The 241,050-nt window shown below is 43.4% G+C and overlaps 1 protein-coding gene across 2 annotated transcripts; it reads left to right on the plus strand.

The window, feature by feature from the left end:
- Positions 1 to 36,688: 36,688 nt before the first annotated feature.
- On the plus strand, positions 36,689 to 222,958 carry LOC126210629 (uncharacterized). Of its 2 annotated transcripts, XM_049939931.1 has the most exons (8): positions 36,689 to 36,863; positions 50,856 to 51,093; positions 68,746 to 68,918; positions 76,945 to 77,072; positions 79,810 to 79,985; positions 87,704 to 87,954; positions 100,800 to 101,346; positions 221,869 to 222,945. In XM_049939931.1, exons 1-8 carry the CDS (start codon positions 36,713 to 36,715, stop codon positions 222,806 to 222,808), a joined length of 2,604 nt encoding a protein of 867 aa, XP_049795888.1. In that variant the 5' UTR covers positions 36,689 to 36,712; the 3' UTR covers positions 222,809 to 222,945. The 2 variants fall into 2 exon arrangements, with proteins under 2 accessions (XP_049795888.1, XP_049795889.1); XM_049939932.1 differs by lacking the exons at positions 36,689 to 36,863; positions 50,856 to 51,093; positions 68,746 to 68,918; ... (2 more) ...; positions 87,704 to 87,954; positions 100,800 to 101,346 and adding exons at positions 124,213 to 124,386; positions 138,931 to 139,168; positions 158,114 to 158,286; ... (1 more) ...; positions 188,051 to 188,226; positions 196,034 to 196,284 and having other exon boundaries at positions 221,322 to 222,958.
- The last annotated feature ends 18,092 nt before the right edge of the window (positions 222,959 to 241,050 follow it).

Below are 241,050 nucleotides of genomic sequence, written 5' to 3' on the forward strand. Positions count from 1 at the left end.
CGGCCTCCCGCATGCCCACTATACGCCCTCGCTCAAAGTCCGTCAACTGCACATACGGTTCACGTCCACGCTGTCGCGGCATGCTACCAGTGTTAAAGACTGCGATGGAGCTCCGTATGCCACGGCAAACTGGCTGACACTGACGGCGGCGGTGCACAAATGCTGCGCAGCTAGCGCCATTCGACGGCCAACACCGCGGTTCCTGGTGTGTCCGCTGTGCCGTGCGTGTGATCATTGCTTGTACAGCCCTCTCGCAGTGTCCGGAGCAAGTATGGTGGGTCTGACACACCGGTGTCAATGTGTTCTTTTTTCCATTTCCAGGAGTGCATGTTTATTTAATTTGTTTATGTATATAATAATGTGTGTTAGAGCATGTTTATGGTCCAGCTGTAGGAATATTTATTTAATTTACAGTTATTTAAATGTAACTTCAGTATTTCGAATATGTTTCCTTATGTTTGTGAGTGTACGTCGGCTTGCTGACGTGGAGGGAGCGCTCGTTACTAAGAGAGACGTATGTGGGCTGGGGAGGAGCATCGTTTCCGGAGAGGACACGGGGGAGTTCGGAACAGTACGGCAGAGGACACGAAAAGTGCTGGACGCGACGGCGCGGCGGACGCACGGTCGCGAGAGAGACTTGGAGAGAGTCGAGCGGTTGGCGCGTGGTCGCGGCGCATAGAAATAATTTAGAGTGCCGACTTGTGCACTTGCGAGATTTACGTGGCTTCTACAGTGAAGAAGTAGTGTGCGTTTAGAAGTGAATATCTCGCGAGCTGTGTTGTTGTTCATAACTAACTACGTGCTTTAGGAATCTATTGTTTCCCTGTTCATCATCATCAGTTATCTGCTATACTAGCAGCTCCTTTGCCTCTCCGTTTCCTGCGATCCATTGCTTCCTTCTTAAGGCTGCTGTATGTTGTACCGTCCATCATGTCATCCAGTATCTGGAATCTCTTCCTTCATCGCTTCCTTTTCCCTTCTACATAACCTTCTAAAACTGTTTTTATCAGTCCGTCATTCTTTCTTAATATATGCCCAATCAAATTTCTTTTTCTTCTCTTTATTACATCTAGTAACTGTCTTTTCTCTCCCACTCTTCTCAGTACCTCTTCATTTTTTACTTTGTCCGTCCAACTTATTCTTTCCATCCTCCGCCATGTCCAGATCTCAAAAGCCCCCAGCCTTTCTCTGTCTTTTTCCCTCATAGTCCATGTTTCAGTGCCATATACAAGAACACTCCATACAAGACATTTTATGAGTCTCTTTAGAGTTCTCTGTCTAGACCGCTGCAGAAAATTCTCCTATTCTTATAAAACGCCTCTTTTGCAATTGCTATCCTTGTTTTAATTTCTGTGGTGCACTTCCAGTCGGTGTCTATCCTGCTTCCAAGATACTTAAAATTTTGCACCTGTTCTAGTATTTCTCCATTCAGCATAATTTTTATTTCCTTATTTCCTCCTAGTGCCAATACTTTTGTTTTCTTTACGTTAATTTTCATTCCATATTTTTTCCGTTAGTTGCAATGGTGTCCACCACATCCTGTAATTCTTTTTCCCCTGTGGCTAGAAGGACCATGACATCAGCAAACCTCAAACACCCCACTCTTCTTCCACCAATTTCTACTCCTTTGTCATCTAATGAGCATTGGTCAATCATATTTTCCAAGTAGAGGTTGAAAAGAGTATGTGATAGACAGCATGCTTGTCTTACTCCTTTTCCTAGTCTGATCCAGTTTGTACTTTCTTCTCTCACTTTAACTGTAACTTTTTGATTAAGATATAATGAGTTTATAAGTCTTCTGGTTTTCCAGTCCACTCTCTTTTCCCTCAGTATAGTCGCCAGCTTATCCCAAACCACATTGTCAAATGCCTTTTCTAGATCTATGAAGCACATACATAGGTCTCTTCCTGTTTCAATACACCTTTCTCCCAAGATTAGTAGGAGCCCTATTGCATCTCTGGTGCCCGTATTCCGTCTAAAGCCAAACTGCTCCTCGCCAAGATTCTCCTCCATTACTAAGTCTTTTATTAATTATTCTTAACATCACTTTGGCTGCATGTGAAATGAGGCTGATTGTTCTGTGCTCGCTGCATTTCTTGGTTCCTTGTTTTTTTCGGTAATGGAATCATTACTGTTGTCAGAAAGTCCTCAGGCCATTCACAACTGTCATATATTTTATTACATAACCTCAACATTTCTCCCGGTATTGTATCTGTACCTACCGCTTTGCCATTTTTCATTGCAGCTATGGCAGACTTTACTTCTTGCATTACGATGGTTGGTCCTTTCCCTGTTATTCAACTTATATTTTATGTAAGTGTTTTTCAGAAATATGCCACATTCTCAAAAGTACTTCTACTATCGTACTCATCATTTACAGTCGTTAAGATAGTACCTGCAGATTTTATATAACTGCAATCTTTCATTTGTAAATTTATATGTTACATTCATAATTCGCAACTGCCGAGTGATAGAAACCTTCGACCATTCGATTCATGTGTGTGTTCTTATCGTATACTGTCGACTCAGCAGTATTTGGCCTGTGATGCGGCAGCTAGGTATCGCAGCCCCTGGACAACGAAACCAGCCAAAACTTTTAGTATTTCAACATTGAGTTGGAGGGTACGTAGTTAGGGGCCACACCATCATTCATTTTCTTATTGTTTGAAAGCACGCAAACAGCACCAAAGATTGCTAAAAATCCTTACTCTGGTATAGTTGAGATTATTTAATGTGCATTTACCTTCTTTGCTGGTCCTGTAAGATCACTGTTGTGCGTGAAGTTAGTGCCATTTACACTGCTTGACTGACAACATTCCTACACGATCCCAGGTCGAGATTTCTTTAACAAAATAAAGATTATTAGCCGGGAGGAGCAGATATTACAGAGAACCTCATGTTACGCTAATGATAAGTAACTGGTTTTTTTTGTAGTCTTGCCCAGAATTGTACAATACCAATCTACCACGACACACCACAAGTCCTTACATCCATCAGAGTGGAAATGTTCGGTTTTGCAAGTCACGGACATATAAATTCCACTCCCGTGGTGCACTATACTACCGAAAGATAACGTTCGGCTGAAGGGGAAGAAACTGAGGAACAGCAAATTGCTCGAGCTTGTCCAGATAAACGATTACTGTTCCTGTGTGCTCGATGAACAAAATGGTCCAACACTGCTGTCTTTCATCAGCACACACCACACACTCATCTCTTCACTGTCTCTGACATGTGCCCGAAAACAGCCGGGGTTTTACGAGCCTGAGATGCGAATGATGTGCCGGTTAACTTTCCCACTTCGCCAGAGAGGACGACGTTTCCTGGATAGCTACGGTTTTGGCCGACCCATTCCAACAAAGTTCGTGGCGAAGCTGCAATTCGTTCCTCTTCAATGTTTGTACAATGTGAACCTTGTAAGCTTGCATACGAAATGCCAGACAAGTGTTAGTAGAAGTCACGCTTTGAGGGTTCCACATAAGCTTAATTATGTATTTAGATAATAAAACATACTAAAGTTTGTAACCCTGTGTAGACATACATTTATAGGCACCGGTGACTATATCTTTGGCGCACTGTAGCGTCGTTGGATGACTTTCAGGATATGCTTTACTACGAAAAACTTCGTTTACCAAGTCCCCTCTACAACATCTACATGTGTGTAACATAAAACTTCGAGGGTATCTATTGATCACCAGTGAAAGTTTGTGTAAAACTTAAGTAATCTGCTTTTGAGATTAATACGCCCTTAAAATTTTGGTTTGAGGTACCTTATCTGAGCAATGGCAGAGTCGCGGTCCCTATATGCAAACCATGATCAGCGGAATGCAGAGCTTCATCATTAGTCAGTGAATAAAACTGACGTTACAGACAGAAGGAATATTCGATAACGATTTTAAAAATGCTGTTGAACACAACTACAGTTTTAGGGCCACCTTATGACATACTGATTGATGCTCTACATAGTGTAATAAACACGTTTCATTACTGCTTAAAGTAATTACTATGTGCCAGTGTAAAGTAGTTTTTTCCAGTATTTGCCAGGAAGTAGGTTAACTTATAACTGTCTGCTTGCTAGTGCATGTTACTGCGTTCGTATCCAATTACAAACGTTTTTCATGTTGAAGCAAAGCTTAATGCAGTACTACCTTACGTACGCTCGAATGAGCGAACCTCCATAATTACGAAAAGGTAAAAACAACAGAGATATAAAATGTAATAGAAGTGCTACGTCACATACAGCAGTTCGTACGATATCTAATCTGCTAATTGAAACATCGACGGCGTACGTTATTTGTGACTTTCTTTACAAGAACCACATTTTACGCAACATGTAAAGTATTAGACAAGATTTACGTTGTGATTGCGGGAAGGTAATCGGTCATATGAATTATAAACTGCAGTCTCATTTAGTAGAAGTGGCTTAGTGGCCCCCATATCATGAAATCCATCCACTTCCAAATTACTTTCATTACCCTCACAATTATGTTTGCCGCACCGATCCGTTCCCTGTTCATTCGTTTGCTTCCTTGTATATCCCAATAATAACTGACATGCATCTCTCAATTTCTGGCTGCACAAACCTTAGCTTTTTTACGATCTTATAATTAATTGTCCAAAGTGAAGACTGGTGACATGCACTGATCGTAAACTTTCCTTATTTTACTGCTAATGTAATTGATTATTTGACTTCTTTCGTCCGAAGTCTAATCCTAATAATTCTAAAGTTTTCAGCGAGTCAAACTCTATCTACAACTTGTCCAGAAACAAAACTGCAGGTATAAAGAGTTGGAAGACGTGAAAAGGCGGCTCTGGTCGAGAATGGAGTGAGACAGGGGTGTAGCCTCTCCCCGATGTCATTCAATGTGAACGTTGGGCAAGCAGTCAATGAAAGCAAAAACATATTTAGAAAGGAATTAAAATTCACGGGGCAGAAATAAAATCTTCGAGATTTACCGATGATGCTGTGATTCTTTACTTTTTATCACAAAACGATATTATGTAACAAAATTTTCTTTTTTTCTGAAAACACGATGTTTAAAGTCAAAAAATAAAAGTACCGTAGTCCAACGTTTACAAAGCAGGAATGTATATTATTAATAAGTCTAACTTGAGAAGTTTCCCATCTTCCACGTTGTCTTGTTTTTTGAAGTTAATGTTTTACCTTCAATTATTTTCTCGCCACTCACTTTTTTTTGTCGGACCGTTGCAGAGGAAATATGTAAGTTACGAAATAGGGAGTGAAGAATTAATTACTTAATTGTGTTTCACTTATTATAATCAGATGACATATCCTGTACCTTTTATGAAGTAATATTTCCTGCAGAAAATTAATTATTTACCTTTACAGAGGCCCTTTTCAAAAGGTTGGATAGGAACTGTTCATTGACCAAACAATTTCGTTAATTATACTCTGGACTTCTGGCTACGTTAATTCATGCACTGTTTCGGTGTAGGAAGTTTGTTAAACTTTCATGGTCGACTGTCGCTAAACAATGACGGCAGACAACCAAAAGATGTGAGCGTGAAACTTAATCATATCTGTCTTTCAGCGATGGGCACTATTAACGATACATTTTATTATTTTCAGATTACGACGAGATGCTTGCAGGCGGTGTTGATGCCGATTATTGGACACAAAAGAAAATCCCATCGCCATTGGTATGTGCATTCTTGACGCGACTTTGAATCATTCGCATTTCGTAATGTAATTTCGCTAGGTATTGTTCCATTGCAGAATTTTCTCTACCGAAAGTGCACCTTCCAATTCTCAGAGATGTCAAAGGATTTGAAATATAAATTAAACGAAATGGATAGCGTATTGCATAGACGTTATAAATATCACCAAAGTAAGACAAAGGAAATGAAGCACGGTTGGATTAAATGAAGTGATGCTGAAAGAATTAGAAACTAGATTATGGAATGAGACTCTAAAAATAGGAGATGGGTTTTGCTCTTCTGACAGAAAAATAACTAATGATGGCTGAAGTAGTGAGGATACAAACTGCATACTGCCAATATCAATAAAATCCTTTCTTAAAATTGGAAATACGTTAACATGTAAGGCAAATTTCAATGTTAGGGACTATTTTCTGAAAGTATTTTCCTTGAGTGTAAGCCTGTAGGGAATTGAAACATGAATGATAAATAGGTCTTCAGACAAGAAGAGAATAGAAGCTTCTGAGATGTGGTGCTTCAGTAGAATGCAATTCAGTGAGAAGAAGCTATTTTATGTTTCCTTCAGTCGAGTACGATAATGAAAAGATACTTATCCATCCAGAGAGCTGCAGATTAATCGGCTGCTTTTGCACTTCTTTCCCCATTCATAATTTCTGTTTTCACCATTCGTTACTCATAGAGTATTCGCCTTGACAAAGATGGCGTTCAGAATTTCACAATGAAAGGTGTAGTGACGTTGGTCATACGCTATGGATCATTGTGTATCTCTTAGTTTCGTGACGTTTCTACGTCTTTTAACCCTGCAGACCTTGGCTGAAAGTTATTTTATGTTTTGTTTTCTAGTTCAAAAAGACAGACGCGTCTGATGATACGCTCACAAATCTAAGTCGGTCATATAGTAAAGCAAAAAATTTGCTTTAAAAGACTGTTTTGAATTTTAAAAATTTTAAACCTTAGGTCACTGTGTACTCAATGTGTTTTTTTCTTCATGTTACGTAATTTGCCTTTAAAATGTTTGGTTATTAACATAAAAAAGAATAATCAACAGAAAAGAAAAATTAGGAATTTAGTTTACTACAATACGGTTTTGGAAAAGTCTATAAATATTTTCTTTAAATTTTATTACTGAAATTACGTACTGAAACGTAGGTTACTGCTCAAGCTGTGGCCGATTAGCGAGCATAAATGCTAATTTATCATCTAGATGTTTAGATTTTTATTAAAAAATAAGGGATAAGCTTCGCTGCAATAGTATGACCGCTCCGGTAACCACACTGCATGATTTACATCACTATGAAAGCCGATGGCAGCAAATTGTGTTGTTAAACGTAGTCCAGCTTCCTAGAATTGCATTTATTGTTTTGCTTGTTTGTAAGGAACCTGATACATGCGACGCTGAAACGCTAATATCAACCTACCATACATCTCACATCAATTATTTATTTTCTGTAGCTCGTAATCTACATTGCACCACAAAAAAAGCGTCGCACTCAAAACTTTCTGCTGCGACGATATCAGCGGCATTATGACCTGCAATTTCAGTGGGAATCGGGAAACTCACGGACGCTGACATAAAACTTTGTCAAACATCATCACATATGTAATTGGAATACTGACATTTTTCTGGTGTTGGAATTACTCATGTCGGAACGTTATGATACGCCGAAGTGATGTCATCTGATAATACTCTCTAAACACAAGAATTTGACATTTTCCTGTAATATTTCATGGCTTCCAGAGCGAGAAATGGTTATCGAGCTTCATATCTACTGTTAAAAAATCTTCCCCAGTTACGTAATACAATACAGGATTAATACATTATCTGCAGGAGATTTTGTTTTCATCAAGCAGTTACGTTTATTTATTCATTTTCTAACTACTTCATTCTTTCGAATTTTATCTTATGTTACCACAATGTGGACACATGTGTGATTAAGGGAGAAGAGAGTACATGAGGAAGAAGGCATAAAAATGAAAGCAACAGAAAGTCAAATTAAACTGCTTTTACGGTACAGATATTACAGGAGCATGCTAACTGATAACTGGATGAATGAAGAATAAACAATTTCAAGGTTTAGTCAGTTACATCTTCCATACATCATTTGAACGAATCTCTTATCGAAACGATGTAGAACGAGTCCCTTTAAGGGCTATATATACATGAGTAGTGTTACCATTAATGAACACATTATTTTTTTCAGTACTACCCATTCAACTACACATACAACGCGTTTTATTTTATTTATTTTTTAACTGCCTACCAGTTTTTAAATATAAATTCGGCAGTTGAATAGAAGGGGTTGAGCAACAGGAATGGTTTTAAGTTATATTTAAAACCTGCTTTGTTTTCAGAAAGATATTTTATGATACTGGGCTAGTGATAAAAAAATTTTATTGCTGCATCTTGAATTCCGTTCTGAGCCACTGACGGCGTTAAAAATGTATAATAAAAGTAGTTTTGCCCTATAGTGCTGTAGGTATTGACACCACTCTTCTTCTCAAATTGTGATGGATTATGTATGAAGAATTGCGTTAGCGAATATATGTACTGTGATTGCGCAGTTAAAATGCCTTGCTTCTTGAAGAGGTACCTAAACGATGTACGTGGAATAACACCGCATAATATTCTTACTGTTTGCTGTTGTAAAATCAATACTTTATCTATAAGTGATGGGATAGTGCAGAAAATTGTTCCGTAAGGCATCAATGAGTGGGAAAATACACAATATGTGAGGAGCTTAATTCATTTGTTTCCAAGATTAACAATCACACGAAGAGCAAAGGAACTGAACTTAATTATTTGAGAAGCTCACTAATACGCTTCTTCCAGTTCAAGTTTTCAACAATATGCACACCAAGAAACTTGGAGCATTCTACGCTATTTACTGACTCCTGTGCATGTTCTACAATTTTTGATATAATGTTATTCGCTGTGCAGAACTTAATGCAGTGTGTGTCCTTTTTTTTCAATATTTATGGGGAGTCCATTTTCTGAGTTACACTTGATAATTCCTTGTAAAATATCATTTACACCACTTTCGTTGCTTTCTCTCCAATGACACTTGTTATAACACTAGTATCGTTTGCAAATAGTATCAATTCTGTTTGTTGAATGTTAAGTGGTAGGTCATTCACATGTATAAGAAATAGGAGTGTATGCGAAATTGAACCCTGTGGGATTCCCTTTTTGCTGGCTCCTCAATCACTAAAATTTTCTATCCTTTCAACATTGTTGGTATTATTGTGCACAACATTTCGCATTCTGTTTGTTAAGTACGATTCAAACCAGCTGAGTATAAAAGCATCAGTTCCATTGTAGTGACAAGGCAAGGTTTGAAGCGAAACTGATGTTTATTATGCATCAAACTGGGTTTAGGGGTAAAGAAAAGTCTACAAAGAGTACCTGTTGTGTTTGTTGAAAGTTAAGTGGAAGGTCATTCACATATATAAGAAGTAGGACTGTACCCAAAATTGAGCCCTGTGGGATTCCCTTTGTGCTGTCCCCCAGTCACAAAATTTTTCTATCCTTCCAACACTATTTGAATTATTCTGCACAACATTTTGCATTCTATTTCTTAAGTATGAATCACACCAGCCGTGTAGTGGAAAGCAAGGTTTGAAGCAAAAGTAATGCTTGTTATGCAGCAAACTGAAATTAGTGATATAGAAACTGGATGATTAAATGCTTCACATGGAGTGCTTTTCTGCAGGGCTGTTAAAGCTGGGCATTGAAAATGATAAGAAAAGGAGAAAACTGAAGCATTCAAGACGTAATTTTGGAGTAGAATAGAGAAAATAAAATGTGTGGATAAATTGCAGAACACTGAAGTACTGGGAATGATAAAGGAGTCAACTCTGTTAAATATAGTTAAGAAAAGGAAAGCTGAATGGGTAGGTCATACTGTGAGGAAACAGCCTGTTAAACGTACAGTGGCAGGAGAGAAGAAAATATGAAGAAGGTTGGAGAAGGATGGAGGATGAAGAAGGATGATGTGAAAAGAGGAAGATACCATCATACAAAGCAGTTGACCTGGAATGGGCCATATGTGGACAGCAACAGTGTTATCTGTATAACAGGAAACAAACGAAATACCTGTGCAGTAAGCATTCAGTCTTCATCTGACTGGGAATGAATTACATGTGGTGTTCCTCAAGGTTCCATTTTGGGTCCATTGCTTTTTCTTGTGTATATTAATGACCTCTCATCTGTGACATTGCCAGATGCTAAGTTTGTTTTGTTTGCAGACGATACAAACATTGCAATAAGTAGTAAATCAAGTACAGATTTAGAAGTAACTGCTAATCAAATTTTCACTGACATAAAAAAGTGGTTTAGAGCTAATTCTTTGTCATTAAAATTTGAGAAGACCCACTATATGCAGTTCAGAACCTGTAAGATATTTCCGTCCAGCATGAGTATAACATATGAAGACATGCACATCGAAGAGGTTGACAGTATTAAATTTCTGGGATTTCAACTTGATAATAAATTCAGTTGGGAAGAGCATACCACAGAATCGCTTAAGCCCCGAAACAAGTCTGTATTTGCCATGAGAATGACGTCAGACGTAGGAGATATAAATATAAAAGAACGTTGCATACTTTTCTTACTTTCATTCTATTATGTTGTATGGGATCATATTCTTGGGCAACTCATCAAACTAAGCAAAAGGTTTTAGGGTGCAAAAGTGTGTGATAAGACTCATTTGTGATTTGAATCCAAGAACATCTTGCAGAAACCTGTTCAAGGAACTTTGTATTCTAACCACTGCTTCTCGGTATATTTATTCCTTAGTGAAATTTTTTGCGAGTAATACATCTCTATTTCCAACTAATAGCTCAGTACACAGTATAAATACTAGGAATAAGAAGAATCTACACAAAGGCCTAAAATAACTTACCTTGGTCCAAAAAGGGGTCCAACATTCAGGAACAAACGTTTTTAACAAATTGCCAGCAGCCATTAAAAACTTGGTTTCAGATAAAGCACGGTTTAAACCGAGGCTGAAAGATTTTTTGATAGGCAACTCTCTCTACTCCATAGATGAATTTCTTAACAGAGACTGTTGAGTCAGCTTAAGTAAAAATATCTACTCGATTTCAGTTTTGACAACACATCGTCATAACAGTCAAGATTAGGTATTTTGTGTGTGATAAATTTATTAATAGGGGATAACAGTGTTTCATTCTGAGAGTGTGTTAATTCTGTAAATATTAGCTGTCCCAGTTTACTGCATTGTATTGGCTTATTTTCGACTATCTCCTGACAAATGATCAGGGTAGTAAGTATTATATTCAAATGTTTTATGTCATACTTTCTGACATGTTCCACACCCACGAGAATCATCTCATGTTTTGGGTCTATGGAACGAAAACTGAATCTAATCTAATCTAATCTAGGAACTTTCCAAGAACATCTTACGATGACGATGAGCTTTAGATAGGTCATCTTAGATTCAAACATCTGTGATGTAATCTCCAGAAAAATCTAATTAACTAAAGTGCAGTCATAGTCGTTTCAAATGAAGTATGCACTGAGGATATTTCAGGAGGTAGGGCGCAGCACGTTATTGGGGCGCAGCACGTTTATTCGGACGCAGAGTCATCGGCAGAAGCAGAAGTAAGTGCAGGCGTGTTCCAGGGGAGTGTGTTGCTACCCTTTCTGTTAATGCATATGACATATGGAAGCTGTGTCTGGCCCAGAGTAGAGCGCAGGTAGCCTAATGGTAAGGCGAATGCTCGCAATAAGCGGAAAATCCAAGTTTGCGTCTCCGGTCCGGCACAAATTTTTACTGTCGTCATTCCATTATAGAGATGGGAATACGTTTCATGTACTCCTGTTAATATTGCTGGGCGAAAAAGCGTGAGAAGCTTTTGAGAAACAAAAGAGGAGACAGCGAAGAGGAAATAAATCGCTTCGAAGAAGCAACCCCATCTGCAAAGCTTATCATTTACTGGGTAATGTCAGGGTCGTGCTTAGTGTGTCAGAGGAAAATGTTCCGAGTGTATCAGCTGCGTTAAGCTGTCAGTATCTGGAGCGGTGCTTCCCCACAAGGACAATATCAAACACTGGTGACCTCTGCCAAGGACAGAGAGGGCCTTTTCTTTGTATTTGTCCAAGAGAAATGGAAAGGATCAGTGACGACCAACACCAACGCCTACAGATCGAACAGTACTTGACACACAGTCAACATGGGTGCAGAAAACATCGTTCCTGTGAAACGCAACTAGCTCTTTATTCACATGACGTGCTGAGTGCTATTGACAAGGGATTTCAGATCGATTCCGTGTTTCTGGATTTCCGGATGGCTTTTGACACTGTACCACACAAGCGGCTCGTAGTGAAATTGAGTATTTATGGAATATCGTCTCAGTTATGTGACTGGATTTGTGGTTTCCTGTCAGAGAGGTCACAGTTTGTAGTAATTGACGGAAAGTTATCGAGTAAAACAGAAGTGACTTCTGGCGTTCATCAAGGTAGTGTTATAGGCCCTTTGCTGTTCCTTATCTATATACATGATTTGGGAAACAATCTGAGCAGCCGTCTTCGGTTGTTTGTAGATGACTCTGTCGTTTATCGACTAATAAAATCATCAAAAGATCAAAACAAACTGCGGAACGAAATGGTGCGAAAAGTAGCAGTTGACCTTAAATAACGAAAAGTGTGAGCTCATCCACATGAGTGCTCAAAAGGAACTCGTTAAATTTCGGTTATACGATAAATCAGTCTAATCTAAAAGCCGTAATTTCAACTAAGTACCTAGGTATTACAATTACGAACAGCTTAAATTGGAAGGATTGGATTAGGGAAGGACGGGGAAGGAAGTCGGAAGTGCCATTTCAAAGGAACCATCCCGGCATTTGCCTGGAGCGATTTAGGGAAATGACGGAAAACCTAAATCAGGATGGCTGGACGCGGGATTGAACCGTAAATTGCAACGAACACATAGAAAATGTTGTGGGGGAAGGCTAACCAAATACTGCACTTTATTGGCAGGACACTTATAAAATATAACAGACCTACTAAGGAGACTGCCTACACTACGCTTGTCCGTCCTCTTTTAGAATACTGCTGCGCGGTGTGTGATCCTTACCAGATAGGACTGACGGAGTTCAAAGAAAGGCAGCACGTTTTGTATTATGCCGAAATATGGGAGAGAGTGTCACAGAAATGATACCGGATTTGGGATGGACATCAATAAAAGAAAGGTGTTTATTGTTGCAACGGAATCTTCTCACGAAATTCCAGTCACCAACTTTCTCCTCCGAATGCGAAAATATTTTGTTGATACCGACCTACTAGGGAGGAACGATCACCACCATAAAATAAGGGAAATCAGAGCTCGTACGGAAAGATATAGGTGTTCATTCTTTCCGCGCACTATACGAGATTGGAATAATAGAGAATTGTGAAGGTGGTTCGATGAACCCTCTGCCAGGCACTTAAATGTGATTTGCAGAGTATTCATGTAGCTGTAGATGTAGACTCGCAAGTATGAGCAAAAAGTTTTCTTTAGCACTAAAAATCGTGAGATTGTGCGATGCATGTGCCCAAAAATTGGTTCTAAACGTTCTTTTTAGTCATATCAGCCCGTGGTAAAAGTTGATATTGGTGCATTACGTGAACCGTTTCCTGCATACTAGAAAATGTGGCAAGCTTAGTAGAATTACAGCTGAGCAATAAAGCTAAATAATTTGTGGCATTCATGTCGCGAGGTTTTGACGTCATTAGAGTCGTCGAAGTACCACATATTTGTATATTTCTTTGATTGTAGATGTTAAAGTAAATAATCCACAAATTGAATCAAGAGCAACTGTGAAGATAAGTATCGCAATTTAAATGGTGATCCCTTTCGATTATTTTATACAGGCCTGTCTTCTGATCTAGACTGTATAACAATTCGATTGCTTTCCGAAATAGTATGACGAGATGTCTTCGATTTCAGCAGTCATATAAAAACTTCCTCTCAACGAAAGATACACATTTTAAGATCGGAAAGTTACGTAGCCCACTTTAACAAACAAACAATCCGCAAAATTATAAACTTATCTCAGTAAAATCTATTTGTTGTAGGACTTTGGAACTATGGTCTTCGATACCTTGAAGAAAAGTCTGTTGACACACATCTGACAAGAATTAAGAAAGAGCGTTCTTGTGAAACGCAACTGTCTGTTCACCACAACTAGTGAATGTTTTTTGACATAGTGCACCGGAATAATTCCTTCAGTAACTCACAGAATTAAGGAACATTTTTATGAAGATATGGCAGTTCCCAAAGAGCGACAGTGTTAATATCCCGTGAAACTGTTGCCACCACTTGTTTGTCGAAAACTTAGTATTCAAGGACATTTCGTGATGATTTTAGTGACTTGCAGGAATGATGGAGAAGAGCACATGTTTCAGTTTCTGGGGTAACAAACCCTGGTCCCAAAGCGATTAGGTCAACAGTTATATGTGAAAATCGTTCTGGTACCTCTGACAGTGGAATACGCATACCTTTACTATTGTAACTAAGCTTTTAAGGTAAATATCTTCTTAAGGTACAGCTCGTAAATACTTTATAAAATTCATGAAACACCAATTCTAGTTTTATTTATATTTTATTCTGAGAGGTTTCTGACATAAACTGTGTTCACAGCACTGTACTAAACGCAAAAGAAAAATCGTGTCAATTATATGAACGAAATGGCCTAAGAGGTCACAAGATTATTTCGACTGTAACAGTATTTTAGTTGATGATGTGTCACGAAGTATATCACTGCTAATATGCTTATGATGCTGGTTCTCACTCGGTTAACAACTCAAATGGTCGTACCTTGCTATTGATCCTCATACATTTAATGAATGTAATATTCTCTGATTGCCTTAGATGTAGGTATGTTAACTTTTTGTTTAAGTGAGAAATACGGTGATTGAAAATACTTAAATTTTATTGCTCTATGTGTATGTGTTGGTTCCCCCCCCCCCCCCCCCCCCATGAACCATGGACCTTGCCGTTGGTGGGGAGGCTTGCGTGCCTCAGCGATACAGATGGCCGTACCGTAGGTGCAACCACAATGGAGGGGTATCTGTTGAGAGGCCAGACAAACATGTGGTTCCTGAAGAGGGGCAGCGGCCTTTTCAGTAGTTGCAGGGGCAACAGTCTGGATGATTGACTGATCTGGCCTTGTAAAATTAACCAAAACGGCCTTGCTGTGCTGGTACTGCGAACGGCTGAAAGCAAGGGGAAACTACAGCCGTGATTTTTCCCGAGGACATGCAGCTTTACTGTATGATTAAATGATGATGGCATCCTCTTGGGTAAAATATTCCGGAGGTAAAATAGTCCCCCATTCGGATCTCCGGGCGGGGACTACTAAAGGGGACGTCGTTATCAGGAGAAAGAAAACTGACATTCTACGGATCGGAGCGTGGAATGTCAGATCCCTTAATCGGGCAGGTAGGTTAGAAAATTTAAAAAGGGAAATGGATAGCTTAAAGTTAGATATAGTGGGAATTAGTGAAGTTCGGTGGCAGGAGGAACAAGACTTTTGGTCAGCTGATTACAGGGTTATAAATACAAAATCAAATAGGGGTAATGCAGGAGTAGGTTTAATAATGAATAAAAAATAGGAGTGCGAATTAGCTACTACAAACAGCATAGTGAACGCATTATTGTGGCCAAGATAGACACAAAGCCCACGCCTACTACAGCAGTACAAGTTTATATGCCAACTAGCTCTGCAAATGATGAAGAAATAGATGAAATGTATGACGAGATAAAAGAAATTATTCAGGTAGTGAAGGGAGACGAAAATTTAATAGTCATGGGTGACTGGAATTCGTCAGTAGGAAAAGGGAGAGAAGGAAACATAGTAGGTGAATATGGATTGGGGAGAAGAAATGAAAGAGGAAGCCGCCTGGTAGAATTTTGCAGAGAGCATAACTTAATCATAGCTAACACTTGGTTCAAGAATCATAAAAGAAGGTTGTATACCTGGAAGAATCCTGGAGATACTAAAAGGTATCAGATAGATTATATAATGGTAAGACAGAGATTTAGGAACCAGGTTTTAAATTGTAAGACATTTCCAGGGGCAGATGTGGATTCTGGCCACAATCTATTGCTTATGAACTGCAGATTGAAACTGAAGAAACTGCAAAAAGGTGGGAATTTAAGGAGATGGGACCTGGATAAACTGAAAGAACCAGAGGTTGTAGAGAGTTTCAGGGAGAGCATAAGGGAACAATTGACAGGAATGGGGGAAAGAAATACAGTAGAAGAAGAATGGGTAGCTCTGAGGGATGAAGTAGTAAAGGCAGCAGACGATCAAGTAGGTAAAAAGACGAGGGCTAATAGAAATCCTTGGGTAACAGAAGAAATATTGAATTTAATTGATGAAAGGAGAAAATATAAAAATGCAGTAAATGAAGCAGGCAAAAAGGAATACAAACGTCTCAAAAATAAGATCGACAGGAAGTGCAAAATGGCTAAGCAGGGATGGCTAGAGGACAAATGTAAGGATGTAGAGGCTTGTCTCACTAGGGGTAAGATAGATACTGCCTACAGAAAAATTAAAGAGACCTTTGGAGAGAAGAGAACCACTTGTATGAATATCAAGAGCTCAGATGGCAACCCAGTTCTAAGCAAAGAAGGGAAGGCAGAAAGGTGGAAGGAGTATATAGAGGGTTTATACAAGGGCGATGTACTTGAGGACAATATTATGGAAATGGAAGAGGATGTAGATGAAGATGGAATGGGAGATAAGATACTGCGTGAAGAGTTTGACAGAGCACTGACAGACCTGAGTCGAAACAAGGCCCTGGGAGTAGACAACGTTCCATTAGAACTACTGATGGCCTTGGGAGAGCCAGTCATGACAAAACTCTACCATCTGGGGAGCAAGATGCATGAGACAGGAGAAATACCCACAGACTTCAAGAAGAATATTGCGGTGTCACAGCCAGACACCACACGTCCTAGGTGGTAGCTTAAATCGGCCGCGGTCCTGTAGTACATGTCGGACCCGCGTGTCGCTACTGTGTGATCGCTAACCTAGCGCCACCACAAGGCAGGTCTCGAGAGACTGACTTGAACTCAGCCCAGTTGTACGGACGACAGAGCTAGCGACTAGACGTACGAAGCCTTTCTCTCTCATTAGCCGAGAGACAGAATAGCCTTCAGCTAAGTTAATGGCTACGAACTAGCAAGGCGCCATTAGCCTTACAGTGATTGTAATTAAAGTCTCCTTTGTGCGATGTACCACAATGAATTATTAAAGATAAGTATTGTACCAGCTACGTACTTTTCTTCATAGCATTAATTACGTATCCTGTTCCAGTACTTCACGCCCGTCTGCGTTAGTCTAGCGTGCATTAAGCCACCTCTATCTACAAGGTGTTGGCCCAGCTGCCGACACATCAAATATAATAATTCCAATCCCAAAGAAAGCAGGTGTTGACAGATGTGAAAATTACCGAACTATCAGTTTAATAAGTCACAGCTGCAAAATACTAACGCGAATTCTTTACAGACGAATGGAAAAACTGGTAGAAGCGGACCTCGGGGAAGATCAGTTTGGATTCCGTAGAAATTTTGGAACACGTGAGGCAATACTAACCTTACGACTTACCTTAGAAGAAAGATTAAGAAAAGGCAAACCTACGTTTCTAGCATTTGTAGATTTAGAGAAAGCTTTTGACAACGTTAACTGGAATACTCTCTTTCAAATTCTGAAGGTGGCAGGGGTGAAATACAGGGAGCGAAAGGCTATTTACAATTTGTACAGAAACTAGATGGCAGTTATAAGAGTCGAGGGGCATGAAAGGGAAGCAGTGGTTGGGAAAGGAGTGAGACAGGGTTGTAGCCTCTCCCCGATGTTATTCAATCTGTATATTGAGCAAGCAGTAAAGGAAACAAAAGGAAAATTCGGAGTAGGTATTAAAATTCATGGAGAAGAAGTAAAAACTTTGAGGTTCGCCGATGACATTTTAATTCTGTCAGAGACAGCAAAGGACTTGGAAGAGCAGTTGAACGGAATGGACAGTGTCTTGAAAGGAGGATATAAGATGAACATCAACAAAAGCAAAACGAGGATAATGGAATGTAGTCAAATTAAATCGGGTGATGCTGAGGGGATTAGATTAGGAAATGAGACTCTTAAAGTAGTAAAGGAGTTTTGCTATTTAGGGAGCAAAATAACTGATGATGGTCGAAGTAGAGAGGATATAAAATGTAGACTGACAATGGCAAGGAAATCGTTTCTGAAGAAGAGAAATTTGTTAACATCGAGTATAGATTTAAGTGTCAGGAAGTCGTTTCTGAAAGTATTTGTATGGAGTGTAGCCATGTATGGAAGTGAAACATGGACGATAACCAGTTTGGACAAGAAGAGAATAGAAGCTTTCGAAATGTGGTGCTACAGAAGAATGCTGAAGATAAGGTAGGTAGATCACCTAACTAATGAGAAGGTATTGAATAGAACTGGGGAGAAGAGAAGTTTGTGGCACAACTTGACTAGAAGAAGGGATCGGTTGGTAGGACATGTTTTGAGTCATCAAGGGATCACAAATTTAGCATTGGAGGGCAGCGTGGAGGGTAAAAATCGTAGAGGGAGACCAAGAGATCAATACACTAAGCAGATTCAGAAGGATGTAGGTTGCAGTAGGTACTGGGAGATGAAGAAGATTGCACAGGATAGAGTAGCATGGAGAGCTGCATCAAACCAGTCTCAGGACTGAAGACCACAACAACAACAACATGTGTAGGTCTGCTAATTTCTTGCTTTGCATGTCAGTATGAAATAATTAATTACACTCTGTGTTATCCTAAGCTAGTATTTTTATATTTTACACTTAGAAAATTGTATTTGTGCTTCATTATCGTACATTTTTTTTGTCAAAAAAGACTTGTTAGTAAGGCCCTCTTGACAGAAACATTATGACAATTCTTTGTATTCTTGAAAGGTCTCACTTATGATTTTGTGAACGTATACTCTCTGTTGATTTGGTATGCTATTAGTATATCACTTCTGAAGGATTTGATCCTAAATATGCCATGGGGTAGCCCACTAACGGTCCTATATGTTCTCATCGTTTTTCATGATTTTGACTGTGCCAATTTATGATTACCTTTGCTTTAGATGTATCAGATATTGGGTTTAATAATTACTGTGTTGCTGGATGGTACTTTTTTTATAAAAGGTGTGTAAACTGAAGTAATACCTTTTAGATATACATGTCAGCACGAATTGGATATTTGCAGTATGTTATTTACCCAATTCCGATAAGTTTATATTATATTGTAAAGATATGACCCTTTAGTCTTTACGATAAAGAATGTTGTTATCGTGTGTAAAAAAAAAACACTTATGTAATATAATTTAAATTTTTATTACTTTGTTATGTTGAAAATGTTTGTCTGGATACAGTTTTGTTGTGAGATGTATGATTAGTATTATCTTCATCCTGGCTACAAATGTATTATCTTTGTAGTCCTTAATCTCTGTGTTGTTTACTATAAGTTTTGGCCCTGTACTGTCTCGTTTTGGTTCTCTTCAGTTTGTTGCTCTTCACACTATACTTGTAATGTTGGAAATGAACGATACTTTTAGTATTTACATGTAATGTTAGCTGCAGATTAATTTTTCGACGTAAGCAATTTTTCTGTTGTTTTATTCGAAATAATCTCGTGATCTTGTAGGTCATTTCCTTCCTGCAATTGACACGATTTTTGTTTCGTATTTCATAGAGGACCATGAACACGGTTTATGGCCGAAACTGGTCTTAATAAAATATAAATAAAGTGTATCATGACTTTTTTGGGGGGAATTGTAGAGTAGACAGTTTTCAGTGGTGGTAATATGGACCATAATATGAAAATAAGTTTGTTAAACATGGGCACTGAAATATATACCTGAGGAGCTATATCGTTCATCTTCTACTGAACAAGTGTTCATAGCTCTTAGGGTATGTATTTTAGAATCCTTGTTTCCTCGCACTTTTGGATATGCTGTCAATATTTTGCAGTTCGTTTTGATCGTGTGTAGACTTAAACTCCTTCTTTCAAAATTTGTTTTATTCTACACACGATCAAAACGAACTGCAAAATATTGACAGCATATCCAAAGGTGTGAAAAAACAAGGATTCTAAAATACATACCCCAAGAGCTATGAACACTTGTTCAGTAGAAGATGAACGATATAGCTCTACAGGTATATATTTCAGAGCCCATGTTTAACAATCTTATTTTCATGTTTTGGTCCATACTACCACCACTGAAAACTGTCTACCCTACAATTCCCCATAAAAAGTCATGATACACAAATGTGGAATTTATTTATATTTTATTAAGACCGGTTTCGGCCATAAACCGTGTTCATGGTCCTCTATGAAATACGAAACAAAAATCGTTTCAATTGCAGGAAGGAAATGACCTACAAGGTCACGAGATTATTTCGAGTGTAACAACAGAAAAATTACTTACGTCGAAAAATTAATCTGCCGCTAACATTACACGTAAAAACTAAAAGTATCGTTCACTTCCAACATTACAAGTATGATATCAGTGTGAAGAGCAACAAACTGAAGAGAACCAAAACGAGACAGTACAGGGCCAAAACTTATAGTAAACAACACGAAGATTAAGGACTACAAAGATAATACATTTGTAGCCAGGATGAAGATAACACTAATCATACATCTCGCAACAAAACTGTATTCCAGGCAAAAATCTTCAAGAAAACAAAGTAATAAAAATTGAAATTATATTACGTAAGGGTTTTTTACGCACGATATCAACATTCTTTATCGTTAAGACTAAAGGGCCACATCTTTACAATAAAATATAAACTTCTCAGAATTAGGTAGCCGGTCGGTGTGGCTGAGCGGTTCTAGGCGCTTCAGTCTGGAACCGCGCGATCGCTACGGTCGCAGGTTCGAATCCTGCCTCGGGTATGGATGTGTGTGATGTCCTTAGTTAGGTTTAAGTAGTTCTAAGTTTTAGGGGACTGATGACCTCAGAAGTTAAGTCCCACAGTGCTCAGAGCCATTTGAACGATTTGAACCAATTGATGAACGCTTTTTCGTAATTCTTGTCAGATGTGAGTCAACAGACTTTTCTTCAAGGTATCTATGACCATACGTTCCAAAATCCTACAACAAATAGATTTTAATGAGATAGGTTTATAATTTTGCGGATTGCTTGTTTGTTAACGTGTTCTACGTAACTTTCCGATCTTAACATATGTGTCTTTCGTTGAGAGGAAGTTTTTATACGACTGCTAAAAATGGAGACATTTCGTCATATTATTTCGGAAAGCAACCTAATTGTTGTACAGTCTAGAGTAAAAGACAGTCCTGTATAAAATAATCGAAGGGGATCTGCTTTTAAATTACTAGTATTCATCCTCGCAGTTGCTCTTGATTCAATTTGTGGATTATTTACTTTAACGTCTTTGATCGAATATATAAATATGCGATACCTAGACGACACTAACGGAGTCAAAACCTTGCGACGTGAATGCCACAAATTGTTTAGCTTTATTGCTCAGCTGTAATTCTACCACGCTTGCCACATTTTCTAGCATGCGAGGAATGGTTCACGTAATGCACCAATACCAACTTTTACCACGGGCTGATATGACTGAAAAGAACGTTTAGAACCAATTACTGGACACATGAATCTCACAATTTTTAGTGCTTAAGAAAACTTTTTGCTCGTACTTGTGAGTCTACATCTACATCGACACGGATACTCTGCTAATCACATTTAAGTGCCTGGCAGAGGGTTCATCAACCACCTTCACAATTCTCTATTATTCCAATCTCGTATAGTGCGCGGAAAGAATGACCACCTGTATCTTTCCGTACGAGCTCTGATTTCCCTTATTTTATGTTGGTTGGTGAGAAGATTCCGTCGCAACGATAAACGCCTTTCTTTTAATGATGTCCAGCCCAAATCCTGTATCATTTATGTGGCAGTCTCTCCCATATTTCGCGATAATACAAAACGTGCTGCCTTTCTTTGAACTTTTTCGGTGTACTCCGTCAGTCCTATCTGGTAAGGATCCCACACTGCGCAGCAGTATTCTAAAAGAGGACGGACAAGCGTAGTGTAGGCAGTATCCTTAGTAGGTCTGTTACATTTTCTAAGTGTCCTGCCAATAAAACGCATCCTTTGGTTAGCCTTCCCCACAACATTTTCTATGTGTTCCTTCCAATTTAAGTTGTTCGTAATTGTAATACCTAGGTATTTAGTTGAATTTACGGCTTTTAGATTAGACTGATTCATCGTGTAGCCGAAGTTAACGAGTTCGTTTTAGCACTCATGTGGATGACCTCACACTTCGTTATTTCAGGTCAACTGCCACTTTTCACACCATTTAGATATTTCTTCTAAATCGTTTTGCAGTTCGTTTTGATCGTCTGATGACTTTATTAGTGGATAAACGACAGCGTCATCTGCAAACAAGCGAAGACGGCTGCTCAGATTGTGTCCCAAATCGTTTAGTATAGATAAGGAAGAGGAAAGAGCTTATAACACTACCTTGGGGAACGCCAGAAATCACTTCTGTTTCACTCGATGACTTTCCGTCAATTACTACAAACTGTGACCTCTCTGACAGGAAACCATAAATCCAGTCACATAACTGAGACGATATTCCATAAGCACGCAATTTCACTAAGATACCATGATACTGTCCTAGTGGGGAAGCACCGTTCCAGATCCTGACATCGTAACGCAGCTGATACACGCGGAACATTTTCCTCTGACACACTAAGCACGACCCTGACATTACTCAGTAAGTGATAAGCTTTGAAGGTTTGCAGATCGGATTGCTTCTTCGAAGCGACTCTGCCTCCTAGTGGTTGTGCGATTTATTTCCTCTTCGCTGTCTCCTCTTTTGTTTCTCGAAAGGTTCGACAGTCTCAAACACGCTTACGCTTTTTCGCCCAACCACATTAACAGGAGGACATGAAACGTATTCCCACCTGTATAATGGAATGACGACTGTAAAAATTTGTGTCGGCCCGGCACTCGAACCTGGATTTTCCGCTTATCGCGAGTGGTCGCCTTACCATTAGGCTACCCGCGCACTGCTCAGTGCCAGACGCCAAACTTCCATATGTCATATGCACTAACAGAAAGGGTGGAAGACGCCTGCAGTTACTTCTGCCGAGATAACGTGCTGCGCCCTACCTACCGAAATACCCTTAGTGCAAACTTAATTTGAAAGAACTATGATTACACTCTAGTTAATTAGCTTTTTCTGGAGATTACATCTCAAATGTTTGAAGAGAAGATGACCTGTCTAAAGCTCATCGTCATCATAAGATCTTCTGCCCATTGGAAGGTTCCTAACACCGCTGCTGCCCGTTCCAAGCCAACTGCTTCGTTTCATGGTATCTTCCTCTTTTCGCTTCATCCTTCCTCATCCTTCGTCCTTCTTCAACCTTCTTCCTATTTTCTCCTGTCCTGCCACTGTACGTTTGACAGGCTGTTTCCTCACAGTATGTCCTACCCGTTCAGCTTTCCTTTTCTTAACTGTATTTAAGAGAGTTCTTGACTCCTTTGCCATTTCCAGTACTTTAGTGTTCTACAATTTATCCACACATTTTATTTTCTCTCTTCTACTCCAAAATCGCGTCTCGAATGCTTCAGTTTTCTACTTTATTTATCGTTTTCGATGTCCAGCTTCAACAGCTGTACACAAAAGCAGTGTGCTAGGCTAAGCCTTACTTGTGTGCGTGTTTGCGCGGATGATTTACAGGCAGTGGAACGCGCTGGTGGTAACTCATGCCTCGCTGCCCAAACACGGGGAGTCGTTACTCGGAAGTGTTGGCTCGCGTTTGTTTATGTTGTGTTGCCAAAGGAAGCGAGCCGCACCGCCGATGAACATTGAGTAGGTCAGTCTCAAGGGCAATGTACTACTCCCCACGCGCAGCCGTTCGCAATGAGAACAGAGGAAACACTGCACGTATGGAAGAAAACGCAAAATCTAGAGAGCCATGGAAGGTACAAGTCGTTTCTTGCAAGGATGAAAACAACAACCATCCACTGTTAATAACGCGGTTTATTTACAAAAATATGAGCGTTACCGGTTTTGAACAGACAGGTTCACCTTCAGGCAACTGCTCACGTTTAAATTATATTTGTTGTTGTTTACGTTAGGTATCGGTTGTTTTTTCTCCTTGGGGCGAAAGTTCCTTAGGGTAACAAAAAAAAAAAAAAAGCCCAGATGCGAATAGGACTCGTTCAATGAGGGCTCTGTACAAATTACGTATATAGGCAATTAATCCATTCCAGGAATCGAAACTATCGGCAATTTCTGCCTGTTATAGAACCTGTTATTGGCTATATATCAGTCTCACGGATTCCAAGATTATCGAGAATTTTTTTATTTCAATAATATAAATGTGACACTAAGTCATGCAGGCAGCAAACTGGCTACCATTATGATAGGAATCAGTAGTTTTTCGATGAGGCTGACGGAGCCGCTACGGCAAAAGTCAAACAAGGAAAGGAATGGCTTTATCGCTCATATGACGCTTTTCGAAATTTATCCATCATCAGATATCCATTGGCGATTACTGCACGTACGTATAGAGTTTCAAGCTGGATGTGAAACAGTCGTATTCACGTTAGAGGGACCTATAACACACGAAATAAACAGGATGACAGTTATTGAACTACACTGCTGGCCATTAAAATTGCTACACCGCGAAGATGACGTGCTACAGGCGCGAAATTTAACCGACAGGAAGACGATGCTGTGATATGCAAATGTTTAGCTTTTCAGAGCATTCACACAAGGTTGGCGCCAGTGGCGACACCTACAACAGTGCTGAGATGAGGAAAGTTTCCAACCGATTTCTCATACACAAGCAGGAGATAACCGGCATTGCCTGGTGAAACGTTGTTGTGATGCCTCGTATAAGGAGGAGAAACGCGTACCATCACGTTTCCGACTTTGATAAAGGTCGGATTGTAGCCTATCGCGATTGCGGTTTATCGTATCGCAACATTGCTGCTCGCGTTGGTCGAGATCCAATGACGTTTGCAAGACATTTGCACGGCCACCATTGACCAGACGTTTTCAATTGGTGTGAGATCTGGAGAATGTGATGGCCAGCGCAGCAGTCGAACATTTTCTATATCCAGAAAGGCCCGTACAGGACCGGCAACATGCAGTAGTGCATTATCCTGCTGAAATGTAGGGTTTCGCAGGGATCGAATGAAGGGTAGAGCCACGGGTCGCAACACATCTGAAATGTAACGTCCACTGTTCAAAGTGCCGTCAATGGGAACAAGAGGTGACCGAGACGTGTAACCATTGGCACCCCATACCATCACACCGGGTGATATGCCAGTATGGCGATGACGAATACACGCTTCCAATGTGGGTTCACCGCGATGTCGCCAAACACGGATGCGACCATCATGATGCTGTAAACAGAACCTGCATTCATCCGAAAAAATGACATTTTGCCATTCGTGCACCCAGGTTCGTCGTTGAGTACACCATCGCAGGCGCTCCTGTCTGTGATGCAGCGTCAGGGGTAACCGAAGCTGAGCTGATAGTCCATCCTGCTGCAGACGTCGTCGAACTGTTCATGCAGATGGTTTTCTTCTTGCAAACGTCCCCATCTGTTGACTCAGGGATCGATATATGGGTGCACGATCCGTTACAGCCATGCGGATAAGATGCCTGTTATCTCGACTGCTAGTGAACTGAGGCCGTTGGGATCCAGCACGGCGTTGCGTATTACCCTCCTGAACCCACCGATTCCATATTCTGCTAACAGCCATTGGATCTCGACCAACGCGATCAGCAATGTCGCGATATGATAAACCGCAATGGCGATAGGCTACAATCCGACCTTTATCAAGTCGGAAACGTGATGGTACGCTTTTGTCCTCTTTACACGAGGCATCACAACAACGTTTCACCAGGCACCGCCCGTCAACTGCTGTTTGTGTATGAGAAATCTGTTGGAAACGTTCCTCATGTCAGCACGTTGTAGGTGTCGCCACCGGCGCCAACCTTGTGTGAATGCTCTGAGAAGCTAAGCTTTTGCATATAACAGCATCTTCTTTCTGTCGGTTAAATTTTGCCTCTGTAGCACGTCATCGTCGTGGTGTAGCATTTTTTTGCATCTGCTACAGTTGAGAACTGCAACTTATGATGCAGTTATTGAATTTAATGATGGGAACGTCGGGAGGATTAAAGTATTAGAAAGAATGCGCTTCAACATAGGAAATTTTACTCAAGACATCCCGAGGAAAATAGGTTTACAGCGCGTCTCTGCAGCATAAAAGTCAGTTGAAGACCTGGTAAAGGAAAGAAGACAGACAACAAGAAACCAGAAGAGAAGACTTGAAGGGAAAGACGACCCAGAGTGCAAATGTGGTGCCTTCTGAAGAAGTGACATAAGGAAAAAGGTTAGGTTGAACTTTAAATTGCGTTTCCTGAAAAGTTTGTTGTTTGAAGTTTATATACCTTTTCCTCGGATTTTGTGAATGCTAGAATTATGAAATTTTGTACACATGTTTCTGTCAACCCAGTAAACACTGTCTCAAGAGAAAATTTTGAAGTTCTGATTGCAAGCTGAGATATGGGGTGAAGTGCTTGGAATTTTGCATGAATTTAAAATTGTACTTGTGAAATAAATTAAAAAATTGTGAAAATTCTAATATTTGACCTATTTCAGAAATTTCACGAGAGAAGCTTACAACATATAAAGAGATGAAATGGAAAAAGTTTTGTAGAAGTCTCTTGAATACTTTCTGAGAAAAAGGAACATACATTATTTTTTGAAAATGAAAAGTCAAATTTCCTTCCAAAAAAAGTTGAATACATATAATCAAAGGATTTTGTATTTAAATGTGTTACTTTTATCTAAAGCATGGTACAAAATCTCATTGCCATATCTCCAAAACTGTGGATTTGGTGCATTTTTGAAATAGTGTGTATTTTTCATCAACGTCCCCCCTTGAACCTAACTAACTTAGAAGAACATCACACACATCCATGGCCGAGGCAAGATTCGAACCTCCGACCGCAGCAGCAGTGCGGTTCCGGACTGAAGAGCCTAGAACCTCTCGGCCACAACGGCCGGCCATGCTGCATCCTGCGACCACATACACACTACTGAACACCGAAGCACATCACGCCGGTGGCAAGCGCGCGTTGACCACGGCAGATGGCGTTAGGTCAGTAAGTTATGAAGCGTTATTTTTGAACAAAGGTAAAATAAAAACAAACTTACTGTATTGAAGCTTTAACAAATTTTTATAAAGAAAACTCTTACTGTGAATAACGTGCGACTTCCGGACTCATTGTTTCAACATTGCGAGGTTAGTTTCTAAATAATGTTCTTAAAAATACCAATTCATGACTCACAGTGAACTAACACCACGTGCTGCGGTCAACACACACTCACCACAGACCTCATATAGCTCCCGATCAGTAGTGTGTATATGGTAGCAGGATGTAGAACGAATGTTCCGGCACTTTTACTAATCGACTGTTTGTACAGGACTGATCCCGCGTTGTATTCACTGACCACATTAGCCAGTTGCAGTTTTTTCCTTCCTTTAATTAATTCCGTTTATTTCAAGGCTATCCTTTTAATACATGCCGTTAAGATCTACTTTCCTCGACTGTTTTTCTAGCGCATGACGAGGGAAATTTGTTTTTGCGGATGTTTCATAATTCATGTCCCTAACTAACACTACTAGCCATTAAAATTGCTACGCCAAGAAATGCAGACGATAAACGGGTATTCATTGGACAAATATATTATACTAGAACTGATATGTGATTACATTTTCAGGCAATTTGGGTGCATCGATCCTGAGAAATCAGTACCCAGAACAACCACCTCTGGCCGTAATAACGGCCTTGATACGCCTGGTCATTGAGTCAAACAGAGCTTGGATGGCGTGTACAGGTACAGCTGCCCATGCAGCTTCAACACGATACCACAGTTCATCAAAAGTAGTGACTGGCGTATTGTGACGAGCCAGTTGCTCGGCCACCATTGACCAGACGTTTTGAATTGGTGAGAGATCTGGAGAATATGCTGGCCAGAGCAGCAATCGAATATTTTCTGTATCCATAAAGGCCCGTACAGGACCTGCAACATGCGGTCGTCCATTATCCTCCTGAAATGTAGGGTTTCGCAGGGATCGAATGAAGGGTAGAGCCACGGGTCGTAACACATCTGAAATGTAACGTCCACTGTTCAAAGTGCCATCAATGCGAACAAGAGGTAACCGAGACGTGTAACCTATGTAATGAAAAATCAAGACACTTTCATAGGATTTGTCGACCTGGAAAAAGCGTTCGACAATATAAAATGGTGCAAGCTGTTCGAGATTCTGAAAAAAGTGGGGGTAAGCTATAGGGAGAGACGGGTCATATACAATATGTACAACAACCAAGAGGGAATAATAAGAGTGGACGATCAAGAACGAAGTGCTCGTATTAAGAAGGGTGTAGGACAAGGCTGTAGCCTTTCGCCCCTACTCTTCAATCTGTACATCAAGGAAGCAATGATGGAAATAAAAGAAAGGTTCAGGAGTGGAATTAAAATACAAGGTGAAAGGATATCAATGATACGATTCGCTGATGACATTGCTATCCTCAGTGAAAGTGAAGAAGAATTAAATGATTTGCTGAACGGAATAAACAGCCGAATGAGTACACAGTATGGTTTGAGAGTAAATCGGAGAAAGACGAAGGTAATGAGAAGTAGTAGAAATGAGAACAGCGAGTAACTTAACATCAGGATTGATGGTCACGAAGTCAATGAAGTTAAGGAAATCTGCTACCTAGGCAGTAAAATAACCAATGACGGACGGAGCAAGGAGGACATCAAAAGCAGACTCGCTATGGCGAAAAAGACATTTCTGGCCAAGAGAAGTCTACTAATATCAAATACCGGCCTTAATTTGAGGAAGAAATTTCTGAGGATGTACGTCTAGAGTACAGCATTGTATGGTAGTGAAACATGGACTGTGGGAAAATCGGAACAGAAGAGAATCGAAGCATTTGAGATGTGGTGCTATAGACGAATGTTGAAAATTAGGTGGACTGATAAGGTAAGGAATGAGGAGGTTCTACGCAGAATCGGAGAGGAAAGGAATATGTGGAAAACACTGATAAGGAGAAGGGACAGGATGATAGGACATCTGCTAAGACATGAGGGAATGACTTCCATGGTACTCGAGGGAGATGTAGAGGGCAAAAACTGTAGAGGAAGACAGAGATTGGAATACGTCAAGCAAATAATTGAGGACGTAGGTTGCAAGTGCTACTCTGAGATGAAGAGTTTAGCACAGGAAAGGAATTCGTTGCGGGCCGCATCAAACCAAGACTGATGACCAAAAAAAAAAGTGGACGGAGGAGATGACGTTACGCGTCTCAGCAGTCGCGCTCGATGCCCTTCAGAAGAGCAATATCGAGCACGTCCGGTTGTCCCCGTGCAGGGAGAATTTTATTTTACTTTTTTTTCTGCATCTTTCATTCCAGTCCCTTATGGGGAGAGGCGGGCCTAATGCCATTTTGACGCCTTAGCTTATCTTATTTGATTCTGTTTGGACTCTCTTTATTTCCAACATTAGGTAGATTTCTTATATACTATTCTTACATGCTATTCCTATTTCCTATTTGTATTCTATTGATTTCTATTTCTTTACTGTTGTATTCTACTGTCTGGTAGCCTAATGTTTTCTTTTTTTTATTTTGGGCTGTCTGCTCATTGTCAATGTTATTTATGTCCGTCAGTAAATCCCGTGGAGTGTCCTCTGCGGCCGTCGTAGAAGGGTCTTGTGTCCGCTTGTGGTGCGACTCCTTCATAGAGTTAAGTAATGGTTGCCCTGCCTCACTCAGTTGAAAACCTGTGTCTCGGTTTATGAGATTGTCCGTTACGCGAATTACAATGGCCTCCTTGAAGATGCTATCGCAGTAGAAACTGGTAGCGACAAGAATCTTGTTCTCTTCGTATTTCGCTTTGTGTCCAGTTTCCGAGCAGTGTTCTGCCAGTGCCGATTTGGTGGGCTGGCCTAGGCGCGAGTGGCGTTGGTGTTCTTTGCAGCGGTCTTCGACTGTTCGGATTGTTTGACCGATGTAGGATTCGCCGCAACCACATGGTATATTGTATACGCCCGCTTTCTTGAGGCCATATCCGTCTTTCACTGTCCCCAGTAGGGCCCGTATCTCAGATGGTGGTCGGAAGACCGTGTCAGTTTTGTGTTGTTTTAGCAGTCTCCCAATTTTTGATGTCGCATTGCCTGCATACGGTAGAAAGGCAACGCTTGTTTCCTCATCTTTAGACTTTTCTTCATCTGGGGTTTCTGCAGTGTTTCCGTAGAGGGTAGGAGGAGTCGGGGCAGACCGAGGAGAAGGTACCTGGATTCGGTTAAGAATGATTTTGAAGTAATAGGTTTAACATCAGAAGAGGCACCAATGTTAGCACTGAATAGGGGATCATGGAGGAACTGTATAAGGGGGGCTATGCTCCAGACTGAACGCTGAAAGGCATAATCAGTCTTAAATGATGATGATGATGATGATGATAAAAACGTCAGTAGATGATCAGGTCCGTGGGGCCAGATGACAAACGTGTCGTCTACGTATCGGTAAAAACACGCGGGTTCCCGTTCGTCCGCTTGAGGTGTCTCCTGTCTGAATCTGTCGTTTGCTGTATCCGTGCTTGTGAAACTCATTTTCTAGGTGTTTGAGTTCTTTGTGCAGACTTTGTTCGTCCGATATCGAGTATGCCCTATGAACCAGTTTGTTGAGCATCCCGTTGAGTTGTGCAGGATGGTGGCAACTCGAGGCGTGTAGGTATAGGTCCGTATGTGTAGGCTTGCGGTACACGCTATGACCCAGTGTGTCATTTGATCTCCGATCTACAAGTACATCAAGAAAGGGCGATTTCCCTTTCTTCTCGATCTCCATGGTGAACCGTATGTTGTCGTGGACGGAATTTAGATGCCCTAAAAACGTCAGTGGTGTGGGTTCCTGCAGTCATGTCCTAGTTCATGAACCACGGGCAACGTATGAGTGGCCAAGTAAGTGGTCCCGACAGTCGGGATACCAGTTACTTTGGAATAAGGCTGGGCATCTCGGACATATTCTGAGTCGTCGTCACATTTGTGCTCATACGGCAAAGACTACAAAATACACCGGTTAGTCCCTCAGCCGTTAGGGGTAAAACCCAATGGGACTCGGGGCAAGTAAGGCTAGCAACCTGCTTCCCTGGTACTTTAAATATGATGCTGGCAACAATCAGAGCAAAATGCCTCGGACCTTTGGAGGTGACGGAGTCCCACCTCTAACTGACAAACCAGGGACTCCTAAGATACGACTTGGCAAACAAATGGTAATGAGATGGGGAGCTATTAATATCAATGGGGACTACTCTGGGAAGAAGGTAGAGCTGGCAGAGGCTGCAAGTAAGATGGGGCTGGACGTTTTAGCTGTTAGTGACATTCGGGTAAGGGGTGAGAAAGAAGAGGAAGTGGGTGAATACAAGGTCTACCTGTCAGGAGTCAAAGCAGGAATAGCACAATGGGGTGTAGGTAGGTCTTTACATCAGGAAAGAAATGGAACCCAGCGTAGTTGCAATAAGGTATGTAAACGAACGACTGATGTGGATAGATTTGACAGTGTCTAGCAAGAAAATTAGTATTGTGTCAGTATATTCGCATTGTGAAGGGACAGATCAAGATAAGATGGATAGTTTTTATGAGGCACTCAGGGATGTAGTTGTTAGAGTAAAGGACAAGGACAGTCTTCTGCTCATGGGTGATTTTAATGCCAGGATTGGAAATCGAACAGAAGGGTATGAAAAGGTTATGGGTAAATTTGGAGAGGATATGGAGGCCAACAGGAACGGGAAACAACTCTTGGATTTCTGTGCCAGTATGGGCTTAGTAATCACAAACTCCTTTTTTAAACATAAGAACATTCACCGGTATACTTGGGAAGGCAGGGGAACCAGATCTGTCATTGACTATATAATAACAGATCAGGAATTCAGGAAGGCTGTGAGGGACACACGTGTATTCAGGGGAATCTTTGATGACACTGATCATTATTTAATCTGCAGTGAAATTGGGATTGTGAGGCCGAAAGTGCAGGAGGTCAGGGCCATATGTAGGAGGATAAGAGTGGAGAAACTTCAGGATAAGGAAATCAGGCACAAGTACATAACAGCGATCTCAGAAAGGTACCAGTTAGTTGAATGTAGTCAACTACAGTCATTGGAAAAGGAATGGACAAGGTACAGGGACACAGTACTAGAAGTGTCTAAAGAATGTCTTGGAACAGTAGTGTGTAAAAGTAGGATGAAGCAAACAGCTTGGTGGAATGATACAGTCAAGGCAGCCTGTAAAAGGAAAAAGAAGGTGTATCAAAAATGGCTACATACTAGAACTCAGGTAGACAGAGAAAGTTATGTTGAAGAAAGAAACAAAGCCAAACAGATAATTGCAGCATCCAAGAAGAAATCGTGGGAAGACTTTGGAAACAGGTTGGAGACTATGGGTCAAGCTGCTGGAAAACCATTCTGGAGTGTAATTAGCAGTCTTCGAAAGGGAGGTAAGAAGGAAATGACAAGTATTTTGGACAGGTCAGGAAAACTGCTGGTGAATCCTGTGGATGCCTTGGGCAGATGGAGGGAATATTTTGAAGAGTTGCTCAATGTAGGTGAAAATGCGATCAGTAACGTTTCAGATTTCGAGGTAGAATGGGATAGGAATGATAATGGAAATAGGATCGCATTTGAGGAAGTGGAAAAAATGGTCAATAGATTGCAGTGCAATAAAGCGGCTGGGGTGGATGAAATTAAGTCGGAACTCATCAAATACAGTGGAAAGTCAGGTCTTAAATGGCTACACAGGATAATTGAAATTGCCTGGGAGTCGGGACAGGTTCCATCAGACTGGACAAAAGCAGTAATCACACCAATCTTTAAACATGGAAACAGAAAAGATTGTAACAACTACAGAGGTATCTCTTTAATCAGCGTTGTGGGTAAAATCTTCTCAGGTATTGTTGAAAGGAAAGTGCGAATATTAGTTGAGGACCAATTGGATGAAAATCAGTGTGGGTTTAGGCCTCTTAGAGGTTGTCAGGACCAGATCTTTAGCTTACGGCAAATAATGGAGAAGTGTTATGAGTGGAACAGGGAATTGTATCTATGCTTTATAGATCTAGAAAAGGCATATGACCGGGTTCCTAGGAGGAAGTTATTGTCGGTTCTACAAGATTATGGAATAGGAGACAAACTTTTGCAAGCAATTAAAGGTCTTTACATGGATAGTCAGGCAGCAGTTAGAGTTGACGGTAAATTGAGTTCATGGTTCAGAGTAGTTTCAGGGGTAAGACAAGGCTGCAACCTGTCTCCACTGTTGTTCATATTATTTATGGATCATATGTTGAAAACAATAGACTGGCTGGGTGAGATAAAGATATGTGAACACAAAATAAGCAGTCTCGCACAGGTGGATGTCTTACTTGAAAGTTTTTGCAAAGTAATATTTCAGAGCTAGATCAGAAATGTAAGGACTATGGTATGAAGATTAGCATCTCCAAAACGAAAGTAATGTCAGTGGGAAAGAAATATAAACGGATTGAGTGCCAAATAGGAGGAACAAAGTTAGAACAGGTGGACGGTTTCAAGTACTTAGGATGCATATTCTCACAGGATGGCAACATAGTGAAAGAACTGGAAGCGAGGTGTAGCAAAGCTAATGCAGTGAGCGCTCAGCTACGATCTACTCTCTTCTGCAAGAAGGCAGTCAGTACCAAGACTAAGTTATCTGTGCACCGTTCAATCTTTCGACCAACTTTGCTGTACGGGAGCGAAAGCTGGGTGGATTCAGGTTACCTTATCAACAAGGTTGAGGTTACGGATATGAAAGTAGCTAGGATGATTGCAGGTACTAGTACATGGGAACAATGGCAGGAGGGTGTCCACAATGAGGAAATCAAAGAAAAGCTGGGAATGTACTCTATAGATGTAGCAGTCAGGGCGAACAGGCTTAGATGGTGGGGTCATGTTACACGCATGGGAGAAGCAAGGTTACCCAAGAGACTCATGGATTCAGCAGCAGAGGGTAGGAGGAGTCGGGGCAGACCAAGGAGAAGGTACCTGGATTCGGTTAAGAATGATTTTGGAGTAATAGGTTTAACATCAGAAGAGGCACCAATGTTAGCACTGAATAGGGGATCATGGAGGAACTGTATAAGGGGGGCTATGCTCCAGACTGAACGCTGAAAGGCATAATCAGTCTTAAATGATGATGATGATGATGATGATGATGATGATAAAATCGTCAGTAGATGATCAGGTCCGTGGGGCCAGATGACAAACGTGTCGTCTACGTATCGGTAAAAACACACGGGTTCCCGTTCGTCCGCTTGAGGTGTCTCCTCTTAGAAACTCTCCATAAATAAGTTCGCTACCACTGGTGAGAGACACACCGTCGGTTTGCTCAAAGCATTGGCCGTTGAAGACGAAGTAGGTGGATGTAAGTACGTGCCTGAACAGTTGTGTGCAAAGAAGGGTAGCTCGTTTCGTGTTATCGAGCAATACGGGTGAGAGTGTCACTGATATGATACGGGAGCTGGGGTAGTAGTCACTGAAACAAAGGAGGTCTCCTTTGCAGTGTGATCTATTTACGAAATTTCAATCACCAAATTTCTCTTCTGAATACAAAAAATATTTTGTTGACACCCTTCTACGTAGGGAGAAATGATCATCATAATAAAATAAGAGAAATCAGAGCTCGAATGGAAAGATTTAGGTCTTCCTTTTTCCCATGCGCCATTCGAGAGTGGAATGATAGAGTAGTAGTATGAAAATGGTTCGATGAACCCTCTGACAGGCACTTAAGTGTGAATTGCAGAGTAACCATGTAGATGTAGAAAAAGTCTCTAACTGATGAAGCTTGAACGTGGCAGGGAAGACAGAAAATCTGAAAAGGGAAACACAAAGTTTCAGTCTAGATATAGCAGGGATCAGTAAAGTGAACGCTACCCACTCGCCTGCCACCGCTTCATGGTAAAAATGGCCACGCACAGGTATATACATGACGACCGAAATTAGCTTGCGATTTTCTCAGTAACGCTTGAGAAGTACGCGCTACCGCTTACACATTTTGTTGTCCTAATGGAGTACTACGAGTGTGAGAAGTTTGAAGTAAATCCGCGTTCCAAACGTCGTGGCCTCCCCTTGTGAGATGAAGAGGTTAGCACGGGAGAGGAGTTCCTGTTGGGTCGCATCAAATCAGTGAGAAGACTGATGAAAAAAAAAAAATCTGTGATATATGTGAATATTGCATTCAAAATGTGCCGCGAACACAGATAGTAGTGAAGAAGTAATAAAATAAAGTGTTATGGTTTAGGCGGCAGTTTTACTGAATGAACAACGAAAATTAAGTAAGTGACGAACATCTTTCATCTTTTTGTGGGGGATGTCAGCGAGGAAAAGTTTCGTAATGGTCTGAAATCACGTGTAAAGTCTGCAAAAAGTCACTAGTGCTCTCATTCACAGATGCTGGATGAATGAAGTATGGCTACTTCCGCGTCATTAGGTACACTTCTTTTCTCCCGCACCCGAAACCCTTTGGTTTTTAGAAATATCTAAGATAGCCTGTTTTAATTCAAGGTACAAGCAACCCTCATTGCAAATTTTATCTATACACTTGCAGCCGTTTCAGCGTGAAGGGGTAACAGACATACTACAACGCACAAAAACTTTCATTTTTATAATATATGTAAGATATAGAGTGACAATTATTGAACTATGTGAAAAAAGAACCTAAATTAGTAACTAACTACGGCGTGCATACACTTTATTCAACATGTAAACGTCACTACCCCTTTTCGGATGTAGGCTGTGACATGTTCGATATGCGTGCCATCATTGGCGATTATGTGACGCAGACGAACAGCGAAATTCTACACTAGCCGGTGAAGTGTCGGAACATCGACGCTGTCGATGACCTCCTTAATGCCTGTTTTCAGCTCAGCACTGGTTTTGGGGTTATTGCTGTACACACTGTCTTTAATATTGCCTCACAAAGATTAGTCGCATGTCTTCAGATCCAGATATGGCGGCCAATCGAGACCCATGCCAGTGGCCTCTGGGTGCCCCAGAACACGAATGCGGTCCTCAGAGTGCTCCTCCAGGGCATCAAACACTCTCCTGCTTCTATGGCGATCGTTTCCGCCTTTCATAAAGCACATATTGTCAAAATCAGGATGACTTTGGAAAATGGGGATGAAACCATTTTCCACAACCTTCGTGTACCGTTCGGTAGTTACCGTGCCATCAAGGTAAATATCGCACCGATTATTCCGTGATTGGATATTGCACACCAGACAGTCACCCGTTGAGGGTGAAGAGACTTCTCGGTCGCGAAATGCGGATTCTCAGTCCCCCAAATGCGCCAATTTTGCTTGTTGACGAAACCTCAAAAATGAAGGTGGGCTTCGTCGCTAAACCAAACTATGCCAGCGCATACTATTTCCCAGAGTGCCGCGTGGCCAGCAGTTTGAACATCCTAACACAAACCGTAATGACGATTTTACTGCACGTATTCTAATAATATTGTCTCCCTGTATAAGATAACAGGCATAGCGTCAATCACAGGGATGAACAAATTTATTGTTACAATGAGCGGAGTTACCTACAACCTCTCTCAGTTAAAGAAGGTCAAGCCTCGCAATTCTTACGTCGGAAACTAAACCTTCACTTCTGGGTATCACCCGTCTATCCCTTAGTGGCTTTCTCTGTCGTCCTAAAAACGTGTGGCAGATGTACGCGTAAAACGAAGGAATATCTTTCTGAAACGACTGTGTGCTTGCAGGTTGGTGCTGTGACAGGAAAAAAGAATAAGCACGGAAGTCGTCGTTCTTCCTGTGGTTTTCCCATCCTGCGGAAAGACTTCCGCTACGAGAATCCTTATAGTGGGCCCGCGGTGCCTGCGATAATCACTGCGTGTGATTCCCTCTCGGTCTCAACAACGACTGACAATGCATCCAGTGGGGGTAGCTGCTCCGTTGCTGGTTTTGCTGGCGGCGAACGGCACTACGGTGCTCGACTGTGTCTGCAATGAGATCTACACCTCCAACTTCGAGGGCTACGGTGCAGACTGGGTATATAGCGCCTACTGTAGAGAATTCAGTGAGTACTTTTTCGTATAGCACTGATTCACACTACTTTAATCACCGTCCAGTTTTGAAGTACTCAGACTAGGCTTTGCTTGCATATATCGTTATAAAACAGGATAAAACATTCACAGTCTGACAGCAAATGACTGTGACACTCACTACACATCAATCGACTTTGTCCAGCCTTTCGCGTGTGACCATATGGTACGAAGTGTGGTTTGGAAGGCTGAAAATAATCAGTCTACATCTCTTCATTGAGCCCAAGACGTTTTCGAAATGTGTGAGAGTGCGTGTTAGACAGAGGTTGTGGAATGTGATGGGTAGGATGCATAAGACTTTTTCGATGGTTTCCACCATTGTTTCGTCCAACGTAATTCACTTTATGGTAACATCGACCACCTTACTCTCTTTTGGTCACCGCGTACTTACATCCTAAGAATGCACTCTTATTTTCCCAGTATGTATAAGCTATTACTTTGATTTTGCTAAAGACCCTTTGGTACCATAACTTAGACCTCATAGTCCTATACATAATATACTAGCTTGAGATGCTACACTACTGGACATTAAAATTGCTACACCACGAAGATGACGTGTTACAGACGCGAAATTTAACCGACAGGAAGAAGATGCTGTGATATGCAAATGATAAGCTTTACAGAGCATTCACACAAGATTGGCGCCGGTGGCGACACCTACAACGTGCTGACATCAGGTGTTTTTTCTCACGGAGTTTGCCATGTTGTTCTGCAGCGAAGAAATCTCGGACAACGCCGAAATCCCAACGGCACTACGTAGAAAGACGACACGAACGAAGACCAAATCCTCAATTGATAACGCTTAATTCACGTGCAAAACGTCAATAAACGATCACGAAACACGAAAACACTGAACAATCACTGAGCAAACTTGAGGAGCGTGCGACCGCTGCGACAGCTAAAGCCAGACTGCTGAGCCACCGAGGACTCAGAGTATAGCGCGACTGCAGGGCTTTATCTCTGGCACGCCTGCCGCGGAACCCACATTCTCAACGTATTCTCCCGCACTACAGTCGTAGTTGCCGCATTACAAGCCAAATAATGCTGAATCTACAGTATACAATATCAATATACACACGAATCGAATGGTCGAAGGTTCCTATCACTCGGCAATTGTGAATTTTGAATGTAACATAGAAATTTATAAATGAAAGCTTGCAGTTAAATAAAATCTGCAGATACTATTTTTAACGACTTTAAATGATGAGTACGAAAGCAGAAGTACCTTTAAGAATGCCGCTTATTACTGCAAAACACTTATTGGTTATCGATGGTTCAGGAACCAAATAAAATATAAGTTGAATAACAAGGAGACAATAGATTCCTACTTCACGTAATTACACTCCTGGAAATTGAAATAAGAACATCGTGAATTCATTGTCCCAGGAAGGGGAAACTTTATTGACACATTCCTGGGGTCAGATACATCACATGATCACACTGACAGAACCACAGGCACATAGACACAGGCAACAGAGCATGCACAATGTCGGCACTGGTACAGTGTATATCCACCTTTCGCAGCAATGCAGGCTGCTATTCTCCCATGGAGACGATCGTAGAGATGCTGGATGTAGTCCTGTGGAACGGCTTGCCATGCCATTTCCACCTGGCGCCTCAGTTGGACCAGCGTTCGTGCTGAACGTGCAGACCGCGTGAGACGACGCTTCATCCAGTCCCAAACATGCTCAATGGGGGACAGATCCGGAGATCTTGCTGGCCAGGGTAGTTGACTTACACCTTCTAGAGCACGTTGGGTGGCACGGGATACATGCGGACGTGCATTGTCCTGTTGGAACAGCAAGTTCCCTTGCCGGTCTAGGAATGGTAGAACGATGGGTTCGATGACGGTTTGGATGTACCGTGCACTATTCAGTGTCCCCTCGACGATCACCAGTGGTGTACGGCCAGTGTAGGAGATCGCTCCCCACACCATGATGCCGGGTGTTGGCCCTGTGTGCCTCGGTCGTATGCAGTCCTGATTGTGGCGCTCACCTGCACGGCGCCAAACACGCATACGACCATCATTGGCACCAAGGCAGAAGCGACTCTCATCGCTGAAGACGACACGTCTCCATTCGTCCCTCCATTCACGCCTGTCGCGACACCTCTGGAGGCGGGCTGCACGATGTTGGGGCGTGAGCGGAAGACGGTCTAACGGTGTGCGGGGCCGTAGCCCAGCTTCATGGAGACGGTTGCGAATGGTCCTCGCCGATACCCCAGGAGCAACAGTGTCCCTAATTTGCTGGGAAGTGGCGGTGCGGTCCCCTACGGCACTGCGTAGGATCCTACGGTCTTGGCGTGCATCCGTGCGTCGCTGCGGTCCGGTCTCAGGTCGACGGGCACGTGCACCTTCCGCCGACCACTGGCGACAACATCGATGTACTGTCGAGACCTCACGCCCCACGTGTTGAGCAATTCGGCGGTACGTCCACCCGGCCTCCCGCATGCCCACTATCCGTCAACTGCACATACGGTTCACGTCCACGCTGTCGCGGCATGCTACCAGTGTTAAAGACTGCGATGGAGCTCCGTATGCCACGGCAAACTGGCTGACACTGACGGCGGCGGTGCACAAATGCTGCGCAGCTAGCGCCATTCGACGGCCAACACCGCGGTTCCTGGTGTGTCCGCTGTGCCGTGCGTGTGATCATTGCTTGTACAGCCCTCTCGCAGTGTCCGGAGCAAGTATGGTGGGCCTGACACACCGGTGTCAATGTGTTCTTTTTTCCATTTCCAGGAGTGTAGTTGTGAACAACAGCATAACCTCGTGAGATGGTTCAAATGGCTCTGAGCACTATGCGACTTAACTTCTGAGGTCATCAGTCGCCTAGAACTTAGAACTAATTAAACCTAACTAACCTAAGGACATCACACACATCCATGCCCGAGGCAGGATTCGAACCTGCGACCGTAGCGGTCGCTAGGTGCCAGACTGTAGCGCCTAGAACCGCACGGCCATTCCGGCCGGCACCTCGTGAGATATTCACTTCTAAATGCATACTACGTCTTCACTGCAGAAGCCATGGAAGTCGCACAATTGCGCAAGTCGCGACCACGCACAAACTGCTCAACACTCTCCAAGCATTTCCTGCGACTGCCCGTCGCGCCTTCCCGTCCAGCACTCCCCTGTGTCCTGTGCCACCTGATGCTCCTCCCCCACTTCCATCCAGTCTCTCCATTGGCTTCGGTAGTCGCCTACTGTAGTAACGAGCGCTGTGATTGGCTAGAGCGCTCCCGCCATGTCTCCAAGTCAACGCACACTCACAGACATATTGAAACACATACGAAATACTGGATTTACATTTAAATGACTTGAAATTAAATAAATATTCCTACGGCTGGACCATAAACACACTTTAACACACATATTTAATACGTAAACAAATTAAATAAACATATATCGAAGGAATAGAAACAAAAGTAGGCCAGTAGCCTAATGACTCAGAGCTTCCTAAAACACAGTAAATATTTGACCAATTTCTTCATGTGTAGCACATAACGGATGTAGACCAAGATGTAGACGAATAACTACATTTATAAACATGGTGCTACCGCTTTTTTCGTGTAGCTGTGGAGTACTTATAGCCTGATACCATCAATAATGACCTCCAATAACTGATCTACTATTAAAGATACATGCCTGTAATTCATACCAATTTAGGTTTACACTAATAGCTTTCTAAAGACACGTCGATCGTCAAAATCGGATGACCCGTTTAGGTTTTGGAAATTCGCTGCTGGGTGTTACTTATATAATTAACAATGAGATACTAAACTTTAACCTAATAAAGATATTGAAAATCTAATTAAACCACCAGAATCGTCGTGCAAATAATGGTAATGTATATGTATCTTTTTAAGGTATCATGATTCCTCCAGCTATTATTCATTTCTACATGAACTGTGAAATGTCTGCCATTATGGTTTCACGAAGCCCGCCATCTTTGGCATTCCCGGCCTACAAATCTCCTTCATCGACGCAGCGTCAACACGGAATTCCCAGCCACACGGTTGGCCTGGATCTCGCACTGGGGCTGCCCCTCTTGCTCCGGCTGACGTCCGGCACCACGCAGTTGCTGAGGAGCTCCGGCTTGCCGACCGGCCCCTGTGGCCACGCCAACTCGGAACTTTGAATATTTTCATGGCGCCACGTCTTGCCCGTTACTTCATATAGTGTAACGATCAACTCTGAAGTGTGATGCGCTACCCTCAGTAAATTGAAATGCAAACGAACTTCTCTATCTCCACAACAGTGCAAGGTCTCACACAAGGCTGCACACCCGAGAGGAGCTTATAAAAACTCACTGGACTCTTTTCCCTTATCCACCCCACAGGCCGGATCTCGCTACTACCGACTTCCATCTGTCTGGCCCAATGAAGGATGCAGTGAGCAGGAAGGAGTACACGGATGATGGGGGGGGGGGGGGGGGGATACTGATACGACAAGACGTTGGCTCCAACGTCCACCAGTAGATTGGTACCACATGGACTTAGGGGCCCACCCAGTAAGGTGGTATCGTGCCACAGCTGAACTCGATGTCTCTCTGGTAGTGCTGGCCAGTTGCGTTTCTCAAAAGGTGTGCACTCGCTGGGTTCCTCGGCGCGTCTGCACATTCCAAGTTCCATCTGTTTGGTTGAATGAAGGACGCACTTCGCGGCATACAGTACGTTTATAATTGGGAGGTTACTGATGCAGCGAGACTTTGGTTACGACCATTAGAGTGGTACCAAGCGATCATACAGGCCTTCCCACTACAGTGGTATGTGGTCGTCGCATTGAACTGAGATTACGTTGAAAAATAGTGGAGAATGATATAGTGTATTGGAATCCTGAATAGATTCGACCTACTTTTAACCCTTTCGGGACGTGACAGTCGCTATGGGACGCGAGGCCCGCATACGTGGACCGATTGTCACGTCACACACCCAGTGCTGTATCTAGGGACTGACTTTGAGTATCGACACGGGACGGGGCGCATCCCGACAAAAGGGTAATCGTTATGGCTAATGACAGTTGGCGATCGTCAGCGCTCACTTACTGCATGTCATCGTAGCAAAGAAAAGAAGAGAGACACCAAAGAGTCATTTGCAGTTTCGGAAGAGTCTCGTCAAGGAGCTTGTGGGCGAGGTCAGGGCTCGAGGAAGAGGCCACGCTCTGAGCACGGTGACCCACACAGGATAGACGGCCTGTACCGAGCTATCGCAAGAATAGACACCGGAAAACTGTGTGACTGTGTCGTTTGCAGTGATCGCTCCAAGCCAGGAGGGCGAAAACGGTTCCCTTTTTTTTTCTGCGAAACTTGTCCGTCCAAGCCTTCTCTTCATCTGCCAGAGTGCTTCAACAGGCATCACAAAGTAGCAAAGTACCGAGAGGACTTGTAAAATATGGTTGCCTATCGAAAACTCGATATGCAAATGTTGTAAAGTTAGTTTTAAGCAAATTTTATGAAATTTTGTTGTTTATTGACGTAAATTAAATTTTTCTTCGCTCAAAATGGACTTTTTATTTTTCTTCCCACGGACGTATGTCGTTTCAAAGCTAAAACTTTAAAGACTAAGATACAACTAATTTCAATAGGTATAATTTAATGCTTCACCTCGCATCTAAAAAAAAGTAACAAAAAATCAAAATTTTCATTTTTTCTGTTTTAACACCACCGCCAAGCCAAAAATTGCGTTATATGGAATAATGAAAATAGTATGCCGGAAGACAGCGTGTTTTAAGCTTCATTTACAAAAAAAAAGAGAAAAAAATTACACCCGTAAGTCAAACATATGCGATGAAAGAAACCAAGGGGTATGGAACCCGTACAGCGCCGCCGAATTGCTCCGCTTTGAGGAAACGCGCTCCGTCCCGAAAGGGTTAAAAGAAAAAAAATGTGTCGCATTATTTATTGAACGCCCCTCGTAGCAGTTCCGATTATGTGTTGTGTACCAACTGACACAACGCAGTCAGTAACCCCAGGTTGTGGGCATGTACGAGGAGAGCGACGAATGTAAGCTAGTCACGTCAATACTCTTCGGAGTCTCCACACATGAGCATCACGATGCTCCTATCAGAACAGGGACTCGTCTGAAAAATCGATCTGCTGAAACTCCTGTGTAGTGTTGTCGTCATGCACGACCACTGTCGGTGCATCTCTCTCTGCTTCCGGACCAATGGAAGCCGCCACTAAGGTTCTCGTACTGACCGTCAACTGATACGCTAATTACTACTGTGGCGAAGGACGTAGGACACCTCAAGCCATGTTGACGTACACTAACTGCCGTCTCAGTGACTACTGCTGACGTAGACACACTGAGGTGATAAAAGCCATATTATACCACCTAGTATGGTGTCGGAATTATTGAACCATGGTGCTTCCATAGCCGTCCACAATTGCGAAGGTGTTGCCGGTGCAAGGATTTTGTGCACGAGCTGACCTCTGGCGTCTGTCTGATAAATGTTCAGTGGGATCCATGTCGGACGATCTGGCTGGCCAAATCATTCTGTTGATCTGTCCGGGATATTCTACAAACCAGTCGCAATCAGCTGTGGCCCCCTGACATGACTCCGTTGTTTCTAAACATGGAGTTCATGAATGGCTGGCAGTGGTCTCCAAATACACTAACGTAACCATTTCCAATCAATGACAGGTTCAGTTGGCTCAAAGGAGCCAATCACTCCATACAAACACAGCTCACACCATTATGGAGCGACCCACTAGCTTGCACAGTACCTTGTTGACAACTGCAGTGCTTGAATAATATTGATAACAAAACTGGGGGCTGTATTTAGATCCAAAAGTCATCTTCAGGCCCCAAACGTAAACTGCCATGCACAACCGTTTTCATGAACAATGAACAAAAATGGTTCAAATGGCTTTAAGCACTATGGGACTTAACATTTGAGGTCATCAGGTCCCCTACTACTTAGAACTACACCACTGGACAATAAAATTTCAACACCAAGAAGAAATGCAGATGATAACCGTGTATTCATTGGACAAATGTATTATACTAGAACTGATATGTGCTTACATTTGCACGCCGTTTGGGTGCATAGGTCCTGAGATATCAGTACCCAGAAGAACCACATCTGGCCGTAATAACGGCCTTGGTACGCCTGGGCATTGAGCCAAACAGAGCTTGGATGGCGTGTACAGGTACAGCTGCCCATCCAGCTTCAACGCGATACCACAGTTCATCAAGAGTAGTGACTGGCGTATTGTGACGAGCCAGTTGCTCGGTCACCATTGACCAGACGTTTTCAATTGGTGAGAGATCTGGAGAATGTGCTGCCCAGGGCAGCAGTCGAACATTTTCTGTATCCAGAAAGGCCCGTACAGGACCTGCAACATGCGGTGGTGCATTATCTAACTGAAATGTAGGGTTTCGCAGGGATTGAATGTAGGGTAGAGCCACGGGACGTAACACATCTGAAATGTAACGTCCACAGTTCAAAGTGCCGTCAGTGCGAACAAGAGGTGACCGAGATGTGTAACCATTGGCACCCCATACCCTCACGCCGGATGATACGCCAGTATGGCGATGACGAATACACGCTTCCAATGTGCGTTCACCGCGATGTCACCAAACACGGATGCGACCATCATGATGCTGTAAACAGAACCTGGATTCATCCGAAAAAATGACGTTTTGCTATTCGTGCACCCAGGTTTGTCGTCGAGTACACCATCGCAGGCGCTCCTGTCTGTGATGCAGCGTCAAGGGTAACTGCAGCCATGGTCTCCGAGCTGATAGTCCATGCTTCTGCAAACGTCGTCGAACTGTTCGTGCAGATGGTTGTTTCCTTGCGAACGGCCCCGTCTGTTGACTCAGGGATGTGGCTGCACCATCCGTTACAGCCATGCGGATAAGATGCCCGTTGGGATCCAGCACGGCGTTCCGTATTACCCTCCTGAGCCCACCGATTCCATATTCTGCTAACAGTCATTGGATCTCGACGAACGCGAGCAGCAATGTCGCGATACGATAAACCGCAATCGCGATAGGCTGCAATCCGATCTTTATCAAAGTGATGGTACGCATTTCTCCTCATTACAAGAGGCATCACTACAACGTTTCACCAGGCAACGCCGGTCAACTGGTGTTTTTGTATGAGAAATCGGTTGGAAACTTTCGTCATGTCAGCACATTGTATGTGTCGCCACCGGCGCCAACCTTGTGTGAATGCTCTGAAAAGCTGATCATTTGCATATCACAGCATCTTCTTCGTGTCAGTTAAATTTCGCGTCTGTAGCACGTCATCTTCGTGGTGTAGCAATTTTAATGGCCAGTAGTGTACTTAAACCTAACTAAGCTAAGGACGTCACACACATCCATGCCTGAGGCAGGATTCGAACCTGCGACCGTAGTAGCCACGCGGTTCCAGCCTGAAGCTCCAAGAACCGCTAGGCCACAGCGGCCGGCGCTCCAACGAACAGAATCTTATCAGCGGGCCAGAATTAACTGATCTCCATAGGTTGCAAATACCGCTTCAGTTGTAAATTTCTTTTATTATGACTGCCGGTTTCGGGCTCTCATAATCCCATCCTCAGGTATCGTAACTGGCTGTGAGCGCCGCGGTGGACGATGTGTACTAGGCGCGGGGTGCTATCTATGAGCGCAACTGAAGCCGTATTTTCAACCTCTGGTATAATGCTCAGTTGCGGATGTTCTTCCTATAGGACTGTAACTGTTCCGTACCTACCGTGGCAATAAGTCCAGCCTGGACAGACGATATTATTGCCATGGAAGGTACGGAATTCTGTTAATTTTGGCCCGCTACATACGATTCTGTTCAGTGCTTATGGAAGCGGTTGTGGATGGCTGGTTACGTTTGGGCCCTGAAGATGACACCATTTGGTGTCGAAACTGGTGGCATTTGTTAAAAAATAATAAATGACGGTGGATTTAAATACAGCCGCTGGTTTTGTTATCATTATTCAAGTACTTTGTTCTGCCTGCAGTCCCACTTTCCTTCATGGATTACCAGAGACTTCTGTGTATGGCCGCGTTACACTCGAAGCGTGCCATCAGGTCTTACCAACTGAAATCGGGACTCATTTGAGGAGGCCACGGTTTTCCAATCGCTTAGGGTCCAACCGATGTAGTCACGAGGCCAGGACAGGGGTTGCAGGCGATGTTGTGGTGTCAGCAAAGACACTCGCGTCGGCGGTTTGCTGCCACAGCCCATTAACGCCAGATTTCGCCACATGGTCCTAACGGATACGTTCGTCGTATGTCCCACATTGATTTCTGCGGTTATTTGACATAGTGATGCTTGAAAAACTGCCTATTGGCTTCTGTCTCGGGTTCTTCGGCCGACGTTTACTGACGTTTCAAAAATGGTTCAAATCCCTCTGAGCACTATGGGACTCAACATCTTAGGTCATAAGTCCCCTAGAACTTAGAACTACTTAAACCTAACTAACCTAAGGACATCACACACACCCATGCCCGAGGTAGGATTCGAACCTGCGACCGTAGCAGTCCCGCGGTTTCGGACTGCAGCGCCAGAACCGCACGGCCACCGCGGCCGGCTACTGATGTTTCGCCAGCACGAGTGGCTGGCATTGTCAGATCTTCACCCTCCATTGCCGTTGGTGAAATGGAGCTCCAGTTCACCACCAGCATTGGAGGGTGAAGCTTTGACAATGACAGCCACTCGTGATGACAATACGTCAGTATAATCATCAGATGAACGTCGGCCGAAGAACCCGAGACAGAAGCCAATAGGCAGTTCGTCAACAAGTGGCCACGAAAGCCTTAAACAATAGCGTTGCTTGTCTGTTAGCCTTGACGACTGTACGCAAAGGGCACTGCTCTCGGTCGTTAGGTGAAGACATTGGGCCACTACGTTCTCTGTGGTGAAAGGTAGTGGTTGATATCTGGTATTCTCAGCACACGGTCACTGTTGATCTCTAAATACTGAATTCCCCAGCGATATCCGAAACGGGATGTCCCACACTTGGAGCCCAAACTAACATTCTACGTTCAAAGTCTGTTAATCCCCGTCATGAGCGCATAATCACGTCGGAAAGCTTCTCACGTGGGTACAAATGACAGCTCCACCAACACATTTGCCTTTTATAGCTTGTGCAAGGGGATACTGATTAAATCTGTAGACGGGGTGGTCCATTGGTAGTGACCGGGCCAAATATCTCACGAAGTAAGCATCAAACGAAAAAGCTACAAAGAACGAAACTCGTCTAGCTTGAAGGGAAAAACCAGATGGCGCTATGGTTGGCCCGCGCTGCCATAGGTCAAAAGGATACCAACTGCGTTTTTTTTTAATAGTAACCACTATTTTTTATTACATATGAATTTATTACATATTAATTTTTATTACATATGAATGTTTTAGTTGGAGCACTTCTTCGTTTTGTGATTGATGGCACTGTAATAGTCACAAACCCATAAGTATGTGGTATCACGTAACATTCCGCCAGTGCGGACGGTATTTGCTTCGTGATACATTACCCGTGTTAAAATGGACCGTTTACCAATTGCGGAAAAGGTCGATATCGTGTTGATGTATGGCTACTGTGATCAAAATGCCCGACGGGCGTGTGCTATGTATGCTGCTCGGTATCCTGGACGACATCATCCAAGTGTCCCGACCGTTCGCCGGATAGTTACGTTATTTAAGGAAACAGGAAGTGTTCAGCAACATGTGAAACGTCAGCCACGACCTGCTACAAATGATGCCCAAGCAGGTGTTTTAGCTGCTGTCGCGGCCAATCCACACATCAGTAGAAGAGAAATTGCGCGAAAATCGGGAATCTCAAAAACGTCGGTGTTGAGAATGCTACATCAACATCGATTGCACCCGTACCATATTTCTATGCACCAAGAATTGCATGGCGACGACATTTAACATCTTGTACAGTTCTGGCACTGGGCACAAGAAAAATTACAGGACGATGCCAGATTTTTTGCACGTGTTCTATTTAGCGACGAAGCGTCATTCAGCAACAGCGGTAACGTAAACCGGCATAATTTGCACTATTGGGCAACCGGAAAATTCACTATGGCTGCGATAAGTGGAACATCAGCGACCTTGGCGGGTTAATGTATGGTGCGGCATTATGGGAGGAAGGATAATTGGCCTCCATTTTATCGATGGCAAACTAAATGGTGCAATGTATGCTGATTTCCTACGTACTGTTCTACCGACGTTACTACAAGATGTTTCACTGCATGACAGAATGGCGATGTACTTCCAACATGATGGATGTCCGGCGTATAGGTCGCGTGCAGTTGAAGCGGTATTGAATACAAAATTTCGTGACAGGTGGATTGGTCGTCAAAGCACCATACCATGGCCCGCACGTTCACCGGATCTGACGTCCCCGGATTTCTTTCTGTGGGGAAAGTTGAAGGATATTTGCTATCGTGATCCACCGACAACGCTTGACAACATGCGTCAGCGCATTGTCAATGCATGTGCGAACATTACGGAAGGCGAACTACTCGCTGTTGAGAGGAATATCGTTACACGTATTGCCAAATGCATTGAGGTTGACGGACATCATTTTGAGCATTTATTGCATTAACGTGGTATTTACAAGAAATCACGCTGTAATAGCTTGCGTTCTCAGAAATGATAAGTTCAAAAAGGTACATGTTTCACATTGGAGCAAGTGAAATAAAATGTTCAAACGTACCTACGTTCTGTATTGTAATTTAAAGAACCTACCTGTTACCAACTGTTCGTCTAAAATTGTGAGCCACGTGTTCCTGAGTATTACAGCGCCATCTATCACAAAGCGAAAAAAGTGGTCCAACTAAAACATTCATATTTCTTTACATACTACACGAATATGTAATAAAAATGGGGGTTCCTAATTTTAAAAAACGCAGTTAATATCCGTTTGAGCTATGGCAGCGCCATCTAGCGGGCCAAACATAGCGCCGTCTGGTTTCCCCCTTCAAGCTAGAGAAGTTTCGTTCTTCGTAGTTTTTTCGTTTGACGCTTATTTCGTGAGATATTTGGCCCTGTCACTGTTAATGGACCACCCTGTATATGCATATCGCCTTCTCTGTAAAGTACTAGCTAATAAAATCCTGCCTGAATTGTGTACATGCATGAAGATGAGTGAAAACATTGAAACATCTCTGTGAAGTCGTTTCATAAGACGCTTGTCGAATTCTGTGTATCCTATTCATTTTACTACCTGATTTTAGCTCAATTCATGAACTCTTCCAGAAAGACTGAGCACTCAGATAAGGCCTATTGATTATTATATGTGTATTTTAATGTGGGTTTCGGTTTTGTTTTGTGGGAATCGCTGAGTTGGTCATCGTCTGCTGGGAGCAGACGATGTTGTTTCTCGTTCAAAGTAGAGCACAGGATGACCGACTTAGGTCTCCAATTCCTGAACAGAGAGGTTTCCCCTTCTTAGTCGACGGCTGTGTCGAAAGCTGTATTTGTGTGTGAGGTTGGAGGGCTACCCCTCTGCTAGCTTCCGCTGCACGAGGAGCTAGGTAAGAGAAAGGGGCACTCTACGGTGAACGCTTGGTGAGCACGGATCGTAGCTGTTTAAGGGGGGTTTCAAGTGATAGGAATCAGGTTGAGTTAGGACTTCATTATGTTTAACTGATGAAATACTTAAGAACTTTAGCTAAACTGAGGCGTGTGAAGTGAGTTATTTTTTAAAATGATTTTTAGTCTTATATATATAGTGGAAATTGATTTTGTCTGTGTGTGCCGATTTTGTGCCACGTGTTTGGCAATCAATGACCCTTCTGGTTCACCACGACACCACAATAGGCTTTGTTTTAACAGTTTGCTTGTTTAATGAGCTACAATTTCTGCTTGAATATCTCTTCGTTCGTGCGCCTTCTACAAAGCAGCACAACAATTTGAGTCAGAATGCACCACGTGCTCTAGTTCGGCCGTTTGCAAGCAGCAGACCCCGTTAGTATGTTAAATAATGATCGCACAGCCTTATGTATTGGTTAAACCTCTGTCCAGAATAGAGCATGCGTATAATCGTAATGCAAATTTCACTTAGATATTTTTATGGTATTAATGCAGAGGAGATGATAGTATAATTGTCTCCCACACCCGTCTGCTGTGTTTCTTCTTGCTGTAGTTAAATTATGCTCTGTTTCATTCTCACGTAATTCTTACTTAAATATTTCGAGTCAGGCACCAGTTATGTGTAGTTAGGATGTGCAACCAAATATTTAGATACAATAAATAATCTACGTTAAAGATAAATTCTTTGGCGTCGATCTTACCCCCTTACTCTTATTTCCAATCCTGTATTAATGAAGTTGCTTCATGAAAATTCCTGGCAGATTAAAACTGTGTGCCCGACCGAGACTCGAACTCCGGACCTTTGCCTTTCGCGGGCAAGTGCTCTACCATCTGAGCTACCGAAGCACGACTCACGCGCGATCCTCACAGCTTTACGTCTGGCAGTACCTCGTCTCCTACCTTCCAAACTTTACAGAAGCTCTCCTGCCAATCTTGCAGAACCAGCACTCCTGAAAGAAAGGATACTGCGGAGACATGGCTTAGCCACAGCCTGGGGGATATTTCCAGAATGAGATTTTCACTCTGCAGCGGAGTGTGCGCCGATATAAAATTTCCTGGCAGGTTAAAACTGTGAGTTCGAGTCTCGGTCGGGCACACAGTTTTAAGCTGCCAGGAAGTTTCGTATCAGCGCACACTCCGCTGCAGAGTGAAAATCTCATTCTGGAAGTTGCTTCATGCACGACACGGAGTGCTATTTATGTGGCTGCTTGAAAAAATTTGCGTACTTGTAATTAAATTATTAAAGTAATTAAACTAATATTTTCCAGATCCGTTTTATTTTGTAAATGGTTAGGAAGGGCTTGGGCTGGTGGCGACCCTGAATTTCTGATTTTTAATCATTATTTGTGTGAGAAAAGCAGCTAGAAATGCAAGTAACGCATATGGCTCGACGAGAAACGTCCTAAAGATAGTAATATGTTACAACGTTTTACAGGACGCACTGACGTGTTGATAGCCTGCAAGACCCTCGAGTATCGGTCCATCGCGGAGCGTGCCATGCTTCGCCTTATAACAAGCTGGACGCTGCCACCCTGGAGAGTCGGGTACGAGGGTTGCGACGACGGCCTGGCTGCTCTCGCCGGCGTCACTGACGCCACGGCCAGCTACCAGCTCGCTATGGACCTCGCGTGCTTCGTCGCTGCCGACTGCATCGACTCCTGCTCTGCGTCGGGGTACGTACGCCACTGAGAGCCCCAACCACCAATCTTACATCTACAACTCTTGTACTCTTCTTTCATTTGTTCTTACACTGCCATTCACTTTTCCTGTACCTCGAGACAACATTCCATTAGAACTACTGACGACCTTGGGAGAGCCAGTCATGACAAAACTCTACCATCTGGTGAGCAAGATGTATGAGACAGGCGAAGTACCCTCAGACATCCAGAAGAATATAATAATATCAATCCCAAAGAAATCAGGTGTTGACAGATGTGAAAATTACCGAACTATCAGTTTAATAAGTCACAACTGCAAAATGCTAACGCGAATTCTTTATAGACGAATGGAAAAACTGGTAGAAGTCGACCTCGGGGAAGATCAGTTTGGATTCCGGAGAAATGTTGGAACACGTGAGGCAATACTGACCTCACGACTTATCTTAGAAGAAAGATTAAGGAAAGGCAAACCTACGTTTCTAGCATTTGTACACTTAGAGAAAGCTTTTGACAATGTTGACTGGAATACTCTCATTCAAATTCTAAAGGTGGCAGGGGTAAAATACAGGGCGCGAAAGGCTATTTACAATTTGTACAGAAACCAGATGGCAATTATAAGAGTCGAGGAACACGAAAGGGAGTGAGACAGGGTTTTAGCCTCTTCCCGATGTTATTCAATCTGTATATTGAGCAAGCAGTAAAGGAAACAAAACAAAAGTTCGGAGTAGGCATTAAAATCCACGGAGAAGAAATAAAAACTTTGAGGTTCGCCGATGACATTGTAATTCTATCAGAGACAGCAAAGGACTTGGAAGAGCAGTTGAACGGAATGGACAGTGTCTTGAAAGGAGGATATAAGATGAATATCAACAAAAGCAAAACGAGGATAATGGAATGTAGTCGAATTAAGTCGGGTGATGCTGAGGGAATTAGATTAGGAAATGAGACACTTAAAGTAGTAAAGGAGTTTTGCTATTTGGGGAGCAAAATAACTGACACTGGTCGAAGTAGAGAGGATATAAAACGTAGACTGGCAATGGCAAGGAAAGCGTTTCTGAAGAAGAGAAATTTGTTAACATCGAGTATAGATTTAAGTGCCAGGAAGTGAAACATGGACGATAAATAGTTTGGACAGGAAGAGAATAGAAGCTTTCGAAATGTGGTGCTACAGAAGAATGCTGAAGATTAAATGTGTAGATCACGTTACTAATGAGGAGGTATTGAATATAATAGTGGAGAAGAGGAGTTTGTGGCACAACTTGACAAGAAGAAGGGACCGGTTGTTAGGGCATCTTCTGAGGAATCAAGAGATCACAAATTTAACATTGGAGGGCAGTGTGGAGGGTAAAAATCGTATAGGGAGACCAAGAGATGAATACATTAAGCAGATTCAGAAGGATGTAGGTTGCAGTAGGTACTGGGAGATGAAGAAGCTTGTACAGAATAGAGTAGAATGGAGAGCTGCATCAAACCAGTCTCAGGACTGAAGACCACAACAACAACAACAACATACCTCGAGACTAACATCTGACATCAAACAGACACCCTAGGCGAGAGCATGCCAAAATCTTGTAGAACTGTTTCTAGAAAGTCTCTTCGTGTTTGCTGCCGGATCCCAAAATCAACTTGACTTGATATTTCGGCGGTTCAACTGGTCGCCATCTTCAGGAGAATGCTGCTTCTGCTGATGAGTCCCGCTAAGAACTGACGCCAGGCTGCAAATCGACGTCCTACATAGGGCACCGTTCAGTAGACGGCGCATGCGCCGCCCATCACGGTTGTTACCCTCCAATACAGGGAGGCGGCGCCTCCCTTAGTGGAACACTGCTGGCAGCGATATATCGCACTCAGGGCTGCACCGAAGAAGGTTCAATTTCGATGCGAGACTATACAGGATTCCACGTCTTGCTAAGAGGGAACCCATTGTCTCTTTTGATTAAGGGGGGAGGACGTCAAACGGACCGTCTTCGAGAAGGAGAGGCAACACAGGACATTTTAATTTGCACTGTCTATACTTTTACAAATAAAGTCATAAAACTATGTCAGAATGACCAGGAAGGATTCAGAATTCACACTCATAGCAGTGAAAGTTCAAAAACACGAAAAAATAATGTTTTTTAAATGTGAAATTTCATACTTTTTTTCACTTACTGTTGGCTGCATTTGTTGCTATAAGTACACTTTTCTTCATAAGTAAGGGAGAGTCTTCGATGAATTTAGCACAGCTTGCAAACCGTACTGACAGGTGTATGAAACTCTTGAATTTATGGAAAAATGAATGGGCTGTTACATTTTAAACTTTGTGTTTAGAGAAAACTTGAATTTTATACTTGATTATCTCAATTTTTACCACAGTTTTTAACAGATTTGGGAAATTCTAGAGTTTCATACACCTGTAAGTATGGTTTGTATTATGTACAAAATTCATCGAAGAATCTCTCTTCCTTACGAAGGGACGTGTGCCTACAGCAACAAATGCAGCCAATACCAAGTGAAAAAAATGATGAAATTTCACATGTAAAAAAAAATTTGTTTTGTTATGTTTTGGAACTTCCTCTGCTGTGAGTGTGAAACCTGAATCCTTCCTGGTCATGCTAACGAAGTTTTATGAATTTATTTGTAAAAGTATAGACAGTGTATATTAAAATGTCCTGTGGTGCCTCTCCTGCTCCAAGCCGGCCCGTTTCACGTCGTACTCCCCTCAAATTATCCGCCAACCTAATTTCAATCGCCTCTTTATAGACACTGTTCCAAAAACCGGAAATGTTGGCAACTACGACAGTTTCATCAGATTTCATACTGTGTCCTTCATTTAGGTAGTGTTCTGCTACTGCCGATTTTTCCGGCTGTTGTAGCCTCGTATGACGGCGATGTTCCACACACCTGTCATGCACTGTGTGAGTCGAACGGCCAATGTAAGCCTTCCCACATTGACACGGAATTTTGTACACACCAGGTTTCCTAAGCCCCAAATCATCTTTCACATGAAACCTCCCCTTATAAAAATTTATGAATGATTGTGCTGATAAACCACTTACGTTATTTGATTTTCAAACAGCTGAGCAGAAGTAAACGTACTCAGACATTTCACTCTTTACTTATTCTGATCAACACTAAAATGACACACAATATTTTTAGCGCAACGCAATCTGACTTTCAATAATCCCTACAAAAGAATTGTCCTGACTAACAATAACCTATACCTCTCATGAATCACTTACCTCACAAAAGCTCCGGTGCAGGACCTGCAACAGTCGGTCGTGCATTATCCTGCTGAAATGTAGAGTTTCGCAGGGATCGAATGAAGGGTAGAGCCACGGGTCGTAACACATCTGAAATCTAACGTCTACTGTTCAAAGTTCCGTCAATTCCAACAAGAGGTGAGCGAGACGTGTAACCAATGCACCCCATACCATCACGCCGGGTGATACGCCAGTATGGCGATGACGAATACACGCTTCTAATGTTCGTTCACCGCGATGTCACCAAACACGGATGCGACCATCACGATGCTGTAAACAGAACCTGGATTCATTCGAAAAAATCACGTTTTGACATTCGTGCACCCAGGTTCGTTGTCGAGTACATCGCAGGGGCTCCTGTCTGTGATGCAGCGTCAAGGGTAACCGCAGCCACGGTCTCCGAGCTGATAGTCAATGCTGCTGCAAACGTCGTCGAACTGTTCGTGCAGATGGTTGTTGTCTTGCAAACGTCCCCATCTGTTGACTCAGGGATCGAGACGTGGCTGCACGATCCGTTACAGCCATGCCGATAAGATGCGTGTCATCTCGACTGCTAGTGATGCGAGGCCGTTGGGATCCAGCACTTCGTTCCGTATTACCCTCCTGAACCCACCGATTCTATATTCCGCTAAGAGTCATTGGATATCGACCAGCGCGAGCAGCAAAGTCGCGATACGATAAACCGCAATCGCGATAGGCTACAATCCGACCTTTATCAAAGTCGGAAACGTGATGGTACGCATTTCTCCTCCTTACACGAGGCATCACAACAACGTTTCACCAGGCAACGCCGGTCGACTGCTGTTTGTGTATGAGAAATCGGTTGTAAACTATCCTCATGTCAGCACGATGTAGGTGTCGCCACCGGCGCCAACTTTGTGTGAATGCTTTGAACAGATAGTCATTTGCATAGCACAGCATCTTCATCCTGTTGGCTAAATTTCGCGTCTGTAGCACGTCATCTTCGTGGTGTAGCAATTTTTAATGGCCAGTAGTGTACAAGGGTTACCATTCTGTACGACTACCTTTGATTCTCTGCAGCAGACTAAATTACCGATAGCAAAATGAAACACACCCATTCACTCGCGCGTATGCCAGAGAGTTCTGTATCACTGGAAAGAAAATAAAATGATAATGAAATGGGACCACAGGACGCTTTCACATCCATTGCTCCTCAATCCGAATTCACGAATCGTTTGATGTGGAGGTGCTATTCTAATAGAGTTCGAGAGCCTCTGCAATGCTGTTTGAGTTTAGAGTGAATACCAAGTGGGCTGAGGCGTGAATGGGAATTAGGGCTGAGGAGGGAGGTGCACTAAGGTAGTCTGAGCAGTCTTCCAAAGTCTTTATGCCAGGGTGGCGTAGTGGCCAGCGCATCTGCCTAGTCAGCAGGAGACCCCGGTTTGAATCCCTGACTTAGTACAAGTTTCCATTGGTCGCTTCAGACTGCATCAGTATACAGGGTGGTCCATTGATCATGTCGGCGCCAAGTATCTCACGAAATAAGCGACAACCGAAAAAGCTACAAGAACGAAACTCGTCTAGCTGGAAGGAGGAAACCAGATGGCGTTATGGTTGGCCCGCTAGATGGCGCTGCCATAGGTCAAACGGAATCCCTATTTTTTATTATATATTTGTGTACTACGTAAAGAAATATGAATGTTTTAGTTGGACCACTTTTCTCGCATTGTGATAGATGGCGTTGTAATGGACACAAATATATCGCTCACAATTTTAGAAGAACAGTTGCTAACAGGCAGGTTTTTAAAGTAAAATACAGAACGTAGGCACGTTTGAACATTTTATTTCGGTTATTCCCATGTGATACATGTGCCTTTGTGAACTTATCATTTCTGAGAACGCATGTTGTTACAGCGTGATTACCTGTAAATACCACATTAATGCAATAAATGCTCAAAATGATGTCCGTCAACCTCCATGCATTTGGCAATACGTGTAACGACATGCATTGACAATGCGCTGACGCATGTTGTCAGGCGTTGTCGGTGGATCACGATAGCAAATATCCTTCAACTTTTCCCACGGACAGAAATCCGGGTACGTCAGATCCGTTGAACGTCCAATCCACCTGTCATGAAATATGCTATTCAATACCGCTTCAACCGCACGCGAACTATGTTCCGGACATCCATCATGTTGGAAGTACATCGCCATTCTGTCATGCGGTGAAACATCTTGTAGTAACATCGCTAGAACATTACGTAGAAATAAGCATACATTGCACCATTTAGGCTGCCATCGATAAAATGGGGTTAATTATCCTTCCTCCCATAATGTCGCACCATACATTAACCCGCCAAGGTCGGTGATATTCCACTTATCGCAGCCATAGTGAATTTTCCGGTTGCCCAATAGTGCAAATTATGCCGGTTTACGTTACCGCTGTTGCTGAATGACGCTTCGTCGCTAAATAGAACACGTGCAAAAAATCTGGCATCGTCCTGTAATTTTTCTTGTGCCCAGTGGCAGAACTGTACACGATGTTAAAAGTCGTCGCCATGCAATTCTTGGTGCATAGAAATATGGTATGGGTGCAATCGATGTTGATGTAGCATTCTCAACACCGACGTTTTTGAGATTCCCGATTTTCGCGCAATTTCTCTTCTACTGATGTGTGGATTGGCCGCGACAGCAGCTAAAACACCTGCTTGGGCATCATTTGTAGCAGGTCGTGGCTGACGTTTCACATGTTGCTGAACACTTCCTGTTTCCTTAAATAACGTAACTATCCGGCGAACGGTCCGGACACTTGGATGATGTCGCCCAGGATACCGAGCAGCATACATAGCACACGCCCGTTGGGCATTTGATCACAATAGCCATACATCAACACGATATCGATCTTTTCCGCAATTGGTAAACGGTCGATTTTAACACGGGTAATGTATCACGAAGCAAATACCGTCCGCTCTGTTGGAATGTTACGTGATACCACATACTTATGGGTTTGTGACTATTACAGCGCCATCTATCACAAAGCGAAAAAAGTGCTCCAACTAAAACACTCATATTTCTTTACGTACTACAAAAATATGTAATTAAAACTGGGGGTCCTATTTTTTTAAAAAAAACACACTTGATATCCGTTTGACCTATGGCAGCGCCATCTATCGGGCCAGCCATAGCGCCATCCAGTATCCCCCTTCAAGCTAGACGAGTTTCGTTCTTTGTAGTTTTTTCGTTTGACGCTTACTTCGTGAGATATTTGGCCCGGTCACTATCAACGGACCACTCTATATAAGCATCAAGAACAAAAATGTTTCAGTGTACGTACATTTGTTATACCTTAACAGAGTCTGTTTCGACCACACCACATTCAACAGTCGAGTGGTAGGGAGTGACGAAGAGAGAATATCGCTGATTGTTGTGATGGCGTGGGTGGTGTGTTGGTTTTTGTGGGTAAAAAAACAAATAAAACAGTTCGGTCACTATGTTCTTCGTATCGTGTGAACCGCAGAAAGGCTGTGATTAATACTGAATAAACTACGAACTGCTCGGTTCTATTTTACGCGTGACAGAACTAAGATAGATTCTCGTGTGTACAATGGACGACAATCGGTGCGTCACTGGTGAAAGAATGCTTGTGCGCTATATGAGGTTCGAACATTTTGAGGACTATGCTTAGCTGGGAATAACTACTGAAAAGTATCGTATCACTCATTGAACTTAAACTATTGCCGATAAAGGTGCTAGAAGTATAATAGGACCCCTAGATAAGGCTCTCGTAACAATAGCAGAGGCAAGGTTAGACTAGTGACAGCTCGCATAGACGAGAATGAAACATGAGAACAGCCCAGTACGTGGTAGTGGAACAAGTACCCTCTGCCATTTACTTAGAAGTGGTTTGCAGAGTATGGACGAACAAGTAGATTTATATGTCATTAAAAGTTTGATAAGTGGCCTCAAAGATATGCACCGTTATTCTCGCGCAACGAAATTATTACTTCAGTTTCTCTAGTATTTGCACCCATCATCTTTATGTTCTGTTACTCCCTTCGAGTAATAGTACAAGATGCGTCTGGAAAGGTCGGTGCATGGTCTCCGAAAATTAAGGAAACGTTAGTTACGAACAGAATAGCTTCAGAGTAGTCATCATTAGGTGCAACACACCTCTGACATCGTTTGTGAAGCTGTTGAAAATTGTCAGTAAACGCTTCTTATGGAATCTCCCGAAGTAGCGTGGTCACGCCTTGTTGTATACCCGAAATGCCTGTGAAGCGTAAGCCATTCAGCATTAAGTTACAGCGAGGAAACAAAAAGAAGTTATATGTAAGTCAGCAGGCTTAATGTAAGTCTGCAGGCTTTCGTGGACGTTGTCACTGAAGTTAAAATGTTCTGGGTTATTAGGCCGCGTCATACTTCTTCTAAAAGGATCAATGTTTCGACCCTTCTGCTGGGATCTTTCTCAGGATCTTCCGGTGTCCAGTACTGCTAGGAAGAAGTCAAATGGCGCCAAATCTGGAGAATAAGTAGGTATTGAAGAACGGTCACGTTGCGTTGAGCGAGAAAGTTGAGCCTGCGGATATCCAACAAGACGTGACCACGGTGCTTCGATCGAGTCCACAAGAACTGTTTGCTGACAGTTTTCAACAGCTCTACAGGCGTTGTCGGGAGTGTGATGTAACCAGTGCTGCTTACTATGAAGACTGTAAACATATTTTATTTGAAACTCTTGTTTCGTTTGTCTTTTGAGACCCCTCACCGAACTTTTCAGACGCACCTGGTATTATGAGAAATCTGAATAGTTGACGTTGTGCAAGAGATTAAATTTATCTACCACGTACAGTAGTTTATTATTTAAGCTTTTACATATTAACAACGTCTTCATCGTACCACATCAGTGAACTACTAGCTTCCCAGAGCCTGTCATCATTATATCCCAACGTGCTTTGATCTTGCTCTAAGATTTATATGTCCTACTCCCATAGTTGATAGTATAAATTTCTCTAATAATATTTCGTATGGTATTAAATTAAATTCTATTATAGCCTATTACTAATGTCTCTTAATCGTACTGTAATATTTGATAATATTTCTTCTCTTACTGCATGTTATTCTGATGCGTTGTGTCGTACACCCTGCCTGTTTGTCGCTAGTTTTTGTTAATGTTGCTTCTTATATGAATCTGTAGTGTGCATTTTACATGTTTACCTTTTCTGAATGAACTGTAAGACATTTTATAATCTTACATTCATCTGTTAATTTACATTTTATTTTATTGGCGTTTTTATGTAATCTCAATCAAGTTTTATTATCCTATTGTCACATAATTATTTAATGGCAACTTGTTAGGTTTCATCAAGACTGTCATCTTTGACCTAGAATTTCTTTGATTTGTATTGCTGTATTTGTGTCAATGTGCCATCATATTTTTATCTTGTTACAATTTTTGATTTTATATTATCTTGGCAATTATGGTTTCTGTGGTAACTTCTGTTAAACCATGTATGACATCTGATACATTTCTGACAATTTTCGTGGGTATTTTGATCGATTTTAGGTTTTTTTCTTTTTTTCGTCTTCCGTTTGGCATTCTCACATTGTCCACTTTTGTATGCTGTCCAGCTGCCTTGCCTTTGATGATGGCTCAAAACCGAAACCGGTAGAAAAATAAAACATTATTACAGACAGCAGGGCGTTATGCATTTTTCAATATTAGTTTTTGTACCTTAGTGGACATTAGTTTCTTTGAAAATACAAAAGATTATTATTTATTCAGGGGTTTGTTACCGTTGCGTGCTATTTCTTGGTAGTGACTAATTTCGAACTTTAACGTTGATTCTCAAACAACTGCCGGCATTTAAGGTGTTCTTTACAGCATAATTCCACTAATATACTTACTTGACATCAACGCAATACGGATGCATATAAAAAAGGCGTAGAATCATAATACAGAACTTGTACATTCAGCAGAGTGTTCAAATGTATGTGAATTCCGAAGGGACCAAACTGCCGAGGTCGTCGGTCACTAGACTTACACACTACTTAAACTAACTTACGCTAAGAACAACACACACATCCGTGCCCGAGCGAGGACTCGGAACTCCGGCGGGAGCGGTCGCGCAGTCCGTGACATGGCGCCTCAAACCACGCGGGTACTCCGCGTGTCAGGATAGTGTAATCTAGCCTGCTGAATGTACTTTCGTGCTATGGTCATACCACATTTTTATATGCATCTGTATTATGTAGATGTCATGCAAGTACAGTGACAGAAAAAACGCAAAAGCCAGAAGAGCGGTGCGTTGTACACGAAAGATGGTAGACGTGTTTGTACACCTGAAAGACCACGTCTATCCAAATTCCGCGCCAGTCGCATAAGAGTGGTCCCACTAGCGCCCTTTTGAGGATGCACATCAGTTTACTTTAGATACTCACTGTCGTCAGCGAGTAATATTATTGGGATTTCCGTCGTATGAAAGCTGTGAGTACCCTTGGAAAGGCATTCACCTATATGTATATTAAATGATCAACTTATGAGACGATACCTATTCTTTGAAAGACGTTTTATATGATTTACGTAACTGTAAAGATGCGCATCTAGCGCAGACGCTAATAAATCGTTTGTGCAGTCAAATAAACATTGTAACAGAAGCTGAACTGAACGTTCCGCGTTGATCTAGATAAAAGATGACAGTAAAAACCTTTGTAGAGCTTCCGATTTTATCGTACTTCTGCTTGTAATGTGAAAGCGTAAAGAAGGTCGTCTTTAAGCCATAAAAGTGAGCGGTCTTGCCAGCGTGCAGACAACATTATTAATTAATAAAATTCACGTAATTTATGTTCGGTACTGTAAACCGGCAAGTTGTTGTTATGAAGGTGTTGATTGGTCCAGGAATTGTCTCGAAGGAAGGAGAAAAGTAATGACTGTAATTTGTGGCAAAAAACGTGAACCAAGAAGCTAACGCAGGACAGGCTGAAATCTGATCGCACCATACAGTTAGAAAATTACTTATGTAAGTTATACTATTTATAAATAAGCCCTAATTGCGTGTGAGGATTATTTGAATATATTTAGTGTTTACCAGATTTCTTATTCTATTCTTTTCCTTTATTTTTTTTCTACCTCCACGTCATGTTATTTTTATAAATGTCAGACAGCCTTTACTACAGCAGAGAATACTGCTGCGTCCTGGTCGTAGAACGCCGCTCCTTGTCTCCTATACAACTCATAGCTGCCCGATTTATTAATGATTTCATTTGCAAATGCAAATTTTTGTATTGTTCATTGTTAAAGGTCCCTTAGTAATTATAAAATTCATACTGATTACGTAAAGAAATCCGGGTTGTTCTTTTCCGAATAATAGAAGTCTTTGCGTCATCAAAAACTAGCCTCCTTCTGACGAAGATCAGGAGCCGACCGGCCGGCCGGAGTGGCCGAGCGGTTCTAGGCGTTACAGTCCGGAGTCGCGCGACCGCTACGGTCGAAGGTTCCAATCCTGCCTCGGGCATGGATGTTTGTCATGTCCTTAGATTACTTAGGTTTAAGTAGTTCTAGGGGACTGATGACCTCAGAAGTTAAGTCCCATAGTGCTCAGAGCCATCTGAACCATTTGAACCAGGAGCCGACCAGATGACGGACGTCTTCGACAGCTTTCGTGTTTCCTGTGGCAAAGCTGTGCCAAACTAGGAACACGACATTCTAGTATGAAACATAATATATACTTAATTATCAGACTAAAATTGAAAAAAATTGAAATATATTTAACTTATTTTTTTTCTTTTATGATGCTAGAAGTGTTAGTTACATCTGAGACACGTCATGGTGACTTGACGTTAGTGAAGCCTGCCTTTAGGGTGACTAAGGCCTGTTATCAACACGTCACTGAGTTTGAACGAGGTATATATATATATATATATATATATATATATATATATAAACCTATTTTACTGCCTGCCCCATTGAGCTAATCCCGATGGGCATGCCCCTGACACTGGGCAGGCCAAGATGTTATTCGCTGCAGGTTCCTAATACTAATTTCCTAATCTAATTCCTACTAACTAGTTCTAACCGAAGTCAATTCCAGTGCTTCGTCTAGTCCGTCATATTATTCCCCATTTCCCTAGTCCCGCACGTGGCGGATTCCAGACTACTAACGTCGGCCTATCCACGCGCAGGCGGTATAGGAGTAGGGCGCGTGTTTGGTGTTAATATCTCCAGTTTTACTTTAATTTATGTTAATTTATTTCTCTCAGGTATTCCTTTAACACTTTTCGTGATACCTCGTTTGACAAACAAGAGTTTGAAAAGTGTCTTGTTGTCTTATTAGGTGGTATGCATCATGGTCAGGTTGTTGGTCACGTAGTGTGGAAGCAAAAGAGGGCACTCGTAAATCCCATGATCGGGAGTGCCCTCCGGTTCACCATATTCACACGCGGGTGTGGCCCTTTTCCCGAACCGACGTAAGTATGTCGGGTAAGGCCCACGTCCAGTGAGAAAATAAATTAGTCTTTTGGTGGGTTCAAAGTAATTCATTTTTAATTGTTCCCTAATGTTCGAAATAAGTTCATATGTCCTACGTCCTGTTTCGTCCGTCTCCCATAGTTCTTGCCACAGTTGTTCACCCCTCTGCCGAATCTCACCCTTGTCCCTTGCCCCAGTGCCTAAAATTTCCTCTATCTTCGTAACATTTCCTTTCTTAACCCAGAACCACGCAGCCTGCTCTCTAATTTTGATGTCCAAGGGGCAGAGCCCCATTCTGACGAATAAAGCTCCCCCTGGTGATGACCTGTAAGCCCCCACAGACTGTTACACCTCAACAGCCATGCATCTCACCAGCATGCAGCACACCTCGAGATATAGGCTTTTTTATGGAGGCTTGTACCATCCTCGCGATACGGGGAAATTAAACCAAGATCCCCATTCCCTGTGACGCACAACGTTCAACCACTCCACTGCCGTGGTGGTCGCTGAAGCATTCCCCGGAGCCTACGGTGACAGGGGACTGCCGGCGCTTACCAGTCCCCAGCTCAGAAAACCCGGGATCGCCAACCCACATCCAGCAAACGAATGTGGAGCCCCTGAATCACGGCTGCCAACAAGCAAATTACTGAGAAGACACAATCTCATAATAAGTCATTTCTAAACAGCGCTTTCCAAAATCCACAATATGGCGATAATGATCCTCATGTACTAGGGCATGTTCTTGTCCTTTCTTTGGAGTACAGGCATTGTCGTACAGGGTGTCCGAAAAGTCTGTCCCTGATTACATAAATTGATAACTCAGGCTAGAAGTAAGATACAAATACGAAACTGGTGTCTAATTGTTAATAAACTATCAAAGTTTTTTTTCACACATCAGTAAACTTCCACATGAGCACCCTTGGTAGCACGTAGCACATCTAGGCGATATTCAATTTCCGTCCACACATTAGCCAACATCACTGGAGGGATCGATTCAAAGACTGTAGTTATGCATTGCCGCAGGGTTTCAAGATCTGGTACACGTGTTTGATGGACCTCGTCCTTGACATAACCCTATAAAATGAAGTCTAATGGGGTTATGTTAGGAGAGCGTGGAGGCCAAACCGTTGGCCCATCACCACCAATCCATCGCCCAGGAAAGGTCATATCGAGATAGGCACGGAAGTCCAAACCCCAGTGAGGCAGTACACCGTCTTGCTGAAACAAGACATCGGGGTGATACTGAAGCAGCTGAGGAACAGCATACAGTTGCAACAAGTCCAGATACACTGCAGATGTGATGGTAGTCACAGCGAAGAAGAATGGCCCGATAATTCGATCGTGCAATAGCGCGCACCAAACATTCACCTTTGGACTGCCTCTGGTGCACTCCATGACCTCGCCAGGGGGTTGTGAACCCCAAATGCGCACATTATGGCGATTCACTACTCCACTGACAAAAAAGGTCGCTTCGTCGGAAAAGGCAATTCGTATGAGATAACCATCATCGTCCTCAATACGTGATAGCATTTCGACCGCAAAGTCATATCGACGTGTACTGTCATTGGGCAACAAGGCCTGAACGATTTGCACTTTGTATGCACGAAACTATAAACGTTTGTGTAAAATGTCACGGAGAGAGCTTTTTGGCATCTGTAATTCACGTGAGGCCCTGCGCATCGATTTCTTCGGACTTGGCAGAAAAGACTGCCTTACAGCTTCCACCCTGTCTGCTGAGGTTCTTGGTTGACCAGATCTCGGAAGGTCAGCAAACGATCCTGTGTTCTTGAACTTCTCATACCAGGCTTTAATGCTCTTGACATCTGGTGGATTCCTTCCACAAGTTTTCTGGAAGTGTCTCTGCACTGTGGTTGGTGATCGTGTCTCATGATACGACAGGACACACTGTGCCTTCTCCTGATTGGTTAACATGGCTTCTTGGGCACACTCCCTCATCCACTACCTACATGCTGCGATCCTAAAACAGAAAAAAAACCTTTGATAGCTGTAAACAATTCGACACAAGTTTCATATTTCTATCATACTTCTAGCCTATCAAATTATGTAATCAGGGAAAGACTTTTCTGACACCCTGTATTTCAACAGAGACCAGTCAGTTTTCGAAAATGTGTCAGCAGACGCGCATACCACCCGTAATTTACGCTGGAGGATGATGCTTCAGATGGCTCTGAGCACTATGCGACTTAACTACTCTGGTCATCAGTCGCCTAGAACTTAGGACTACTTAAACCTAACTAACCTAAGGACATCACACACATCCATGCCCGAGGCAGGATTCGAACCTGTGCGGACGCGTGGTTCCAGACTGTAGCGCCTAGAACCGCTCGGCCACTGCGGCCTGTTACGCTGTAGGAGCTCACTCTAAGTCATCTCTTATGACCTGGGCACCTGTACCAAAGGAAAACATTAATACTGGTGAAAGGGCAAGTTGGGTTTAGCTTTCACAATTCTGTTCCACAAAATACTGGGATGTGCTGAAAAATACTGTCTCCGAATTTATGTGAAAATTCTTATAGATTTTTAAATAAAACAAATGTTAGTAACACTCTACATCTTTATTCTTCATGTCTGCATACATCTTTCTCTACGTACTCGCCTTGGGAACGACCACATTTCTCCTCAAGAGAGACCAGTTTGGTGTTACCGTCGCGCCTTAATCACCATGAAAGTGAAGTCCGCGAAAGTGTCCTTCAACTTCTTGAAACAGATGAATATACGAGGCGTGTTTTTTAAGTAAGTACCGTTTTGAAATTTTAAAAAAAGACGTGCTAAGATATTTCAATAATTTTATTTTTACATGAAAGCCTGTACCTTAATCTACGCACTGACGCCATTACAGTCTGATTCTTCCTTGTTTACGTTGTGTACTGAATGTTTAAGATGCCTCCGATAATCGTGAGTCCCGCCGACTGTGAAGTACGGGCTGTTATAAGATTTCTTAGTGCTAAAGGCCTAAAAGCGATCGATATTCATCGTGAGATCTGTGCAGTTTACGGAGAAAACTTTATGAGTGATGGAATGGTAAGACATTGGGTGAGAGCATTTAAAGATGGCCGCACAGCTGTGCATGATGAACAACGGAGTGGGTGTCCTTCGGTCGTTAATGAAAGTTTGGTGCAGGAAGTGGACAATAAGGTGAGAGAAAACAGACGCTTTACGATTTCCTCCTTGCGGGATGACTTTCCTAGCGTTTCTCGTAGTGTTACGTATGGCATTGTGACCGAGCACTCGAATTACCGAGTCCGCAGCTCGTGGTCGTGCGGTAGCGTTCTCGCTTCCCACGCGCGGGTTCCTGGGTTCGATTCCCGGCGGGGTCAGGGATTTTCTCTGCCTCATGATGACTGGCTGTTGTGTGGTGTCCTTAGGTTAGTTAGGTTTAAGTAGTTCTAAATTCTAGGGGACTGATGACCATAGATGGAGCCTCGAATTACCGAAAATGTTGACGGATGTCGACGAAACCAAAAGTTTTCCTTGAGCGGTACCACAACGACGGTGATGATTTCTTGAGCCAAATTGTTACGGGCGATGAAACATGGGTGGCCTACATCACACCAGAGAGAAAGAAACAGTCCATGGAAGTTGAGCAAGGGCATCGTTTTGCTGCAAGACAATGCCCGTCTGCATGTGGCGAATCAGACCAAAAATCTCATCACATCTTTTCGATGGGAAACTCTAGATCATCCTCCGTACAGCCCCGATCTTGCGCCCAGTGACTACCATCTGTTCCTGCACTTGAAGAAACACCTGGGCGGTCAGCGTCTTCAAGACGATGACGAAGTCCAAACAGTGGTGATGCAGTTGTTAACAAGTCAAGCGGCAGACTTCTATGAGGAGGGTATTCAAAAACTGGTACAACGTTATGAAAAGTGCCTCGATATTGACGGAAATTATGTAGAAAAGTAGATTAAGGTACAGGCTTTCATGTAGAAATAAAATTATTGAGATATCTTAGCACGTCTTTTTTAAATTTCAAAACGGTACTTACTTAAAAAACACGCCTTGTAGAATGGCGCAAAGTCCGGACTGTTTGGAGGATGAACGACGAGAGCGAACTCGAGGCGCTGGATCGATTCAGCGTTCATGTGTGGTCTGTTAGGAGAGGGTGCCCTGTGTCTGGACGATCTCTTAAAATTCGAAACACGATTACAGCACTCTGTTTCTCACGCACTGATAAAGTTACGTCACACACCACCATCTTACACCCTACAGTTTTGAGCCCTCTAGCGTCAGAGGGCTGCAAATATCCGGACGAGAAGCGAAAAGATGAAGAACGTTTTATTTTCAAAGCGTTGAGAGTTTCACACTAACAATCCGGAGGCATCACTTTTAAGCATGCTGCAACGTCGTGTTTACGTGCAAACCGGTGACAAGTGAAATAATAAGTACACAGGGTTTGCAAGATACAACTAATTTGTTACTGATCAACAGTTTAACCTAAAGGGTACAGTATTTACACAAAAATTTTGTACAAGTGTCTCTTATTCACAAGTCAGAAAATATATTACAGAATACCTCTCTAATTGAATTAGCTGCAAACAAGAACTTCTTATAACTTCTCTACTAACTGTAAGCGCTTCAATAATAAAAGGTAAATCAGTTTCATTTAACGAGGACACTTGAAAAATAAAGGTGAAATAAGTTTCTTTTGAACAGGATACACAAGTCAAAAAAATACATTACACAAAACCTTTCTGATTGAATTACTTGCAAAGAAGAACTTCTTATAACTTCTATACTAACTGTAACAACTTCAAAAATAAAAGGCGAAATCAATTTCATTTGACAGAGGGCACTTTAATAATAAAGGTCAAATAAGTTTCTTTTAAATAGGTCACCTGGGCAATCGCAATAGGACGATTCACGTAATTTGCAATTTCCGCTTCCCATCAAGTATTTCTCTTTAGCATGTACATAAGTTCAACTCCCGCTGCACATAAGGTATAATTCAGAACAGTAGTCTCCATCCTTTATGGTTTTGAAGGTAAATATATAAGGAGTATAGCAAACGGAACAAACGCCTTGGCGTCCCAATGCAGAGGAAACTTAACTGAATGCAAGATCCCCACTCACTGCCACCCGAAGAACTCAGTGGCCGCCGTATCGGTTGCCATTTTCCCCGCGGCCAAAAGAACCTTCGTTCCCTTCTGGTATTGGTCGGCCAAGGCGTCGTACTCCGGACATCGATCTAGACATGGAGTAGGTGCCCGCTGCAGTGCTGCAACAGAAAAGCACAAACACACAGCCACAGCCAAAAGAAACAATGTTAACAGCCCCAGAATATAGTGAGATAAAATTCTGTAAAGATAGATCACATCTAGACAAAGGCAAATTAAAAATGGTTGAAAGCATTAACTGTAGACTTCAAATTTTAAAAATATGTAAAACTGCCCCAGCACAAACAGACTAGTTTTAAAAGGGCAACGATAAGACAAAGCATAATATTATTACACCAGTACGTCGCAGTTCCAATACAATATTGACACTCATAAGAAATAAGCTAGTGAAAACAGGGGTAGGCCTGATTGCAAAACTAGAAAGCTTGAATGTCTACTTCTTCAATAGACAGCTGCGTGGTACTCAACTCCAATAGCCAAAATGAATAACACATTGCTCAGCGTCCTGTGTAGAAGACCATGACCCAGTCACGCCTCAAGAACTTGCAATAACAGGTGCACTTCCGCACTCCGAGCCACATACACCGATCGAATCCAGCTAACTCCACGCAAACACAAGTTTCACTCTCTGAGCAGCGACACGTACCGGCTGTACCGAAGGCAAAACCCAGTCTGCCCGCCACCTCACCAGCACCACCACCGGCCAACGAGGCAAAGATAAGAAACGTTAGGGGGAAACGATCGATCCGGGTGAATCGAACGGAGAAAGCAACTGGCACCGGCGCCTCCCCACGTATCACATCCCCTCTTACAATCAAATTTCAGCATTTCATTTGTTACACCAGCTGATTGCGTTTTGTTTTTAAAGGTCTAACATCACGGAGTGGAACGTGGAAACGCTGACCTCGGACGATCAGAGGGGTCCTGTCCTCTCCGAATTACTGCGCACCCTTCGGCACATCACAAAAGCCATAAGCCTGGGCAAAAAATGTGCCGGGCGCCATAAATGGAATTTCCTCGAGCGGCACTTGAACAAAACAGGTGAGATACATGTGATTGCAGTCTTTCTCGGCGTATTCCACTGATGAATTATTCTCGGGTTATCAGCCGAGTGGTGGCGTCGTCTTGTCGCAATGTTTCAATGAGTTTCGTACCCATCATCTTCTGGCGAAGGTTGGAGGGAGTTGACACACTTCGCCAGAAGATGAATGGTACGAAACTCATTGAAACGTTGCAACAAGACGACGCCACCACTCGGTTGATAACCCGAGAAGAATTCATCAGCAAAACAGGTGAGTCCTTATTTGTAAGTATGTTCTTTGGGAATGCAGGTTTTCTCGGTGAATTTCAGTGGCCAAAATTTTCGAGGTATCAGCCGAGTCGCGGCGCCTTCGCTCGACGAGCTAGAAATTCGCAATGTGCGAGAACTTCATCTAGTATGGTATCCATGGCCCGCCCGCTTGGCCGTGCGGTCTAACGCATGGCTTTCCGGGCGGGAAGGAGCGCCTAATCCCGGCACGAATCCGCCCGGCCAGTCTGTGGATGGTTTTTAGGCGGTTTTCCATCTGCCTCGATGAATGCGGGCTTCTTCCCCTTATTCCGCCTCAGTTACACTATGTCGGCGATTGCTGCGCAAACAAGTTCTCCACGTACGCGTACACCACCAGTACTCTACCACGGAAACATAGGGGTTACACTCGTCTGGTGTGAGACGTTCCCTGGGGGGTCCACCGGGGACCGAACCGCACAATAACCCTGGGTTCGGTGTGGGTCGGCGGAGGGGTGGACTGTGGTAGTCGTCGTGGGGCTGCGGACCACTGCGGCTGCGGCGGGGACGGAGCTAATCCTTCGTTTCTAGGTCTCCGGTTAACATACAATACATACAATGGAATCCATACATATTATAAAAAACTTCTATGTGCAACTGTACGCATGTACACTGATGAGGCAGAACATTATGACCATATACGTAATAGCCAGTGAGTCCACATTGGCACGGATAAAAGCCGCAACGCATCGTGACATGGAAGCAATGATGCCTTGGTAGGTCTCTGGAGGGAGTTGACACACATCTGCACACACAAGTCACCTGATTCCCGTGTGGGTGATGAACTCTGACACCACATTCAGTCATATCACAGATGTGTTCCAATGGGTTGAGATCTGGCGAGCTGGGGGGATAGCACATCAATTATGACTCGCCACTGTGTTCCTCGAACCACTCCATCACACGCCTCGTCTTGTGATAGCGCGCATTATCATGTTGAAAAATGTCACTGGCATCATGAAGGGGTGTACATGGTATTTGTTGTATTCTTCAATAGCTTATTGAACGTAACTTCCTCTACAATACAATAGCTGGCTGTACAATAGATGTAGGCGTCCGTCGATCTAGCCGGAAATGTGGTTCCTCTCTGTCGGCTGGTACTTCGATCGGCGGTGCAGTACAGCGGCTTCGGTGATATCTTCTCGGAGACTCCGCTATAGCGGTTGCCATTAGCAGCGGAAGAAGACTGGTCTGCCTTCGACCGGCCGGGCCTATATAGTGAGCTGTAGCCAATAGAAACCCGGTTTAGAAATCCGTGGCTGGATATGTCGCGGCGACCTCTGCAAGGAAAGGTTCCTATTAATCGACTCGAATCTTTGGCGTGTTTCCTGATGTCTTCGCCTGTTTGGCTGTTGGTTTGTTTCCCTCATAGCGTGGCTGCTATGCGGTGGGAACCCGATGGCAGACGGTACAGTATTGAACCAGCCTGCGATACTTCTTGGCCACCATGGTGCCTTGCACGAGCACCATTGGAATCATGGGTGCCCATGTCAATGTTCCCGAGAGCATAATGGAATGGCCACCAACTTGTCTCTGCCCAGCAGTACAGGTGTCAGGGAGTTGTTTCCCTGGAAGACGACGGATTCGCGCCCTCCTGTCGACATGATGAAGGAGGTATGCCGGCCGGAGTGGCCGTGCGGTTCTAAGCGCTACAGTCTGGAACCGAGCGACCGCTACGGTCGCAGGTTCGAATCCTGCCTCGGGCATGGATGTGTGTGATGTCCTTAAGTTAGTTAGATTTAATTATTTCTAAGTTATAGCGACTGATGACCTCAGAAGTTAAGTCGCATAATGCTCAGAGCCATTTGAACCATTTGAAGGAGGTATCGGGGTTCATCAGCCCATACAAAGCTCTGCCACTGTGATAACGTCCAGTACCTATGGTCACGTGCCCATTTCAGTCGTAGTTGTCTACGTTGTGTTGTTAACATCGGTACATGCATGGGTTGCCGTTAGCGAACTGCCATCGATAGAAGTGGTCGCTGCACTGTACTCTACCTAGCATGAAAGCCTGATATTTAGTTCCATCACAGTTCGCCGACTGTCCTGTTTTACCAGTCTGCCCAGCCTACAACATCCGACATCTGTAATGAGGGGTGTCAGCCCAACCCGACGACGTCTGGATGTGGTTTCACCTTGGTTTCGGCACGCATTGAAGACACTCCCCACAGAACTCTTCAAAAAGCCGACAAGTCGTACAATTTCCGAAATTCTCCTGCAGAGACTCCCAGCATGTGTCCTCAGTTAAATTCAACTTCCCCATTCTACACACAGACAGCAGGCTCACTTACTACATGCATCAATGCACCAAGTGTGTGCAACTAGCAGTAGTTCCATATATATATATATATATATATATATATATATATATATATATATATATATGTGTGTGTGTGTGTGTGTGTGTGTGTGTGTGTGTGTGTGTGTGTGTGTGTGTGTGTGTATGTGTTACAAAAAGGTGCGGCCAAACTTTCAGAAAACATTCCTCACACACAAATAAAGAAAAGATGTTATGTAGACATGTGTCCGGAAACGCTTACTTTCCATGTTAGAGCTCATTTTAGTTTCGTCAGTATGTACTGTACTTCCTCGATTCACCGCCAGTTGGCCCAATTGAAGGAAGGTAATCTTGACTTCGGTGCTTGTGTTGACATGCGACTCACTGCTCTACAGTACTAGCATCAAGCACATCAGTACGTAGCATCAACAGGGTAGTGTTCATCACGAACGTGATTATGCACTCAGTGCAATGTTTACAAATGCGGAGTTGGCAGATGCCCATTTGATGTATGGATTAGCACGGGGCAATAGCCGTGGGGCGGTACGTTTGTATCGAGACAGATTTCCAGCACGAAGGAGTCCCGACGGGAAGATGTTCGAAGCATTTGATCGGCGTCTTAAGGAGCACGGAACATTCCAGCCTATGACTCGCGACTGGGGAAGACCTAGAACGACGAGGACACCTGCAACGGACAAGGCAATTCTTCGTGCAGTTGACGATAACCCTAATGTCAGCGTCAGAGAAGTTGCTGCTGTACAAGGTAACGTTGACCACGTCACTGTATGGAGAGTGCTACGGCAGAACCAGTTGTTTCCGTACCATGTACAGCGTGTGCAGGCACTATCGGCAGCTGATTGGCCTCCACGGGTACACTTCTGCGAATGGTTCATCCAACAATGTGTCAATCCTCATTTCAGTGCAAATGTTCTCTTTACGGATGAGGCTTCATTCCAACGTGATCAAATTGCAAATTTTCACAATCAAAATGCGTGGGCTCACGAGAATCTGCACGCAATTGTGCAATCAGGTCACAACACAGATTTTTTGTGAACGTTTGGGCAGGCATTGTTGGTGATGTCTTGATTGGGCCCCATGTTCTTCCACCTATGCTCAATGGAGCACGTTATCATGATTTCATACGGGATACTCTACCTGTGCTGCTAGAACATCTGCCTTTACAAGTAGGACACAACATGTGGGTCATGCACGATGGAGCTCCTGCACATCTCAGTCGAAGTGTTCGGTGACCGATGGATTGGTAGAGGCGGACCAATTCCATGGCCTCCACGCTCTCCTGACCTCAACCCTCTTGACTTTAATTTATGGGGGCATTTGAAAGTTCTTGTCTACGCAACCCCGGTACCAAATGTAGAGACTCTTCGTGCTCGTATTGTGGACGGCTGTGATACAATACGCCATTCTCCAGGGCTGCATCAGCGCATCTGGGATTCCATGCGACGGAGGGTGGATGTATGTACCTCGCTAACGGAGGACATTTTGAACATTTCCTGTAACAAAGTATTTGAAGTCACGCTGGTACGTTCTGTTGGTGTGTGTTTCCATTCCATGATTAATGTGATTTGAAGAGAAGCAATAAAATGAGCTCTAACATGGAAAGTAAGCGTTTCCGGACACATGTCAACATAACATATTCTCTTTCTTTGTGTGTGAGGAATGTTTCCTGAAAGTTTGGCCGTACCTTTTTATAACACCCTGAATACAGGGTGGTCCATTGATCTCACGAAATAAGCGTCAAACGAAAAAACTACAAGGAAAGAAACTTGTCTAGTTTGAAGGGAGAAACCAGATGGCGCTATGGTTGGCCCGCTAGATGGCGCTGCCGTAGGTCAAACGGATATCAACTGCGTTTTTTTAAATAGGAGCCACCATTTTTATTACATATTTGTGTTGTACGTAAAGAAATATGAATGTTTTAGTTGGACCACTTTTTCCGCTTTGTGATAGATGACGCTGTAATAGACACAAACAGCTCAAGTGGCGTCGGTGGAATGACAGGCTCATTGCTCACGGTGATTTTTTATGATTGGCATACCGATTCTGGACAGTGCAGCCTTCCGACTATCCCCCGTTATATCTTATATCCCGTTATATCTTATGACGAGGACAATATTAACTGGTCACTGCTACGTTAGCAAGTTCGAGTAGAGGAACTGTATTTTATAGTTAAGGATTCTGTGATTGGTGTTTTTTGACAGATTTCAAGTAACGTTATTTTATACCTTTGCTCGCTGTATAGAGGAGATCACTTTCAATATCAGCACAGAACGATATTCATTCAGAGCATGTTCATCAAAGCTGGAACCTCTCTTTTTCAGTGTCCACATGTTTTCGTGTTAAGTCAGTCTAGCAGTTATATCCTTTTCTGACTGGTCTTCATATATATTGTCACAAAAAAAGTAACAGGAAGTAGTACACATCCCACTTTTTTTTCTAAAGACTGATTCTCGTCTTTAATGTTGAACAGAATGTTGAAAGGAGTATACTGGGGCTCACTTGTATGTGGCACCAGAATAAGATAAGAATATTAATAAATTAAAATGAAACTAGTATACTATAAACGACGAATGTCTCTGATAGGCTCGATAATGTGGATTGCTGACTGTGCGCGACTGTAGAACCAGAGACTGTTTTTGGTCTGAGAATGTAGTGTGTGAGGGAAAGGCGGTGGAGTGGGCGGTTTCTGTGGTGTGCTGTGTGAAGCCACCAAGAGTTAGATCAATGTAGGTATGTCGATATTGTTGAACATGGAAGCAGAGGTCTTGATGCTACCAAGGTATAGATTCTCAATAATTACGATTTCTGTTTTTGCCAGAGCGTTAGTATAGGAGAGTTGGCTGACAATTTGTTATTGTTGAGTGACCCCACAATGTACGTAAACGGTTTTCACAGAAAGTCTAGTTAGGTATTTCATTTTTGTAATGCTTTTAAGATTTGTTAACAGAGCTATGTGTAATTTGATGATTTGCATCTACGTTGGATTAATGAAGTTAGATAATACTTGCTGTTTAAATCTCATTGTCTGTGAATCAATTGTGAGTAATGTAACTTCAATTGTCAGATGTTTTTAAAAAGACAAACTTAATTTGCAATATAATTTTGTTGTATACAGTGAGCGCTAGTAATCCATCATAATCAGCAACGCCTCCTGGTCCAGGTCATATATTTCTCAAATAATTTGGAATTTCTTAAATGTTCTAGTTTATCAGCCAAATGAATTTCATGTGCATTTCAAGTATTATGGCCAGCATTGCACACTGCTGAGCCTGTAGTTAGTATATTTATATTTTTATTTTATGAGAGACCAGAATATACGCGTTCCACCGTTGCTGCTTTAGACGTAAGACAATTTAATTTAATTGTTACGTGTACAGGCACCAAACTTATTGGTTTTTTAATAGGGCTTTAGCATTCAGTGGTAAAGGGGGTGAATGTATTTTGCAGTGACTGTTTGTTTATTGGTATTGGGAGTTGCATTACCCAATCGATTCGTGTTAAGTTTTGCTAACAATTACAGAGACTAAGCACACTATTTGCACTTACAACACGCCACATGACAATTCGAGTTCAGTACTCATTCCACAGATCAGATATTCATTCAACTTAATCGTCAAGTCTATTATATTATTTTTTTAAGGAACGTTACAATGTGGACATCTACATCTACATCTGCGTGACTGCTCTGCTATTCACAATAAAGTGCCTAGAAGAGGGTTGACCTTCAAGCTGTCTCGCTACCGTTCCACTCTCCAAAGGTGCGCGGAAAAAACGAGCATTTAAATTTTGCTGTGCGAGCCCTTATTTCTCTTAATTTATCATGTTAATCATTTCTCTCTATGTAGGTAGGTGCCAACAGAATATTTTCGCAACCGGAGGAGAAAATTGGTGATTCAAATTTCATGAGAAGATCCCGTCACAACGAAAAACGCCTTTATTTTAATTATTGCCACTCCAATTCAAGTATCATGTCTGTTGCACTATCTACCCTATTTCGCGATAATACAAAATGAGCTGCACTTCTTTGTAATTTTTCTATATCATCCGTCAGTCCCACCTGATGCGGATCCCACACTGCACAGCAATACTCCAGAATAGGGCGGACAAGCGTAGTGCAAGCAGTCTCTTTGGTAGACCTGTTGAACCTTCTAAGTGTTCTGCCAATGAATCGCAGTCTTTAGTTTGCTCTACCCACAATATTATCTATTTTATCGTTCCAGTTTAGGTTATTTGTAATTGTAATCCCTAATTATTTAGTTGAATTTACAGCCTTCAGATTTGTGTAACTTATCGCGTAATCGAAATTTAGTGGATTTCTTTTAGTATTCATGTGAATAACTTGACGCTTCTCTTTATTCAGGGTCAACTGCCACTTTTCGCACAATACAGATATCTTATTTAAATCATTTTGCAATTCGTTTTGGTCGTCTGATTACTTTACATGACAGTAAATGACAGCCTCATCTGCAAACAATCTAACACGGCTACTCAGATTGTCTCCTATGTTGTTAATATAGATCAGGGACGGTAGAAGGCCTGTAACACTTCCTTGGGGAACGCCGGATATTACTTCTGTTTTACTCGATGACTTCCCTTATATTACTACAAACTGTGACCTTTCTGGCAGAAAAATCACGAATCCAGTCTCACAGCTGAGGCGATACTCCGTAGGCACGCAGTTTTGTTAGAGGACGCTTGTGAGGAACGGTGTCGAAAGCCTTCTGGAAATCTAAAAATGTGGAATCCCCTGTCTATGGCACTTATTACTTCATGGGTATAAAGAGGTAGTTGGGTTTCACAAGAAGGATATTTTCTGAATTCGTGCTATGTGTCAATAAATCGTTTTCTTCGAGATACTTCATAAAGTTCGAATACAGTATACGTTCCAAAATCATACTGGAAATAGACATTAGTGATATGGGCCTGTAATTCAGCGGATTACTCCTACTTCCCTTTTTGGGTATTGGTGTGACTTGAGCAATTTTTCAGTCTTTATGTACGGATCTTTCTGTGAGCGAGTGGTCGTATATAATTGCTAAATATGGAGCTACAGTATTCTAAGTTATTATTGATAAAGTTGGTGCATATTTCCTGGATTTTGCTTTGCTGACAAGTACCACTGCAATTTTGCCTGCATGTAGCATGCAAACAGGTGAAACCAGGAAGTGAAAGCTGTGTTTCTGACAGAATTTTCCACTCTTTAGGTACGGATCTTTCTGTGAACGAATGGTAGTATATAATTGCTAAATATGGAGCTACAGTATTCTAAGTTATTTTTGATTAAGTTGGTGTATATTTCCTGGATTTTGGTTTGCTGAAAAGTACCAGTGCAGTCCTGTGTACATGTAGCATAGAAACAGGTGTAGCCAGGAAGTGAAAGCTGTGTTTCTGACAGAAATCTGTTCATATGAGTAGTTCATTAGAATGTCGTCTGTCTTGTCCAGAATTGCAGGCCGAGGTGCCCGCCTACCTGAAACACGTCTCCAGCTACTCGCGGGATGTTGCGCAGTTGCTCTCACATGGTGTGACGCACATATCAGCAGCTTTAGTTCCATTCGCATTCGAGATCATGGTAAGTGACGTTTTTCATCCTCAGTTTGTTACTCGTAAGATGGGTGAGAAGTGACACACACAGCCGCGCGTAAGTGGTCAGTTCTGAGAGTGTGCTTCCTGTATGTCTGATTCACACTGTCGTTATCTTTGCCTGTGCGATTGTAACGTTAACCATCTGTCTCTCCCTACGTCTACGATACTTGTAGCGTTGGTAGAGAGAGAGAATGCAAGCTGAAAACGGATAAGGACGGTGAAAAAATTCAACCCTTTCGTCATCTTCGTAATGTGTTAGCAGTCTGCTGAGTGAGAAATTGAATTACTAGTGCAGACTTCAAGTAGAATATAATAATTCCAAACCCCAAAGAAAGCAGTTGTTGCAGATATTAAAATTACCGAACTATCAGTTTAACAAGCCACGGCTTCAAAATACTAACACGAATTCTGTACAGACGAATCGAAAAACTGGTAGAAGTCGACCTCGGGGGCGATCAGTTTGGATTCCGTAGAAATGATGGAACACGTGAGGCAATACTGACCCTACGACTTATCTTAGAAAATAGATTAAGGACAGGCAAACCTACCATAACTAAACTGGTGCCTTATTTAGGATTGTGAAAATGTGAGTTTGTAATCTTACGGAACACATCAAATATGGAACCAAGATTGGGAGACTGCATACAACACTGCATTCATAAAACAACACACTAAGAACGTTGAAACATATGCAAGAGGAAATTAACCACAACCAACCGATTCAATTTTCACCCAAAGAAGTTACGTTCGTAGCGCAATCCTGTCCGTCATGAAATTACTAAATTCATACTAACTCTATGTGAAATCTTCCCGAAAATAATATCTGAGGGCTTCTTTGATAATTACACTAGATGCTTCACGTGGTCAACTTGGTTTACACAAAGAGTGTAACTCCACAATAATTTTTATAATTAAAATAAATTACATCGAAATACAAATAACAAAAGAAAACCCTCGAACTGATTACTATCGTCTTACTATTAACCAGGTGGGTCAAACAATAGTATAAGCACGTGGTACTAGTCTCACAAAATACACCCCACGTGGGTTGAACATAAAGAAAAGTTGCTATATTGAAAAATATTGTCAAGACGAGGTGTTATAATCTCACGCACTTTCGCCTTTAAGATTGATGACCTTAGTTAGAGTTACGGATCATCCACACGTGGTTCCACTTTACTCACAAAGTAGTGACAAAGCAACTACTGGAAGACATTCTGAACTTCACACTCGAACTACACTGCATTGCAATTTAAGATAACATTAGATATTTTAGATCTAAACCTGAAATAAAGGTGATTAAATTTTCAGTTAGGCTGAACTTAAGAAATCCATTGTCCTACGGACTTAGCAGAGACGCGCTTAGCTGGAGATCTTACCACTTCAGATGCTCGCCGCGGACCAACTGCCTTGGGCCACTACCGAGGGTGCTTAACAAATACAAACGGAAGTGACCAGAGAGGCAGCTTCCTATACCAACATGACAAGGGACGGACAGGACCATACCAAGAATAGAAACCTCTTTGCTTTTAGAAAGCGTAGCTACCTGTTCCGACGTTAGTCCTACTGTTATCTAGCAGACAGGCTTGTCTGCTACCATCAAGCATGCAACTAGAAATACATTTGCTCATTCATCCTTTCACACAGAAGGGAAGGGGGATGACAGTATCTTATCATATACACATATAAAAGAAAGTGGATGTAGGTTCCGTATGAGACTGTGTGACATGAATTACAGTACATATAAACTGTGTTTTAAAGTGTAGTGGTGTGACAGATCGTTGTTGATTATGTGTAAAAGTAACACGTTCCACTGCTCAGTCTCCTCCCAGATAGCCAGAAACACCACAGTAAATTTAGAAGTGGAATGTATGCCGTAAATGACAACAGTTTTAAAAAATTAAAAGGAATCCAACAGAGACCTTTCACAGCGCATCGAAGCACTTGAGCTTTGGAGCTGGCGCGTGATGCTGCACATAAAACAGACCGAAAGAAGAACAAATGCGTCCATTATTGACCAACTTATTATCTGCAGGCGCCTTTTTCTCGTGTCAACCAAAAAATTCTTCATTTCTATGGCCATATTGTGAGAAGAGGTGGAGAAAATCTCGAGAAAATAATCATGAAAGGAAGCGTCGTGGTCACAAGACCGGAGGGAGGGGCAACGAGCGGGTGGACGGATCAAATCAAGAACATCTCTGGTCTTCCTCTTCAGAAGGTTCAGTGAGAAGCTGGTAACTGGCCGGGGTGGAGACATTTGATTAGTCGGGTCACAACGCTTAGCAATCAGCACAACGATTTGTGATGGTGAGAACATGAGGCAAACGGGAACACAGCTGTAGTAAAAAATAAATTTACAGTATTCATCCAGAAAATACTCTTTCGATGTATTAAGAAAGTACAGTGGAAAACAAGGAAAAAGAAAGCACAGCAAAAAGAAAAAAAATCTGGATCGTGTTATCTTCACATACTGTTGCTACCTAGAAATAATTGGAACTCTCTTATCTGTTGTTATAGGTTGTAAATTGTCTGTATTTAATAAGACATCGCTAGACACTTATTTTGGATTCATGTTGCAATGGCTGTAGAAAACTAAGTGTTAGTCCATGTGCCGGCCACAATTTAAATGTTACATAACAGAGCTACCTGTAAGTGTAAATTAAGACTGGCTGCTGCTTGCGAATATTAGGCTAGTAATTTCAATTATTCTCTGTGTTTCTCAGCAAATGGACCTGAATGATGGGCAACTCAGTACCTGGATTAATCACGTGGAGCATATGAGGGACATGCTACACACGAAATTAAGGGGTTGGGTACAGGATATGCAATACGTCAGCGAGCAGACAGCGAATTACAAGGTGGAAGAAGACAAGAAGTCGCCTGGGAAGTATATAATAAGGTATAAACCAGTGTACATTGAAACCTATGTTAAACTCATTGTTGTGTTATGTTGTGGTCTTCAGTCCAGAGACTGGTTTGATGCAGCTCTCCAAGCTACTCTACCCTCTGCAAGCTTCTTCATCTCCGAATAACTATTGCAGCCTATATCCCTTTGAATCTGCTCAGTGTATTCATCTCTTGGTCGCCCTCTATGAATTTTACCCTCCGCGCTTCCTCCAGTACTAAATTGGAGATCCATTGATGACTCAGAACGTGTCCTACCAACCGGTCCCTTCCAGTCAAGTTGTGCCACAATTCTATTCAGTACCTCCACATTAGTTACGTGATCTACCCGTCTAATCTTCAGCATTCTTCCGTAGCGCCATATTTCGAACGCTTCTCTTCTCTTCATGTCTAAACTACTTATCCAAACCATTTTATCAAACTATCTAAACCATTTTATCATACTCATTATGACTTTTGAATCAATTTTTGCTTAACTGTTACAGAAACTACTGTGATTATTTAATTCAGGAAGGAGATGGTTACAGCAACCAGTCATTACAGGAGTCCGTTTGGTCTTCAATTTTTGATGTTGTATTTTGTCTTCAAATGGGTCACATGATACACAGCAGATGAGCAGAGCAAACCATTATAATGAACGGTGTTACTAGTTTCACTAGAGGGACTACTGTTACGCCGGCCGCGGTGGCCGTGCGGTTCTAGGCGCTCCAGTTCGGAGCCGCGCTGCTGCTACGGTCGCAGGTTCGAATCCTGCCTCGCGCATGGGTGTGTGTGATGTCCTTAGGTTAGTTAGGTTTAAGTAGTTCTAAGTTCTAGGGGACTGATGACCACAGCAGTTGAGTCCCATAGTGCTCAGAGCCATTTTTAACTACTGTTACTTTCGTGTACTACCTAAGTTTTTATAATTTTTCTAAACAGTGATAACTTGGGCAAACCTCTGGCTACACTGGCAGTCATAATTAGGTCAACAGTTCAGCGGCATCGATGTTGCTTGGCTGCTAATGGGGATCACATTAATCACGTAAAATAACCCTCCACTTGTGCAATAATTGTAACGGAATGTCATTTTGTCCTATTAATACTGACTATTAAAGAGCGTCTACATTTTTCTGGACCCCTCTGTATACATTTAAAATCAATTCAGACTATACGGTGAGTCACTAACTGTTGCCACCAAGAATAACTCCGAAAGTATGATAGGAGCTGAAAAGTTTGTGCGACAAAAGTGGCATGGGACAACGGGGTCCATAATATGACGTTATTTTTTTGTTTCTAGGTTCGGCCGCTTCGGAGGTATGAAGGTCCACTTTTTTTTTAATGGGATGCTATAATCTGGTACTTATTTTCTGATAGCGGCTATCGAGACGAATCCAATGATGTGTAACAGTAAGGTCTTTGAAGGTCAACGAAGGTCACAAAGGTGGCATGAACGTCCATTTACAGAAGATTGATGACCATTGGTAATACTGCAGAGCCACAATGTTCTTATGATGGATTGAGTGGTATTCCTTATCACATCGGCACTTATCGAAGCACATGCCCTGACAATTCTCTCTCGCATATCTTCAGGTGTAGCTGGAACGTATTTATAAACAATGTCTTTTACGAATCCCCTCAAGAATAAATACAGAGGCATCAAGTATGCCGAACGAGCCGGCCACGACACATCACCGCGTCCAATCCAACGATTTGGGAATTGTCTCTGCAACTCATGTCTAGCCGTCAGCGAAAACTGTTCCGGACACCCATCGTGTAGATACCACATTCTGTTCCTTGTTCCTAAAGGTATTTCTTCCAAAAACAGACCTAATGTTTCTTACAAGAATGTGGTGTACTTCCTACCATTAAGATTTCCTTCGATGAAATAGGGGACTATAATTCTCTCCTCCAGAATCCCACACCGTACATTCACCGACCACGGTTTTTGGTGTGTAACTTGTCGCAGGCAACACGGATTTTCAGTTGCCCGGTAATGCATGTTATGCAAATTAGCGCTTCCATGGTTCGTGAATGTAGCCTCGTCAGTAAATAAAATCACATTAATAAATGTGTCATTCCTCTAAATCTGAAGTTAAGTCCATCGGCAGAATTCAATGTGATGCATACAATCTGTACCAGTTAATTCTAGTAGACTGGTATGGTAAGGTTGATATTTATGGCGATGCAGAACATATTGCCTTGCAATTTGACGCGAACCAACACAAGGATCTCGAAACACAGTTGCAAGAGTACCTATTTACGTTCCCTCGTTAGTAACTATCCTTTGCCGGATGTGTTCCTGATGCGTTGAAGAAACAGTTGCATGTGGACGAGCGGTTCTAGGCGCTTCAGTCTGGAACCGCGCCACCGCTACGGTCGCAGGTTCGAATCCTGACTCGGGCATGGATGTGTGTGATGTCCTTAGGTTAGTCAGGTTTAAGTAGTTGTAAGTTGTAGGGGACTGAGGTCCTCAGATGTTAAGTCCCATAGTGCTCAGATCCATTTTTGATCCAGTTGTTCTCAATTTATCATACACACGTGTAGGGTGAGTACGTTGGGGATATCTTTTAGAGAATAACTCTGTAGATTTCACTGAATTTTGTTGACAGTCTCTGTAAATGAGAAGCATATCGACTTGTTCTTCGAAGGAATACATCTTTCAGATTCGCTTGATTCGACGATACTAGTCATGTCGTTCCCATTAGTGACGTATTGTGAAACCATCGAATGGTGTTTACATATCGATGGCACGTTAGATGGATAGGCCGTATTCGGCGAATATTTACTATTTGCATGATATACGAGAGAGAATTGTCAGAGCATGTGCCGAACAGATAAGGTTTATCACTCAATACATGATAGGAAGATTGCAGCACTGCATAGTTACCAATGGTCATCACTTCGAACATCTTCTGTAAATGGTTGCTCATACCACATTCACGTGAGGCAATACTGACCCTACGACTTATCTTAGAAGAAAGATTAAGGAAAGGCAAACCTACATTTCTAGCATTTGTAGACTTAGAGAAAGCTTTTGACAATGTTGACTGGAATACTCTCTTTCAAATTCTAAGGGCGGCAGGTGTGAAATACAGGGAGAGAAAGGCTATTTACAATTTGTACAGAAACCAGATGGCAGTTATAACAGTCGAGGGGCATGAAAGGGAAGCAGTGGTTGGTAAAGGAGTGAGACAGGGTTGTAGCCTATCCCCGATGTTATTCAATCTGTATACTGAGCAAGCAGTAAAGGAAACAAAAGAAAAGTTCGGAGTAGGTATTAAAATCCATGGAGAAGAAATAAAAACTTTGAGGTTCGCCGATGACATTGTAATTCTGTCAGAGACAGCAAAGGACTTGGAAGAGCAGTTGAACGGAATGGACAGTGTCTTGAATGGAGGGTATAGGATGAACATCAACAAAAGCAAAACGAGAATAATGGAATGTAGTCGAATTAAGTCGGGTGATGCTGAGGGAATTAGATTAAGAAATGAGACACTTAAAGTAGTAAAGGAGTTTTGCTATTTGGGGAGCAAAATAACTGATGATGGTCGAGGTAGAGAGGATATAAAATGTAGATTGACAATGGCAAGGAAAGCGTTTCTGAAGAAGAGAAATTTGTTAACATCGAGTATTGATTTAAGTGTCAGGAAGTCGTTTCTGAAAGTATATGTATGGAGTGTAGCCATGTATGGAAGTGAAACATGGACGATAAATAGTTTACACAAGCAGAGAATAGAAGCTTTCGAAATGTGGTGTTACAGAGGAATGCTGAAGATTAGATGGGTAGACCACATAACTAATGAGGAGGTATTGAATAGAATTGGAGAGAAGAGGAGTTTGTGGCACAACTTGACTAGAAGAAGGGATCAGTTGGTAGGACATATTCTGAGGCATCAAGTGATCACCAGTTTAGTACTGCAGGGCAGCGTGGAGGGTAAAAATCGTAGAGGGAGACCAAGAGATGAATACATTAAGCAGATTCAGAAGAATGTAGACTGCAGTAGGTACTGGGAGATGAAGAAGTTTGCACAGGATAGAGTAGCATGGAGAGCTGCATCAAACCAGTCTCAGGACTGAAGACAACAACCACATTTTTTATCTTCGATGACCTTCAAAGACCTTACTGTTACACATCATTGGATTCGTTTCGATAGCCGCCGTCAGAAAATAAGTACCCGACTATAGCATCCCATTTAAAAAATGAAGTTGATCTTCATATCTCTGAAGCGACCACACCGAGCAACAAAAAACCAACGTCATATTATGACCCCCGTTGTCCCATGCAACATATGTCGCACAAACTTTTCAGCTACTATCATACTTTCGGATTTATTCTAGGTGGCAATAGTTAGTGACTCGCCCTGTACACAGGGTGGTCAGGAAAAGTCTGATCAGCGTCTAAGGGCGTTACAGGGCAGGTTACAGTCAGAAATAAATGTCACAAAGAAAATTAGATACATTGCGCTGTTTCTGAGTCAATTAGCACTGAAGTTATCCAATCAAGTTACTGAGTGTGCAGCTTCAATTAACGGGGTTGCTGAACGTGTTTTTGGTTTGCTTTCCCGAAAACCAGAAAAATGATATAAAAATGGGACGACTCAATATCGAACAGTTTCGTATGCTGTCATCTACGCTGACACCAACTGACAGTAATTATTCCTGGCGGCGAGCTTGAAATTTGATCACGAAACGGTCTGATTGGTTAAATTCAGTGCTATTTATCTCGGAAACGGCGCTATCTATCGAATACACTAAACACAAAACACGACGGCACACACGAGAAACGGATGGCGATGATCTCCGACGCGCGAATGTTCACGTAACGTGTGCGAGTCCAGGGACCTGCCAAGAGAGGAGGAGGGGGGGTCGGAGAGGGAGATAGGAGAGCGAAGATGCCAATGGTAGAGGAGATGGGAGGAGGAGTAGAGGGACGGGGGTAGGGGAAGCCCGGGGGAGGAGTGGGAAGAAAGGGAGGAGGCAGGGAAGGAGGAGAGAAGGGAGGGAGGGTGTCCAAAGGAAAAAACACAGGAAGTGGGAGGAAGGATCAAAGTTGGTAGGAGGGGTAGATGGATGGGAGGAGGGCATCATCACGGAGGGGGAGCTGGCGGAAGCCACCATGGGAGAGGGTAAGGAGGGTGGAGAGATGGAGAGCAGGTGGGACGTGGGAATACAGTCACGGCAGCGGACGGGGGTGGGAGAGGATGGATGAGACAAGCGGGTGAGGAGGATCGAGTTTACGGGAGGTTTAGAGGATCCGTATCTGTTCGAGGAAAAGTAGGAGGTGGGGGAACGGAATTAGGTCGTACAGGATCCGCATGGGGGAGGGGAGACGGATGCGATAGGCGAGGCGGACGGCATGGCATTCAAGGATCTGAAGGAATTTGTAAAAGGTAGGAGGGGCGGAGTTCCAGGCAGGGTGGGCGGATGAGGGATTTATAGGTGTGGAGGATGGTGGAGGGGTCCAGACCCCACGTACGGCCGGAAAGGAGCTTGAGGAGAGTCGGGAGCGTGCCTTGGATTGTCCGGAGATGGGGGGAATAACACAGAACATAGACATTTGCGTACGTCTTTTGCGGATGAAAAATGTACACTGCTATTGTCGTCCGTTAAAGTTCCATTCTTTATGTAAAATAGAAGAACCTGTTGGCAATGATAAAAAATTTCATCAACATTTGTTTAACGTTATACAGGGTGGTCCATTGATAGTGACTGGGCCAAATATCTCACGAAATAAGCGTCAAACAATAAAACTTCAAAGAACGAAACTTGTCGCTTGAAGGGGGAAACCAGATGGCGCATTGGTTGGCCCGCTAGATGTCGCTGCCATAGATCAAACGGATATCAATTGCGTTTTGTTTTTAAATAGGAACCCCCATTTCTTATTAGATATTCGTGTAGTACATAAAGAAATATGAATGTTTTAGTTGGACCACTTTTTTCGCTTTGTGATAGATAGCGCGATAATAGTCATAAAAGTATAAGTACGTCGTATCACGTGACATTCCGCCAGTGCGGAAGGTATTTGCTTCGTGATACATTACCCGTGTTAAAATCGACCGTTTACCAACTGCGGAAAAGTGCGATATCGTGTTGATGTGTGGCTATTGTGATCCAAATGCCCAACGGGAGTGTGCTATGTATGCTGCTCGGTATCCTGGATGACATCATCCAAGTGTCTGGACCGTTCTCCGGATAGTTACGTTATTTAAGGAAACAGGAAGTGTTTAGTCACATGTGAAACGTCAAACACGACCTGCAAAAAATGATGATGACCAAGTAGGTGATTTAGCTGCAGTCACGGCGAATCCGCATATCAGTAACAGACAAATTGCGCGAGAATCGGGAATCTCAAAAACGACGGTGTTGAGATTGCTACATCAACATCGATTGCACCCGTACCATATTACTATGCACCAGGAATTGCATGGCGACGACTTTGAACGCCGTGTACAGTTCTGCCACTGGAACAAGAGAAATTACGGGAGGAAGACAGATTTTTTTCACGTTTTCTATTTAGCGACGATGCGTCATTCACCAACAGCGGTAACGTGAACCGGGATAATTTGCACTATTGGGCAACGGAAAATACACGACGACTGCGACAAGTGGAACATCAGCGACCTTGGCGAGTTAATCTATGGTGCGGCATTATGGGAGGAAGGATAATTGGCCCCCATTTTATCGATGGCAAACTAAATGGTGCAATGTATGCTGATTTCCTACGTACTGTTCTACCGACGTTACTACAAGATGTTTCACTGCATGACAGAATGGCGATGTACTTCCGACATGATGGATGTCCGGCGTATAGGTCGCGTGCAGTTGAAGCGGTATTGAATAGCGTATTTCATGACAGGTGGATTGGTCGTTCACCGGATCTGACGTCCCCGGATATCTTTCTGTGTAGAATGTTGAAGGGTATTTGCTATCGTGATCCACCGACAACTCCTGAGATCATGCGTCATTACACGTGTTGCCAAATGCATTGAGGTTGGCGGACATAATTTTTAGCATTGATTGCATTGATGTGGTAGTTGCAGGTAATCACGCTGTAACAGCATGCATTCTCAGTTATCATAAGTTAACTTAAGATACATGTATCACATTGGAGCAACCGAAATAAAATGTTCAAACGTAACTACGTTCTGTATTTTAATTTAAAAAACCTACCTGTTAGCAACTGTTCGTCTAAAATTTTGAGCCGTATGTTTGTGACTATTACAGCGCCATGTATCACAAAGCGACAAGAGCGGTCCAACTAAAACATTCATATTTCTTTACGTACTACGCGATCATGTAATAAAAATGGGCGTTCCTATTTAAAAAAACGCAGCTGATATCCGTTTGACCTATGGCAGCGCCATCTAGCGGGCCAACCATAGCGCCATCTGGTTTTCCCCTTCAAGCTAGATAAGTTTCGTTCTTTGTAGTTTTTTCGTTTGATGCTTATTTCGTGAGATATTTGGCCCGGTCACGGTCAATGGACCGCCATGTGTATCGCTGTAGCTCATCACAAGGAAAGACCATTACTTAAAAAACAAAACACGACGGTTCTAGTCGCAGTCCAGTAAGCAGTTTTAATCTGTCAGGAAGTTTCAAATCCTCGCACACATTCCGCTGCAGAGTGAAAATTTGATCATGCATATTTTTACGTTCTTGCATGCACTGTACATGATTTGGCGTGTTTGTTTTATTTGCTTGTAACGTTTAACCTCGCTGCTCGTGCGCCAACAGGCTGCCGCTGTTGAATAATCGCCTGTTGTCGTACCACGGGCAGTACCTCTCCTTTCGCGACGACTTCAGCGCCCAGTGTGAGAAGCAACAGCCAGAGGCATCACCAATTTTCGCTCTCGCCGACGCGCTCTATGGCTTCTACTACCACGTCTGGTTCGACGCAGCTCGAAGTTTCCTGCCACTTTACAAAATTCATTACTTTATCACCAGCTTCCCTAGAACACAAAATGCACCACCTATCGACATCAAAGGTAAGTTTGATTCTGGGATACACGCGCTTCACGTTTTTGCACCGAAGGCTGTTGACTCTACTGTCATTCGAGGAATCAAGTACAAAAAACACCTGTAGATATTCACTTTTGGATCTTCCGTGATTTTCTACATCACGTAGGATAATTGCGATAGTTGCTGGTATGCTTTCCATCTTCGATCTTTCGACTGGCTGGCAGCTTTCCATCTGGATTTGTCTCAAGCTAACACTTCATTTCGACGTGTTTTTGACTCCTGTACTATACAGGATAAGGCATGTAGGTTAGGAAATTTAAAAAGGGAAATGGATGGGTTAAAGTTAGATATAGTGGGAATTACTGAAGTTCGGTGACAGGAGGAACAAGACTTTTGGTCAGGTGAATACAGGGTTATAAATACAGAATCAAATAGGGGTAATGCAGGATTAGGTTTAATAATGAATAAAAAAGTAGGGGTGCGGCTAAGCTACTACAAACAGCATAGTGAACGCATTATTGTGGCCAAGATAGACACGAAGCTCACGCCTACTACAGTAGTACAAGTTTATATGCCAGCTAGCTCTGCAGATGACGAAGAAATTGAAGAAATGTATGATGAAATCAAAGAAATTATTCAGATAGTGAAGGGAGACGAAAATGTAATAGTCATGGGTGACTGGAATTCGGTAGTAGGAAAAGGGAAAGAAGGAAACGTAGTAGGTGAATATGGATTGGGGCTAAGAAATAAAAGAGGAAGCCGCCTGGTAGAATTTTGCACAGAACACAACTTAATCATAGCTAACACTCAGTTCAAGAATCATGAAAGAAGGCTGTATACATGGAAGAAGCCTGGAGATACTAGAAGGTATCAGACAGATTATATACTGGTAAGACAGAGATTTAGGAACCAGGTTCTAAATTGTAAGACATTTCCAGGGGCAGATGTGGACTCTGACCACAATCTATTGGTTATGAACTGTAGATTAAAACTGAAGAAACTGCAAAAAGGTGGGAATTTAAGGAGATGGGACCTGGATAACCTGACTAAACCAGAGGCTTAACATTAACAATAGAAATCCATTAATCTTACGGAAATTATCATGTAAGTGTAAAAAAGTTGCGGGATGTTTTCAAAGAGATAGTATCGACAGCATTTGAGAGATATAGGCCTATACCACATAAATTAATAAGTGATGGTACCGATCCCCAATGGTACACAAAACTGGTCAGATCGTTGTTGCAGTAGCAACGAATAAAGCATGCCAAATTTAAAAGAACGCAAAATCCCCAAGATTGGCCAAGTTCTACAGAAGCTCGAAATGTGGCGCGTACTTCAATGCGAGATGCTTTAAAAATTTCCACAACGAAATTCTGTCTCGAAATCTGGCAGAAAACCCAAAGAGATTCTGGTCATACATAAAGCACACCAGTGGCAAGACGCAATCAATACCTTCACTGCGGGATAACAACGGTGAAGTCACTGATGACAGTGCCACGAAAGCAGAGTTATTAATCACGGTTTTCCGAAATTCTTTCACCAAGGAAGACGAAGTAAATATTCCTGAATTACAATCAAGAACAACTGCCAAGATGAGAAACATAGTAGTAGATATCCTCGGTGTAACTAAGCAGCTTAAATTACTTAATAAAGGCAAGGCCTCCGGTCCAGATTGTATACAAGTCAGGCTCCTCTCAGAGTATGCTATTAAATAGTTCCATATTTAGCAATTATATACAACCATTCGCTCACAGAAAGATCCGTACCTAAAGAGGGGAAAATTGCTCAAGTCACCCCAATACCCAAAAAGGGAAGTAGGAGTAATCCGCTGAATTACAGGACCATATCACGAACGTCGATTTTCAGTATTGTTTTGGAACATATACTGTATTCGAACATTATAAGGTACCTCGAAGAAGATTTATTGACATACAGTCAGCACGGATTCAGAATATATCGTTGTTGTGAAACACAACTAGGTCTTTGTACTCATGAAGTAATAAGTGCTATCGACAGGGGATGTCAAATTGATTCCATATTTTTAGATTTCCAGATGGCTTTCGACACCGTTTCTCACAAGTGTCCTCTAACCAAACTGTGTGCCTATGGAGTATCGCCTCAGTTGTGCGACTGGATTCGTGAGTTCCTGTCAGAAAGGTCTCAGTTCGTAGTAATGGACGGAAAGTCATCGAGTAAAACAGAAGTAATATCCGGCGTTCCCCAAAGAAGTGTTATAGGCCCTCTATTGTTCCTGATCTCTATTAACGACATAGTAGACAATCTGAGTAGCCGTCTTAGATTGTTTGCAGATCATGGTGTCATTTAACTTCTTGTGAAGTCATCAGATGATCAAAACGACTTGCAAAATGATTGACCCTGAGTAAAGAAAAGTGTGAAGTTATTCACATGAATACTAAAAGAAATCAGCTAAATTTCGATAACGCGATAAGTCACACAAATCTGAGGGCTGTAAATTCAACTAAATACTTAGGGATTACAACTACAAATAACCTAAATTGGAACGATCACATAGATCATATTGTGGGTAGAGCAAACCAAAGACTGCGATTCATTGGCAGAACACTTAAAAGGTGCGCCAGGACTACTAAAGGAGACTGCTTGGACTACGCTTATATGTCAGTACTCTGATCTACAGTAAATCTGAGAAATATCTGTGTGGATGTGTATTAACAAGTAAGGATCGTTTTCAACGTTATGAACGAACTCTCATGTGGCTGCAGGGAGTTGAGAAGGAGGGCTCTGCCCACCGAAACAAGGTGTACTAGGCCGCCTCAGTAATCGGTCTCGATTTATGATATAGTATATATAAAAGTGGTTCAAATGGCTCTCAGCACTATGGGAGTTAACACCTGAGGTCATCAGTCCCCTAGAACTTAGAACTACTTAAACCTAACTAACCTGAGGACATCGCACACATCCATGCCCGAGGCACGATTCGAACCTGCGACCGTAGCAGTCACGCGGTTCCAGACTGTAGCGTCTAGAATCGCTCGGCCACCCTGGCCAGCCTGAGGGATGAGATTGCAAGTCAAATTTAAATAAATGGCCCTGTTAGTAATAAAAATAGAACCGGTCGTCCACAGCGGCCGGCTAGTATATTTAGCCCTGTGCAACCACGTACTTGAAAATACACTGAAGAGCCAAAGAAACTTGTCTAAGCATGTGTACTCAATTACAGAGGTATGTAAACAGGCAGAATACGGCGCTGCGGTCGGTGACGCCTATATAAGACAACAAGTGTCTGGCGCAGTTGTTAGATCGGTGGTATATCAAAATTTAAGTGAGTCTGAACGTACTGTTATAGTCGGCGCACGAGAGACGGCTCACATTGTCTCCGAGGTAGCGACGAACTATGGATTTTCCAGTATGACCATTTCACGAGTGTGACTTGAATATCAGGAATCCGGTAAAACATCAAATCTCCGACATCGCTGCGGCCGGAAAAAGATCCTGCTGGAACGGGATGAACGACGACTGAAGAGAATGGTTCAACGTGACAGAAGTGCAATCCTTTCGCAAATTTCTACAGATTTCGATGCCAGACCATCAACAAGTCTCAGCGTGCGAACCATTCATCATTGATATGGGCTTTCGGAGCTGAAGACCCACTCGTGTACCCTTGATAACTACGCGATACGAAGCTTTACTCCTAGCCTGGGACAGTCACCAACGATATTGGACTGTTGATGAGTGTAAACATGTTGCCTGGTCGGGCGAGTCTCGTTTCAAATTGTATCGAGCGGATGCACGTGTTCGGGCTTGGAGACAACCTCATGAATTCAAGGTAGTGTACGCTATGTAATGGTGTGGGGCGTGTGCAGTTGGAGTGATATGGGACCCCTGATACGTTTAGATTCGACTCTGACAGGTGACACGTACATAAGCATCCTGTCTGATCATCTGCATCTATTCATGTCCATTGTTCATTCCGAAAGACTTGGGCAATTCCAGCAGGACAATGCGACACCCCACATAACCCGAATTGCTACGCAGTGGCTCCAAGAACACTTTTCTGGGTTTAAACACTTCCGCTAGCCACCGAACTCCCATTTCTGGGGGCCGAGCGGTTCTAGGCGCTTCAGTCGGGGACCTAGCTGCTGCTACAGTCGCAGGTTCGAATCGTGCCTCGGGCATGGATGTGTGTGACGTCCTTCGGTTAGTTAGGTTTAAGTAGTTCTAAGTTCTAGGGGACTGATGACCTCGGATGTTAAGTTCCGTAGTGCTCAGAGCCATTTGAACCAGCCAGCATTTCTGGGAAGCGTTGCAACGTCGGCTGATCAGAAGAGATTTCCATCCCCTCGTATTCTTACGGATTGAGGGACAGCCCTGCAGGATTCATGGTGTCAGCTCCTTCGAGCACTACTTCAGACATTAATCGAGTCCATGCAAATTCGTGCTGCGGCACTTCTTTGTTCTCGTGGGTGTGCTACACAATATTAGGCAGGTGCACCAGTTTATTTGGCTCTTCAGTGTGGCTTCTAACTGAAATAATATACGTATAAGCACTGTTAAAGTTGACGCATCTGACTGTCTTGCTATCATAAGATATTCCCTAATTCTTAAGTAATTCTCATATGTATGCGTGAATTTCAAAGTATGGGAAAATGTATACGGAAGCGCTCGCGTTAGAGAAACGTGTGGGTAACATGAACTCTACCTGGTTGGAATTAATTGCACAGATATACAAAACTTATAACCATTTAAAGCTGATTGCACTGTGAATTATCTATCGTATACTTTCATAAATAAATCGTGCTGTCTACATAAGCTAATTTCCTTTAAATTTAATAATGGGTTCTATACTAAAAATAAAACTTTTTGCTCTACGGTCGTGTGTCAGTTCCAATAGTAAATTTACTTAAGTAAACTTGTTACGTAAAGAAAGTTAGATCCAGCGAAAACTACTATCTTCTGTTGTATCTGTTTGATACTGTATCACGATTACGTTACAACTAAGAACACCGATGTAATTTGCCACCTTTACTGGCTTTCTTCTATTTTTCTGTTACGTTCAAAAAAAGTAACTTTTTACACTTTTGTGTATATTCCCGTTTAAGAGAACTTTTTGTAATAAACGAATTATTCGAATAGAACATCCGAAGTATGCTTCTCATTTAGTTTCAATTAAGAATAACAGTTTTCCTCTTGAGAACTAGACAGTCGTAACTTCATTAATCTCTTTATGACAACTTCATCGCAGTTACAATTATATGGAAAATGTTAATTATCTTTGTCTTCCTTAGGACGACTTTTTCCAACTACTGTATACTTAACGCCTTTCCTCTTTGTTTCAAATATGAGCCGTAGAAACGAAATCGAAGTAGCGTACGAGTACCCGCAAAAAATTTACAGTACCACTGACGGGCAGCACTAAAAAAAACAAAAACAAAAAAAGAGAGAGAAGGAAAAAAGGAGGTAGGTGCCACCATCACTTTTAACCACACAATTTTACATTTGTTCAAAGTTCACACCTTCTTCAGGTTTTGACACTAGACGTCCCATTACAGTCCCTAGGTTGAGTGGTCACTCGTCACGATGAACAATAATGCGTGAGAGCTATGTGGTACATTCAGTGTTCGTGGTCCATATCTAGAAAACGCTAGCGTGTATTATCGCTGTAGGAACATGCGAATCTTCCGTGGATATACACTAGGATCTGTCACAGTAAAGTAACATGAATTCTCCATCAACAAAACTGACACAAAAACAGGCCCCTCCAACCATCTCGGAATTTTGACGATCTAACGCGCCAATCAGACAAAATTTGCCACGATATCCCTCAGGAGCAGTCCAACAACTCTAACAGTCAGTGCAGTGCCAAGACGAATAAATGCTTACATAAGGACCAGAGATTGTTATTGATTTTCTCAATTTGTGAAGCTATTGCTCTTGAATAAATAGTCCAGTTTTCCAGACCTTTACATGTACACTCCTGGAAATGGAAAAAAGAACACATTGACACCGGTGTGTCAGACCCACCATACTTGCTCCGGACACTGCGAGAGGGCTGTACAAGCAATGATCACACGCACGGCACAGCGGACACACCAGGACCCGCGGTGTTGGCCGTCGAATGGCGCTAGCTGCGCAGCATTTGTGCACCGCCGCCGTCAGTGTCAGCCAGTTTGCCGTGGCATACGGAGCTCCATCGCAGTCTTTAACAGTGGTAGCATGCCGCGACAGCGTGGACGTATGTGCAGTTGACGGACTTTGAGCGAGGGCGTATAGTGGGCATGCGGGAGGCCGGGTGGACGTACCGCCGAATTGCTCAACACGTGGGGCGTGAGGTCTCCACAGTACATCGATGTTGTCGCCAGTGGTCGGCGGAAGGTGCACGTGCCCGTCGACCTGGGACCGGACCGCAGCGACGCACGGATGCACGCCAAGACCGTAGGATCCTACGCAGTGCCGTAGGGGACCGCACCGCCACTTCCCAGCAAATTAGGGACACTGTTGCTCCTGGGGTATCGGCGAGGACCATTCGCAACCGTCTCCATGAAGCTGGGCTACGGTCCCGCACACCGTTAGGCCGTCTTCCGCTCACGCCCCAACATCGTGCAGCCCGCCTCCAGAGGTGTCGCGACAGGCGTGAATGGAGGGACGAATGGAGACGTGTCGTCTTCAGCGATGAGAGTCGCTTCTGCCTTGGTGCCAATGATGGTCGTATGCGTGTTTGGCGCCGTGCAGGTGAGCGCCACAATCAGGACTGCATACGACCGAGGCACACAGGGCCAACACCCGGCATCATGGTGTGGGGAGCGATCTCCTACACTGGCCGTACACCACTGGTGATCGTCGAGGGGACACTGAATAGTGCACGGTACATCCAAACCGTCATCGAACCCATCGTTCTACCATTCCTAGACCGGCAAGGGAACTTGCTGTTCCAACAGGACAATGCACGTCCGCATGTAACCCGTGCCACCCAACGTGCTCTAGAAGGTGTAAGTCAACTACCCTGGCCAGCAAGATCTCCGGATCTGTCCCCCATTGAGCATGTTTGGGACTGGATGAAGCGTCGTCTCACGCGGTCTGCACGTCCAGCACGAACGCTGGTCCAACTGAGGCGCCAGGTGGAAATGGCATGGCAAGCCGTTCCACAGGACTACATCCAGCATCTCTACGATCGTCTCCATGGGAGAATAGCAGCCTGCATTGCTGCGAAAGGTGGATATACACTGTACTAGTGCCGACATTGTGCATGCTCTGTTGCCTGTGTCTATGTGCCTGTGGTTCCGTCAGTGTGATCATGTGATGTATCTGACCCCAGGAATGTGTCAATAAAGTTTCCCCTTCCTGGGACAATGAATTCACGGTGTTCTTATTTCAATTTCCAGGAGTTTATATCACATCTACCGATTTCTGTCCCATTCGGATAATTCCTTTGTGGTGCATGTGTTTCTTTTTTTTTTGCCTCATACGCGTAATGATTCTAATGTATTAATGCAATTGTCTTATATGGCTTTTAAGGTCCGTGTCTATTTTAAAAAGTATTTTTACAATATCCATGTGGTGATAGTTCCTTGGACTCAGAAATCCCTTCTACAGCACTTCCAACGTCATACCAAACTTTATCTTCTGCAGCAGGTCACTTCCAGCTCTTATTGGATTATCCAATACATTTACTTACGATCTGTTTTTCTCTATGCCTGTAACCACACCGAGGTATAGTTCACCGTAGTTGACAAATAATCATGCCTATTAACAATTTTTAGATCACACACCTTTGTTTCTGTGGCCAGCCTGGTCGATAGCGAGTTGCTGACGACACAATAGTGACTCTGGTTTCGTCACCTAGTACTATTTTGAAATCGACATCGCTATGTGATGTCACTTCTGGGCTGTTAATTGCTCTGGCCTCTTTTCAAATGGTTCAAATGGTTCTGAGCACTATGGGACTTAACGTCTGAGATCATCAATCCCATAGAACTTAGAACTACTTAAACCTAACTAAACTAAGGACATCACACACATCCATGCCCTTGAATAAATAGTCCAGTTTTCCAGACCTTTACATGTACACTCGGTCGGCAACGCATATAAAAGACAACAAGTGTCTGGCGCAGGAACCGCTTTATGGCATTCGTTTCAGAACTGTCACAGAGATTCGTCAGGAAGTAGACCGCTCCACTCGGTGTATCAACACATCTGGCGCTGCTGCATGTGCCCTACGACATCCACATTGCTGGCAAGGGGTTATACACAAGGACAGGAAAACTTGGGAACATGTGTCTGCTTTGTGTAAGTTGTAAATAAATATTTGCCTCTATTAAAGTTCCAACCCTCGTAGTTCTTAAGAATGGACCTCAAATCATATATCGATAGGAAATGCGAAATGGCTGACAGCTTCAGTGTGGTGTAAAAACGCAACCTCATCTTGTACTGAGGACACTGCAGGGCGACCATACTTTTTCGTGTGCAGCGCTTTTACGAATAATTTATAATTTAACCTGTGCCCTATTAGACCACTCTGTGCATTTACAACTCCCTATGGGATTCTGAAGTAACAGAACTGTACCATCTAGTGAAGAAGATGTATGAGACAGGCGAAATACCCTCAGACTTCAAAAACAATAAAATAATTCCAATCCCAAAGAAATCAGGGGTTGAAAAATGTGAAAATTACCGAACTATCAGTTTAATAAGCCACAGCTGCAAAATACTAACACGAATTCTTTACAGATGAATGGAAAAACTGGTAGAAGCCGACCTCGGGGAAGATCAGTTTGGATTCCGTAGAAATGTTGGAAAACGTGAGGCAATGCTGACCCTACGACATATCTTAGCAAATAGATTAAGAAAAGGCAAATCTACGTTTCTAACATTTGTAAGAGATAGCTTTTGACAATGTTGACTGGAATACTCTCTTTCAAATTCTGAAGGTGGCAGGGGTAAAATACAGGGAGAGAAAGGCTATTTACAATTTGTACAGAAATCAGATGGCAGTTATAAGAGTCGAGGGACATGAAAGGGAAGCAGTAGTTGGGAAGGGAGTGAGACCGGGTTGTAGCCTCTTCCTGGTGTTATTCAATCTGTATATTGAGCAAGCAGTAAAGGGAACAAAAGAAAACTTCGGAGTAGGATTTAAAATCCATGGAGAAGAAATAAAAACTTTTAGGTTCGTCGATGACATTGTAATTCTGTCAGAGACAGCAAAGGACTTGGAAGAGCAGTTGAACGGAATGGACAGTGTCTTGAAAGGAGGATATAAGATGAACATCAACAAAAGGAAAACGAGGATAATGGAATGCAGTCAAATTAAATCGGGTGATGCTGAGGGAATTACATTAGGAAATGAGACACTTAAAGAAGTAAATGAGTTTTGCTATTTGGGGAGCAAAATAACTGATGATGGACGAAATAGAGAGAATATAAAATGTAGACTGGCAATGGCAAGGAAACCGTTTCTGAAGAAGAGAAATTTGTTAACATCGAGTATAGATTTGTCAGGAAGTCTTTTCTGAAAATATTTGTATTTAGTGTAGCCATGTATGGAAGTGAAACGTGGACGATAAATAGTTTAGACAATAAGAGAATAGAAGCTTTCGAAATGTGGTGCTACAGAAGAATGCTGAAGGTTAGATGGGTAGATCACATAACTAATGAGGAGGTACTGAATAGAATTATAGGGAAGAGGAGATTGTGCCACAACATGACTAGAAGAAGGGATCGGTTTGTAGGACACATTCTGAGACATCAAGGGATGACCAATTTAGTATTGGAGGGAAGCGTGGAGGGTAAAAATCGTAGAGGGATACCAAGAGATGAATACACTAAACAGATTCAGATGGATGTAGGTTGCAGTAGGTACTGGGAGATGAAGAAGCTTGCACAGGATAGAGTAGCATGGAGAGCTGCATCAAACCAGTCTCTGGACTAAAGACCACAACAGCAACAACATTTGATTTTGACAGCTCTTATCAGTTCAAGAGTTTCTGCAAGCTTTTCTGTGATAGTATTTGAATATGAACGTGCACCAATTGTGCTTGTAATTTTCTTACCAGGTACAGGTTTTGAGGCAATTTATGAAACAAAGCATGTTGCTTATTATTACAAAAAATGAATAATTAATTATGATTTATTCCAAACATTAAAAGACATGTTAACAAATATTAGTATTGAAAGAGTACGAATTAATAAGTGCTGTAAATTTTAGAAGAGGAATGCAGCGTAATTAGAATTGATTGTTGAAACTAGCAGTTGCAGCTGTGAAGAATGGAGCAAAAATGGCGGTACAAAATTATAGCTCATAGTATGTGGACGATGAGTTTCCTTCTTTCTAGTGATTGAATGATTACCCTTCATTATTTTAAGCATATTGACGCTTTAGTCTACATTTATACACACGTACTGTAATTGAAATTAATTTAAAAATGGTCACCTTTTCACTGTCAGCATAGAAAGTTACAGGATAGTAACAAAATACGACAAACAACAACTTCAACCCAAGTGAAATGATAATTAAATCGAAACCCTTCGCTGCCGACAGGTGTTGTTGATGTACATCAATGGGGACAGCTGAAAATGTGTGGCCCGACCAGCATTCGAACCCGTGATCTCCTGCTTACATGGCAGACGCTCTGTCCATCTGAGCCACCGAGGGCACGAGGGAGAGTGCGACTGCAGGGACTTATCCCTTGCACGCTTCCTGTGAGACCCACAGTCCCAATAGTCCACAACCTACATTCGTAGTGTTTCTGATAGGTATTTGCACATTCACTCATTACTCGCGCCAGCCTAAGCTGACGAGTCCCGAAAGAGTTCGGGCAAAGTGTGCGCATTCACACAGAAGAAGGTCAGTGGCCGGGTAGCCTTTAACTATATGAAGATGGTAGCGGTTCCCGAAAGAACAGATACCACTGAATGGGCAAATATCTAATAGCGACACTAAGAATGTACACTACTTGCCATTAAAATTGTTACACCACGAAGATGACCTGCTACAGAAACGAAATTTAACTGACAGGAAGAAGATGCTGTGATATGCAAATGATTAGCTTTTCAGAACATTCACACAAGGTTGGTGCCGGTGGCCACACCTACAACGTGCTGACATGAGGAAAGTTTCCAACCGACTTCCCATACACAAACAGCAGTTGACCTGCGTTGCCTGGTGAAACGTTGTTGTGATGCCTCGTGTAAGGAAGAGAAATGCGTACCATCACGTTTCCGACTTTGATAAAGGTCGGATTGTAGCCTATCGCGATTGCGGTTTATCGTATCGCGACATAGCTGCTCGCGTTGGTCGAGATACAATGACTGTTAGCAGAATATGGAATCAGTGGGTTCAGGAGGGTAATATGGAACGCCGAGCTGGATCCCAACGGCCTCGTATCACTAGCAGTCGAGATGGCGGACATCTTATCCTCATGGCTGTAACGGATCGTGCAGCCACGTCTCGATCCCTGAGTCAACAGATGGGTTCTTTTGCAAGAGAACAACCATCTGCACGAACAGTTTGACGACGTTTGTAAGAGCACGGACTATCAGCTCGGAGACCGTGGCTGCAGTTACACTTGACGCTGCATCAGAGACAGGAGCGCCTGCGATGGTGTACTCAACGACGGACCTAAGCGCACGAATGGTAAAACGTCATTTTTAGGATGAATCCAGGTTCTGTTTATAGCATAATGATGGTCGCATCCGTGTTTGGCGACATCGAAGTGAACGCACATTGGGAGCGTGTATTCGTCATCGCCATACTGGTGTATCACCCGGCGTCATGGTATGAGGTACCATTGGTTACACGTCTCGATCACCTCTTGTTCCCATTGACGGCACTTTGCACAGTGGACGTTACATTTCAGATGTGTTACGACCCATGGTTCTACCCTTCATTCGATCCCTGCGAAAACCTACATTTCAGCAGGATAACGCAGGATCGCATGTTGCAGGTCCTGTACGGGCCTTTCTGGATACAGAAAATGTTCGATTGCTGCCCTGGCCAGTACATTCTCCAGACCTCTCACCAATTGAAAACGTCTGGTCAATGGTGGCCGAGCAACTGGCTCGTCACAATACGCCAGTCACTGCTCTTGATGAACTGTGGTATCGTGTTGAAGCTGCATGGGCAGCTGTACCTGTACACGTCATCCAAGCTCTGTTTGAGTGAATGGCCAGGCGTATCAAGGCCATTATTATGGCCACAGGTGGTTGGTCTGGGTACTGATTTCTCAGGATCTATGCAACCAAATTGCGTGAAAATGTAATCACATGTCTATTCGATGAACCCACTGCCAAGCACTTAAATGTGAATTGCAGAGTAGTCATGTAGACGTAGTATATTTGTCCAATGAATACCCGTTTATCATCTGCATTTCTTCTTGGTGTAGCAATTTTAATTTCCAGTAGTGTAGGTTGTGGACAGTTGGGAATGTGGGACTCACGGGAAGCGTGCAAGGGATAAGTCCCTGCCCTCAGTGGCTCACATAGGTGGAGCGTCTGCCATGGAAGCAGGAGATACCGGGTTCGAGTCCTGGTCAGGGCACACATTTTCAGCTGTCCCCATTGATATATATCAACAACACCTGTCGGTAGCTAAGGGTTTATATTTAATTATCATTTCGTTCTAGAGAAGCTGCACGGTCATCAGTGGTAACTGTTCTTTCGGGAACAGATACCAGCTTCATATAATCATCGTAAGTGTCTGAGAATACTGAAGAACACTTATTCAATTCACACCAGCTGGCAGTGTAAGAATGACGTGCTTTGTTGAGATACTCATATATGGGATTGTTTGGTGGCCACATGCATAATACGATAACCGTTTATGGTGGAAAGTTGTCCGCATTTGTGGCACGTTCAGCGTACGACGACAACCACCACCCAACTCCTCTCATTGATCTTCCAGGCGAGGAGTGGCAGCTGGAGGACAAAAGCAACGCTACGCTGTCCGTGGACACTGGCTGCATGCAGGTGTTGGCCAACGCCCTGGACCACCCCACGTGCCCACTGGAAGACCTGCCTCCGGAAACCATTAAGCGGCGCGAGCAGTGCCGCGTGCAGCTGTGGCGCGACCTGTCGCAGGGGTCGCCCCACATACCCGTCACCAGCTACCTGGCCTACACGCAGAGGGCCAACGTCAACCTCTGCCTCTTCGCCTGGATGACTGTCAACTCGGTCAGCATTTGCCAGGACGTCCCCTTCAGTATGATTCAGTCTGTGCGCGATGCCCGCTGCGTTTTCGGTGGTCCTGACGACCAACCCTGCCCGCAACTCAACGCAACCGACGCCGTCTGCTCTGTTTGCAGGGCTATTCTCCTGCTGAAGTGTCGCGATTTTGCTTCCACAAGTTATCTCGAGGCATGTCGCGCCCCCATGGACCACCGTGGTTGGTACTCATCAAACCGTGGATATTACATACAGGAGAAAGACAAGCCGACAAACAGAATACTGAGCTACAAAGAGAATCTAAACAGTGGCACCTTGAAGTACAGGGATTTTAAAATCGAGGGCTTAGAACCTTTAGAAATAACGTTTGTAGCAGTGAATATTCTCTTCCGATTTTTGACTGCCGCAGTGTACGTGTACCTTCCCAATTTACGTAACTTGCCCGGAAAAATATTCTTGTCCTTTCAGATAACAGGTATGATCCAGATCTTGTTTTCTGAGGTCTTGTATCGTATGGCTGGTGTCCCCGACTTATCTACGACGGTGCAGATCGATAGCGCACTAACTCTTCTGAACTGTATCTGGCTCAACTCGTTCTGCTACCAAATGTACGCATGCGTTCGTCACCTCAGGCTTCCTAGCGACCTAGAACGTGCTGAAGTAAGGAAGGTATTCCGCCGTCAGCTGTTGTGTTCGCTAATACCCTGGAGCGTAGTACTGGTAGCAACCATTGCTTTGGAAAGAACGAGCGAATATTACCTGTTGCACAGTCGGGTAATATTCATAGTCGCAATTTCTCTGTCAGTAACTTACAATATGGTTTGTCTTGGACTGGTGGGATACATGTACCGACGTACTCGTAATTCCATGCGGCAGCTCAAAGTTTATAGTAAAGAGACGTTTGGCTCAAAGAAACTAATTCTTTACATGTCAGCTAAGACTGTCACGTTAAGTGGCATAGGCACGATTGTTAGAATTGGCTTCCACCAGGCACAAGGCATAGCACAGTACGTGTACTATGTCCATATAGCTACGATGGTACAGGGTCCACTGCTTTTCGTTTTATTCGTTTGCAACAATGCAACTCTCCCTCTGCTCAGGGAGAGACTACTAGCACGGTGGAACCCCGATGTCATCAGGCCAGGACAAGAATTGTGTTCATCTGCCGAGATAAATCTGGCAAAGAGAGTCAATGTACAGGCCGCGGCTGCGGAATCCACATTGTAATCTCCACGAGTGTTTTCATATTTTTTTTTTCCCCCAAGTATTGTCTTCGTTGTGCTAAACCCTGTCATAAGTTATCAATGTAGGAGCTAGCTGGTTTCACAAAATTACTGTGATTCATGTAAAACTGCTTCCCTATTTTCTTATATGATCTTCATTTGTGCAATGACATTAAATAATTAATAAATAAAATTAAATCTATATGAAAATAAGATGTAAGTCTCTATTTCTTCTACCCAACAGGTGAAACATTTACACATATATACCGTATTAACGTTCACTCCACAAATTAAACAAGAAAAATTTTGTGATATTAGACTATGTCAAAGACGAAGATAGTACAAGAACATAATGTTAACCGCAAATTACTTTAAGTGCCGTTCTATAAAGTGAAGGCAACAGAATCTACTCTTAGTATACACTTACAAGAACTTCGTCCTTTCTGCAGATTCTTGCGAAGCTTTTAACCCACGTCTATTTTTATCTTATGTTTAAAATTACATTGAGGCTTTGTAAATAACTGATTTCCCAGTCATGGCTCATCTGATTTCTCTCACTCTATATGGAGAAACCTGAGATTCTGTCTTCGACTGTCTAGAAATTACCCTTTTCTGGCTGTTTCTTATAAATGTTGTGTGACATGAAAATCCAACTTGAAACGAAATTATTCTTTGCGTGCCTGGCTGGAAAAAATCATGGGATACCTACTAACACCGTATCGGGCCTCCTTTTGCTGGATATAATGCAGCCACACGACCTGGCATGGACTCAACAAGTCGTTTGAAGTCCCCGCAGGAATACTGAGACATACCGCCATAGGTCTGCCGATGACATTGTAATTCTGTTGGAGAGAGCAAAGGACCTGGAAGAGCAGTTGAACTGAACAGTGTCTTGAAAGGAGGATATAAGATAAACATCAACAAAAGCAAATCGTGGATATTGGAATGTAGTTGAATTAAATCAGGTGATGCTGAGGGAATGACATTAGGAAATGAGACACTTAAAGGAGTAAATGAGTTTTGCAATTTGGGAAGTAAAATAACTGCTGATGATGGTCGACGTTGAGAGAATACAAAATGTAGACTGGCAATGACAAGGTAAGCGTTCCTGAAGAAAAGAAGTTTCTTAACATCGAGTACAGTTTTAAGTGTGAGAAAGTCTTTTCTGGTAGTATTTATATGGAGTGCAGCCATGAAAATGAAACATGGATGATAAATAGTTTAGACAAGAAGAGAATAGAAGCTTTCCAAATGTGGTGCTATAGAAGAATGTTGAAGATTAAAGGGGTAGATCACGTAACTAATTCCGTCTCTAATGACCTCGTTGTCGACGGGATGTTAAACACTAACCACCACCACCACCACGTAACTAATGAGGAAGTACTGAACGGAATTGGGGAGAGGAATTTGTGGCACAACTTGACTAGATGAAAGGATCGGTAGGTAGGACATGATCTGAGGCATCAAGGGCTCACCAGTTAGTATTGGACGGCAGCGTGTAGGGAGACCAAGAGATGAATACACTAAGCAGATTCATAAGGACGATGGTTGCACAGAATAGAGTAGCTCGGAGAGCTGAATCAAACCAGTTTCTGGACTGAAGACCAAAACAACAACAACTGTCTCTATAACAGTCCATATTTGCGAGAGTATTACCGCTGCAGGATTTTGTGCACGCACTGACCTTTCAATTATGTCCAAGAAATGTTCAATGGAATTCGTGTCGGGCGATCTAGGTGGACAAATCATAGGCTCGAATTGTCCAGAATCTTCTCCAAACCAATCGCGAACAGTTGAGGCCCAGTGACATTGTGCATCATTGTTTGGGGACATGAGGTCCAAGTACGGTTGTAAGTGGTCTCCAAGTAGCCAAACATGACCATTTCCAGTTAATGATGGGTTCAGTTGGACTAGAGGACCCAGTTCATTCCATGCAAACATAGCCCACACCATTTTTGGGGCACCACCACCTTATCTAGTGCCTTGTTGACAACGTGTGTTCATGGGTTCGTGCGAATTGCGCCACATTGTAATCCCACTATCAGCTCTTACCAACTGAAATTGGGACTCATTTGGCCAGGCCACAGTTTTCTAGTCGCATAGGGACTCATCTGACCAGGCCACAGTTTTCTAGTCGCCTAGGATCCAACCGATATACCCAAAAGCCCAGGAGAAGCGTGCTTTTACCAAAGGCACGTGGGTCGGCCGTCTCCTGCCATAGCCCATTAACAGTTTTCGCCACGCTTTCGTAACGGGTCCATTCTTCGTAGATCTCACATTGACTTCTGAGGTTATGTCACGCAGCCCTGGTTGTGTGTTAGTAGTGACAACTCTACGCAATCACCGCTGCTCTAGGTCGTTAAGTGAAGACATTCGGCTTTCAGAGTCTGTTAGTAAGCGTCGCGCGCCCTAATCACGTCGGAAACCATACGAATCGCCTGAGTACAAATGATAGCTCCCCAGTACACTGTCCTTTTATACCTCGTGAACGCTATACTACAGCCAAATGTATATGTGCATATTTCTACCGCATGACGTTTGTCACCTTAGTGTACGTAAGTAATTTTTTAATTTAATTTACTGATGTTATCTGAAAGGAGCAATGGCCTTGCCGCAGTGGATACACTGGTTCCTGTGAGATCAACGAAGTTAAGCGCTGTTGGGCGTGGACGGCACTTGGATGGGTGACCATCTGGCCACCATGCGCTGTTGCCATTTTTCCGGGTGCACTCAGCCAAGTGATACCAATTGAGGAGCTACTCGATCGAATTTACAGATGTTATCTGAAAGGAGCAATGGCCTTGCCGCAGTGGATACACTGGTTCCCGTGAGATCAACGAAGTTAAGCGCTGTTGGGCGTGGACGGCACTTGGATGGGTGACCATCTGGCCACCATGCGCTGTTGCCATTTTTCCGGGTGCACTCAGCCTCGTGATACCAATTGAGGAGCTACTCGATCGAATAGTAGCGGCTTCGGTCAATAATACCATCATAACGACCGGGAGAGCGGTGTGTTGACCCCACGCCCCTCCTATCCGCATCCTCCTTGGCGGATGACACGGCGGTCGGATGGTCCCGGTAGGCCACCCGTGGTCTGAAGGGGGAGTGTTTTTTTTACTGAAAGAGGGGCATTTTACACATGTCTGAAGAAGTTGTACCTGTGGATGTTTTTCATTTTAAATGCTGAGTCCAGAGAAATTAATATCATTGCAAAATGAGAGGTACAGGGAAGCGGAGACAATTAGTCAGTAGTGTGTTGAGGAAAGTGTAAAAGCTTGACCTGCTTGAGCTGGTTAGTGGTTCGATTCGAAAAGCGGGCGCACTTAGTCCCTTCCTCTCCCATTTAAAAATAAATTGTGTGAAACCTTTTACGTTTTTATGTTGTGTACGACATTCCAGCAACTTGGCAAGCGCCATACTTATCTTTTGAAGAATCAAGATACGTCGGAAATATTAAAGAAAGAAAAATCTGTTGCTAATTTCAAGGCAGTGCTTGAAATAACCTAGGAACAACCTTAAGATAAGAATGACAAACAGGAATTTTAAATAAAACGGAAACTACGTTGATAAATTTAAGTCAGTGTTTGAGATACGATAACTTGATGGAAAAACTGTTTGCTATAATTCAGTTTAAAGTGGTATATCGAATATATAGCATCCTAGCATCAAAACGTTTTTCTAAGAAAGAGAGGAATACTTACCTTGCACACTCAACACACACTTGATCGTACACACTGACACACCACAGGGACTGTTGGGGTTATTATGACAGAAGATGCCGCCAATTATGAATGTGGAGAATGGCGTTGGGTGGGCCATTGAATGATCTGCAGGAGATGATAAGTCAGTAGCATGCAAAGACCATGCTAAACCGAATGGTATGACAGTCTGCCAGCCAACGACTAAAGGTTACGAGAGTAATCCCAAAAGTAAGGTCTCCTATTTTTTACATATACTTGTTTATTTCTACAATGGTTTACATCTGTTTACGGCTTGAACATTTAGCTATTTTTCGACATAGTCACCATTTCTGTCGATGCTTTTTTGTAGACGCTGTTCAGAAAGTTATGGACCTCTTCTTTCACCTCGTCGTCGGAGCTGAATCGCTGGGACCACATTTAATGCTGAAAGGTACTGTGAGACTCTGAAAAAAACTCAAACGGGCAATTCAGAACCGGAGAAGAGGAATGTTCAGCAAGTGTACACATTCTCCATGACTACGCCCTCCCACACATCACTCGGCAAACCGGTGCTCTCCTGCAACAGTTTCAGTGAAACATAATCACCCACCCACCCTATAGTCCTGACTTGGCGCCCAGTGACTGTCACCTGTCCCCAAGGTTAAACGAATATTTGGCCGGAAAGCCATTCAACTCCGACGACAAGGTGAAAGAACAGGTTCATAACTTTCTGAATAGGATGGCGGCGACCTGGTATGATATGGGCATACAAAAACTGCCACAGCATCTACAAAAATGCATCGACAGAAATGGTGATTATGTCTAAAAATAGCTAAATGGTCAATCTGTAATCAGATGTCATTCCTCGATCTGTCGGGAAGAAAACAATCATTGAGCTCACAGCATGCATAAAAAAGTCACCACCTGTAAGAGAGTGTCTAGCGATAGAAGAGTACCATAGTACTCGCTGCGTATGTCAACAAAATGTGTTCTTAGTAACAAAATAATTTATACCACAACACCACACATAGGTGACGCATGTATCATCTATATTTTGATAGCCATAGAAATCAAACTACACAGCTAAAAAGGAAAAAATTATTACTTACACATAAACATACAAAATTATAGCATTATCATTTCAATACACCCAATTCTTATACAGCTGGTAAATGGAGGAACGCAATTTGACATGTGCGACTGCTGGTTGGTACAGCTTTTATAAAAATTCAGATCACTGTGAAAATAAGTACCAGGAAAATAATCAAGGTCTGGAGAATATCTATCATCACCTTTCATTTCAAATCATTAATTAAACACTCGAAATTACAGTAAACTATCTCATATTCAACGAAGAAACAAACTTGGTCCGAGCAATTTACCACAATACTGCAGTCATTAAAACATTGAACACCCTCACTTGTCTTCTATCTACATGTTGGTATTTTTAAGTGGTGTCTCACAGTGGGTGATCATTTATCTAAGTGACAGAGGACAGAACCTTTACAATTTATACATTTTCTCAGTGCTCCAGCTTCTGCCTTTTCCTTGTCTTCAAACACAATACTAATTACTAATATTCTCGCTTCATCTCAACTAATTCATGTGCCTTACGACTTCAAAACAATCAATTTATAGTGCAGCTCCTAACATTTTGAAAGTAAAATAATATGTTTCCACTCATACTGGATTACATGATGTAAACATCTCATCATGATCAGTATTAAGGAATGTATTTTGTTTATCATTATTAGGCTATCAGTGTCTTTCCTTTTACTGATCTCAATTAACCAAATATGGGCCTACTCTCACCCATCATAAAATCACAATCACTCATCTAATGGCTCAGTGCTCTTCTTCTAGCAGCTGGAAAATCGCAATATCCTCATAACCATCGTCAATGACTTCATTTCAGTGTCTTCCATACAAACAAGTCCTCAGGTAACATGGTGCTCCCTCACATCAAACAATCCCATACCATTTGAAGAAGGATGTTATTTCCACCACTAGTTTCGGGACTGCCCATTCTCAAGTGCATCTAAAAATACAACAACACACCATAGTAAGGTAAGAGAGCTACATGAACGTACTACAACGACATCAGATGCAGCGTTAAGCAAACACAGTAGTTAGCTAAGTTACAAGCGCGCATACGTCATCATCGCTGCATCAAAAAATCGCATGCTATGCATATTTGTGCACAGCACCGTCGTCAGTGGCCATCTCTAATATAAGGTACATGACATGAAAGTTATTTAGAGTCAACAGCGTTACTGCGTTATTAAAATGTGACATATGGGCAAAACACCAAAGAAATAAGAAGAATGCCTTACTAATCAGAATTAATTTAAATGTTGGCCAACCTTTCCTTTGACAAGTCCCCCACTTCATCTATTACAACCATAAGAAGAAAATAACTGTAACAGCAGTCACCTGGAGGGAAACAAAGTATCAGAGAGCTCACTTGTAAACAGTTTACAAGTAATTAGACGCTACAGTCTGGAGAATTGAACTAAGATGAGTAAACATAAGAACTTCACGGGATCTGTGTGAGAAAACATTGTTTCCATGATATTCATTAACATGAATCACCCATTACAGTTCATAGCCAATCTTCATATCATTTAACCATTTAACCAAGCACTGACAGATGAATGGCTGTGGCAAAGGTGTTGAACAGCTCAAGCAACCACCAATAGCCGGTACTGAAATCGCCAAAAAATATGAGATAGCAGTAGTAGGAAATTCAAAAATACTTAGTGGCATTATGGGAAATTCAATAAAACTGCAATATGGCATGGCAGGTAATTAAAAAACACAAAATGGCGAGACGCGAATTTCAAAAAATTGCATTATGCAGTACTAGCCCAATTGTGCTTGTGGGAAATTACAAGAAAATCTAAGGCGGTGAAAACAACAACTTCTCTGCCAGTCATTATGATTCCATGTTCAAAAGTATACAAACGATCTGAATTTTGCACGCTGTTCAAAAGTGCCCGAACGATAATACTTATTTACTGAAAATGTGTAAAGGGTGTTACTTAATAGTAAGTACACTCCTGGAAATGGAAAAAAGAACACATTGACACCGGTGTGTCAGACCCACCATACTTGCTCCGGACACTGCGAGAGGGCTGTACAAACAATGATCACACGCACGGCACAGCGGACACACCAGGAACCGCGGTGTTGGCCGTCGAATGGCGCTAGCTGCGCAGCATTTGTGCACCGCCGCCGTCAGTGTCAGCCAGTTTGCCGTGGCATACGGAGCTCCATCGCAGTCTTTAACACTGGTAGCATGCCGCGACAGCGTGGACGTGAACCGTATGTGCAGTTGCCGGACTTTGAGCGAGGGCGTATAGTGGGCATGCGGGAGGCCGGGTGGACGTACCGCCGAATTGCTCAACACGTGGGGCGTGAGGTCTCCACAGTACATCGATGTTGTCGCCAGTGGTCGGCGGAAGGTGCACGTGCCCGTAGGGCTGGGACCGGACCGCAGCGACGCACGGATGCACGCCAAGACCGTAGGATCCTACGCAGTGCCGTAGGGGACCGCACCGCCACTTCCCAGCAAGTTAGGGACACTGTTGCTCCTGGGGTATCGGCGAGGACCATTCGCAACCGTCTCCATGAAGCTGGGCTACGGTCCCGCACACCGTTAGGCCGTCTTCCCCTCACGCCCCAACATCGTGCAGCCCGCCTCCAGTGGTGTCGCGACAGGCGTGAATGGAGGGACGAATGGAGACGTGTCGTCTTCAGCGATGAGAGTCGCTTCTGCCTTGGTGGCAATGATGGTCGTATGCGTGTTGCAGGTGAGCGCCACAATCAGGACTGCATACGACCGAGGCACACAGGGCCAACACCCGGCATCATGGTGTGGGGAGCGATCTCCTACACTGGCCGTACACCACTGGTGATCGTCGAGGGGACACTGAATAGTGCACGGTACATCCAAACCGTCATCGAACCCATCGTTCTACCATTCCTAGACCGGCAAGGGAACTTGCTGTTCCAACAGGACAATGCACGTCCGCATGTATCCCGTGCCACCCAACGTGCTCTAGAAGGTGTAAGTCAACTACCCTGGCCAGCAAGATCTCCGGATCTGTCCCCCATTGAGCATGTTTGGGACTGGATGAAGCGTCGTCTCACGCGGTCTGCACGTCCAGCACGAACGCTGGTCCAACTGAGGCGCCAGGTGGAAATGGCATGGCAAGCCGTTCCACAGGACTACATCCAACATCTCTACGATCGTCTCCATGGGAGAATAGCAGCCTGCATTGCTGCGAAAGGTGGATATACACTGTACTAGTGCCGACATTTTGCATGCTCTGTTGCCTGTGTCTATGTGCCTGTGGTTCTGTCAGTGTGATCATGTGATGTATCTGACCCCAGGAATGTGTCAATAAAGTTTCCCCTTCCTGGGTCAGCGAATTCACGGTGTTCTTATTTCAATTTCCAGGAGTGTATTTAAATTATGTATCTAAAATGTGTAAATTTCATCTGAATTATGTACAATGGGACCATGCTGAAAATTTATTGGAACAGCTTTAATGCAATGCTCAGAAGTATCCAAACAAGTTGAATTCTGTCTCATGATCAAAAGCATTCCATTAATTATCAGAAAGAATGTAAAGATATTGACAATACATCTTCATCTTGGCGCTAGTGATCTAACTTTAAGGTTACTCACCATCTGTCAACATGCTTAGTTCAGTCTGTTGTACCACACTTGATGTAAGGCGTTATGGAGCCCTCAAATTAAATCTATTCATATCAAATTGTACCTATTATTTATCAAAAATATGTAAGCACACACGAGCATGCACACACACACACACACACACACACACACATACACACACACACATGCACACAGTGTTTATGCCAAGTGTTACAATTTTCATTCCACATCTAAAATGTATGTCAAAATTAATGACAGCAACACACATACACAGTGTATGCATCAGTCAGGTCTCACACTGTTTTTTTCCACATCTAAAATACAGAAAGGGCGTAACTTACAGTATTTCCACATCTAACACATATGTGAAGAATCCATCAGCAACACAATATTTATGTCATAGCTGCAATGTGTAACTTTTATGTCTAAAATATCTCTGAAAACATGTAGTCTCCAACTTACATTGTTTCCACCTGTACATGTATGTATAACTCTACAAAACCCATGTGCTATACTTAAATAAGATGGTAAGCAGGTAGCTGACGTTTCGTCTTATGCCTAAATGCCACTATGCACAGAAATAAACATGACCAAGAATAATTTTAGCAGTAAAGAAGATAAAACACACACAGTGCCTATGTCAAGAGTAAAAATGTTATTTTCACATTTAAAACGTCCATCAAAAATGTATAGAGTGTAACTAACAGTATTTCCATGCCTAAAATTTGTATCAAAAACTACATCAATAACACACACATTATTTATGCCAAGTTTGCAATCTGTTTGTCATGTTAGTATGTTAAGTGTTCCAGTGATCAATTTCACAGTCACTGTTACGATGCATAATGTATCAAGTGCATAAGAAATGCACACAAGAAAGAAGTTTCTTTCCTTTAAGCTTAAAATATTTATTACCTAGCTCATTCCCTTAAATGTAACAACGTGCACATATTATACCTATAGATTTATTTATTCCTGTTCAAGAATTCATCTATGGTATAGGAGGAGTGGTCAAAGAGACAAGATTTCAGCTTATTTTTGAAACTGTTACTGCTGTCTGTCAGACATTTTATTTCATCTGGTAATTTATCGAAAAGTTTTACAGCAGCATATTTTTACCTTTTTCTGTGTCAAAGGTAGATCTTTAAGTAGAGGACAGTGTAAATCTTTCTTTCTTATTGTACTGTAATCATGAATGTCACTGTTGCTTTGAAACTGGTCCGAGTTGTTGAGAACAAATTTCATTACTGATTAAATGTACTGTGAGGCTATTGTAAGAAATCCTAATCTTTTAAACAGATGCCTAGAAGATGTGCAACTATGAGCCCCATATATTATTCAAAGCATTTTCTACTGAGCAGTCAATACTTTTTGTCTACATGTTGAGTTTCTCCAAAATATTATTCCATATGAAATCACAGAGTGAAAGTATGCAAAATATGTTAGCTTACTAATTCCTGTGTCCTCAAAATTAACAATTATTCTGATTGCAAAAGTTGCTGAACCTAGTAGTTTTAGTAGACCCAAAATATGAATTTTCCATTTAAGCATCTCATCTATATGTACACCAAAAAACTTAGTATGCTCTACCCTGGCTACTGACTTCTGTTGATGTATTTATTGAAGAAACTGTACTCCTTGCAGAAGAAAATTGGATGTGCTGTCTTTTTCGATGTTCAGACCTAGCCCATTCACAGAAAACAAATTAATAACTTTTCCCAAGACATTATTTGTATTATTTCCTTTTACAATTTCTTTTACTGGATTAATAATGATGCATGAATCATCAGCAAACAATAACAGTTTAGTTTCTTGTTTCAGATAAGAAGGGAGGTCATTCACGTATATCAAGAACAGATGGGGACCCATGATCGAACTGTGTGGCACATCTAATACAATTTCACTCCAGTTAGATGAAGTGGGAAACTTCCTTAAATCACTTAAGCCATATAAAGAAACGTTTTGGTTCTTGCTCTTTGGATATGACTTAAAACACTCATTTGCTGTTCCATTTATACCATAGAATTGTAATTTCTGTAACATAATCTCATGGTTTGCATAATCAAAATATTTGGATAAGTCACAGAGAATTGCTATTGGTGACATTTTATTATTTAAAGACTCTACTATGTGGGCAGTGAAATTTTATGTTTCTGTCTCAGTAGAACAGCATTTTTGAAATCCGAACTGTGATTTACTAAGTATCCCATTTCTGTTGAGATGGCTAACCACTCTTGAGTACATTACTTTCTGAACAATTTTTGAAAATGCTGTAAGCAGGGAGACTGGCCAGTAGTTACTGACATCTTGACATCTATGGTGTCCCATTTTTTGTAGAGAGGCTTGAGTTAGTCTCTAAAATATTTGACCCGGATTGTAAAATGTGCTGGCATTTCGATCATTGACTTACTTGAGACTATATTTTACTGCATGTACATTGATCGAACTATCGTCACCTGATGTTCTTAGAAGTTTTTCAGTAATGTTTCGCCTTACCAAGTACTATTTTATGGGGGAAGAAGAAAACATATCATGTTCTACTCCAGAAAAACATACTAACCAGATAATATAGGTTCTTTAATTACGTTCTGATCTTGAACACAATAGTGCCAACAGTAAAATTCGGAGCTTGCACCCCTTATTGTTTTGCGTGGCACTATCACAGCACAGGCCTACCCTGATATTTTAAGCACCTTCTTGCTTCCCACTGTTGAAGAGACATTCGGGGATGGCGATTGTATCTTTCAACAAATCAAGCACCTGACAAACTGCCTATTGGCTTCTGTCTCGGGTTCTTCGGCCGACGTTCATCTAATGATATTACTGTCGTTTCGCCAGCACGAGTGGCTGGCATTGTCAAAGCTTCACCCCCCATTGCCGGTGGTGAACCGCATACTGGCATACTGAATACAGCCACTCGTGCTGGCGAAACGTCAGTAAAATCATCAGATGAACGTCGGCCGAAGAACCCGAGACAGAAGCCAATAGTCAGTTTGTCAACAAGTGGCCACGAAAGCCTTAACAATTTTGAATCAAGCATCTGCCCATAATGCGCAGCCTGTGACTGAGTGGTTACGCGACAATAACATCTCTGGAATTGACTGGCCTGCACAGAGTCCTGACCTGAATCTACCGAACACCTTTGGGATGTTTTGGTTCGCCGACTTCGTGCCAGCGAACTTTGCAGTCACCTTACCGGGTAATGGAAAACTAAAACTCTCTTGTAAATGGTGCAAAATAATTGATGACTTACTGTGCGCCTGTAATGGGGGAAACAACCAAATTATTAACAACATGCTTTTAGACTGCAGTAATTTTACGACAGAGAGGACACTATCAGAAAGTAAATAACTGAAAGCGTGAACGACGGCCGATCAATAAACCAGACTTAGTTCGTAAATTCATACTTTCACAACTTTTGTAATTCAATAAGATTCTCAGTGGTATTGGTGCGATTTGGTACCAATTGTAATTTCATACATATCTTTAAAACCCTGAATGTATGCTAGATGGCTAACAGATTGCGAGTCATAAGATGAAGATCTGTACAAGCAAATATAATTTGACATTTCAGTAAACTGATAGCCGGCCGTGGGCTTTTCGCTATCAGCATAGAAAGTTTCAGGATAGTAAGAAAGTACGACAGCCGCCCGAAGTCGCTGAGCGGTTCTAGGCGCTACAGTACGGAACCGCGCGACCGCTACGGTCGCAGGTTCGAATCCTGCCTCGGGCATGGATGTGTGTGATGTCCTTAGGTTAGTTAGGTTTAGGTAGTTCTAAGTTCCAGGAGACTGATGACCTCAGATGTTAAGTCACATAGTACTCAGAGCCATTTGAACCAAGTAAACTGATAAGTCTTGATGTAATCTTATTTTGTATTTGCATGAGCTGAGTTGTCTTATTTTTGTTAATCTAAAATTCACAGATGTGGTATTACAATGTAATGTAACATGTGAAATAAATAAATAAGATGGTAAGATGAAAAGATAAGCGTTTCATAGCAAGAGATTAAAAAAGGGCGACAGAATCTACAGTTTACAACACAATGCGTCAGCCAGGACGCTGGCTTTCGCGTCGGGGTCGCTGGCGAGGTCGCTCCCGACCTGTAAAGGCGTTATTCGCTGTCGCCGGCGTAGGAAGGACTTTACCATCCTCCAGGCACTGCCATCCTCAGGATTGAGGGTAGACACAAGGTCTTCCCATTCCTGGTTCCGGTGATGCTCCACTGCTGCCTTAATTTCCCGTCTGATGTGGTTTAAGCGGCGCTTCGTGTCTGGTTGGCGAGTGAGCTGCCATTCACGAAACAGTCGGTTCTTCTCGGTGATCGCTTCCAGGATGGGGCGCGGTAGCTGTCGCGAGAAGTCTCGTGCTCCTTGGCGATGTCTCGGCGTGCCTTCCTCCGCTGCTCGGAGTGTTCTTCGGGTGAAGAACGCTAGGGTGGCGTCTGCCCCTACCGCGGCGGGGTTTGGCACGTCCTCGAGCAGTTCGAGGGCTTTCGTTTGAAAGCGCTCTGCGTCGAGCCTGCGATAGCTCGGACGGCTCTCTGGAAGAGAAGCTCCGGCCACGTCGAGGCCAAAAGTGACCGGTACGTGGTCGGAGGAGATGACGTTACGCGTCTCAGCAGTCGCGCTCGATGCCCTTCAGAAGAGCAATATCGAGCACGTCCGGTTGTCCCCGTGCAGGGAGAATTTTATTTATTTATTTATTTATTTTTTGCATGTTTCATTCCAGTCCCTTATGGGGAGAGGCGGGCCTAATGCCATTTTGACGCCTTAGCTTATCTTATTTGATTGTGTTGGGACGCTCTTTATTTCCAACATTGGGTGGATTTGTTATATACTATTCTGACATGCTATTCCTATTCCCTATTTGTATTCTGTTGATTTCTAATTCCTTACTGTTGTATTCTACTGTCTGGTAGCCTAATGTTTTCTTTTTTTTATTTTGGTCTGTCTGCTCATTGTCAATGTTATTTATGTCCGTCAGTAAATCCCGTGGAGTGTCCTCTGCGGCCGTCGTAGAAGGGTCTTGTGTCCGCTTGTGGTGCGACTCCTTCATGGAGTTAAGTAATGGTTGCCCTGCCTCGCTCAGTTGAAAACCTGTGTCTCGGTTTATGAGATTGTCCGTTACGCGAATTTCAATGGCCTCCTTGAAGATGCTGTCCCAGTAGAAACTGGTAGGGGTAAGAATCTTGTTCTCTTCGTATTTCGCTTTGTGTCCATTTTCCGAGCAGTGTTCTGCCAGTGCCGATCTGGTGGGCTGGCCTAGGCGCGAGTGGCGTTGGTGTCCTTTGCAGCGGTCTTCGACTGTTGGGATTGTTTGACCGATGTAGGATTCGCCGCAATCACATGGAATATTATACAGGGTGAAAAGTATTATACCGACAAATTCTGGGAGGATGTAGGGGTCATCAAAACAAATATTTTTCACTACTGTTATTTTTTCCTATGAGGAGTATTTAAACCGGTAGAGGAAGATTTCTCTGGCGGCAAATTAATTAAACCAACAAGCACTTTTTTATGACCGAGACACAGCACATTAACACGACCCAATTTCAATTACAGTAGATTTTCAAAAATTCCTCCATTGGCACGTAAACAGTGGTTACACCGTCTGATCATGTTCTGTCTGACACGAGCAAAAAACCCAGGAGTATCTTGAATTATTCCTACTCCTGCTACTATCCGGGCAACCAGATCCTCTTCTGATGCAACAGGAGTTGTGTAAACAAGGTTGTGCATCTCTCCCCACACAAAAAGTCCAGAGGGGACATATCTGGGGATCGAGTATGCCGTGGTACAGGCCCACCTCTGCCAATCCACGTTTCTGGGAACCGTCGGTCCAGGAATCGACGCACACGACGACTGAAATGTGCCGGCGCCCCGTCATGTTGGAACCACATGCGTTGTCTTGTAGGGAGCGGGACGTCTTCCAGCAATTCTGGCAATGCTCTGGCGAGAAAACTGTAATAGTGCCTGCCATTTAATGGCCTAGGTGGCAGATACGGCTCAATTAAACAGTCCCCAACAACACCGACCCACACATTAACGAAGAACCGCACTTGATGAGCGCTAGTAACTGTGGCATGTGGGTTATCCTCACTCCAAACATGCGAATTGTGCATGTCGAAGACTCCATCACGCCCGAACGTTGCTTCATCGGTAAACAACACAGAGGATGGAAATGTAGGACGCATTTCACACTGTTCCAGGTACCACTGGAAAAACTGTGCTCTGGGTGGATAATCAACTGGTTCCAGGTTGTGGACACGCTGCAAGTGAAATGGACGTAGCAATTGATCTCGAAGGACTGTTCTTACATTCGTCTTATTCGTCCCCACGTTACGTGCAATTGCACGAGTGCTGATTGAAGGATCCCGCTCCATATGCTGCAAGACAGCTTCCTCAAATTGCAGCGTTCTTACCGTGCGACGGCGTCCCTGTCCAGGTAATCTGCTAAATGACCCGGTCTCACGCAGACGTTGGTACACAGCAGCAAAGGTCGTATGATGCGGGATACGGCGATTAGGATATTGTTGTTGATAAACCCGCTGTGCGGCTCGTCCGTTGTGGTGCGCTACGTAGTACGCACCAACCATACCAGTGTACTCACTCCAGGTGTATCGCTCCATTAGTAAACAGAGACAATGCACTACTACACTGGTGGACAGCAGTTGCCTACAACTGAAGAGCGTAATACCCCTATAACAACTGAAGATCGTAATACGGCCTCCATCGGTTTAAATAATCCTCATGGGAAAAAATGACATTAGAGAAAAATATTTGTTTTGATGTGCCCTACAACCTCCCAGAGTTTGTCGGTTTAAATACTTTTCACCCTGTATACGCCCCCTTTCTTGAGGCCAAATCCGTCTTTCACTGTCCCCAGTAGGGCCCGTATCTCTGATGGTGGTCGGAAGACCGTGTCAGTTTTGTGTTGTTTTAGCAGTCTCCCAATTTTTGATGTCGCATTGCCTGCATACGTTAGAAAACCAAGCCTTGTTTCCTCATCTTTAGACTGTTCTTCATCTGGGGTTTCTGCAGTGTTTCCGTCGTCTGAGGGCTGTCTGAATCTGTCGTTCGCTGTATCCGCGCTTGTGAAACTCATTTTCTAGGTGTTTGAGTTCTTCTCAATCTCCATGGTGAACCGTATGTTGTCGTGGACGGAATTTAGATGTCGTAAAAACATCAGTAGATGATCAGGTCCGTGGGGCCAGATGACAAACGTGTCGTCTACGTATCGGTAAAAACACACGGGTTTCCGTTCGTCCGCTTGAAGTGTCTCCTCTTCGAAACTCTCCATAAATAAGTTGGCTACCACTGGTGAGAGAGGGCTCCCCATAGACACACCGTCGGTATGCTCATAGCATTGGCCATTGAAGACGAAGTAGGTGGATGTAAGTACGTGCCTGAACAGTTGTGTGCAAAGAAGGGTAGCTCGTTTCGTGTTATCGAGCAATACGGGTGAGAGTGTCACTGATATGATACGCCAGTTGGGGTGGTAGTCACTGAAACAAAGGCGGTCTTCTTTGCGGCGTGATCTATTTACGAAATTTCAAAGTTTCTCTTCTGAATGCAAAAATATTTTATTGACACCCTTCTACGAAGGGAGAAAACGATCATCATAATAAAATAAGAGAAATCAGAGCTCGAATGGAAAGATTTAGGTGTTCCTTTTTCCCATGCGCCATACGAGAGTGGAATGACAGAGAAGTAGTATGAAAATGGTTCGATGAACCCTCTGACAGGCACTTAAGTGTGAATTGCAGAGTAACCATGTAGATGTAGATGTAGAAAAAGTCTCTTACTGATGAAGCTTGAACGTGGCAGGGAAGACAGAAAATCTGAAAAGGGAAACGCAAAGTTTCAGTCTAGATATAGTAGGGATCAATAAAGTGAAGTGGAAAGAAGACAAGGATTTCTGGTCAGATGAGTATAGAGTAATATCAACAGCAGCAGAAAATGCTATAACGGGAGTAGGAGTCTTTATGAATAGGATGGTAGGGCAGAAAGTGTTACGGTCAACAGTTCAGTGATAGGGATATTCTTATCCGAATCGACAGTAAACCAACACCGACAACGATAGTTCAGGGATACATGCCGACGACGAAGACGAAGATATAGAGAAAGTATATGAGGAAATTGAAAGGGTAACATAGTACGCAAAGGGTGGTAAAATCTAATAGTCGTGGGAGACTGGGATGCAGTTGTAGGGGAAGGAGTAGAAGAAAGGGTTATAGGAAAATATGGGCTTGGGACAAGGAATGAGAGAGGAGAAAGACTAACTATGTTTTGCAATAAATTTCAGCTAGTAATAGCGAGTATTCTGTTCAAGAATCACAAGGAGAGGAGCGATGCTTGAAAAAGGCCGGGCGATTCGGGAAGATTTCAGTTACATTACATCATGGTGAGACAGAGATTCCAACAACAGATGCTGGATTGTAAGGCGTACCCAGGAGCAGGTATGGACTCAGATCACAGTACACTAGTGATGAAGAGTAGACTGAAATTTAAGACATTAGACAGGATGAATCAATACGCAAAGAAGTGGGATACGGAAGTACTAAGGAATGACGAGATATGCTTGAAGTTCGCTAAGGTAATGCTATAGATATACAATCGAAGTCGGATGGACGCCTCTAAAAAGGGAAATCACGGAAGTTGGAAAGAAAAACATAGATAGAAATAAGGCAACTGTGAAGAAACCAAGGCTACCAGAAGAAATACTTCAGTTGATCGATGAAAGAAAGAAGTACAAAAATGTTCAGGGAAATTCAGGAATACAGAAATACAAGTCGCTGAAGAATGAAATTAATAGTAGGTACAGGGAAGCTGAGAGGAAATGGCTGAATGAAAAATGTGAGGAAATTGAAAAAGAAATGACTGTCGGAAGGACTGACTCAGAGCATAGAAAAGTCAAATTACCTTAGGTGAAAGTAAAAGCAAGGGTGGTAAGATAGTGCGACGAGAATTCGACTGTTAAATGCAGAGGAGTGAGCGGATGGATAGAAAGAGCACATTGAACGCCTCCATGTGGGGGAAGATTTGTCTGATGTGATAAAAGAAGAAACAGGAGTCGACTTATAACAGATAGGAGATCCAGTACAAGAATCAGGTTTTAAAACAGCTTTGGAACTCTTTAAGATCAAATAAGGCAGGAGCTATCGATAACATTCCATTAGAATTTCTAAAATCATTGGGGAAAGTGTCAACAAAACGAGTATTCAAATTGGTGTGTAGAATGTATGAGTCTGCGACATACCATCTGACTTTCGGAAAAATATCATCCACACAATTCCGAAGACTACAAGAGCGCACAAGTGCGAACATTATCGTACAATCAGCTTAACAGCTCGTGCGTCCAAGCTGCTGATGATAATAATATACAGAAGATAGGGAAAGAAAACTGAGGATGTGTTGCATGACGATCAGTTTGGCTTTAGGAAACATAAAGACACCTGAGAGGCAATTCCGACGTTGCGGTTGACAGTGGTAGCAAGACTAAAGAAAAATCAAGACACGTTTATAGGATATGTCGACGTGGAAAAAACTTTCGACTGTGTAAAATGGTGCAAGGTGTTCGAAATGCTGGGAAAAATAGGGGTAAGCTAATGGGAGAGACGGGTAATACACAACTTGTACAAGAGTCAAGAGGGACTAATAACAGTGGACGACCAAGGATGAAGTGATCGGATTAAGAAAGCTGTAAGGCAGGGACGTAGTCTTTCCCCCCTGCTCTTCAATCTCTACATCGAGGAAGCAATGATGGAAGTAAAAGAAAGGTTCAGGAGTGAAATAAAAATTCAAATTTAAAGGATACCAACGATACGACTCGCTGACGACGTTGGTACCCTGAGTGAAACTGAAGAAGAATTACAGGATCTGCTGAATGGAATGAACAGTCTAATGAGTACAGAATATGGATTGAGAGTAAATCGAAGCAGAAGTGGAAGAAATGAGAAAAGTGGGAAACATGACATCAGGATTGATGGCCACGAAGTAGATGGAGTTAAGGAATTACGCTAGCTAGTCAGCAAAATAACCAATGACGGACGGAGCAAGAACATCGAAAGCAGACTATCACTGACAAATAGGGCATTCCTGGCCAAAAGAAGTATACTAGTATCAAACATAGGCATTAATTTGAGAAAGAAATTTCTTAGACTGTGCGTTTGGAGCACAGCGTTGTGCAGCAGTGAAACATGGACTGTGGGAAAACCGGAACAGAAGAGATTCGAAGCATTTGAGATGCGGTGCTTCAGACGAATGTTGAAAATTAGGTGGACTGATAACGTAAGGAATGAGGAGGTTCTGCGCAAAATGGGAAAGGAATTTATGGAAAGACAAGAAGGAATTTATGGAAACACTGACAAGAAGAAGGGACAGGACAATAGGACATCTGTCAAGACATCAGGAATGACTTCCACTGTAGTAGAGGGAGCTATAGAGGACAAAAACTGTAGACAGAGATTGCAGTAAATCCTGAAAATAATTGCGGACGTGGGTTCCAAGTGCTGCTCTGACAAGGGCAGTCCACGACGTTTGGAACGCGGATTTACTTCAAACTTCGCACACTCGGAGTACTCCATTAGGACAAGAAAATGTGTTACCAGTAGCGAGTACTTCTCAAGCGTTACTGAGAAAATCGCAAGATAATTTCGGTCGTCAAGTACATACCTGTGTGTGGCCGTTTTTATCATGAAGCGTCGGCAGGCGAGTGGGTAGCGTTCAAGCCCCGTAATTACTGGATAGCTGGATCGAGTCCCGTTCGTCACTTTTTTTATTTCTAACACAATTTTCTTTACTAGTTACAATTGATATAATGGGAAAAATACATGTAATCGGGTGAACTTTTATTAAATTTACAATGTTATTTGGCAGTATACAAATTTTTATCTTCAAAACTGTTCGTATTTAATCGAAAATTGCCTCTTGAAGACGCTATTAAAATACACTCGATACTGCATGATCAATTATCAGCGCCGATATTTGAGGAAATGCTGCGTTATGCATGGTTTTCTTCAAAATTCTTGACTGAAAGAGAGGTTTTTGAAAATTTTTACGAGGTTTACTTTTCCACGTAAAATCTCAAAAGATTTTGCGTTTGCGGAAACAGCATTTATTCAATGCAGCTGGTGCCGTTTAACTTTGTGTTTTCCATGTTTTTACGAAAAATACCATTCTGCCATTGTACTCGTAATGTCGAAAGCGACGATTAATTGTACATCTTTCGAATGCTGTCTGTGCTGGTCAAATCTTGGAGGTAACAAGTAGTTTCGGGCTCCTTCCAGGTATAAGTGATTTCTCAAATCACGGACAAGCAGACATTTTCAGTATCACTTTATGCGTTTGGTCGTTTACTAGTCGATAGTTATGAATATTATATTACTTGTGATAATAAAAATTTGTATACTGCCAAATAACATTGCAAATTTAATAAATGTTCATCCGATCACAAGCATTTTTCCCATTATATCAATTGTAATGTAAATAGTAAAGGAAACGACTGTGTTAGAAATAAAAAAAAAGTGACGAACGGGACTCGATCCAGCGATCAGGGGCTTGAACGCTACCCACTCGGCTGCCGCTGATTCCTGGTAAAAACGGCCACACACAGGTATGTACTTGACGACCGAAATTATCTTGCGATTTTCTCAATAACGCTTGAGAAGTACGCGCTACCGCTTACACATTTTGTTGTCCTAATGGAGTGCTACGAGTGTGAGAAGTTTGAAGTAAATCCGCGTTCCAAACGTCGTGGCCTCCCCTTGTGAGATGAAGAGGTTGGCACAAGAGATGAGTTCCTGTTGGGTCGCATCAAATGAGTGAGAAGACAAAAAAAAAAAAAAAAAACAGTGATATATGTGAATATTGCATTCAAAATGCGCCGCGAACACAGATAGTAGTGAAGAAGTAATAAAATAAAGTGTTATTTGGTTTAGGCGGCAGTTTTACTGAATGAACAACGAAAATTAAGTAAGCGACGAACATCTTTCATCTTTTTGTGGGGGATGTCAGCCAGGAAAAGATTCGTAAAGGTTTGAAATCACGTGTAAAGTCTGCAAAAAGTCACTAGTGCTCTCATTCACAGATGCTGGATGAATGAAGTATGGCTACTTCCGCCGTCATGAGGTACACTTCCTTTCTCCCGCACCCGAAACCCTTTGGTTTTTAGAAATATATAAGATAGCCTGTTTTAATTCAAGGTACAAGCAACCGTCATTGCAAATTTTATCTATACACTTGCAGCCGTTTCAGCGTGAAGGGGTAACAGACATACTACAACGCACAAAAACTTTCATTTTTATAATATATATAAGATATAGAGTGGCAATTATTGAACTATGTGGAAAAAAACCTAAATCAGTTACTAACTACGGCGCACATACACTTTATTCAACATGTAAACGTCACAACCCCTTTTCGGATGTAGGCTGTGACATGTTCGATATGCGTGCCATCATTGGCGATTATGTGACGCAGACGAATAGCGAAATTCTACACTAGCCGGTGAAGTGTCGGACCAGCGACGCTGTCGATGACCTCCTGAATGCCTGTTTTCAGCTCAGCATTGGTTTTGGGGTTATTGCTGTACACACTGTCTTTAATACAGCCTCACAAAGATTAGTCGCATGTCTTCAGATCCAGATATGGCGGCCAATCGAGGCCCACGCCAGTGGCCTCCGGGTGCCCCAGAACACGAATGCGGTCCTGAGACTGCTCCTCCAGGGCATCGAACACTGTCCTGCTTCTATGGCGGTCGAGTTCCGCCTTTCATGAAGCACATATTGTCAAAATCAGGATGACTTTGGAAAATGGGGATGGAACCATTTTCCACAACCTTCATGTACCGTTCGGTAGTTACCGTGCCATCAAGGTAAATATCGCACCGATTATTCCGTGATTGGATATTGCACACCAGACAGTCACCCGTTGAGCGTGAAGAGACTTCTCGGTCGCGAAATGCGGATTTTCAGTCCCCCAAATGCGCCAATTTTGCTAGTTGACGAATCCTCCAAATGAAGGTGGGCTTCGTCGCTAAACCAAACTATGCCAGCGCATACTATTTCCCAGAGTGCCGCGTGGCCAGCAGTTTGAACTTCCTAACACAAACCGTAATGACGATTTTATTGCACGTATTTCAATATTATTGTCTCCCTGTATAAGATAACATGCATAGCGTCAACCGCAGGGATGAACAAATTTATTGTTACAATGAGCGGAGTTATCTACAACCTCTCTCAGTTGGGGAATCAGTGTTAAAGAAGGTCAAGCCTCGCAAATTCTTATGTCGGAAACTAAACCTTCACTTCTGGGTATCACCCGTTTATCCCTTAGTGGCTCTCTCTGTCGTCCTAAAAACGTGTGGCAGATGTACGCGTAAAACGAAGGAATATCTTTCTGTGACGACTGTGTCCTTGCAGATTGCTACTGTGACAGGAAAAAAGAATAAGCACGGAAGTCGTCGTCCTTCCTGTGGTTTTCCCATCCTGCGGAAAAACTTCCGCTACGAGAATCGTTATAGTGGGCCCGCGGTGCCTGCAATGCTCACTGCGTGTGATTCCCTCTCGGTCTCAACAACAGCTGACAATGCATCCAGTGGGGGTAGCTGCTCCGTTGCTGGCTCTGCTGGCGGCGAACGGCACTACGGTGCTCGACTGTGTCTGCAATGAGATCCACACCTCCAACTTCGAGGGCTACGGTGCAGACTGGGTATATAGCGCCTACTGTAGAGAATTCAGTGAGTACTTTTTCGTATAGCACTGATTCACACTACTTTAATCACCGTCCAGTTTTGAAGTACTCAGACTAGGCTTTGCTTGCATATATCGTTATCAAACAAGATAAAACATTCACAGTCTGACAGCTTATGACTGTGACACTCACTACACATCAATCGACTTTGTCCAGCCTTTCGCGTGTGCCCATATGGTAGGAAGTGCGGTTTGGAAGGCTGAAAATAATCAGTCTACAGCTCTTCATTGAGCCCAAGACGTTTTCGAAATGTGTGAGAGTGCGTGTTAGACAGAGGTTGTGGAATGTGATGGGTAGGATGCATAATACTTTTTCGATGGTTCCACCATTCTTTCGTCCAACGTAATTCACTTTGTGTTAACATCGACCACCTTACTCTCTTTTGGTCACCGCGTACTTACATCCTAAGAATGCAGTCTTATTTTCCCAGTATGTACACTCCTGGAAATTGAAATAAGAACACCGTGAATTCATTGTCCCAGGAAGGGGAAACTTTATTGACACATTCCTGGGGTCAGATACATCACATGATCACACTGACAGAACCACAGGCACATAGACACAGGCAACAGAGCATGCACAATGTCGGCACTAGTACAGTGTATATCCACCTTTCGCAGCAAGGCAGGCTGCTATTTTCCCATGGAGACGATCGTAGAGATGCTGGATGTAGTCCTGTGGAACGGCTTGCCATGCCATTTCCACCTGGCGCCTCAGTTGGACCAGCGTTCGTGCTGGACATGCAGACCGCGTGAGACGACGCTTCATCCAGTCCCAAACATGCTCAATGGGGGACAGATCCGGAGATCTTGCTGGCCAGGGTAGTTGACTTACACCTTCTAGAGCACGTTGGGTGGCACGAGATACATGCGGACGTGCATTGTCCTGTTGGAACAGCAAGTTCCCTTGCCGGTCTAGGAATGGTAGAATGATGGGTTCGATGACGGTTTGGATGTACCGTGCACTATTCAGTGTCCCCTCGACGATCACCAGTGGTGTACGGCCAGTGTAGGAGATCGCTCCCCACACCATGATGCCGGGTGTTGGCCCTGTGTGCCTCGGTCGTATGCAGTCCTGATTGTGGCGCTCACGTGCACGGCGCCAAACACGCATACGACCATCATTGGCACCAAGGCAGAAGCGACTCTCATCGCTGAAGACGACACGTCTCCATTCGTCCCTCCATTCACGCCTGTCGCGACACCACTGGAGGCGGGCTGCACGATGTTGGGGCGTGAGCGGAAGACGGCCTAACGGTGTGCGGGACCGTAGCCCAGCTTCATGGAGACGGTTGCGAATGGTCCTCGCCGATACCCCAGGAGCAACAGTGTCCCTAATTTGCTGGGAAGTGGCGGTGCGGTCCCCTACGGCACTGCGTAGGATCCTACGGTCTTGGCGTGCATCCGTGCGTCGCTGCGGTCCGGTCCCAGGTCGACGGGCACGTCCACCTTCCGCCGACCACTGGCGACAACATCGATGTACTGTGGAGACCTCACGCCCCACGTGTTGAGCAATTCGGCGGTACGTCCACCCGGCCCCCCGCATGCCCACTATACGCCCTCGCTCAAAGTCCGTCAACTGCACATACGGTTCACGTCCACGCTGTCGCGGCATGCTACCAGTGTTAAAGACTGCGATGGAGCTCCGTATGCCACGGCAAACTGGCTGACACTGACGGCGGCGGTGCACAAATGCTGCGCAGCTAGCGCCATTCGACGGCCAACACCGCGGTTCCTGGTGTGTCCGCTGTGCCGTGCGTGTGATCATTGCTTGTACAGCCCTCTCGCAGTGTCCGGAGCAAGTATGGTGGGTCTGACACACCGGTGTCAATGTGTTCTTTTTTCCATTTCCAGGAGTGTATAAGCTATTACTTTGATTTTGTTAAAGACCTTTTGGTACCATAACTTTGACCTCATAGTTTTATACATAATATACTAGCTTGTGATGCTACACTACTGGACATTAAAATTGCTACACCACGAAGATGACGTGTTACAGACGCGAAATTTAACCGACAGGAAGAAGATGCTGTGATATGCAAATGATTAGCTTTACAGAGCATTCACGCAAGATTGGCGCCGGTGGCGACACCTACAACGTGCTGACATCAGGAAAGTTTCCAACCGCTTTCTCATACACAAAAAGCAGTTGATCGGCGTTGCCTGGTGAAACGTCGTAGTGATGCCTCGTGTAAGGAGGAGAAATGCGTACCATCGCGTTACCGACTTTGATAAAGGTCGGATTGTAGCCTATCGTGATTGCGGTTTATTATATCGCGACATTGCTGCTCGCGTTGGTCGAGATCTAATGACTGTTAACAGAATATGGAATCGGTGGGTTCAGGAGGGTAATACGGAACGCCGTGCTGGATCCCAACGGCCTCGGACCACTATCAGTCGAGATGACAGGCATCTTAACCGCATGGCTGTAACGGATCGTGCAGTCACGTCTCCATCCCTGAGTCAACAGACGGGGACGTTTGCAAGACAACAACCATCTGCACGAACAAAAAAATGGCTCTGAGCACTATGCGACTTAACTTCTGAGGTCATTAGTCGCCTAGAACTTAGAACTAATTAAACCTAACTAACCTAAGGACATCACACACATCCATGCCCGAGGCAGGATTCGAACCTGCGACCGTAGCGGTCACGCGGTTCCAGACTGAAGCGCCTTTAACCGCACGGCCACACCGGCCGGCCTCTGCACGAACAGTTCGACGACCTTTGCAGCAGCATGGACTATCAGCTCGGAGACCATGGCTGCGGTTACCCTTGACGCTGCATCACAGACAGGAGCGCCTGCGATGGTATACTCAAAGACGAACCTGGGTACACAAATAACAGAACGTCATTTTTTCAGTTGAATCCAGGATCTGTTTACAGGATCATGATGGTCGCATCCGTGTTTGGCGACATCGCGGTGAACGCACATTTGAAGCGTGTATTCGACATCGCCATACTGGCGTATCACCCGGCATGACGGTATGGGGTGCCATTGGTTACACGTCTCGGTCACCTCTTGTTCGCATTGACGACACTTTGGTCAGTGGACGTTACATTTCAGATGTGTTACGACCCGTGGCTCTACCCTTCATTCGATCCCTGCGAAACCCTACATTTCAGCAGGACAATGCACGACCGCATGTTGCAGGTCCTGTACGGGCCTTTCTGGATACAGAAAATGTTCACCTGCTGCCCTGGCCAGCACATTCTCCAGATCTCTCACCAATTGAAAACGTCTGGTCAATGGTGGCCGTGCAACTGGCTCGTCACAATACGCCAGTCAGTACTCTTGATGAACTGTGGTATCGTGTTGAAGCTGCATGGGCAGCTGTACCTGTACATGGCATCTAATCTCTGTTTGACTCAATGCCTAGGCGTATCAATTCCGTTATTACGGCCAGAGGTGGTTGTTCTGAGTTATGATTTCTCAGGATATATGCACCCAAATTGCATGAAAATGTAATGACATGTCAGTTTTAGTATAATATATTTGTCCAATGAGTACCCGTTTATCAACAGCATTTCTTTTTGGTGTAGCAATTTTAATGGCCAGTAGTGTACTGTCATACTTAGTCCTGTTACATACAAGTTAATGTTCCAAATCACTATATGCAACCTGGATATAGATGACTTTTGCAATACAGATGGTCAACGTTATACCATTCAGTGAATGATTAGTTTACGTGTAACAGTTAAGAAAGGCACGTAGCTAAAGTATCACACTGACTTTCGTGCCTTGTCACTGCATGTCCATTCCTGATACTTCGACGCTTAAGACTTAGAAATTCACAGCGACATTTAGTGACGTTCAATACTATGGTTTAATTAATATTCCTTACGGTATATATAGTTCTCGTTCCAACATAACTGACAATATGGTAGACAAACATACCAACGGTGCTGGCACACATTGCCTTTTCTTTCTTCCCATAGGCATTAAGACTTATGCCCGCCTTTAATTCAAGCTGGCCGATGCTATTTCATGAGATCTTGACGCCAATTTAAGCTAACTTTAATGTTTATGGAATACAGTTTAAAGTATTCTTCCCTAGGCAGGTAACTTTGACCTTGTTGCTCTAAAGAATCTTTTTTATGAGAACTATAGCGTTGCCCGCTTAGTCACGCTGTATACAGTGTAACCTTTGAGATATTATTCCTATCAAAGGTTAGTTTGCAGACAATATTCTGTAAATGCTTGACCTATGTCGGTCAACAGCACGTAAGCGTGATGATGGGGGCGTTGTAGGCCCAGTCACACCCTACTTTAAATACTAGGTTCTGATTATACTATTAACATACCTTAAACATTTACACTTTGCTCGCTATTAGACCATATCCGTAATTTATGTTCCCGTTCAATAGGCAAGAATACAGCTTATGTTCATAGTATTAGCTTGACCTTTATCGGTCAATAGTACATAAGTGTGATGGCAGTTGCGTTGTACGTCCTGACACACCCTATGAAACTTCCTGGCAGATTGAAACTGTGTGCCGGACCGAGACTCGAACTCGGAGCCTTTGCCTTTCGCGGACAAGTGCTCTCCTGCGCGGGAGAGCTTCTGTAAAGTTTGGAAGGTAGGAGACGAGGTACTGGCAGAAGTAAAGCTGTGAAGAGGGTGCGTGAGGCCAGCTTGGGTAGCTCAGTTGGTAGAACACTTATCCGCGAAAGGCAAAGGTCCCGAGTTCGAGTCTCGGCCCGGCACACAGTTTTAATCTGCCAGGAAGTTTCATATCAGCGCACACTGCGCTGCAGAGTGAAAAGCTCATTCTGACACACCCTACTTTAAATATTAGGTCCTTATTTCTTGGTAGTCTATGTGAGAATTCCAGGACGCTCACAATAATCCTCATCTTAAATAGTTAATAGCCTTGTAGGCAATAGGTAATATCTGATACACTATAGTGTGTATTTCGACAATTAGCGTGGCATAACCTATTTGAATACATAGGGTATTGAACCCACTGCTAAGTAATAATCAATCTTTTCCCTTAAGAGTTTCCCTTAAGCTTTACACACCCAGTCAGCCATAAATGCGTAGTAATGTAGTGCCATAATATAAAAACCTTAGTCAAATTTCGCGTTAACAAAGTGACGAATTACTCCATGTATAATGGAAATTATTTTATTTGCACCTTCTCCTAACCCTGAGAAGTTCTCGCGTTACTGACATATAACCTTGTTCATTCCCCGCTTGAGATCGTGCGGAACCATACCAACATAGAGGTAATCATATGTGGTTTTTAATCTAAGAAGCAGAACGTAACGTCTAAGTAAATTTCTTATCAGTTAATAAGGTCTCGGTTTACAGTTAACGCTCATCGGGATTCTATCTACTTAGTGCCTTGTTCCCTCACAAATTTCTACATATACATCTATTTCTACGTGATTACTGTGTTATGACAATAAATTGCCTGGCAGAGGGTTCAGTGAACCACCTTCAAGCTGTCTCTCTACTGTTCCACTCTCCAACGGTACGCGGGAAAAACGAGCACTTAAATTTTTCTGTGCGAGCCCTTATTTCTCGTATTTTATCGTGTTGATCATTTCTCCCTATGCAGGTGGGTGGCAACAGAATGTTTTCGCAATCGGAGGAGAAAACTGGTGATTCAAATTTCATGAGAAGATCCCGTTGCAACGAAAAACACCTTAGTTTTAATGATTGCCACTCCAAATCACGTATCATGTCTATGGCACTATCTCCCCTACTTCACGATAATACAAAACAAGCTGCCCTTCTTTGTACTTTTTCGATGTCATCAGTCAGTCCCACCTGATGCCGATCCCACACCGCACAGCAGTACTCCAGAATAGGGCGGACAAGCGTGGTGTAAGCAGTCTCTTTAGTAGACCTGTTACACCTTCTAAGTGATCTGCCAATGAATCGCAGTCTTTGGTTTGCTCTACCCATAATATTATCTATGTGATCGTTCCAATTTAGGTATTTGTAATTGTAATCCCAAAGTATTTAGCTGAATTTACAGCGTTCAAATTTGTGTGACTTATCCCGTAATCGAAATTTAGCTGATTTGTTCTAGTACTCATGTGGATAACTTCACACATTTCTTTATTCAGGGTCAATTGCCACTTTTCGCACCATACAAATATTTTATCTAAATCATTTTGCAAGTTATTTTGATCATCTGATGACTTTACAAGACGGTAAATGACAGCATCATCGGGAAACAATCTAAGACGTCTACTCAGATTGTCTCCTATGTCGTTAATAGAGATCAGGAACAACAGATCGCCTCTAACACTTCCCTTGGGGAACGCCGGATATCACTTCTGTTTTACTGGATGACTTTCCTTCTATGACTACGAACTGTAACCTTTCTGACAGGAAATCACGAATCCAGTCGCACAACTGAGGCGATATTCCGTAGATAGTTGCGTTACAAGACGCTTGTGAGGAACAGTGTCGAAAACCTTTTGGAAATCTAACAATGTGGAATCAATTTGATAGCCCGTGTCGATAGCACCCATTAGTTCATGATTATAAAGAGCTAGTTGTGTTTCGCAAGAATGGTATTTTCTGAATCAGTGCCGACTATGTGTCCATAAATCGTTTTCTTCGATGTACTTTATGATGTTCAAATACGGTATACATTCCAAAACGCCACTGCAAATCGACATTACTGATATGGGCCTGTAATTCAGTTTATTACTCCTCCTTCCCTTTTTGGGTATTGGTGTGACTTGAGCAACTTTTCAGTCTTTAGGTACGGACCTTTCTGTGAGCGAGCGGCTGTATATAATTGCTAAATACGGAGCTATTATATGAGCATACTCTGAGAGGAACCTGACTGGTATACAATCTGGACCGAAGGCCTTTTCTTTATTAAGTGATTTAAGCTGCTTTGTTACACCGAGGATATCTACTTCTATGCTTCTCATCTTGGCAGTTGTTCTTGATTGGAATTCAGGAATATTTAGTTCGTCTTCTTCGGTGAAGAAGTTTCGGGAAACCGTTTTTAATAACTCTGCTTTAGTGGCACTGTTATCAGTGAGTTGGCCGTTGTTATCGCCCAGTGAAGGTATTGATTGCGTCTTGCCACTGGTGTGGTTTATGGTTTAAGGTTATAGGTAATTTCCCAGTACATAACATAAAGACAGCCAATGGCAGGCACCTTTGACTTTCCGTGATCCGCCATCTTGCTCGGCACCTATCCGCGTGCCACAGTCGGTTCCAACGTAGCGTCCACGGCTAATCGACTGCTTTCCACGAAGGGGCTGTTCCTCAGGTAAGTAACGTAGGTTGACCTGGTATCACGGTATTTAAGCTTTTTATGTTTGACTGTGTCTTATTCTGGCATGTATTAGTTTATTTTATGCTCCTGAAGAAGGCTAGATTAACTGAAACCTGGGTAAAGACCAGTAACATTTCGCAACTGAGGCGGATTTTTGAAATATTAATTTATCACAGTTGCTGACTGGGCAGAAACATAAAAATTCCTAGGTGTCTGTCACCATCGCAAAGATGTCGTGCAAATCCGTGCGATCCCCCGTGTGCGGTCCGCCCGCAATGCTGGAACGTGCCAACACTCTCATTGGAAGTGATCGACGCGTCACACGCACCTCGCTGCTCAACTGTCCGTTTCTTTTGTTAGTGCTGGCACACTCATCTACCCGTAGCGGTACACAGATGTGTGTGCCCACTGGGATCATCTCCACTTAAGAGAAGACCATAAAGATCAACGAAGGACCATCTGTGCGGAACTGTTTGCTTGCTACAAGGCTGATAGTACCATTTCTCATCGAACATCGTCACGGGCGATAAAATGTAGGTTCATCACTTCGCACCGGAAACGGAACTGCAAGCCATGGTGTGGCTTCATATCACATCTCCTCCGTACAAAAAGCTTAAAACCGCAGCCACAGGCGATAGAATCATGGTCTTCTAGGCCTCTGAAGGAGCTATTCTCTTTGATACTCTCCCTCATGGTTGCGGGCTTTCAAAGAAATTAATGGTGGCCTTCAGCTTAGAGTTGAAATGTTAAAATTACAATGAAATGAACACCCTGAGCTGCTTACAGGCGTTGACAACGGTCAACGGGGCGGATGAGACTGTGTGCCCCGACCGGGACTCGAACCCGGGATCTCCTGCTTACATGGCAGATGCTCTATCCATCTTTTTTTTAACAACTTTTCTTTAACCACTTTTTTCCATTTTTTTGTTTTTTTCTCTATCCACTTTTTTATATCCATCCTTTTTTCCAGCAATCCAATTTTTATTAACAACTTTTATCTTCTTTTTCTTTTTTATTTATTTTTTTTATATTTTTTTGTATTTTTAGGATGGTCAGGGCGTGGTAGACGCCGCACTAGCAGTGGGGTCTCTTCACGGCACTGCCAGTGCGTCGAGGCCCAAACCCCTGCCACCCCTTTTTCATGTTCCCTGTTGGGTCATAGCACTGTGCAGAAATCTTAACACAATATTCCCATTGTCCGATGTAAGAAAGACAAAGAAACCTCTTCTCTGAGTAGAAACTGAACACTGATAAAAACTTAACAATTCTTCTCGAATCACACAAATACGTTGGAAGTCAAACACGAGTAATTTTGAAAAAATGTTTTGAAAAAAGAAAAAAAAAATATTCCGGAAGCAAGGTAATAGTAAATAATAATAAGAAACCAAGTGACTTTTAATTTTCTTCTCTTCGTTCTCGTTCAAGGTGTTGTAGTGGTTCCACATATTTAACCAACACCCATTCTTTCAAAAACGATCTTCAGCATGTTGCCGTAGTGCTTCTTGTGGTTTCGATACGTTCTGATTTTTGCATATTCACACTTCATGTAAATGCGGAATTGTATCTCGTTGTCCGACCCAAGTTTGTGGATGACATAACTAACATATTTTCCCAGTAACCGGCTAATGGCGTTGGTTTTTAATTTCGGAAAGTATGTCATGCCTGGTCTCAGGAGGAGCGATGGCGTTTTATATTCCGTAGAGGATCTGGTGAGAAAAGCGATTTATTGCCTGATCCTATTCCGGTTATGCACATTGCCACCACAGGTGAATCTGTGGATGAGTGTATCCACCAGATTGCATTTTCCACAAAGGTGTGTCTGGTTTAAACCGATCCCATATAGTCTCTCGTTGGTGCTGATGACATTATTAACTGTTTTGTACCATGCGGAAATAGCCTCTGTAGATAGCCCGGCATAGTTGGTGTTCCGCCATACAGCTTTCCAGTCACAATTTGGGAATTTCGTTTCAATTTTGTTTCTACCCTCATTTAACTTCCTTTCAAGTATGATGTCGCGCGCTGTGATACGTGTGTTGCTTCTGATTTCGTCACTAAGATAACTTGCTTCGAGGAAAAAGTTCCTCACATACTGCAGACGGGCATTAATCCTTAGCACATCAATCGGTGCTTGCAGGCTATGGGGTGTCACAGCCTCAAAGAGCTTTGCGGTTATACATTGTGGAAGTTCTGTGAGTATATGGAAAGTCCGTTTGAGGAACAGATCAGACGCTTTATTGCGAATATCCACCAAACCGAGGCCCCCGTTTCTGACATCCAGTATAACGGTAGTCGCACCAACCCTGAATATGTCTCCTCGCCATAAATAATTGGTAACAGTGGACATGATCCCTTTCGCTACTAGTTTAGGGATTGGAAATACCTGCGCAGTGAAATACGCTTTAGACAAAACGCAGGAGTTGATGAATCTGACTTTTTGCACCAGGTCCATAGTTCGATGGATGTTCTCCATTACAGCACCATGAACTTTCCTCCTAGTTTCCGTCCAGTTAAAAGCAGCCATCTTCATCGGACATGCCATTAAGGTTATTCCCAAAGTTTTATGTTTGTTGTCTTGTTTTGCCCATGCCAGTCGAAGGTGATCTAGGCCCCGTAGATTCAATATTTGACTTTTGTTTTCATTTGCAGTCGCTCCCGACGCTAGACAATATCTTTGGATTTCTCTTTCCAGTGTAACTGTCTCCTCCTTATTCCTTATTACAACGCCCACGTCATCAGCATAAGCTCGTATGACAGTTTTCTCACCACTCAATGTTATACCCGTTAATCTTGCGTGGACAGTGCGGAGGAAGGTCTCTAAAGATACGGAAAATAAAAACATAGATAAGGGGCTGCCCTGTGGAACCCTTCGCCTTATCTGTATGGGTTTAGATGTTTGGCCATTGATTGTTATTTTCGCATTTATTCCTGTTGCAATATTCCTTAACATGTTCACAATCTGGGGGTGGAAAGCCACTCTTGACAGCGTCGCGAAGAGGTATCTATGACTAACGCGGTCAAAAGCTTTGTTGAAATCTATAAAGATTAAAGCACATTTTATACTTGTCACTGAGGTAATTGCAATGACGTCTCTGTATGGAGATAGACTTGCGAATATCGTTCTGGTCGGAGAACAAGATTGATGATGACTCAATATTTTGTTGGAAAAGGCAGAGAGTGTTTTGTTGATGATACGCGAAATTATTTTGTAATCAGAATTTAGTAGCGAAAGAGGCCCAAAATTGTTTAAGTTGGTTTTGCCTTTACTCTTAGGAATCAGTACTATTCTACTTTCCTTAAACTCTGCAGGGACCAGTTTTCCGTTCAGGACATCATTTGCCATGGAAGTGATCTTGTCCCCAATTATTGACTAGTAGCGGTCATAAAACTCCACAGGGAGGCCATCAAGTCCCGGAGAGTTTTTGAGAGGTGAGTTACGCACTGCCTCATGCACTTCATCTTTAGTAATAGGTGACAGGATGTCAGCGTTGTCTGTTCCCGACAATTGTGGACCTAAAATAGTGAGAAAGTCCTCGAGAGCTGCTTCTTCCATTGTGGTAGGGGTATATAGGGTTTCATAGTACCTATGGACTTCGTCCAGTATTTCTTTCTCGCATGTGAGCCTCGTACCAGTATGTGTCTGGACTTCATCAATTAAAGTTCGACGTCTGTTTTTAGCATGCCGCACCAAGTGATACAGAGAAGCTGTTTCATCTGCTACGACTGATGTGGGTTTCGATTTAATTTTGAGTCCCTCTATCTGTTTCCGTTTAATGCTTAATAACTTGGCTTTTATTTTTTTGATATCATTCAGACGAATTACGTCATCATGGGCCTGTTGATTTGTTCTTGGCCCCCTTGTTGATCGCATCTACCACCTCTTCTGCGGTGATTGCAGACATCATGGACGTTGACTCCGCTACGGTGAGGGTCCGATCAGGGGAAGGACGGAGATCATCAGAAATGGGCGTCGCCATCGGTTCATCATCATAAAATTGGCGATAATGTTCAGCAAAGGCAGACACCACTGCCGCCTGTGTTGTGTGGTGAACACCATCGGAGGTCGTGATGTTGGGGACGAAAAGTCGACGTCGACGACTATGGACGGATGCGGCATGGATTGTGGATGGGGTTTCGTCGTGGAGGAGGTCTTGTCGTCGGGAACGCACCACGACACCATGCAGTCGTGCACGTTGAAGAGAGAGGAGACGAGCTTTAGTACGTTGTCGTTCCCTATGGGTGTCAGGTGATGGAGGGAGTGCATCGAGCTCACGGAGGACGGCGTAGTGAAAATTTGTGGTGTCTCGATGCCATGCTGCTGCTTCCTTGCCACATTGTATGAAGGCCTTTCTGATTGTACGTTTGGCACATGTGAGCCACCAATGGAACGTGGATGTGTACTGCGGAAGGCGTCTTTCGCAAGACGCCCATGTAGTGGCAATATATTGTCGGCAGTGTGGATCATTAAGGAGGGAGGTATTAAGCTTCCAGTAACCTCTGCCGCGCCACACTGACTGAGGTGGCAGAGCCAGGGAACAAATGACGGCGCAGTGGTCCGAAATAGAGGGGCCATCGTTCAGCTTGGGCGACTTCATTGCCAAGGTGGGCAGAGACATAAAACCGGTCCAGTATGCTCGCAGAATGTGCTGTATAATGGGTGAAACCGGGGGTATTGCCATGAATTTTCTCCCAAACGTCCACTAGATGAAAATCTTCGATTAAGGTGAGCAGCGCCGGGCATGGCGAATAACCAGGCATTTGGTCCTGCGGATGGAGGACACAGTTGAAATCGCCTCCCATGATAAGGCGATCATAGCGTCCAGAAAACAGGGGCGCCACGTCATGTCCGAAGAAAGTGGACCGCTGCCGACGGTTCGTGGAGCCAGACGGAGCGTAGATATTGATGACGCGCGTGTCGAAGATGGTAACAGCCATGCCTCTTCCACAGGGAAGGATTGTCGTGTCCTTGAGTGGGATTCCTTCGCGTATGTAGAAAGCCACTCCTCGCCCTGATTGATCACATGTGGACGTGTATGAGTCGCAGCCGTAGACTGGTGGTAAACGCGTACTTCCTGAAGAAGGGCGACGTCGACGTCAGAGGCCCGAAGCATGTCACATAGGAGTTGCAGCTTGGGTGCAGTGCCGATCATGTTGATGTTCAGTGTGGCAAACCGGTATGTTTGTTTCAGTGGTGGTGGACGCGCATCTACCATCACCAAGGAAAGTAAGAGGAGGGCACCGACAGGAAGTCCCGTCCCATCAGCTGCAGTGCCTCGCTTTTGATGTTAACAGGCAGCCTTGTCCGGCGGAGGCAACTAATCCGGAGGAGGGGGCGTATCTTCCTCAATGTCATCGGCCCATGCTCCTGTGCCGTGGGTCTGTCCAATGTCCATGGGAATTGCGTCGTGGTGAGAGAGATCTGGAGCTGTCGGCGGGGAGACAGGCGTCTCAACCGGCGCACCGATCGTTACATTGTGCGTGGCGACCTCCATAGTGGTCCCGTCCTCCGAAACGTCTTGTTCATCGTGAAAGTTGTCCGCGGACCTTTGTGTGGAAATGTCGGCTGGTTGGGTGTCGTCTTCGTCGTCGCGGGTGGCGACGCTTTGAGAGCCCGTGGGTGAACGGCGGCGGCGTTTGCGCCTACGTGGCGAGCGTTGTTTGCCCACGTGTTCCTCAGTGTCGGACGACGGCAAGGAGGAGCGTCGACCTGGTTCGAAGGGGTCGGTGGGTACAATGAAATGGTCAAACAGGTGTTGTGAAGAAGTACTGTTCTCCTCAGCGTCCGGTGCGGGAGCCTGTTCGGCGGCAAGGTTGTCAGGTGGGACGTCCGCACTGGGACGGTGGGACGTGCCGATCGGAAGGACCGGGCGACGGACTGGACGAAACTGTAGACGTGGCGAGGGCCGCTGCGTAAGTGACCGGCAGGGCGGTCGTCGTGGGTGTGACGGACGCTTCCGACAACGGGAGCTGCGCGACACGTCGTTGAATGCATTCTGACCGTAGGTGACCTTCTTTCCCGCAACCGGAACAGGTCCGAGGTTGGCCGTCGTACATTATAATGGCACGGCAGCCTCCGATACGTAGATAGGAAGGCACGTGTTTCTGCAACTCGATGCGGACCTGTCGAACACCGTTTAAAACTGGATAGGTTTGAAATTGTACCCATCGTTCGGCAACATGTTCCAGAACGTTGCCATAGTGACGGAGCGCCTCGATGACGACGTCTGCAGGTAGTTCGAACGGCAGTTCGAAGATCCTTATCGTCCGTGTGCCGAGACCTGCGTGATCCACGGTAACGGGTCCGACGTTGCCGTCGGAATGACAGAAGCGCAGTCCACGTTTTGCCTCTTGAAGCACCCTGTCGCACGCCGCATCATTGATCAGTTTGACGTAGACGCTACTGCTAACTATGGACAAGTGGATACCAATTAGATCCGTTGGTGGTATTTTAACTTCATCGCGTATAAATCGTTCTACCTCCAGGGCCTCGGGTCGGGCGAAGTCGGAACAAAAGTCGGAACGTAATGTCTTCTTCCGATAGTTGTGCGCCATGGTGGTCTAGAAGGGAAAACGGCACTGACAGCGGCCGAAGTAAACACAAACACACCGTGCGCGCCTCGCCCGCAGCGCTCTGGCGCGTGACCGCCTCACAGCACTGCCGGCGGCAGACAGCCACCTGAGCTACCCGAGCACGACTCACGCCCGCTCCTCACAGCTTTACTTCTGCCAGTACCTCGTCTCCTACCATCCAGACTTTACAGCAGCTCTCCTGCGAATATTGCAGAACCAGCACTCCTGAAAGAAAGGATACTGCGGAGACATGGCTTAGCCACAGCCGGGGGGATGTTTCCAGAATGAGATTTTCACTCTGCAGCGGAGTGTGCGCCGATATGAAAATTCCTGGCACGTTAAAACTGTGAGTTCGAGTCTCGGTCGGGCACACAGTTTTAAGCTGCCAGGAAGTTTCATATCAGCGCACACTCCGCTGCAGAGTGAAAATCTCATTCTGGAAGTTGCTTCATGCACGACACGGAGTGCTATTTATCTGGCTGCTTGAAGAAATTTGCGTACTTGTAGTTAAATTATTAAAGTCATTACACTAATATTTTCGAGCTCCGTTTAGTTTTGGAAATGGTTAGGAAGGCCTTGGGCTGGTGGCGATCCTGAATTTCTGAATTTTTATCATTATTTGTGTGAGAAAAGCAGCTAGAAATGCAAGTAACTCATATGACTCGACGAGAAACGTCGTAAAGATAGTAATACGTTACAACGTTTTGCAGAAAACACTGACGTGTTGATAACCTACAAGACCCTCCAGTATCAGTCCAACGCGGTGCGTGCCACGCTTCGCCTGATAACAAACTGGACGCTGGGACGCTATAGCCTCGGCTACGAGGGTTGCGACGACGGCCTGGCTGCTCTCGCCGGCCTCACTGACACAACGGCCAACAACCAGCTCGCTATGGACCTCGCGTGCTTCGTCGCTGCCGACTGCATCGACTTCTGCTCTGCGTCGGGGTACGTACGCCACTGAAAGCCCCAACCACCAATCTTACATCTACTACTCTTGTACTCTTCTTACATTTGTTCTTACACTGCCATTCACTTTTCCTATACCTCGAGACAACATTCCATTAGAACTACTGACGGCCTTGGGAGAGCCAGTCATGAGCAAGATGTATGAGACAGGCGAAGTACCCTCAAACATCCAGAAGAATATAATAATTCCAATCCCAAAGAAAGCAGGTGTTGACAGATGTGAAAATAACCGAACTATCACTTTAATAAGTCACAGCTGCAAAATGCTGACGCGAATTCTTTATAGACGAATGGAAAAACTGGTAGAAGTCGACCTCGGGGAAGATCAGTTTGGATTCCGTAGAAATGTTGGAACACGTGAGGCAATACTGACCTCACGACTTATCTTAGAAGAAAGATTAAGGAAAGGCAAACCTACGTTTCTAGCATTTGTAGACTTAGAGAAAGCTTTTGACAATGTTGACTGGAATACTCTCATTCCAATTCTAAAGGTGGCAGGGGTAAAATACAGGGCGCGAAAGGCTATTTACAAGTTGTACAGAAACCAGATGGCAATTATAAGAGTCGAGGGACACAAAAGGGAAACAGTGGTTGGGAAGGGAGTGAGACAGGGTTTTAGCCTCTCCCCGATGTTATTCAATCTGTATATTGAGCAAGCAGTAAAGGAAACAAAAGAAAAGTTCGGAGTAGGCATTAAAATCCACGGAGAAGAAATAAAAACTTTGAGGTTCGCCGATGCCATTGTAATTCTATCAGAGACAGCATAGGACTTGGAAGAGCAGTTGAACGGAATGGACAGTGTCTTGAAAGGAGGATATAAGATGAACATCAACAAAACAAAAAGAGGATAATGGAATGTAGTCAAATTAAGTCGGGTGATGCTGAGGGAATTAGATTAGGAAATGAGACACTTAAAGTAGTAAAGGAGTTTTGCTATTTGGGGAGCAAAATAACTGATACTGGTCGAAGTAGAGAGGATATAAAACGTAGACTGGCAATGACAAGGAAAGCGTTTCTGAAGAAGAGAAATTTGTTAACATCGAGTATAGATTTAAGTGTCAGGAAGTGAAACATGGACGATAAATAGTTTCGACAGGAAGAAAATAGAAGCTTTCGAAATGTGGTGCTACAGAAGAACGCTGAAGATTAGATGGGTAGATCACGTTACTAATGAGGAGGTATTGAATACAATAGGGGAGAAGAGGAGTTTGTGGCACAACTTGACAAGAAGAAGGGACCGGTTGGTAGGGCATCTTCTGAGGCATCAAGGGATCACAAATTTAGCATTGGAGGTCAGTGTGGAGGGTAAAAACCGTAGAGGGAGACCAAGAGATGAATACATTAAGCAGATTCAGAAGGATGTAGGTTGCAGTAGGTACTCGGAGATGAAGAAGCTTGCACAGAATAGAGTAGAATGGAGAGCTGCACCAAACCAGTCTCAGGACTGAAGACCACAACAACAACAACATACCTCGAGACTAATATCTGAGATCAAATAGACACCCTAGGCGAGAGCATGCCAAAATCTTGTAGAACTGTCTCTAGAAAGTCTCTTCGTGTTTGCTGCCGGATCCCAAAATAAACTTGACTCGATATTTCGGCGGTTCAACTGGTCTCCATCTTCAGGAGAATGCTGCTTCTGCTGATGATTCCCACTGAGAACTGACGCTAGGCTGCAAATTGACGTCCTATATAGGCCACCGTTCAGTACACGGCGCATGCGCCACCCATCACGGTTGCTGCCCCCCAAGACAGGGAGGTGGCGCCGCCCTTGGTGGAACACTGCTGGCCGCGATATATCGCACTCAGGGTTGCACCCAAGAACGTTCAATTTCGATGCGAGACAATAGGATTCCACGTCTTGCTAAGAGGGAGCCCATTGTCTCTTTTGATTAAGGGGGGAGGACGTCAAACGGACCGACTTCGAGAAGGAGAGGCAACACAGGACATTTTAATTTGCACTGTCTATACTTTTACAAATAAATTCATAAAACTATGTCAGCATGACCAGGAAGGATTCAGAATTCACACTCATAGCAGTGAAAGTTCAAAAACACGAAAAAATAATGTTTTTTAAACGTGAAATTTCATACTTTTTTTCACTTATTGTTGGCTTCATTTGTTGCTATAGGTACACTTTTCTTCATAAGTAAGGGAGATTCTTCGATGAATTTTGCACAGCTTGCAAACCGTACTGACAGGTGTATGAAACTCTTGAATTTATGGAAAAATGAATGGGCTGTTACATTTTAAACTTTGTGTTTAGAGAAAACTCGAATTTCATAATTATCTCAATTTTTACCACAGTTTTTAACAGATTTGGGAAATTCTAGAGTTTCATACACCTGTAAGTATGGTTTGTATTATGTGAAAAATTCATCGAAGAATCTCTCTTACTTACGAAGGAAAGTGTACCTACAGGAACAAACGCAGCCAATACCAAGTGAAAAAATGATGAAATTTCACATGAAAAAAAAATGTTTTGTTATGTTTTGGAACTTCCTCTGCTGTGAGTGTGAAACCTGAATCCTTCCTGGTCATGTTAACAAAGCTTTATGAATTTATTTGTAAAAGTATAGACAGTGTAAATTAAAATGTCCTGTGGTGCCTCTCCTGTTCCAAGTCGGCCCGTTTGGCGTCCTACCCCCCTTAAATTATCCGCCAACCTAATTTCAATCGCCTCTTTATAGACGCTGTTCCAAAAACCGGAAATGTTGGCAACTACGACAGTTTCATCAAATTTCACACTGTGTCCCTCATTTAGGCAGTGTTCTGCTACTACCGATTTTACTGCCTCGTATGACGGCGATGTTCCACACACCTGTCATGCACTGTGTGAGTCGAACGGCCAATGTAAGCCTTTCCACATTGACACGGAATTTTGTACACACCAGGTTTCCTAAGCCCCAAATCATCTTTCACATGAAACCTCCCCTTACAAAAATTTATGAATGATTGTGCTGATAAACCCCCTTACGTTATTTGATTTTCAAACTTATTCTGATCAACACTAAAATGACACACAATATTTTTAGCGCAACGCAATCTGACTTTCAATAATACCTACAAAAGAATTGCCCTTACTAACAATAACCTATACCTTTCATGAATCACTTACCTCACAAAAATCTTCGTTACTCGAACTACTGCAATACAGCGAGCGCCAATACTGCCAGCTAAATAAAAGATTCAAACTACTGAAGTCACTAACTACTGATAGGCATAGTTGGAAAATTAAGGATTTTGATACAGAACAAACAATGTTGTTGTTGTTGTTGTGGTCTTCAGTCCTGAGACTGGTTTGATGCAGCTCTCCATGCGACTCTATCCTGTGCAAGCTTCTTCATCTCCCCGTACCTACTGCAACCTACATCCTTCTGTATCTGTTTAGTGTATTCATCTCTTGGTCTCCCTCTACGATTTTTACCCTCTACGCTGCCCTCCAATACTAAATTGGTGATCCCCTGATGCCTCAGAACATGTCCTACCAACCGATCCCTTCTTCTAGTCAAGTTGTGCCACAAACTTCTCTTCTCCCCAATCCTATTCAATACTTCCTCATTAGTTATGTGATCTACCCATCTAATCTTCAGCATTCTTCTGTAGCACCACATTTCGAAAGCTTCTATTCTCTTCTTGTCCAAACTATTTATCGTCCATGTTTCACTTCCATACATGGCTACACTCCATACAAATACTTTCAGAAATGACTTCCTGACACTTAAATCTATACTCGATGTTAACAAATTTCTCTTCTTCAGAAACGCTTTCCTTGCCATTGCCAGTCTACATTTTATATCCTCTCTACTTCGACCATCATCAGTTATTTTGCTCCCCAAATAGCAAAACTCCTTTACTACTTTAAGTGTCTCATTTCCTAATCTAATACCCTCAGCATCACCCGACTTAATTCGACTACATTCCATTATCCTCGTTTTGCTTTTGTTGATGTTCATCTTATATCCTCGTTTCAAGACACTGTCCATTCCATTCAACTGCTCTTCCAAGTCCTTTGCTGTCTCTGACAGAATTACAATGCCATCGGCGAACCTCAAATTTTAAATATTTCTTCTCCATGGATTTTAATACCTACTCCGAATTTTTCTTTTGTTTCCTTTACTGCTTGCTCAATATACAGATTGAATAACATCGGGGAGAGGCTACAACCCTGTCTTACTCCCTTCTCAACCATTGCTTCCCTTTCATGTCCCTCGACTCTTATAACTGCCATCTGGTTTCTGTACAAATTGTAAATAGCCTTTCGCACCCTGTATTTTACCCCTGACACCTTTAGAATTTGAAAGAGAGTATTCCAGTCAACATTGTCAAAAGCTTTCTCTAAGTCTACAAATGCTAGAAACGTAGGTTTGCCTTTCCTTAATCTTTCTTCTAAGATAAGTCGTGAGGTCAGTATTGCCTCACGTGTTCCAACATTTCTACGGAATCCAAACTGATCTTCCCCGAGGTCGACTTCTACCAGTTTTTCCATTCGTCTATAAAAAATTCGCGTCAGCATTTTGCAGCTGTGGCTTATTAAATTGATTGTTCCGTAATTTTCACATCTGTCAACACCTGCTTTCTTTGGGATTGGAATTATTCTTCTTGAAGTCTGAGGGTATTTCGCCTGTTTCATACATCTTGCTCACCAGATGGTAGAGTTTTTTCAGGAGTGGCTCTCCCAAGGCCGTCGGTAGTTCCAATGGAATGTTGTCTACTCCGGGGGCCTTGTTTCGACTCAGGTCTTTCAGTGCTCTGTCAAACTCTTCACGCAGTATTGCATCTCCCATTTCATCTTCATCTACATCCTTTTCCATTTCCATAATATTGTCCTCAAGCACATCGCCCTTGTATAGACCCTCTATATACACCTTCCACCTTTCTGCTTCCCTTCTTTGCTTAGAACTGGGTTTCCATCTGAGCTCTTGATGTTCATACAAGTGGCTCTCTTTTCTCCAAAGGTCTCTTTAATTTTCCTGTATGCAGTATCTATCTTACCCCTAGTGAGATAAGCCTCTACATCCTTACATTTGTCCTCTAACCATCCCTGCTTAGCCATTTTGCACTTCCTGTCGATCTCATTTTTGAGACGTTTGTATTCCTTTTTGCCTGCTTCATTTACTGCATTTTTATATTTTCTCCTTTCATCAATTAAATTCAATATTTCTTCTGTTACCCAAGGATTTCTACTAGCCCTCGTCTTTTTACCTACTTGATCCTCTGCTGCCATCACTACTGCATCTCTGAAATCTACCCATTCTTCTTCTACTGTATTTCTTTCCCCCATTCCTGTCAATTGTTCCCTAATGCTCTCCCTGAAACTCTGTAAAACCTCTGGTTCTTTCAGTTTATCCAGGTCCCATCTCCTTAAATTCCCACCTTTTTGCAGTTTCTTCAGTTTTAATCTACAGGTCATAACCAATAGATTGTGGTCAGAGTCCACATCTGCCCCTGGAAATGTCTTACAATTTAAAACCTGGTTCCTAAATCTCTGTCTTACCATTATATAATCTATCTGATACCTTTTAGTATCTCCAGGGTTCTTCCATGTATACAACCATACAACCTTCTTTCGTGATTCTTAAACCAAGTGTTAGCTATGATTATGTTGTGCTCTGTGCAAAATTCTACCAGGCGGCTTCCTCTTTCATTTCTTAGCCCCAATCCATATTCACCTACATGTATTTACCTTGTATTCACCTTAATAGTGTCATAATATATATATATCAGTTCATGACATCCAGTCTTACAAATTTACTGTCTCTGATGGACACACGTCCAGATAGTCTGCTCTCAAAATACCAGCCACAGATTGCACACAGCACAGCCAGTGATTTTCATACAGAGCGCTACGTGGCGTTACCAATATAAAAACCTAAACAGCCTACTGACACCTAAACAGCCTACTTACACACAGAGCCGAGTAGTGCCCTAATCTTAGAAGCTGGACGGAACACACTCTAATGTGTGTGCTTAAATGAGGGACACAGTATGAAATTTGATGAAACTGTCGTAGTTGTCAACATTTCCCGTTTTTGGAACAGTGTCTATAAAGAGGCGATTAAAAATAAGGTTGGCGGATAATTTAATCAACAGTGACAATGGGTTCCCTCTTAGCAAGACGAGGAATCCTGTATTGTCTCGCATCGAAATTGAACCTTCTTCGGTGCAGCCTGAGTGCGATATATCGCTGCCAGCAGTGTTCCACTAAGGGAGGCGCCGCCTCCCTGTATTGGAGGGTAACAACCGTGATGGGCGGCGCATGCGCTGTCTACTGAACGGTGGCCTACACAGACGTCGATTTGCAGCGTGGCGTCAGTTCTCAGCGGGACTCATCAGCAGAAGCAGCATTCTCCTGAAGATGGCGATGAGTTAGATGGCCGAAATATCGAGTCAAGTTGGTTTTAGGATCCGGCAGCAAACCCGAAGGGACTTTCAAGACTTATTACGCCGGGAAAGCGTATATAATCAGAACTGACTCTAGCCTTGACGATGCCATCAATCCGCGCGAGGAAGAGGATCCAACAGGTTTCAGATACGCTACAGCCAGCTGAGGCCGTTCCCTGATGTTTTGAACCCTTAGAGGCACCGAACTGCAGGGGCGTTGAGTGGTATGTTTCAGCCGCTTTTCCAATTACTCCCAGAGATCGTCGATGGCATTAGATCAGGTGATACTGTATGTCAGTCGAGGTGAGATAGGGTACTTGAGTGTTTGTCAAACCAGCAACGTATTCCGCTTTTCTCATCTTGCAAAAAGGGACGCCATATCTCCCACGGGAAAGTGCTTGAGAAGCAATAATTGTGACCTGGTAGTCAGGGGAAGGCAGGATTCGGTTACGATTGTGGACGGGGCCATAGTCAGTCATTATTGGTTGCCCTTTACAGTAACACAAAATCTGTTTTATATCAGCAATTCCCGAGTCAACAATAAATTAAAAAATACCACACGTAATTAATGAAAGAATAAACAACAGTGTAAATAATAGTGTTTTCAGTGAGTTAGAATTTATCAAATCACCATTAAATACAGATACAACAGATAATGATTTGAAAGCAAGCCACTGTGATCTGCACAGAAGGCCTTACTCGCCATGAATGGCAATAAATTAAGAATTGTTTAAAACTCGCTGCAATTTGCAAATTGCAGGTATTGAAATATTAAAGGCAAGTCGCCACAAAAACAGCAGACGGCATCAGACGCCAAGAATGGCAGTAATTAAGGTTTTAAGACTTACTGCTAAAATACAAATACCGAATTAGAATTTTAAAGCATATCACCACAATCACGGATGAATGCCTTACACGCTAGGAACGGCAATATTACAAAAAAATTGAAACCTGCTGTAAAACAGCAAATAGCAAAAATTAAAAAAAAGAAACAAGCAACTGATCCAGACGGTGCTCCAGGAATCAAACTCTGAGGAGGTCCGGCAACAAACACTTTCGCGAGCGATAAGATAGCCAGACAAGAGTTGCATGCACTTTACGAGATGGTAACTCACACTGGTGGCAGTCTAACGAATGACTATGATAATCTTGCTGAAGCTACCTGACGTCCGATAAATCAAATGCAACGATGGAACAATACGCAAAAGCCGGAACCGGCGGTGTGCACTACGACGAGAACAGTGTGTTTAGAGCGCCCAGAACGAGAAAGGAATCACTACCACCAGTGTAGAAGAATCACCAACCGGCCTACAATCAAGAAAGCTGTCATAGCTACACGCTCTACCGGACAGCAGCGGCAAGGCGAGGAAATGTACGCTGCCGTTACATACACTAACCGGCTGGGCAGGTAACTAGGGCGTTAGAGGCCACCACACAAGAAAAATTGCCGTTGGTTGAACTTAACAAATTGTAAGAGGTTGAACGCAGTAAATAGTAATAAGAAGTCGAGGAAAGCTAATCAGATCCGCCTTCCCAAAGCAGTCCACTCGCTGCTCTTCGTCTCGCCGACGCTAAGAGCAGCAACACGAATTCAAGTCACTGGAGAATCGCGAGATGTCACAATGGTGGAGGTTTCTCTACTTGGAATGAAATGCACTCATCTTAAAGCTTGCTGGATCCGGTTTACGACGAAGTCGTGCACTCTGATGACCACAACCCTTCCATCCGGCAGTCTACATCTACATCTACATTTATACTCCGGTAGCCACCCAACGGTGTGTGGCGGAGGGCACTTCACGTGCAACTGTCATTACCTCCCTTTCCTGTTCCAGTCACGTAGGGTTCGCGGGAAGAACGACTGCCGGAAAGCCTCCGTGCGCGCTCGAATCTCTCTAATTTTACATTCGTGATCTCGGCAGGTATAAGTAGGGGGAAGCAATATATTCGATACCTCATCCAGAAACGCACCCTCTCGAAACCTGGACAGCAAGTTACACCGCGATGCAGAGCGCCTCTCTTGCAGAGTCTGCCACTTGAGTTTGCTAAACATGTCCGTAACGCTATCACGCTCACCAAATAACCCTGTGACGAAACGCGCCGCTCTTCTTTGGATCTTGTCTATCTCCTCTGTCAACCCGACCTGGTACGGATCCCACACTGTTGAGAAATACTCAGGTATAGGTCGAACGAGTGTTTTGTAAGCCACCTCCTTTGTTGATGGACTACATTTTCTAAGGACTCTCCCAATGAATCTAAACGTGGCACCCGGCTTACCAACAATAATTTTTTTTTAATGATCATTCCACTTCAAATCGTTCCGCACGCATACTCCCAGGTATTTTACAGAAGTAACTGCTACCAGTGTTTGTTCCGCTATCATATAAAATAAAGGATCCTTCTTTTTATGTATTCGCAATACATTACATTTGTCTATGTTATGGGTCAGTTGCCACTCCCGCACCAAGTGCCTATCCGCTGCAGATCTTCCTGCATTTTGCTGCAATTTTCTAATGCTGCAACTTCTCTGTATACTACAGCATCATCCGTGAAAAGCCGCATGGAACTTCCGACATTATCTACTAGGTCATTTATATATATTGTGAAATGTCCATGCGTACCGCCAGCGGCCACAGCGTGTTCTGGCACTGCACGGACCTAGATCCTCCTGAGTACCAAACTCGCCCACTCACACGACCCGGGAAAACAAGTCGCCCCAAATATAGGGCTCAATAATAAAACGGAGGTAATCAAGAACAGCTGTTTATTCGGAGCACAGTAGAGAAATTTAATAACAAAGGAAAAATTCTCTTCAACAAAAAACTATTACAACTTCTGATACAGGCCCGGAACATTGCATAAACGTAGAGAGACATGAAGACTGTGCCACTGATAGTCGCTAAAGACAGAGCTGAGCGTTCGGCATTGTTGGCCGACAGGTACGTCTCGCGGTGTCGATGGAATGTCGTTGGTCCCACTGTGACGGCTTCCGACCGGGCTCTGACTGGTGGGCTGCTAAGAACCGGCGCAGTAACTGGCCCGGAGCTCCGGTGCAGCTGACTGCCGACTTGTTGGCTTGCGCCGGGCTGTATACCCGGGACACGGAAGATCCAGTTCCGCACATGTGACATGCCCGAGGAAATAGGTCCCTGGCTCGGAGGACCTCTGGCGACGATTTTCTTGCCGCCTGTCGTCCTTGTTCGACGCTGGCCGGGGAGGCTACGCCTTGCACGTATGCAACCCCGTAATGCTTCAGTGTCTAAGGGGTTGTCGGTCTCTTTAGGCGAACGTAGGGTACATGGCAGCATATTCGTCATTAACATGTAGGAGGTAGAACGCCTTCCGTAGAATGTGTAAGTAGCGTAAAGCGCACTTTGAATGTATCCCAATGGCTGAAAGAGCCACGCGCGCTTTTAATAAGAAAATGCTATCAGACATTGAAATCAGCGTAAAAGATTTGGTCGCCACCAACGCTAGCCACACAACAAATAAGAGGTTGCGCTGAGTTGGATAATTACTTAATTTATTCATAAGAAAACTCACAAAAGTACATTCATAGTGAAGTAAGTGATAAAAATGGAATATAATTACTAATATGATCCACGCATTGTACTGGTCAATCAAATATTGAATAAAGTAAAGAGTGCGTGAATACTGTGCATAAGGCAGCTTGCAGCAACATTGCTGAAAACAAAATCTATTCCAGAGCATTTGTTTTAAATAAGAATAACTAATTATTGGACCTGTGCACATGGAAACACTATGGATGGGCTAACAAGGAAAACAACTCGGTAAATGGCGTAGTTAACTGAGACGTAGCATCGGTACACTGGATAACATTGGAGGCAAAATTATTTATTCCTTAAAACACTGATGTAATGCATCTATAGACTGCTGTTGCCTGGTAACTAAGTACAATTGCTTGTGAAACGCCATACGTTTGACAACAGACTCGTGTGCCCACGTGGTACGTGGGCACACAATTTCTACGTACTGTCGCCATATTTTAGTAATGTCACACCACGCATCACGAACAATTAATATCTTACAGACGACACATTTGAACAGACAAAGGATAATGGCAGAGGGCCAACGAAGTCTAATAGTAACCCATGTGAATGGTTTCCACTGCGCATAAAGTAATGAGACAAAGAAAATTCACAAAGAAGCAAAAATTGCCAAGACTCGGAAAAGATTAGAATGCGTACACATGCGTATCACTAGCAGTCGAAATGGCAAGCATCTTATCCGCATGGTTGAGACGGATGGTGCAGCCACGTCTCGATCACTGAGTCAACAGATGGGGACGTTTGCAAGACAGCAACCATCTGCACGAACAGTTCGACGACGTTTGCAGCAGCATGGACTATCAGCTCGAAGACCATGGCTGCGGTTACCCTTGACTCTGCATAGAGACAGGAGCGCCTGCGATGGTGTACTCGACGACGAACCTGGATGCACGAATGGCAAAAAGTCATTTTTTCGGATGAACCCAGGTTCTGTTTACAGCATCATGATGGTCGCATCCGTGTTTTGCGACATCGTGGTGAACGCACAATGGAAGCGTGTATTCGTCATCGCCATACTGGCGTATCACCCGGCGTGATGGTATGGGGTGTCATTGGTTACACGTCTCGGCCACCTCTTGTTCGCATTGACGGCACTTTGAACAGTGGACGTTACATTTCAGATGTGTTACGACCCGTGGCTCTACCCTTCATTCGATCCCTGCGAAACCCTACATTTCAGCAGGATAATGCACGAACGCATGTTGCAGGTCCTGTACAGGCCTTTCTGGAAACAAGCGTCAACTTTAGGTTACAATATCTCCGGATGTAATTAACATTTTACAATGCAACAAACGGCACTGATTACGTATTTGTTTATATGTTCAGATGTACTAACAAAAAAACGTAGGTTTTTGTTAAAAACACACTGCCGTGATTTTTGTATGGTTTGTATTAAACAATTACACTAGCCCCTCTCCTCACGTTCGGTCTGTGGAATCGGTTCGTCAGTATTTGATGTGGTTTACGAAATATATCCAGCGGTAACGTTAGGTGACTGAGCCTATATATATATATATATATATATATATATATATATATATATATATATATATATATATATATATAAACCTATTTTATTGCCTGCCCCATCGAGCTTGTCCCGATGGGCATGCCCCTGACACTGGGCAGGCCAGGATGTTATTCGCTGCAGGTTCCTAATACTAATTTCCTAACCTAATTCCTACTAACTAGTTCTAACCTAAGTCCATTCCGGTGCTTCGTCTATTCCGTGATATTATTCCCCACTCCCCCTAGTCCCGCACGTGGCGGATTCCAGACTACTAAGGTCGGCCTATCCACTCGCAGGCGGTATAGGAGTAGGGCGCGTGTTTGGTGTTAGAATATCTCCAGTTTTACTTTAATTTGTGTTAATTTATTTCTCTCAGGTATACCTTTAACACTTTTCGTGATACCTTGTCTACTAGTTTGTTAAGAGTTTGAAAAGTGTCTTGTTGTCTTATGAGGTAGTATGCGTCATGGTCAGGTAGTTGGTCACGTACTGTGGAAGCAAAAGGGGACACTCGTAAATCCCATGATCGGCAGTACCCTCCAGTTCACCACATTCACACGCGGGTGTGGCCCTTTTCCCGAACCGACATGAGTATGTCGGGCATGGCCCATCTCCAGTGAGAAAATGGATCAGCCCTCTGGTGGGTTCAAAGTATTTCATTTTTAATCGTTCCCTAATGTTCGGAATAAGTTCATATGTCCTACGTCCTGTTTCAACCGTCTCCCATATTTCTTGCCACAGTTGTTCAACCCTTTGCCGAATCTCACCCTTGTCCCTAGCCGCAGTGCCTAAAATTTCCTCTATCTTCGTAACATTTCCTTTCTTGACCCAGAACCACGCAGCCTGCTCTCTAATTTTGGTGTCCAAGGGGCAGAGCCCCATTATCACCAATGAAGCTCCCCCTGGTGATGTCCTGTAAGCCCTCACAGACTGTCACACCTCAACAGCCATGCATCTCACCAGCATGCAGCACACCTCGAGATATAGTCTTTTTTATGGAGGCTTGTACCATCCTCGTGATCCGGGGAAATTAAACCAAGATCCCCATTCCCTGTGAGACACAACGTTCAACCACTCCACTGCCATGGTGGTCGCTGAAGCATTCCCTGGAGCTTACGGTGACAGGGGACTGCCGGCGCTTACCAGTCCCCAGCTCAGAAATCCCGGGATCGCCAACCCATACCCAGCAAACGAATGTGGAGCCCCTGAATCACGGTTGCCAACAAGCAAATTACTGAGAATACACAATCTCTTAATAAGTCATTTCTAAACAGCGCTTTCCAAAATCCACAATATGGCGATAATGATCCTCATGTACTAGGGCATGTTCTTGTCCTGTGACATTCTTTGGAGCACAGGCATTGTCGTACAGGGTGTCCGAAAAGTCTTTCCCTGACTACATAAATTCATAACTCAGGCTAGAAGTAAGATACAAATACGAAACTGGTGTCTAATTGTTTATAAACTATCAAAGTTTTTCACACATCAGTAAACTTCCACATGAGCACCCTTGGTAGCACGTAGCACATCTAGGCGATATTCAGTTTCCCTACACACATTAGCCAACATCACTGGAGGGATCGATTCAAAGACTGTAGTTATCCATTGCCGCAGGGTTTCAAGATCTGGTGCACGTGTTCGGTAGACCTCGTCCTTGACATAACCCCATAAAAAGATGTCTAATGGGGTTATGTTAGGTGAGCGTGGAGGCCAAACCGTTGACCCATCAGGATCAATTCATCGCCCAGGGAAGGTCATATCGAGATAGGCACGGACGTCCAAACCCCAATGAGGCGGTGCACCGTCTTGCTGAAACAAGACATCGGGGTGATACTGGAGCAGCTGAGGAACAGCATACAGTTGCAACATGTCCAGATACACTGCAGCGAAGAAGAATGGCCCGATAATTCGATCGTGCAATAGCGCGCACCAAACATTCACCTTTGGACTGCCTCTGGTGCACTCCATGACCTCGCCAGGGGCTTGTGAACCTCAAATGCGCACATTATAGCGATTCACTATTCCACTGACAAAAAAGGTCGCTTCGTCGGAAAAGTCAGTTCGTCTGAGATAACCATCATCGTCCTCAATACGTGATAGCATTTCGACCGCAAAGTCATATCGACGTGTACTGTCATTGGGCAACAAGGCCTGAACGATTTGCACTTTGTATGCACGAAACAATAAACGTTTGAGTAAAATGTCACGGAGAGATCTTTTTGGCATCTGTAATTCACGTGAGGCCCTGCGCATCGATTTCTTCGGACTTCGCAGAAAAGACTGCCTTACGGCTTCCACCCTGTCTGCTGAGGTCTTGGTCGACCAGGTCAGCAACCGAACCTGGGCACCTGTAAAAGGAAAACATTAAAATTTGTGAAAGGACAAGTTGGGTTTATCTTTAACAATTCTGTTCCACAAAATACTGGGATGTGCTGAAAAACAGTGTCTCCGAATTTTTTATGTGAAAATTCGTAAGGCTTTTTGAATAAAAGAAAATTTAGTAACATGCTTCATCTTTATTCTTCATGTCTGTATATTTCTTTCTCTACGTACTCGCTTTGGCAATGGCCTTGCCGCAGTGGATACACCGGTTCCCGTGAGATCCCCGAAGTTAAGCGCTGTCGGGCGTGGACGGCACTTGGATGGGTGACCATCCAGTCTGCCATGCGCTGTTGCCATTTTTCGGGGTGCACTCAGCCTCGTGATGCCAACTGAGGAGCTACTCGACCGAATAGTAGCGGCTTCGGTCAAGAATACCACCGTAACGACCGGGAGAGCAGTGTGCTGACCCCACGTCCCTCCTATCCGCATCTTTCACTGAGGATGACATGGCGGTCGGATGGTCCCGGTAGGCCACTCGTGGCCTGAAGACGGAGTGCTTTTTTTACTACGTACTCGCCTTGGGAACGAGCACATTTCTCTCCACGAGGGACCAGTTTGGTGTTACCGTCGCGAAAGTGTTCAACTTTTTGAAATAGATGAATATACGATGCGTGTTTTTTAAGTAAGTACCGTTTTGAAATTAAAAATAAAGACGTGCAAAGATATCTCAATAATTTTATTTTTACGTCAAAGCGTGTACCTTAATCTACGCACTGACGCCATTACAGTCTGATTCTTCCTTGTGTACGTTGTGTACTGAGTGTTTAAGATGCCTCCGATAATCGTGAGTCCCGCCGACTGTGAAGTACGGGCTGTTATAACATTTCTTAGTGCTGAAGGCCTAAAAGCGATCGATATTCATCGTGAGATCTGCGCAGTTTACGGAGACAACATTATGAGTCATGGAATGGTAAGAAAGTGTGTGAGAGCATTTAAAGATGGCCGCACAAATGTGAATGATGAAGAACGGAGTGGGCGTCCTTCGGTCGTTAATGAAATTTTAGTGCAGGAAGTGGACTATGAGGTGAGAGAAAACAGGCGCTTTAGGCCTACGATTTCGTCGTTGCGGGATGACTTTCCTAATGTTTCTCGTAGTGTTTCGTATAGCACTGTGACCGAGCACTTGAATTGCCGAAAATTATGCACACGTTGCGTACCGAAAATTTTGACGGATGTGCACAAAACCAAACGTTTAGACAGTGTATTGACTTTCCTTGAGCGGTACTGCAACGACGGTGATGATTTCTTAAGCCAAATTGTTAGGGGCGATGGAACGTGGGTGGCCTACGTCACACCGGAATCAAAGCAACAGTCCATGGAAATTGAGCAAGGGCATCGTTTTGCTGCAAGACAACGCCCGTCCGCACGTGGCGAATCAGACCAAAGATCTCATCACATCTTTTCGATGGGAAACTCTAGATCATCCTCCGTACAGCCCCGATCTTGCTCCCAGTGACTACCATCTGTTCCTGCACTTGACCTCGGCGGTCAGCGTCTTCAAGACGATGACGAAGTCAAAACAGTGGTGATGCAGTGGTTAACAAGTCGGGCGGCAGACTTCTATGACGAGGGTATTCAAAAACTGGTACAAAGTTATAACAAGTGCCTCAATATTGACGGAAATTATGTAGAAAGGTATATTAAGGTACAGGCTTTCATGTAGAAATAAAATAATTGAGATATCTTAGCACGTCTTTTTTTAATTTCAAAACGGTATTTACATAAAAAAACGCACCTCGTAGGATGGCGCAAAGACTGTATGGAGGATGAACGACGAGAGCGAACTCGAGGCGCTGGATCGCTTCAGCGTTCAAGTGTGGTCTGTTAGGAGAGGGTGCCCTGTGTCTGGACGATCTCTTAGAATTCGAAACACGATTACAGCACTCTGCTTCTCACGCACTGATGAAGTTACGTCACACACCGCCGTCTTACACCCTACAGTTGTGAGCCCTCTAGCGTCAGAGGGCTGCAAATGTGTGGACGTGAAGCGCAAAGATGAAGAATGTTTTATTTTCTTTGCGTTGAGAGTTTCACATTAACAATCCGGAGGCATCACTTTTAAGCATGCTGCAACGTCGTGTTTACGTGCAAACCGGTGACAAGTGACAGAGGGTTTGCAAGATATTACTGATCAACAGTTTAACCCAAAGGGTACAGTATTTACGCAAAAATTTTGTACAAGTGTCTCTTATTCACAAGTCAGAAAATACATTACACAATACCTCTCTAATTGAATTAGGTGCAAACAAGAACTTCTTATAACTTCTCTACTAACTGTAAGCGCTTCAAATAATAAAAGGTAAAATCAGTTTCATTTAACGAGGACACTTGAAAAATAAAGGTGAAATAAGTTTCTTTTGAACAGGATACACAAGTAAAAAAAAATATATTACACAAATCCTTTCTGATTGAATTACTTGCAAACAAGAGCTTCTTATAACTTCTATACTAACTGTAACAACTTCAATAATAAAAGGTAAACTCAGCTTCATTTGACAAAGGGCACTTGAATAATAAAGGTGAAGTAAGTTTCTTTTAAATAGGTCACCTGGGCAATCGCAATACGACAATTCACATAATTTCCGATTTCCGCTTCCCATCATGTATTTCTCTTTAACATATATATAAGTTCAACTCTCGCTGCACATAAGGTATAATTCAGAACACTAGTCTCCTTCCTTTATGGTTTTGAAGGTAAATACACTACTGGCCATTAAAATTGCTACACCAAGAAGAAATGAAGATGATAAACTGGCATACATTGGACAAATATATTATACTAAAACTGACATGTGATTACATTTTCACGCAATTTGGGTGCATAGATCTTGAGATATCAGTACCAGAACAACCACCTCTGGCCGTAATAACGGCCTTGATACATCTGGGCATTGAGTCAAACAGAGTTTGGATGGCGTGTACAGGTACAGCTGCCCATGCAGTATCAACACGATACCACAGTTCATCAAGAGTAGTGACTGGCATATTCTGACGAGCCAGTTGCTAGGCCTCCATTGACCAACCGTTTTCAATTGGTGAGAGATCTGGAGAATGTGCTGGCCAGGGCAGCAGTCGAACATTTTCTGTATCCAGAAAGGCCCGTACAGGACATGCAACATGCGGTCGTGCATTATCCTGCTGAAATGTAGGGTTTCACAGGATCAAATATAGGTAGAGCCACGGGTCGTAACACATCTGAAATGTAACGTCCACTGTTCAAAGTGCCGTCAATGCGAACAAGGGGTGAGCGAGACGTGTAACCAATGGCACCCCATACCATCACGCCGTGTGATACGCCAGTATGGCGATGACGAATACACGCTTCCAATGTGCGTTCACTGCGATGTCATGATTCCGTAAACAGAACCTGGAGTCATCCGAAAAAATGACGTTTTGCCATTCGTGCACCCAGGTTCGTCGTCGAGTACACCATCGCAGGCGCTCCTGTCTGTGATGCAGCGTCCAGGGTAGCCGCAGCAATGGTCTCCGAGCTGATAGTCCAGGCTGCTTCAAACATCGCCGAACTTTCGTGCAGATGGTTGTTTTCTTGCCAACGTCCCCATCTGTTGACTCAGGGATCGAGACGTGGCTGCACGATCCGTTACAGCAATGCGGATAAGATGCCCGCCATCTCCGCTGCTACTGATACGAGGCCGTTGGGATCCAGCACGGCGTTCCGTATTACCCTCCTGAACCCACCGATTCCATATTTTGCTAACAGTCATTCGATCTCGACCAACGCGAGCAGCAATGCCGCGATATGATAAATCGCAATCGTGATAGGCTACAATGCGACCTTTATCAAAGTCGGAAACGTGATGGTACGCATTTTTCCTCCTTACACGAGACATCACAACAACGTTTCACCAGGCAACGCCGGTCAACTGCTGTTTGTGTATGAGAAGTCGGTTGGAAACTTTTCTCATGGCAGCACGTTATAGGTGTCGCCACCGGCACCAACCTTGTGTGAATACTCTGAAAAGCTAATCATTTGCATATCACAGCATCTTCTCCTGTCGGTTGAATTTCGCGTCTGTAGCACGTCATCTTCGTGTTGTAGCAATTTTAATGGCCAGTAGTGTATATAAGGAGTATAGCAAACGGAACAGGCGCCTTGGTGTCCCAATGCAGAGGAAACTTAACTGAATGCAAGATCCCCACTCACTGCCACCCGAAGAACTCAGTGGCCGCCGTATCGGTTGCCATTTTCCCCGCGGCCAAAAGAACCTCTCGTTCCCTCTGGTATTGGTCGGCCAAGGCGTCGTGCTCTGGACATCGATTTAAACACGGACTAGGTGGCCGCTGTAGTGCTGAACAGAAAAGCACAAACACACAGCCACAGTGAAAAGAAACAATGTTAACAGCCCCCAGAATATATTAAGATAAAATTCTGCCAAGAGAGATCACATCAAGACAAAGGCAAATTAAAAATGGTTGAAAGCATTAACTGTAGACTTCAAATTTTAAAAATTTGTAAAACTGCCCCAGCACAAACAGACTAGTTTTAAAAGGGCAACGATAAGACAAGGCATAATATTATTACACCAGTACGACGCAGTTCCAATACAATATTGACACTCATAAGAAAGAAGCTAGTGAAAACACGGGTAAGTCCGAATGTAAAACTAGAAAGCTTGAATGTCTACTTCTTCAATAGACAGCTGCGTGGTACATAATTCAACCCCAATAGCCGAAATGAATAACACATTGCTCAGCGTCCTGTGTGGAAGACCATGACCCAGTCACGCCTCAAGAACTTGCAGTAACAGGCCCGCATCCGCATTCCGAGCCACATACACCGGTCAAATGCAGCTAACTCCACGCAAACACTAGTTTCACTCTCTGAGCTGCGACTCGTACCGGCCGTTCCGAAGCCAAAACCCAGTCTTCCCGCCACCTCACCAGCACCACCACCGGCCAACGAGGCAAAGATAAGAAACGTCAGGGGGAAACGATCGATCCGGGTGAATCGAACGGAGAAAGCAACTGGCACCGGCACCTCCCCACGTATCACATCCCCTCTTACAATCAAATTTCAGGATTTCATTTGTTACACCAGCTGACTGCGTTTTATTTTTAAAGGTCTAACATCACGGAGTGGAACGTGGAAACGCTGACCTCGGACGATCAGAGGGGTCCTGTCCTCTCCAAATTACTGCGCACCCTTCAGCACGTCACAAAAGCCATAAGCCTGGGCAAAATATGTGCCGGGCGCCATAAATGGAATTTTCTCGAGCGCCACATGAACAAAACAGGTGAGATACATGCGATTGCAGTCTTTCTGGGCGTATTCCACTGATGAATTATGCTCGGGTTATCAGCCGAGTGGTGGCGTCGTCTTGTCGCAACGTTTCAATGAGTTTCAAACCCTTCTGGCGAAGATGGGAGGGAGTTGACACACTTCGCCACAAGATGAACGATACGAAACTCATTGAAACGTTGCCACAAGACGACGCCACCACTCGGCTGAAAACCCGAGGCGAATTCATCAGCAAAACAGGTGAGTCTTTCTTTGTAAGTAAGTTCTTTGTGAATGCAGGTTTTCTCGGTGAATTTCAGTGGCGAAACTTTTCGAGGTATCAACCGAATCGCGGCACCTTCGCTGGAAGATGACGAGTTAGAAATTCGCAATGTGCGAAAACTTCATCTAGTATGGTATCCATGGCCCGCTCGCTTGGCCGTGCGGTCTAACGCACTGTTTTCCGGGCAGGAAGGAGCGCCTGGTCCTGGCACGAATCCGCCCGGAGGATTTGTGTCGAGGTCCGGTGAACCGGCCAGTCTGTGGATAGTTTTTAGGCGGTTTTCCATCCGCCTCGGAGAATGCGGGCTGGTTCCCCTTATTCCGCGATTGCTGCGCAAACAAGTTCTCCGCGTACGCTTACACCACCATTACTCTACCACGGAAACATTGGGGTTACACTCGTCTGGTGTGAGACGTTCCCTGGGGGATCCACCGGGGGCCGAACCGCACAATAACTCTGGGTTCGGTGTGGGGCGGCGGAGGGGTGAAGTGGACTGCGGTAGTCGTCGTGGCGTTGTGGACCACTGCGGCTGCAGCGAAGACGGAGCCTCTCCGTCGTTTCTAGGTCCCCGGTTAACATACAATACAATACATACAATGGTATCCATACATATTATAAAAAACTATGTGTAACTGTACGCATGTACACTGATCAGGCAGAACATTATGACCATATACTTAATAGCCAGTGTGTCCACATTGGCACGGATAAAAGCCGCAACGCGCCGTGACATGGAAGCAATGATGCCTTGGTAGGTCTCTGGAGGGAGTTGACACACATCTGCACACACAAGTCACCTAATTCCCGTAATTTTCGGGAAAATGGGGGGGGGGGGCGATGAAATCTGACGCCACATTCAGTCATATCCCAGACGTGTTCCATTGGGTTGAGATCTGGCGAGCTGGGGGACAGAACATCAATTATAACTCGCCACTGTATTCCTCAAACCACTCCATCACACTCCTCGTCTTGTGGCATGGCGCATTATCTTGTTGAAAAATGTCACTGGCGTCATGAAGGGGTGTACGTGGTATTTCTTGTATTCTCCAACAGTTTATTGAACGTAACTTCTTCTGCAATACAATAGCTAGCTGTACAATAGATGTAGGCGTCCGTCGATCTAGCCGGAGATGTGGTTCCTCTCGGTCGGCTGGTACTTCGATCGGCGGTGCAGTACAGCGGCTTCGGTGATATCTTCTCGGAGACTCCGCTATAGCGGTTGCCATTAGCAGCTGACGAAGACTGGTCTGCCTTCGACCGGCCGGGCCTATATACTGAGCTGGAGCCAATAGAAACCCGGTTTAGAAATCCGTGGCTGGATATGTCGCGGCGACCTCTGCAAGGAAAGGTTCCTATTAATCGACTCGAATCTTCGGCGTGTTTCCTGATGTCTTCGCCTGTTTGGCTATTGGTTTGTTTCCCTCATAGCGTGGCTGTTATGCGGTGCTGCCTGCCATATAGGGGAACCCGATGGCAGACGGTACAGTATTGAACCAGCCTACGATACTTCTTGGCTACCATGGCGCCTTACACGAGCACCAGTGGGTGCCCATGTCAATGTTTCCGAGAGCATAATGGAATGGCCACCAACTTGTCTCTGCCCAGCAGTACAGGTGTCAGGAAGCTGTTCCTCTGGTAGACGAAGGATTCGCGCCCTCCTGTCGACATGATGAAGGAGGTATGCCGGCCGGAGTGGCCGTGCGCTACAGTATGAAAGCGGGCGACCGCTACGGTCGCAGGTTCGAATTCTGCCTCAGGCATGGATGTGTGTGATGTCCTTAGGTTAGTTAGGTTTAATTAGTTCTAAGTTCTAGGTGACTGATGACCTCAGAAGTTAAGTCGCATAGTGCTCCTTGAACCATTTGAAGGAGGTATCGGGGTTCATCAGCCCATGCAAAGCTCTGCCACTGTGCTAACGAACAGTGCCGATGGTCACGTGCCCATTTCAGTCGTAGTCGTCTACGTTGTGTTGTTAACATCGGCACATCCATGGGTCGCTGGCTGTGGACGGCCATCGATAGAAGTGGTCGCTGCACTGTACTCTGCCCAGCATGAAAGTCTGATGTTAGTTCCGTCACAGTTCGCCGACTGTTCTGTTTTACCAGTCCGCCCAGCCTACGACAGCCGACATCTGTAATGAGGGGTGGCAGCCCAACCCGACGACGTCTGGACGTGGTTTCATCTTGGATTCGACACGTATTGAAGACACTCCCCACAGAACTCCTCGAAAAGCATACAAGTCGTGCAATTTCCGAAATGCTCCTACAGAGACTCCTGCACATCACCATGTGGCCTCGGTCAAACTGATATAGGTCGGGCGCCTTCCCCATTCAACACACAGACAGCAGGCTCACTGATAGTACATGCGCCAAGCGTGTGTCTAACTAGCAGTCATTCCTCGTCAGGTGTCACTGATACGCTACTGGCCATTAAAATTGCTATACCAAGAAAAAATGCAGATGGTAAACGGGTATTCATTGGACAAATATATTACACAAGAACTGACATGTGATTACATTTTCACGCAATTTGGGTGCATAGATCCTGAGAAATCAGTACCCAGAACAACCACCTCTGGCCGTAATAACGGCCTTGATACGCCTGGGCATTGAGTCAAACAGAGCTTGGATGGCGTGTACAGCTTCACCACGATACCACAGTTCTTCAAGAACAGTGACTGGCGTATTGTGACGAGCCAGTTGCTCAGCCACCATTGACCAGACGTTTTCAATTGGTGTGAGAAATGTACTGGCCAGGGCAGCAGTCGAACATTTTCTGTATCTAGAAAGGCCCGTACAGGACCTGCAACATGCGGTCAGCATTATCCTGCTGAAATTGAGGGTTTCGCAGTGATCGAATGAAGGGTAGAGCTGCGGGTAGTAACACATCTGAAATTTAACGTCTACTGTTCAAAGTGACGTCAATGGGAACAAGAGGTAACCGAGACGTGTAACCAATGGCACCCCATACCATCACGCCGGGTGATACGCCAGTATGGCGATGACGAACACACGCTTCCATTGTGCATTCACCGCAATGTCGCCAAACACGGACGCGACCATCATGATGCTGTAAATAGAACCTGGATTCATACGAAAAAATTACGTTTTGCCATTCGTAACGCGGGTCGTCGTTGAGTAAACCATCGCAGGCGCTCCTGTCTGTGATGCAACGTCAAGGGCAACCGGAGCCGTGGTCTCCGAGCCAATAGTCCATGCTGCTGCAAACGTCGTCGAACTGTTCATGCAGATAATTGTTGTCTTGCAAACGTCCCCATTTCTTGACTTAGGGATCGAGACGTGGTTGCACGATCCGTTACAGCCGTGCAGGTAAGATGCCTGTCATCTCGACTGCTAGTGATACGAGGCCGTTGGGATCCAGAACGGCGTTCCGTATTACCCTCCTGAACCCACCGATTCAATTATCTGCTAACAGTCATTGGATCTCGACCAACGCGAGCAGCAATGTCGCGATACGATAAACCGCAATCGCGGAAGGCTACAATCCGATCTTTGTCGAAGTCGGAAACGTGACGCTAATTTCTCCTCCTAGCAAGAGGCATCACAATAACGTATCAACAGGCAACGGTGGTCAGCTGCTGTTTGTGTATGAGAAATCGGTTGGAAACTTTCCTCATGTCAGCACGCCGTAAGTGTCACCACGGGCGCCAAACTTGTGTGAATACTCTGAAAAGCTAATCAATTGCATATCACAGCATCTTCCTCCTGTCGGTTAAATTTCGCGACTGTTGCACGTCATCTTCGTGGTGAAGGAATTTTAATGCGTACTAGTGTATATTCTTGAAGGGAATGGCGGACCCATTTTCAAACAGGCGATGAGTTAGTTTGAGCCAAGCGTAGTTCCTTCCTTATACTGTGGTTGCGTTCTTTATTTTTGTTAGGGTTTGCCTATTTGCCTTATATAAATTTTAGTTCCCGTTCTTTTGGCTGTGAGGTGGAATTTTGATCCATACTGAGGAAAAAATCTCCCTAAAAACTTCAGTTAGGTTATTTATATATTTAAATATTCTACACTCCTGCAAATGGAAAAAAGAACACATTGACACCGGTGTGTCAGACCCACCATACTTGCTCCGGACACTGCGAGAGGGCTGTACAAGCAATGATCACACGCACGGCACAGCGGACACACCAGGAACCGCGGTGTTGGCCGTCGAATGGCGCTAGCTGCGCAGCATTTGTGCGCCGCCTCCAGTGGTGTCGCGACAGGCGTGAATGGAGGGACGAATGGAGACGTGTCGTCTTCAGCGATGAGAGTCGCTTCTGCCTTGGTGCCAATGATGGTCGTATGCGTGTTTGGCGCCGTGCAGGTGAGCGCCACAATCAGGACTGCATACGACCGAGGCACACAGGGCCAACACCCGGCATCATGGTGTGGGGAGCGATCTCCTACACTGGCCGTACACCACTGGTGATCGTCGAGGGGACACTGAATAGTGCACGGTACATCCAAACCGTCATCGAACCCATCGTTCTACCATTCCTAGACCGGAAAGGGAACTTGCTGTTCCAACAGGACAATGCACGTCCGCATGTATCCCGTGCCACCCAACGTGCTCTAGAAGGTGTAAGTCAACTACCCTGGCCAGCAAGATCTCCGGATCTGTCCCCCATTGAGCATGTTTGGGACTGGATGAAGCGTCGTCTCACGCGGTCTGCACGTCCAGCACGAACGCTGGTCCAACTGAGGCGCCAGGTGGAAATGGCATGGCAAGCCGTTCCACAGGACTACATCCAGCATCTCTACGATCGTCTCCATGGGAGAATAGCAGCCTGCATTGCTGCGAAAGGTGGATATACACTGTACTAGTGCCGACATTGTTCATGCTCTGTTGCCTGTGTCTATGTGCCTGTGGTTCTGTCAGTGTGATCATGTGATGTATCTGACCCCAGGAATGTGTCAATAAAGTTTCCCCTTCCTGGGACAGTGAATTCACGGTGTTCTTATTTCAATTTCCAGGAGTGTATATTAATCTTCTTGTAAATTTTGATCCTGTAATTCCTGCGGCATAACTTGTTCTTGCTGGGTTCTCTCATAGTTGTGCAGTAGCACTTGGTGGGAACGAATATTTATGTTTTGGAAAATTAAGCTGCATCGGTGGTTGTTATAACGAGTGCGTTGTTTTTTTGATTCTGTTGTTAATCTAGATTCTCCGTATTTTGCCGTCACTTATATCAGTCTCTCCTCTAGTGGCTGTACATATGCTACAGGATATAGATCTCTTCTATTGGCTCTTGGACTAGTATTTATCGCTGTTCGTATCATTCTTTTATCTCTGTTAAATATTTTTGGTGTGTGAACATTTGAAAAAAAGGGCTCCAAGCACTATGGGACTTAACATCTGAGGTCATCAGTCACGTAGACTTAGAACTACTTATACCTAACTAACCTAAGGACATCACACACATCCATGCCCGAGACAGGATTCGAACCCGCGAGCGCAGCAGCAGCGCGGTTCCATACTGTAGCGCCTGCATCCGCTCGGCCACAGCGGACGGCTTGAACGTTTGGTATCATCCATATTGGTGCAGCATGTTCCAGGGTTGGTATTATAAAACTGCGGTAGACATAAAGTAGATGTGGGGCTGTTGCTCCATTAAATGCTGTTTTATCAATTTTAAAAGTCCTAATCGTTTTCTTTCTTTCATTGTTGGTTTTGTAGTAGCTTGTCATCACGGTGGAATCAAATGTTAGTCCAAGATGCTTTACGGTGTTTTTCGGTGCTATGGGGACTTTACAGCTTGTTTGTCAGTGGTTCGTCACTTTATAAACTACATTTTCACCTCCAACCGGATTTTAAGAGCATAATGACACGTACATGAGAGGTAACTATGAACCTCAGTATCTCGTAAACGGATAAAGAAATCAGTAAAATTTTTGGGGATCGGGATGTTAGGAATACATCGTAAGAATTTCAGCCATTTACTGTGAATGGTCTTAGAATCCGCGGCTCGGTTTTGGTACGAACGAATGGTAAAGAAAAAGGTTTCTTTGGGGGGATGGGGGATGGTTGCTAAGGAAACGCCCATGAACTAATGATGTTTCCAAAAGCCACTTAAGACTAACCATAGACATCAAATGCAAAAAGACTCAACTGAGTCGCTCCGTTTGCCTAAGCAGGAGGAAATTTGTAACATTGATCATTTGGCCCCATACTGTTGGATAGCGAGACTAATAAGAGCCTTATGTGGGGTATACAAATGATCCCCAGCCCAAGGACTATCCAAAACACTTGACCCTACATTTCTGTCACCAATAGAACCCGAGGTCTCAGCCCCGGAAGAATCCCGTTTTTATGTGCGACGTTTTGCAACAATTCAGGTAGAGCATGCTGCCCGCACGCATTCCAATATGGGCGACGGTGGTGCTGCAGCCTATACCCAACGTAGCGCGACCCATATGCAGGTATATAAGCACCGACATGTAGGCAAGGGAGTTGGGTTGGGTTGTTTTGGGGAAGGAGACCAGACAACGAGGTCACCGGTCTCATCGGATTAGAGAAGGATGGGGAAGGAAGTCGGCCGTGCCCTTTGAAAGGAACCATCCCGGCATTTGCCTGGAGCGATTTAGGGATATCACGGAAAACCTAAATCAGGAGGGCCGGACGTGGGATTGAACCGTCGTCCTCCCGAATGCGAGTCCAGTGTTTAACCACTGCGCCACCTCGCTCGGTAGTAGGCAAGGGATTATTATGGCATTCGCGTCTTTCCTCCATGCGTGTAGTAAATGCGGATACGTGAACTATGGCGACGTTATTACCAAATGCGTTCGAGCAGTACTAACGTGCTGTTATTCTTCTCTTGGATGCCGAAGGACGAATACCGAGAGAATGTGTGCGGTTAAGGCGAAACGGCGGGGAAACTGTATTTTTTCGTTACGGATTCTGTGACTGGTGTTTGTTGACAGACAGATTTCAAATAACGTTAGTTTTATACCTTTACTCGCTCTATTGAGCAGATCACTTTCAATATCTCCAGAACGATATTCATTGAGAGCATGTTCAACAAAGTTGGAACCTCTCTTTTTCAGTCTCCATATGTTTTCGTGTTAAGTGTAGCAGTTATACCCTTTTCTGACTGGTCTTCACATATATTGTCACAAAAAAAGTAACGGGAAGTAGTATACATTCCACTTTTTTCTAAAGATTGAATCTCGTCCTTAATTGTTGGATGTGAGGTCCGCCAATTACGCAATCTGCTCTGCATAGTAACTAACAGTTCTTGATAAAACTTTACGTAGTTTTCGTGTTAGATTTCTTAGTGTTTTCTTGATCGTTTAGAACAGAAAGCGCCCTAAAACCGTCTTTTGTTTGTTTCGCGGCCGTTAGCCACTAGTCACTTGAATCAGCACTTGTCTTGTGACAGCCAGAGCGAGAGCACCAGCAGCAGCGAGTACTGTTTGTATAAAGCGTTTATTTTGCATTTTGTTTACGACCTTCCACTAAGGAAGGGATTCTATTTGTGTTTATCTGCTCTGCATAGAAACTAACAGTTCTTGATCGTTAGGAGAGAAATTTATTTTGTACTTATTTGCTGCGCTTAGCTTTTAAATAGTTTTTCTGGGAAAACCTAGCGTAGTTTTCGCGTCTCGTATTTCAGTGAGTGTTTCTTGATTATCAGAGTAGCTCATCAGAAGATTATCTTGGGAATTTGTCACCGTATAGAGTAGGGTAAACATAGTCATGTGTAGGGACTGTGGTTGTTGTGAGCGGACGCAAGGAGAATTGGCCACTCTTCGGGGGCAGGTGGAGGCTTTGTCTGTTAGGCTCATCGAGCTCGAGGCGCAGGCGTCGGCTCGTAGTGGCGTTGGGGCAACTGTGGTGAGACCTATGCCTACTTCGGTGGCCCTGGAATCACATGGAACCCCTGATGTCGCTGCGTCTTCCGGCAGTGAGCATCTTACCGGTCAGCCATCACTCCAGGGTGAATGGCGGACAGTGGTGGGCTCGCGCGTGCCTGGCCGAAAGGCGAAGGTGGGATCTGGCCGCGTGGCAGCTGCCTTACCCCTTTCCAACAGGTACGGGGTGCTTCCTAGTGGTGATGACATCGTTTCCGAGCCACCACAGGATGCCTCGCCTGTTGGGCCAGTGGCCGATTCTCCGGCAAGGTCCCGACAGTCACAGAGGGCGGGCCTATTAGTTATAGGGAGCTCCAACGTTAGGCGGGTTATGGAGCCCCTCAGGAAAATAGCGGGTAGGTCGGGGAAGAATGCCAGTGTGCACTCGGTGTGCTTGCCGGGGGGTCTCGTCCGTAATGTAGAGGAGGCCCTTCCGGCAGCTATTGAACGCACTGGGTGTGACCGGCTGCAGATAGTAGCACATGTCGGAACGAATGACGCCTGCCGCTTGGGTTCTGAGGCCATCCTTGGTTCCTTCCGGCGGCTGGCTGATTTGGTGAAGACAACCAGCATCGCACGCGGAGTGCAAGCTGAGCTTAATATCTGCAGCATAGTGCCCAGAGTCGATCGCGGTCCTCTGGTTTGGAGCCGTGTGGAGGGTCTAAACCAGAGGCTCAGACGACTCTGCGACTATAATGGTTGCAAATTCATCGACCTCCGTTATTGGGTGGAGAACTGTAGGGCCCCCCCTAGACAGGTCAGGCGTGCACTACACACCGGAAGCAGCTACTAGGGTAGCAGAGTACGTGTGGCGTGCACACGGGGGTTTTTTAGGTTAGAGGGACCCCCCCTTGGGCGAAACGATAAAATACCTGACGGCTTACCAGAGAGAACATCAGCATCGTTGATAAAGAACGTCCGTCCTCAGAGACCAAAAACAGGAAAAGCTAACGTAATATTGGTAAACTGCAGGAGTATCCAGGGCAAGGTTCCTGAATTAGTATCGCTTATTGAAGGAAATAGTGCGCATGTAATATTAGGAACGGAAAGTTGGTTAAAACCGGAAGTGAACAGTAACGAAATCCTAGACACAGAATGGAATATATACCGCAAGGATAGGATAAACGCCAATGGTGGAGGAGTATTTATAGCAGTAAAGAATTCAATAATATCCAGTGAAGTTATTAGCGAATGCGAATGTGAAATAATCTGGGTTAAGTTAAGTATCAAAGGTGGGTCAGATATGATAGTCGGATGCTTCTATAGACCACCTGCATCAGCAACCGTAGTAGTTGAGCGCCTCAGAGAGAACCTGCAGAACGTCGTGAAGAAGTTTCGTGATCATACTATTGTAATAGGGGGAGACTTCAATCTACCAGGTATAGAATGGGATAGTCACACAATCAGAACTGGAGCCAGGGACAGAGACTCTTGTGACATTATCCTGACTGCCTTGTCCGAGAATTACTTCGAGCAGATAGTTAGAGAACCAACTCGTGAAGCTAACGTTTTAGACCTCATAGCAACAAATAGACCGGAACTTTTCGACTCCGTGAATGTAGAAGAGGGTATCAGTGATCATAAGTCAGTGGTTGCATCAATGACTACAAGTGTAATAAGAAATGCCAAGAAAGGAAGGAAAATATATTTGCTTAACAAGAGTGATAAGGCACAAATCGCAGAATATCTGAGTGACCACCATCAAACGTTCATTTCTGAGGAAGAGGATGTGGAACAAAAATGGAAAAAATTCAGAAACATCGTCCAGTACGCCTTAGATAAGTTTGTACCGACTAAGGTCCAAAGCGAGGGGAAAGATCCACCGTGGTATAACAATCATGTACGAAAGGTACTACGGAAACAAAGAAAGCTTCATCATAGGTTTAAGAGTAGTCGAATCATAGCTGATAAGGAAAAGCTGAACGAAGCGAAAAAGAGCGTAAAGAGAGCAATGAGAGAAGCATTCAACGAATTCGAACATAAAACATTGGCAAACAATCTAAACAAGAACCCTAAAAAGTTTTGGTCATATGTAAAATCGGTAAGCGGATCTAAATCCCCTATTCAGTCACTCGTTGACCACGATGCCACCGAAACAGAGGACGACCGAAGAAAGGCAGAAATACTAAATTCAGTGTTCCGAAACTGTTTCACTGCGGAAAATCGTAACACGGTCCCTGACTTCAGCCGTCGCACGGACGCCAAAATGGAAAATATTGAAATAAACGATATCGGAATTGAAAAACAACTGCTATCACTTAGTAGCGGAAAAGCATCCGGACCAGACGAGATACCCGTAAGATTCTACAGTGATTATGCTAAAGAACTTGCCCCCTTTCTATCAGCAATTTATCGTAGATCTCTGGAAGAACGTAAAGTACCTAGCGACTGGAAGAAAGCGCAGGTCGTTCCCATTTTCAAGAAGGGTCATAAATCAGATACGAATAATTATAGGCCTATTTCGCTTACGTCAATCTGTTGTAGAATAATGGAACATGTTTTATGTTCTCGTATTATGACGTTCTTAGATAATACAAATCTCCTTCATCATAACCAACATGGATTCCGCAAACAGAGATCATGTGAAACTCAGCTCGCCCTATTTGCCCAAGAAATTCACAGTGCCGTAGACACTGGCGAGCAGATTGATGCCGTATTCCTGGACTTCAGGAAGGCATTTGATACGGTTCCGCACTTACGTTTAGTGAAAAAAATACGAGCTTACGGAATATCGGACCAGGTTTGTGATTGGATTCAGGATTTCCTAGAAGAAAGAACACAACATGTCATTCTTAACGGTTCAAAATCTGCAGATGTAGAGGTAATTTCGGGAGTACCGCAAGGAAGCGTGATAGGACCTTTATTGTTTACAATATACATAAATGACTTAGTTGACAACATCGGTAGCTCCGTGAGGCTATTTGCAGATGACACGGTTGTCTACAAGAAAGTAGCAACATCAGAAGACTCGTACGTACTCCAGGAAGACCTGCAGAGGATTAATGAATGGTGCGACAGCTGGCAGCTTTCCCTAAACGTAGATAAATGTAATATAATGCGCATACATAGGGGCAGAAATCCATTCCAGTACGATTATGCCATAGGTGGTAAATCATTGGAAGCGGTAACGACCGTAAAATACTTAGGAGTTACTATCCGGAGCGATCTGAAGTGGAATGATCACATAAAACAAATAGTGGGAAAAGCAGGCGCCAGGTTGAGATTCATAGGAAGAATTCTAAGAAAATGTGACTCATCGACGAAAGAAGTAGCTTACAAAACGCTTGTTCGTCCGATTCTTGAGTATTGCTCATCAGTATGGGACCCTTACCAGGTTGGATTAATAGAAGAGATAGACATGATCCAGCGAAAAGCAGCGCGATTCGTCATGGGGACATTTAGTCAGCGCGAGAGCGTTACGGAGATGCTGAACAAGCTCCAGTGGCGGACACTTCAAGAAAGGCGTTACGCAATACGGAGAGGTTTATTATCGAAATTACGAGAGAGCACATTCCGGGAAGAGATGGGCAACATATTACTACCGCCCACATATATCTCGCGTAATGATCACAACGAAAAGATCCGAGAAATTAGAGCAAATACGGAGACTTACAAGCAGTCGTTCTTCCCACGCACAATTCGTGAATGGAACAGGGAAGGGGGGATCAGATAGTGGTACAATAAGTACCCTCCGCCACACACCGTAAGGTGGCTCGCGGAGTATAGATGTAGATGTAGATGTAAAACAACGTTTTTTCTCAGTATCCAAACATGTTTCGGCACCACTGTGCCATCATCAGTGGCTTTTCGTTTTTATTTATTCTCCAATGTGAACATTTTTGTTAAATGACTATAAAATTATGTGCATCTTTAGTTCAAACAACATATCGTTTCTTTTTGTAAATACCTTTACATTTGGTGTGCATGAATTTTCTGGATCACTTGTGTGTTAATTACTACACGTAGCTTGTCATCTATAACCAAAGGATGCTGATGAGAAAGTTTTCTGCTGGGAGTTAACCTATCTTCTAGAACGTAATTTAGTTTGTCGCGATGTTTTCGCGCCTGTATTCGTTTTTACTTACGTTTACGTGTGCCAAGCACTTCCATTCTTCGCATCATGCTGAGGTGTTGTGATGCATACGTAGCTATAACAAGTATTTTCCACAAATAGCGTAGTAAAACACTCTTCACTTCAGCAAAACACAGTGTGATTGTGGTTTGTTGTGTGTCGCAGCCCAGTCAGTGTTCATTTGTTCACCAGAGAGTTCGGCGCCAAATTTGAATTTTGTTTGCATTTTATCTTCGTGCGTTCGTGTGCGTGTGTGTGTGTGTGTGTTTTCTGTGCGCTTCTTAGCTGTGTGATCTCTTTTATATGGTATTCATTTTGTGTGTAAATGGTGCGTCTTTGCAGATTTTAGTGTTTTTTTTTTTCTTTTTTTTCGCGCGCGCGCGCGCGTGTGTGTGTATGTGTATGTGTGTGTGGGTGTGTGTGTGGGTGTGTGTGGGTGGGTGGGTGTGTGGTTGTGTGCCTGTGTGTGTGTGTGTGTGTGTGTGTGTGTGTGTGTGTGTGTGTGTGTGTGTGTGTGTGTGCAAGTGTATTTACAAAAAGAAACGATCTGTTCACATTGCAGAATAAATAAAAACGAAAACCCACTCATGATGGCACAGTGGTGCCGAAACATGACTGGGTACTGAGAAAAAACGGTGTTTTGCATAACTGACGGACTTCACTTCCAACAATTTTAACGGCAAACACGGCCAAAACAAGGGGCTGCAAATCAAAATGATGAATATCTGGTCTTTAACGTTGAACACAACGCTGAAAGGAGTACACTGGGTCGCACTTGTGTGTTGCACCAAATAGGATAAGAATATTAATAAATTAAATGAAACTAGTGTACTATAAACGATGAAAGTCTCTGATAGGCTCGATAATGCGGATCGCTGACTGTGCGCGACCGTAGAGCCAGAGATACTGTTTCTGGTTTGAGAATGTAGTGTTGGAGAGGGCCGGGCGCACACTTGTAGGTAGCTGTGTGTGAGGGAAAGACGATGGGGTGGGCAGCTTCTGTGGTGTGCTGTGTGAAGTCACCAAGAGTTAGATTAATGTACGTATGTCGATATTGTTGAACATGGAAGTAGAAGTCTTCATGTATGCGAGGTGAAAATTCTCAATAATTACGATTTCTGTTTTTGCCAGAGCGTTAGTATAGGTGAGTTGGCTGATAATTTGTTATTGTTGAGTGACCCCACGATGTACGTAAACGGTTTTCACAGAAAGTCTACTTAGGTATTTTATTTTTGTAATGCTTTTAAGATTTATTAACAGAGCTATGTGTAATTTGATGATTTGCATTTATGTTGGGTTAATGGAGTTAGATAATACTTGCTGTTTAAATCTCATTGTGAATCCATTGTGAGTAATGTATCTTCAATCGTCAGATGTTTCTGAAAAGACAAACTTAACTAGCAATATAATTTTGCTAAAAACACTGAGTGCTAGTAATCCATCATAATCAGCACCGCCTCCCAGTCCAGGTCATATATTTCTCAAATAATTTGGAATTTCTAAGCTCGTTTATCAGCCAAATGAATTTCATGTGCATTTCAAGTATTATGGCCAGCACTTTACTCTGCTGAGCCTGTAGTTAGTATATTTATTTTTCTTTATGAGAGACCAGAACATACGTGTTCCACCGTTGCTGCTTTAGAGATGAGACAATCTAATGTATTTGTTACACAGGGACCAAACTTATTAGTTTTGAACAGGGCCTTAGCATTCAGTGCTTAAGGGGTTGAATGTATTTTGCAGCGACTGTATTTCTTTATTGGTATTGGGAGTTCCATTACCCAATCGATTCGTGTGAAGTTTTGCTAACAATAACAAAAAAATCAAATGTGTGTGAAATCTTATGGGACTTAACTGCTAAGGTCATCAGTCCCTAAGCTTACACACTACTTAACCTAAATTATCCTAAGGACAAACACACACACCCATGCCCGAGGGAGGACTCGAACCTCCGCCGGGACCAGCCTCACAGTCCATGACTGCAGCGCCCAGACCGCTCGGCTAATCCCGCGCGGCAAAAAATAACGCAGTGTAAGCACACCACTTGCAGTAACAACACGCAACACGACAATTCGATTTCAGAACTCATTCCACAGACCAGACACTCATTCAACGTAATCGTAATCTTTCTCTTTCTTTTTATTAAAGAACGTTGCACTTGACGTCAGCCCTGCTAGTCGCTCGCTTTGTAAAATCAGTGATATCAAAATAGTCAGATATATATATATATATATATATATATATATATATATATATATATATATATATTGTTACCTCTCCTGCCATTTTAGCACTATTGACCACATTCTGACCGTTAGTGAAGTGATAAGCAGAGCGAATGAATACCAAATGCCTCTCTGCATTGCCTTTGTTGACTTTGAAAAGGCATTTGACTCCGTTAGCCATGTAGCTGTCCTCCAAGCTTTCAGTGAGCAAGGAGTGGGAGCAGCATACATTGAAGTGCTCAGGAAAATCTACGAGAATTCTTCAGCTTATGTTAACATCGGCGAATCAACTCAAGAATTCCGCATCATGAGGGGTGTCAAGCAAGGCGATCCCATCTCCCCAAAACTGTTATCTGCTGTATTGGAAATGGCTATGTCAAAGTTGAGGTGGGAAGGTAAGGGAATTAGAATTAATGGAAGAAGGCTTACCAACTTGAGATTTGCTGATGATATTGCCTTACTGGCCAAAGACTTCGCAGAGCTCCAAAACTTAGTTACAGATCTTGCATCGGAATGTCAGCTGGTTGGCTTGAACATGAACCTTTCCAAAACAAAAGTAATGTCCAACAAATGGGTCCCAGCTGGAGATGTGAAGGTCAAGGACAGTCTGCTAGAAGATGTCAGTGAATATGTCTACCTTGGCCAGATTATAAATATGAAGGGAGACATAAGGCCAGAAATCTATCGACGCATCAAGCTTGGCTGGCAAGCATTTGGGAAGAATTCAAAAGTGTTCAGATCAAAAATGCCAGTAAATTTGAAGAAAGCAGTATTTGATCAATGCATTCTTCCTGTGATGGCGTATGGCTGCGAGACATGGACACTGAACTCATTTACAAAAGGGAAACTTAGGACAGCACAGAGAGCCATGGAGAGATCAATGCTGGGCTGTACAGGATAGGACAGGAAAAGGGCAGATGACATCCGGTCTGTGACGAAGGTTAATGACATCTTAGAGACAGTAGGTTCCTTGAAATGGCAGTGGGCTCGCCACGTCGCAAGAAGAAAAGACAACAGATGGACGAAGCTAGTACTGGAGTGGAGTCCGAGGGAGCACCGGAGGCCTAGAGGAAGACCACCAGACAGATGGGACAAAGACATCAAGAAGATCGCTGGTAACACCTGGCAGAGAACTGCCCGAGACCGTCCCACTTGGAGAAGACTGCTGAAAGCCTACCTGAATCCACGACTCGAAGAGGCCACATCATTTAATGATTGAATTGGCTGATGATGACGATGATATATATATATATATATATATATATATATATATATATATATATATATATATATATATATATATATATATAATGTTCTCTCAACCACTCTGTAGCGATAACAGTAGTTTGACCCTTTTTTTAAATTTTTTTAGCGTAACGTGGTTTACTGGTCTACTAATTTGTTCAAAATTTTTCACAGTACATCGGCATTCTTATGCTCCGGCTTGAGTTTTTCATTGAGTTGAGTGTTGAATTTTTGTATTTTTGTCTTTGGATTTGTACTCCGTATTTGATACGATGCCGCGCAAAAGTGTCAAGGTTCCGGCGTGTAATCTGACAGAGATATCGAAATAGAAGATTTTCCTATTATTGACAACAATGTTGAGAATGATAGTGACCACTCTGCGGTGCAACAGTTGCAAAGCATCACAGAAAACGTGAGTTCCGTTTCCCAAAATAATGGACATTTCCTGACACTATAATTTCAGCCACTAATTTGACTAGCAATCAGACGATAGATTCCGGCACTGCGGACGCCGCTGATCTGCACATGGCTGACGTGCTGAATTCAAAGCTTGATTGTTTACCGAACGAGGTCATGATTTACCTGTTTTTCACACAATTAACCAGATTGCCAGCAGTATGTCAGAGGAAACAACAGTGCAAAGCACTCAGTCTGTTCTTAAGAAATCCGTCAGCTTCCGTAAACGGTAATTGTGCAGATAATGCAACAAACGAGACGTCCTTGGTTGTAGATTGTGTCTCCACACCAAAATGCACACCACATGCACTGACAACACGCAACACTACAATTCGAGTTCAGTGAAGTCTATTATATCATTTTTTTAAGGCGCGTTACAAAATGGACATCTACATCTGTGTGATTCTTCTGCTATTCACAGTAAAGTGCCTGGAAGAGGGTTCAGTGAACCACCTTCAAGCTGTCTCTCTACCGTTCCACTCTCGAACGGCTCGCGGGAAAAACGAGCACCTAAATTTTTCTGTGCGAGTCCTGATTTTTCTTATTTTATCGTTATGATCATTTCTTCCTATGTAGGTTGGTGCCAACAGAATGTTTTCGCAATTGGAGGAGAAAACTGTTGGTTGAAATTTCGTGAGAAGATCCCGTCGCTACGAAAAACGCCTTTGTTTTAATGATTGCCACTCCAATTCACGTATCATGTCTGTTGCACTATCTACCATATTTCGCGATAATACAAAACGAGCTGCCCTTCTTTGTACTTTTTCGATGTCATCCGTCGGTCCCACCTGACGCGGATCCCACAGCGCACAGCAGTACTCCAGAATAGGGCGGACAAGCGTGGTGTAAGCAGTCTCTTTAGTAGACCTGTTGCACCTTCTATGTGTTCTGCTAATGAATCGCCGTCTTTGGTTTGCTCTACCCACAACATTATCTAAGTGATTGTTCCAGTTTAGGTTATTTGTAATTGTAATCCCTATTTATTTATTATTAATTACAGCCTTCAGATTTGTGTGACTTACCGCGTAAACAAAATTTAGCTGATTTCTTTTAGTATTCATGTGAATAACTTCACACTTTTCATTATTAAGGGTCAATTGCCACTTTTCGCTCCATACAAATATCTTACCTACATCGTTTTGCAATTCGTTTTGGTCAACTGACTACTTTAAAAGACGGTAAATGACAGCGTCATCTGCAAACAATCTAAGATGGCTACTCAGATTGTCTCCTAAGTCGTTAATAGAGATCAGGAACAACAGAGCGCCTATAACTCTTCTTTGGGAAAACTTCTGTTTTACTCGGTGACTTTCCTTCTAGAACTGCGAACTGTGACCTTTCTGACAGGAAATCACGAATCCAGTCGCACAGTTGAGGCGATACTCCGTAGGCACGCAGTTGGGTTAGGAGACGCTTCTGAGGAACGGTATCGAAAGCCTTCTGTAAATCTAAAAACATGGAATCAATCTGACATCCCCTATCTACATCACTCATTACTTCACGGGTATAAAGAGCTAGTTGTGTTTCACAAGAACGATATTTTCTTAATCCGTGCTATTTGTCAATAAATAGTTTTCTTCGGGGTACTTCTTAATGTACGAATACAGTGTACGTTAGCCGGCCGAAGTGGCCGTGCGGTTAAAGGCGCTGCAGTCTGGAACCGCAAGACCGCTACGGTCGCAGGTTCGAATCCTGCCTCGGGCATGGATGTTTGTGATGTCCTTAGGTTAGTTAGGTTTAACTAGTTCTAAGTTCTAGGGGACTAATGACCTCAGCAGTTGAGTCGCATAGCGCTCAGAGCCATTTGAAAACAGTGTACGTTCCAAACCCCACTGCAAATCGACATTAGTATTTTTTTTTTGTCATCAGTCTACTGACTGGTTTGATGCGGCCCGCCACGAATTCCTTTCCTGTGCTAACCTCTTCATCTCAGAGTAACACTTGCAACCTACGTCCTCAATTATTTGCTTGACGTATTCCAATCTCTCTCTTCCTCTACAGTTTTTGCCTTCTACAGCTCCCTCTAGTACCATGGAAGTCATTCCCTCATGTCTTAGCCGATGTCCTATCATCCTGTCCCTTCTCCTTATCAGTGTTTTCCACATATTCCTTTCCTCTCCGATTCTGCGTAGAACCTCCTCATTCCTTACCTTATCAGTCCACCTAATTTTCAACATTCGTCTATAGCACCACTTTCGATTCTCTTCTGTTCCGGTTTTCCCACAGTCAATGTTTCACTACCATACAATGCTGTACTCCAGACGTACATCCTCAGAAATTTCTTCCTCAAATTAAGGCCGGTATTTGATATTAGTAGACTTATCTTGGCCAGAAATGCCTTTTTTGCCATAGCGAGTCTGCTTTTGATGTCCTCCTTGCTCCGTCCGTCATTGGTTATTTTACTGCCTAGGTAGCAGAATTCCTTAACTTCATTGACTTCGTGACCATCAATCCTGATGTTACGTTTCTCGCTGTTCTCATTTCCACTACTTCTCATTACCTTCGTCGTTCTCCGATTTACTCTCAAACCGTACTGTGTACTCATTAGACTGTTCATTCCGTTCAGCAGATCATTTAATTCTTCTTCACTTTCACTCAGGATAGCAATGTCATCAGCGAATCGTATCATTGATATCCTTTCACCTTGTATTTTAATTCCACTCCTGAACCTTTCTTTTATTTCCATCATTGCTTCCTCGATGTACAGATTGAAGAGTGGGGGCGAAAGGCTACAGCCTTGTCTTACACCCTTCTTAATACGAGCACTTCGTTCTTGATCGTCCACTCTTATTATTCCCTCCTGGTTGTTGTACATATTGCATATGACCCGTCTCTCCCTATAGCTTACCTCTACTTTTTTTTAGAATCTCGAACAGCTTGCACCATTTTATATTGTCGAACGCTTTTTCCAGGTCGACAAATCCTATGAAAGTGTCTTGATTTTTCTTTAGCCTTGCTTCCATTATTAGCCGTAACGTCAGAATTGCCTCTCTCGTCCCTTTACTTTTCCTAAGGCCAAATTGATCGTTACCTAGCGCATTCTCAATTTTCTTTTCCATTCTTCTTTATATTATTATTGTAAGCAGCTTCGATGCATGAGCTGTTAAGCTGATTGTGTGATAATTCTCGCACGGCAGCTCTTGCCGTCTTCGGAATTGTGTGGATGATACTTTTCCGAAAGTCAGATGGTATGTCGCCAGACTCATATATTCTACACACCAACGTGAATAGTCGTTTTGTTGCCACTTCCCCCAATGATTTTAGAAATTCTGATGGAATGTTATCTATCCCTTGTGCCTTATTTGACGTTAGTCCTCCAAAGCTCTTTTAAATTCCGATTCTAATACTGGATCCCCTATCTCTTCTAAATCGACTCCTGTTTCTTCTTCTATCACATCAGACAAATCTTCACCCTCATAGAGGCTTTCAATGTATTTTTCCCACCTATCTGCTCTCTCCTCTGCATTTAACAGTGGAATTCCCGTTGCACTCTTAATGGTACCACCGTTGCTTTTAATGTCACCAAAGGTTGTTTTGACTTTCCTGTATGCTGAGTCTGTCCTTCCGACAGTCATATCTTTTTCGATGTCTTCACATTTTTCCTGCAGCCATTTCGTCTTAGCATCCCTGCACTTCCTATTTATTTCATTCCTCAGCGACTTGTATTTCTGTATTCCTGATTTGCCCGGAACATGTTTGTACTTCCTCCTTTCATCAATCAAAAGTATTTCTTCTGTTACCCATGGTTTCTTCGCAGCTACCTTCTTTGTACCTATGTTTTCCTTCCCAACTTCTGTGATGGCCCTTCTCAGAGATGTCCATTCCTCTTCAACTGTACTGCCTACTGCGCCATTCCTTATTGCTGTATCTATAGCGTTAGAGAACTTCAAACGTATCTCGTCATTCCTTAGTACTTCCGTATCCCACTTCTTTGCGTATTGATTCTTCCTGACTAATGTCTCGAACTTCAGCCTACTCTTCATCACTACTACATTGTGATCTGAGTCTATATCTGCTCCTGGGTACGCCTTACAATCCAGTATCTGATTTCGGAATCTCTGTCTGACCATGATGTAATCTAATTGAAATCTTCCCGTATCTCCCGGCCTTTTCCAAGTATACCTCCTCCTCTTGTGATTCTTGAACAGGGTATTCGCTATTACTAGCTGAAACTTGTTACAGAACTCAGTTAGTCTTTCTTCTCTTTCATTCCTTGTCCCAAGCCCATATTCTCCTGTAACCTTTTCTTCTACTCCTTCCCCTACAAATGCATTCCAGTCGCCCATGACTATTAGATTTTCGTCCCCCTTTACATACTGCATTACCCTTTCAATATCCTCATACACTTTCTCTATCTGTTCATCTTCAGCTTGTGACGTCGGCATGTATACCTGAACTATCGTTGTCGGTGTTGGTCTGCTGTAGATTCTGATTAGAACAACCCGGTCACTGAACTGTTCACAGTAACACACCCTCTCCCCTACCTTCCTATTCATAACGAATCCTAAGCCTGTTATACCATTTTCTGCTGCTGTTGATATTACCCGATACTCATCTGACCAGAAATCCTTGTCTTCCTTCCACTTCACTTCACTGACCCCTACTATATCTAGATTGAGCCTTTGCATTTCCCTTTTCAGATTTTCTAGTTTCCCTACCACGTTCAAGCTTCTGACATTCCACGCCTCAATCTTTTTGTCATGGTAACCTCCCCCGTGGCAGTCCATTCCCGGAGATGCGAATGGGGGACTATTCCGGAATCTTTTGCCAATGGAGAGATCATCATGACACTTCTTCAATTACAGGCCACATGTCCTGAGGATACACGTTACGTGTCTTTAATGCAGTGGTTTCCATTGCTTTCTGCATCCTCATGTCGTTGATCATTGCTGATTCTTCCGCCTTTAGGGGCAATATCCCACCCCTAGGACAAGAGAGTGCCCTGAACCTCTATCCGCTCCTCCGCATCTTTGACAAGGCCGTTGGCAGAATGAGGCTGACTTCTTATGCCGGAAGTCTTCGGCCGCCAATGCTGATTATTTATCAATCACATTAGTGATATGGGCCTGTAATTCAGCAAATTACTCCTACTTCCTTTTTTGAGTATTGGTGTGACTTGAGCAAATTTCCACTCTGTAGGTACGGATCTTTCTGTGAGCTAGTGGTTGTATATAATTGCTAAATATGGAGCTACAGTATTCAAAGTTTGCCGGCCGAAGTGGCCGTGCGGTTAATGGCGCTGCAGCCTGGAATCCTGCCTCGGGCATGGATGTTTGTGTCCTTAGGTTAGTTAGGTTTAACTAGTTCTAGGGGACTAATGACCTCAGCAGTTGAGTCCCATAGTGCTCAGAGCCATTTGAACCATTTATAATTTTTTTTATTTTTATTTTTTTTTATTTTTTATTTTTATAGTTGGTGTATATTTCCTGGATTTTGCTTTGCTGACAAGTACCACTGAAATTTTGCCTACATGTAGCATACAAACAGGAGACACCAGGAAGTGAAAGCTGTGTTTTTGACAGAATTTTCCACTCTTTAGGTACGGATCTTTCTGTGAGTGAGTGGTCATATAAATTGCTAAATATGAAGCTACAGTATTCTAAGTTTTTTTTTTATAAATTTGGTGTATATTTCCTCGATTTTGGCTTGCTGACAAGTACCACGACAGTTTTGCCTACATGTAGCATATAAACAGGTGTAACCAGGAAGCGAAAGCTGTGTTTCTGACAGAATTTTCCACTCTTTAGGTACGGATCTTTCTGTGGGCGAATGGTCGTATATAATTGCTAAATATGGAGCTACAGTATTCTAAGTTATTTTTGATTAAGTTGGTGTATATTTCCTGGATTTTGGTTTGCTGACAAGTACCAGTGCGGTCCTGTGTACATGTAGCATAGAAACAGGTGAAGCCAGGAAGTGAAAGCTGTGTTTCTGTCAGAAATCTGTTCAGCTGAGTAGTTCATTAGAATGTCGTCTGTCTTGTCCAGAATTGCAGGCCGAGGTGCCCGCCTATCTGGAACACGTCTCCAACTACTCACGGGATGTTGCGCAGTTGCTGTCACATGGTGTGACGCACATATCAGCAGCTTTAGTTCCATTCGCATTCGAGATCATGGTAAGTAACGTTTTTCTTCCTCAGTTTGTTACACCTTTGATGAATGAGGAAGTGACACACACAGCCGCGCGTAAGTGGTCAGTTCTGAGAGTCTGCTTCCTATGTCTGATTCACACTGTCGTTATCTTTGCCTGTCCGATTGTAACGTTAACCATCTGTAACAGTTCTGACTCTCCCGTCAGATACTTGTAGCGTTGTTAGAGAGAGAGAGAATGCAAGCTGAAAACGAATAAGGACGGAGAAAAAATTCAACCCTTTCGTCTTCCTCGTAATGTGTTAGCAGTCTGCTGAGTCAGAAATTGAATTACTAGTGCAGACTTCACGAAGAATGTAATAATTCCAATCCTAAAGAAAGCGGGCATTTCAGATGTGAAAATTACCGAACTATCAGTTTAATAAGCCACGGCTGCAAAATACTAACACGAATTCTTTACAGACGAACGGAAAAACTGATAGAAGCCGAATTCTGGGAAGATCAGTTTGGATTCCGTACAAATGTTGGAACACGTGACGCAATGCTGACCCTGATCTTAGGAAATAGATTAAGAAAAGGCAAACCTACGTTTCTAGCATTTGTAGACTTAGAGAAAGCTTTTAACAATGTTGACTGGAATACTCTCTTTCAAAAGGGTAAAATACAGGAAGTGAAAGGCTATTTACAATTTGTGCAGAAACCACATGGCACTTATAAGAGTCGAGGGGCATGAAAGGGAAGCTGTGGTTAGGAAGGGAGTGAGACAGGGTTGTAGCCTATTCCCAATGCTATTCAATCTGTATATTGAGCAAGCAGTAAAGGAAACAAAAGAAAAGTTCGGAGTAGGTATTAAAATCCATAAAGAAGAAATCAAAACTTTGACGTACGCCGATGACATTGTAATACTGTCATAGACATACTTGGAAGAGCAGTTCAACGGAATGGACAGTGTCTTGAAAGGATGATAATTTGAACATCAACAAAAACAAAACGAGGATAATGGAATGTAGTCGAATTAAACCGGGTGATGCTGCGGGAATTACATTAGGAAATGAGACACTTAAAGGAGTAAATGAGTTTTTTTATTTGGGGAGCTAAATAACTGATGATGGTCGAAGTAGAGAGGATATAAAATGTAGACTGGCAATGGCAAGGAAAGCATTTCTGAAGAAGAGAAATTTGTTAACATCGAGTATAGATTTAAGTGTAAGGAAGTCGTTTCTGAATGTATTGGTATGGAGTGTAGCCATGTATGGAAGTGAAACGTGGACGATAAATAGTTTGGACAAGAAGAGAATAGAAACTTTCGAAATGTGGTGCTATAGAACAATGGTGAAGATGAGATGGGTAGATCACATAACTTATGAGGAGGTATTGAACAGAATTGAAGGGAAGAGAAATTTGTGGCACAACTTGACTAGAAGAAGGGATCGGTTGGTAGGGCGTATTCTGAGGCATCGATGGATCACCAATTTAGTATTGGAGGGCAGCGTGGAGGGTAAAAATCGTAGAGAGAGACCAAGATATGAATACACTCAACAGATTCAGAAGGATGTAGGTTGCAGTAGGAGCTGGGAGATGAATAAACTTGGACAGGATAGGGTCGCATGGAGAGCTGCATCAAACCAGTCTCTGGACTGAAGACCACACACATATATAAAAAAAAAAGAAGCAAAAGGTAGGCCAGAAGCCTAATGTCTCTGTGCTTTCTAAAACACAGTAAATAACTCATCAGTTTCTTTATGAATAGCATATATCGGATATTAACAAAGACATAGATGAATAAATATATTTATAAGCACGCTGCAACCTTTTTTTCGTGTAACTGTGGAGTACTTATGGTCTGACGCAATCGATAGTAATCAACCACTTTGACCTCCAATAACTCAAGTACTATTTACGTTACATGCCTGTAATTCCAAGCAATTTAGGTTTACACTAATAGCTTTCTAAAGACATGGTCATCGCCAAATCGGATGAAGCGTTTATATTTTGGAAATTTGTTGCTGGGGATTACTTGTCTAATTTACCGTCAGATACTAAACTTTAAGCTAATAAAGATTTTGGAAATCTGATTACAACATTAGAATCTCCGTGCAAATAATGGTCATCTACCGTTCACTGTTCCTATTTTGCTTTTTATTTCACAGTTCAGTAAACCTTCTTCCTGTTTTCGTGCTTGATCTATGTTCAGTTATTGATAGTCTGTCCACTGGGCTCCCGTACCTCTAAATCTGAGGGGGATGCAATGGGCAGTTTCCCTTGTGAGAAGCAACGCGAACCATATGCTAATTACTTGCTCGTCCGCGGTGCACGTAATAATGAGGGAAACAATTGTTTCGCGCCGACCACGGCACGCAATATAACCTCCCTCCCGCGGCACGGCAAACACTCTCTCGTTCTCGGTCCAGATTATTTGTTGATGTTTTTTCTCTGTCGATCTATCGGTACGTTTCTGCAGCTCAACATATCTAGCTTAAAATTACACTTTCAAATCATTCCGAATACATCGATTTACATTGTAATACAAAATTGCTACTTCACATTATCATGTTGACGGAAAAAAAATTACTTGTTAATAAACGTGGGAGTACACAGCAACAGAAAAAAATGAAAATAGGAATTACATTCACGACGACTACATCTCGACCCAACGTTTGAAACCATGTATTCAGCCTCGCTTATCCGCAGAACAAACAGATTATATTTAAGGAAAAGGAGCTCGTGATAAGTTTCTCAACATACGACAAAGGATGGAGAAATTGCTAGAGCTTTGTGTTCTTGTCTTATCTGCTTTCGTGATTATAGGAAAGCCTTTGACTGTGTTGTCTGGGAAAAGTTGTGACAGGTACCTCAGAGTTTGGTGTCTCACCGCACTTGACAGTACTGATCAGAAGTTCACACAATAATCACCTCGCAGCTTCGAAGACAAGTGCTGGTACATCTCATTTCTTCAGTGTACCAAAAAGAGTCAGACAGGGTTGAGTTCTATGCCCCCAACTGTACAATATTTATATCGATATAGAAATGACAATATGGAGTGGCGATATTTTTATTTATATTAGACTTTCTAGCAGTTTGCTAAACCACGAGGAAATGTAGATGATAAACAGGTATTCATTGGACAAATATATTATACTAGAACTGACATGTGTTTACATTTTCACGCAATTTGAGTGCATAGATCCTGAGAAATCAGTACCCATAACAACCACCTCCGACCGTAATAACGGCCTTGATACGCCTGGGCATTGAGTCAAACAGAGCTTGGATGGCGTGTACAGGTACAGCTGCCCATGAAGGTTCAACACGATACCACAGTTCATCAAGAATAGTGACTGGCGTATTGTGACGAGCCAGTTGCTCGGCCACCATTGACCAGACGTTTTCAAGTGGTGAGAGATCTGGAGAATGTGCTAGCCAGGGCAGATGTCGAAAATTTATGTATCTAGAAAGGCCCATACAGGACCTGCAACATGCGGTCATACATTATCCTTCTGAAATGTAGGGTTTCGCAGGGATCGAATGGTGGAGCCACGGGTCGTAACACATCTGAAATGTAACGTCCACTGTTCAAAGTGCCGTCAATGCGAACAAGAGGTGACCGAGACATGTAACCAATGGCACCCCATACCATCACGCCGGGTGATACACCAGTATGGCGATGGCGAATACACGCTTCCAATGTGCGTTCACCGCGATGTCGCCAAACACGGATGTGACCATCACGATGCTGTAAACAGCGGGTGGTTGTTGTCTTGCAAACGTCCCCATCTGTTGACTCAGGGATCCAGACGTGGCTGCACGATCCGGTACAGCCATGCGGCTAATATGCCTGTCACATCGACTGCTAGTGATACGAGGCCGTTTGGATCCAGCACGGCGTTCCGTATTACCCTCCTGTACCCACCGATTCCACATTCTGCTAACAGTCATTGGATCTCGACCAACGCGAGCAGCAATATCGTGATACTATAAACAGCAATCGCGAAAGGCTACAATCCGACCTTTATCAAAGTCGGAAACGAGATGGTACACCTTTCTCCTCCTTACACGAGGCATCACGACAACGTTTCACCAGGCAACGCCGGTCAACTGCTGTTTGTGTATGAGAAATCGGTTGGAAACTTCCCTCATGTCAGCACGTTGTAAGTGTCGCCACCGGCGCCAACCTTGTGTGAATGCTCTGAAAAGCTAATCATTTGCATATCACAGCATCTTCTTCCTGTCGGTTAAATTTCGCGTCTGTAGCACGTCATCATCCTGGTGTAGCAATTTTAATGGCCAGTAGTGTATGAAGCTGTTGTTTCGAAATTGTAGTAAAAAATAATTTTACTTTCACTGTGTGGAGTTGTTTCAAATGGCTCTGAGCACTATGGGACTTAACATGTATGGTCATCAGTCCCCTAGAACTTAGAACTACTTAAACGTAACTAACCTAAGGACAGCACACAACACCCAGTCATTGAGAGGCAGAGAAAATCCCTGACCCCGCCGGGAATCGAACCCGGGACACTGTGTGGAGTCTTACTACTTTTCGAGCTCCGATCACGTCCAGTATTTCTCTTTGACTCCCTTCACGGAAGTATAGGTGGTAAAAAGAAGAAGTCAGAATGCACTAGGTGATGGTTGTGTCAATTAAACAACAAGTTTCCCGACGTTGAGAAATTCTTGCTATAAGGGTGATAAGCTGGTAGCTAGCTTGTTGATGTACAGAATATCTAATAATAACTCAATACTTAATTATACAGATCTAAAACCGGCAGTATTTTTACAATGTGAACCCGATATATTTATAGGCCCGTCCGTTTTCTGACGATATATCGACACATTTTTCGATATGTCGATGGCCTGTAACGATATCTCTTTAATATCAATATATTGGCTTTCCTATATTTTTGAAAATGTCAACACTCCTTGTTGCGAGACACGGACTCTTAAAGCCAGAGACAAACAGTTGTAATGTTGATGCATTAATTTGTTCTGAAAGCGGTGCTGATATTCATGACAATAAAAGCGGGTTAAAAGCTGTGAGCTATCTGGGGAAGTTAACCTTGCATTACTGACCAGTCTAGCTTACCAAATTCCCAACCAGATTAACATTAATTATAATCTTTTAGTAGTCATCTTACGATAAAAGACAATTTAAATAAAAAGAAGTAAATCAGTTTATATTTGGACATTTATTTTAACATTGATCATTGTTCCGTTAAAATTTCAGCAAATTAAACTTGATTCATAACTAAACTGGTGCCTTATTTAGGATTGTGAAAATGTGAGTTTGTAATCTTACGGAACACATCAAATATGGAACCAAGATTGGGAGACTGCATACAACACTGCATTCATAAAATAGCACACTAAGAAAGTTGAAGCATATGCAAGAGGAAATTAACCACAACCAACCGATTCAATCTTCACCCAAAGAAGTTACGTTCGTAGCGCAATCCAGTCCGTCATGAAATTACCATACACTCTTATACTAAATTCGTACTAACTCTCTGTGAAATCTTCCCAAAAAGAATATCTGAGGGCTACTTTGATAATTACACTACATGCTTTACGTGGTCAACTTGGTTTACACAAAGAGTGTAACTCCACAATAATTTTTATAATTAAAATAAATTACATCGAAACACAAATTACAAAAGAAAAACCTTGAACTGGTTACTATCGTCTTACTATGAACCTGATTGGTCAAACAATAGTATAAGCACGTGGTACTGGTCTCATAAAGTACACCCCATGTGGCTTGAACATAAAGAAAAGTTGCTATATTGAAAAATATTGTCAAGACGAGATGTTACAATCTCACGCACTTTCGCACTTAAGATTGATGACCTTAGTTAGAGTTACGGATCATCCACACGTGGTTCCACTTTACTCACAAAGTAGTGACAAAGCAACTACTGGAAGACATTCTGAACTTCACACTCGAACTACACTGAATTACAATTTAAGATAACATCAGATATTTTAGATCTAAACCGAAATAAAGGTGATTAAATTTTCAGTTAGGCTGGACTTAAAAAATCCATTGTCCTACGGACTTAGCAGAGACGCGCTTAGCTGGAGATCTTACCACTTCAGACGCTCGCTGCAAACCGACTGGCTTGGGCCCCTACCGAGGGTGCTTAACAAATACAAACGGAAGTGACCAGAGAGGCAGCTTCCTATACCAATATGACAAGGGACGGACAGGACCATACCAAGAATAGAAACCTCTTTGCTTTTAGAAAGCGTAGCTACCTGTTCTGACGTTAGTCCTACTGTTATCTAGCAGACAGGCTTGTCTGCTACCATCAAGCATGCAACTAGAAATACATTTGCTCATTCATCCTTTCACACAGAAGGGTAGGGGGATGACAGTATCTTATCACATACGACATATAAAAGAAAGTGGATGTAGGTTCCGTATGAGACTGTGTGACATGAATTACATATAAACTGTGTTTTAAAGTGTAGTGGTGTGACAGATCGTTGTTGATTATGTGTAAAAGTAACACGTTCCACTGCTCAGTCTCCTCCCTGATATCCAGAAACACCACAGTAAATTTAGAAGTGGAATGTATGCCGTAAATGACAACAGTTTTAAAAAATTAACGTAAAAGGAATCCAACAGAGACCTTTCACAGTGCATCAAAGCATTTGAGCTTTGGAGCTGGCGCGTGATGCTGCACATAAAACAGACCGAAAGAAGAACAAATGCGTCCATCATTGACCAACTTATTATCTGCAGGCGCCTTTTTCTCGTGTCAACCAAAAAATTCTCCATTTCTATGGCCATATTGTGAGAAGAGGTGGAGAAAATCTCGAGAAAATAATCATGAAAGGAAGCGTCGTGGTCACAAGACCGGAGGGAGGGGCAACGAGCGGGTGGACGGATCAAATCAAGAACATCTCTGGTCTTCCTCTTCAGATGGTTCAGTGAGAAGCTGGTAACTGGCCGGGGTGGAGACGCTTGGTTCGTCGGTTCACGACGCTCTCCGAAGGGGAGGGCAATGAGCAGGTGGATGGATCAAATCAAGAACATCTCTGGTCTGTCAGCTCAGAAGGTTCTGAGAGAAGCTGGTAACTGGCCAGGGTGGAGACATATGATTAGTCGGGTCACAACGCTCAGCAATCAGCACAACGATTTGTGATGGTGATGACATGAGGCAAACAGGAACATAGCTGTAGGAAAAAATAAATTTACAGTACTCATCCTGAAAAGACTATTTCGATGTATCAAGAAAAGTAAAGTGGAAAACAAGGAAAAAGAAAGCACAGCAAAAGGAAAAAAAAATCTGGATCGTGTTCACATACTGTTGCTACCTAGAAATAATTGGAACTCTCTTATCTGTTATTATAGGTTGAAAATTGTCTGTATTTAATAAGACATCGCTAGACATTTTGGATTCATGTTGCAACGGCTGTAGAAAACTAAGTGTTAGTCCATGTGCCGGCCACAATTTAAATGCTACATAATAGCGCTACCTATAAGTGTAAATTAAGACTGGCTGCTGCTTGCGAATATTATGCTAGTAATTTCAATTATTCTCTGTGTTTCTCAGAAAATGGACCCGAATGATGAGCAACTGAGTACCTGGATTAATCACGTGGAGCATATGAGGGACATGCTACACACGAAATTAAGGGGTTGGGTACAGGATATGCAATATGTCAGCGAGCAGACAGCGAATTACAAGGTGGAAGAAGACAAGAAGTCGCCTGGGAAGTTTATAATAAGGTATAAACCAGTATACATTGAAACCAATGTTAAACTCATTGTTGTGTTGTGTTGTGGTCTTCAGTCCAGAGACTGGTTTGATGCAGCTCTCCAAGCTACTCTATCCTCTGCAAGCTTCTTCATCTCCGAATAACTATTGCAACCTATAACCCTTTGAATCTGCTCAGTGTATTCATCTCTTGGTCTCCCTCTACGATTTTTACCCTCCGCGCTTCCCTCCAGTACTAAATTGGAGATCCATTGATGACTCAGAACGTGTCCTACCAAACGATCCCTTCCAGTCAAGTTGTGGCACAATTCTATTCAGTACCTCCACATTAGTTACGTGATCTACCCATCCAATCTTCAGCATTCTTCCGTAGCGCCATATTTCGAACGCTTCTATTCTCTTCAAGTCTAAACTACTTATCCAAACTATTTTATCAAACTATCTAAACCATTTTATCATACTCATTATGACTCTTGAATCAATTTTTGCTTAACTGTTACAGAAACTACTAAGATTATTTAGTTCAGGAAGGAGATGGTTACAGCAACTACTCATTACAGGAGTCCGTTTGGTCTTCAATTTTTGATGTTGTATTTTGTGTTCAAATGGGTCACATGATACGCAGCAGATGAGCAGAGCAAACCATTATAATGAACGGTGTTACTACTTTTACTAGAGGGAGTACTGTTGCTTTCGTGTACTACCTAAGTTTTTATAATTTATCTAAACAGTGATAACTTGGGAAAACCTCTGGCTACACTGGCAGTCGTAGTTAGGTCAACAGTTCAGCGGCATCGACGTTGCTTGGCTGCTAATGGGGGTCACTTTAAACACGTAAAATAACCCTCCACTTGTGCAATAATTGTAACGGAATGCCATTTTGTTCTATTAATACTGACTATTGAAGAGCGTCTACATTTTTCTGGACCCCTCTGTATACATTTAAAATCAATTCAGACTATACGGTGAGTCACGATCTGTTGCCACCAAGTTTGTGGGACAAAAGTTGAATGGGACAACGGGGTCCATAATATGACGTTGCTTTCTGGTTTCTAGGTTCGGCCGCTTCGGAGGTATGAAGGTCCACTTTTTTTTTTAATGGGATGCTATAATCTGGTACTTATTTTCTGATAGCGGCTATCGAGACGAATCCAATGATGTGTAACAGTAAGGTCTTTGAAGGTCAACGAAGGTCACAAAGGTGGCATGAACGTCCATTTACAGAAGATGTTCGTATTGATGACCATTGGTAATACTGCAGGGCCACAATCTTCTTATGATGGATTGAGTGGTATTCCTTATCACATCGGCACTTATCGAAGCACATGCTCTGACAATTCTCTCTCTCATATCTTCAGGTGTAGCTGGAACGTATTTATAAACAATGTCTTTTACGAATCCCCTCAAGAATAAATACAGAGGCATCAAGTATGGCGAACGAGCCGGCCACGACACATCTCCGCGTCCAATCCAACGATTTGGGAATTGTCTCTGCAACTCATGTCTAGCCGTCAGCGAAAACTGTTCCGGACACCCATCGTGTAGACACCACATTCTGTTCCTTGTTTCGAAAGGTATTTCTTCCAAAAACAGACCTAATGTTTCTTACAAGAATGTGGTGTACTTCCTACCATTAAGATTTCCTTCGATGAAATAGGGGACTATAATTCTTTCCTCCAGAATCTCACACTGTACATTCACCGACCACGGTTTTTGGTGTGCAACTTATCGCAGCCAACACGGATTTTCAGTTGCCCTGTAATGCATGTTATGCAAACTAGCGCTTCCATGGTTCGTGAATGTACCCTCGTCGATAAATAAAATCGAATTAATAAAGTGTCATCCCTCTAAATCTGAAGTGAAGTCCATCGGCAGAATTCAATGTGACGCATACAATCTGTACCAGTTAATTCTTGGTGGAGACTGATATGGTAAGGTTGATATTTATGCCGATGCAGAGGATATTCCCTTGCGATTTGACGCGAACTAACACAAGGATATCGAACCACAGTTGCAACAGTACCAATTTCCGTTCCCTCATTACTAACTATCATTTGCCGGATGTGTTCCTGATGCGTTGAAGAACCAGTTGCATGTGGCTGAGCGGTTCTAGGCGCTTCAGTCTGGAACCGTGCCACCGCTACGGTCGCAGGTTCGAATCCTGACTCGGGCATGGATGTGTGTGATGTCCTTAGGTTAGTTAGGTTTAAGTAGTTGTAAGTGCTAGGGGACTGACGGCCTCAGATGTTAAGTCCCATAGTGCTCAGATCCATTTTTGATCCAGTTGTTCTCAATTTATAATACACACGTGTAGGGTGAGTACGTTGGGGATATCTTTCAGCGAATAACTCTCTAGATTTCACTGAATTTCGTTGGCAGTCTCTGTAAATGAGAAGCATATCGACGTATTCTTCGAAGGAATACGCCTTTCACATTCGCTTGATTCGACGATACTAGTCATGTCGTTCCCATTAGTGATGTATTGTGAAACCATCGAATGGTGTTTACATATCGATGGCACGTTAGATGGATAGCCCGTATTCGGCGAATATTTACTATTTGCATGTTATACGAGAGAGAACTGTCAGAGCATGTGCTTCGGTAAGTGCCGAAGTGATAAGGAATATCACTCAATACATGATAAGAAGATCGCAGCACTGCATAGTTACCAATGGTCATCACTTTGAACATTTTCTGTAAATGGTCGCTCATACCACATACACGTGAGGCAATACTGACCCTACGACTTATCTTAGAATAAAGATTAAGGAAAGGCAAACCTACATTTCTAGCATTTGTAGACTTAGAGAAACCTTTTCACAATGATGACTGGAATACTCTCTTTCAAATTCTAAACGTGGCAGGGGTAAAATACAGGGAGCGAAAGGCTATTTACAATTTGTACAGAAACCAGATGGCAGTTATAACAGTCGAGGGGCATGAGAGGGAAGCAGTGGTTGGGAAGGGAGTGAGACAGGGTTGTAGCCTCTCCCCGATGTTATTCAATCTGTATACTGACCAAGCAGTAAAGGAAACAAAAGAAAAGTTCGGAGTAGGTATTAAAATCCAAGGAGAACAAATAAAAACTTTGAGGTTCGCCGATGACATTGTAATTCTGTCAGAGACAGCAAAGGACTTGGAAGAGCAGTTGAATGGAATGGACAGTGTCTTGAAAGGAGGGTATAAGATGAACATCAACTAAAGCAAAACGAGAATAATGGAATGTAGTCGAATTAAGTCGGGTGATGCTGAGGGAATTAGATTAGGAAATGAGACACTTAAAGTAGTAAAGGAGTTTTGCTATTTGGGGAGCAAAATAACTGATGATGGTCGAAGTAGAGAGGATATAAAATGTTGACTGGCAGTGGCAAGGAAAGCGTTTCTGAAGAAGAGAAACTTGTTAACATCGAGTATTGATTAAAGTGTCAGGAAGTCGTTTCTGAAAGTATTTGTATGGAGTGTAGCCATGTATGGAAGTGAAACATGGACGATAAATAGTTCAGACAATAAGAGAATAGAAGCTTTCGAAATGTGGTGCTAAAGAAGAATGCTGAAGATTAGATGGGTAGATCACATAATTAATGAGGAGGTATTGAATAGAATTGGAGAGAAGAGGAGTTTGTGGCACAACTTGACAAGAAGAAGGGATCAGTTGGTAGGACATGTTCTGAGGCATCAAGGGATCACCAGTGTAGTACTCCAGGGCAGCGTGGAGGGTAAAAATCGTAGAGGGAGACCAATAGATGAATACATTAAGCAGATTCAGAAGGATGTAGACTGCAGTAGGTACTGGGAGATGAAGAAGCTTGCACAGGTTAGAGTAGCGTGGAGAGCTGCATCAAACCAGTCTCAGGACTGAAGACAACAACCACATTTTTGATCTTCGTTGACCTTCAAAGACCTTACAGTTACACATCATTGGATTCGTCTCGAAAGCCGCAGTCATAAAACAAGTACCAGACTATAGCATCCCATTTAAAAAACGAAGTTGATCTTCATATCTCTGAAGCGACCACACCGAGCAACAAAAAACCAACGTCATATTATGACCCCCGTTGTCCCATGCAACATATGTCCCGCAAACGTTTCAGCTACTATCATACTTTCGGATTTATTCTAGGTGGCAATAGTTAGTGACTCACCCTGTACTCAAGGTGGTCAGGAAAAGTCTGAAAAGCGTCTAAGGGTGTTACAGGGCAGGTTACAGTCAGAAATAAATGTCACAAAGAAAATTAAATACATTGCGCTGTTTCTGAGTCAATTAGCACTGAAGGTATCCAGTCAAGTTACTGAGTGTGCAGCTTCAAGAAACGGGGTTGCTGAACGTGTTCTTGGTTTGCTTTCCCGGAAACCAAAAAAATGATATAAAAATGGGACATCGACTCAATATCGAACCGACTCAAAGGTTGAGCAGTTTCGTGTGCTGTCATCTACGCTGACACCAACTGACAGTAATTATTCCTGGCGGCGAGCTTGAAATTTGATCACGAACGGTCTGATTGGTTAAATTCAGTGCTATTTATCTCGGAAACGACGCTAGCTATCGAATTTTTTTTTTTAGAATTATTTCTCACGACAAGATACCTTGCAACACCATCAGAAACTTTTCAGACTATTTCTGACCACCCTGTGTAATAAGACAGACGGAATACACATAATTTACATAATGGCGGGTAATAAAACAGTAGACACATAAATACAAAACCACGGAGCCGTTCACACTCGACGATAATCCACACTACAAACTGTTGACACGACGCACAAACACTGAAGATGTCAATGGCACATGTGAACGATGCAGTGTGACGGTGAACACTAAACACAAAACACAACGGCACACACGAGAAACGGATGGCGATGATCTCTGGCGTGCGAATGTTCACGTAATGTGTGCGAGTCCGGGGACCTGCCAAGAGGGAGAGAAGGGTGGGTGGGAGTGAGATGGGAGAGCGAAGATGGCAATGGCAGAGGAGATGGGACGAGGAGTAGAGGGACGGGGGTAGGGGAAGCCCAGGGGAGGAGTGGGGAGAAAGGGAGGAGGCAGGGAAGGAGGAGAGGAGGGTGCCCAAATGAAAAAACACAGGAAGTGGGAGGGAGGATCAAAGTTGGTAGGAGGGGTAGATGGAGGGGAGGAGGGCATCATCAGGGAGGGGGAGCTGGCGGAAGCCACCTTGGGAGAGGGTAAGGAGGGTAGAGAGATGGAGAGCAGGTGGGACGTGGGAATACAGTCACGGCAGCGGTCGGGGGTGGGAGAGGATGGGTGAGACAAGCGGGTGAGGAGGACCGAGTTTTCGGAAGGTTTAGAGGATCCGTACCCGTTCGAGGAAAAGTAGGAGGTGGGGGAACGGAATTAGGTCGTACAGGATCCGCATGGGGGAGGGGAGACGGATGCGAAAGGCGAGGCGGAGGGCACGGCATTCAAGGATCTGAAGGAATTTGTAAAAGGTAGGAGGGGCGGAGTTCCAGGCAGGGTGGGCGTAGCAGAGGATAGGGCGGATGAGGGATTTACAGGTGTGGAGGATGGTGGAGGGGTCCAGACCCCATGTACGGCCGGAAAGGAGCTTGAGGAGAGTCGGGAGCGTGCCTTGGCTTGGATTGTCCGGAGATGGGGGGAATAACACAGAACATAGACATTCTTGTACGTCTTTTGCGGATGAAAAATGTACACTGCTATTGTCGTCCGTTAAAGTTCCATGCTTTATGTAGATAAATAGAAGAACCTGTTGGCAATGATAAAAAATTTCATCAACATTTGTTTAACGTTATACAGGGCGGTCCATTGACCGTGACCGGGCCAAATATCTCACGAAATAAGCGTCAAACAATAAAACTTCAAAGAACGAAACTTGTCGCTTGAAGGGGGAAACCAGATGGCGCTATGGTTGGCCCGCTAGATGGCGCTGCCATAGATCAAACGGATATCAATTGCGTTTTTTTTTTAAATAGGAACCCCCATTTCTTATTACATATTCGTGTACTACGTAAAGAAATATGAATGTTTTAGTTGGACCACTTTTTTCGCTTTATGATAGATGCCGCTATAATAATCATAAAAGTATAAGTACGTCGTATCACGTGACATTCCGCCAGTGCGGAAGGTATTTGCTTCGTGATACATTACCCGTGTTAAAATGGACCGTTTACCAACTGCGGAAAAGTGCGATATCGTGTTGATGTATGGCTATTGTGATCCAAATGCCCAACGGGAGTGTGCTATGTATGTTGCTCGGTATCCTGGATGACATCATCCAAGTGTCTGGACCGTTCTCCGGATAGTTAAGTTATTTAAGGAAACAGGAAGTGTTCAGTCACATGTGAAACGTCAACCACGACCTGCAACAAATGATGATGCCCAAGTAGGTGATTTAGCTGCAGTCACGGCGAATCCGCATATCAGTAACAGACAAACTGCGCGAGAATCGGGAATCTAAAAAACGACGGTGTTGAGAATGCTACATCAACATCGATTGCACCCGTACCATATTTCTATGCACCAGGAATTGCATGGCGACGACTTTGAACGTCGTGTACAGTTCTGCCACTGGAACAAGAGAAATTACGGGACGAAGACAGATTTTTTGCACGCGTTCTATTTAGCGGCGAAGCATCAGTCACCAACAGCGGTAACATCAACCGGCATAATATGCACTATTGGGCAACGGAAAATCCACGATGACTGCGACAAGTGGAACATCAGCGACCTTGGCGAGTTAATGTATGGTGCGGCATTATGGGAGGAAGGATAATTGGTCCCCATTTTATCATTGGCAATGTAAGTGGTGCAATGTATGCTGATTTCCTACGTACTGTTCTACCGATGTTACTACAAGATGTTTCACTGCATGACAGAATCCCGATGTACTTCCAACATGATGGATGTCCGGCACATAGCTCGCGTGCGATTGAAGCGGTATTGAATAGCATATTTCATAACAGGTGGATTGGTCGTCGAAGCACCATACCATGGCCCGCACGTTCACCGGATCTGACGTCCCCGGATTTCTTTCTGTGGGGAAAGTTGAAGGATATTTGCTATCGTGATCCTCCGACAACGCCTGACAACATGCCTCAGCGCATTGACAATGCATGTGCGAACATTACGGAAGGCGAACTACTCGTTGTTGAGAGGAATGTCGTTACACGTAGTGCCAAATGCATTGAGGTTGACGGACATAATTTTGAGCATTGATTGCAACCGAAATAAAATGTTCAAACGTACCTACGTTCTGTATTTTAATTTAAAAAACCGAACTGTTACCAACTGTTCGTCTAAAATTGTGAACCATATGCTTGTGAGTATTACAGCGCCATCTATCACAAACCGAAAAGAGTGGTCCATCTAAAACATTCATATTTCTTTACGTACTACGCGAATATGTAATAAAAATTGGGGGTTGCTACTTTAAAAAACGCAGTTGATATCCGTTTGACCTATGGCAGCGCGATCTAGCGGGCCAACCATAGCGCCATCTGGTTTCCCCCTTCAATCTAGACAAATTTCGTTCTTTGTAGTTTTTTTCGTTTGACGCTTATTTCGTGAGATATTTGGTCCGGTCACGATGAATGGACCACCATGTTTATCACTGTAGCTCGTCACAGGGAAATAGCTTTACTTAAAAAAAAGATACACGACGGTTCTAGTCGCAGTCCAGTAAGCAGTTTTAATCTGCCAGGGAGTTTCAAATAAGCGCACACATTCCGTAGCAGAGCGAAAATTCCATCATGCACATTCTTACGTTCTTGCTTGCACTGTACATGATTTGGCGTGTTTGTTTTATTTGCTTTTAACGTTCAACCTCGCCGCTCGTGCGTCAACAGGCTGCCGCTGTTGAATGATCGCCTGCTGTCGTACCACGGGCAGTACCTCTCCTTTCGCGACGACTTCAGCGCCCAGTGTGGGAAGCAACAGCCAGAGGCGTCGTCAATGTTCGCTCTCGCCGACGTGCTCTACGGCTTCTACTGCAGCGTCTGGTTCAACGAAGCTCGAAGTTTCCTGCCGCTTTACGAAGTTGATTTCTCTACGTTCAGCTATAGTGGAGAACCAAATAAACCTCCTATCGAAATCAAAGGTAAGTTTGATTCTGGGATACACGCGCTTCACGTTTATGCACCGAAGGCTGTTGACTCTACTGTCATTCGAGGAATCAGGTACAAAAAACGCCTGTAGATATTCACTTTTAGATCTTCCGTGATTTTCTACATCACGTAAGATAATTGCGATAGTTGCTCGTGTACTTTCCATCTTCCATCTTTCGACTGGCTGGCAGCTCTCCATCTCTATTTGTCTCTAGCTTACACTTCATTTCGACGTGACGTAGGTTAGAAAATTTAAAAATGGAAATGGATAGGTTAAAGTTGGATATAGTGGGAATTAGTGAAGTTCGGTGGCAGGAGGAACAAGACTTTTGGTCAGGTGAATACAGGGTTATAAATACAGAATCAAATAGGGGTAATGCAGGAGTAGGTTTAATAATGAATAAAAAAATAGGAGTGCGGGTAAGCTACTACAAACAGCACAGTGAACGCATTATTGTGGCCAAGATAGACACGAAGCTCACGCCTACTGCAGTAGTACAAGTTTATATGCCAACTAGCTCTGCAGATGATGAAGAAATTGATGAAATGTATGATGAGATAAAAGAAATTATTCAGGTAGTGAAGGGAGACGAAAATTTAATAGTCATGGGTGACTGTAATTCGAGAGTAGGAAAAGGGATAGAAGGAAACGTAGTAGGTGAATATGGCTTGGGGGTAAGAAATGAAAGAGGAAGCTGTCTGGTAGAATTTTGCACAGAGCATAACTTAATCATAGTTAACACTTGGTTCAAGAATCATAAAAGAGGGTTGTATACATGGAAGAATCCTGGAGATACTAGAAGGTATCAGATAGATTATATAATGGTAAGACAGAGATTTAGGATCCAGGTTTTCAGCTGTAAGACATTTCCAGGGGCAGATGTGGACTCTGATCACAATCTATTGGTTATGAACTGTAGATTAAAACTGAAGAAACTGCAAAAAGGTGGGAATTTAAGGAGATGGGACCTGGATTAACTGACTAAACCAGAGGTTTAACATTAACAGTAGAAATCCATTATTCTTTCGGAAAATATCATGTAAGTGTAAAAAAGTTGTGGAATGTTTTCAAAGAGATAGTATCGACAGCATTTGAGGGATATATACCACATAAGTTAATAAGTGATGGTACCGACCCCCCACGGTACACAAACCGGGTCAGATCGTTGTTGCAGTAGCAACGAATAAAGCATGCCAAATTTAAAAGAACGCAAAATCCCCAAGATTGGCCAAGTTCTACAGAAGTTCGAAATTTGGCGCGTACTTCAATGCGAGATGCTTTTAATAATTTCCACAACGAAATTCTGTCTCGAAATCTTGCAGAAAACCCAAAGAGATTCTGGTCATACATAAAGCACACCAGTGGCAAGACACAATCAATACCTTCACTGCGCGATAACAACGGTGAAGTCACTGATGACAGTGCCACTAAAGCAGAGTTATTAAACACGGTTTTCCGAACCTATTTCACCAAAGAAGGCGAAGTAAATATTCCTGAATTCCAATCAAGAACAACTGCCAAGATGAGAAATATAAAAGTAAATATCCTCGGTGTAACAAAGCAGCTTAAATCACTCAATAAAGGCAAGGCCTCCGGTCCAGATTATATACCAGTCAGGCTCCTCTTAGAGTATGCTGATAAAATAGCTCCATATTTAGCAATTATGTACAACCACTCGCTCACAGAAATATCCGTACCCAAAGACGGGAAAATTGCTCAGTCAAACCAATACCCAAAAAGGGAAGTAGGAGTAATCCGCTCAATTACAGGCCTATATCACTAACGTCGATTTTCAGCAGGGTTTCGGAACATATACTGTATACGAACATTATGAAGTACCTCGAAGAAAACGATTTATTGACATATAGTCAACACGGATTCAGAAAATATCGTTCTTGTGAAACACAACTAGCTCTTTGTACTCATGAAGTAATAAGTGCTATCGACAAGGGATGTCAAATTGATTCCATATTTTTAGATTTCCAGAAGGCTTTCGACACCGTTTCTCACAAGCGTCTTCTAATCAAACTGCGTGCCTATGGAGTATCGCCTCAGTTGTGCGACTGGATTCGTGAGTTCCTGTCAGAAAGGTCACAGTTCGTAGTAATGGACGGAAAGTCATCGAGTAAAACAGAAGTAATATCCGGCGTTCCCCAAGGAAGTGTTACAGGCTCTCTGTTGTTCCTGATCTCTATTAACGGCATAGGAGACAATCTGAGGAGCCGTCTTAGATTGTTTGCAGATCATGGTGTCATTTAACCTCTTGTGAAGTCATCAGATGATCAAAACGACTTGCAAAATGATTTAGATATGTGTATGGTGCGAAAAGTGGCAATTGACCCTGAATAAAGAAAAGTGCGAAGTTATTCACATGAGTACTAAAAGAAATCAGCTAAATTTCGATAACGTGATAAGTCACACAAATCTGAAGGCTGTAAATTCAACTAAATACTTAGGGATTATAATTACAAATAACCTAAATTGGAACGATCACATAGATAATATTGTGGTAGAACAAACCAAAGACTGCGATTCATTGGCAGAACACTTAGAAGGTGCAACAGGTCTACTAAAGAGCCTGCTTACACTACGCTTGTCCGCCCTATTCTGGAGTACTGCTGTGCGGTGTGGGATCTGCATCAGGTAGAACTGACGGATGACACCGAAAAAGTACAAAGAAGGGCAGCTCGTTTTGTATTATCGTGGAATAGGGAAGATAGTGCAACAGACATGATACGTGAATGGGAGTGGCAATCATTAAAACAAAGGCGTTTTTCGTTGCGACGGGATCTTCTCATGAAATTTCAATCAACAGTTTTCTCCTCCGATTGCGAAAACATTGTGTTTGCACCCACCTATATTGGGAGAAATGGTCATCACGGTAAAATAAGAGAAATGAGGGCACGCGCAGAAAAAATTTAGTGCTCGTTTTTCCCGCGTGCCGTTGGAGAGTGGAACGGTAGAGAGACAGCTTGAAGGTGTTTCATTGAACCCCCTGCCAGGCAATTTATTGTGAATAGCAGAGTAATCACGTAGATGTAGAAATACAGGGTGTCCCACTCAAATCTCTCTGATTTCAAAGACCCAGAAAGAGAAGACACATTAGATACAATGAAAAATGCACCACATTGTAGAGCATCTCAAATAATTTATTTGTTTATCATGAATACACCTCTACATGTGAACCACTTGTAGCACGAAGAATATCGAGTCTACATTCAATTTCTTGCCGAGTTCTTTGTAACATTTCCTCTGTTACTGTTGCAATCGTATTATTGATACGATGTCGCAACGCAGGAATGTCGTCCGCTTTGGTCGCATACACTCGGTCCTTCACGAACCCTCACATGAACAAACCAAGTGGCATAATGTCTGGTGGACGTGGTGGCCAGGCAATGGGTCCTCCATGTCCGATCCAACGATTGGGAAATTTATTATCCAGGAACTTGTGAACATCCCTTGACCAATGCAGCAGAGCTCCATCTTGTTGAAAAATGATGTTGAGTTGCAAGTCTTGTATCAGAGGGTACACAAACTGCTCTAGCATGTCCATATACAGTGACTCATTCAGTGTTTGTTCCGCAAAGAACAACGGTCCAACAATGCTGTGGTGCATTGGCCAGCACCAGACGTTTAGTTTAGGGCTATCACGAACATGTTCAATGACAATGTGCGAATTTGCAAACCCCAAATCCGAACATTATGCCTATTAACCCTTCCTGATAGATGAAAGGTTGCCTCATCTGAGAATAAACATTTTCCCAGGAAGCTGGCATCCATATCAATAAGCTGCAGTATATCCACAGCAAATTGTTATCGGCGTGATTTGTCGTTCGGCGTCGGATGTTGCAGAATTTGCACTCAGTAAGCACACATACGAATACGATGGTGAACTACACGATGCAATGTTGATCGAGGTACATCAAGTTGCCTAGATGCTTGACGAATTGACTTATGTGGGCTTCTGAGAAACGTTTGTCTGATGTCCTCCACTGTCTCTTCTGAAACTCCGTAACTTGCACCGCCAGGATGTTTCCGAATACCTCCTATTTCCAGAAACTTCCTTAACTGTTTTCACATCAGGTGGATCACATTCATACGCACGACGGTAATTTCTTTACACAGTAATCGGCGATTTTGTTTCAGCAAACCACACTACTGCTTCCGCGCGCTGCTGCGGGGTCGCCATTTTCACTTCATGCGACCATTCTGCACTCTGGCGACGATACTTTGCACTTCTGACGCGGGAATACAAATTCTTTGAGATGCTCTACAATGTGGTGCATTTTTCACTGTCGTATCTACTGTGGTTTATCTCTCCTGGGGCCTTGACGTCAGGGAGGTTTGAGTAGGGCACCCTGTGCATCAAATAAATTAGCAAAAATTTAAATTACAGATTCTGTAACAGGACACAAAATTCCATTTGTCTTTTAACCAAAACCAAACGAATTCTTTGAACTCTATAAGCATTATAAATCACCCCAGAGGCACTTACTGGATTCGACAGTAGTTTTGTCTACCCAGAAATCGGTATTACAATAAGAATAGCATTTCAAGCGTCAAAAGTCTCTCTATATACACTGAGGCGATGGAAGTCATGGGGTGCCTCCTAATATCTTAGTGCAGCAACTCGATGCGCCATAAACACAACTATTCTTTGGGAGTCCTCTGCAGAAATATTGAGCCATTCTGCTTCTGTAGCCGTCCATAATTGCTAAATTATGTGCAGAATTTGCAGTATTTTGTGAAAGAACTGATCTCAAGGTTACGCCCCACAAATGTTCGATGTGATTCATGCTGGGTAATCTGGGTGCCCATATATGCACTCCAATTGTCTTGAAAGTTCTTTAAACCAAGGGCCAACAGTTGTAGTGTGTGGCGGAGGGTACCCTGAGTACCTCTATCGGTTCTCCCTTCTATTCCAGTCTCGTATTGTTCGTGGAAAGAAGGATTGTCGGTATGCCTCTGTGTGGGCTGTAATCTCTCTGATTTTATCCTCATGGTCTCTTCGCGAGATATACGTAGGAGGGAGCAATATACTGCTTGACTCCTCGGTGAAGGTATGTTCTCGAAACTTCAACAAAAGCCAGTAGCTTGCTACTGAGCGTCTCTCGTGCAGAGTCTTCCACTGGAGTTTATCTATCATCTCCGTAACACTTTCGCGATTTCTAAATGATCCTGTAACAAAGCGCGCTGCTCTCCGTTGGATCTTCTCTATCTCTTCTATCGACGCTATCCGGTACGGATCCCACACCGGTAGCTTTGTAAGTAACATATCGGATTGCTGCAGCGGTAACACCGGTTCCCGTCAGATTACCAAAGTTAAGCGCTGTCGGGCTCGGCTAGCACTTGGACGGGTGACCAACCGGTCTGCGAGTGGGGTGCACTCAGCCCTTGTGGGGCAAACTGAGGAGCTACTTGATTGAGAAGTAGCGGCTCCGGTCTCGTAAACTGACATACGGCCGGGAGAGCGGTGTGCTGACCACATGCCCCTCCATATCCGCATCCAGTGACGCCTGTGATCTGAGGACGACACGGCAGCCGGTCGGTACTGTTGGGTCTTCCAAGGCCTGTTCTGACGGAGTTTACTTTAGTTTTTTTAGTTTGTTGGCAACATGTGTCCACGGCATTGTTGGGTCAGCGCCAGCCTCGAACTCCAGCTCTCATCTACTGAAATCGGCACTCATCTGACCAGGTCACGGTTTTACAGTCGGCTAGGATCGAACCTATATGGTCAAAAGACCAGGAGAGGAGCTGAAAGTGATGTCGTGCCCTTAGAAAAAGGTCTCGCGACGGTCGTCTGCTGCCATAGCCCATTACCGCCATATTTCCCCGCACTGCTCTAACGGACCATTCGTCGTAAGTCCCGCAATGATTTCTGTGTGTTGCTTGTCTGTTAGCACTGACAACTCTACGCAAACGCCGCTGCTCTCGGTCGTTAAGTGGAGGTAGTCGACCACTGCGTTGTCTGTGGTGAAGGGCAATGTCTGAAATTCGGTATTCGTGGCACACTTATGGTACTGTGTATCCAGGAACACTGAATTCACTAAATTTGTATGTCGGCATATCACTATTTCGGGACTGTTTGTTAACTAAGTGTGAAGCATATCCTTAGCACTCAGTGTTAACTGATAATGACAAATATTAAAGATGCGCAAACCTAGAAAATACACACACCATTTACGCAAATCTCTCTCAAACGGAAATACACAAAATTCTGTCCCAATTATTACTGAGTTTATTTCTAACTCAGCAATGTTCTTATTACTGGAAAAAAGAAGATTAGAACCAAAGTACGAGGTTGAGCTGTGTCAAGATGTGGAGACAAATCGGCCGTGCCCTTTCAAGGGAACCAACCCGGCAGTTGCCTGGAGTGATTTGGAGAACCTAAGCCGGGATGTTCGTATGTGGATTTGAATGAGAGTACAATTTGCGCCGACCGGTGAGGCCGAATAGTTCTAGGCGCTTCAGTCCGGAACCGCGCGACCGCTACGGTCGCAGGATCGAATCCTGCCTCGGACATGGATGTGATGTCCTTAGGTTAGTTAGGTTTAAGTAGTTCCAAGTTCTAGGGGACTGATGACCTCAAATGTTAAGTCCCATAGTGCTCAGATCCATATATATAGTACAATGTGCCAACCACTATACTGCCTGGCTAACTTCGTATTACTGCGATGCTGATCAACTTAAAGGGTTTCGACAAATAGCAAGCAGCAGTATAAACTAAGCTACCTTATGGAAAGAGCGCTAAGGGAACTCAATAGCAAAACTGAAATAGTTCAAACGGCTCTAAGCACTATGGGACATAACATCTGAGGTCGTCAGTCCCCTAGACTTAGAACTACGTAAACCAAACTAACCTAAGAACATATTACACATCATGCCCGAGGCGGGATTCGAACCTGCGACCGTAGCAGCAGCGTGGTTCCAGACTGAAGCGCCTAGAGCCGCTCGGCCACAACGGCCAGCTCAATAGCAAAACACAGGGGTTTTCACGAACCGTGCTGGACACTTTAGTAACGCTCTCAAGAAATAACGCCCCGTTTATTTTTGCCACGACCACCAACCGAGGTAGCAGGAAACAGGCCTAGCCAAACTCCATAGTGTTTGGGAAGTGGCGACTCTCCAGTAACTGCAGACATGCTTTCCAAAGTAAACATCCGCCATCCATGTGTGGCGAGCAGACCTCCACAGCTGTAGCTGAGACAGTGCAATTTTGCAAACGTTATTGGCTGAGGCCAGCCAGCAAAGTTGTCGCACACAGCCCACTGATGCTATCAGGGATCGATTCATGCCGACTCCACCCTAGCGAGCTCAGGCTCAGATCCAGAGACTCTACGTCCCAGACAGACAACCCCCAGAAAAACACATGCGTCAGCTGCACACGCAGATAAATCCCCGGTCGTGGCAAACTGAGCGTGCCACCTACCGACAGGCCAGGAAAAAAAAAAATTGTAGCTTTATGTCGTTGTTGTTGTTGTTGTTGTTGTTGTTGTTGTGGTCTTCAGTCCAGAGACTGGTTTGATGCAGCTCTCCATGCTATATCCTGCGTAAGTTTCTTCATCTCCCAGTACCTACTGTATAAGGAAACCCAAAGGCGTTCTGCAAGCAGAGGTATTAATATGAGCATATTCACAACTCACAAAATTTTAATGTTTTTATAGTAGCAAAGAAACACTTTTTCTATGTGACAAAAATGTCGCAGTTGCACCGTTTGACGGCTAGGGGTCCATGAAGGTTTTACTAACGACTGTCAAACATACTCAGAACAACCACATGCTCCATGCATAATGGTTGTAGCCTCAGCCAAACTAGTAACCAGCTCTTCTGGAATGCTTATTCCAGTCTTGCATTCCAAATGCTTTATCTACCCCTACCAACACAAATCCATAGGAGTTCGGCAGCATCTATAAAACTATTTTCATCACACAGCAGTATGAACACCATCTGTGAACATCATTAGTGTTTCAGTGGTTGTCAACCCGATCTCCACTGCCCACGACCAAGTGTTCCAGGTTTCATTATGGACGGTAGGCAGGAAGGATTTTAAAAATATTTTAATTAACTTTTGGTGCGACCGGTAGCCGCGTGGTCTAGGGCGTCTTGTCATGATCCGCGAGGCTCCCCCCGTCGGAGGTTCGAGTCCTCCCTCGGGCATGGGTGTCTGTGTCGTCCTCAGCATAAGTTAGTTTAAGTTCGATTAAGTAGACATAGACGTAGACGAAAGAGCCGAGGAACTGGTGAGTGCAGTACATAGAGCGGTGCGGGCCGCTGTACCAACCAGGAGGAAGGCCGTAGCGGCCTCGCCATCGCCATGGTCGCCCGAATTAGAGGAGTTACGCCAATCTGTCAGAAGGCTAAGGAGAAACTACCAGCGCAGTGTCGTCTGGCTGGAAAGACAAAGATGGCAGTTGCAATACAGGGAGGCCAAGCAAAGATTCCAAAAGGAGTTGCGTGAAGTAAGAATGCGTAGCTGGGAAACCTACGTATTAAACCAGTTGGCCTTAGATCCGTGGGGTCTCCCTTATAAACTAGTAAGAGAAAAAATCCGCTCTCCCCTGGAGTTAACAACGGTCAGGCGAGGGGACGGGATGACGGAGTCTTGGCAGGAAACTGCTGAGGTCCTTCTCCAGTCCCTGCTGCCTGACGACAATGCGGATGAAGAAAATGAAATTCAGAAGCAACTGCGTGACGCATATCTTGTGGACTATAACAACAACACGGCAGTCTACCCATTCTCGGAAGAGGAGGTGGCTGCACAAATAAGATCCCTAAAAAGAGGGAAAGCTCCAGGACCAGACGGCATTGTGGCTGAGGTGGTGCAATTTTTGGCACCCCAGTTAGTCGCGCCGTTAACCCACCTATTCAATGAATGTCTCAGACAAGGAAGGTTTCCCACGAGGTGGAAAACCGCGAATGTGATAATAATTAAAAAAGGACAGGAAAAAGATCCAACCGAGGTTAAATCCTACAGGCCAATCTGCCTATTGGACCTGTTCGGGAAGCTCCTAGAGAAACTGCTGGCTGACAGATTGACGGCTCATCGGGTACTGTGGGGGATGAGCAGCAGGCAGTTCGGCTTCAGGCCGGGGCGGTCGGCATCTGATGCCATCGCTCTGGCGGCCGAGGTCTGTGGCTCGACCCCGCAAAAGTACGTCGTCGGCATCATGGTGGATATCAGTGGCGCCTTTGACAACCTGTGGTGGCCTTCGCTCTTCTCCTGCTTGCGGGAGAAAGAGTGTCCAGGGCCGCTTTATGGGTGTCTGAGGAGCTATTGTAAAGACAGGAAGGTCTGGCTATCATCCCCTAGCGGGAGAATTGGAAAAGTAATCACAAAGGGGTGTCCCCAGGGCTCTGTTTTGGGTCCCCTGTTCTGGGATATCCAAATGGAACCACTATTAGATGAACTACAACAAAGTGAGGAGGTGCTAGAGGTGATAGCCTACGCAGACGACCTCCTTCTGCTGGTCGGCGGCCGAAGCCGAGAAGACATCGAACCAAAGATTGCAAGGGCCATTGAAAAACTGCACCAATGGTGCCTTAACACAAAAATGAAAATATCTCCTACCAAATCCACATATCTACTGTTAAAAGGTCAGCTTATTAGGAATCCCACAGTTAGAATTGATGGCTCGCCAGTTCTTCGGCGACGAGAGGCGCGATATCTGGGAGTTGTAATTGACGAGAGATGGAACTTCGGAAAACACATAGAAGCCGTAACTCAGAGAGCCCTACAGTTACTAAATAATCTCATTTCCATTGGACATAAACGATTTCATCTTCCCCCTCACCTCATTAAACTCTATCATAACAGCATTTTAACCTCAGTAGTGGGTTACGGCTCGGGAGTCTGGGCGCACAGGCTCACGCGGGTCGTGCCCGCCATGATAGTGAGAAGAGTCCAAAGAAATATGATTTTAAGATCAGTGGGGGCCTACAGGACATCACCGGGGGGAGCTCTGTTAGTAATAATGGGGCTCTGCCCGTTGGACATTAAAATACGTGAGCAGGCGGCATGGTACTGGGCAAAGAAGGAATGGAGAAAAAATAATAGATATTATGGGTGTGAGGGTAGAGGACAAGAGGGAAATAAGAAACCGAGGGGAGGAATTGTGGCAGAAGAACTGGGAGGAAGACGAAACGGGGAGAAGAACATTCCGATTTCTACCTGATGTTAAAGAACGCGGGACTATGCAATATTTTGAACCCTCACGTGGACTCATTCACTTTCTCACTGGTCATGGACCCTATCCGACATATCTATGTCGGTTCGGGAAAAGGGCAACCCCCGAGTGTGACTGTGGCGCGGCGGAGGGAACTCCTGATCATGTGATTTTCGAGTGCCCTCTCTTCAACGACGTGGCGACTGCACTCAGAGACAGACTACCGCACAATGAGACATACAATCTACTAAGACAGGAAGACACTTTCCGTATCTTGAATGCTCTGGCGGAGGAGGTATCGCGAAAGGTCTTAATAGAATATTTGAGGGATCAAGAAGAATAGATATAGAACTCTCAACCAACCGATTATGACCTGGTCCCAGTCCCATACCGCCTGTGCGTGGAATGGCCGACTCCCTTCAGTTGGAAACCGCCATGCATAGGATCAGGGGGATGGGATCTTTTGCACCGATCATGACAAAGCACCGATTATGACGTAGGGTAAGCTAGTTGTAGTAGGACGTAATTAGAATACTAACATAGGAAGCTGCAGCGATTACTAACCTTGGCCGGCCCAGTGCCAGGGGCATGCTCCCCGGGGTTAGCTCGAGGAGCCTGGCCACTCCAAGTAGGTTTATATAATTGCTGGCACACCTGTGACGCTGCAGTTAGTAGTTAATTCTAGGTTAGAAGTAGGAATAATCAAACTGCCCATTGTTGTTGTAGGAGACTAACACACCTTAGGAATTAAATAGTAGCTCACTAACAAAAAAATTGTAATCTAAGCTGCAAAAATTTTTTCAATCTATGTAACAATAAATGGCCCACTAATCATGTAAGGAAGTGGGTCACATATGTATAATTACTATTGTATTATTGATATGTCAATAAAGATTTTTTTTTTTTTTTGAAAAAAAAAAAAAAAAAAAAAAAAAAAAAGTAGTGTGTAAGCTTAGGGACCGATGATCTTAACAGTTTGGTCCCATAAGACCTTAACACAACTTTTTTAAAAAAGGAAAAAAAAATTAAATTAATTTTTCATAAAACTTTGACATGAAGTACACTGTGTGATCTAAAGAATCCGGACATCCCCAAAAACATAAGTTTATCATATTAGGTGCATTGTGCTGCCACCTACTGCCAGCTACTCCACATCAGCGACTTCAGTAATCATTAGACATCGTGACAGAGCAGAACGCGGCGCTCCGCAGAACTCACGGACTTTGAACGTGGTCAGGTGATTGGGTGTCACTTGTGACATACGTCTGTACGCGAGATTTCCACACTCCTAAACATCCCTAGGTCCGCTGTTTCCGATATGATAGTGAAGTGGAAAGCGTACAGGCCGACCTCGTCTGTTGACTGACAGAGACTGCCGACAGTTGAAGAGGGTTGTAACGTGTAATAGGCAGACATCTATCCAGACCATCACATACAAATTCCAAACTGCATCAGGGAGCACTGCAAGTACCATGACCGTTAGGTGGGAGGTGAAATGGTTCAAATGGCTCTGAGCACTATGGGACTTAACATCTGAGGACATCAGTCCCCTAGAACTTATAACTACTTAAACCTAACTAACCTAAGGACATCACACAACACCCAGTCATGACGAGGCAGAGAAAATCCCTGACCCCGCCGGGAATCGAACCCGGGAACCCGGGCGTGGGAAGCGAGTGGGAGGTGAGAAAACTTGGATTTCATGGTCGGGCGGCTGCTCATAAGCCACACATCACGTTGGTAAATGCCAAACGACGCCTCGCTTGGTGTAAGGAGCGTAAACATTGACGATTGAACAGTGGAAAAGCGTGTGGAGTGACGAATCACGGTACACAATGCGGCGATCCGATGGCAGGGTGTGGGTATGGCGAACGCCCGGTGAACGTCATCTGGCAGTATGTGTAGTGCAAACAGTAAAAAGTTGGAAGCGGTGGTGTTATGGTGTGGTCGAGTTTTTGATGAAAGGGCTTGCACCCCTTTTTGTTTTGCGTGGCACCATTACAGCAAAGGCCTACACTTATGTTTCGAGCATCTTGTCCGTTCCCATTGTTGAAGAGCAATTCGAGGATGGCGATTACATCTTTCAACACGATCGAATACCTGTTCATAATGCATGAACTGTGACGGAGTGGTTACAAGGCAATAACATCCCTGTAATGGACTGGCCTGCACAGAGTCCTGACCTGATTCCTATAGAACACCTTTGGAATGTTTTGGAACGCCGACTTCGTTGAAAATGGTTCAAATGGCTCTGAGCACTATGAAACTGAACATCTGAGGTCATCAGTCCCCTAGAACTTAGAACTACTTAAACCTAACTAACCTAAGGACATCACACATATCTATGCCCGAGGCAGGATTCGAACCTGCGACCGTAGCGGTCGCGCGGTTCCAGACTGAAGCGCCTAGAACCGCTCGGCCACTCCGGCCGGCGCCGACTTCGTGCCAGGCCTCACCGACGGACATCGATACCTCTCCTCAGTGTAGCATTCCGTGAAGAATGGTTGTCATTCCCCAAGAAACGTTGCAGCACCTGATTGAACGTATGCCTGCGAGAGCGGAAGCTATCATTAAGACTAAGGGTGGGCCAACACCATATTGAATTCCAGCATTACCGATGGAGGGCACCACGAACTTGTAAGTCATTTTCAGCCTGGTGTCCGGATACTTTTGATCGCATTGTGTATTTGGTAATTAGTTATTTTATATGCTTGAAGTTCCTGTAACTCTGCTTTATAAATTTTACGAAGTAGAGTTATTTTCCTAATTCATATGTAATCGTTACTATGTAGCAGGTGGGTGGCTAGAAAATGTTACTGGTAACAGAGATACGAAAGTGGCCGGTAGGTGAAAATGTTGACTAGCCCTGGAATAAATCTTCATGGACTGCTATCAAGCAAATGGTCCACCTGTGACATTTATGTCATACAAGGAAGTGTTTCTATCTCTTCTAAGCGCACTAAAATTTTGTGTAGATAGTTTTTTTGTGCCCTATATACAAACGGCTTCATCTAATTAGTGTTGTTTTGTAAATTTCTCATACATGAACTGTATATAATATATCCCATAGATTCCATTTTTATTTAATGAATAAAATTTCGATCTCTAATTTAACAGTTAATTAATAATGTTTCGACATTTCGGCCCCTAATTGAATAGTTTGTAGAACCGACGCTTGCAACTGACTGCGCAGCGATCCCACTGCCGTCAGCATACATTTCGCGTAGGGACCACGGAGACAAGATACGAGAAATTAGACCCGATACGCAGGCACATACATAGTCGTGTTTTCCTCGTTCTATTTGCGAGTAGAACGACTAGCTGCGGTAAAGCGTCGTTACGCATCGCACCGTACTGTGGCTTGCGGAGTAAGCATGTAGATGTAGACAGCTAATTGCACAAGACAACTTGCCAATATTTTTGATATAAATGTCATTACTCTGAACTACAGTAAATCTGAGAAATATCTGTGTGGATGTGTGTTAACAAGTGCGGATCGTTCTCAACGACTCTCATGTGACTGCATGGAGTTGAGAAAGAGGGCTCTGTCCACCGAAACACAGTGTACTAGGCTGCCTCAGTAATCAGTCACGATTTATGATATACTACATTTAGCCCTGTGCAACCAGGTACTTGAAAATACATAGAAGAGCTAAAGAAACTGGTCTAGGCATGTGTATTCAATTACAGAGATATCTAAACAGGCAGAGTACGGTGCTGCGGTCGGCAACGCCTATAAAAGACAACAAGTGTCTGGCGCAGTTGTTAGAGCGGTGGTAGGTTATCAAAATTTAAGTGAGTCTGAACGTAGTGTTATAGTCGGCGCACGAGCGACAGCACACGTCATCTCCGAGGTAGCGACGAACTGTGCATTTTCTAGTATGACCATTTCACGAGTGTGACTTGTGTGGTGTCACCGCCAGACACCACACTTGCTAGGTGGTAGCCTTTAAATCGGCCGCGGTCCGTTAGTATACGTCGGACCCGCGTGTCGCCACTATCAGTGATTGCAGACCGAGCGCCGCCACACGGCAGGTCTAGTCTAGAGAGACTCCCTAGCACTCGCCCCAGTTGTACAGCCGACTTTGCTGGCGATGGTTCACTGTCTACAGACGCTCTCATTTGCAGAGACAACAGTTTAGCATAGCCTTCAGCTACGTCATTTGCTACGACCTAGCAAGGCGGCATATTCAGTTACTATGTCTTCTGAACAGATATTGTGACAAATGTACCGTCAAGAGCGACGTTCATCAATAATGGATTAAGGTTAAGTATCAAACTAATTACGTCCGCTTTCTGAATTCTAATTCCTCGTCATGTTCCAGACCTCACGTCAGTATAGTTCTTCCCTCCTCACACCAGCCTGCGTGAGCTAAAACGCGTGCATTTCGGCCTCCACTACTAACATGGTGTTGGCTCTTCTGCCAGCACAACAACTTGAATATCAGGAATCCGGTAAAACATCAAATCTCTGACTTCGCTGCGGCCGGAAAAACATCCTCCAAGGACGGGACCAACGACGACTGAAGAGAATCGTTCAACGTGACAGAAGTGCAACCCTTTCGCAAATTGCTGCAAATTTCGATGCTGCACCATCAACAAGTGTCAGTGTGTGAACCATTCAGCGAATCATCATCGATATGGACTTTAGGAGCTGAAGACCCACTCGTGTACCCTTGATGAATACACGACACAAAGCTTTACTCCTAGCCTGGACCGTCAACAACGATATTGGACTGTTGATGAGTGTAAACATGTTGCCTGGTCGGGCGAGTCTCGTTTCAAATTGTATCGAGCGGATGCACGTGTACAGGCATGGAGACAACCTCATGAATTCAAGCTGGTGTAGGCTTTGTAATGGTGTGGGGCGTGTGCAGTTGGAGTGATATGGGACCCCTGATACGTTTAGATTCGACTCTGACAGATGACACGTACATAAGCATCCTGTCTGATCACCTGCATCCATTCATGTCCATTGTACATTCCGACAGACTTGGGCAATTCCAGCAGGGCACTGCGACACCCCACATAACCCGAATTGCTACACAGTGACTCCAAGAACACTTCTGAGTTTAAACACTTCCGCTGGCCACCAAATTCCCCACACGTGAACATTATTCAGCATTTCTGGGAAGCTGATAAGAAGAGATCTCCACCCCCTCGTACTCTTACGGATTTAGGGACAGCCCTGCAGGATTCATGGTGTCAGTTCCTTCGAGCACTACTGCAGACATTAGTCGAGTCCATTCCGCGTCGTCCTGCTGCACTTCTGCATTCACGTGGGAGTGCTACCCAATATTAGGCAGGTGCACCAGTTTATTTGGCTCTTCAGTGTTGCTTCTAACTGAAATAATATACGTATAAGCACTGTTAAAGTTGACGCATCTGACTGTCTTGCTATCATAAGGGATTCCCTAATTCTTAAGTAATTCTCATATGTATGCGTGAAATTCAAAGTATGGGAAAATGTATACGGAAGCGCTCGCGTTAGAGAAACGTGTGGGTAGCATGAACTCTACCTGGTTGGAATTAATTGCACAGATATACAAAACTTATAACCATTTAAAGCTGATAGCACTGTGAATTATCTATCGTATACTTTCATAAATAAATCGTGCTGTCTACATAGGCTAATTTCCTTTAAATTTAATAATGGGTTCTATACTAAAAATAAAACTTTTTGCTCTGCGGTCGTGTGTCAGTTCCAATAGTAAATTTACTTAAGTAAACTTGTTACGTAAAGAAAGTTAGATCCAGCGAAAACTACTATCTTTTGTTGTATTTGCTTGATACTGTATCACGATTACGTTACAACTAAGACCACCGATGTAATTTACCACCTTTACTGGCTTTCTTCTATTTTTCTGTTGCGATCAAAAAAAGTAACTTTTTACACTTTTGTGTATCTTCCCGTTTAAGAGAACTTTTTGTAATAAACGAATTATTCGAATAGAACATCCGAAGCATGCTTCTCATTTAGTTTCAATTAAGAATAACAGTTTTCCTCTTGACAACTAGACAGTCATAACTTCATTAATCTCTTTATGAAAACTTCATCGCAGTTACAATTATATGGAAAATGTTGATTATCTTTGCCTTCCTTAGGACGACTTTTTCCAACTACTATATACTTAACGCCTTTCCTCTTTGTTTCAAATATAAGCCGTAGAACCGAAATCGGAGTAGCGTAGAGTACAAGCAAAAAATTTACAATACCACTGACGGTCAGCACTAAAAACAAAACAAAAAAGAAGGAAAAAAGGAGCTAGGTGCCACCATCACTTTTAACCACACAATTTTACGTTTGTTCAAAGTTCACACGTTCTGCAGGTTTTGACATTAGCCGTCCCATTACAGTCCCTAGGTTGAGTGGTCACTCGACACGATCAACAACAATACGTGACAGGTATGTGGTACATAAAGTGTTCGTGGTCTATATCTAAAAAACGCTAGGGCGTATTATAGCTGTAGGAACAAACGAATCTTCCGTGGATATACACTAGAATCTATCACAATAAAGTAACACTCTTGGGTTACTACTTTCAAGACCAAAACACGAATTCTCCATCAACAAAACAGCCACAACAACAGGCCCCTCCAACCATCTCGGAATTTTGACGATCTAACGCGCCAATCAGACAAAATTTGGCACGATATCCCTCAGGAGCAGTCCAACAACTCTAACAGTCAGTGCAGTGCCAAGACGAATAAATGCTTACATAAGGACCAGAGATTATTATTGATTTGCTCAATTTGTGAAGCTATTGCTCTTGAATAAATAGCCCAGTTTTCCTGATCTTTACATGTATATCATATCTACCGATTTCTGTCCCATTCGGATAATTCCTTCGTGGTGCGTGTTCTTTTTTTTTTTTTTTTTTTTTTTTGGCAATACAGAATCAGTGAAAGTCCATGTGTTGATAGTTCCTTGGACTCAGAAATCCCTTCTACTGCATTTCCAACGTCATATCAAAGTTCATCTTCTGCTGCAGGTCACTTCCAGCTCGTATAGGACTTACCCAATACATTAACTTACAATCTGTTTTTCTCGATACTTGCAACCACACCGAGGTATAGTTCACCGTAGTTGATAAATAATCATTCCTATTAACAATTTTTAGATCACACACCTTTGTTTCTTTAGCCAACCTGGTCGATAGCGAGTTGCTGACGACACAATAGTGACTCTGGTTTCGTCTTCGAGTACCATTTTTAAACCGGCATCGCTAAGGTATAATTCATCGTAGTTGACAAATAATCACCCCTATTAACATTTATTTAGATCATAAACTTTTGTTTCTGTGCCAGCCTGATCGACTTCCAGTCCCTGACGACACAATACTGACTTTGGTTTCGTCACCTAGTACTATTTTAAAATCGACATCGCTATGTGATGTCACTTCTGGGTTGTTAATTGCTCTGACCTCTTTTCAAATGGTTCAAATGGCTTCGAGCACTATGGGACTAGACATCTGACGTCATCAGTCCCCTAGAATTTAGAACTACTTAAACGTAACTAACATAAGGACACCACACACATCCATTCCCGAGGCAAGATTCGAACCTGCGACCGTAGCGGTAGCGCGGTTCCAGACTGAAGCGCCTAGAACCGCTCTGATCTATTTTGCCAGTTTCATTTGTTACTTCTGTTTCTGCCGTCTCTCTTGATGGTCATTTATTTTCTCAGTCGAAATTTTCTGGCTTTAATTGAGAATTTTGTCTTTCTGCCACGATCCCTTGCAGTAGAAGTAATTACCTCAATTCTCAGATTACCTTCCATTCGGAAAGTGGATGCACTCAGCGACTGTATGTGAGTTATAAAGTCTCTCTCACTCATAACACACACACACGGTATAAACATCATAAATAGAAAATACTCTCGAACATATACTTCGTTAGGTTGGCAACAAATAGCTAAACATACCAAAGAAGATGAAACACGTAATGGAGTCGCAATATTTACGTTGTGAAAAACAGTGTGCGACGAAATAGTTGTATCGAGTGGCAAAAGAACAATATTCCACCACGAAAAAGAGTGAGAAACATGGTGAACAGTTTGTGGAAGGCGAGAACACAAAGATGTGATTATACGGCAGTGATAAAAGTGGTAGTGCGACCTTCAGACCAGATGTGAGGAAACGCAGATCAGCAAATCGTAATTACTTTTTTTACAAAAAAATCACGTAGTGAACTGTTGAATAATCTATCTAAAACTAACAAAACTGTGTCGTCATAGATCCCACAGAAGAAGCCTTATAACAGGCGAAGGCGAAACGCGTCTGGGATAAATAAAGTAACTAGCAGCAGGAAAAGGCAGTTTCATTTACAAAATAAGTATTTATATGCTTGCTGCGGAGGATGGACACACAAACAAACTTGTTAAATGTTTCAAAGCTTTACGGTCCTTCAGAGTAGTCACCAGAATTGTGTGTAACCAGTTGGCAGTGATGTGGAACTTGTAGGATAGTTTCAGCAGCGCCAGTTGTGTTGATAGATCGAGAGGAGCGGTCTATTTCCCGAATCTCTGTAGCAGGTCTGAACCGAATGCCAAGTAGTGCTTCCTTCATGTTAGGAATCAAGTTGAAATCACAAGGGTTTAAGTCCTGGGACTGTGGTGGATTGCAGGCTGTGTTTCAAAAATGAACAGCTTAGACAAAGAAGCAGCTACACTTTCTGCACAGATCCGCCCATCATTTTGCAGGAGAATGTCCTGTCTCGTGTGGCACAGCTTGCGACTGATTTGGCCGATCGATGGGGCTTGATTCCTGAGATGAAGAACCTCTTTATGGCATTCGTTTCAGAACTGTCACAGAGATTCTTCAGGAAGTAGACCGCTCCACTCGGTGTATCAACACATCTGGCGCCGCTGCATGTGCCCTACGACTTCCACATTGCTGGCAAGGGGTTATACACAAGGACAGGAAAACTTGGAAACATGTGTCTGCTTTGTATAAGTTGTAAATAAATATTTGCCTCTATTACAGTTCCAACCCTCGTAGTTCTTAAGAATGGACCTCAAATCATATATCGATAGGAAACGCGAAATGGCTGACAGCTTCAGTGTGGTGTAAAAACACAAGCTCATCTTCTACTGAGGACACTGTAGGGCGACCATACTTTGTGTGCAGCGCTTTTACGAATAATTTATAATTTAACCTGTGCCCTATTAGACCTCTCTGTGCATTTACCACTCCCTATGGGATTCTGAAGTAACAGAACTCTACCATCTAGTGAAGAAGATGTACGAGACAGGCGAAATACCCTCAAACTTCACGAAGAATATAATAATTCCAATCCCAAAGAAAGGAGATGTTGACAGATGTGAAAATTACCGAACTATCAGTTTAATAAGCCACAGCAGCAAAATACTAACACGAATTCTTTACAGATGAATGGAAAAACTAGTAGAAGTCGACCTCGGGGAAGATCAGTTTGGATTCCGTAGAAATGTTCGAATGAGGCAATACTGACCATACGACTTATCTTAGGAAATAGATTAAGAAAAGGCAAACCTACGTTTCTAGCATTTGTAGACTTAGAGAAAGCTTTTGACAATGTTGACTGGAATACTCTCTTTCAAAATCTGAATATGTTAGGGGTCAAATACATTGAGCGAAAGGCTATTTACAATTTGTACAGAAACCAGATGGCAGTTAAAAGGGTCGAGGGGCATAAAGGGGTAGCAGTGGTTGGGAAGGGAGTGAGACAGGGTTGTAGTCTATCCCCGACTTTATTCAATCTGTATATTGAGCAAGCAGTAAAGGAAACAAAAGAAAAATTCGGAGTAGGAATTAAAATCCATGGAGAAGAAGTAAAAACATTGAGGTTGGCCGATGACATTGTAATTCTGTCAGAGACAGCAAAGGACTTGGAAGAGCAGTTGAACGGAAAGGATAGTGTCTTGAAAGGAGGATATAAGATGAACATCAACAAAATCAAAACGAGGATAATGGACTGTAGTCAAATTAAATCGGGTGATGCTGAGGGAATTACATTAGGAAATGAGACACTTAAAGGAGTAAATGAGTTTTGCTATTGGGGGAACAAAATAACTGATGATGGTCGAAATAGAGAGAATATAAAATGTAGATTGGCAGTGGCAAGGAAAGCGTTTCTGAAGAAGAGAAATTTGTTAACATCGAGTATAGTTTTGTCAGGAAGTCTTTTCTGAAAATATTTGTATTTAGTGTAGCCATGTATGGAAGTGAAACGTGGACGATAAATACACTCCTGGAAATGGAAAAAAGAACACATTGACACCGGTGTGTCAGACCCACCATACTTGCTCCGGACACTGCGAGAGGGCTGTACAAGCAATGATCACAGGCACGGCACAGCGGACACCCCAGGAACCGCGGTGTTGGCCGTCGAATGGCGCTAGCTGCGCAGCATTTGTGCACCGCCGCCGTCAGTGTCAGCCAGTTTGCCGTGGCATACGGAGCTCCATCGCAGTCTTTAACACTGGTAGCATGCCGCGACAGCGTGGACGTGAACCGTATGTGCAGTTGACGGACTTTGAGCGAGGGCGTATAGTGGGCATGCGGGAGGCCGGGTGGACGTACCGCCGAATTGCTCGACACGTGGGGCGTGAGGTCTCCACAGTACATCGATGTTGTCGCCAGTGGTCGGCGGAAGGTGCACGTGCCCGTCGACCTGGGACCGGACCGCAGCGACGCACGGATGCACGCCAAGACCGTAGGATCCTACGCAGTGCCGTAGGGGACCGCACCGCCACTTCCCAGCAAATTAGGGACACTGTTGCTCCTGGGGTATCGGCGAGGACAATTCGCAACCGTCTCCATGAAGCTGGGCTACGGTCCCGCACACCGTTAGGCCGTCTTCCGCTCACGCCCCAACATCGTGCAGCCCGCCTCCAGTGGTGTCGCGACAGGCGTGAATGGAGGGACGAATGGAGACGTGTCGTCTTCTGCGATGAGAGTCGCTTCTGCCTTGGTGCCAATGATGGTCGTATGCGTGTTTGGCGCCGTGCAGGTGAGCGCCACAATCAGGACTGCATACGACCGAGGCACACACGGCCAACACCCGGCATCATGGTGTGGGGAGCGATCTCCTACACTGGCCGTACACCACTGGTGATCGTCGAGGGGACACTGAATAGTGTACGGTACATCCAAACCGTCATCGAACCCATCGTTCTACCATTCCTAGACCGGCAAGGAAACTTGCTGTTCCAACAGGACAATGCACGTCCGCATGTATCCCGTGCCACCCAACGTGCTCTAGAAGGTGTAAGTCAACTACCCTGGCCAGCAAGATCTCCGGATCTGTCCCCCATTGAGCATGTTTGGCACTGGATGAAGCGTCGTCTCACGCGGTCTGCACGTCCAGCACGAACGCTGGTCCAACTGAGGCGCCAGGTGGAAATGGCATGGCAAGCCGTTCCACAGGACTACGTCCAGCATCTCTACGATCGTCTCCATGGGAGAACAGCAGCCTGCATTGCTGCGAAAGGTGGATATACACTGTACTAGTGCCGACATTGTGCATGCTCTGTTGCCTGTGTCTATGTGCCTGTGGTTCTGTCAGTGTGATCATGTGATGTATCTGACCCCAGGAATGTGTCAATAAAGTTTCCCCTTCCTGGGACAATGAATTCACGGTGTTCTTATTTCAATTTCCAGGAGTGTAGTTTAGACAATAAGAGAATAGAAGCTTTCGAAATGTGGTGCTACAGAAGAATGCTGAAGGTTCGATGGGTAGATCACATAACTAATGAGGAGGTACTGAATAGAATTGGAGAGAAGAGGAGATTGTGGCACAACATGTCTAGAAGAAGGGATCGGTTGGTAGGACATATTCTGAGACATCAAGGGATGACCAATTTAGTACTGGAGGGAAGCGTGGAGGGTAAAAATCGTAGAGGGAGACCAAGAGATGAATACACTAAACAGATTCAGAAGGATGTAGGTTGCAGTAGGTACTGGGAGATGAAGAAGCTTGCACAGGATAGAGTAGCATGGAGAGCTGCATCAAACCAGTCTCTGGACTGAAGACCACAACAACAACAACACGTGATTTCGACAGCCCTTATCAGTTCAAGAGTTTCTGCAAGCTTTTCTGTGATAGTATTTGAATATGAACGTGCACCAATTGTGCTTGTAATTTTCTTACCAGGTACAGTTTTTGAGGCCATTTACGAAACAAAGGATGTTGCTTATTACTACAAAACATGAATAATTAATTATGATTTATTCCAAACATTAAATGATATGTTAACAAATATTAATATTGAAAGAGTACGAATTAATAGGTGCTGTAAAATTTAGAAGAGGACTGCAGCGTAATTTGAATTGATTGTTGAAACTAGCAGTTGCAGCTGTGAAGAATGGAGCAAAAATGGCGGCACAAAATTATAGCTCATAGTATGTGGACGATGAGATTCCTTCTTTCTAGTGATTGAATAATTACCCTTCATTATTTTAAGCAAGTTGATTCTTTAGTCTACATTTATATACCCACACTGTAATTAAAATTAATTTAAAACTGGTCACCTTTTCGCTGTCAGCGTAGAAAGTTTCAGGATAGTAACAAAATACAACAAACAACAACTTCAACCCAAGTGAAATGACAATTAAATCGAAACCCTTAGCTGCCGACAGGTGTTGTTGATATACATCAATGGGGACAGCTGAAAATGTGTGGCCAGACCAGCATTCGAACCCGTGATCTCCTGCTTACATGGCAGACGCTCTGTCCATCTGAGCCACCGAGGGCACAGGGGAGAGTGCGACTGCAGGGACTTATCCCTTGCACGCTTCCTGTGAGACCCACAGTCCCAATAGTTCACAACCTACATTCGTAGTGTTCCTAATAGGTATTTGCCCATTCACTCATTACTCGCGCCAGCCTAAGCTGACGAGTCCCGTAAGAGTTCGGGCAAAGTGTGCGCATTCGCACAGAAGGAGGTCAGTGGCCGGGTAGCCTTTAACGATATGAAGATGGTATCTGTTCCCGAAAGAACAGATACCACTGAATGGGCAAATATCTACGAGGGTCACTCCAAAAGAAATGCACACTATTTTTGTAAAAATACAGTTATCATTCTGCATGTGTGAAAGTTTTACAGTGTGTAGATACATCCTTCCCTCTTGTTTTCAAACTTAGTTCAACCTGTTCCCGTGAGTGGCGCCGTCACAGCATGTCTTCAAGATGGCTGCTACACTTGACGTTCGTCAGAAGCGACGTACTGCCATAGAACTCCTGTGCTGTGAAAACGAGACAGTGGTAAACATCCACAAGAGGTTGAAAAAGGTGTATGGAGATGCTGCTGTCGATCGCAGTACAGTTAGTCGGTGGGCAAGCAGGTTAGGTGATGAAAGCCGGCACGGCAACATTGAGGATTGTCCTCGCAGCGGCAGGTCTCGTACTGCACACACTCCAGACAATGTGCAGAGAGTTAACGAATTGGTGACTGCTGACAGACGCATCACAGTGAACGAATTGTCACGCTACGTTGGGATAAGGGAAGGAAGTGTTTGCACAATACTGAAAGTGTTGCCGTTAAAAAAGATTTGTGCCACGTGGGTTCCCAGGAAGTTGACAGTGGCTCACAAAGAAACAAGAAAAACGCTGTGCAGCGAACTTTTGGAACAGTACGAGAGTGGTGGAGATGAATTTCTTGGAAGAATTGTGACAGGTGATGAAAAATGGCTCCCTCATTTTTCACCAGAGACCAAGAGGCAATCATTGGAGTGGCATGATGTAAATTCACCCAAGAAAAAAAACTTTAAAACCAGACCTTCTTCTAGAAAATTTTGGCTACGGTGTTTTTCGATTCCGAAGGACTCTTGCTTGTGGATATCATGCACAGAGGAACCACCATAAATTCTGAAGCATGTGACGACACAACAGAAACTTCAAGCTCGACTGAGTCGTGTTCGACCACATCTGCAAAAGCAGTATGTTTTGCTGTTACACGACAATGCACGGCCACATATCAGTCAAAAAACCGTGGAAGCGATCACAAACCTCGGATGGACAACACGGAAACACCCGCCCTACAGACCTGACCTGGCTCCATGTGACTATCATCTCTTTGGGAAACTGAAAGACTCTCTTCGTAGAACAAGGTTTGAAGATGCACGCTGTCAAACAGTGGCTCCAACAGGTTGGTCCAGAATTTTACCGTGCGGGTATATGGGCGCTGGTTTCAAGATGACGTAAGGCAGTTGAGAGGCATGTAAATTATCTAGAGAAATGAAAATATTGTTCCTAAAGAATGTATCTACACACTGTGAAACTTTCAGACATGTAGAATAAAAGATGGATTTAAAAAAAAGTTGTGTGCATTTCTTTTGGAGTGACCCTCATATTAGGAACACTACGAATGTAGGTTGTGGACAGTTGGGAATATGGGTCTCACGGGAAGCGTGCAAGGGATATGTCCCTGCATTCGCACTATCCTCTGTGCCCTCGGTGGCTCAAACGGATAGAGCATCTGCAATGTAAGCAGGATATCCGGGTTTGACTCCCAGTCGGAGCACATATCTTCAGGTGTCCCCATTGATGTATATCAACAACACCTATCGACAGCTAAGGGTTTCGATTTAATTATCATTTTATTCTAGAGAAGCTGCACGGTCATCAGTGGTAACTGTTCTTTTGGGAACAGATACCAGCTTCATATAATCATCGTAAGTGTCTGAGAATACTGAAGAACACTTATTCAATTCACACCAGCTGGCAGTGTAAGAATGACGTGCTTTGTTGAGATACTCATATATGGGATTGTTTGGTAGCGACATGCATAATACGATAACCGTTTATGGTGGAAAGTTGTCCGCATTTGTGGCACATTCAGCGTACGACGACAACCACCACCCAGCTGCTGTCATTGATCTTGCAGGCGAGGAGTGGCAGCTGGAGGACAAAAGCAACGCTACGCTGTCCGTGGACACTGGTTGCATGCAGGTGTTGGCCAACGCCCTGGACCACCCCACGTGCCCACTGGAAGACCTGCCTCCGGAAACCATTAAGCGGCGCGAGCAGTGCCGCGTGCAGCTGTGGCGCGACCTGTCGCAGGGGTCGCCTCACATACCCGTCACCAGCTACCTGGCCTACACGCAGAGGGCCAACGTCAACCTCTGCCTCTTCGCCTGGATGACTGTCAACTCGGTCAGCATTTGCCAGGACGTCCCCTTCAGTATGATTCAGTCTGTGCGCGATGCCCGCTGCGTTTTCGGTGGTCCTGGCGACCAACGCTGTCCGCAACTCAACGCAACCGACGCCGTCTGCTCTGTTTGCAGGGCTATTCTCCTGCTGAAGTGTCGCGATTTTGCTTCCAGAAGTTATCTCGAGGTATGTCGCGCCCCCATGGACCACCGTGGTTGGTACTCACCATACTGTGGATATTATTTACAGGGCAAAGACAAGCCGACAAGCAGAATACTGACCTACAAAGACAGTCTAAACAGTGGCACCTTGAAGTACAGGGATTTTAAAATCGAGGGCTTAGAACCTTTAGAAATAACATTTGCAGCAGTGAATATTCTCTTCCGATTTTTGACTGCCGCAGTGTACGTGTACCTTCCCAATTTACGTAACTTGCCCGGAAAGATATTCTTGTCCTTTCAGACAACAGGTATGATCCAGATCTTGATTTCTGAGGTCTTGTATCGTATGGCCGGTGTCCCCGACTTATCTACGACGGTGCAGATTGATAGCGCACTAACTCTTCTGAACTGTATCTGGCTCAACTCGTTCTGCTACCAAATGTACGCATGCGTTCGTCACCTCAGGCTTCCTAGCGACCTAGAACGTGCTGAAGCGAAGAAGGTATTCCGCCGTCAGCTGTTGTGTTCGCTAGTACCCTGGAGCGTAGTACTGGTGGCAACCATTGCTTTGGAAAGAACGAGCGAATATTACCTGTTGCACAGTCGTATAATATTCATCGCGGGAATTTCTCTGTCAGTAGCTTACAATATGGTTTGTCTTGGAGTGGTGGGATACATGTACCTACGTAATCGGACTTTGATGCGGCAGCTCAAAATTTATAGTAAAGAGACGTTTGGCTCAAAGACACTAATTCTTTACATGTCAGCTAAGACTGTCACTTTAAGTGGCATAGGCACGATTATTAGAATTGGCTTCCACCAGGCACAAGGCATAGCGCAGTACGTATACTATGTCCATATAGCTACGATGGTACAGGGTCCACTGCTTTTCGTTTTATTCGTTTGCAACAATGCAACTCTCCCTCTGCTCAGGGAGAGACTACTAGCATGGTGGAACCCAGATGTCATCGGTCCAGGACAAGAATTGTGTTCATCTGCCGAGAGAAATCTGGCAAAGAGAGTCAATGTACCGGCCGCGGCTGAGGAATCCACGTTGTAATCTCCACGAATGTTTTTTTTTTTTTTTTTCAAGGATTGTCTCCGTTGTGCTAAACCCTGTCATAAGTTATCAATGTAGAAGCTAGGTGGTTTGACAAAATTACTGTGATTCATGTAAAACTGCTTCCCTATTTTCTAATATGATCTTCATTTCTGCAATGACATTAAATAATTAATAAATAAAATTAAATCTATATGAAAATAAGATGTAAGTCTCTATTTCTTCTACCCAACAGGTGAAAGATTTACACATATATACCTTATTAACGTGCACTTCACAAATTAAACAAGAAAAATTTTGTGATATTAGACTATGTCAAAGACGAAGATAGTACGAGAAAATAATGTTAACCGCAAATTACTTTAAGTGCCGTTCTATAAACTGAAGGCAACAGAATCTACTCTTAGTATACACTTACAAGAACTTAGTCCTTTCTGCAGATTCTTGCGAAGCTTTTAACGCACGCCTATTTTTATATTATGTTTAAAATTACATTGAGGCTTTGTAAATAACTGATTGCCCAGTCATGGCTCATCTGATTTCTCTCACTGTATATGGAGAAACCTGAGATTTTGTCTTCGACTGTCTAGAAATTACCCTTTTCTGTCAGTTTCTTATAAATGTTGTGTGACATAAAAATCCAACTTGAAACGAAATTATTCTTTGCGTGCCTGGTTGCACTGATATGAAAAAAATCATGGGCTACCTTCTAACACCGTATCGGGCCTCCTTTTGCTCGATATAATGCCGCCACACGACCTGGCATGGACTAAACAAGTCGTTGGAAGTCCCTGCAGAAATACTGAGCCATACCGCCATAGGTTTGCCGATGACATTGTAATTCTACTGGAGAGAGCAAAGGACTCGGAAGAGCAGTTGAACGGAATGAAGAGTGTCTTGAAAGGAGGATATAAGATGAACATCAACAAAAGAAAATCGAGGATAATGGAATGTAGTTGAATTAAATCAGGTGATGCTGAGGGAATTACATTAGGAAATAAGATACTTAAAGTCGTAGATGAGTTTTGCTATTTGGGGAGCAAAATAACTGATGATGGTTGAAGTAGAGAGGATATAAAATGTAGACTGGCTATGGCAAGGAAAGTATTTCTGAAGAAGATAAATAGTTTGGACAAGAAGAGAATAGAAGCTTTCGAAATGTGGTGCTACAGAAGAATGCTGAAGATTAGGTGGGTAGATTACGTAACTAAAGTAGGTATTGAATAGAATTGGGGAGAAGAAAAATTTGTGGCACAGTTTGACTAGAAGAAGGGATTGGTTGGTAGAACATGTTCTGAGGCATCAAGGGATCACCAATTTAGTATAGGAGGGCAGAGTGGGGGGTAAAAATCGTAGAGGAAGGCCAATAGATGAATACACTAAGCAGATTCAGAAGGATGCAGGTTGCAGTAGGTACTTGGAGGTGAAAAAGGTTGCACAGGATAGTGTAGCATGGAGAGCTGCATTAAACCAGTTTCTGGACTGATGACCGACCGTCTCTATAACCATAATTGCGAAAGTATTTTCGCTGCAGTATTTTGTGCACGCACTGACCTTTCAATTATGTCCCACAAGTGTTCAATGGGATTTATGCCGGGCGATCTGTGTGGCCAAGTCATAGGCTCGAATTGTCCAAAATCTTCTTCAAACCAATCGCCAACAGTTGTGGCCCAGTGACACGTCGCCTCATTGTTTGGGGACATGAGGTCCAAGTACGGTTGTAAGTGGTCTCCAAGTAGCCGAACATGACCATTTCCAGTTAATGGTGAGTTCAGTTGGACCAGTGGACATGGTCCATTCCATGTAAACATCATTTTAGGCCACCACCAGCTTCCCTAGTGCCTTGTTGACAACTTGTGTCCATGGGTTCGTGAGTTCTGTGCCGCATTGTAATCCTTCCATCAGCTCTTACCAACTGAAACTGGGACTCATCTGACCAGGCCACAGTTTTCTAGTCGTCTAGGATCCAACTGATATACCCAAAAGCCCAGGAGAAGCGTGCTATTACCAAAGGCACGTGGGTCGGCCGTCTGCTGCCGTAGCCCATTAACACTTTTAGCCACGCTATCGTAACTGCTCCATTCTTCGTAGATCTAACATTGATTTCTGAGGTTATGTCACGCAGTCCTGGTTGTGTGTTAGTAGTGACAACTCTACGCAATCACCGCTGCTCTAGGTCGTTAAGTGAAGACATTCGGCTTTCAGAGTCTGTTAATAACCGTCGCGCGCCCTAATCACGTCGGAAACCATACGAATTGCCTGAGTACAAATGATAGCTCCCCAGTACACTGTCCTTTTATACCTCGTGAACGCTATACTACAGCCAAATGTATATGTGCATATTTCTACCACATGACGTTTGTCACCATAGTGTACGTAAGTATTTTTTTAATTTAATTTACTGATGTTATCTGAAAGGAGCAATGGCCTTGCCGCAGTGGATACACTGGTTCCTGTGAGATCACCGAAGTTAAGCGCTGTTGGGCGTGGACGGCATTTGGATGGGTGACCATCCGGCCACCATGAGCTGTTGCCATTTTTCGGGGTGCACTCAACCTCGTGATGCCAATTGAGGAGCTCCTCGACCGAATAGTAGCGGCTTCGGTCAAGAATACCATCATAAAGACCGGGAGAGCGGTGTGTTGACCCCACGCCCCTCCTATCCGCATCCTCCTTGGCGGATGACACGGCGGTCGGATGGTCCCGGTAGGCCACCCGTGGTCTGAAGGGGGAGTGTTTTTTTTTTCTGAAAGAGGTGCATTTTACACATGTCTGAAGAAGTTGTACCTGTGGATGTTTCCATTTTAAATGCTGAGTCCAGAGAAATTAATATCATTGCAAAATGAGAGGTACAGGGAAGCGGAGACAATTAGTCAGTAGTGTGTTGAGGAAAGTGTAAAAGTTTGACCTGCTTGAGCTGGTTAGTGGTTCGATTCGAAAAGCAGACGCACTTCGTCCCTTCCTCTCTCATTCAAAAATAAATTGTGTGAAACCTTTTACGTTTTTATGTTGTGTACGACATTCCAGCAACTTGGCAAGCGCCATTCTTATCTTTTGAAGAATCGAGATACGTCGGAAATATTAAAGAAAGAAAAATCTGCTGCTAATTTCCAAGGCAGTGCTTGAAATAACCTAGGAACAACCTTAAGATAAGAATGACAAACAGGAATTTTAAATAAAACGGAAACTACGTTGATAATTTTAAGTCAGTGTTTGAGATACGATAACTTGATGGAAAAACTGTTTGCTATAATTCAGTTTAAAGTGGTATATCGAATATATAGCATCCTAGCATCAAAACGTTTTTCTAAGAAAGAGAGGGATACTTACCTTGCACACTCAACACACACTTGATCGTACACACTGACACATCACAGGGACTGTTGGGGTTATTATGACAGAAGATGCCATCAATTATGGATGTGGAGAATGGCGTTGGGTGGGCCATTGAATGACGTGCAGCAGATGATAAGTAAGTAGCATGCAAAGACCATGCTAAACCGAATCGTATGACAGTCCGCCAGCCAACGACTAAAGGTTACGAGAGTAATCCCAAAAGTAAGGTCTCCTATTTTTTACATAGAGCTGTTTATTTCTACAATGGTTTACATCTGTTTACGGCTTGAACATTTAGCTATTTTTCGACATAGTCACCGTTTCTGTCGATGCTTTTTTGTAGACGCTGTTCAGAAAGTTATGGACCTCTTCTTTCACCTCGTCGTCGGAGCTGAATCGCTGGGACCACATTTAATGCTGAAAGGTACTGTGAGACTCCGAAAAAAACTCAAACGTGCAATTCAGAACCGGAGAAGAGGAATGTTCAGCAAGGGTGTACCCATTCTCCATGACTACGCCCTCCCACACATCACTCGGCAAACCGTTGCTCTCTTGCAACAGTTTCAGTGAAACATAATCACCCACCCACCATATAGTACTGACTTGGCGCCCAGTGAGTATCACCTGTTCCCTAGGTTAAACGAATATTTGGCCGGAAAGCCATTCAACTCCGACGACAAGGTGAAAGAACGGCGAGCTGGTATGACATGGGCATACAAAAACTGCCACAGTATCTATAAAAATGCATCGACAGAAATGGTGATTATGTCTAAAAATAGCTAAATGGTCAAGCTGTAAGCAGATGTCATTCCTCGATCTGTCGGGAAGAAAACAATCATTGAGCACAGAGCATACATAAAAAAGTCACCACCTGTAAGAGAGTGTCAAGCGATAGAAGAGTACCATAGTCCTCGCTGGGTATGTCAACAAAATGTGTTCTTAGTAACAAATTAATTTATATCACAACACCACATATAGGTGACACATGTATCATCTATATTTTGATAGGCATAGGAATCAAACTACACAGCTAAAAAGAAAAAATATATTACTTACACATAAACATACAAAATTATAGCATTATCATTTCAATACACTCAATTCTTATACAGCTGGTAAATGGAGGAACGCAATTTGACATGTGCGACTGCTGGTTGGTATAGCTTTTATAAAAATGCAGATCACTGTGAAAATAAGTACCAGGAAAATAATCAAGGTCAGGAAAAATCTATCATCTCCTTTCATTTCAAATCATTAATTAAACACTCGAAATTTCAGTAAACTATCTCATATTCAACGAAGAAGCAAACTTGGTCCGAGCAATTTACCACAATACTGCAGTCATTAAAACATTGAAAACCTTCACTTGTCTTCTATCTACATGTTGGTATTTTTAAGTGGTGGCTCACAGTGGGTGATCATTTATCTAAGTGACAAAGGAAGGAACCATTACAATTTATACATTTTCTCAGTGCTCCAGCTTCTGCCTTTTCCCTGTCTTCAAACACAATACTGATCACTAATATTCTCGCTAGCCTCGCTTCATCTCAATTAATTCATGTGCCTTACAATTTCAAAACAATCAATTCATAGTGCAGCTCCTAACATTTTGAAAGTAAAATAATGTTTCCACTCATACTGGGTTACATCTCATCATGATCAGTATTAGGTAATGTATTTTGTTTATCATTATTAGGCTATCACTGTCTTTCCTTTTACTGATCTCAATTAACCAAATATGGGCCTACTCTCAACCATCATCAAATCACAATCACTCATCTAATGGCTCAGTGCTCTTCTTCTAGCAGCTGGAAAATCGCAATATCCTCATAACCATCGTCAATGACTTCATTTCATTGTCTTCCATACAAACAAGTCCTCAGGTAACATGTTGCTCCCTCACATCAAACAACCCCATACTATTTGAAGAAGGATGTTATTTCCACCACTAGTTTCGGGACTGCCCATTGTTAAGTGCACCTAAAAATACAACAACACACCATACTAAGGTAAGAGAGCTACATGAACGTACTACAACGACATCAGATGCAGCGTTAAGCAAACACAGTAGTTAGCTAAGTTACAAGCACGGATACGTCATCATCGCTGCATCAAAAAATCGCATGCTATGCATATTTGTGCACAGCACCGTCGTCAGTGGTCATCTCTAATATAAGGTACATGACATGAAAGTTATTTAGAGTCAACAGCGTTACTGCGTTATTAAAATGTCACATATGGGCAAAACACCAAAGAAATAAGAAGAATGCCTTACTAAACAGAATAAATTTAAGAATAAATTTAAATGTTGGTCAACCTCTCCTTTGACAAGTGCCCCACTTCATCTATTACAACCATAAGAAGAAAATAACTCTGTAGCAGCAGTCACCTGGAGGGAAACAAAGTATCAGAGAGCTCACTTGTAAACAGTTTACAAGTAATTAGACACTACAGCCTGGAGAATTGAATTATGATGAGTAAACATAAGAGCTTCACGGGATCTGTGTGAGAAAACATTGGTTGCATTATATTCATTAACATGAATCACCCATTATAGTTCATAGCAAATCTTCATATCATTTAACCATTTAACCAAGCACTGACAGTTGAATGGCTGTGGCAAAGTTGTTCAACAGCTCAAGCAACCACCAATAGCCGGTACTGAAATCGCCAAAAAATATGAGATAGCAGTAGTAGGAAATTCAAAAATACTTAGTGGCATTATGGGAAATTCAATAAAACTGCAATATGGCATGGCAGGTAATTAAAAAACACAAAATGGCGAGACGGGAATTTCAAAAAATTGCAATATGCAGAACTAGCTCAATTGTGCTTGTGGGAAATTACAAGAAAATCTAAGGCGGTGAAAACAACAACTTCTCTGCCAGTCATTATGATTCCATTTTCAAAAGTGTACAAACGATCTGAATTTTGCACCCTGTTCAAAAGTGCCCAAACGATAAGACTTATTTACTGAAAACGTGTAAAGGATGTTACTTAATAGTAAGTATTTCGACATCCAAATTATGTATCTAAAATGTGTAAATTTCATCTGAATTATGTACAATGGGACCATGCTGAAAATTTATTGGAACAGCTTTAATGCAATGCTTATAAGTATCCAAACAAGTTGCATTTGGTTTCATGATCAAAAGCATCCGATTAATTATCAGAAACATTGTAAAGATATTGCCAATATATCTTCATCTTGGCGCTAGTGATCTAACTTTAAGGTTACTCACCATCTGTCAACAAGCTTAGTTCAGTCCTTTGTGCCACACTTGATGTAAGGCGTTATGGAGCCCTCAAATTAAATCTATTCATATCAAATTGTACCTATTATTTATCAAAAATATGTAAGCACACACGAGCATGCACACACACACACACACACACACACACACACACACACACACACACACACACACATGCACACAGTGTTTATGCCAAGTGTTACAATTTTCATTCCACATCTAAAATGTATGTCAAAATTAATGACAGCAACACACATACACCGTGTATGCATCAGTCAGGTCTCACAATATTTTTTTCCACATGAAAATACAGAAAGGGCGTAACTTACAGTATTTCCACATCTAACACATATGTGAAGAATCCATCAGCAACACAATATTTATGTCATAGACGCAATGTGTAACTTTTATGTCTAAAATATCTTTGAAAACATGTAGTCTCCAACTTACAATGTTTCCACCTGTACATGTATGTATAACTCTGCAAAACTCATGTGCTATACTTAAATAAGATGGTAAGCAGGTAGCTGACGTTTCGTCTTATGCCTAAATGCCACTATGCACAGAAATAAACAGGACCAAGAATAATTTTAGCAGTAAAGAAGATAAAACACACACACTGCCTATGTCAAGAGTAAAAATGTTATTTTCACATTTAAAACGTCCATCAAAAATGTATAGAGTGTAACTAACAGTATTTCCATGCCTAAAATTTGTATCAAAAACTACATCAATAACACACACAATATTTATGCCAAGTTTGCAATCTGTTTGTCATGTTAGTATGTTAAGTTTTCCAGTGATCAATTTCACAGTAACTGTTACGATGCATAATGTATCAAGTGCATAAGAAATGCACACAAGAAAGAAGTTTCTTTCCTTTAAGCTTAAAATATTTATTACCTAGCTCATTCCCTTAAATGGAACAAAGTGCACATATTATACCTATAGATTTATTTATTCCTGTTCAAGAATTCATCTGTGGTATAGGAGGAGTGGTCAAAGACACAAGATTTCAGTTTATTTTTGAAACTGTTACTGCTGTCTGTCAGACATTTTATTTCATCTGGTAATTTATCGAAAAGTTTTACAGCAGCATATTCTTACCTTTTTCTGTGTCAAAGGTAGATTAAGTAGAGGACAGTGTAAATCTTTCTTTCTTATTGTACTGTAATCATGAATGTCACTGTTGTTTTGAAACTGGTCCGAGTTGTTGAGAACAAATTTCATTACTGATTACATGTACTGTGAGGCTATTGTAAGAAATCCTAATCTTTTAAACAGATGCCTAGAAGATGTGCAACTATGAGCCCCATATATTATTCAAAGCATTTTCTACTGAGCAGTCAATACTTTTTGCCTACGTGTTGAGTTTCTCCAAAATATTATTCCATATGACATCACAGAGTGAAAGTATGCAAAATATGTTAGCTTACTAATTCCTGTGTCCTCAAAATTAGCAATTATTCTGATTGCAAAAGTTGCTGAACCTATTCGTTTTAGGAGACCCAAAATATGAATTTTCCATTTAAGCATCTCATCTATATGTACACCAAAAAACTTAGTATGCTCTACCCTGGCTACTGACTTCTGTTGATGTATTTATTGAAGAAACTGTACTCCTTGCAGAAGAAAATTGGATGTGCTGTCTTTTTCGATGTTCAGACCTAGCCCATTCACAGAAAACAAATTAATAACTTTTCCAAAGACATTATTTGTATTATTTCCTTTTACAATTTCTTTTACTGGATTAATAATGATGCATGAATCATCAGCAAACAATGACAGTTTAGTTTCTTGTTTCAGATAAGAAGGGAGGTCATTCACGTATGTCAAGAACTGATTGGGACGCATGATCGAACTGTGTGGCACATCTAATATAATTTCACCCAATTAGATGAAGTGGGAAACTTCCTTGAATCACTTAAGCCATATAAAGAAACGTTTTGGTTCCTGCTCTTTGTATATGACTTAAAACACTCATTTGCTGTTCCATTTATACCATAAAATTGTAATTTCTGTAACATAATCTCATGGTTTGCATAATCAAAATATTTTGATAAGTCACAGAAAATTGCTGTTGGTGACATTTTATTATTTAAAGACTCTACTATGTGGGCAGTGAAATTGTATGTTTCTGTCTCAGTAGAACAGCATTTTTGAAATCCGAACTGCAATTTACTAAGTATCCCATTTCTGTTGAGATGGCTAACCACTCTTGAGTACATTACTTTCTGAACAATTTTTGAAAATGCTGTAATCAAGGATACTTGCCAGTAGATACTGACATCTGTGGTGTCCCATTTTTTGTAGAGAGGCTTGAGTTAGTCTTTAAAATATTTGACCCGGTATGTAAAATGTGGTGGCATTTCGATCATTGACTTCTTAGAAGTTTTTCAGTAATGTTTCACCTCACCAAGTACTATTTTATGGGGGAAGAAGAAAACATATCATGTTCTACTCCAGAAAAACATACTAACCAGATAATATAGGTTCTTTAATTACGTTCTGATCTTGAACACAATAGTGCTTAGGTACCGCATGTGATCTATACACCGATGCCACATTTTCAAACTCTTTATAACAATAATCCACACTAAAAGAACTGTTTTGATGAAATGTTTAATGTATTGTGGCACTTCGAGTACATAGTTTCATAATATGCAAGGATAACTTCATAATACATGAAACATGATTGTAAACACAATACAACATGGCCAAAGACAATAATGCAACAAGCTTCCCCACAGACAGGAATGTTGGATATCTTGAAAATGTTATCTTTGCACCAAAATAGAATTATTTATCAAAATACATAAAGATAAGTACAAAACACATACTGTTTGTGTATTGTAGTACATAGGTATAATTACAGAGTCCTTGTTACAAATTACACTTCTGTCTTTACACCAAAATGAGATTACTTATCAGAAATTAGTTATCAAAATATACAAAGATTTCGAATGTAAAACACACATGGCACACATTCACTACTGTTGTAAGTTACTGTTCTGTAGCACTAAAAATCCATATGGCAAGGACAGTGGCACTGTTAATCTCAATAAGGGCTTAAGTAGCACTTGAACATATCCATGAGCTAGTTTGATCTTCATACCACACATTAAAGAAACCAAAGTTGTTTGTATTATTCTTCAAAATATGTAATGATTTGTTCTATACCACTGCAAAATACATGTAGCACTATTGTTAATCTAACTTATACTTACACTTATCAACAGGAAAGGTTTACCTTTGTGCCGAAGTAAACAATGTTATTCTCAGGTCTAAACTTTATGCATTATTGGTCAAAAACTCGTTTTAGGATGCCTATAACTGATGCCATAGTCCCCTAAACTTTATGGTGACCATATCTTGGGGTACTGACATTACCTTGCAGTACACAATGTTTCATCTTCTGCTGATAATGCAGTGTAGACTACATGTACGTCGCCATGTGACAGCAAAATTCTAAAAAAGTGCTCCATACATCGAAATGTTACGGCCAAACCATAACAAATCATCTCATACGTCGCCATGTCCCAGAAAAATTGTAACAAATTGCTCCATACATCACCATATTACAACAAAATCGTAAGAAGTTACCGCATGCATCACCATGTTAAAGTAAAATACGAGGGCTGGAACATAAATAGTGGCAACTATTTTTTCACAACGGATGCAAAAGAGTTACACGTTTGCACCTGTTAGTGTCCCTCAAAGTAGTCACCAGCGTTGTGTAGAACCCGTTGCCAGCGATGTAGAGCAGCCACAGCTTGCGCTGTATGCGCCGCGCATTGTCGTGCAAAATGATGGGTGGGTTGCGCAGAGAGTGTCCCTGTAACAATCTCCAGACCAAAGGAGGGAGCATTATGGTCTGTGGAATGTTATCTTGGAATTCCCTGGGTGATTTCGTCATTCCGGAAGGCACGCTGGATCAACATAAGTATGCGTGTGTCGTTTTGTCCACCCCTATATGCAGTTTGTTTCTTTCTCACCTCGATGGCAGCTACCAGCAGGACAATGCAATGTGATAAACGGCTTGCCAGTGTACATGTGTGGTTCTAAGAGCACCAGGATAAGTTTACTCTCCTAGACATTGAACTGCCCGAAGTTACACCCAGTCGAGAATCAATGGGACCAACTCGATTGGGATGTTTGTGCCATAGATCCTTAACCCAGCAGCCTATTACAGCTGGCCACAGCACTGAAACTGGTATGGTTCCACATCCATATCGGTATGTTCCAGAACCGCCGTGACCCTCGTCCAGCACGTCCGCGCTGCACAAAGTTGTTATTCAGGGTTTTGACAGGTGGTCACATTAATGTGATTGGATCACGTAAAGTAATATGTTTTTTTTTCATTCGAGCATAAAATATAGATCAGCAACGAGTACATGTGAATAAACGAAGTTAATACACGGATTATTTATAAACGTGAAACGAACGTGGCTCTGGTGGTATGCCTGGTGTGTGATCAAAAGTGTCAAAACACCCCCAAAAACATACGTTTTTCATATTAGGTGCATTTTGCTGCCACCTGCTGCCAAGTACTCCATATCAGCGACCTCAGTAGTCATTAGACATCGTGAGACAGCAGACTGGTGCGCTCTGCGGATCTCACAGACTTCGAACGTGGTCAGATGGTTAGGTATCAGTTGTGTCATAGGTCTGTACCCGAGATTTCCACACTCCTAAATATCCCTAGGTCCACTGTTTCCGATGTGATAGTGAAGTGGTAACGTGAAGGGACACGTACAACACAAAAGCGTACAGGCCGACCTTGTCTGTTGACAGACACCGCCGACAGTTGAAGAGGGTCGTAATGAATAATAGGCAGACATCTATCCAGACCGTCACACAGGAATTCCAAACTGCATCTATGAAAATTAGGCGGGAGATGAGAAAACCTGGGTTTCATGGTCGAGCGGATGCTAATAAGCCACACATCACGCCTTACGCTTTTTGTAAGAAGATTGAACAGTGGAAAAACGTTGTGTGGAGTGGCGAATAACAGTACATAACGTTTCGATCCGATGGCAGGGTGTGAATATGGCGAATGCCCGTTGAACGCCAGTGTGCGTAGTGCCAACAGTAAAATTCGGAGGCGGTCGTGTTATGGTGTGGTCGTGTTTTTCTTGGAGGAGGCTTGCACCCCTTATTGTTTTGCGTGGCACTATCACAGCACAGGCCGACCCTGATGTTTTAAGCACCTTCTTGCTTCCCACTGTTGAAGAGACATTCGGGGATGGCGATTGTATCTTTCAACAAATCAAGCACCTGACAAACTGCTGATTGGCTTCTGTCTCGGGTTCTTCGGTCGACGTTCATCTAATGATTTTACTGTCGTTTCGCCATCACGAGTGGCTGGCATTGTCAAAGCTTCACCCCCCACTGCCGGTGGTGAACTGCATACAGGCACTCGTGCTGGCGAAACGTCAGTAAAATCATCAGATGAACGTCGGCCGAAGAACCCGAGACAGAAGCCAATAGGCAGTTTGTCAACAAGTGGCCACGAAAGCCTTAACAATTTTGAATCAAGCATCTGCTCATAATGCGCAGCCTGTGGCTGAGTGGTTACGCGACAATAACATCTCTGGAATTGACTGGCCTGCACAGAGTCCTGACCTGAATCTACCGAACACCTTTGGGATGCTTTGGTTCGCCGACTTCGTGCCAGCGAACTTTGCAGTCACCTTACCGGGTAATGGAAAACTAAAACTCTCTTGTAAATGGTGCAAAATAATTGATGACTTACTGTGCGCCTGTAATGGGGGACACAACCAAATTATTGACAACATGCTTTTAGACTGCAGTAATTTTACGACAGAGAGGACACTATCAGAAAGTAAATAACTGAAAGCGTGAACGACGGCCGATCAATAAACCAGACTTAGTTCGTAAATTCATACTTTTACAACTTTTGTATTTCAATAAGATTCTCAGTGGTATTGATGCTCTTTGGTACCAATTGTAACTTCATACATATCGTTAAAACCCTGAATGTATGCTAGATGGCTAACGGATTGCGAGTCATAAGATGAAGATCTGTGCAAGCAAATATAATTTGACATTTCAGTAAACTGATAGCCGGCCGTGGGCTTTTCGCTATCAGCATAGAAAGTTTCAGGATAGTAACAAAGTACGACAGCCGCCCGAAGTGGCTGAGCGGTTCTAGGCGCTACAGTCCGGAACCGCGCGACCGCTACGGTCGCAGACTCGAATGCTGCCTCGGGCATGGATGTGTGTGATGTCCTTAGGTTAGTTAGGTTCCATACTGCAGTTCACTTCATGACTCCTTGAGGGATGTATGGCATATTCCAGCAGTACAATGCATTACCTCACACTTCAGTTTTCGCCACAGCACCTCGACGAATGTATGTTACATTATAGCAGTATATCGCAGTAATGTACACTGCAGTTGGCACCACATCACCTTGTTGAATATACAGCATAATCCAGCAGTATAATGCACTAACTCACACTGCAGTTCGTAACACACTGCCTTGTGAAATATATGGCATATTCCAGCACTGTAACGCAATAGCCCAAACTGCAGTTCGCACCACGCCGCCTCATGGAATGTGTGGCATAATCCAGCAGTATAATGCAGTTATCCACAATGCAGTTCACACCATACCATCTTGTAGGATGTGTGTAAAATTCCAGCAGTATCACATAATAGCCCACACTGCAGTCCACACCACAACGCGTTTTGAATTGCATGGCATATTCCAGCAGTATAACACAATACCTCGCACTGAGTTCGCAGCCCAATACCTTGAGGGAAGTATGTGAATAATGACCATTCCTCCTGGGACACTTGTGTTGTAAACTGTAGATTCTGTCGCCCTTTTTTAAGCTCTTGCTCTGAAACGCTTATCTTTTCATCTTACCATCTTATTTATTTATTTCACATGTTCCATTACATTGTAATATCACATATGTGAATTTTAGATTAACAAAAATAAGACAACTTAGATCATGCAAATACAAAATAAGATTACATCAAGACTTATCAATTTACTGAAATGTCAAATTGTATTTGCTTGTACAGATCTTATGACTCCCAATCTGTTAGCCATCTAGCATACATTCAGGTTTTTAAAGATATGTGTGAAATTACAATTGATACCAAAGAGGATGAATACAACTGAGAATCTTATTGAATTACAAAATCTGTAAAAATATCTTATGAATTTACTAACTAAGTCTGATTTATTGATCGGCCGTCGTTCACGCTTTTCAGTTATTTGCTTTCTGATAGTATCCTCTCTGTCGTAAAATTACTGCAGTCTAAAAGCATGTGGTTAATATTTTGGTTGTTTCCTCCATTACAGGCGGACAGTGCGTCAATTCTTTTGCACCATTTACAGTAGAGTTTTTGTTGTCCATTACCCGTTAAGATGACTGCAAAGTTCGGTGATAGTGGTAGCTTAATCGTTAAACGTCGGCGGATAGCAGGAAAACACCATTTCGTATTTCCCCCGTTTCCATTAAATCTGAACACTTCTGTCAGATTTTTCTGTACTGCATGTGAGGTATTTTGTTGTATCTTATTGTTTTCCACGATTTGGCTGTTCTCTTAGCCAGGTTATCAGCTAGCACATTACTCCACATTCCTGTACGAGTTGTAATCCGTCCGAAATCCACCTGTCAGTTTCTGCATCTGCAGTCTTCTGATTTGGCATCGTATATCTTCAACCAAGAAGTTATAATACTTTGGATTTCGTAACTGTCATTGTGGATTACTGCAACACTTCAGAGTGGATTTTTGTATGTACGTTGTATGTTAACCGTGGACCTAGAAACGACGGACAAGCCCCGTCCCCACCGCAGCCGCAGTGGTCCACAACCCCACGACGACTACCGCAGTCCACTTCACCCCTCCGCACCCCACACCGAACTCGAGTTTGCGGTGCGGTATGGCCCCCCGTGGACCCCCCAGGGAACGTCTCACACCAGACGAGTTTGTGCAGCAATCGCCTACCTGAGGCGGAATAAGGGGAACCAGCCTGCATTCGCCGAGGCAGATGGAAAACCGACTAAAATCAATCCACAGACTGGCTGGCTCACCGGACCTAGACACAAGTCCGCCGGGCGGATTCGTGTCGGGGACCAGGCGCTCCTTCCCAATTCGTTAGACCGCACGGCTAACCGGGCGGGCATCAGAGTGGATTACTGCAAGTCTATCATCATCATCATCGTCAGTGTTCTGCCTAAAGGCAGGTTTTCACATGGTAGTTCTCCAGGCTGTCCGTTCTTCTGCCATCCTCTTCAGGTCTGCATAATTTCCTCTTCCCTTTACGTCGTCTATCATCTTGTATCTCCTCCTTCCTCTTCTCCCACAAACCAATCCTTCCATAGCATCTGCTAGCAAGCACTCCCTTCTCAATGAATGTCCCAACCAGTTATTTTTCCTTTCTCTTACAACCTTCAGCAGACATCTTCTCTCACCAACCCTTTCCAATACCCTTTCATTACTTACTCGTTCCATCCAGCTTATTCTGTCCCTCCACATCCACATCTCAAACGCTTCTAACCTTTTCTCATCCTCTCGTCTCAGTGTCCATGTTTCTGCCCCATATAGTGCCACACTCCAGACATTTGCCATGCCTTTTCCTTAGTTTGCCACATAAGAGTCTCCTCTTTCTGTTGAATGCCTCCTTCGCTATGGCAATTCGAGTTTTCACCTCCTGGTGACATCTTATGTCTTCAGTTATTGTGCTTCCGAGATATTTAAATTCACTTACTTGGCTAATGGTAGATCGTCCTATTTTAATATTGAACCGTCTGCGTCTTATACTGATGACCATTTTGTTTTTGCTATGTTTATTTGCATTCCGTATTCCACACAAGCTTCATTCAGATCTTTGAGCATGTTATTCACTGTCCGCTCATTTTCTGCCACTGTCATCAGCAAATCTTATACATTCTATTCTCTTTCCACCAATACATAGTCCTCTTTTCCCATCTAAGCTTTTCGCAATAATCTCTTCAAGGTATATGTTAAACAACAGTCTAACACCTCGTCCAATGCTGCTTCCTTCTGACATTTCATTTCCAATCCTTATCTTTACTTTCTGATGTAAATATAAATTCTGTATCAGTCGTCTCTCTTTTCAATCTACTCATTTCCTCTTCAAGATATCCATCAGCTTGTTCCACTGGACTCTGTCAAAAGCCTTTTCTAAATCTATAAAAACAGCAAAGATTTCTCTACCCTTTTCCATATATCTTTCCACTATAGTTCTTAGCAGGCCAATAGCATCTCTTGTTCCTTTTCCTCTTCTAAATACGAACTGCTCCTCTGCAATCCATCTATCCAGCTTGCCATATAACCTTCATTCAACACTCTCAGCAAGACTTTTAGCTGCATGAGAAATTAGACTGATGGCCCGGTGCTCTTCACATTTTTTAGTGTTTCTCTTTTTCTCTATTGGTATCATAACTGTTCCAGCGAAGTCCTCAGGCCATTCCCCTTTGTCATATATCTCGTTACAGGGGTAGACTATTTCTTTTCTTGCCTTGTTTCCCAGACTCTTCAACAGTTCTGCTGGCAAATCATCTATTCCACATGCCTTCCTATTCTTCATCTCCTTCAGCACCTTTTCTACTTCTGCTTCCAAGATGGTAAATCCATCTTCCGCCACATATTGTTCCTCTTCAACCTTAATTTCGCTTTGCATTTCATCCCCCTTATACAGACATTCAGTACATTCTTGCCATCTGTTCAAAACCTCCTGTGGTTCTTCTGCTAGTGTACCACCTGCTCTTTCTATTTCCATGTTATTCCTCTTTCTTTTACGCTCAAAAACTATCTCACTAGCCAGTCTATATATAATTTCATATTTTCCCTCAAGTCTATCAATATTCATTAAATTGTTGACTGACTCCTGAGCATTTAGAATGCAAATTGTTCAGCATTATTATTTGAGCATGCATTAAACAAATGGGCTGTAATTTATGACTAAGATTCTTCTTGATAAGTATTGCTATCCCTGAGTCCACTCCGTCGTCTGATTTGCATCCAACCGCGTGTATGCATGTCCAACCTACTTTGATATTAGCTGCATGCCGCATTCATGGTGCTGTAATTTTAGTTGGCAGCAATGCATCTCAGGAAACCTGGGAGAGAATGCTGTTGTTTCCAAATGCAACCAGCAGGAAGCAGTCGAACGGTACTATTCACTGGTTGGCGAAGCCCGTCAGCGTCAATGATTAGTGCCATGGCAGAAAGTAGTACCGCCACTCCGACGCCTCTGAAACCTGAGCGTTACACACGTGTCGCTGTCGTGACACTGCGGTATGCCATAGACTGTGGCGTCACTCGATTTGCACTCGTGAACATGCTATATAACACTTGGATCCACTCTACAGGCAGACACGTGACTCGCCCCGGCTGCTGGCGCGCCAAGTGGCTGAGGCATTTGTCACCTGCAGGCGCCGGCCGTCGCTGCCAAAGTGGGCGCCCAAAGCGCCGCATCACCGTCGAGACGCTTCTAATTAGCACTGAGCGCCAACGAGCCACTGATCACGCACTGGTCGCCTCACTCACCCACTAACTCATCATTCACTTTTTTTAAGTGTCTTACACTACGTGATCAAAAGTATCTGGACACCTGGCAGAAAATGACTTACAAGTTAGTGGCAATGCTGGAATTCAATATGGTGTTGGCCAACCCTTAGCCTTGATGACAGCTTCCGCTCTCGCAGGCATACGTTCAATCAGATGCTGGAAGGTTTTTGGGGAATGGCAGCCCATTCTCCACGGAGTGCTGGACTGAGGAGAGGTATAGATGTCGGTGGGGCCTCGCACAAAGTCGGCGAACCAAAACATCCCAAAGGTGTTCGGTAGATTCAGGTCAGGACTCTGTGCAGGCCAGTCAATTCCAGAGATGTTATTGTCGCGTAACCACTCAGTCACAGGCTGCGCATTATGGGCAGATGCTTGATTCAAAATTGTTAAGGCTTTCGTGGCCACTTGTTGACAAACTGCCTATTGGCTTCTGTCTCGGGTTCTTCGGCCGACGTTCATCTGATGATTTTACTGACGTTTCGCCAGCACGAGTGGCTGGCATTGTCAAAGCTTCACCGCCCATTGCCGGTGGTGAACCGCATACTGGCAGTTCACTACCGTCAATGGCGGGTTTCTTTATATGGTTTAAGTGATTTAAGGAAGTTTCCCACTTCATCTAACTGGGGTGAAATTATATTAGATGGGTCCCCATCTGTTCTTGATATACGTGAATGACCTCCCTTCTTATCTGGAAGAAGAAGCTAAATGTCATTGTTTGCTGATGATTCATGCATCATTATGAATCCAGTAAAAGAAACTGCAAAAGGAAATGGTAGAAATAATGTCTTTCGAAAAGTTATTAATTTGTTTTCTGTGAATGGGCTTGGTCTGAACATCGAAAAAGACAGCACATCCAATTTTCTTCTGCAAGGAGTACAGTTTGTTCAATAAATATAACACATCAACAGAAGTCAGTAGCCAGGGTAGAGCATACTAAGTTTTTTGGTGTACATATAGATGAGAGCGTTAAATGGAAAATCCATATTTTGGGTTTCCTAAAACGAATAGGTTCAGTAACTTTTGCAATCAGAATAATTGCTAATTTTGAGGACACAGGAAATAGTAAGCTAACATAT

Source organism: Schistocerca nitens, chromosome 10 (genome assembly GCF_023898315.1).
Source record: "Schistocerca nitens isolate TAMUIC-IGC-003100 chromosome 10, iqSchNite1.1, whole genome shotgun sequence".
Lineage (NCBI taxonomy): Eukaryota > Metazoa > Arthropoda > Insecta > Orthoptera > Acrididae > Schistocerca > Schistocerca nitens.

What these genes read in the sequence shown, in the direction of transcription:
- LOC126210629 (XM_049939931.1), top strand. Translation starts at nt 36,713, where the DNA reads ATGCATCCAGTGGGGGTAGCTGCTCCGTTGCTGGTTTTGCTGGCGGCG. An exon ending in CCTGGGAAGTATATAATAAG is followed by an intron (nt 79,986 to 87,703) that starts GTATAAACCAGT and finishes GTGCGCCAACAG; the next exon opens with GCTGCCGCTGTTGAATAATC. An exon ending in CCGACAAACAGAATACTGAG is followed by an intron (nt 101,347 to 221,868) that starts CTACAAAGAGAA and finishes CAGAATACTGAC; the next exon opens with CTACAAAGACAGTCTAAACA.